Raw genomic sequence first — 288,358 nt, 5'->3', positions numbered from 1 at the left:
AAGAAAGAATAGGTCTCTCCCTCTCTGTCTCCATTTCCTCTCTCAATTTCTCTGTCATATCTAATATAATAAAAATAATAAAATAGGGAGACAGGCTGTAGCGCAGCAGGTTAAGCACAGGTGGCACAAAGCGATGTAAGGATCCTGGTTCGAGCCCTGGCTCCCCACCTGCAGGGGAGTCTCTTCACACGCGGTGAAGCAGCTCTGCAGGTGTCTATCTTTCTCTCTCCCTCTCTGTCTTCCCCCTCCTCTCTCAATTTCTCTCTGTCCTGTCCAACAACGACGGCAACAATAATAACTACAACAATAAAACAACAAGGGCAACAAAAGGGAATAAATAAATTTTAAAAAATAAAATAAAATAATAAAATAAAGCAAAAAAGAGAATGCGTATGAACCTAAAACTCTACATAAGGATAAGCCTCGGCCTTGCAACAATGGTTCATCTGAACTATGGATCCATCCCCTCCTCTGACTTTAATATCAGCCACAAAATTATACCAAGTAGGTACTGCCTTGCTCATTGGATTGCTGGGTCTGAGTAACAATATCAAGCAACATAAGGTGAGATTATTTAACAAGTGCTGTGCAAAAACCCAGCTGGCAAAAAAGTAAGGCTCCCTGCATCATAGCAGGGCTACCTGCTTACTTGGCAGCTGCTGTTTGCCAAGTAAACAAGCCACTTTGGAAGTGGGTCCAATGGGGGTTGTATTGTTATGTGGAAACTGGGAAATATTATGCCTGTAAAAACTATTGTATTCACTGTCAAATGTGAAACATTAATCCCCCAATAAAAAAATTAAAAAAAAATAGAATTGGGTCCAGTTAAACTTTTAGATGGTTGAAGCCCTGCTTACAACCTTTTTTTTCACCTCTGTGAGAGACCATGGGTCAGAATCACCAATGAAATGACTCTCCAAATTGTTATCTTTAGAGACAAAAGATAACAACTATATGCCACCAAGCTAGAGAACTTGCAAGAAATGAATGATTTCCTACATACCTACCAACTTCCAAAACTAAGTAAAGAGGAAGTGGATAACATGAACAGGCCCATCACAGCCAATGAAATTGAAACAGTTATCAAAAATCTTCCCAAAAATAAAAGTCCTGGACCAGATGGTTTTACAAATGAATTCTACAAAGCTTTCAAAGAAGAACTAATACCTCTACTTTTAAAAGTCTTCCAGAAGATTGAAGACACTGGAATACTCCCTGCCAGCTTCTATGAAGTCAACATCACCCTGATACCAAAAGCAGACAGGGACACAACCAAAAAAGAAAACTACAGACCAATATCTCTGATGAACATAGATGCAAAAATATTGAAAAAATTCTAGCCAACCGGATACAGCAGTATATCAAAAAGATTGTTCATCATGACCAAGTGGGGTTTATCCCAGGCATGCAAGGTTGGCTTAATATACGTAAATCAATCAATGTGATCCACCACATCAACAAAAGCAAGACCAAAAACCACATGGTCATATCAATAGATGCAGAGAAAGCCTTTGACAAAATACAACATCCCTTTATCACCAAAACACTACAAAAAATGGGAATAGATGGAAAATTCCTGAAGATAGTGGATTCTATATATAGCAAACCTACAGCCAACATCATACTCAATGGTGAAAATCTGGAAGCATTTCTACTCAGATCAGGTACTAGACAGGGCTACCCACTATCACCACTACTATTCAACATAGTGTTGGAAGTTCTTGCCATAGCAATCAGGCAGAAGCAAGGAATTCAAGGGATACAGATTAGAAGAGAAGAAGTCAAACTCTCCTTATTTGCAGATGACATGATAGTATACATGGAAAAACCTACGGAATCCAGCAAGAAGCTTTTGGAAATCATCAGGAAATACAGTAAGGTGTCAGGCTACAAAATTAACATTCAAAAGTCAGTGGCATTCCTCTATGCAAACACTAAGTTAGAAGAAATTGAAATCCAGAAATCAATTCCTTTAACTATAGAAACCAAAACAATAAAATATCTAGAAGTAAACCTAACCAAAGAAGTGAAAGACTTGTATACTGAAAATTTTGAGTCACTACTCAAAGAAATTTAAAAAGACACAAAGAAGTGGAAAGATATTCCATGTTCATGGGTTGGAAGAATTAACATCATCAAAATGAATATACTACCCAGAGCCATCTACAAATTTAATGCTATCCACATCAAGATCCCAAGCACATTTTTTAGGAGAATAGAACAAATGCTACAAATGTTTATCTGGAACCAGAAAAGACCTGGAATTGCCAAAACAATCTTGAGAAAAAAGAACAGAACCGGAGGCATCACACTCCCAGATCTCAAACTGTATTATAGGGCCATTGTCATCAAAACTGCTTGGTACTGGAACATGAACAGACACACTGACCAGTGGAATAGAATTGAGAGCCCAGAAATGAGGCCCCACACATATGGACATCTAATCTTTGACAAAGGGGCCCGGACTATCAAATGGGGAAAGCAGAGTGTCTTCAACAAATGGTGTTGGAAACAATGGGTTGAAACATGCAGAAGAATGAAACTGAATCACTGTATTTCACCAAATACAAAAGTAAATTCTAAGTGGATCAAGGACTTGGATGTTAGACCAGAAACTATCAGATACTTAGAGAAAAATATTGGCAGAACTTTTTTCCGCATAAATTTTAAAGACATTTTCAATGAAACGAATCCAATTACAAGGAAGACTAAGGCAAGTATAAAGCTATGGGACTACATCAAATTAAAAAGCTTCTTCACAGCAAAAGAAACCACTACCCAAACCAAGAGACCCCTCACAGAATGGGAGAAGATCTTTACATACCATACATCAGATAAGAGTTTAATAACCAACATATATAAAGAGCTTGCCAGACTCAACAACAAGACAACAAATAACCCCATACAAAAATGGGGGAAGGACTTGGACAGAATATTCACCACAGAATAGATCCAAAAGGGCCGAGAAACACATGAAAAAATGTTCCAAGTCTTTGATTGTTAGAGAAATGCAAATCAAGACAACAATGAGATATCACTTCACTCCTGTGAGAATGTCATACATCAGAAAAGGTAACAGCAGCAAATGCTGGAGAGGGTGTGGGGTCAAAGGAACCCTCCTGCACTGCTGGTGGGAATGTCAATTGGTCCAACCTCTGTGGAGAACAGTCTGGAGAACTCTCACAAGGCTAGAAATGGACCTACCCTATGACCCTGCAATTCCCCTCCTGGGGATATATCCTAAGGAACCCAACACATCCATCCAAAAAGATCTGTGTACACATATGTTCTTGGCAGCACAATTTGTAATAGCCAAAACCTGGAAGCAACCCAGGTGTCCAACAACAGATGAGTGGCTGAGCAAGTTGTGCTCTATATACACAATGGAATACTACTCAGCTGTAAAAAATGGTGACTTCACCGTTTTCAGCCGATCTTGGATGGACCTTGACAAAATCATGTTGAGTGAAATAAGTCAGAAACAGAAGGATGAATATGGGATGATCTCACACTCAGGCCGAAGTTGAAAAATAAGATTAGAAAAGAAAACACAATTAGAACCTGAACTGGATTTGGCGTATTGCACCAAAGTAAAAGACTCTGGGGTGGGTGGGGTCCATGAATACAGGTCCATGAAAGATGATGAATGACATAGTGGGGGTTGTATTGTTAAATGGGAAACTGGGGAATGTTATGCATGTACAAACTATTGTATTTACTGTTGAATGTAAAGCATTAATTCCCCAATAAAGAAATAATTTAAAAAAAAGAAATAAAAGATAACTATGTTTTAAGAGGTTATGGTTCTGGGGAACTGGATAGTCGGTTATGCAGCATTCGGTAACAAATAGATACATTCCATTCCAAATTGTTTACTGTCATAATTTAAGTTGCATTTCTGTCACTGCTAAGAAAGTATGTTCTGAATAATGTACCCATTATACCAAAATCACTGGGAATGAGTCCTGGACATCTGCAATTAAAAAAACAAAATCTATGGTTTAAATTGATGTGAAGTCTAGTTAAATAGCTCTATTTTATTGGGAAATACAAATATTCAACATGTGTTTGACTTCAAGTTAGCTATGGTTTGTTTTACTCTCCATGATGCATTGTGAGTTAGCACCAGCGTCTAGCTCAACAGAAATTCACAAAGGTTTCTCTAATACTAGATTTCTTCTCCTTCCTTCCTTCCTTCCTTCCTTCCTTCCTTCCTTCCTTCCTTCCTTCCTCCTTCCTTCCTTCTTTCTCTCTCTCTCTCTCTTTCTTTCTTTCTTTCTTTCTTTCTTTCCTTCTTTCTTTTTTTTTCCTTTTACCAAATAACTGCTCAGCTCTGACTGATGGTGGTACTGCTAGAGATGGACTCTTTGACTGTGAGACCTCAGAGCCTCAGGCGTGAGAATATTTTGCTATCTCCCCAGCCCCACTAAAATATTCTGAGGTTTTGTTTTTCTCATGTCTATCTCTAACACAGAATTGAACAAGACAATTTTAATTTTTAATTTTTTATTTATTTATTTACTTTTGCCTCGAGGGTTATTGCTGGGGTTGGGTGCCTACATTGTGAATCCACTGCTCCTGGTCATTTTTTCCATTAGATTGGGTAGGACAGAGAGAAATTGAGAGAGGAGGTGAAGATAGAGAGGGAGAAAGACAGAAACTTGCAGACCTGCTTCACTGCTTGTGAAGCATCCCTCCTCCCCAGTGGGGAGCAGAGGCTCAAACCCAGGTTCTTGCACTGGTTGTTGTGCTTAGTACTATGTGTGCTTAACCAGGTGTGCCACTGCCCACCCAACAGGACAATTTTTACTGCTTTCCTCATGACTTTCCATCTTGGTTTTCCTGTTCCTCTGGTTTAAAAGCTGAAGTAGTTTATATTAAATATTCCTTAGCAGTGGAACAATTTTCAGTGGCTCTTGTCAAATTCTATTGTCAATTTTTGCTCCTGGTTCAGACTTACTATTTGATATAACAGTTCACAAATATTTGGGTTGACCTGCCAATGCTCCTGTCCAGCAGAGAAACAATTACCCAAGTCAGAACTCCCACATTCTGCACCCTAAAAAGAATTTTAGTCTATACTTCCAGACAGGTAAATGATAGAGGAAATAAACCAGAGGGCTCTGTATCCCCATTCTATTAGGATTTAAAGCATTTGTCACCCGGAATCTTGTTTTTATTCTATCAAAGAAAGGGAAGTGAAGCTGGAAAATACCACAGGAAGGCAGGCAAAGTTCCACTTATCTGAGAAAGAAGAGGAAAAGGAAAGACACTTGGAAGTAGTAATAAGTATAGGCATGAACTAGAAAGGAAATGAAGAGGGAGTCAGTCGGTAGCACAGCAGGTTAAGCGCAGGTGGCACAAAGCACAAGGACTGGTGCAAGGATCCCAGTTCGAACCCCTGGCTCCGCACCTGTAGGGGAGTCACTTCACAGGCAGTGAAGCAGGTCTGCAGGTGTCTGTCTTTCTCTCTCCCTCTCTATATTCCCCTCCTCTCTCCATTTCTCTCTGTCCTATCCAACAACAATGGCATCAATAATAACTAAAACAATAAAACAAAGAAAACAAAAAAAAGGAATAAATAAATAAATAAATAAATATAAAAGAATAACGGAAGTGAAGAAAGGAGCGTTGGAAAAAAATGGGGGAAAAGTAGATAGATAGATAGATAGATAGATAGATAGATAGATAGATAGATAGATAGATAGAATCAGCCCATATTGGTGATCTTGGGAGAACTATTGCAGTCGCCCATGGTAGAGATCAGGCAACAGGACTCTGGTGGTGGGAACTGTATGGTATTATAACCCTATATCTTTTTTTTTTAATAACCCTATTATCTTACAATTTTGTAAATCAATATTAAACACTAATAAAAAGAGAGAGAAAGTTAATGGTTAACCATCTTTCTTCATCTATATGTATACTTTTCACAGCTTGCAAACAGCCTTCTTCTATAGCAATTTATGCTTAATCTTATTGAAACCAAATTACAGAGATCTTGGCCACCAACTGATGAAGTAAGTCAACCATCTATCTGAAATGCTAATATTCCAGTAATTTACCCTCAAGGCCTTTCTCTTAGTTCATGGAACAGTCCCCAAATCCTATTATTTATATTATAGAAGTCTTTATTTTTTTGTCTCCAGGGTTATTGCTGGGACTCAGTGCCTACACTACGAATCCACTGCTCCTGGAGGCCATTTTTTCCCATTTTGTTGCCCTTGTTGTTACCCTTTTGTTGTTGTTATTATTATTGTTGTTGTCATTGTTGTTGTTGTTGGATGGGACAGAGAAAAATTGAGAGAGGAGGGAAAGACAGAGAAGGGGAGAGAAAGATAAACACTTGCAGACTTGCTTCACCACCCGTGAAGCAACCCCAATGTCGGGCCTTAAGCCAACCCCCCCCTCCATCCTCCATTGCTGATACTATGGTCTATTTACATAATCATTGTTTTGCCTGAGACCCACCCTGCCTGCAGGGTAGTAATCCCACCAGTTAAAACCTTCGCAACAGTTGCTATGGAAGCTATCTACCTTCCACTCTTTCCTTTTCTCCATCCCCTTTCCTAGCCATTTCCTTTTCCAACTTGCCACTTCTGGTTCAAAATATATAAAAGCATTGTCTCTGATCAATAAAGGCACATTGCGTTCCCACTCCACCATGAGTTCCTGGTCTCTTTCCTGCATTGCTGAGTAAGCAGCAGCCCAGGAGCAAGTTGGCTCTGGTCAAGTTCTCTCCAACCCAGAGAGCACGTGCCCAGGAAGAAACGCCCTCATGCTAGCCTGGCACCCCCCTGCAGGGGGAGAGCTGGGGGCTCAAACTGGGATCTTTAAGGTTTAAGCCAGTCCTAGTGCTTTGTGCCATGTGTGCTTAACCTGCTGCACTGTTGGGTAGTATGCCGGCTCCCCCTGTCTTCTGCTTACCCAAGCACCAGTATGCCTGTATAGGGATTGGTTTGATCCCACTCAAAGCTGCAGTCTATTTACATAAATCACTTTTACATTTACATAAAGCACCACCCTCCCTCCAGGGCATTGGTGGTTCAGTGGTAGAATTCTCGCCTGCTCCGCCCCCTCTCCTTGTCACACCCTGATTTTCACCAGTCACTTTTCTCTCCACCCTCTCTATGTCACATCCTGTTCACACCCTACTTGGAAAGTATATATAAGGACAGCATTGTTTGTTTTTAGTTTAGTTTTAGTTTAGCTCGGCTTAGATTGTGCTGCGTCCTGCATGAATAAAGAGATACTTTGTACAGCTCAACCATGAGTCCCCGGTCGTCTGTCTCCCGCTCGCGAAGCTAGTCCGACATAATGGCGCCTGAACAGGGACCACACCGAAGTGGGCCCTAACCCACCCATCTCCCAGATAAGTAAACTTGGCTACCCATCTGCCATGGGTTGTCTTTCTACTTATGAAGAGGTTTGCCAAAGCCTCTACTGTTTCATCATGAGACAGTTTCTCTGTCTCTGGAACATTTTGCTCTGGGCCACACTTTGGTTCTCTGACCGGGAACTTCGGTTTCTTATGACCCTAATCATAGAGCTTGGGAGATGCATGGAGTTTTCTCCTTGGACTTTCTGGATTCCCTCTCCCATGTTTCCTGAGGAGAAGGACTACATTTTGCTCTGGGTCACAATTTGGTTCTTTATGACTATGATTGTAGACCTTGGGATATGCATGGGGATTTCCCCTGGGACTTTCTGGACTTCTTCTCACATGTTTCCCATGGAGAAGGACTACTCTAATTTGAGGAGCTTTCTCCAGTACCCTGGCAGTCCCCAAGAATGGAGACATGTGGTTAGTTCTACTCTCCTGATTGGATTCTTTCTTCGATGGGAAGACACTTTTAAAAATGGGTGCCTGCAATCCTGCAGGAACAGTCAGAAGCACCCTAAATGGAATTTCGAGGAGCTTTTTGGACTAGGACGCCCTCCGGGGACTCATGTTGCTACATGGTGAGATCTGGATAATCTGGTTCAAGTTGCGTTTCATAAGAGAGTGATTTGAATGACTGAATTTTTGTATGACATTGACTTTAAAAAAAATGCTGGACGCAGCCAACACTGCGCCACCACCCGACACCCTACAGAGGTCTTATATTCAGGCTTTCATCCCTATCTCCTTGTGCACAGCCTTTGCTCAGACTACTCCCTTCATCTCCTGGCTAATTCATTGCATTGACCTTTTAATTATAGGTGTTGGTGTTGATGGTAGCCTGTCCTCACTCCAGTTCCCTCTGCACCTGTCAGAGTTAGCTTGCACTACTACAAGTTTTATCATGACATTCCCTTGGTTCAAACATGCCACTCATGTTATGTACTCCCTAAGATGATATACATAGAAAAGCACACTACTTCTGTGACATTCTTGCCAAAAATATAGCCCCAATCTAACCATGAGAAAATGTCAGATAATATCTAATTGACAGACATCCTATGAACCAAATGATCAGGACTCCTCCAAAGTGTCAAGATCATGAGAGAAAAGACCAAGAAACTGGAAAAGACAAAGGTGGCAGGATGACTAAATCCGATAACAGATTCTGGAACAACTTCACACTTTCAAACATTGTACTATAATTATGTAAGATTTTGGCATTAAAGGAAGTGAAAAGTATATGAAAACTGTGCTGCTCTTGCTGCTTTCTGAAGTCTAAAATTATTTCAAAAGGTTGATGGAAAAGAAACCAGAAAAACAAATGTCATTGCAAAGGATCCCAACCAACTGTACGGCTTAGTGGAGGAGGGAGGAAGGAGAGAAAGAACAAGAGAAGGAGAACTGAATGTATGTTTGGCAGACACCATAGGATGAGATGTGGATTCACAAGCCTGTCTATCAGCACCCAAGTGCACTTATAGTATGAGCATCCCACAGTGCTAACTGTGGTTTGGCTCTTAAGAAAATATGGCCCCCAAATGCAAACCTGTTAACTTCATCTGGTGTTCAGTTAAAGAAACGGTGATCTGTTCCAACACTAGAGGAAAAACTGACTGTGCTGACTTATTGGATGTGACAGAACACGCTTCCCAATTTCCATCTGCCTCTTCTTTAGCACTCAAAATCCTGGTTTTCAAGTTGGAATATTGTTGCCCAGCATTTCTGTATTTAATGAAAAGCAGAGTGTTGGGGCCTGAAATCAAGTGTGGCATCAAGTCTACCTGTGTGAGCAAATGGTAAAGCACAGGACTTGCATGCATGAGGTCCCAGGTTCAATCCCCAGCACTGCATATGCCAGATATGCCAGGGCTGAATGGTGTTCTAGTATCTTCCTCTCTCTCTCTCTCTTTCTCCCTCCCTCTCTCATCATCACTCTCTCTCCTCTCTCATAAAAATAAGTAAATAAAAATAATTTACTTTTTTGATTTGTCTTGTTTTTTTAATTATGATGGAGAGAGGGACAAACACTTGATGCCATTTTCTCCTCCCTCTTCCTTCTCTCTTTTATTTTCTGATCATATGTAATTAATGCCCCTCTCGAAAGCATATAGCAATTCATTCAATGATAAGCACATAGCACAAGCTGATCCTGTCTAAACCTTCTGTGGAAACTTCTAGAAAAAAGTAGTTAGTGCTGAGTAAACCTATAAAATAACAACTGACAGATTCCTGGTGATATAATTCGAGCATCTATGTCCACCTATGTCTGATCTTTTCAGTAATAGTAAACATGAAGTGTTCACACACACACCCCTTTTTTTTTTTTTAACTTAAATTGATTTAAGCTGACTTGCAAAAATTACTCCCACCCACCTCTTTGCCTCTTCAAGCTAAATCCAGCCTTTTGAGATCTCTCATGGCACTTTCAAAGTTTTTGCTTTCCTTAACTCCCACTCCATCTTGTGTAATCCTGCTGCTTTTTAAAAAATATTTATTTGTGGTCCGGGAGGTGGTGCAGTGGATAAAGTGTTGGTCTCTCAGGCATGAGGTCCTGAGTTCAATCCCTGGCAGCACATGTACCAGAGTGATGTCTGGTTCTTTCTCTCCTATCACTCTCATTAATAAATAAATTAAATATTTTTTAAAATTATTTATTTATTTTCCCTTTTGTTGCCCTTGTTTTTTATTATTGTTGTGATTATTATTGTTGTTGTTGTTATTGATGTCATCATTGTTGGATAGGACAGAGAGAAATGGAGAGAGGAGGGGAAGACAAATGGGGAGAGAAAGACACCTGCAGACCTGCTTCACCTCTTGTGAAGCAACTCCCCCTGCAGGTAGGAAGCCAGGGGCTCGAACCAGGATCCTTTCGCTGGTCCTTGCACTTTGAGCCACCAGCGCTTAACCCGCTGTACTACACAGCCCGACTCCCATAATCCTGCTGCTTTAGCATCTGCTTTCGCATCTTCAAATCATGTCAGTTGTTTAATATCTACAGGTTTTGTAGCCCCACTGTATTATAAACTTTCTGAAAGTTTCGACAGGGATTTGCATTTTTCTTGTGTCCATAATCGCAAGAATTTTTCAGAGGGCCATGCAGTGGAACATCTGTTTGAACACACATATAACCATGCCCAAAGACCTGGGTTTGAGCTCCCAGTCCCCACCTGCAGGGAGGAAAGCTTCATGAATGATGAAGCAGATGTGGAGGTGTCTCTTTTTTCTCTCTTATTCTCTCTCTCCCTCACCCCTGTCATTTTTCTCTCTGTCCTATCAAATAAAAGAAATAAAGTTTAAAAATAAAAGGATTTTTCACACTTGAGACGCAGAATGGGAACCGGAGAGATAGATCATAGGGTAGGGCCTGCGTGTCACCCTGACAGAGCCATGGTGCCAGGAGGAAGCTTTATTTATTTATTTATTTTACAAATATTTATTTATATATTCCCTTTTGTTGCCCTTTTTTTGTTGTTGTTGTAGTCATGATTGTTGTTATTGTTATTGATGTCATTGTTGCTGGTTAGGAGAGAGAGAAATGGAGAGAGAAGGGGAAGACAGAGCGAGGGAGAGAAAGATACACACCTGCAGACCTGCTTCACTGCTTGGGAAGTGACTCCCCTGCAGGTGGGGAGCCGGGGGCTCGAACTGGGATCCTTAGGCCTGTCCTTGCGCTTTGTGCCACCTGAGCTTAACCCGCTGTGCTACCGCCTCACTCCCAGGAGGAAGCCTTAGTGTCATGGTGCTTCCTCCTCTCTCTGACAAAGTTGGGTCAGGAGTGGTGAAACTGTGCTTGTGCAAAGCCCAAGCTCTGGAAAAAAAAAAAAAAAAGCAGATGGATTGATAAATTTCTAGATAAAATGGTGGCATAGTGACAAAGTGCCAAGTCTCAAGTTGAGATCCAGAATTAGTCTGTGACACTGCATGTATCAGAGTGATCCTCTCATTCTCTTTCTCTCTCTTTCATAGACACCAATCATGGAGAAATGTAAAATCGTACCCACATGTAAACAACTGCATTGTAAGCCATTAACTTCCCAATAAAATAATAAAAAGAAAATAAATAAAATTTAAAATCTATTGAAAAATAGTTCTTAAATAAGTGATTTTTCTTTAGTAAGACACTGGTTAAAATCTCAGGAATAAGTGAAAACTGGACAAGCTATTACTAACAGGGATTCAATTCTCTGGATAATTAATTCTGTTCCTTATCTTCCTGTCTAAGAACAAAACATGATGAGAAAGAAAGCTGAATCATGTAGGTAGCTGTGGCATAAAGTATTTTTCACTGTAAGGGAGACAATATAATGGTTATACAAAAAGACTTTCAAGTCTGAGATTTCAGAGTCCCAGACTTCATCTCCCATAGCACTTTAAGCCAGACCTGAGCAGTACTCTGATAATAACAACACTTCCCAATGATTTTTAAAAAAGGGACCAGGTGGTGGTGCACCTGGTTGAGCGCACATGTTGCAACGCGCAAGGACCCAGGTTCAAGCCCCCAGTCCCCACCTGTACAGGGGGAAAGATTCACAAGTGATGAAGCAGTGCTGCAGGTGTCTCTCTGTCTCTCACCCTTTCTATCCCTCCCTCCCATCTCGATTTCTGACAGTCTCTATCCAATTAATAAATAAAAATAATGAAAAAAAAATTTTTAAAGCGGGGGAGTTGGGCGGTAGCACAGCGGGGTAAGCACACGGCATAAGGATCCAAAGTCCCAGGTTCAGTGTTCAGTGCCCTTCACCACCATAAACCAGAGCTGAACAGTGCTCTGGTTAAAAAAAAAAAGATATATTTTGTTATTATTCAGGTATAATAAGGCCAACTGTTCTGCTAGTGCTAAGTCTGTTTATTACTCACAAGGCGGGAGCAAACCATATCCTGCAGGACATATAGGTTTGGTCAGAAGTATGGGAAAATCATGAGCAATTGTCTTCTCAGGGTCTCCATAGGGGAGGGGAGACAAGAGTAAACAGGTTTAGAATTGACTCATTTGAATAATTTTAGTGGGCCGTGGGGCACAGAGGCTGTATGACATCACCTACCACCTGGTCTGGAGTTGTAAGTGCAGAGTGTTATTGGTTTGGTTTGGTTTGGTTTGGTGTGTATAAGCCATGAATAGCTAGGGAAGCAGCCAGAAGGCTATAGGTGCTGGGTGACTGTTTTGTATATGAAAGATGCAGGGGACTGAATGCTGTTTCTAGGAACTTCTTAGCTGTGGGAGGGACAGGTCTCCCAGGTCAATGGGGTCTCAAATGTCAGAAACATAAAATGTACTTGGGACACTCCTCTCTTCCCCACAGGACTTCAGAACAAAGTGAACAAGAAGACAAAGTAAAGGCAGATTGTAGCTGAAACACTTCTATTACTGAGAAAGCCAAATTAGGTGAATGTATCTTATTTATTTATTTTTTTAAATATTTATTTATTAAAGTGAAAGATAGGAGGAGAGACAGAGAGAAAGAACCAGACATCACTCTGATACATGTGCTGCTGGGGATTGAACTCGGGACCTCATGCTTGAGAGTCCAATGCTTTATCCACTGTGCCACCTCCCGGACCACTCTTTCTTTTTATTATTATTCACTTTTTCCCCAATATTTTATTTACTTCTTAGAGAGATAGGAGAAGAGAAAGAAAAAGAGACTATGGAGTTGGTGTATAGCACCACAGTAAAAGACTCTGGGGTGGGTGGGAGTGAAAATACAGGTCCTGGAAAAGGATGTCAGAGGACCTAGTGGGGGTTGTACTGTTATGTGGAAAATTGAGAAATGTTATGCATGTACAAACTATTGTATTTACTGCCGAATGTAAACATTAATCCCCCAATAAAGGGAAAAAAAGAAAAAGAAAAAGAAAAAAAAGAAAAAGAGAACCAGAGCATGGCTTTGGTACATGTTCTTCCAGAGACTGAACTCAAGGCCTCTTAGTTTTTTTGTTTGTTTGTTTTTGTTTTGTTTTTGCCTTCAGGGCTATCACTGCAGCTTGGTGCCTGCACTATGAATCCATTGCTCCTGGAAACCATTCTCCCCATTTTGTTTCCCTTGTTACTGTTGTTGTTATCGCTGTTGTTGTTGGATAGGAGTGAAATTGAGAGAGAGGGTAAGACAAAGAGGATAAGAGAAGATAGGGAGTCGGGCGGTGGCGCAGCGGGTTAAGCACACGTGGCGCAAAATGCAAGGACGGGCGTAAGGATCCCGGTTGGAGCCCCCGGCTACCCACCTGCAGGGGAGTCGCTTCGCCGGTGAAGCGACTGGTCTGCAGGTGTCTATCTTTCTCTCCCCCTCTCTGTCTTCCCCTCCTCTCTCCGTTTCTCTCTGTCCTATCCAACAACGATGACATAAATAATTACTACAACAATAAAAGCAACAAGGGCAACAAAAGGGAATAAATAAATAAAAATATTTAAAAAAAAAAGAGAGAGAGAGAGAGAAGACAAACAGATTTGTTTTACCGCCTGGGAAGCAACCTCCCTGCAGGTGTGGAGCCGGGGTTTGAACTGGATACTTACTCTGGTCTTTGAGCTTCACGCCATGTACACTTAATCCTCCGCGCTACGACCCTGACCCCAGGGCTTCATGTTTATAAGTCCAATGTTTCTATCCACTGCACCACCTCCCAGACCATGAAATTCATTTATTTATTTTGGACACAGACAGAGAATTTGAGAGGGAAGGGGTGAGATAGTGAAAGAAAGAGACACCTGCAGCACTGTCTCACTGCTCATGAATAAGGGTCCTTACACCAAAGGGTCCTTACACAGTGTGACAGTGTTCTGCCAGGTGTGCCACTGTTGGGTAGTTGCCATCTCCCCCTGGCTTCTTCTTATCCATATGCCTATATAGGGATTTACTGATCCAAAGGTTTGGTCTATTTACATAAATCACTTTTACATAAAGCACTCCAGGGCATTGGTGGTTCAGTTATAGGATTCTCGCCTGTTCCGCCCCCTCCTTGTCACACTCTGATTTTCACCAGTCACTTTTCTCTCCACCCTCTCTATATCACATCCTGTTTCCACCCTACTTGGATAGTATAAAAACAGCTGCTCTTCTGATTAAAGACACTTGGAAATTGCTTTCCGGCTCCGAGAGTTCCAGAGTGTATCTCCTGCGGAAGTTGGTGCAGCACGCGTTCCTGATCCCTCTCCCACACAGCAGCCTAGATCAGCTCCAGTTGAGTTCTCTCCAACCCAGAGAGCACTAGCTCGGGAAGAAGTACCCTCAGGCTATCCCGGCATCTGGCGCCCGGAACAGGGACCTGTAAGCAGCAGATTTACAAGAAGACATCTTAGATAAGTACACACCTTTTGGGTATCTGCAATATTGTGTTAAGGCACTGTGATTTTTTTTCTTTCTTATTGTTTTCCGGAGATCTTTCCACCATGGAAAATCTTTTCCAAATCCTGCATTCTTTTTCCAGTATACAATTTTTATATATCTGGGACATTTTTCTTGGGGCTTCACCTTATATCCTGTTGATCATCATAGCAGCTTTTAAGGGATATATAGGTCAACCTCTCAAAAGGCTTAAGGACCTAGAGGCTGAGGTCAAAGAGATAAAGGAAGTAATCATAGAACTTAACCAGCACCTTAAAAACAAGAAGAAGCAAAGGCCTGTCGTGATCTTGACCCACCCTAATTCCTCTGCATCTTGCCCTGAGGCCCCTATTTTGGCATCTTGCCCTGAGGCCCCTATTTTGGCAGACACGTGTCCGAATTCTCCTTTGGACTCCACAGCCACTTCTTCGGCCACCCCCATTTTGGCAGAAACGTGTCCGGAACCTCCTGCTGCCTCCACGGCTGCTTCTTCACCCCACCCTGTTTTGATAGACACATGTCCGAATTCTCCTGTAGCCTCCAAAACCACTTCTTCGGCCACTTGTCCAGAAGCTTCCACTTCGATGACTCCTCCTACCGCTACACACTTATCAGAGGAAGTCCACACATTTCCGGTCAATGTTGCCCCCAATAGACAAAAACCTCAGGCCTGGTATCCATATTCCGCCACAGACCTGAAGGAACTACGCCAGGCTATCAAAGATGACGGTGTTCATGCCCCATGGACAAGGTCCATTTTACAAGGCCTGCTTCAGAACCTTAATACCCCTCAAGATTGGATAGATGTGACTCGTGCTACGCTCCCAGGCCCCCTCTTCCTGCAATGGGAGGCATTCTTTCATGACGAATGTTTACAACAATCGCGGAAAAATATTCAAAATCAGCCAGAGGGTAATTTTGATGCATTGTTTGGAACAGGCCAATTAGAAACAGGGATTCAACAGGCGGAAGCCAAGTTTCCAGCGGGGTATTTTGATCAAGTACGCCTGTGTGCATTAAAAGCATGGGAGCGATTAACACCACCCATGGGAGCAGCCTCAGCCCCCATTCTCTCCCTGCAACAAGAACCTGATGAATCCCTCGCTAAATTCATTGCCAGGGTCCAGTCGAGTTTGGAAAGGAAGATTTATAATCCTGACGCTCGTTTTCTCCTTCTGCGATCCATAGTCTGGGATGGAATGCTTCCGCATTTTCGACAGGCCTGTATCACTCTTAAAAACGAACACCCAGATACTTGGATTCTAGCTACACAGGATCTCAGATCAAGCTCTTTTCAAGGACCTATGTTACAGGCCTATGCAGCTACCTTACATAAGCAAAAAGGAGCTTGCTTTCAGTGCGGTCGCCAAGGGCATTGGCGTAACCAATGTCCAGAAAATAGACCGCGACCCCGCCTCCAGTCAGGGCGACCCCACCTCCAATCAGGGCAACCCCGCCTCCAGACAGGGAATCAGAGACCACGAATGCCTTGTCCCAGATGCCAGAAAGGATTTCACTGGAGGAGAGATTGTTCGTCAAGGTTCCATAGGAACGGCACGCCTCTGCCAAATGTAAACAGGGATTTAAACTAGGTATGGGGCTTCCCTTAGCCCCGCCCCCAAGAGGGAAGGAAGCAGGTCGCCCGCTTGGTGCTGTGCCCTTCTTCCACAAACAGAAGCCCAGCTTGGGACCCAATCCATCGCTACACCCACCACGCCAAGTAACAATAACAGAGGGTGAGCAGAAGGAGGAACCCGCGGTATGTGGGAACTTCCAGCATAGAAATAACCGGCTGGAGCAAGAGAACAGCTCGAATTCAGAGCCTGAGATTTTATGGACCACCCCTGTTTTAGAAAGGGGTCACCCAACTATGACAGTAAAGATTGGTAATATTCCTTTTAAATGTTTGATTGACACGGGAGCAGATAAGACAATATTAAGACAAGCAGAGGTTCCCCAGAGTTGGGAACTCCTCCCAGGACCACGCTTACATGGTGTTGGAGGATTGACTCAGGCATTCCGCACACGAGATTCCCTTGTGTGGGAAGATCCAGAAGGGACTACCTGACGCTTTCAGCCTTTAATAGCTGATATAAGCACCAATTTATTGGGAAGAGACTTGCTGGAATCTTTAGATGTAGTGATATCCTCAGACACCTCTGCAGGACACCACACTCACTCCTGTGAGACTGCTAGACCCAACCAGCACCCCCAATACTAACTGCCACTGTTCGTAACAGAACTCCCCGCTTAGATTGGCTTTCTAATGAGCCTGTCTGGGTGGAACAGTGGCCTTTGCCTAGGGAGAAGCTAGAAATTTTTAAAAAACTCGTCCAAGAGCAGTTATCTTTGGGACACATTCGTCATTCTCGGAGCCCATGGAATACTCCAGTCTTTGTAATTAAAAAGCACTCAGGAAAATGGCGCCTCCTCCAAGATCTTCGTGCAGTTAATAAAACCATGCAGGTTTGGGGCTCCCCCCAAAGGGGTTTGCCTCTTGCTTCCGCAATTCCCACAGGAATTCCAATCATAGCTATTGATATACAGGATTGTTTTTTCTCTATTCCCTTACACCCACAAGATTGTAAACGTTTTGCTTTCTCTGTTCCTTCTATTAATAATGCCAGTCCTGCCGATAGATTTGAATGGGTGGTACTGCCCCAGGGCATGGCTAATAGTCCTACTATTTGTCAAGAGGTTGTTAAATCTACCCTTTTCCCATATATTCATAAGGGCCTTAAGGTTTTTCATTATATGGATGACGTGTTAATATGGGGAGAATTAGATACAGATCTCTCCGCCCTACGTGATTTTCTAATCCCTGCCTTAAAGAGAAGTGGACTTAATGTAGCTCCTGAGAAGATACAGCTAATCCCTCCAATATCTTTCTTAGGCTCAGAGATTTCCCTAACACAGATTCGTCCTTTAAAACCTTGTGTTACTTTTCCTTCTAATCTCACTCTTGCTTCTTTACAAAGTTTTCTTGGAAATTTGAATTGGCTTAGGCAGTATCTTTATCTGCCTACGAGCTGCCTGCAACCACTGTTCGATCTGTTAAAAGGAAACAAACAGCCCTCCTCAAAGCGTATGTTAACCCCCGAAGCATCCTTGGCTCTGGAAAAAGTTAACCAGGCTCTCCAGGACATGCACCTCGTTCGGTTCTCCCCCTCCTCTCCAGTAAATCTTCTAATCTTTAACTCCACCCCCACGGTAGTGGGGGCATTGTGGCAGAAACATGGCGTTCTCGAATGGCTTCATACGCCAGTAGGCGGAGCTCCAAGACTCCTTACCGAGATTGATGCCTTAGCATTTATGGTTCGCCAAGGAAGAAACAGATCGATTCAGGTCTTAGGAAGGGAACCAGATTCAATCATTCTTCCCTTTTCTCTCACTGATACAGAATGGCTCATACGCCACCATTCTCGTTTTGCCATAAGTTTAATGGGTTTTCCAGGACAATTAGACAATCATTTTCCCTCTAATAATTTGATAGCTTCTTTACCTCTGTTGCCTCTACTAGTACCTAAACTTTTCTCTCGAGACCCCATTCCCTCTGCTCCTACAGTGTTCACTGATGGTGGAAAAAAGGGAGCTGCTGCCCTTATATATTATCCAGACCAGCAATACCCCAAACCTCTCTTTACTGAACTTCCTGATAATTCCCCTCAGTACAAAGAACTTTATGCTGTTTTCCTTGCATTAAAAGCTGTACCAGAATCCTTCAACCTTTTTTCTGACAGTGTGTATACTGTTAACTTACTTCCATGGCTTGCTCGATCTTATGTAAGAATTGATGACAACCCACTTTCTCCTCTTTTAATTCAAATTGCCTCTATGCTCTGTTCTCGAACCCATCCACTGTATGTTCAGCACCTACGTTCCCACAGCCCTCTTCCTGGTCCCCTGTCCGAAGGGAATGCTGCAGCTGACCGCCTTGCCTCCACAGGAATTCTCCTAGCCTCTGTCTCTAATCCTGCTGACTTTCATTCCCTAACCCATGTTAATCTTAAAGGTCTTCGAGCTCGATTTCCTGATATTCCTCTGCCACAGTTAAAACGTATTCTTGCTACATGTTCCTCCTGTGCAGGTCTAATAAAAAAACCTGCTATTCAGACTCTAGGGGTTAATCCTCGAGGTTTAAAAGCCAACGCTCTTTGGCAAATTGATGTTACCCACATACCTAACTTTGGCAAACAAAAATATGTGTTCGTCTCAATTGATACCTTCTCTAAGTTTATGTGGGCTACAGCTCAGACTGGAGAAAACTCAAAAAAGCTTATAAGCCATATGCTCTCCTGTTTTGCTGTAATGGGCTTACCTCTTCAACTTAAAACGGATAATGGACCTGCTTTTACCAGCAAACAATTTAAAGATTTTTGTTCCCTCTGGAACATTACTCATACTACAGGCATTCCGTATAATCCACAGGGACAAGGCATTGTTGAGAGGGCCCATCAAACTCTTAAGGCTCAATTAAATAAAGAAAAAGGGGAAATGTACCCCCCTAATATCCAGCTGGCAAAAGCCTTAACTACATTAAATCTCTTTAATATTTACAAAAACTCCAACCAACCTCCTATAATTCTTCATTGGCAAACACCACCCACCCTCCCAGCTATTAAAGTCAAATGGAAAGACCCACTTGATAAAATTTGGAAAGGACCTGACCCCCTGTTGACTATGGGGAGGGGTTTCGCATGTATTTTTCCACAAAATTACTCCAAGCCTGTTTGGGTTCCTGCCCGCCATGTCCGGCAATACCAACATGATGGCGCTGATATCCCTGAAGAACAAGAAACACTGCAAGAAGACTGGCTGCAAGAGGACTGGCTACAGGATGCACCCCAGGATCCATAATACAGCATGGCAGAATCAAAAAAAAAATCTGATTCACAGAACATCCCCCCCCCCGAATGAATGTCTTATGCTATGACTGGCCAGTTGTGTTTTGTGAGTGAGTGAGTGAGTGAAAAAAAAAAAATTGAGTGACCAAAATTTTTGTATGACCCATTGTGCTCAGAGTACTCTGAAAGTTAACTGACTTTATATTAAACGGCTGGACGCAGCCATGGTTTCTGGAGACGTCCAGAAACAGTCCATAAATTGTTCATTCCCCCTTTTGATTTCTTTTTTAAGTCTTGATACCAATATGAAATGTTTAGTCTTAAACTGTGTGAGTAAAGATGGTTCAACTATGACAGTAGTTCTAAATTCACATTTGAAATGATATATCTTATTTACAAGTTTTTCTCCTCCTGTGTGTTATAAACTATATGTTTAATATGCGTGTTTCAAGTTTGGTAAACATTAACTTAACAGTTAAATTGCAACTTCGAAGTTACATTTTTACGAGAAGAGGTAAAATCAATTCATTTAAGTAACTGAGTGTTTAAGGTAAAACTCTAAATATTCAATGTGACAATTCATCATCTCCTAAGTTAAAATACAGATTCTCTATACAGGACATTTTTGGAGGGCCCCCAAAAATGTCCTGTAAGCTATCTTGTGGAAATTAATCCACAACAAATTTGGCATCAATCTGATATTGTAAATGTACCAAAAAAAAAAAAATTTGTCACTAAAATGTGTTAACTCTAGTAACCTGAGTTTGCTTAAAAACCCAATGTAAAAATAGTCAAGAATCAATATATGTGACTTAAACTCGGTATGAAAACTTTGCTATATAAAGACTGCTACATGAGGTCACGTAAGATGACCTTTACACAAAATTATAAAGATACCTAAACCAGTTATAATCATTGAGTTATCAATTGTAGTAAACTTCTAATTTGTTACAAAGTTTTTTCATAAGTAATTGACTACAGCTATGACAAGCCTTCGCATAAAGAAGCATCTGCTCATATAGAATCCCCAGAAATCCATCTTGGACCCCTGACCTCTGACATCACCCACAATTACAGCCATCCCCCGAAACCCATGATGTGACCTGACACGATCTAGAGAACCTGATTCACAGACTCCGAAGGACAAGACTTTCTCTCAACCATCGGTGTCTGCTCTTCCTGCTTCTGTTTCGCCCATCATGTTTTGGCGGTTCCAGGTCACTTTGTACAGAGAAGAAAAGTTCCGGTGGCCGTCCTCCTCCATCAAGATAGACGTGTGGCATTTATTTCCTGGCCTTTGACATTGGACTGATGCTTCTATAGAACTTGCTGGACACTCCTTTTATACTGCTGGACTTCTTGAAGAATGACTATAGCAGTTCATAGAACTTACCGCCAGCTGACTCGGGATTTTGCAATACCAGATCACCCCTCTAGCCCCTCGGCTTATCAGGCCCCCACTCCTCCACCCATCAAGCTCACTCTGTCTCTTGCTACTCTTACTTATCCCTCCATCTTGTGCTAGTTCTTTTTAAAGACACTTACACACTATCATTCTGCTTTCTTCCCAACAGGTTTCCGTTCACCCCTATACTGCTATTCCCCTGACAGAGATGAAGCCTTTTACAGACATTGATCCAGTTATATATGGCCATTAAGTAAGAGGAAGATGTTGGGGAATTGTGAGGATATGGTTGAGCTTGGAAGGGCTTGAGCCTGAGGGGTGTGTCAATCCTGTTAGTCTCTCTCTCCACGGAGAGGTTGAGCAAGGAGGGACAGTAGAACCCCAAAAAAGGTGTGCCTCTTATCAGTCTCCCTGCCTCACAAAGTGCCCCACACTCCTGATACTATGGCAAAAAGTTAAAAAGAAAGGGGGAGAAGTTGGGTAGTTGCCATCTTCCCCTGGCTTCTTCTTATCCATATGCCTATATAGGGATTTACTGATCCAAAGGTTTGGTCTATTTACATAAATCACTTTTACATAAAGCACTCCAGGGCATTGGTGGTTCAGTTATAGGATTCTCGCCTGTTCCGCCCCCTCCTTGTCACACTCTGATTTTCACCAGTCACTTTTCTCTCCACCCTCTCTATATCACATCCTGTTTCCACCCTACTTGGATAGTATAAAAACAGCTGCTCTTCTGATTAAAGACACTTGGAAATTGCTTTCCGGCTCCGAGAGTTCCAGAGTGTATCTCCTGCGGAAGTTGGTGCAGCACGCGTTCCTGATCCCTCTCCCACACAGCAGCCTAGATCAGCTCCAGTTGAGTTCTCTCCAACCCAGAGAGCACTAGCTCGGGAAGAAGTACCCTCAGGCTATCCCGGCATGCCACCCCTTGTAAAATATATCTTAATGTAAGAATCAAAAAGGTTCCCTCCTTTCCTACCTTCTTCCCTCCCTCCTTTCCTTCCTTCCTACCTACCTTCCTTCCTCCATTCCTTCTTTTCTCTCTTCCTACTGGAGTTTTCACTGAAGCACAGTGTTTGCACCACAACTCCACTACTTCTGGTGGCTTTATTTATTTATTTTTTGATAGAGACAGAAAAATAAAGAAGGAGAGAGAAAGAGGGACATCTGCAACACTGTTCCACCAGTCTTGAGGCTCCCCCACTATAAGTAGGGTGACATATGTGCTCTAGTAGGTACTGGAGAAGTGTTCTGCTTTTTCTCATGTGCAACTATCTTAACAGAGCACTGCCCATATCTTCATTATGGTGGTGCCAGGGATTGTATCTGGGACCTTGGAACTACAGTCATAAAAGTTTTTTATATAACCTCTATGCTCTGTCACAGGCTTTCATATAAAATAAAACAAGTATCTAAAATAATTTTCACTATCTAGTTCTGCACAAAAGTTTGCCAATTCTTCTCTATCTGTGCTCATGGATATTAGTTGCCTCTACTGTGCCTGACACACTGCTAGATGCAGAGATAGCCTGATCTTTACTAAATTACAAAGCAGTCAGAGGAAGTCACTGAAGAGAAGGAAGCCTGTAAGGTCATAAGGGAAGGAGTGGCCCTTTGAGGATAGTGATGAAGTGAAAGGGTTTGTGATGTGATTGGAAAAAAATTGTCTGTTGTCAATTACATGTTATGCTATGGAAATTAGATGCTATACAATAGGTTGTGGAAAAACCATTGAGGGGTTTTGAAACAGAACAGCAACATAATCATGTCACTGTTGAAAAGGAAATTATATATTAAGACAGAAATCATTGGAAGTCATGCTTGTATATAACCCACTGGAGGGGAGTTTGACAACTTGCAGATATGTTAGGGAATGTTGCAATATATCAGATATTTAGGCCAAGCCCAGCCCCAAATAAGTTCGATGTAAACCTAATTATTATCAAGTATAGTATTTACTACTAGTATTTATTGCATGGAGTGCAATAAAGTAAAAGAAAGCTAAACAGTAATTATATATACTTGCTTATGATTATAGTGTAGGTATATATTAAATCAAAGAAGATTCATTCCTTACAGAGGACTTCTGTCACTCCTCCTTAATTCTTCTTTTTCCGACTTAAACATAAAGATAAAACTATTATAAGTTATCTTTCTAGAAGAGTACTCTCCCTGTCCCCATTATACGTGCACCTTAATCCTTATTAAGAGAAGAAAGGTCTGAATAGTCTAGTTATCAGATGTAATGTGTTTCAGGATTATGTAGTTAACATTAATCTAATCCTATCAAGGTGATTAATACTTTACCTGTGACTTCATTATGATACACTTCTGAGAATTTTGCTTGGAGGCTTTCAGGAACTTTATTCCTACTGAGGAAAAAAATGTATACAGACACATAGATGATACACACACACCGCTTTTCTACCTTTCTGGATTTGTGTCTTTGTGTGTGATGCTTGGATATATATATATTGATATCTTCTTTGTCCAATCATGTCAAAAGGTATTTATATTGTTATATTGTTTTTCAAGTGTATTTCCAATGTTGGTGGCTTGGCTATTGTAAATAATGCTGCAACAAGCACAAGCATACATATATCTCTCCAAATCAGCATTTTTGTATTCTTCAGGTAAATATCTAGAAAGTGAGATAACTGGATCATATGGAATTCCTATTTTTATGTGTGTGTGTGTGTGTGTGTGTGTGTGTTTGTGTGTGCATGAGGAGAGTATCACTCTGGTATATGTTTCCAGGGATAGAACCCAGGACCTCAGGCTTGAGAATCCAACACTTTATCCATTGCGCCACTTTAAGGGCCACAGATCTCTATTTTTCAAAAGACTTCCATACTGACTTCTAGAATGGCTGTATTAATTTATACTACTCTACCACCAACATTGTACAAGGGTACCATTCTCTCCAATATTTGTTTCTTGTTTTTGAGGTATGAGACATTCTTGGGGGCCAGACAGTGGTGCACCTGGTAAAGCATATATGTTACAGTGCTCAAGATTTTCGACATAATCTTCTTCTAGCGTTTGCCCTTCTTCCGTAGCCAGTCAACAGCGTCAGGTTAAACCTGATGTAAAGTTTTGAGACCTCCTTTGAATCTGGAGAGGTGGCAGTCGTTGACTATGTGGGTCATAGTCTGTCTGTAGCCGCAGGGGCAGTTTGGGTTGTCTCTGGCTCCCCAGCAATGGAACATAGCGGCGCACCGGCCATGGCCTGTTCGATAGCGATTGAGGAGGACCCAATCATAACGTGCTAGGTCAAAGCCGGGTTGACGCTTGCAGGGGTCTGCGATGAGGTGTTTGTTCTTTACCTCAGCTGACTGCCAGCTCTGTTTCCAAGAGTCTGGAACAGAGAAGTTCAGTGTAGGCGTAGGGGACCAGATTGGGTGACGAGACATCAAGCGTTGGACAGGGTGGGCGAAGATATCCACGTATATTGGCAGGTCTGGTTGAGCGTAGACGTGGGAAATTAACTTAGATGATGCCACATCCCGATGAATATCTGGCGGGGTGATGTTGCTAAGAACTGGCAGCCATGGAACCGGGGTGGAACGGATGGTTCCAGAAATTATCCTCATGGAGGAATATAATTTGGAATCGACCAAGTGGACATGGGGGCTACGGAACCATACTGGGGCACAGTATTCTGCAGTGGAATAGCATAATGCCAGAGATGATGATTGTAGTGTGGAAGCACTCGCGCCCCATGAGGAGCTGGCCAGTCTTGCAATGATGTTATTCCTCGCGCCCACCTTTGCTGCAGTTTTTATGAGATGTTCGTGATCGAGAGTAACGCCAAGATAGACTGGCTGGGCTTCATGCCGGATTTTTGTATCGCCAAGCTGCACATTAAGCTCACGCAAGGCCGAGGCATGGTGTAGATGGAAAACAGATGATACCGTTTTTGCAGTGCTAGGGATTAGTCGCCCTTTTTTACAGTAATCAGATATCAGAGACATGTCTTTCGTGAGTGTTTCCTCGAGGATGTCGAACTTGGATGCCTGAGTTGCACAGCAGATGTCATTGGCGTAGATGAACTTCCTTGAAGAAGTTACTGGGAGGTCATTGATGTAAATATTAAATAGCGTAGGAGCCAGAACAGAGCCCTGGGGGAGGCCACTTGAGACAAGTCTCCATCTGCTAGACTTGTCACCCAGACGCACCCGGAATCTTCTGTTTTGGAGAAGAAATGATATAGTGTTGGCCACCCATGGAGGCAGGCATCTTGAGATCTTGACTACGAGACCACGGTGCCAGACCGTGTCATAGGCTGCTGTGAGATCAACAAAGACAGCACCTGTCTTTAAATTCTTCTGGAATCCATTTTCAATGTAAGTTGAGAGGGCCAGGGCTTGTTTGCAGGTAGATGTTCCTGGGCAGAAACCAGCTTGGGCGGGTGATAGGAATTTCTCTATAAGAGGAGAAATACGTGACAGAAGCAACCTCTCAAGGAGATATAATAATTTAACATATCTATTCGACATAATAATTTAACATATCTATTCCAATATGTGTGTATGTGTATATATATATATATATATATATATATATATATATATGAATAAGTATTATAAGAAGCTATGAAAAGCCAACTTCAAGGGAACTATTTTAAAATGCTACTAAGTTAGCTACTGCAGATAAAACTGTTTCATAGTCCTCTTTAACCTGTTTCTGACCTTAGGTCTGAGCCAAAATACCAACATTGCAAGAAGTCAATGTGACTGAGAATATTCTGCCTGCAAAGACTGATAAAAGTAAAGTTTCTACCAAATGATCTAGTTGCCTGGCCCTTTTATCATCGACTTCTCTACATTAATGGCCATTTTTTCATCTATTATCTCACCCTCAATTACATCATCATTTTCCCCTCAATAAAAATCCTGACTTTTCTCCTTGCTTTGGACACAGTTCAGGTTTCTGATTGAATACACGCCCCCCTGAATTGCAGTTTGACTTTTTTTTTTTTAATGACCTGAAATTTTAGGTTAAGGAAATTTAGCTGATATCCATTATTTCAGGTAGCTAGAAAAAAGAAAAGTTTTTTTGTTGTTATGACTTTCCTCAGGATCTACTCTCTTAACAACTTTGAAATATGCCGTAGAATAGTGTCAACTATAGCCATTGGATAGCATATTAGAGCTATATTGCTTATTTTATAACTAGATGTTTTTATTTTTTCAACAGCTTTCCTTTATATCCACCCTGGTCTGTATTTATTTATTTATTTATTTATTTAAGAATTATTTATTAGAGAGGGAGAGAGAACCAGAGCATCTCTCGGACACAGGTGGTGTCCTAAGTCCAATATTTTAGTCATTACATCACCTCCTTGGCCACCCTGGTCTGATTTTTTTCTTACATCACCTACTTACCCACCCTGGTCTGATTTTTTTTCTAACTATCATGCAGCAGGGCAGTGGAACACCTAGTTGAACCCATATGTTGCTGTGGCCAAGGACCTGTATTTAAACCTCTGCTCCCCATTTGAAGGGGGGAAACTTCAAAAGTGGTGAAGCAGGACTGTAGGTGTCTCTGTCTCTCTCCCACTCTATGCCCATTTCTCTTTCAATTTCTTTCTGTCCTATCAGAGAGAGAGCGTGAGGGAGAGAGAGAGAGAAAAAAAAAGGGCACCACCAGTAGTGGATGGATTTATAATGTAGGCATGAGCCTCAGTGATAACCCTGGTGGTAAAAAATTTAAAAAAAATACTAGTGATAAATATACTTTGTAGGTAATTGGGAAAAATTTAAATAAGAACTGGTATTAGATAAAAATAAGATTAATAATTATTGGTATGTAAAATAATGGCATGTTGATTAACTTTTAAAAATTCCTCTTAGCTGGATATATGTTAGTATTGGTTAATGTAGGAAATAAATAGAACCACAAAACAAAAGACAAAATGGCAGTAGCAAGCCCCATATATTAAGTCACCCTTAATGTAAAAGAACTGAATTTATCAATCAAAAGGCATAAGCAGCTGAAGTGATTAAACAACAAAACCCAAATATTTGAGAGACTCAAGCTATAAAGACAATCACAGACTTAAAGAATGGAAACTGACACCCTAGGTTCTGGAAATTTTATTAAATAATAAAAAATAAACAAATAAAAGGCTGGGAAGATACCATAAGGGTTACACAAAAAGACTTTCTCTTTTTAAATGCCATCAGAGTTATCGTTGGGATGTGGTGGTTCTTGCACTACAAATCCACTGTTCCTGGTGGTCATTTGTTCTTTTTTTTTTTTTTCCCTACTTTGAAAGGACAGAAAGAAACTGAGAGGGGGAGAAGGTGGAAGAGGAGGAGAGAGACAGAGACACATCTGCAGACCTGCTTCTCTACTCATGAAGCTTCCTCCCTGGAGGAGGGGACTAGGGGCTTGAATCTGGGTTCTTCTACCTGGTATTGTGTGCACTCAACTGGGTGCACAATAAACTTTTCATGCCTTAACTTCCAAAGCCTCAAGTCCAATCCCCCACACCACCATAAATCAGAGCTGATCTATGCTCTGGTAAAATAAGATAAAATTGATTTATTTTATTATTTTTAATCCATGCGTTTTACATATGGGTAGAGGGAGCCATAGACCACTTTGGTACATATGGTAACTGGGAATCTTATCAGGAGCCTAAGCAGACAAGTCAAATACTCTACCAGCTGACTTATCCCTGACTGCAGTCAATGGAGGTTTTTTTTAAAGGCAGGAAATGTTATACTTACAGCAGAAAATATAACAACAATTAGAGCAGAGTTAACAAAATAGAGCTAAAAAGAGATATTCCGAAAGATCAATGAAACCAAGAACAAGTTCTGTCAAAGTATTTACAAAATACCAAACTCACCAACCCACAGATCAGACATGAGTTACAACAGGTATCAGAGTAATACAAAGAACCTTAAATAAGCATGAACATGTTGATTCCCTAATACCTGATTGCTTGATATCTGTTTCTCCAGTTTCCTGATCTGTACAACTCACAGTTGAGTCCATTTATTTATTCATTTATTATTTCCTTTCTTTCTTTCTCTCTTTTTTTTTTTTTCAGCTCTGGTTTATAGTGTTGCAGGGGGGATTTGAAATTTGACTTTGGAGTCTCAGGCATGAGAAATTTTTGCATAACCATTATGCTATCTCCCCTGCCCTGTTTATTTATTGATTGATATCACTGAGTCTTCCCCTCATGACTGTTTTTTTTTTCAGATAGAAAGACAAAGACGAAACCTCTATTGACATATAATTTTGTAAAATAAAATAAAGCAAGCAAGCAAGAAAGAAAGACAAAGACTGGGCAGGAGTAGATAGCATAATGGTTATGCAGAGACATTCATGCCTGAGGCTCCAAAGTCCCAGGTTCAATGCCCTGCAACACCATAAGCTAGAGTTGAGCAGTGCTCTGGGAAAAATACATAAATGGATAAATAAAAGTAAATAAATGTTAAAAAAAAAAAAAAGACAGACAGAGACAGAGTGATAGACACAGGGAAAAATACCACACTCTGAATTTTCCTCTAATGTAATGCAGGTCAGGATATATAACCTGGGCACTTGTACAGCAAAGCAGGCACACTATCCCAGATGAGTGTTTTTTGTCTGTTTTTTCCTACCAGAGCATTGCTCAACTCTGGCTTAGGACAGGGCTGGGGACTGAACCTGGGAAATCTGAGCCTTAAGTGCTAAAGTCTTCTTGCCTAACCATTATGCTGTTTCCCCAGCCCAACCTCAATATGGAACTTAAAGTTGAGCACCTTAATGACACAACCTAAAACTCACTGATAGTAAATTTCCCCTGGATATGCTTATAATATGTACTTATGATTGTGATACATTTGTAAGTATGCCTTAATACAGGACAAAAAGACTGAAAATATAATTAAGGGTTGAGAATGTATAGGTCTGAAGGTCTGAGATAGTGCAGGTGGTTAGTGCAGGCCGGCTTTCACGGGCCAAGCAAGTGATAACAAGTAGAGATCATGGAGGTTAGACTTTTACTGAAAAGGCAGTTTCTGTAACTCTAGCTAGCTTCTGCCTTCCTAAAAGGTAGCAATCTCCACTCCCCACCCCACCAGTGGTGTATCTTATGCTGAGGCTAAACTTTCACACACACAGCTATGCAGGAAAGATACCAAGTAACCATAACAGTAACTAAGGCAACCAGGCCCGGAACAATGAGTACAAGTCCCATCCCTTAACCTTGCAGCCTCTGCTTCTGTAATACTGCTTTTTGCCCTCAAGCCTGCACCCTTCATATAAGCCTGTACCTTCCCTTTGCGTCCCTTTGTTTGGGGTCAGAGTTATCAGAATGATCTGAGCTCCTGGCCTGTGTATAAATAAAAGGCTCCTTTCTTCCTCCACCCACCTAGGCTTCAGTCGTCTTATTAATAGAGTTCCTTAACATCACCAAGTTATGAGACAGAATCAAAGTAACCTCTACTAAGGAAATTAATTTGAAGTCTTTATTATAGTTAGACGCTAAAAGCATAAAGATGACTAACATTATTCATTGCATTCTGGCACAGATGTGGTCATTCAGACCTGTATCAACACATGCCACAAATGATAACTATTGTGTGTGTGTGTGTGTGTGTGTGTGTAAGATTGGTAAGTTAATATTATGAGAATTTATACATAACTTGTAAGCATCAGTCTCTAATAGATAGTGACCCGGAAGAATAGGCAAGGAGTTGGTATACTGTGTTTGGGGAAGGGGGACAGGTGGCTAGAGATAATGTAAAATAAATTACACCTTTATAACTTTTTGCATTTTTAAACTTTCTTTTGTTAAAAAATTTTTATTTTATTTTTGAGAGAGATTCAGAGAGGGAGACACACACATACAGAAACACCAGAGCACTGCTCAACTCTGGCTTATGGTGGTGTAGGGGATTGAACCTGGGACTTAGGAGCCTCAGGCATGAGAGTCTGTTTGCATAACCATTATGCTATCTCTCCCACCCAAACTTTCTTTTTTTTAATTTATTTATTCCTTTATTGGGGGATTAATGTTTTACATTCAACAGTAAATACAATAGTTTGTACATGCATAACATTTATCAGTTTTCTACATAACAATACAACCCTCACTAGGTCCTCTGCATTTTTAAACTTTCATTCCTATATTACTACACTACTATTAGAGATAAATTGCAAGCTAAAAATATATTTATTCATTTATTGGAGGAGGGAGAGAAAACCAGAGTATCCTAGAGCTGAACTGGACTCTGGTCGCTCTCCCATGTTGTATGTCTCTTATTAAAACAAAAAAACAAACAGAGTTAAAAAAAAAAAAAAAAAGAAGAAAACTTCCAGCAGTTAACATCTAGAACAATCACTAACCAAGCTCACTTCCACTCTACCTGCCTTTCAGGCTTGCGGCAAGGAACGCCCAGCCCCACCTACGCAGCCGCACGCAGGTACCGGACGCCCCGCCCACTTGACGCGCTTCCATGACGTCAGCGCGGCGTCGCCGAAGCCGGGAGGCAAATCAGCGCCGGCGAGGAGGCCGGCCGTCGTGCGTCCTGCGCGTGCGCGCTGGATGCGGCGGCCCGGAACCCTGGCGGAGCCCGGCGCGGGAGGAGGCCTGAGGGCGGCGGGGGCGGAGCGCGCCGCGAGCCGGGGGCATGTCCGCGGCGGGCGCCGTCTAGAGGAGGGCCGGGCCGCCGCTGCCGCCGCCGCCGCCGCCGCCGCCACCACGCTCCCCGTCTCGGCGAGACGCCAGCGGGCCAGGTCGCGGGGCGCTGCGGCGATGCAGCGGCGGAGGCGGCCCCCGCCGCCCGCGTCTGCGCCCGAGGGTCCGGGAGGCGCGGGGGGTTCGGGGGGCGGGCGGCGCGGCCGCGGGCGGGCGGAGGCGGAGGTGCAGTTCTCGGCGGGGCGCTCGGGCTCGGCCGCGGAGGACGAGGAGGAGCGGCTGGAGCGCGAGCACTTCTGGAAGATCATCAACGCTTTCCGCTACTACGGGTGAGCGCCGCGGAGCCCGGGGCGGCGGCGGGCGCGGAGCCTGCGTGGCTGCAGCCCTCGGGCGCCCCGACAACCCAGCTCGCCGCACATGGGCCGCGGGCGCTGCGGGACGGGGCGGGCTCGGGGCCGGCCCGGACCTGCGCACACATGTGGCAGCGGGCGGGCGGGCGGACGGGGTGAGCGGGCCGAGGGGGCGGAGGGGAGAAGGCGCCGCCGCCTCCGGGCTCCGCTGCGGCTCGCGGGCTGGGCCTTTGAAACTTCCTGACTCGAGGGTGCGTGCTGCCGCCGAGAGAGCTCGCCATCGGAAAGGCTGTCCAGGGGGAGCCGGCGCGGGGCTCTGCAGGGAGACTCCTGCCTGAGCTTCCGAGGACCCAGGTTCAATTCCCAGCACCATCAGCCAAAACTGAGCAGGACTCTGACATCCACCTCTCTCTCTTTTAAAACTATTTTTTGAATTTCTAGTTGGGTAGAGACAAATTGGGGAAGGGGAGAGATAGGGAAAGAGACACCTGCAGCCCGACCTCACCACTTGTGTGAAGTCCCCCTCCCCCGCAGGTGGGGACCAGGGGCTTGAGCCTGGGTCCTTCTGCCCTGTAAGATGTGCGCTTAGGGCGGTAGTGCCGCGGGTTAAGCGCACATGGCGCAGAGCGCAGGGGCCGGAGTCAGGATTCTGGTTCGAAACCCCCCTCCCACCTGCAGGAGGTCGCTTCGCAAGGGGTGAAGCAGGTCTGCAGGTGTCTTTCTCTCCCCTCTCTTGTCTTCCCCTCCTCTCTCCATTTCTCTCTGTCCTGTCCAACAACAGCTATGGCAACAGTAACAACTACAGCAAGCACAACAACAAGGACAACAAAATGGGAAAAATAGCCTCCAGGAGCAGTGGATACGTGGTGCAGGCACCAAGCCCCAGCAATAACCCTGGAAGCAAAAAAAAAAAAAAAAAAAAAAAAAAGATGTGCGCTTAAACAGGTGTGCCACTGTCTGGCCCCTAGCGTGCCTCTCTCTAAAATAAATATTTATGAAAGAGGAAAAGACTGGAAAAACCTGTACACTCATTTAAGTGGCAAATCCACCGACGGCCAGACACGGCTCTGCCTGTGTGCTTCAGGGCTGCCTGTATGATGTCACCAGTGTTCAGCATATGTTGTTGAAACTCAACATTATATATACACACACACACACACAAATACACACACACATTAGAGACACAGTGATAGGAAAAGGGAAGAGAGAAAGACAGACACACCCTGCTTCTACTCGTAAAGTTCCCACCAAGGGCAAGGTGGGATTTGAACCCTTGTCCTTGTTCAATCCACCAGGTACGCCACCTCGTGGCCCCGGAAGCTTTACTCTTAACAAACCAGTAGTAGCAAAGAGATTCTTTTGTCTTTCACAGTTAGTTTGTCAAGATGTGACTAAATAGGGGCCAGGCAGTGGTTCACCTGGCTAGGTGTAGCAGATGAGTCAGTGTGTGTACTGGGGATTTGAACTGGAGCTAGGACCTAAGTGTGAAGTGTAGAAAAGGATGCTTAAGTTCCTGTGACAGTGATTGTTGTGGGGTTTCCTCTACACCTCTCTCTTACTGGTTTAATGAGATTGAAAAGATTTATTTTGTTCAAACACCTTTTTGAATACTCTTGTAATAATTAATATTCCTAGAATTGTATATAATTTATAATTTAGGATCTAGTATATTGAGAATAGTATATGCATGAGACTTTAAGAATAGGGCACAGAGAACATTGTGGTAGAAAGCAGTGAGTTGTTACATCCTAACACTTTGTGATTTTCTAGATCTGCATTGTCTAATATGGCCACTAATCACATCTTACTAAGTAACTAACGTGGTTGGTGTCTGCTGTATTGGATAATGCAGATGTAAGTCTAAGTCTTCCCATCATTGCAGTAAATTCTTTTTTTTTTTTAATATATATATATATATATTTTTTTATTTAAGAAAGGATTAATTAACAAAACCATAGGGTAGGAGGGGTACAACTCCACACAATTCCCACCGCCCAATCTCCATATCCCACCCCCTCCCCCGATAGCTTTCCCATTCTCTATCCCTCTGGGAGCATGGACCCAGGGTCATTGAGGGTTGCAGAAGGTAGAAGGTCTGGCTTCTGTAATTGCTTCCTCGCTGAACATGGGCGTTGACTGGTCGGTCCATACTCCCAGTCTGCTTCTCTCTTTCCCTAGTAGGATGGGTCTCTGGGGAACATTGCAGTAAATTCTGATAGTCCTATTTAATTTATTTTTTTTTAAAGAATTTATTCACGAGAAAGATAGGAGAAGAAAAAGAACCAGCTATCACTCTGGTACATGTGCTGCCGGGGATCGAACTCAGGACCTCATGCTTGAGAGTCTAGTTCCTTAGCCACTGCGCCACCTCCTGGACCACAGATAGTCCTATTTTAAACCTTTAGTTAATATTTTCAGATTTTGGAGAATTTGGTTGTATTAGTTTTTAAAAGAATTTTTTCATCATGGCTATATTATGGGAACTAAGTGTACCTAGTGTATTTGAGCATGTACTTAATTTGTAGTCAGTTGAGTTTTGTGTGCACTATTCCATTTTCAATGAAATTCCATTGGGTAGGCAGAAGAGTATAGTAGACTTTGTAGAAATTTTTCAGAATAGTCCATATTGGGTAATTTGGTTTAAATACTAATGAAGAGTAGTTTTGTGATCATTTAAAATTTTTTTTTCATTTAAAAACTTTTTAATATTTTTTAAAAAATATTAATTTTATTTATTTATTCCCTTTTGTTGCCCTTGTTGTTTTATTGTTGTAGTTATTATTGTTGTTGTCGTTGTTGGATAGGACAGAGAGAAGTGGAGAGAGGAGGGGAAGACAGAGAGGAGGAAAGACAGACACCTGCAGACCTGCTTCACCGCCTGTGAAGCGACTCCCCTGCAGGTGGGGAGCCGGGGTTTGAACCGGGATCCTTATGCCGGTCCTTGTGCTTTGCGCCACCTGCGCTTAACCCGCTGTGCTACAGCCCGACTCCTTTTTAATATATTTTGGATAGAAGCAGAAATTGAGGGGAAGTGAGGACATGGGGAGGGAGGGCTGCAGTACTGTTTCACTACTTGTGAAGCTTTCTCTTCAGCAGGTGAGGATCTGGTGCTTAACCAGGGTCCTTGCACACTAATGTGTGTGCTTAACCAAGTGGGACACTGTCTAGCCCGAAAAACATACTTATGAGTGTGAGAGAGAACAGAACATTGCTCAGTTTTGCCCGTGGTGGTGGGGATTGAACCCTCAGCCTCAGGCATGCAAACCCTGTGCTCTTAACACATAAGTATCTCATGGGCCCCTTGACTCACATTGCTATGTTTTGACTTGCTTTACTGGATGAAACAGTTGAAGGGAGGGAGGCAAGGAAGGTAAAGGCAGCATTTGGTAGCATACCTTGTTGAGCACACACATTCCTAAGACCAAGGATCCAGGCTCAAGCTTGGGGTCACCACCTGCAGAGGGAAGCAGGAGTGGTGGAGAGCTAACAAATGTCTCTCTCTCCCTCTCTGTCAAGAAAGTGGGGGGAGAATGGGCAGGAGAAAGTATCTTGACAAGGGTCACATAGGAAATAGATAGAATAACCTGGATTCAACCCAGATCTGGTTAATCGCAGAGTTTACTGTTAAACTGGTTGTTGAGGAAAGAAAACAGCCATGCAGCCGCTGCTAACTCTGTCTTTGCTTATTTATTACCCATGGCCCCTTCCCCTTCCCTCCCCCTACACTCCCCCCCCCCAAGAGTACCATCATACACAAATGGCCAAAAATATGGCCAGGGTTTGATGTTTTGTTTGTTAGGATTTTTTCACATAACACAGTTTGGAAATTATTCTGTAATTGGGACAACAAAGTAAAAACTGAGATACTCAGATAAGCAGAAAGATTTGAAGCAGCCAAGAGAAAAAAAGTATTTTTTATTTAAACAAGTAAATGCCCAAACTTTTGAAGCATTTATTTATGTATGTAAAATGTAGAGTGGTGACAGTGAACACCCAGGAGCCTATCATCCAGATTTAAAAAGGAACGTTATCATTCCCTTTCCCCTGAAAGTACACGACTGCTGAATATTCATTTCTTTGCCTTTCTTAGAGGTTTTCTATATACACTCATTTCCTACAGTATATTATGTACTTCTACACAAGATGAAATTGTATATTATGTATTTTTAACAAAAATTTGAGGGGTTTGTGTGTGTTGTTGTACTTTATTGGTTAAATTGTTGGATATGCTCCACTGTATGACTGTACTTTATTTTCTTCAGTCCAGCAGTGATGAACTTTTAGGTTGTGTCTAGATTTTTTTGTTTTGTTACATTTCATAGTGCTGTGAGTAAAACAGCTCTTGTTTTTTTGGTGGCTATTTGCAAGAGTTTTTCCAGTATGTATCGCTAATGTATACTGGATCATAGGAAGTACACATATTCAGCATTACTAGATAAATTCTAAAGTATCTTCCAGTGGTCCGGCAGGTGGTACAGTTGATAAATTATCTTCCAGATTTGTTGTGCTAATTTATATATCTACCATCAATCAATATATTAAGTGTCTAACTATCCACATTTTTAGCAGTATTTCATATAGGCAGTCTCAAATTTTAACTCATATGTTTAGTAATATAGAATGGTATTTCACTGTGAGTATAATAAATTTAGCTTTTCTGGTTTCTTTTTTCATTTTATAGATTAGAAGTGCCCAAAGTGATTTAAGAGTTGTCTGGAAACCTGGAATTATGAATGAAATAAAAAGTGCTATTAAAGTACACTTTTTAAAGAAATATTTATTTAGTACCTTTTCTAAAGCACAAGGACCAGCATAAGGACCCTGGTTCGAGTCCCCGGCTCCCCACCTGCAGGGGAGTCGCTTCACAAGCGTGAAGCAGGTCTGCAGGTGTCTTATCTTTCTCTCCCCCCGTCTGTCTTCCCCTCCTCTCTCTGTGTCTCTCTGTCCTATTCAACAATGACATCAATAACTACAACAAAGGCAACAAAAAGGAATAAATATTTTTTTTAAAAAAAACCACATTTTCCTTATAAGGCTATTTAAGGCAGTATTCTGTTGCATGAAGAAAGTTGAAGTGTTCAACTGGTTTTGCTGGAAAGTAAAATTAATCAAAATAAGCTTATTGGGAGTCGGGCAGTAGTGCACGCAGGTTAAGCGTAGGTGGCGCAAAGCGCAATGACCGGCCTAAGGATCCAGGTTCAAGCCCCCGGCTCCCCACCTGCAGGGGAGTGAGTCCCTTCACAGGCTGTGAAGCAGGTCTGCAGGTGTCTGTCTCTCCCCTTCTCTGTCTTCCCCTCCTCTGTCCATTTCTCTCTGTCCTATCCAACAACAACAACAACAATAATAACTACAACAACAATAAAGCAACAAGGGCAACAAAAGGGAATAAATAAATAATAAAAAAAATAAACGTATTGTACATTAACCTTTATGTTTCCTTTTTTCCTCCCAATTGATAAACATTTCTTTTTTTAGTTAACGTGGTTTTGCTTGATTACTGAGAGGAGAGTTTATAATAAAGTGAAAACATGAAACTTGTTAAGCATATACCTTTTAAGAAACTAACAGATTGTATATGACAGGGAAGTAGACAACATTGTGCACAAGACAAACTTAAAGTAGGGTTGACCTTTGGTAAGAATTCTTTGTCAATTTAAAAACACCTTTTATGTTTTAGCACCAGTATGCATGAGCGAGTGAACCGAACAGAAAGGCAGTTTCGATCACTTCCAACTAATCAACAGAAACTACTTCCTCAGTTTCTTCTTCATTTGGACAAGATCCGGAAATGCATTGATCATAATCAAGAAATACTACTGACCATTGTGAATGATTGCATACATATGTTTGAAAATAAAGAATATGGAGAAGATGTATGTGAAAGTTTGTTCTATTTGCTTTTATTTTAGAATTTATCCTCTATTTGAAGGCTTTCTCTTTCTAGTTTCATTTTTATTCTTTTGCACTAGCCGCTTGTTTTACCCAGAGAATACTTTCTTCACTTATGTTTTGGCATTTGGTGAGACTTAATAGGACAGTGTATTTGAAACTGGATTTTCTTCACACCCCCCAATACTGATAATTTTTTTCACATGGTGTTCTATTGTGACATAGTGGCTTAAATTTTTATAAACAACTAACTACCAGTGTTTCTACCAGTGTTTCCCTTGCTAAACTGGTTATTTTCAGTATCTTGTGCTATGATATTTCACTTGTAAATCTCAAGGGATTGGCACTGATAGAAACTGAAGCCATCTTTTTGTATCAGGACAGATTATAGTTGGATCATTCCAGTGTGAGCTCCTTAAATCTATTTAGAGTAGCAGTGAAATCCTACCAAAGTTTTCATTTAAGATTTCAGACTGCACTTAAACTCCAGTTGAGATGAGAAGCTAGTGATTTTCCCCGTAATAAACCACCTGTGTATAGCTTCTTTAGTATGTCTCTTTAGGCATAATTCTTATTGATGACTTTCACAGAAGCTAACTCATTTCTGTTTCTTAAACAGGGAAATGGAAAGATTATGCCAGCATCTACATTTGACATGGATAAATTAAAATCTACATTGAAACAGTTTGTGAGAGACTGGAGTGAAACTGGGAAAGCAGAAAGGGATGCTTGCTACCAGCCAATCATTAAAGAAATTTTAAAAAACTTTCCAAAAGAGAGATGGTAAATAGTATCTTAATTTTAAGCTCTCTTTAAGATATGTAAGCACTGAATTTCTCTACATTTCAAAATCCTGATTCACTTCTGTGGTTGTACACCCATGCGTTTTGCATATGTGGGTGTGAGATACTAATACTTGTTCTTGGCTGCTTTGTGTATGTGAGGTTGCATATTTTGACTAATTTTCACTCTAGCATTAAGAAAATTTTATATAAAAACTAGATACTGAGACATTGTATAGTCATGATCAGTGCTGTTTATTTTCTTAATAGTTTGCTCTATGGTAGAACAAAAAGTGGTTAACATTTAATTTTCAGTATGACACATAAGAAAATTGCGACCTATAGCTTAGATAATGAGAGAGAGAGAGAGAGTGTGTGTGTGTGTGTGTGTGTTCAAAATAGCAGATAAATTATATGGAATTGTTCAGAAAGCTCCCATATACTCTTTAAAATTTCCCTGACTTAATATTTTTATATTTGCTTCATCATCTCCCCCTACTTCCTCCCTTCCCTCTTTGTTTATGTGTAAAACCATGTATATATATACAATCATTTGAATTTAGTTTTCTTCCTTTTTTAACTAGAGCATTGATCAGCTCTGGCTTGTGGTGTCGGGGACTGAACCTGGGACTTCGTAGCCTCAGGCATGAGAGTCTCTTTGCAAAATGGTTATGCTATATACCTAGCCACCTCCCCACCTTTTTTAAGTACAGTGCAGAGTTTATAATCTTTTTTAAATATTTATTTATTTGGGGAGGGGGTTGCTGAGCAGTGGTGCACCTGCTTAAGTGCATGTATCACCATGCATAAAGACCCTAGTTTCAAGCACCCAGTTCCTACTTGCTTGCCTACCAGTAAAGCAGTGCCGCAGGTCTCTGTCAGAGTTTGTATTTAAAGAACAAGGTCATTCTCTAAATGCACAGTGCAGCTCCCTGCCTGTGTAGATTTACTATGACTATTATCTATAGTCTGTTTGGCTTTCATAAATCATTATGAACATGTCTTTGTAATACTTATTTTTCTACCCAGTACAAAATCCAATTCAGAATTTTTTTTTTAATGGTGCTGGGCACTGGACTTTGGGCCTCACACATGCAAAGTATTAGTGCTGCTGCTGAGCGCCTCCCTAGCCTAACACACTTCTCTGAGCTTGCCACCCGACCCTTTTCATAGCTACAGATTACTTGGGGCTTTCTTTTTTGTTTAAGTATTGATGTTTGTGTGTATTCTGATTAATCTATATTTGATTAAGTAGTTGATAATAACAATTATAAATAATGCAGTTAATAGCTTCACACATACGGTTTTGTATATATTTGTAGAATAAATTCTTAGACTTGGAATTGCTTCAATGAAAAGGTATGTTTGCAACAAATTAGCACAGATTGAACATTTTGAAGCAACCTGTTATTATTTCACAAATTCCTGTGGATCAGAAGTCTGGACATTGCTTAACTATGTCACCTGTGTAGACTCTTACAAGGCTGCAGTTGAGATGTTTCTGGGCTTTGTTCTCACCTGGAGACTTGACTGTAGATGTAGCGGCTTCCAGGCTCAGTTATGCTTTTGGTAGGATGTGTTTTCATTGTTACTGTAGGACTGAGTGCCCTGGTTTCTTGCCGACAGTGACCTGGAGTCTGCTTCAATTCGACATACAGTCCCTTGTCTCGTAGGCCATTTCATCTAATCACAGGAGTGACAGCTGTTGGTTAGGAGCAAGTCATAGGTCCTGTCACACTCGGAGAGGGGATTACAAACAGGCAAGTCAGGCCCCTTTAGAGTGTTACTACTTATCCCTCTTAAAAGCTTTACTCACCACTAGTCCCTTCTTCCAGTAGTCTGCGAAAGTGTTTTACTCATAACAATGCCAAACAGACTGTATTCTTGATGTATACTAATTTTTTTTTCCCCTTTTCTATTGTTGCCTGTCCTTTTCAGGTCAGTATCTGTGAACTCATTACCAAATCCATCATGAAGCTTTTTCCCAGTAGTTTTGTGGTTTTAGGTTTTTCATCTCTTTTAGGTTATTTTTTTATTTTTTGCTTAAATCATAAGGTGAGGTTCTAACTTCATTCTTTTGCATGCATGTGGGTTTATTTTTATTTATTTATTTTATTACCAGAGTACTGCTTAGCTCTGGCTTATTGTGGTACAGGGGATTGAACCTGGGACTTTGGGGCCTCAGGCATGAGAGTCTGTTTGCATAAGCATTATGCTATCTACCTCGCCCGATATATTGTTTTCCAGCACCATTTGTTAAAAGATTTATCCTTTCTCCACTGAATGATCTTGACACTGTTGTTGAAAATGAACTCTTATGTATGTGAGCATTTATTTCTGAGATCTCGGTTCTGTTTTACTGATAGATGGCAGTACCAGACTATACTGTATAATTGGTGTAACTTTATAAGTATCACAGGCAGGAGTTGTGAATCCTTCCACTTAACTTTTTCCAGGTGTTTTTGACTTCTTGTAGCTGCTTATAATTTCATCCACATTTCTGAACCCTCATTTCCAAAAGAACTGTGGGAATTTTATTTTAAGTTGTGATAAATAAATAGATTTGCATAGGTACTGTTAACATATAACTGTGTTAAATTGTGAGCCTAGAAGCAGCTTAGTCACTGGAGTGCATGCCTTACCATGTATAAGGCCCTAGGTTTGAGTTCCAGTACCACATTTTGATCTGAGGTTCACTCCAAAGATGGTGAAGTGAAGGATAACAAAACGTTGGCCTGGGAACAGTGGCATAGCATGTGCACATGACCCTGTGCCACAATTAAAAAAATAAATAAACTACTTTTCAAAAATATGTTAACTGTCTACTCATGAATGTAAGATGGCTCTTTGTTTAAGATCTTACATGCCATTCAGTACTGTTTTGAGCTTTAAAAGTCTTGATCTCCTTGGTTAGATGTATTTCTAATTATTTGAATACTTATTTTAGAAATCAGTGGAATTTCTTAATAAACTTTTTAGATTGTCCATTGCTGATATATTCAAATGCATCTGATTTTTTGTGTTGATCTACCTAGCTTTGCTTGATTTTATTTCATTGACTTTTTTGTGAATTAAAGAATTAAGATTTCTCTAGTGATATAATAATGTCATTTGCAAATGGAGATAATTTTTTCTTTTCTAATATATTTTTTTCATATTCCTTGCCTAATAGCTATCACTGCTACAGTGTTGAATAGCAGTGGAGAAAGTGCTTACTGTTCTGGGGTAATAACTCATTGGAAAAACACTAGGGGACTTTTTAGTAGAAAGTAGTGAAAACAGTTTATAGAAAATAAAACAGAAGATTGTCTTGTGAGGAAATGCAAATGGAAAACAGCACTAAAACATTTTCTCTTACTAGACTGCAGGTTTAAGAGTCATATAATGGTCTGGGGAGATAGCATGATGGTTCTGTAAAATAGGCTTTTAAGTATCTTTTTTTTTTCATATTTTGCATATGAAAAGAGGTTTATGTATGGACTATAGATAATTGAAATACATGAAGTTGTAAAAAAGAATGGAGTAACCTTAAGACTTTGTAGGGAGTCGGCAGTAGCTCAGCGGGTTAAGCACAGGTGGTACAAAGCGCAAGGACCAGCATAAGGATCATGGTTCGAGCCCCCAGCTCCCCGCCTGCAGGGGAGTCACTTCACAAGCGGTGAAGCAGGTCTGGAGGTCTTTCTCTCCCCATCTCTGTCTTCCCCTCCTCTCTCTATTTCTCTCTGTCCTATACAACAACAACGACATCAGTCATAACTACAACAATAAAACAAGGGCAACAAAAGGGAATAAATATTAAAATAAGACTTAAGACTTTGAGAATTGTGGAAGTTAGTGGGGGTTGAGGCCAGCACAGAAATTTGTTGGTGGGTGTGGTGTGGAACTGTGCCCCTGTTACCTTATTTTATAAACCATTAAATCACTGACAGAATTAAAGTAAGAGTGTAAGTGCGTGCACTTGCTTCATATGAGACACAGAAGTCAAACCACGCCTCTGATATATATGATGACACCAGGGATCAAACCACAGCCTCGGACACACTGGCCCCATGGTCTGCTGGTTGAGCCATTTCCCTGACTGCTTATGTATTGTTTTTTATTTTTATTTATTATTGGATAGAGATAGAAATTGAGAGGGGAGGGAGAGAGACAGAGACCTGCAGCCCTGCTTCATCACTCATGAAACTTTCCCCCTGCAGGTGGTGAACAAGGTCTTGAACTTGGGTCCTTGTGCATTGTAACGTGCACTCAGCCAGGTGCACCACCACTTGGTCCCATGCTTATGTACTGCTTATGGACAAATAAAGTTGAAAAAAGGGGAAGCAGGTTAAGCTCAGCAAGTTAAGCACACATGGCGCAAAGCTCAAGGACCAGTGCAAGGATCCGGGTTTGAGCCCCCACCTCCCTATCTGCAAGTGGTGGAGGTTGCTTCACAAGAAGTGAAACAGGTCTGCAGGTGTCAGTCTTTCTCTCCCCCTCTCTGTCTTCCCCTCCTCTCAATTTCTCTCTGTCCTATCCAACAATAACAACAACAATAGGAATAACAAGGGCAACAAAATGGGAAAAATTGCCTCTAGGAGTAGTGGATTTGTAGTGTAGCACCGAGCCCCAGTGATAACCCCTGGAGGCAAAAAAAAAAAAAAAGTTGAAAAGTCTTAATGGACCCCAATTTGGTAATACTTGCCATAATTCAAATGTACTTTTTAAATTATTGGTCTTGCAATTAAGTTTGGGGAGGGAGTACTGTTTGTACTGATAAACACATGTATATGGAAAGTTATGTCAAGGTTACTAGTCTTAACATTGTAATAACAAAAGTTCCAAACAAGCTCAATGCCTTTAACTAGTGAACTTTAGTGAATATTGACACATTATTGTACAATCATGCAATGGATTACTTATTTGGTCATAAAACAGGCTAAGAAACTGTACCCTAGTAAGGGGTTTATGGTGTGTTAGATAAAAAAATTGGCAAACTTTTTCTTAAAAGACCTAGGTAGTAATTTAGACTTTAGCAGTTTGTTCTCTGAAGGCTATTTGTTCAGCTTTATTTTAATAGGAATGAGGCCATAGACAATACACATAAATGAATGGGCATGGCTGTGTTCCAATAAAAACTTATTTATACAAATTAAAATGAAAGCAAAGTGTGGAATTTGTTATATTATCAATTAACAGAGCAGTAAATAAATCAGTAACAGTACTGAGAAATGACATCAAGCTTTGCATAGAATATTTGGAGAATACTTCATGTGTCTTTACTACTTTTAAAAAACAATTTACACCAAACTTTAATTTTAAAATATTTCTTGGAGACAGGAAAATCAAAAGGGAAGGAGGAGGGAGAGAGAAACCTGCAGCACTGCTTCACTGCTTATGAAGCCTCACCCCTGCAAGTGGCCACTAGGGTCTTGAACTGAGGTCCTAGTCTTGGTAATATGTTCATTCAACTGGGTGCACCACCACCCAGCATCTCTTCTATTTCATTTTTGATTGGAGACAGAAATAGGACGAGGGGGGGAGAGATCATGGGAGACTCCTATCTGCTATACCACTCAGGAAGCTTCCCCCTACAGGTAGGGGGCTGGGGACTTGAAACTAGCTTCTTGCTTGTGGTAATTTGGATGCATTACCAGTTGTGTTACTGTCTGGCCCAGATAATTTACTTTTTGTGTAAGTATAGGAGGTTAAGGTGAGTAAATGATTTCTGGAATTGGTAGAGATTTAGAGGTTCCTTGTTAGTGGGTGGAGGTGGGCTGGCACTGTACTTTTGTAGAGGATAAACACTAACCCCTTTAAAAAATATTTGTGTTTATTACTGGAGAGAGAGGGACATTGAGAGGGGACGGGGAGAAAGGGAGGGAAAGAGACAGACACCTGCAGCCCTGCTTCGCCATTTATGAAGCTTTCCCCCTGTGGGCTTCAGTGCAGATCCTTGTACACTATAATGTTTGTGCTTAACCAGGTACCCCACCACTTGACCCCTTCCCTTTTCTACTTTGGATAAAAGCTGTTTTTAACGACCTCTTATAGTTGGATGTATTGCTGTATTTGCTTCAGGTGTATGTGCTGTTTTCCTTGTATCACCGTGATTGCACCAGTGATTGTACCATTCTGGTCTGTCCTTTTGTTCAGAGACATACAGACATACTGTAGTACAGGACTATCCCCAGGGTAGTGGCCCACCTAGTGAGCTATTTTCCTATGCTCTGTAACCCCACTTCCCTATACTACAAGGAAAGTTGGAAAAAAAAAAACTGGCAAACCACAGAGAGCACATCCTCTCAGAGATTACTCTTAAGATGAATTTGCTTATTCTAATTACGCTCCCTATTTTAAAGATCACCTGCTGGTATATAGTACTACTGTTTGTTAAGTACTGTTTTTAATGACTACTCTGTATGAAGCAAGTACTGTAAAATTGAACACTGCAACCCACACATAATTTGTAGCTGTTGCCGTGCTGGGGGGTGAGTCCAGAGACTTGTGATTGGGATGTGATTGCTCAGTAGCCTCTTTGGTCTGATTTCTCCCCCCCCCCCCAGCCCCTGTTTTTGAGAAAGGAGAAAATGAGAAGGAAAAAAAGAGGTGTGTGTGGGGGGCTCAACTCCACAGCACACTGCACCCTCTGTAAGATCTCTCTCCTGTGACTTTCCATAGTGAACCCAGGATCTTGTACACAGTAAAGTGTATGCTGTACTGGATGGCTCTCTCCTTTTCCCTACATGCTACTTTAAAATTTTCTGGTAGCCATATAAGAAAGTTATTAGAAATAGGACAAAGTAATTTTACTTACTGTCTTTTATTAACTAGTACATGTAAAATATCTTGACAGATAATCAGCATACAAGATTGTTCATACTATTTTACATCTATAGTAGTTTTTTAAATGTCCAGTAACCATCAGTGGTTATAGTGAATTTCATTGCATTAGACAATGAGCGGCTGTAGTTTGGTCACACCAGAACACTTTGGTGCTTCAAGTGTGTTGGTACTGTTACCACTAGGGGTCAGCCAAGTAAGTTGGCACAGAAGGAAATGCTTTGCACTGAATTAGTTTGTTAATCTGATTTCAAAAGTCAATTTGTTTGCCCTACAGGAGAAGAACATGCATTTATTTACTAAATTTATCTAGATCATAAAGGAAGAGCTAGTCTGCCCTTTGCCATTTTTTACTTGAGATGTATAAGCTTAGTTCTGTGAGTGAGAAATACAGACACATCTCAGCATATGTGGGTCCAGGTGCTAATCAGTTTGCAAGTAGAATGGCAGACTTAAAGTTTGTGTTGAAGGCACAGTGTTATTAGTGAAGAGTGGATGTGAACTTGTAGTTTGGTGCCATGTATTTGCCATCACAGGTTCAATTGAAAGGGAGTCCTTCCTTTTCTCAAAGATAATTGCCCCTAAAAATTCTTTTAACAACTGAAATTTATGATTTTTTTGTATTTGTAAATTTATTTATTGATTTTTTTAAATTTATTTCTTTATTGGGGAATTAATGTTTTACATTCAACAGTAAGTACAATAGTTTGTACATGCATAACATTCCCCAGTTTCCCATTTAACAATACAACCCCCACTATGTCATTTATCATCCTTCATGGACCTGTATTCTCCCCACCCACCCACCCCAGAGTCTTTTACTTGGGTGCAATATGCCAATTCCATTTCAGGTTCTACTTGTGTTTTCTTTTCTGATCTTGTTTTTCAACTTCTGCCTGAGAGTGAGATCATCCCATATTCATCCTTCTGTTTCTGACTTATTTCACTCAACATGATTTTTTCAAGGTCCATCCAAGATCGGCTGAAAACGGTGAAGTCACCATTTTTTACAGCTGAGTAGTATTCCGTTGTGTATATAGAGCACAACTTGCTCAGCCACTCATCTGTTGTTGGACACCTGGGTTGCTTCCAGGTTTTGGCTATTACAAATTGTGCTGCCAAGAACATATGTGTACACAGATCTTTTTGGATGGATGTGTTGGGTTCCTTAGGATATATATTCTTAGGAGGGGAATTGCAGGGTCATAGGGTAGGTCCATTTCTAGCCTTGTGAGAGTTCTCCAGACTGTTCTCCACAGAGGTTGGACCAATTTACATTCCCACCAGCAGTGCAGGAGGGTTCCTTTGACCCCACTGCTGTTACCTTTTCTGATGTATGACATTCTCACAGGAGTGAAGTGATATCTCATTGTTGTCTTGATTTGCATTTCTCTGACAATCAGAGACTTGGAGCATTTTTTCATGTGTTTCTCGGCCCTTTGGATCTCTTCTGTGGTGAATATTCTGTCCAAGTCCTCCCCCCATTTTTGGATAGGGTTATTTGTTGTCTTGTTGTTGAGTCTGGCAAGCTCTTTATATATGTTGGTTATTAGACTCTTATCTGATTTATGACATTGAAGTCTCGAAACATTTTGATTTTTTCCTTGATTTCCTCTTTGACCCAGAAGTTGTTAAGAAGTGTACTGTTGGGGGTCGGGTGGTGGCGCAGTGGGTTAAGCGCATGTGGCGCAAAGTGCAGGGTTCGAGCCCCCGGCTCCACACCTGCAGGGGAGTCGCTTCACAGGCGGTGAAGCTTGTCTGCAGGTGTCTATCTTTCTCTCCCCTTCTCTGTCTTCCCCTCCTCTCTCCATTTCTCTCTGTCCTATCCAACAACGAATTGCATCAACAAGGGCAATAATAATAACCACAACGAAGCTACAACAAGGGCAACAAAAGGGGGAAAAAAAATGACCTCCAGGAGCGGTGGTTTCATGGTGCAGGCACCGAGCCCAGCAATAACCCTGGAGGAGGAAAAAGAAAAAAAAAAAAAAAAGAAGTGTACTGTTGAGCTTCCACAATTTGGCACTGTTACTAATCTTTTGTTGATTGTTAAGTGTTAGTTTAATTCCACTGTGGTCTGAAAAGATGCTTGGGATGATTTCAGTGCTCTTGAATTTGCTGATGCTGTCTTTGTGGCCTAATATTTGGTGTATCCTTGAGAATGATCCATGTGGATTTGAGTAAAATGTGTATTCCAGTTTCTTGGGATGAATGACTCTGAAAATATCCAATAGTTCTAGTTTATCTATCTCTTCATTTAGCTCCCTTATGTCTTTATTGATTTTCTGCCTGGATGATCTGTCAAGTTGAGAGAGTGGGGTGCTGAAGTCCCCTACTATGATTGTTACTGTTAATATATTGCTGTAGCTCTTTCAGTAGAAGTTTGATGTGTTTAGATGGCTTCTCATTGGGTGCAGAGATGTTAATAATTGTTAAGTCCTCTTGATTGATTGATCCTCTGAGCATTAAGTAGTGTCCATTCCTATCTTTTTAAATCGTATCTATTTTAAAGTCTATCATGTCAGATATGAGAATAGCTGCTCCTGCCCTTTTTTGTGGGCCATTGGCTTGTATGATAGTTTTCCATCCTTTCACTTTAAGTCTGTGTTTGTCTTGTTGAGTTAGTTGGGTTTCCAGTAGACAGCATATTTTTGGGTTGTGTTTTCTGATCCATCTTCCTACTCTGTGTCTTTTAATAGGTGAATTCAGGCCATTGACATTTATTGATATCAAAGATTGAAGATATTTTAACTCCATTCTTGTAGAGTTTTAGAGTGTTTTGGTATATGTCCTATTTGTGGTGGTCTGGTTGTTTATAGGAGACCTTTCAGAACTTGTTTCAGGGCAGGCTTGGTGATGGTTGCTTCCTTCAACTGTTGCTTTTCTGAGAAGGTTTTGATGCCTCTATCTAGTCTGAATGACAGTCTAGCAGGATATAGTATTCTTGGTTGAAAGCCTTTCTCATTGAGCACTCGATAGATATCTTGCCATTCTCTTCTGCCCTGTAGTGTTTGTATGGAGGAGTCTGCTGCTAATCTTAAGGGTTTTCTTTTGTAGGTGACTCTTTGTTTTTCTCTTGTAGCCTTCAGGATCCTTTCTTTATCCTTATTCCTTTCCATTCTAAGTATGATATGTCTTGGTGTCTTTAGGTCTGGGTTAATTTTGTTTGGGACCCTCTGTGCTTCTTGAATCTTTATGTCTTTGATGTTGTCTAGACTAGGGAAGTTTTCAGCTACTACGGCCTGGAGAATGCTTTCTTCCTCTCCTTCTCTTTCTTCCTCTGGTATGCCAATAATGCGTATATTGTTTCTTTTGAAGTCATCCCATAGGTCTCTGTTGTTGTTTTCTGCATCACTTAATCTCTTTTTGAGATCTCTTACTTCTTTTTTAGTTGTCTCTAATTCATCCTCAATCTTGCTAATTCTGTCTTCAGCCTCATAGATTCTATTCTCTCTGCCCTCTACTGTTTTCTGGAGTTCATCTATTTTGTTGCCCTGCTCTAATACTGTTTTAGCTTGTTCAGCTAGTTGCATTCTTAGCTCAGCGATTTCAGCTTTCAGCTCTCTAATAACCATGAGGTAATTAGTATTTTCTTCCATATTCTCATTTGTTGTTCCTGCATTTCTGATTACAATTTTTTCAAATTCTTTACTCACTCCTGTTATTATTTCCTTAGCTAATGTTTGGATGTTGAACTCGTTATTTTGTGCTTCACCCTCTGGAGGACTTTTAGCTGGACTCTTGTCCTGGTTCGAGTCTCCAATATTTTTTCTTGTTGTTTTAACCATTTTATATATTATGTTATGAGTTCCCTTTATCAGTACTTTTCAAATTATTGATCACTATTGCCTGGATTGACTTGTATCTAAGTATAAGGTAATTAGAGAGTTCACAGTGGTGGAAGTTAACAGTTATTTCGATCCCTGAGTTGGAGCTCAGTGGTTTAAAAGCCTCTTTCTTTTTTTTTTTTCTCCTTCCCTGTAGGCTATGGGAGCCTGAGGGCTTTTAAACTATCAATAGGCTTCTTAGCTTAATCACTGACTCCTGACCAAGAGATAAAGCATGGTGTGGCAGAGATAATCCAGTGGTTATGCAAAGAGACTTTCACAGCCCCTCAGCTATGGTATAGGTCTTCTGAGTTTCCCGGTTAGATCTCTGTCCCCTGGTGTCCCTTCCTGTCGCTGCTCCAGATCTGAGGGTAGTAGCAATGGAGACTCAGAGTTGCACTTGGTGAGTCTCTGGGGAATCCTCTCCTCCCTTAAGCTGTCCCCTTGTTGGTGGAGCAGACTGGAGGTGGTGTCTCAACTGATAAACTGCTGAACTGTTAGCAGTCACTTAATCTCTCCTTAGGCCCCTCTCTCCTCTCTGTCACCAGCCACATGTGTTTGTACTCACCAGTGATTTACTGGGTTCCTGTGGTCATTCTAGTCCTGTCTTGTTTTGGTCCCGGGTGGTCTCCTTTCTCCTTTGGTATTCCTAGTTGATCCAGGAGAGGAGAAGAGAGAAAGCGATCTGCTGCTCGTAGCTCTGCCTCCGGAAATCGAAAATTATGATTTTAAAAAAGCTATCTTACAGATTAAAATCTACGTATGTTTGTTTAGTTATATCAGCTAATAATGAAATTTTGTTTTACTGTCTCATGATAAAATTATTTTGTTTGCTCTTTTATATGCATTGTTACCCTTTGGGGATACTTTGTTTTTTTGAGACAGTTCAGGTGAGAATTGTAAGGAAAATGAATATGAACTGGCTACTTTTCTGAGGCATAGTTTTTGGATATAAATCCCTCTATTTGAGTTTATACTTCACTATATATACACACAGACACATATATTTAAATTGTATTTCTCAATTTTATGAGGTGAGAATCTTGAGTGAGTTTATTACTGGGTATCTAAGTTTTTAGCTGCTAATGTGGATTTTTTTTTTTTCCTTTAAGGGGTTGGACATAATTGCCTTATTTCATTTCAGGGATCCTTCTAAAGTAAATATTCTGGTACCCGGTGCTGGACTAGGAAGATTGGCCTGGGAAATAGCTATGCTAGGTTATGCTTGTCAAGGAAATGAATGGAGTTTTTTTATGCTCTTTTCTTCCAACTTTGTACTCAACAGGTATTTAATTTACTTTTTGCGGGAAATAGTAATTTTTCAGAATCAGATTGACCTATTTAACATTTCTGAATTTGAAGATAAGTATATAGTATTTGATTATGATACATATCACAAGTGTTTCTTCTACTCTAATTAGATTGCTTAAACAAATCAGTGCTTTGTGTAGTTCGGTGAATGTCAGATTGGGATATAGGTAAGTGGTCTTAGAAAGCGATTGAACATTTCATGAAGCTGAAACAGTTTTTGTCAGTTCTAAGTATGATCCAGGAAGGAGTATTTTTTTCTATTTTCCTTAAGCTTCTTTATTCATATTTGACTTTAGTGGAGTTCAGTGTAGCAAGCATAACTTTTTTCCCCTTAAATTCTTACAATATAACAGGCCTGCTTATGTGCTTGAAATAGAAAGATGTCTCAGATATTCTTTAGCTTCTGTTAGGAGGTAGTGGAAAACAGTTGGTATTTTTGAAGCCAGTAAAAATGTGTGATAAGGAAAAAATAAAAATTGGATTGTTGGGAAAGTCATGATGCATTTTTCTGTTTTTCTATGCAGCAGTGTGTCATGGATTTTTATCATTAGTCCATTAGCCATTTTGTTGAAATGATGTGTTCTTTTGAATGATGTAATTTAGGGGATAGTGAGATTAAAAAGTGGAGAGTTGGACAGAATAGGTAGCAAGCAAAGTCAATATAATTTAAAAGAAATAGTTGAGCTATTTTTTATTTGAGTCTGAAGTTCAAACATAAATTTTTAAGAATTTCAGTGAACAATACATCTACATCTTTTTAATTTTTTTGTCATTTCATCTAGAATTGTCTACTCACTGGCATTTATATGTGCATTTTTTAGATAATTGGGTGACATGTAGTGGTAATACTTGAAGTATTAAAATAAACTTTCAAGTAGTTTATATTTTAGTGTTTTAAAGTCAGCATTTCTTAGTAAAATTGTATAGTTAACACTGAATTTTATGCTCATGTTTTGCAGATGTTCTGAAATTAATAAGTATAAGCTTTACCCGTGGATTCATCAGTTTAGCAATAACCGGAGGTCAGCTGACCAGATTCGGCCCATCTTCTTCCCTGATGTTGACCCCCACAGTCTTCCGCCGGGTTCTAACTTTTCTATGACAGCAGGAGACTTTCAGGAGATATACTCAGAATGCAGTGAGTTGAAAGCAAGCACTCTAAATGTCTTGTGGATGTGAGGGCGATCTGGCTGCGACATCTGTCATCCCCTTGATTACCAGCGTTGAATTGGCTGATCTGGCTGGCTAGGCGGGTGTCCCCTTCCTCCCTCTCTGCTCCATGTGTGTCCCTCCTGAAGCTGAGCACTCAGTCGAAGAGGATGGCCTTCCCTGAATAGAGATGGACCAGTCTTTGGTCAAGGGTATACGAGTAGCTGTGCTCCCCTGCTAGAACCTCCAAACAAGCTCTCTAAATGTCTTGTAATTTCATTTTATGCTCAGCCAAAGTTTTAGTCATTCATTTTGATGACATAAGACATTTTTCTTTTTAAGATTTTTTAAAATATTTATTTTATTCCCTTTTGTTGCCCTCGTTTTATTGTTATTGATGTCATTGTTAGATAGGACAGAGAGAAATGGAGAGAGGAGGGGAAGATGGCGAGAGAAAGATAGACACCTGTAGACCTGCTTCACCACTTGTGAAGTGACTCCCCTGCAGGTGGGGAGCTGGGGGCTCGAACTGGGATCCTTACTTAGGTCCTTGTGCTTGGCGCCACCTTCCCATAACCCACTGCACTACCGTCTGACTCCTGGCATAAGGCATTTTTCAATGGACAATTTAGAATATTTTCAAGGTAGTGCATGAGACGATATATATATTCAGTTAAGAGCTTCCCAAAGTCCTCTGAAAAGGACTGAGGGGAACCGCACTACTGCTGGCCTTAACTCATTGGCTGCTTCTGATTGACCCCAACACCCTGTTATCGTGAATGATCAAAGTGCTTGTAGGTGTTGGTGTTTGGATACCATTTGTTTCTCATTTGACAAGCACATGCAGCTTTTTGTTTTTTTTTTGTGCCAGATAAAGAATACTGGTTAAAATTCAAGTGGCTAGTATTTCATCTTAACTGATTTAAATGAAGACTAGAAAGTGAATAAATTATAAGTAAACCTCATAAATATTACCTGGTAAAGATAAAGTGAGGTTGTTAAAAATGATCTCCAGGTTGATTATGAAATTATAAGTTATAAGCTTATATATAACTTATAACATATATAAGTTATATGGGTGGGGAGAATACAGGTCCATGAAGGATGATAAATGACATAGTGGGGGTTGTATTGTTAAATGGGAAACTGGGGAATGTTATGCATGTACAAACTATTGTATTTACTGTTGAATGTAAAACATTAATTCCCCAATAAAGAAATAAAATTTTAAAAATTATGTTATTAACAAACGTGTGGATTACAAATTATCTCACAAATGATTGTATGATTATTTTGATCATTATAGCTGATTGGAAGAGTTTTATCTCCTATATACATGCAGTTATGTAAATAGTCACATTCTATATGAGGTAATTGGTATATTTAGAGAATTGATAAAAGGGTGGTCCGGGAGGTGGCGCAGTGGTAAAGCATTGGATTCCCAAGCGTGAGGTGAAAAAAGGGCAAAATAACATAATTTGGTTTTCCTTACAGGTACCTGGGACTGTATTGCTACCTGTTTCTTCATAGACACAGCTCACAATGTAATTGATTATATTGACACAATATGGAGAATACTCAAGCCAGGTGGAATTTGGATAAATCTAGGTAAGTTACTCAGTATTTATTAGCACTACACATATAATCTGAGTAATTTACAGCTCTTCCACACCGATAATTTCATAGTACCAAATATTTCAAACTTAAAATTATGCCTCTTGTTTTTAAATCTTTGTTGTTTCCTTTAGAATGTATTCTAGTTAGTGGAGCATTTCCTACAATTCTAATAAGTTCTTTAAAAATGGTGGGATGCTCCAAAAGAGTATATTATTGTTGTTATCATTGCTACTACTTCAGGGTTTTTGCTGGGGCTTGGTATCTGTACAATGAATCCACTGCTCCTGGAGGCTATTTTTTCCATTTTTTTGCCCTTGTTATTGTTGGATAGGACAGAGAGGATGGCAAGACAGAGAGGGGCAGAGAAAGACACCTGCAGACCTGCTTCAACGCTTGTGAAGTGACCCCCCTCCCATGCAGGTGGGGAGGCAGGGGGCTCAAACTGGGATCCTTATTCTGGTCCCTGAGCTTTGTGCCATGTACGCTTAACCCGCTGCACTACCCCCCACCCGTTATTTATATTATTTATTGAATAGAGAGACCTACAGCACTGTTTTCATCACTCATGAAGCTTTCTGCAGATGGGGAAAGCAAGTGGGGGAAACCTGGGGCTTGAACCCAGATCCTTGTGCTCTATAATGCATGTATTGAACCAGGTGCACCACCACCCAGACCCTCAGAACTCAGGATCTGTACTTGAGAACCCAGTGCTTTATCCATTGTGCCACTTCTAATAACTGATTAAAATGTTTGGATTTTGTGATGGTGTTAAAGACATACTCAGAAATTGCTGAGGAGTATACCTTTGTGATGGTAGGTAGCAGAAAGCTGAAGCTTCTAGTCAGAACTCGCAATTTATATTTTATTTTTTTTTAATATATATTTTCAAATTATGAAGGACTTACCTGGATGTAGCCTCACTGTAAGTCAGGAAGAGCTAATAGCTATATACTCATTCCAGGTGAGTCTCACAGCAGCCACATAAGAGTACTAATTAGTAATTTGATGGCACTCATCCCCTCATCTACTACCCCCATACCTGCATTGAGTAGGCATTCTGTTCTGTTAAGAACACTATGCTAACCATTAGGGAGGATTCAAAATGAAATTTAAGACCTCATTTTATTCACATAGCTTGTAACCTAGTTAGAAAACATTACATGAAAGAACTACATGCAAAATTTATCACTGATCAGTGCAACAGTGCTCTGAATTAGTTTTAATGTGACATTAGGGGAATAAGTATTAGGACTCAAAACTTAGATGTATTAATTAGGTTTGATTTCAGCAAGGTTTTAGAACATGGGTAAAAGCTCAAATTGGTGGAGTGGGGCTCTGGGGTCTTGGCCCATATTGGTGGAAAAGTTTAGGGTGAGAGTTGTTTTGTAAACACCTACCACAGGGAAATGGGAAATTGATTTTGTGTCATCAACTGTACTGTAAATTATTATTTACATTATCTCCCTCCCCCCTTCCAATAAATGATTTGATGGAGGAAGGGTAGATAGCATAATGATTATGCAAAGAGACTTTTGTGCCTGAGGCTCCGAAGTCCCAGGCTCAGTCCCCCACACCACCATAAACTAGAGCTGAGCAGTGCTCTGGTTAAAAATCATAATAAAATAGAGCAGGGGTAGATAGCATAATGGTTATGCAAACAGACTGTCATGCCTGAGGGTTCGAAGTCCCAGTTTTAATCCCTTGCATCACCATAAACCAGAGCTGATCAGTGCTCTGGTAAAAAATAATTAAATAAATTAAAAAATAAAGTGATTTGATAAGGGAGGAAAAGCTTAAATTGAGAGAGTTGGAGCCTGTGGTTGGCACTTGCTTAAATGGAACAGTGAACTGAGGTAAAACATGAGAAGTATGTAAGAATCATTGGCACATGTTTAGTATGTAGATACAAGATCATTGGTGTACTGCACAAAAGTGAAAGACTCTGGGGTGGGGTTCAGGTCCTGTAACATGATGGCAGAGGAAGACCTAGTAGGGGTTGAATTGTTTAATGTGAAGAAAACTGGGAGATGTACATATGTATAGACTATTGTATTTTACTGTCAAGTGTAAACTACTAATCCCCCAATAAAGAAATTTTACAAAGACAAAAAGAAAAAAAAAAGATATACTAAGACCATATTGTTGAAGGGTCTTAAAATAATGGAAAAGCATAAGTTTATAGAAAATCCTTGTTATGAGGCTGTGCATTCCTCTAAAAAAGGCTTCAGAAGTCTTGGGATATTCTAGAGTATGTCAGGTGCTCAGTAGATTGTAGCTACTCTCATTTTACTAGTACTAATAAAACAGGTATTTTAAGCTTGATAGAGGAGTTTGATAGGAGCCACTGTTACCTGAAATGTTCACTAAGCAAATTTGTAATCGTATTTTCTACTGGTCTGTAATGGACCAGTTGTCCTTTACAGTACTATGGAGTATCACACCTAGAGCCCTGAGCCTGTTCAACCCCCTGAGCTGCCTCCCTCACCCAGGCTTTTGAGTGAAGAGTTACCAGAGCATTGAATAAGAGGCTAGTTTAGGGAGAATGTTGTAAAAATAATGTCATAACTATCACTTCCTTGGCACTTTGTTTGTCCCAGATGTGTTGCTACTTCATGCTAAAGTCATGTTAACAGAGGGGCTGAGTCAGTGACTTGTTCTCCGCCACATCATAGAAGGAGTTAGAACCAGGGTATCAGCTGTGCACTTAGGTAGCTCCGGGGAGTCGGGTAGTAGCGCAGCGGGTTAAGCACAGGTGGCGTAAAGTGCAAGGACGGGTGTAAGGATCCTGGTTTGAGCCCCTGGCTCCCCACCTGCAGGGGAGTTGCTTCACAAGCGTGAAGCAGGTCTGCAGGTGTGTATCTTTCTCTCCCCCTCTGTCTTCCCCTCCTCTCTCCATTTCTTTCTGTCCTGTCCAACAATGATGACATCAATAACAATAATAACTACAATAAAACAGCAAGGGCAACAAAAGGGAATAAATAAATATTAAAAAAGAAGAAGAAGAAAGAAAGAAAAAGGTAACTCTGGTGTCAGCTCCTGGAAGTAATGGCCTGTCACCCTTTTTTGGCTTGTACTCTCACCGACCCAGCTTAGCTTGCAGACCCTGCTGTTTTCATGTGATAGCCAGTGAGTAGCTGCAGTTTACATTTGTTGGAATTGTAAGAATTACAAATATAAGATCCAACATACAGAGATGGCTGGTTTACCAGAGGGACTCACCTCCTAGGTGTAGACAGATCCATTATTCAGTTGGGCCAAAGTTTCAAGGGTCTAGATCTATGTCATTGGCTCTTTAATTCACTTCTTTGTTTGCCTAGTTTACTACCCAACTTACACTACTTGTGTAAGTTTGTATTTACATAATTCATAGTATTCTTTAAATTTTAGGTCCTCTTCTGTACCACTTTGAAAATTTGGCAAATGAACTTTCCATAGAACTGAGCTATGAAGATATAAAAAATGTTGTTCTACAGTATGGATTCCAGGTCGAGGTAAGGATGAACTAAAGTACTCATGTTCAACTTTAGTGCACTCGAAAAGAAACGATGTAGCAGATAGTCATTTTACCTCTTAATCTGTTTTATCTGCATATAAGTGAAAACTGATTTTTGGCCATTATAATTATAAGGATAGTGACATGGTGAAGTACATACCTTGTCATGCATATATGGCACTATTAAGTAAGTAAGAATGTGAGATAATGTGTATATATAAGGGAATACTAATTCATAGTATAACCACCTTTCAATAAATGGTATCTGTCCTTATAATAATGGCTTTTTCATATGTGGCTGACACAAGTAGATTAGGTTCTGGGAAACAGATCGAGGAGGGTAAGGGTGATAATGCACTGTTCAGTCTCTCATACATATGATACCTTGACTACTGTGTTTCGGTATATTTAGAAGTATTCATCTGAAAGTAAGCAACAAATTTGTTCCATAAAAACAGGAAAAGCATATATTAGTTTATAGAGTTCAAGCTCTCGGGTTTGGTTATGTGTGAATCACCACTTAATAGCAGTGTGAATTTGAGTAAACTATTAGTAAAGTGGGATTGCTAACAGTGCCCACCTTAGGAGATATAAGAGTAGTTATATAAATGAAATAGTATACAAAATGTATTTCAAACAGTGCTTGCCACTTAGAGATGCTCTGTTTTCATCATCATTACTGTTTGCATTGCAGGTAGAAAAAGAATCTGTCTTATCAACATATACTGTGAATGATCTCTCTATGATGAAATACTACTATGAATGTGTCTTGTTTGTGGTCCGTAAACCACAATAATGGCCTCAAGTGACATCGCTAGGATAAAATGTTTATTAAGAACAAATGCTGAAATAAACTCAGAATCAACTATAATAATGACAGGATGCAACCTCAAATCAGTGGTGCCTTCTTATTCCTAACAAAATTTAGAAATAGCATCTATTTTCTTAATATGTTTATTGCTTTTTTCAAAAATATACTATGCCATGCACATTTGTACTACACAAGTAAAAATGGAGGAATTATCTTCAAGTATGTTTTCCTTGAAGCCCAGAGTTGTCTTTCAGTAGGAAAAATTTTATCTCCAATGTCTTCATGAGAAGTCTCTATTTCAAGTCTGCCATACTGATGACTAATAGTATTGAAGTTCATAACGTGTGTGTGTGTGTGTGTGTGTGTGTGTGTGTGTGTGTTGTATGCATTGCACATTATCTCTAGAAGAATCTGGCAATCCTTTGGAATTGGAACTTTTGTTCACTATGGATTTTAGCAGTCTGTATACATAGTATGCTTATTCATTATTTGGATTCATTATTTGGATTGCTTTTTCCCATTTCAGCTTGACTTAGAGGAGTATCAAACATCTTGTTTTCTATGAAATGCTAAATTTATTAAGATCTATTGTCAGTAAAGTCCATTTTAAGTAAGTCTTGGCCACACTAAACTGAACACTTCTTGCAAGTATAGTCATCATGGATTATTATTATTAAGTGTATGAATCCTTAACATTGTGAGACACAGTCTTTTATTAGGTACTGCTAGAAAACTGGGGAAATAATAAAATCTGCCCATTTGAAATGTATGATTTTAAACTATAAGTGAAGGTACAGCTTCAGTGAAATTGTTTACAATAATGCCTTTGGATTATCTGGACTACAAAAAACAGGCACTTTTTCTTTAAAACAGCTATATCGTGATATTAACATGGGAAAATTTTGAATGTGAAATTCAGGGATAAATTACTACCCATGGTCTGTGTCTGCATTATTGTAAGCAGCAACCTTAGTATAATTTTAGATTGAAACCAGTTTTATTTCCCAGTAGTTGGAGCTAAAACAGTATATGCTGCTTTAAATTCTACCTCTAGCAGATCTGTATTGGAAGGAGTTTTCCTTTGCATTATTATTATTTTTTTAATGCTTACCATCCTTTCTCCTGTAGCTTAAAAGAATAGAGATGACTAATTTATTGCTTTAACCTTTTCTTGGTGAAAAGGAAGTACTTTTGTTGGACATTTTGACAGATGATTGTGATGGTATTAAATTTTGAATTAGACATAATGAGCTGGTAACATAAAAGTCCTATTTTAATAGTGAAACTTATTAACTCTTTAGAAATTTGTCGGCTGTTGGGTGAGTGCCTACATAATTCAGCATCTACTAGTAGGACCCTTTCTGCATATACAGAAAGAAAGCTCTTGTGGCCTTTATGCCCATTGTGCAGTAAGATTTCCATGAAGTTAATTTAACTATTCAAATTACAGAGTCCTGAAGACGGTCTGTTTTTGTTTGGTTCTTTTGTACTTTTTGTGTCCTTCGGTAGTTGACAGGTGTTCATTTAGTAGGAATTCTCATGACTCATAAATGAACTTGAAATTAATTGTAAAGGGGAAAATATACTGTTTTATAAGAAATTTAAAAGGAGCCTAAGTATTTTAAATATATATATATATCCATTTCAAGAAAAGGAATGCATACTATTTTTAAGTAATTTAGAAATACTTTTTATTCACTAGTATTCACTTTTTTACAACTTGTATCACAAATGATCTTTTTTTTTTATCATAGAAGTATAAATAGACTGGCAGCAATGGTTTGACTTTACTAGTTGAGATACTTGATAACTAATTTTATTCTTTAATGTTAATTTTCTAAGTTACAGCTTACATTTCAGTTAATTTTGAAATCAACTATTTAATTTGTTTTTAATTTTTCCCTCATCATGAATACAATTTTTTTAATGTACACAGATTTACATCACTTTTCTATTGCAGCTTTTGCGGTTAACATATTCTACACTTGAAAACTGTGGTTATCAGTCAGTAATAGAAGTATCACTGGAAGATTTACTTTTGTGTCTTTGATGTATAGCTGCTGAAGTGTGTAAGCCTTAAAGTTTTAATTTTTTTTCTTAACTCTATACACAAATGTTTTCATTCATTTTCATAAAGCAGGTCATTGTGCTTGCTTTCCTCCCCTACCAATAATATGAAGTAGTGCAGATAAGAATTTGTTAATCAAGTGAGCAGTGAGATATGTAAAATATAAGATAAGCTGTATAAATCACAGTATAAAATTATGAAGTCTGGAAAATGTAAAATGTACTGTATTGATATGTAATTCTCATTTTAAAAGTTGCTACAGGGGCTGAATTGGAAGCTTCATGTCTGCATGAAATTTCCTATATTTTTAATGTGTATGATTGACTTTTTTTTAAAAAAAAAAAATTAAAGTCTGCCAATTGCTACAAAACAAGATTTGCTTGATTGTGTCCATCTAGGTGATAACCATAGATAGGGGAATTCTAATGGAGCACATATCCTTTTGAATTCTAGTAGTGGACTACTTTTATATTCTTGTATTGATAGAAAGTCAGCAAGAGTGCTTTGTCTTTGAGTATGTTAAGTCTTAATAAATTCTAAGCTTTAGTTATGTTAGGGGAGAAGAGTTAATAAAGGACAGCAGGAAGTGTTCCAAAAACAGCCATTTGTAGGCCCAGCATGGTCCTTGGCTCACTCTGATTCATTTTCCTGAGCTTTGACAAGGGGCTCAATTTGTTTCATGAGAGAGGATACCACCTCTTTCATAGAGCTATTAGATCATGTGAGCTTATATGGAAAATGCTTGTGTGAATAACTGAAAGCTCAAAATATAAAATAAAATAAAATTTCTACTTGTGTTGACTATAGAAATAGGGAAAATAACATTTGGTAACATTATTAATTTAGCACCTATTTGAAAACAGTGTCAGTGGAATCCTGAGGAGTGGAGAGAAAGGAGTCAAAAATGACAAAAATGATGGCAGTCATAATAAATACAATGGTAGGTAATGGGAGAAAAGGGCATGTAAAACTTGATGGTGGGTTGCCCACAATACCACATTTAGTGCATGCCTCTTACCCACCTTTGTTTACTTTGCTAATACTGTTGAGAAGTGAAATAATTCAGTCAACATGTATGTACACTTGGCAGTCAAGCTGCCTTTCAAAAAGCTGTTTGAGAATAATTTTGCCTTCATTTTCTAACCAGTACCAGATACTGCTAATCTTTTCATGTTTATCCATGATAATTTCAGTATTACTTTAGTAGATAAATGAGCAGTTTTGCATAGACTTAATTGCCACAAAGAACTGTTTTCAATTGCCTGCCTATAGTTTTTACACATTCAACCAAAAGTTGGTAAACCTGTAGTGAGATTCATCTAAGGGATCCTGAGGACTAGTCGAGTTCTAGCCATTGACTTTCATTTGGCACTGAAGTCCAGTGCTGCCAGCAGCCCCTGGGACATCAGTACCTTTCGGCCTAGTGAACTTGGTCCAGACTTTAGGAGAGTGTCTTGAGTGAAGAGCCACTGAGTCACAGCTTTGCTTCATTTGGGTGATAAAGTGGAACACAGCATCTACCCCCAAACAGATAACTGCCACTTTATCGTATATTAAAAAAAACTAGTAGTGTCAGGCTACCATGCTTTTGAATGTATTGTTTCATTGGGCTTGCAAGGCTCTTCTTATTACACTATTGTCCAGGTGACACCACCACCCTGGGGTTGGCATGCCAGAGCCACAAGCCTTGAAAGCAACGGATTTAGTTGTCAACAGCTTGGAACTTGCCACATTTTGTCACAAAGATGTGTCTGGGAACTCCTAGGGGATGGCACTACTGTGGTACTGGCCATGAACTAATTCCTTAGGTTGTATTTAAAACAAATTTTTTAATAAAGAATTTATTATTTATTCATGAGAAAGATAGGAGGGAGAAAGAACCAGACATCACTCTGGTACGTGTGCTGCCAGAGACTGAACTCAGGGCATCATGCTGAGAGTCCACCTCCCAGACCCTGAAATATTTTTTTTTATTTAATGCTGGATATGGATACCATTTGAGAGGGGAGGGGATAGAGAGGGAGAGAGAGACACCTGCAGCTCTAGTTCACCAATTGTGAAGCTTTGCAGGTGGGGACCAGGAGCTTGATTAATACAAGTTTTTAAAATTTTTTCTATTTATTTTCCTTGTTTTTTATTGTTGTTATTGCTGTTATTGATGTCATCATTGTTAGATAGGACAGAGAAATGGATAGAGGAGGGAGTCGGGCAGTAGAGCAGCGTAATTAAGTGCATGTGGCGCAAAGCACAAGGGCCTGTGTAAGGATCCCGGTTCGAGCCCCTAGCACCCCACTTGCAGGAGAGTCGCTTCACAGGCGGTGAATCAGGTCTGCAGGTGTCTTATCTTTCTCTCCCCTTCTCTGTCTTCCCCTCCTCTCTCCATCTCTCTGACCTAACACGATGACAACAATAACTACAACAATAAAAAAACAAGGGCAGCCGGTGGTGGCGCACCTGGTTAAGCACACGTGTGCAAGGTCCTCACCTGCAGGGGAGAAGCTTCACGAGTGGTGAAGCAGTGTTGCAGGTGTCTCTATCTCTCTCCCCGTCTATCACCCCCTTCCCTCTCATTTTCTGGCTGTCTCTATCTAATACATAAATAAAGATAATAAAAAAAATTTATAAAAACAAAACAAAAAAAGGGCAACAAAAGGGAAAATGTAGCAAGAAAGAAAAAGAAATGGAGAGGAGGGTAAGACTGGGAGAGAAAGACATCTGCTTCACTGCCTGTAAAGTTACTCCCTTGCAGGTGGGGAGTCGGGGGGCTCGAACTGGGATCCTTATGCCGGTCCTTACACCTCACACCATGTGCGCTTAACCCACAGCGCTACCGCCCGACTCCCAATATGAGTGTTTAACCAGGTACGACACTGCCTGGCCCTTGTCATTATGTCTTTGAATCTGAGTTCTCTTCTTCCTGTGGTCCTATGTGCTGGAGGGATTGGCTGACAGAACAGTACTTCACTGTGACACGTGGGGAGTGCAGGTGGTTAACACATCACTGACACTATTTGTATGGGTTATTTCTGAGGGGTTATTTGTATGGGTTATTTCAAACACCACTGTGTGACTTCTTTGTTTACACCCAAAGATTGGTTGGTAACTGCAGAGGCTCTCAGGAGAACCTCACACCGACTTGGTGAACAGCCGTCACTTCAGCCAAGGGCTCGGGTCACCATCAAGTGCTAAAGTCAGGCCGTGCACAGCGTTAGCCTGTGCTAATTAGAGGCAGGTGTGTACAAAAATCTTGCACCAACCATACATGTTCAAAACCTAGCACCACACAGCAGAGAATCTTATCTCTCCTGAAAATATTTTCTTAAAAATGAAGTTCTGGGGGCTGGGCAGTAGTGCAGCGGGTTAAGCACACATGGGTGCGAAGCGTGAGGACTGGCATAAGGATCCCAGTTTGAACTCCTGGCTCCCCACTTGCAGGGGGGTCGCTTTACAGGAAGTGAAGCAGGTCTGCAGGTGCCTATCTTTCCCCCTCTCTGTCTTCCCCTCCTTTCTTATTTTCTCTCTGTCCTATCGAACAACAAGGGCAACAAAAATGGGAAAAATGGCCTCAAAGTGCACGCACCGAGCCCCAGTGATAACCCTGGAGGCAAAAGAAACGAAAAACAAGTTATGATTTGTAATAGCCCAAACTTAGAAGCAAGCTAGGTGTCTAACACACCTACTACTACTCAGCTACTGTGAATGGTGAATTCACCTTATTTTGGATGGAGCTTGAAGGAATCATGTTAGGTGAGATAACCCAGAAAGAGAAGGATGAATATGGGGTGATGATCTGGTCCTTAGACAAGCTGAAAAATAAGAACAGAAGGGGAAACACAAAGCAGAACTTGGACTGCGTTTGGTGTATTGCACCAAAGTAAAGGACGGGGGGTGGGGCACAACACGGGGGCTTTCAGGTCCTAGTGCATGATGGTGGAGGACCTAGGCTTGGGGGGGTTGAGTGTTTTACAGAAAACTGAGAAACTTTATATATGTACCAATTGTATTTTCTTTTTTAAAAAATATTTATTCCCGTGTTCTGGGAGGTGGCGCAGTGATAAGGCTTTGGACTCTCAAGCATGAGGTCCCGAGTTCGATCCCCGGCAGCACATGTGCCAGAGTGATGCCTGGTTCTTTCTCTCTCCTCCTGTCTTTCTCATGAATAAATAAATTCTTTAAAATATATATTTATTCCCTTTTATTGCCCTTGTTTTATTGTTGTAGTTATTATTATGGTTGTCATTGTTGGATAGGATAGAGAGAAATGGAGAGAGGAGGAGGAGAGAAAGAGACACCTGCAGACCTGCTTCACTTGTGAAGCGACTCCCCTGCAGGTGGGAAGCCGGGGGGGGGGGGGGGGGGGGAGGAGGGGGTCGAACCAGGATCCTTACACTGGTCCTTGCGCTTTTAAGTCCACGTGCACTTAACCTGCTGCGCTACCACCCGACTTCCCCAACTGTATTTTCTAAACCATTAATTACCCCCCTCCAAAAAAAATTCTGATGCTGGGGAGATAACAGAGGCTATGCAAAAAAGAACTTACATGATGACTTACATACTTACTAAGGCTCAGTCCTTTTGCACTGTGGTTAAGTCAGAGCTGAGGAGTGCTCTGTAAATATTTTTATCACAGGCAGTTGTACACCCGGTTAAACATATAGTGCCAAGCGCAAAGCGCAAGGACCCAGGTTTTAAGCCCCACTCCCCACCTGTCCTCTTCCTTCCCTGAGGTCTCCATCTTTGGGTCTGTAAACTCGGGAGCCTTTTCTGACCTCTCTCGGCATTGAAACCTTGGTGCTATTTCACCTGGAGGAGGCAGTACTCTGCTTGGCTCAGTCTCACTTTATACTAGCACTAAGTAGAGGTCTGACTCTTCATTTGGCTGTCCCAACACTCAGCAACTCAGCTCTGATTCAAATGAGCCCCTAACAAGTTTAATTTTCCTTCCCCATGGGTCTTCCCCTCTACAGGAACACAGAGCAAGTAGCTGAGCCAGCAGGAAACTCCAGTTGGCCCATAAGGGAGCAGTACTGGGGGCATGCAGACTACAGAGGACATGGGGACACAGTGAGGCAGGAGGAAGCCCATTTTCTCCCTAAGGCTGATGGAGGACAATGACAGCTGCTCCCACTCCCCTGTACTTCTGAGATTAGTCCTTCAAATGCTGCTCCAACCACCCTGGGACTATCCCACTTCTGAATGTCCACCCACACTGGGCTCAGCCAAGCAATCTAGTTTTCAGGACACCCAAAAGTCAGTATGGAGGAGTAAAGTCCTTGTTACTGCCTCTCATCTGGGGATCCTCAGCAGGCAGAATTAAAGGTGCCATTTGGGGTGACTGATTCCTGTCCTCCCTCTAGCTGCTCAATGCATGTTCACTGGAAGCAGGGGCTCACTACTTCTGTGCCTACCATCTGAGCAAGTACGTTTGCTTATGGGGCAGGGCATCTGGTTCCTCATGTGACTGCCTAGGAAGCCTAGGAAGTCAGAACCGTGTGCTCATCCTGGTCAACAAGACTTAAAGCTGGGGTCTGAAATGACTTTCTTCCAAAATGATATCAGCCTGCAAGCTTCTGTATATTTTAAACTTTTACCTATCTCTTCTTTATATTGGGTCTTTTTTTTATTCAAAAACAATATTTTTGTTATTTTTTCCTAAGATTCCGTATGTAAATAAGATCATGTATCATTTGTCTTAATCTGGCTTAGTTCATAGCATGTTTGTTTTACTGTGATAACTGATCTAGTTGGATGTGATGTAACTATTTTTTTTAGTATTTATTTATTCCCTTTTGTTGCCCTTGCTGTTTTATTGTTGTAGTCATTATTGATGTCCTTGTTGTTGGATAGGATAGAGAGAAATGGAGAGAGGAGGAGAAGACAGAGAGGGGGAGAGAAAGACACCTGCAGACCTACTTCACTGCCTGTGAAGCAATGTCCCTGCAGGTGAGGAGCCTGGGGCTCGAACCGAGATCCTTAGCACACATACTACTAAGTGCAAGGATCTGGGTTTGAGCCCCCTGGCCCCACCTGCGGAGGTCCGCTTCAAGAATGGTGAAGCAGGTGTCTATCCCTCTATCTCCCTGTTCACTCTCAATTTCTCTCTGTCCTATCTAATAAAAATTAGGGGTAAAATGGGGTGTGTGTGGCCACTGGGAGGGAAAAAAATGGTTTCTTGAGGGTGCACAACTTGACTTTATTAGTCTACCTTCAAAGTATTATATATGTAATAAATGCCAGAAGATACTAATTAGGTTGTCTTTTTTTTTTCTTTTTCCCCAATGCACTGCTCAGCTCTGGTGCAAGGGACTGAACCTAGGACTTTGGAGAGTCAGGCATGAGACTCTTTGCATAATCATTATGCTAACTAGCCCTACCCTGAAGTGAGTTCTTTAAAAGTGATCCAAATAGGGGCCTGGTGTGGCGTACCTGGTTGAGTGCACGTGTTACAGTGCACAAGGACCCAGGTTTTCAAGCCCCTTGTCCCCACCTGCAGGGGGAAGGCTTTGCAAGTGGTGAAGCAGGGCTGCAGATGTCTGTTTCTCTCGTTCTCTATCTCCCTTTTTCCTTCTTGATTTCTGGCTGTGTCTATCCAATAAATAAAGATAATAAATCATAAAAATATATATTTTATATATTTATTATTTATTTTCCTTTTTGTTGCCTTTGTTTTTTATTATTGTTGTAGTTATTGATGTCGTCGTTGTTGGGTAGGACAGCGAGAAATGGAGAGAGGAGGGGAAGACAGAGAGGGAGAGAAAGATAGACACCTGCAGACCTGCTTCACCGCCTGTGAAGTGACTCCCCTACAGGTGGGGAGCTGGGGGCTCGAACCGGGATCCTTAGTTGGTCCATGCACTTAGTGCCACCTGTGCTTAACCCACTGCGCTACCGCCCAACTCCCATAAAAATATTGTTTAAAAAAGAAGTGATCCAAATAGAAAAAAAAAAAAGTATCTTCATTTTTTTAGATTTTACTGCCACCAGGTTTATTGCTGGAGCTTAGTGCCTACAAAACAAAGCTATGGCTCCCAGTGGTTTTTTTTCCCTTTCTTTATTTATATCTCCTTTATTTGATAGAACAAAGCAATTGAGAAGAGACTGAGAGACATTACCCAGATCCTTGAGCATGATGATGTGCAGATTTATGGGTGAGGAGAACCAGTAGATTACTCTGGCAAATGTGATGTGGGGGTATAAATTCAGGACTACATGTTTTTAGATTCAGCATGTTAGCTGGTATACCACTATATTTGTATAATTGCTAGTGTCTAATATTTCAAAAAACATGTCCCAAAATTATTTGTCACCTTTCACTTTGGTACAGCCTCATTCCTTTCCCTTGAGAGAGGTTGTCACTCCCTTAAGAGTGACTTGCTTATACTAACACTGTCATGGAAATATGTGATTCTTTTTTTTAATTGATATCACTTTCGTATTTTTATTTTTTAATTATCTTTATTTATTGGATAGGGACAGCCAGAAATTGAGAGCATAGGGGGAGATAGAGAGGGAAAGAAGACACCTGCAGCCTTGCTTTGCTACTCATAAAGCTTTCTCCCTGCAGGTGGGGATTGGAGGCTTGAACCTGGGTCCTTGTGCTTTGTAACATAAGCACTCAATCAGGTGTGCTACTACCTGGCCCCAAAATGTATGATTTCCCAAAGTAGAATCATATAAACATTGTGGTGTTTGTGTTTAACTCCCTTCCACTAGAAGCTAGCTGTTACATCATTAGGAAAACCACTGTGAACTTCCACATGGCAGCATGGATAGGGTGGGGTGAAGATACCTCAGACGTCAGAGTATAAAACTTGCCATGCCTATGGCATCTTATTATTTTACTGTTATCTGCAGTGTACCCCAGGCTTCAAGTTCCACTAGCTTTGAGCTATCTTTACCTTGTACTTAAAGTGGCAGAGAGAGTGGATTTTCTCCCTTAAACTCCTGACTCCCAGCTTCCTATGTTATGCTCACGCTGGAGAGACTCCTTCATGTCAGAGTCCAGCTTCAGCCTTACATGAGGTTTGCACTGCCATCTTCATACACCGTTGTCCCTTTTCAACATTCCCACCTGCCCTCACACATTATTTTTGTTTTTAATGTAAAGTATAAGAATGAACCCAGGGCTATGTGCCTTCTTGTAGATATTTTTAAAATTTTATTTGCAAAATAAAAAATAACAGTGAAGCAGTGCTGCGGGTGTCTTTTTTTCATTCTCTATCTCTCTCTTCCATCTCAGTTTGTCTCTGTATCCAATAAATAAGTTAAAAATGTTTTTAAAAGATTAAACCAATTGATCCATTAAATCTCTTGGTCTGTGACCTAGCAAGCTCTCAGGAAACATTAGTTATGTACTCTCAAATTTCACAACTGTTTATTACATTTATAGAGAAGGGAAAGGAAGAAATAAAGAAAAGAGTAGGTTGGAGCAGGGGTAGATAGCATAATGGTTATGCAGAGACTTTCATGCCTGAGGCTCTGAGGTCCGAGGTTCAGTCCCCTGCACTGCTATTAGCCAGAGCTGAGCAGTGCTCTGGTAAAATAAAATGAAATAAAATAGAGTGACAAGGATAAAATGAGTATGTCATTCATTCTGTGTGCTTATAGATTGATTAAAAAAATGTGAAAAAAAGCAGGTTGGCTTATTTTTTTGTGAGCCTATACATCCTGCTACTTTAAAAAGGTAGATTTACTTATTTATTTTTGTGAGCTAAGGGAAGAGAAATGCCAGAGCACTGCTCAACTCTGGCTCATGGTAGTACAGAGACTGATTCTGGGACCTCTGGGCTCTTGGGTATGAACATTCTGAGCTCTTATATACTTATCTCTCTCCACAGCTCTACATAGGACTTTTTTACAACACACAAAATTCATATACATTTTTTTTTTCTCGGAAGCACTGGCTAGTTCTTTTTTTTAATTTTTAAATTATTATTATTTTTTTTAATTGGGGAATTAATGTTTTACATTCAACAGTAAGTACAATAGTTTATACATGCATAACATTCCCCAGTTTCCCATATAACGATACAACCCCCACTAGGTCCTCTGAATCCTTCTTGGACCTATATTCTCCCTACCCATCCACCCCAGAGTCTTCTACTTTGGTGTAATACTTCAATTCCATTTCAGGTTCTACTTGTGTTTTCTTTTCTAATCTTGTTTTCAACTTCCGCCTGATAGTGAGATCATCCCATATTCATCCTTCTGCTTCTGACTTATTTCACTCAACATGATTTTTTCAAGGTCCATCCAAGATTGGCTGAAAATGGTGAAGTCACCATTTTTTTACAGCTGAGTAGTATTGTGTATATATACCACACCTTGCTCAGCCACTCATCTGTTGTTGGACACCTGGGTTGCTTCCAGGTTTTGGTTATTACAAATTAGCACTGGCTAGTTCTGATTTGTGGTGATACGGGGGATTGAACCTGGAACTTTGGAGGCTCAGGAATGAAAGTTTCTTTGCATAACCATTCCACATCCTTTCTTAAAGAATCCGAAGGAGGGGACTGGCCGGTGTTGCACCCAGTTAAGTACACAGATCAGCATGCTCAAGGACCCAGTTTCCAGTCCTGGCTCCATACCTGCAGGGGCTACTTCACAAATGGTGAAGCAGGTCTGCAGGTATCTATCTTTCTCCCTATTTCCCCTCCCCTCTCAAATTTTCTCTTTCAAAAAAAAAAAATCAGTAAGACCATAGGACAAGAGGAGTACAATTCAACATAATTCCCACTACTAGAGTTCTGTATCCCACCTCCTCCCTTGAAAGCTTCCCGATTCTTTATCCCTCTGCAAGCATGTACCCAGCATCATTGTGGGGTGTAGAAGGTGGAAGGCCTGGCTTCTGTAATTACTTCTCCATTGAACATGTTGGCAGATCAATCCACACTCTTAGCAGGTTTCTTTCTTTCCCTAGTCGGGTGGGGCTTTGGAGATGTGGGATTCCAGGGTACACTGGTGAGGTCATTTGTCCAGGGTCTTGTTAATATTTTAACATCTGCTACCACAGCACTAGCCCCCTCCCTGGCATTGCCGTGGTGCTCCTATGTGATGCTGAGGCTTGGGTCCAGGGCCTCCCACATTGCAGGGCATGTGTTTGCAGAATGAGCTATTTTCTGCCTTCCCTGAAGTACTACCAGGAAAGAGGAACCAGGTTATCCTTCTGTACTCTTCTCCCACCTCCCCATGACTGAAGATTCTGCCCTTTCCCTGAGGACAAGGTGAGGTTTCCCAGTGCTCTCCTGTGACAAAAGCTTTGGCTCTACTCTCCTCACAGCAGTGTCTGTCCTTGAGAGGATGCGCTGATCTCCATATAACCAGCACCCCCACCCCCGCCCTCCTCAATCTACAACTTACAGCTTTTACCTAAGAGAATGACTCAGAAGAGACAGGTGGGCCTTTACATCTGTGGTCTCAGCAGCAGTGTACAGTGTCTCCAGGAGGGTCTTTCCCATATATGTCCTGCCCACAGACTTTCTCCAAAGCAGCTTGTGCAAGTTCAACAAAAAGATGAATGAGGTGTAAGGTGGTGGTACATTGGGTTGAGGGCACACATAGCCATGCACAAGGACCCAAATTCAAGCCACTGGTTTCTACATGCAGGGGTGTGGGGGGGCACTTCACTAGCAGTGGAGCAGGTCTCTCCCTATCTCCCACTTCTCAATTTTTCTCTATATTAATAAAAAGTGTGTGTGCGTGTGCGTGTGCGTGTGCGTGTGCGTGTGCGTGTGTGTGTGTGTGTGTGTGTGTGTGTTGGCTGCCAGTAGCTGTTGTGGACTCAGCATGAATGTAACAAACCCCAGCAATAACCTGGGGATGATAAAAAATAACTGTTAAAAGATGAATGAGTACAACCTTCATGTCTGGGGCCTCCTGGCTATTCTTAAGATGCCAATTCACAACTATTAACTTATTTCTTAACAATTTGTATAAACCAGCTGCTTTTTTTTTTTCTTCCAGGGTTATCACTGGGGCTTGGTGCTGGCACTACAAATCCAATGCTCCTGGCAGCCATTTTTTTCCATTTTTATTGGATACAACAGAGATTAATTGAGAGGAGAGGGGAAAATAGAGGAGAGAGACTTGCAAACCTGCTTCATTACTTGTGAAATGGACCCCCTGCAGGTTGGACTTGGGGGCTTGAACTCAGATCCTTGTGCAGGTCCTGTGCTTTATACTATGTGCACTTAGCCAGGTGTGCCATGTCCCCCTCTACTCCTCCTCAAGCCACTTTTCTTTCCTCTGCCAGATGTGAAAAAAGTCATGTGGGGGCTGGGTGGTAGTGCAGCAGGTTAAGTGCACATGGTGCAAAGCACAAGGACTGGTGCAAGGATCCTGGTTTGAGCCCCTGGCTCCCCACCTGCAGGGGGGTCGCTTCACATGAAAGTGAAAAAAGTCTGAAGGTATATGTCTTTCCCCGTCTCTGTCTACCCCTCCTCTCTTGATTTCTCTCTGTCCTATCTGAGCTCCAGCAATAACTCTAGAGGCAAAAAAAAAAAAAAAAAAGAGTCATGTGTTCTGGTTCCTTGGAGAGGCTTGTCCCTTTTATTCAGTTTATTTAATTTATTTTCAACATCAGATTTTACAGTCTGAAGAGCAAATACTACTCTTTTATTACAAAAAAAGAAGCAGAAGAATGAAGAGAAACTAAGTTTTTTTGTTTCCAAGCTGACAACAGCTTCATAAAAAGATCCAGCTGCTTGATTGCTTGGGGACATATGTCTGAATGGTCTGGAAGCAAACACTGAGAGCAGCAGGGAAGAAACTATGTACCTTTCAGCTCTGCTCCAGCATTACATATTCTTGAAGAGTGTGCCACCTGGCTCAGAGGCTGCAAGTGAAACTACAACCGCACACACCTCCCCCCCCCCACCTTCCCTGTGGCATTTCAACTGACACTGACAATTATGGAAATTATGGGGAAAAAAACAAAAAGACCACATACTATTTCATATCACACACTCATACATACACATTTTAGTTTACTACTCAGTAACAGTTTCTTTTCAGTCTTTTGCTATTTAGCATTATACTGCAACTAATCATCCCACAGTTCCCTTTGTGACTGCTATACTTGTAGTACAAATTCCTGAAGCTTAAACTGCTAAATGTGCGTAGAGTTTAAAAGTTTTCACCAGACAGCAGCTGCGTTTTGCTCTCCTCAATCAACTAGGATTAGCAAAAATGACCTGAAAGACTAGGATGACTTCAGAAACCCACCAAGCCGCAGGTGAGTGCAAACAGGTGTGGCTCATGGACAGAGAGGGGCTTAAGGAGAGATTCCCGGTGCTAAAAGCTCGTACTCAGGAGCAGCTGATGCCAGTCATATAAATAAGTGCATTATATAATAGATTGGAAGTTCATAATATCAGGGGAGGAAGGCAAAGGGAATCAAGAATACTGGCTAGTAAGTACAGAATGTGTATAGTTCCAAATACAGTGGTCAAGGCTGTGGGGAGACAGCATCGTGGTTCATGGAACAGACTCATGCAGGAGGCAGCAGAGGTGCCAGTTTCAATCTCCAGCATCACAACAAAGAGCTGAGCAAGGCTCTGGTTAAAAATAAATAAACAATAGGGGGCCAGGTGGTGGTGCACCTGACTGAACGCACGTATTACAATGCACAAGGACCTAGGTTTGAGTCCCCAGGTCCCACCTGCAGGGAGAAAGCTTCAGGAGTGGTGAAGCAGGGCTGCAGGTGTCTCTCTCCTTCTCTATCACCCCCTTCCCTCTTGATTTCTGGCTGTCTCTATCCAATAAATAAATATAATAAACAATAGGGGAGGGGATGAGATGTGGAGTTGTACCCCTCTTATCCTATGGTTTTGTCAATGTTTCCTTTTTATAAATAAAAAATAAAATAAATAAATAAAATAAAAACATTAAAAATAAACACACACACACACACACATATATATATACATACATACAAACAAATGGTAAAACATTAAAAGTGTATACCTCAGGATGGGGATACAGCACAGTGGTTATGTAAAAAGACTTTCATGCCTGAGGCTTTATGGCCCTAAGTTCAGTTCCTAGCACCATCATAAGCCAGAGCTGAGCAGTACTAAGCTCTATCTCTCTCATTAAAAAATATTTTTGAAAAGTGTGTATACCTCAATTCCTAGAGAAGTTTTATCAATGTGAATTTAATGTAAGGGGTATAGATAACAAATTCCTATAGTTTAAAAGAAAATTATTACAAGAGTAACTGAAAGAATGGAAACAAACAGTAAAGCCATAAACAAATTCAGCTACATCAAGTTTCTATCAAATGTCAAAGCACTAAACATTCCATTAAAATGCATGAATTATCACAGTATTGGAGAGAGCAAAACCCAACCTTGTGTCTGAAATACACTGAATAGAAAGCTACACTGTAGCTATATTTTAAGATGGATAGAAAAAGATAATTTATAAAGTATAAGCATAAGGCTGGAAGAGCTATTTGAGTATCAATATAGGATGACTTCAAAATGAAGATCTGTCAGAGACAGAATGTTTTATATAGACAAAGAATAGATCATAGCATAAAAATCATAATTTGCATCTATCTCTTAAAAGATTTAAAATATACAAACAAGCAACAATGGGATTACACACACACACACACACACACAAATCACCTCTGACAAAGACATCTTAACATTCATTTCTCAGTAACAAAACAATTGTAAAAGACGTAAAACTTAAAAAATACTATTAACCAAGGCAACCAGACCCTGAGCAATGCGTACAAGTCCCATACCCTTAACCTTGTAGCCTCTGCTTATGTAATGAAGCTTTCTGCTCTCAGCCTGCATCTCCTGTATAAGATTGTACTGTCCCTTTGTTCGACGCTGGGGTTCTAAGAGTGATCTGAACTCTTGGCCATGTTTAATAAACTTCCTTTCTCCTACCAGAAAAAAAATACAATAATAAAAGAAGGGTAACAAAAAAGGGAATAATTAAATATAAAAAAATACTATTAACCACCTAGATCTAAGTGATCTTTTATATAAAATTGTTCCCCATACCTGCAAGATGTGTGTGTGTGTGTGTGTGTGTGTGTGTGTGTGTGTGTGTATTTTTCCCAACAGCACATAGCATACATACCATATTTTATATGTTGGGTCATAAAATAAATTATCAATAAATTTTAAATGGTAAAACAATTTAAATAGTTAAAATGTTACAAAGTGTAACTGAGATAATAAAAGAATTGATTTAGAAATAATAACATGGTCTGGGAGGTGGTGCAGTGGATAAAAAAGCAGACTCTCAAACATGAGGTCCTGAGTTCAATCCCCAGCAGCACATGTACCAGAGTGATGTCTGGCTCTTTCTCTCTCCTCCTATGTTTCTCATTAATAAATAAAATATTAAAAAAAGAAATAATAACAAAAATGTTTAGGAGAAGCATTTTTTAAAAACATATCTAGATAATCTAGAGTTTAAAAAAATCACCATGGAAATTAACAAGTATTACAGTATTTTAAATTGCAAGATAGTGCATATAGAAACCATCAAAATTGGGTGTGGGTATAGCATAATGGTTATGCAAAGAGACTTTCATGCCTGAGGCTTTCAAGTCCCAGGTTCAATCCCCTACACCGCCATATGCCAGAGCTGAGCAGTGCTCTGGTTAAATTTAAAAAAAAAAGAACTAGAAAACATCAAAATTATAAGATGGGCTGGGCAGTGGCACACCTGTTTAAGTACACATAATATACAAGGACCTGTAGGGACCTGGGTTAGAGCCCCCCCGCTCTCCACCTGTAGCAGGTATGCTTCATAAAAGGTGAAGCAAGTCTGCAGGTGTCTTTCTCTTTCTTTTTTCTTTTTTTGCTTCCAGGCTTGGTGCCTGCACTATGAATACACTGCTGCTCCTGGAGATAATTTTTCCATTTTATTTGATAGGACAGAGAGGAAATTGAAATGGAAGGGGAAGATGGAGGGGGAGAGAAAGATAGACACATGCAGATGCAGATCTGCTTCACTGCTTGTGAAGTGACCTTCCTACAGGTGGGGAGTCAGGCTCAAACTAGGATCCTTGTGCTTTCTACTATGTGTTCTTAACCCAGTGTGTCACAGCCTGCCCCCCTCTTTTTCCCTTTATCTCCCACCCTTTTCAATTTCTCTATCCTATCAAATAAAATGGTGGGGGGGGGGGAGGAAAAAATGCCCACCAGGTGCAGTGGGCAAGAGAGAAAGTGAGATAGCCTAATGGTTATGCAAAGAGACTCTTGTGTCTGAGGCTCCAGAGTCCCAGGTTCAGTCTCCTGTACCATCATAAGCCAGAGCTGAACAGTATTCCAGTTAAGAAACAAAACAAGGATGGGGGAGGGGGTGGGATATGGAGATTGGGCGGTGGGAATTGTGTGGAGTTGTACCCCTCCTACCCTATGGTTTTGTTAATTAATCCTTTCTTAAATTAAAAAAAAATTAAAAAAAAAAAGAAACAAAACAAGGGGCTAGGCATTGATACACCTAGTTAAGTACATACATTACAGTGCACAAGGAAGTTCAAGCCCCTGGTTCCCACCTGTAGGGGAAAGCTTTACAAGTGGTCAAATAGGGCTGCAGGTATGTCTCTTTGTCTTCCCCTTTCTATCTCCCACCCCCTTCTCAATTTCTCTTCGTCTCTATCCAATAATAAATAAAAAATATATTTAAGAAAACAAAAACAACAACAAAACTAAAACAAAGAGAACTATGTACTGGGGCCGGGTGGTAGTGCACCTAATTGAGTTCAAATGTTATAATGCACAGGGACCCGGGTTCGAGCTCCTGGCCCTCACCTATGGGGGGGGGAGTTTTGTGAAGTAGTCCTTCAGGTGTCTCTCTCCCTATTTCCCCCTTCCTCTCAATTTCTGGCTGTCTCTATCCAATAAATAAATAGATAATGAAAATAATTGGGAGTCGGGCGGTAGCACAGCGGACTAGGTGCAGGTGGTGCAAAGCACAAGGACCTGCATAAGGATCCCTGATCAAACCCCCGGCTCCCCACCTGTAGGGGAGTCACTTCACAGGCGGTGAAGCAGGTCTGCAGGTGTCTCTCTTTCTCTCCCCCTCTCTGTCTTCCCTTCCTCTCTCCATTTCTCTCTGTCCTATTCAACAACAACATCAATCATAACTACAACAATAAAACAAGGGCAACAAAAGGAAATAAATAATAAATAAATATTAAAAATATTTTTAAAAAAAGAAAATAATTTAAAAAAGGAATATTTCCTCAGAAAAAAAAAAGAGAGAATGATGTACCAGAGTGATGCTTGAGTTTCCTCTCCCTGATGTGGCAAATAAGACTAGAGCACCATGATGATTTGAAAAGAGAAGAAACTTTATTAATTCCAGTGGACATGGGGTTGGTTATCTTTGTAAAACACCCTATTTGCAGCCAGTGTTCTACAGGGTTTTTCTATCTTCCAACACAAGTTACTATGCTTTTTTTCATTGGAGCACAGCATAACAAACAAGCAGAAAGTACAGAAGCAGATTACTGACAGCTCTTATGGTTAGAGGCAACTGAGTCTATCTTTCTCATACAAGGAATTTTACTTTTCTTGTTTATTCACTCCCCACTGTTCAACTGTTTAAAGTTCACCCATACCTTTCCTTTACTTCTTCATTCCCTCTTCTTCATAACCCCATAGTTCTCTATGGGCCTGATATTCCTTGAAGAGGGATATAGGGGATATATATTAGATCTAGATGGAGGGCTCATAGTCTGGTTATTACTAGCTAAACGTATCAACTTCAGGATACAGGGATGGAGCAAAAGCAGGACTAGGGATGACTGGTTTAGTTCCAGTCAGTGGGTATCTGCACAGACACACAGGCCTGGTGAAAAAGAGGGATGCAAAACCAGGAGATCTGAAATCTGTTGCCTTGGATGCTCTGGACTAGTGGATAGGAGGTATTAACCAGTGCAACCTGTGAATCAAGTCATGGTGTGCAGAGCTGACAGGTCTAGACCATGTTAGGAAGAGGGCATTGGATGTGAGAGAAATCTGGCTGGCTAGGTGGGTGTCCCCTTGCTCCTTCACCGCTTCATGTGCATCCCTTCCAAAGCCATGCACTCAAAGAGTATGGCCTTCCTCAAACAGAGATGGACCGATCTTTAGTCGAGGGTATACGAGTAGCTGCACTCCCCTGCTAGAACCTTCAAACAAAGCTCTCAAGGAAAAGGGCACTGATGCTGCAAGGAAAGCCTTAATAACCTGCCACGCTTGTTCTTATCGTGCCCTATTCTGAACTCCACCACTGTCTGACTGACCAGGATGCTCTAGGCACGTCCAGCGGAAGTCTTTCCCTGTCTTCCTGCCATCTTCATTAAGACAATGGTCTTTTGCTCCTGTGTCCTTTCCTATCCAATACCATTTGCTATTCTCTTGGCATAGAGTAGCTGATGTATTAACATTGAGCAGGCATAGAGCTGTAAGCTATGAACCGGAGCTGCCTAGTTCCTATGGAGAGGGAGATACAGCTCATCCAGGCCAGTGTCCCTACCTGTTCTTTTTTTTTTTTTAAACATTTTATTTATTTATTCCCTTTTGTTGTCCTTGTTGTTTTATTGTTGTAACTGATGTCATCATTGTTGGATAGGACAGAGAGAAATGGAGAGAGGAGGGGAAGACAGAGAGGGAGAGAAAGATAGACACCTGTATACCTGACTGCTTGTGAAATGACTCCCCTGCAGGTGGGGAGCCGGGACTCGAACTGAGATCCTTACTCCGGTCCTTGCACTTTGTGCCACGTGTGCTTAATCTGCTGCACTACCGCCTGACTCTCCCCTACCTGTTCTTGATAGCTGCAGGACATGTGGGCTTGCTATGACTCGAGGGGAGGGCAAGGAGACACATTAAAAAGAAGCACCAAACAATGTGGAAGAGAGCCAAAACCAACAGATAAAACAGGCCCAACGTCACTCACCCAACACCATGCAGACCTCAGTCCCTAGGTGCCCCTGCAGCTATTTCAGGAGCCATCATTATGGCTAGAGGTCCCAGTGCCCATAGGGTTGGTTCTCTGCCTTTCCATGTCATGAGTCAGTCCATGTCCTGACCTGGAAAGGTGGTGGGGTACCTTTGCAATAAGGGGTCAGCTGGGTCTAAATCAGCAGTCTACTTATGTTCAACAGGCTTGGCCTAGATGTGGTGGATCCAGGGTTTCAGTCCTGCAATTTAAGAGCACGAGGTGTGGTGAGTATGGTCCTTCCCAAAAAAGCTCTAAAGGACCCCTCTGGTGCACCTTCACCCAAACCCAATCTCCAGGGTTGAACATATGTACATGTTGACTTACTGTCACCCCCACCTTTTCTCCCACTCATCTGGTTATTTCATGCATGGCTATTCCCAAACCTGTCATTTATTTTCTAAGTTCTGCTTCTCTCATTTCAGGTGATAAGAGGTGGTCTTCTGTGGGACTATGTGAAAGCTTGGTAAAGCTTAGGGGAGCTCTCCCATCCTTGGATGGAGGTCTGGAAAGACACCCCACTTGTTAGCCTCTCCCATATAGGGATGAGCTAAGAGGGAAAAGTCTCCCATGACTCAGTTTCCCCTTGTTAATCTCTCAAGCCCACAGAAAACCTACAAGCCTCTCACACTTAGTTTCCCCTGCTAGCAGGCCAAATGGCTGCCTGCTTGAGGGTTCACTCAAAGTTCACGATAGTCATTCAAAGTTCACACGTTCACTGTAAGTTCACCTTTTGATCATATAGGAGAACATACTCTATCATACGCCCTTGCCAATACCTTGGCAGTGAGACCCCCACATCTATTTCCTTGCTTGTCTTTGATATCTATGATTTACATCAAGCCTTGTCTCTTTCTGTTTCATCTCATTCTACTGGTTTAGCGACTATGTTTTCCTTAATTCCTTTGGATAATTAAGATGCCCGCATGTAAAACAATTGCCTTGACCTTTTGGTATCACATCAATTCTTGTCATTCCTACCCCTCCCCACTATAGGGGCAAGCTGACCTTTAAGAATCCTGTAATTTATGACATATGTGAAAAATGTCCTTTGTTCTGTTTGCTATAAAGCCTTGTGTTCTACCCAAAATAAACTAGAGGTTCATACTAGGATCTCTCCTGGCGCTTCCTTCCTTTGTACATGGTCACTAGAACCAGTAGCAGGAAGGCCAGCAGCTTACCTCCTGGTTGGAGCCACTCCACGTGAGTGCCAGCAGTCTTCCAAACATTCAATCTGCTATTTCCCTTTGGTAATTTTATTTGTTTCATCTGTATACACCTAGCAATGGACTATTGCCACTCCCTTAAGATCCCAAACTACCTCTCTTAGCTATACAATTTGGGTCTTGTCTTCATCTCTTTTCCCACCATGGTCAATAGGCTCCTTTCTTAGTATAGTGCTCCATGCATATACAAGGTAGCAAAAGCATGTATCAGGAGTCTATATATACTAACATATATATTGACTGATTTTCCTTCCTTTGGTGAGGTGCAGGGCTTGGGTTAGGGCATGAAGCTCTGCCTTATATGCTGACCATCTCCCTGGCAATGCTCCTGCCTCAATCATTTGGTTGGGGATTGTTAACTGCATATCCAGTTCAGTATATGCCTTCTTGCCAGTATTGGGTGCTGTGAATGAACAACTCCAGCTCTGAATTGGTTTGGGAGAGTCCATTAAATCAGGTCTTAATGAAAACCATCAATCACCTGCTTACAGGAATGAGCAGGCATTCCCTCCTCTTCAGGCAGTTAAGTGGCAGAGTTGAGAGACTAGTGGTGGTCAAATGGACCTGGGGGGGGGGGTTTTACTCAGTAGCACTTGGTAGCAGGCCTCTCTCTCCCAACATCCATTGGGTAGCCAGACTCATTAACAGGGCAGTAACATGATGGGGAACTTTTAATAGTGATTTATTGTCCCAATGTCACAATGTCAACTTATCTGCTTCTTGCATTAACAGTATTGTGGTGGCCAAGGCCCAGAGGCATGGTGGTGAGCCTGAGGCTACTGGGTCCTGTTTCTTGGAGTCCCAGTTCTTGGGTTAGGGCTTCAAACACTACTCCATTCTTTCATGACAGGAAGAGTGAATGGTCTGGTGACATCTGGCAGACCCAAGTCTGGGATTGTCATCAGTCTTTCTTTTAGCTCTTTAGATGCTTCTTCTTGAACTGCTTCCCTTATCAATAGACTTGCCCCTGGTCTTTCTAAGGCTTCATGGAGAGGTCTAGCAATTTCTGTAAATCCTGGGATCCATAGTTAACAGAATCCTGAAATTGGTGCCTATTCTAGGGAACTTGAATGCCACAGATGACTTTATCTTGGGAACTAACTGATTGTGTCCTCCTGAATCTAGTATCCCAGAAAGGAGACCTGTTGTTGACATATCTAGGTTTTTTTTCTTGCACACTTTATATCCTTCTGCTTGAAGGAAAGACTGCAGCTCTTGGCAATTCTGAGGCAATCCTCTTCCATAATTACCAACAAGAAGTCATCAACATATAGGACTTCATGGAGAATTCTGGATTCTTTGAGTCTCTGGATGTGAGGTGCAATACCCTGGCACACCTATTTGTGATGGGATATTGCTATAGGCTTACTGGCTGAGCTCCAGGTTTCAGCATCACAATTATTGGGACTGCCAGTCCAATCTGTCCATTCTCGCCCCAGATTCCAAGGTAGTTGTTAAATCCCTGGATTTCTGCACTGAGGTTAGGGATTCTGGGGATTGTAGTCTCCACTCTGAGGGGAAATTTCCAGCATGAGTACCAATGGCATGCTCTATGTTCTTGGGCTCTCTCCACTGTAATGCTAATCCCTATTTAGAGAGCAGGTCTCTGCCCAAAAAGGTCTCTGGGCACTCAGGCACAGAGGAATCAGGACACCTTGTGTCCTCCCACCATATACCTATAAGTCTTCAACCATCTGGTAGTCCCAACTACTATGATAGTGTTTCTAGTTTGCCCATGGGATGATTCACTATGGAAAGGGTGGCACCAGTGTCCAAGATAAAGTCAATGTTGCGGTCCCCAAAATGGACTGGGACCAAGGGTTCCTGGGAGTTAGTGTTAATTATGTCTAGTCTATTCCTAGTCTGACTCAGAAGGCCCATCAGAGGGACCACAGGGGCATAGGATGAATCCAGATGAAACTCTGTTGCCTTCTGCAGCTATTACCTCCTTCATGCTTTTGGAAATATTCTTCAAGTGACCCTTCCTCCAATGGTAGGCACACTGCCTTCTTAAGGTCTCCTCACTGAGGTCTCGTGCAATGTGTCAGAATGCTCTGTCCTCATTTGGGTCATTGCTTCTTTCACCACCACAGCCATTATGCTGGCTTCTTTCCTAGCTGCTGTCTCGAGACTGGCCACTACTTTAGAGACAACATCAATCAACTCTGAGATGTTTTTGTCCATTAGGCCTTTCAATCTCTGGAGTTTTCTTTGAATGTTACTTGTGGACTGGGTGGCAAATGCAGTGCTGACTCGTTGCTCCTGGGTCATCAGAAGTGTAGCAGTGGTAGACTCTTGCAGAAGAGGCTGGGGGACTCATCATCTCCCTGGGTGAGATCTGTCACTTTTGTCAGATTTGTGGTGCTTTGGGTCCCAGTACGTGCACCCTTGATCATTGCTGAATGGAACAAAGCAAGGGAGGCTTGGACTTCTGAGGAATCCCAGTTGGGGTGCTTTCCTGGAAAGGCACACTGTGCCCAGAATTTAGGGCTAATATGTCCCTGTGTGTTGGGAAATTGTGCAAATGTGGTTGAACATTGGCAGAGCCCACAAACCACTATATTTCCATGCAAGTATTATTTACAGATCTCCACCATGTTATCCCCTCAGAATATTGCTAATTCAGTTAAAACCATTGCAACAGTTGCTAAGGATGCTTCCACCTTCCCAACATGCCTTTTGTCTCTCTCCACCCCCTTTCCTAGCCAATCCTGTCCCGACTTGCCACTTCCGGAATTCTCCCATAAATGTCTCTTCTGTTTCCGCTTTCACTCTATTTTCTCTTCTGCGACCTGACCCGGAGAAGGGCTGATGGGCATAGTGGGAGGCGGCCATTTTGCTAGCTCCACATGGCCTGAACCACTGTGCTCACACCCAATCTGGGGCACCTGCGTAAATAAAGATTTGCGTTCCCGCTCCACCACAAATTCCTGGTCTCTTCTCTCTCCCCCGCCACGCAACCTGACACCTGTGGTGCCTGGTCTCAAAGCCACTGGTGGGCAGCCATAATCAGGTGACACTGATGAACAGTGTCAAAGAGGGAGGCCAGTAATTGTTAGCAATCATTCCAGGTGGGCTGGTAGGTTTCCATAATGGCACTAAAAAGATGGCTCATGATCTGAGGCTTTTCAGGTTGGGGGGAGGAAGGCATGTGGTTATAGCAATTCAGGATGTCTATGGTGGTAAGAGGCTGGTAGACAAGGGTGGTCAGAGCTTGATAACAGGTGCCAACTGCCTATGGGATAAGGGGTTCCTGTTGCTCATATACAAGGAATATGCCTTAAGGCAGGAAGCAGCCATCTTGGGAAAGGAGAGGTGTGGTGGTGGTATTGCTGGATACAATACTTGGCAGCAGCTAAGTTAGGAGGCTAGGGAAGTAGGGAAGGAGTTGTGGAAGACTGCTGTGGATAAAGTGGAATTATCATCTAGATCAATCAAATCTCATTGTGGAGGTGGAGGAGCCTGCAGGGCTACATAGGGAGGAGGCAGATCTTTGGAGATCTGGGTGGGGTGAAGGGCTGCATGAAACTCTCTTTGGAATACATAAAAGTCTTGGAAGCGAGGATCTGAGAGGAGGCATCAGACTGGATGTGGTGACTTGAAAGTGGAGCCAACATGTGGGGATTCTGGGTTAAAAAAGGGTAGGAGCTGATGTAGGGAAACTGGTCTGGGTGGCCTGGGTTCCCAAGGTAAATGTCTTGCAACTAATGACTGCACTGTCAAGGGTTCTCTAGCTAGCCCAGCCAATATCAAAGGAAGGTCAGTCAATCTTGCAGAAGGCTTTGGTTTCCAAGCCTTCATCTGGGGTATGATAATCTTATGAAGTCAGACTTAAAATTCTGGAGAATAACTTAGAGAACTGTAAGAGTGCCAGATGACCTTGAGGGCATGTTGCCAAGCCCCTCGCCTGCAGGCCACACCCTTCGCCTGCCAGGCCCCATGCCCTTTGAAGTCAGGCCCCACCCCTCAGCCCACCAGCCCCCCGCCCTTTCGGCCCACCAGGCCTCCCCTCTGCCTCACACAAGTGACAGACTTACGAATGCGCCCCAGTCCCAGGTAAGTACATGGCTGCTTGGCTCTCTGCAGCCTTGTGTTTATGAAGGCACTACAGTTCTTTTTTCTCCCTCTTCTTATTTCCTGAGACCCCTCTGTCATGGGCAACATTATTTCTTATCAAGAGGATCCCCAAATCCTCTACTCCTTTTTTGCTAGATGGGTTCTCTGTCTCTGGGACATTTTGCTCTGGGCCATACCTTGGCCATACCTCTTGACTGTGATCATAGCTCTTGGGAGATGTGCAGGGCCCCATCCCAAGAAGACTGAGGAGATTTCCCCTAGGACTTCCCCAGCTCCCCCTCCTGTGTTTCCCGAGGAGAGTGGTGACTCTAACTTGGAAAATGGCTCCAGTCCGGCTGGCCTTGGGGCTGCGATCCAAAGTTTAAAGGGACTTCACCAGACGGTTAAAGAGGATGAAGTTCACACTCCATGGACCAGATCTATCTTGCAGAGCTTTCTCCAGAACCTTGGCACTCCCCAAGACTGGATAGACGTGGTTCGTTCTACCCTCCCGAGTCCACTCTTCCTTCAATGGGAACCCATTTTAGGGGATGGGTGCCTGTAGCTATCCTGCAGGAACAGTCAGAACTAACTGGGATTTTGAGGCCCTTTTTAGAGTGGCATGCTGGGAGACAGGTCTCAAGAGGGCTGAGATTTTGCCCCCTGCTATTTTGATCAGGTACACCTCTGCATTACAAGCGTGGGAGCGGTTAACGCTCCCCACGAGAGCAGCCTCAGCCCCCACACCTCTTTTCGTTGAATTCCCTACCCACTCCCCACAGTATAAAGAACTTTACGCTGTTCTTCTAGCTTTAAAGGCTGTACCTGGATCCTTTAATCTATTTTTCTGACAGTACCTACATTGTTAACCTCTGCCTCTGATCCTGCTAAAGCACATCCCCAGAGGGCCCCTGCCCTTTACTTGAAGAGACTATAAATCTGGGAAGGCCCGGAAGCCCCGAGCCTTCATTTCTTCATTTCTCCGGGGATCTACATACCTACATGGCTTGTACTTTCTTCTCCTTTTCTGTCCTTTCTCCCAATATGTTAGGCATTACACCAGCTCCCCCCCCCTCCCTTGATGCTGTGGTCTATTTACATAATCATTATTTTGTCTGAGACCTGCCCTGCCTGCAGGGCATTTGTTTAATCCCCACTGGTTAGATGGAAACTTGCTACTTTAGAACTCTTTCCTTCTCCCCACCCCCTATCCTACCCATTTCCTTTTCTGGCCTGGCACTTCCACTCTGGAAGGCATAAAGGCAGTTCCTTTCTGATCAATAAAGGCAGCATTGCACTGTGTTCCCGCTCAGCCACAAGAGTTCCTGGTTCCTCGCCTGTGTCACTGAGTAAGCAGCAGCCTAGGTTGGCTCTGGTCGAATTCTCTCCAAACTGGTGAACACGTGCCCTGGAAGAAACACCCTCAGGGTGCCCGACACCAATAAATGCTCTTTCTCTCTGAAGCGTGACTGGTTCTCTTGTGATTCTTCCATGTGGAAAATCAGTCTAGAAGCACAATTTTCCAGGTTACCTGGCTTGGTTTCATGGGATAAGAGCAGAGAAATAGCAGATTACTGGCTCTTGTGGTTAGAGGCAACTGAGCTTACCTTCCCCATATAAGGCATCTTACTTTTCTTGTTTACTGTTCATCTCCCTGTTAGGAAGCCACTGACCAAGCCCTACCGCAAACCAAGACAGACACCGGGACAGAGTAACTGTGTTTAAAGTTTTATTCACACAAGCACACACAGAGTCTCACACACACAGGAGAACTCAGCGCTGAGGGTTCACTAGCTGGGACTGCTCCCTGGGCTAGGAACGCCGGGCAACTCTTGAGACCCCCTTTTATACTCTCAAGGGATGGGGTTGCACAAGCAGGATTAAAGGTGCACTTTAATCTTTATCTAAGGAAAACAGATACACATTACATAAATCTTTACCTTGAGCACAGCAAAGGGCACATTCTGTCGGGATCCTCAGGAGGACCCTGCTTCTCAACCCAACCAAGCCAGCTGGCCCCGCTTTGTTGCGCACCAGAGGACGGCCAAAAAAGGTCAAATCAAGGGCAGCAGACGACTGGGGTACCTCTGCCACCTGCAGCAAGAGACGAGACCAGAGATCACCCCAGGGGGCTTATGGCAGCCGATAACCCATTTATTGAACAGCAGAACAGAGTTTATAAAGGGTGGTAGGAGGATGTAAAGGGCTACGGTAGGAGGCGGCAGTTTGGGTTTCATCTTATAAGGTTATGGCGGTTATGGCACCATGTGGTCGGGAAGGGGCGAGGGTTTTTTTTCCAGTAATTGCTGAGCTTCTCAGAAATGAAGGGGGATTATCAGTAGGTACATAGGGAGAGAGGAAGAGAGAGTCTTTGTGTGCTCAGGACGGAATCGAGCCATGCATGGCCAAAACAGTGGTAGGCAAGGAGGCGGTGAGGGGGCTTCTGGTTACTGTTTGAGCAGAACAATGGTCTAAGAATAAGGTGAACTAGTATGTTAACATAAGGAGAATGCGGGGCCCTTGTGAGGCAGGGGAGGCTGACAGGGAGAACGGAGCCCTGGAGAGCCAAGGCGTCCCTGCTCTACCCCGGGTGGGGGAGGCTGATGGGGCGACTGTTCCTCCAGGCACCCCCTTTATCCACCGGCGAGCCTCACCACGCTCAACCCTCAGCCTCACAATTCCCTACAACATTCCACTGTAATCTTTATCTAAACAGTACATTCTAATCTCTCTCTATGGCGCCAATCTTAATCTCAGCAAAGCAGGTATACAGAAGCAAAATGAGCGGGTCAAGTTGAGGGCGAAATTTCAAATTCTGTCACATAAACAATATTTTGCATCATCACTCTTGCAGGCTTAAAACGAGTTATAGCTGGCCAGAAGGCCCGGGCATTCCGGGGGCGAGGTCAGCTTGCTTCTCAACTTCTACTGTCTTTTACTTGAAGAAAACAAGTCTCTAAGGAAGAGGAACTCTCAAAATGGGGAGCTCTTGCTCTCACTCCCCAATGTTCAATTGTGTAAAGCTCAGCCTGACTCTTTACTTCTTCAATACAAGTAAATACTCAGGAAAAGGCCCATATTTGCACACTCACAAAAGTTAATACAGTGCTGCCACTCGCTTCTCGTTGAGCCTCAGACTCGGGCTCCTGTGAGGCCGCTGGATCTCGGTGCTGACCGTCCCCACGCAACTCGGGGGCTGAGGGTGGCGCCTCTCCGGTCCCGCGGCCACCACATGCCTGCATCCTACCAGTCGGGAACGGCCTCAGATGCAGGCCAGCGCCAGTGCCCACTTACTTCTGCTTCCAAACTCGCCCACCCGCAGTCTGCACAGCCCCGCGCTGACCCTGGAAGACACTGGATACCATGTCCTGACGGTGTAGCGCACCGACTGCGCACAGCACAGCTGGAGCTCGACAAAGGTCCCGCCAGCGTCGCCTCCCACAAGTCCGCGCGCGCCACGCCTCCCCGGCACCACTTCCGGCGCGTGTACCTCAGCCAATCAGCGAGGACGCCGGGGACGCGCCCGCGAGCCTCCGCCAATCAGCGGGGGCGCCGGCCCTCGGGGAGCGCGCGCGCACAGCCTGCGCAGGTTCAAATCGCCGCCGCCGCCGCCGCCGTCGCGCAGTATTTGCCAACGTCTGAGGCATCGCGGGCGCAGGCTAAGGCGGGGGCCGTGCGCCCGTGCCCGCCGCCCGAGCCCCGCCATGGCCAAGCGGCGTGCGGCCGAGCCGCTGGTGTTCCACGCGCCCTGGAAGCGGCTCCTGCGTGGCCTTCCCGACGGGCCGCCGTGCTGGGTGTCGCCGCCTCGCAAACGCAGAATGGACGCGGCGGCGGCCGTGGCCGAGCCTCCGCCTGAGCCCCGCAAGCGCCGTGGCGGCGGGCAGCCGGAGGGCCGCGGCCTGGACACGGGCGAGCCGCCCCCACGGGCTCCGGAGCCGGGGGAGCAGCCGGACGCCCGGGCCCCCAGGGGCGGCGGCGACGGCGGGGCGGGACGCGGGGGGTCCCCGCGGGGAGACTGGGGTGCCGCGCCGGAAAGGGTAGGCAGGGGGCCCGACGCCGTGCCCGGGACCGGGGAAGAACTTGCGGGGACAGTGGGGCGCCGGGACGATAGACGGAGGTGGGGGAGGTAGGACGTTCGGCTCCGCCCCGGGGTGGGGGAAGGACCCCGAGCGGGGAACTGGAGGCTGCAGGCCTGGGGAAGAGTCCCGCCGCCCATAGCTGGCTGTGTGCTCCAACTGGAATTCCAGTTCGCGCCGGGCCCCCAGGGCACCAGGAGAAGCTTGGGCATCCTCACCGCTTTCTGTCATCTAAACAAACCGCCCCTACACCCCCCCCAAAAAGAAATTGTGAACCTCGGGGCTCTGCGTCCCGGCACAGTCAGGGCTTAGCGGCTCTGCTCCCGCCGTTTGGCGGGTTGCTGGCTGTCCCGCCAGAGGACTTGCTGGCGCTCATTTCTGTTGATTTACTAGGACTTGGAGAGCGCAGAGACAGACACACCCACCTGCAGCCCTGCTCCACTGCTGGGGAAGCCTCCCCCCTTCAGGTGGAGCCCGGGGACTCGAACGCATGGTGACAGGCGTGCCCTGCTCTGCCAGAGGCCTGGCCCCATGGAAACATGCTTTTGCTTTGTCTTGCTTTAGTTGTATTCATTCACTGGAGATAAGGGGCAAGAAAACCTGAGCATCCTCTGACATGTGATACACCGAGAATCTTGGTTTTTTTTTTTTATTTATTAAAAGGAATTTTTATTATTTATTTATAAAAAGGAAGGGTTTTGTTTTTTAAGAGAGGCTTAATAGTTATGCAAACAGACTTATGCCTGGGGCTCCAAATTCCAGTTCACCCCCCCCCCCCATAAGCCGGAGCCTAGTAGTGCTCCTATTTTTAAAAAAAAAGGGGGGAGTGGGGGGGGCCCTGAGGGCCTGGGCCAGGCAGACCTCGGAACCGGACCCAGCACATGCTCAGCTGCAGCGGTCCGCAACCACTTCATGCTTTGTACCCAACCGCTATGTTCGTGCCTAGATTCTGATTTCTTTCATTTTTTAAAGGATTTATTTATTGGGGGTTGGGACCAGAGCATCATTCTGGCACGTGCAATGCTAGAGATTGAATTTGGAGTCCAGTGCCTTACTCACTGTGTTGCTTCCCGAGTTGCATACTAGTATATGTTTTTTTGTTTTTGTTTTAGATTATTGAAATACTTTAATTTATAAACCAGCCCTTCAGATTGCCAAAACTTTGGGGGGAAAGCAAAAAACGAATTTTTTTTTTTTTTCTTTCACTGCGAATGGGGAAAAAGGTTGAAAGCAAAATTTAAAAACTATTTTCTTTATTTGAGAACTAGGAGAAAATTGTGGAAAGAGACTCTTGGAGGAAAACTAGTAATGTGTTTTCCCATGAATGGGAAAAGGGGACATGTGATTGAGTCCATGAAGTATTAGATACAGTTAGAAAAGTATCTGTAGAGGATGCAGAGTAAAAAGCTGCAAAATCTTTTTAAACAGAAGAAAGGAGGCCAGAGGGACCACCTGCTTGAGTGCACATAGTAAGGGTTCAAGCCCAGGTCGCCACCTGCAGGGGGAACTTCATGAGCAGTGAAGCTGTTTCTCCCCTGCCCCTCCTACACACCCCTCAATTTCTCTTTGTCCTGTCAAAGTAATTATTAAAATGAACAAACAAAAACAAAACAGGAAGGCTGGGGAGATAGCATAATGGTTCTGCAAAATAACTTTGATGCCTAAAACAGCCCTCAGGTTCAGTCCTAGCACCACCATAAGCCAAAACTTTTCCTAAAAAAAAAAAAAAAAAAGACCTTTTTTATAAATTCTACCACTGATGTATTTTTATTCTCCTCCCCCCCCCCCCAGCAGCTTAATGAAGAATTTTGGCAGTATAACACCTTTCAGTACTGGAGGAACCCTTTACCACCTATTGATTTGGCAGATATTGAAGCTGTGAATGAGGACAACTTGGCAAAAGCAAAGCTCCAGGGCCAGAGTGAAGTGGTGGAGGTTGATATGGAGTCCTGACAGAAGCAACTGAAGAAATGAGGTTTTCTGCATCTGAAGAGACATCTTTAAATGAATTCATGTGTTCTTACAAAGAAAAGTTATTTTCCATACTTGGTATATTGTTCCCAAACTTGAAAAAATGAGGAAAAAGATAAATCTTTTAAAAGATAAATGTCTGTAGTTACTACTCAACCTTCTGATAGGGATTTATGAAGGATATAGTGCAGTTATAGGAAGTGTTTTATGTATGCATTCCAAAAGAACATTTTTTTGTCTCGATTTTCACTTTGGAGATAAAAGGAGTTCTGGTAGTTTTAAAAGTAGATTGGGAAGTACTCAGAATATTCCCCGTTTGCACACAAAAAAGCTGGTTTGTGGTACATAAAATGAATATTGCTTTATAATAACTGTAATTAATAAAATGTTTTCTGATACATATTGCTGACTTATTAGTTTAACAAAAAGCAGACTTAAATGTCTATACAAGTTTAAGTGGGCATCCCCCCCCCCAGGTGGTAATTGTTTTTAATGAGCTTTTGAATGTTGTAAGAACGTGGGCAACGTGTTTCCCTAACTACTAATGCCTGATGTTTATTAATATATGGTGGATCAAAAGTGGATAAAAAAGCAATGAGAAATTAGTAGGTGCTTCCCCTTATAAGAAAAAAATTATCACAATTTTTTTAGTTTCTTGGTCTTGAACAGCATTCAGGATTATAGATGGATTTTATTGTTACTTTTAGACTTGCAGTTATCAACACTGGTAAAACTTCAAAAAAATCTTTGCCTGAGTCCCTTTCTTAAGAGATTCTTAAGGACTTGTTCTGCAGTGGCTTCCGTATAGTTATTTATTTATATATTTATTTTTATCAGGAGTCCTCTCTGCCTTTCCTCCTGAAATAGTACTGTGCAGATAGATTTCAGAACCACTACACTGACAGTAGTTTTTCCTGTTTAAAGGAGACCATTTGATCTAAAGCATGCCTCTTAACTAGTTTTGCTTTTACTTTGTTGATGATTTTGTTACAAATCACCTATTGTGTTATTTCATTGTTAAATGAAGGAAGTTTGAGTTATGTGAATATGATTTAACTTTTCTATGGCATTTAAAATGTCCACTTTGTAATCAAACAACTCAGCCTTGTGTATATTTTGTTCCTAATGACATCCAGAATTCAAGTGTGAAGATAACTCTCAGTGAGAGAAGGAAAAAAGGGCAGTGCTTTGTATTTACTGCATAATTTGAACATGAGTTGACATAGGAATTTCTTGGAACAGAAGACTGTAGTATTGTGATTAACAAAGGCTTTGGAGTCAGACAAAATCTACTGCCACTTTCTACCTGTGTAGCATTTTAAGTTGTTCCTCTTCAGGCTCACTTGTAAAATAAGAAACAATAAATAGTTAACTACCTCAGAGAGACTCTGTCTATTGTCAAGCAATATACTAAGTCCTTCAGATGCATCATTTTGTTTACTTCTTAAAGGTGCAAAAAAGGAGAATGAAAATGCTCCCTAGTTCTAAGCACAATGTTTAATGAGTAACAGGTATTAAACTTAAATGTGTATGTATGCATACATTTGTAAAAACCCCTATGATCTTGCCAAGTTTAGGTGCCAAAACATGGAAAATCAATTTTTTTTTTTTTTTGCCACCAGGGTTATTGCTGTGGCTCAGTGTCAGTACTACGAATCCACCACTCCCAGCAGTAATTTTTCCCTTTTTATTCCATCCCCTATTTCCTATTTGATAGGACAAATTGAGACAAAGGGGTGACAGAGACACCTACCTGTAGCACTGCTTCATGAGTGAAGCGTCCCTCCTGCAGTTGGCGCCTGGAGGCTCATAAACCTAGCGTGAAAAGCATGTATTCAACTCAACCACTGAGCTATTTTCCTAACCCCAACAATTTTATTTTTAATATACATGTATATGAGTATGAACATGTACACATGTATATTGTCAGGGCTTCCCTCTCCAGGTCAACATTTTCAAATAGAGAATTTCACATAGGGAGAGAAGGGAAGCACCACAGCACCAAAGCTTACCCTGAAGGATAGAACCTATTATATATATTTATTATATATTAAAGACATATTTAAGGGGCCGGGTGGTAGTGCAGTGGGTTAAGGACACGCACACGTGGCGCGAAGCGCAAGGACTGGCATGAGGAACCCGCTTTGAGCCCCGGCTCTCCACTTGTAGGGGAGTCAGCTTCACAGGCCATGAAGCAGGTCTGCAGGTGTCTTGATCTTTCTCTTCCCCTCTCTGTCTTCCCCTCCTCTACATTTCTCTCTGTCCTATCCACAACAACAACAATAACTACAACAATAAAAACAAGGGCAACAAGAGGGAAAAAAAAACCCAAAATATTACCAGGACTGGGAGAGGTAGGAAGGGAATTGGCATCTTCCTAGCAGATGTACTGGGCCTCAAACTCAGTACCTCATACTTCACATTTGTCTTAGGCACAGCATAATCTTCCTGGACACTATATACACATGATACTTTGAATTCCAGTCCAGTACCACAGGGCACAAATGATTTATTTTTATTAACATTTCATTTTAATGAGAAAGAGCATAGAGCACTACTTAGCTCTGGCTGATGGTGGTGCTGGGGTTTAAACCTAGGACCACAAAGCCTCAGACATTAAGGCCTTTGCAGAACCAATATGCTGTGCCCCTCATGTTTTTTCAAGGTTAATGAGAGAACCAGAGCATCCCTCTGATGCCAGGGACCAAACTCAGGACCCCATGCCTGAGAGTCCAATGCATTGCCCATTGCTCTACCTGCAGGTCCCCTTGCAGTCTCCATTCTCAGTTACCCTCTCCTTATTCGTAACACCTTTCCCTGACATTAAGAAAACCCCACTGTGCCACTATGTTTATTTACTCACAATACACAAATATACCTAGTTAGGAAACTGCGTGTTTATACTTGTGTTAAAAAAAAAAAATAGGTGAGCTGCAGCCAGGGAAATTTCTCAGCTGGTAGAGCTCAGAACTTACATGCTCAGCTGGTAGGGTAAGATCCCCAGTACCACACATTCTAATGTACTCCTCTGACATCTATCTCTATCTCATATACATTTTTTTCCTCTTCCGTCCCCCACACCATCATAAGCCAGAGCTGAGCAGTGGTCTGTTAAACAAACAAACAAAAACACCTCTTGAATTACAGGGTTTTTAATCTTTTAGAAACAATATGAATCTGTGGTCCGGGAGGTGGCACAGTGGATAAAGCATTGGACAGTCAAGCATGAGGTCCTGAGTTCAATCTCCGGCAGCACATGTATCAGAGCGATGTCTGGCTCTTTCTCTCCTTTTTTTTTTTTCTTAATTTTTTAAATATTTATTTATTTTCCCTTTTGTTGCCCTTGATTTTTTTATTGTTGTAGTTATTATTGTTGTTATTTATGTCATTTTTAGATAGGACAGAGAGAAATGGAGAGAGGAGGGAAAGACAGAGAGGGAGAGAAAGATAGACACCTGCAGACCTGCTTCACCGCCTGTAAAGCCACTCTCCTGCAGGTGGGGAGCCGGGGGCTCCAACTGGGATCCTTGAGCCAATCCTTGCGCTTTGTGCCACGTGTGCTTAACCCACTGCGCTACCACCTGACTCCCCTCTCCTATCTTTTTATAAAATCTTTTAAAAAAATATGAATCTTAGCTTATAAAAGTATGTCTTTTTCACTTAACAAGTCTTCGAGCTCCATCCAAGATGAGGTAAAGGTGAATTTACCATGAACCTGAGACTTAGGATCCTCAGGATTAATTCTCTTTGCCTAACCATTATGCCATCTACCCCTGTTCACACTTCTCAGTTTTCCACACTTTTTCACATTTCTCAGTTTCCCCCTTCTAGGTCCTCCTCTTCCGTCATGTTCCAAGACCTGAACTCTTCCCCCACCTCAGAGTCTTTTACTTTGGTGCAATACACCAACCCAGTTCAAGTTTGGCTTTGTGTTTATTGTTCAACTTTTTTTTTTTTTTTTTTTTTGTAATTGGATTTGTTTCATTGAAGATGCCTTTAAAATTTAGGTAGAAAAGAGTTTTGCTGGGGGGTGGGGTGTGGGTGGGTAGAAAGCATAATGGTTATGCAAAGAGCCTTCTCCTGAGAAGCCTGAGGCTCCAGAGTCCCAGGTTGCACCACCATACGCCAGAGTTGAGCAGTGCTCTGGTAAATAAAAAAATAAAGAGTTCTGCCAATCTTTTCATCTAAGGATTTGATAGTTTCTGGTCTAATATCCAAGGGGTGTTGAAATCCCTCCTATTACTGTTGCTGTAGCCCTTTCAGTAGATGTTTGATGTATTTAGATGTTCTCTCATTGGGTGCATAGATGTTAATAATTGCTAAGACCTCTTGATTGACAGATACTCTGAGAAAAAAACAAAAATATGTTAGAAAATGAATACAGCCTTTGCAACCTGTGGGACAATATCATATGTGTAGTATGGAGTTCCAGACTTTATGAACATCTTCATTCCTACACTGTGATAACGTACATGTCTTTGACATGTTTTGATAAAGTACATTTACTTTGAAGTAAATGTCTTCAAAGGCATACCTGCAGGGGAGATAGCATAATGGTTATGCAAACAGATTCTCATGCCTGAGGCTCCTAAGTTCCAGGTTCAATCCCCTGCACCACCATGAGCCAGAGCTGAGCAGTGCTCTGGTGTTTCTTTCTGTGTCTTTCTCTGCATCTCTCTCAAAAATAAAATAAATAAATAAATAAAAGAAAAAAAGGCATACCTATCAAGACTTACTCAGGAAGAAGAAGTAAATAACCTGAATAGATGATCTGTTAAAGAAATTTAACTCCTTGCAAACAAACAAACAAACCCCATTAACAGTAAAATTCCTGAGTTGTATGGTTTCTTGGAGAGTTCTGCTAGGACTTCCCAGAGCTGGTGTCTAGCATATGTGTAATTACACCTGGGCTGCTTTTTCATGCAGGTACAGAGACAGAGAGAGGGAGAGACACCACAGTGCTGATGCATTCTCTGTTGCCACAGGAGTTGGGATCAAGCCAGGGCCATGAAGGCCCTGGAGAGCTCTGTTTCCAGTCCTCTGCCAGACATTTTAGAAATAATATGGTCTCTTTCAGAGAAGTAATCAAAGAGAAAGAACTTCAATTCACTTTACAGCACCCAGCATTATCCTGATATCAAAACCAAATAAACAGTAAAAAAAAAAAAAAACCTACACATTTATACTCCTCATGAGCATGAATACAAGAATACTCTAGAAAATATTGCTTTCTCTAGCATTATATTTAAAAGGTTAGTCTACAGGGGCCCAAGAAATGGTGCAGTGGATAAAACCTTTAACTCTTGAGATTGAGGTCACAAGTTCGCCCCCCTGTTTCCCATAAGCCTAAGTGATGCTCTGGTTTTCTCCCTCTGTCTCTCACTAACAAACCTTTTCTTAAAGATATATTAGTAGAGAAAATGTATCAATATGTATATGCCCCTCTCTAGCCTACTAGAATATATCAAGTATATATTAATTACAGCTTTGTCCTTATACTAAACAAACACTAGCTTTGTCTTTTAATTTCTGTCATGGTTTTTGAGTCCAGCAATACTTTATTTTATTTCACTTTTTTAATTATATTTATTTATTGGGTAGAGACAGCCAGAAATTGAGAGGATAGGGGAGAGAGAAAGAGAGACATCTGCAGCCCTGATTAACCACTTGCAAAGATTTCCCTCTGCAGGTGGGGACTGGGGACTCAAACCTGGGTCCTTGAGTGCTGTAACATGTGCACTCAACCAGTTGCACCACTATTCAGTCCCAGTCCAGTAATATTTTATTTGAATATTTCTAAGGCTTAATAAGACTTTGAACACTTGGAATTTTTAAAATAGTGTTGCTCTCCATTTAAGTAGCTCATTATTCTTAATTAACTCTTGACAATGTGTTGGCTTGTCATTTAAGTGAAATGTGATAATTGTCATAATTACAAAGGATATTATTACACAGTTCTGTAGTGCTTATTAAATTTTGAGGACAATATTTTTATTATTATGCTAGGTTTCTAGCTTGAATTTGTAAAACTGCAGGTGCAAGTATGTGGGTATATTCAGTAATGTCTAACAGCATTCCAAGCCCAGCTTTATAAGCATCATTTAATTGTTGTCTCATTGTTAAACAGCCAGCTGTAAAGTTTTTTTTTTAATTTCTTTATTGGGGAATTAATGCTTTACATTCGACAGTAAATACAATAGTTTGTACATGCATAACATTTACCAGTTTTCTATATAACAATGCAACTCCCACTAGGTCCTCTGTCATCCTTTTTGCACCTGTATTCTCCTGTAAAGTCTCATAGGCAGAAGTGTAGAGGTGACGCTGTACCTAAGTAAATCTATCAATTTAAAAATAATTACTGGAGGGGCCTGGTGGTGTTGTACCCGATTGAATGCACATGTAACCAAGTGCAAGGATCTGGGTTCAAGCTCCTAGTTCACACCTGGAGGGAAGCTTCATGAGCAGTGGAGCAAGATTGTAGGTCTCTCTCTCTGTCTCTCTCTCTGTGTCTGTCTGTCTCTCTCTCCCTTTCTATGTCCCCCTTCCCTCTCAATCTTTTTGGCCATCATTTATACTCTCCCCCCTTTTTTTCTTTTTCATTCTTTCTCTCCTTTCTTTACATTTCTTCCTTCCTCCATTCTTTCTTCTCCTTCTCCTTCTTCTCTTTCTTCTCCTTCTCCTCCTCCTCCTCCTCCTCCTCTTTCTTCTTCTTTTTTATAGCAACAGAAATGTAGAAATGCAAAGAGAGTAAAGAAACCATAACACTGAAGTTTTCTTCAATGTGTTGGGGCCCAGGTTTGACCCTGGGTCATGAACATGGCAAAACAGCAAACTATCCAAGTGAGCTATTTTTCCAGTCTAAATATGTACTTTTTGACTATGGAAATAGTATATGCACTTTTTGAAATTCTTAAAGGCACAAAAGGTAAAGAATTTCATTCCTGTCACCATGAATAGTATTTTGTGTTTTTCTTATTTAGAGTTATATATTTCAATTTATCTTTACTTATTTAATAAAAATGATATGGATATAGCTACATATGAATTGAATTTTTTTCCAAATTCACATTGTTTTTAATAGTCTTATGAATAGTTTAGCTCTCCTTTTGTATAAGCTCAAGATTCCCAAATATTTTTTTCCTGTAATTTCTTTTTTCTTAATATTCATTTACAAAATTACAAAATAAGGGTCCGGGTGGTGGTGCACCTGGTTGAGTGCATATGTTACAATGTGCAAGGACCCGAGTTCAAATCCCTGGTCCCCACATATGGGGGAAAACTTCACAAGTGGTGAAGCAGTGCTGTAGGTGTCTCTCTTCCTCTCTATGTCTTCCTCTCAATTTTTGGCTGTCTCTATCCAATAAATAAAAAAAGATAATAAAAATATTTTAGAAAGACAAAATTACAAAATAATGGGTACAATTTCACACTGTTCCCAACACCAAAATTTTTATGTCCTAATTCCCACATATTTTACAGTGACTTTGACTCTATTAAAAAGAGCATATTCACAGAAAATGTAAACAATGCAGATAAATTCAAAGAATCACCACTATCCCTTAATAGTTGTTGTATCCCTTTTAAAAAGTGATTAGCATATGTAGCACCTCTTGATGGATGGAAATGCGTAGATGGAGGAAGGAATGATAAAAAGTAGGTTTTATGTAATGGTACCATGAAAGGATTCACAAGAAATTTTATTTGGTGTTAACAGAGAAACTGAACTAAAATTGAGGGAATTTCTATTTATCTTTCTGCCACACTTCACTGGAACTTCCACCACTTCCAACAAACACCTCCTCTACCCCACCCCAGAATTAGAGAGAGAGAGAGAGAGAGGAAAGGAGAGACACCACAGCACTGCTCTCCCACTAGTGAAGTTTACCTTACCTAGGCCTTTTCATACAGTGACTGGGTGACTCGGACCCTGGATCCCCATTTATAGTTGAGTGTATATTATGCCAGGAATTATTCCTGCCCCCTACCACAGTAGAGGAAATTTATAAACTGGATAAGTGGATATTTAAACATTATGTATTTTAATTAATAATACTAATTTAAGGGAGTCGGACGGTAGTGCAATGAGTTGAGCACAAGTGGCACAAAGCGCAAGGACCAGTATAAGGATCCTGGTTTGAGCCCCTGCCTCCCCACCTGCAGGAGAGTCGCTTCACAGGTGGTGAAGCAGGTCTGCAGGTGTCTATCTTTCTTTCCCCCTCTCTGTCTTCCCCTCCTCTCTCTATTTCTCTCTGTCCTATCCAACAACAATGACATCAATAATAATGATAATAATAACCACAACAATGGTAAAAGAACCAGGGTAGCAAAGGGAAAAAATGGCCTCCAGGAACAGTGGATTTGTGGTGCAGGCACCGAACCCTGGCAATAACCCTGGAGGCCAAAATAATAATTAATAATAATAATAATAACTTTAAATTTATTTTTTAAGAAAGGATAAATTAACAAAACCATAGGGTAGGAGGGGTACAACTCCACACAATTCCCACCACCAAATCTCCATATCCTATCCCCTCCCCTGATAGCTTTCCCATTCTCTATCCCTCTGGGAGCATGGACCCAGGGTTGTTGTGGGTTGCAGAAGGTGGAAGGTCTGGCTTCTGTAATTGCTTCCCTGCTGAACATGGACGTTGACTGGTTGGTCCATACTCCCAGTCTGCCTCTCTCTTTCCCTATTAACTAGTGATTTATATGACTACATTTTACTAGGAGTGTACATAAACACCATTCCCACCACCAAAAAACTATGTCCCATCCCACTTACCCACCCCCACCCCCACCCCCACCGGCCCAGGAAGCTGCATGTCTACCTCTCACCGCAGGGTTTTTACTTTGGTGCCCTACTCCATATTTAGTCAAATCCTGCTTTTAGTTTCCCTTTCAGATCTTCTTTCTCAACTTCTGTTGATGAGTGGGATCATCCCATACTCATCTTTATCTTTCTGATTTAGCTCACTTAACATAATTCCTTCTAGCTCTGTCCAAGATGGGTCAGAGAAGGTGGGTTCATTGTTCTTGATAGCTGTATAGTATTCCATTGTGTATATATACCACAGCTTTCTCAGCCACTCATCTGTTGTTGGGCACCTGGATTGCTTCCAGGTTTTAGCTATTATGAATTGTGCTGCTATGAACATAGGAGTACACACCTCTTTTTGGTTGGGTGTTATGGAGTCTGTTGTTAAAATTCGGTGGCTCTAGCTGGCGGGTCTAGCTTCGCGGTGGTGAACAGAGATGCGGAGACAACGGCTGGGCAGGGAAGCTGTATTTCTTTATTCAGGAACAACGATTCATAAACTAAGACCAACTAATCACCAAACAGAACTCTGCTGTCTCTTTGCGGTGGCACAAGCACTCTCTCTTACTCTGGAACTCAAGAACTCTCCAACTCTGGAACTCTCGAACTCTGAAACTCTTCTACTGTGGAACTCTCTCTTACTCTGTAACTCTGAAACTCTCGAACTCAGGAACCCTCTGTCTGGGTTCCTTGGGGCGGGGCCAAGCGGGCCACGAAATTAACTGGACTGATCCAATTCTCTTGGCGGGGGAGGGCTAGAACAAACCAATGTAAAGCATACGACAGGAGTCCTTGGGGTATAACCCCAGGAGAGGAGTTACTGGATCATATGGAAGGTCCATGTCTAGCCTTGTGAGAGTTTTCCAGACTGCTCTCCACAGAGGCTGGACAAATTTACATTCCCACCAGCATTGCAAAAGGGTTCCTCTGTCCCCACAGCCTCTCCAGAATTTGTTGCTGCTGTCCTTTTTGATGTATGCCATTCTTATAGGAGTGAGGTGGTATCTCAATGTTGTCTTAATTTGCATTTCTCTAACAATCAGTGACCTGGAGCAGTTTTTCATATGTTTGTTAGCCTTTTGGATCTCCTCTGAGGTGAATATTTTGTTCATATCCTCTGCCCATTTTTGAATGGGGTCATTTGCTTTTTTGATGCTAAGTTTGCTGAGCTCTTTAATCCTGGAGGCCAAAATAATAATTAATAATAATAATAATTTTAAAAAGGGTTTAAAAGGTACAGCCTGGGAGGTGTGGTGCAGTTAGTGGCTAGAGTGATGGACTTAAAGCCATTGAGGTCTTCAATTCAATCCCATGTATCATGTGCCAGAGTGATGTTCTACTTCTCTTTTCTTCTCACCCTATCTTTTATGCTAATAAATAAATGAGTCTTTTTATAAAGATAAAAAGGAAAGATTGTGGAGAATACTACCTAATGTAGATGTTTCAAATTTAGATAATATGAATTGATTCCCTTATAGAGACATATTAAATTGGCAAGGCCTGTTGACTGTTTATCCCTGAAGTGTTAGGTCCCCTTCAGCTAGATGAGAATGGGGAAGAACAGAAGCAGATGAAACAAAAATTCTTTCACCTTCAACATTATCTCCCAATTCTATTAAAGAAACAATTCATTTAAACCAATACATTTCTGTATGTGGAATAGAAACTAAAGGAAATAAATCTTAATATTCTCAAAAAAAAAAAAAGAATTGATTCCCTTTATTAAAACTCAAGGAAATTTGGTGGGGGAGATAACATGATGGTTATGCAAACAGATTCTCATGTCTGAGGCTCTAGTTCCCAGATTCAAGCCCCCCCCCCCCAAACTCTGGAGAAAAAGAAAGTCAAAGAAATTAACATTTAAATGCTCCCCCCCGGATTCGACTTCCGGAGTTGGAGCTATGAGCAGCAGATCGCTTTCTCTCCTCTCCTCTCCTCTCCCGGATCAACTAGGAATACCAAAGGAGACCACCTGGACTGAAACAAGACAGGACTAGAATGACCACAGAAACCCAGTAAATCACCCGTGAGTACAAACACGCGTGGCTGGTGACAGAGAGGAGAGAGGGGCCTAAGGAGAGATTAAGTGACTGCTAACAGTTCGACAGTTTGTCAGTGGAGACACCACCTCCAGTCTGCTCCACCAACAAGGGGACAGCTGAAGGGAGGAAAGGACGCCCCAGAGACTCACCAAGTACAACTCTGAGTCTCCATTGCTACTACCCTCAGAATCTGGAGCAGCAACAGGGAGGGACACCAGGGCACAGAGATCTAACCGGGAAACTCAGGAGAAGACCTATACCTCGGTGGCATAGCTGAAGGGCTGTGAAAGTCTCTTTGCATAACCACTGGATTATCTCTGCCACACCATGCTTTATCTCTTGGTCAGGAGTCATTGATTAAGCCAAGAAGCCTATTGATAGTTTAAAAGCCCTCAGTCTACCATAGCCTACAGGGGAAAAAAAAAAAGGCTTTTATACCACTGAACTCCAACTCAGGGATTGAAAAAACTGTTAACTTATATAAAATGGTTAAAACAACAAGAAAAAATATTGGAGACTCGAACCAGGACAAGAGTCCAGCTAAAAGTCCTCCAGAGGGCGAAGCACAAAACAACGAGTTCAACATCCAAACATTAGCTAAGGAAATAATAACAGGAGTGAGTAAAGAATTTGAAAAAATTGTAATCAGAACTGCAGGAACAACAAATGAGAATATGGAAGAAAATTCTAATAATCTCATGGTTATTAGAGAGCTGAAAGCTGAAATTGCTGAGCTAAGAAGGCAACTAGCTGAACAAGCTAAAACAGTATCAGAGCAGGGCAACAAAATAGATGAACTCCAGAAAACAGTAGAGGGCAGAGAGAATAGAATCTATGAGGCTGAAGACAGAATTAGCAAGATTGAGGATGAATTAGAGACAACTAATAAAGAAGTAAGAGATCTCAAAAAGAGATTAAGAGATGCTGAAAACAACAACAGAGCCCTATGGGATGACTTCAAAAGAAACAATATACGCATTATTGGCTTACCAGAGGAAGAAAGAGAAGGGGAGGAAGAAAGCGTTCTCCAGGCCATAATAGCTGAAAATTTCTCTAGTCTAGACAACACCAAAGACATAAAGATTCAAGAAGCCCAGAGGGTCCCAAACAGAATTAACCCAGACCTAAAGACACCAAGACATGTCATACTTAGATTGGAAAGGAATAAGGATAAAGAAAGGATCCTCAAGGCTGCAAGAGAAAAACAAAAAGTCACCTACAAAGGAAAACCCATAAGATTAGCAGCAGACTTCTCCATACAAACACTACAGGCCAGAAGAGAATGGCAAGATATCTATCGAGTGCTCAATGAGAAAGGCTTTCAGCCAAGAATACTATATCCTGCTAGATTGTCATTCAGACTAGATGGAAGCATCAAAACCTTCTCAGACAAGCAACAGTTGAAGGAAGCAACCATCACCAAGCCTGCCTTGAAAGAAGTTCTGAAAGGTTTCCTATAAACAACCAGACCACCACAAATAGAACATATATCAAAACACTCTAAAACTCTACAAGAATGGCGTTAAAATATCTTCAATCTTTGATATCAATAAATGTGAATGGCCTGAATTCACCTATTAAAAGACACAGAGTAGGAAGATGGATCAGAAAACACAACCCAACAATATGATGTCTACAGGAAACTCACCTAAAGCAAAAAGAAAAACACAGACTTAAAGTGAAAGGATGGAAAACTATCATTCAAGCCAATGGCCCACAAAAAAGGGCAGGAACAGCTATTCTCATATCTGACATGATAGACTTTAAAATACATAAGATTAAAAAAGATAGGAATGGACACTACTTAATGCTCAGAGGATCAGTCAATCAAGAGGACTTAACAATTATTAATATCTATGCACCCAATGAGAAGCCATCTAAATACATCAAACTTCTACTGAAAGAGCTACAGCAATATATTAACAGTAACACAATCATAGTAGGGGACTTCAACACCCCACTATCTCAACTTGACAGATCATCCAGGCAGAAAATCAGTAAAGACATAAGGGAGCTAAATGAAGAGATAGATAAACTAGAACTATTGGACATTTTCAGAGTCATTCATCCCAAGAAACTGGAATACACATTTTACTCAAATCCACATGGATCATTCTCAAGGATAGACCATATGTTAGGCCACAAAGACAGCATCAGCCTATTCAAGAGCACTGAAATCATCCCAAGCATCTTCTCAGACCACAGTGGAATTAAACTAACACTTAACAATCAACAGAAGATTAGTAACAGTGCCAAAATGTGGAAGCTCAACAGTACACTTCTTAACAACTTCTGGGTCAAAGAGGAAATCAAGGAAGAAATCAAAATGTTTCGAGAGTTCAATGAAAATGAAGACACAAGCTATCAAAATATTTGGGACACAGCTAAAGCAGTCCTAAGAGGGAAGTTCATAGCTATACAAGCACACATTAGGAAACAAGAAAAGGCACAAATAAACAGCCTGATTGCACATCTTAAAGACCTAGAAGAAGAACAACAAAGGAACCCTAAAGCAACCAGAAGGACAGAAATTACTAAAGTTAGGGCAGAAATAAATAACATTGAGAATAGGAAAACCATACAAAAGATCAATGAAAGTAAATGTTGGTTCTTCGAAAGAGTGAACAAAATTGACAAACCTTTAGCCAGACTCACAAAACAAAAAAGGGAGAAGACCCAAATAAATCGGATAGTAAATGAAAGAGGAGATATTACAACAGACACTGCAGAAATTCAACATATCATGCGAGGCTTCTATGAACAACTATATGCCACCAAGTTAAAGAACCTGGAAGAAATGAATGATTTCCTAGATACCTACCAACTTCCAAAACTAAGTAAAGAGGAAGTGGATAACATGAACAGGCTAATGAAATTGAAACAGTTATCAAAAATCTTCCCAAAAATAAAAGTCCTGGACCAGATGGTTTTACAAATGAATTCTACAAAACTTTCAAAGAAGAACTAATACGTCTACTTTTAAAAGTCTTCCAGAAGATTGAAGACACTGGAATACTCCCTGCCAGCTTCTATGAAGCCAACATCACCCTGATACCAAAAGCAGACAGGGACACAACCAAAAAAGAAAACTACAGACCAATATCTCTGATGAACATAGATGCGAAAATATTGAACAAAATTCTAGCCAACCGGATACAGCAGTATATCAAAAAGATTGTTCATCATGACCAAGTGGGGTTTATCCCAGGCATGCAAGGTTGGTTTAATATACGTAAATCAATCAATGTGATCCACCACATCAACAAAAGCAAGACCAAAAACCACATGGTCATATCAATAGATGCAGAGAAAGCCTTTGACAAAATACAACATCCCTTTATGGTCAAAACACTACAAAAAATAGGAATAGATGGAAAATTCCTGAAGATAGTGGATTCTATATATAGCAAACCTACAGCCAACATCATACTCAATGGTGAAAAACTGGAAGCATTTCCCCTCAGATCAGGTACTAGACAGGGCTGCCCACTATCACCATTACTATTCAACATAGTGTTGGAAGTTCTTGCCATAGCAATCAGGCAGGAGCAAGGAATTAAAGGCATACAGATTGGAAGAGAAGAAGTCAAACTCTCCTTATTTGCAGATGACATGATAGTATACATGGAAAAACCTAAGGAATCTAGCAAGAAGCTTTTGGAAATCATCAGGCAATACAGTAATGTGTCAGGCTATAAAATTAACATTCAAAAGTCAGTGGCATTCCTCTATGCAAACACTAAGTTAGAAGAAATTGAAATCCAGAAATCAGTTCCTTTTTCTATAGCAACAAAAACAATAAAATATCTAGGAATAAACCTAACCAAAGAAGTGAAAGACTTGTATACTGAAAATTATGAGTCACTACTCAAAGAAATTGAAAAAGACACAAAGAAGTGGAAAGATATTCCATGCTCATGGGTTGGAAGAATTAACATCATCAAAATGAATATATTACCCAGAGCCATCTACAAATTTAATGCTATCCCCATCAAGATCCCAAGCACATTTTTTAGGAGAATAGAACAAATGCTACAAATATTTATCTGGAACCAGAAAAGACCTAGAATTGCCAAAACAATCTTGAGAAAAAAGAACAGAACCGCAGGCATCACACTGCCAGATCTCAAACTATATTATAGGGCCATTGTCATAAAAACTGCTTGGTACTGGAACATGAACAGACACACTGACCAGTGGAATAGAATTGAGAGCCCAGAAATGAGGCCCCACACCTATGGACATCTAATCTTTGACAAAGGGGCCCAGACTATTCCATGGGGAAAGCAGAGTCTCTTCAACAAATGGTGTTGGAAACAATGGGTTGAAACATGCAGAAGAATGAAGCTGAATCACTGTGTTTCACCAAATACAAAAGTAAATTCCAAGTGGATCAAGGACTTGGATGTTAGACCAGAAACTATGAGATACTTAGAGGAAAATATTGGAAGAACTTTTTTCCGCATAAATTTTAAAGACATTTTCAATGAAACGAATCCAATTACAAGGAAGACTAAGGCAAGTATAAACCTATGGGACTACATCAAATTAAAAAGCTTCTTCACAGCAAAAGAAACCACTACCCAAATCAAGAGACCCCTCACAGAATGGGAGAAGATCTTTACATGCCATACATCAGATAAGAGTTTAATAACCAACATATATAAAGAGCTTGCCAGACTCAACAACAAGACAACAAATAACCCCATCCAAAAATGGGGGGAGGACTTGGACAGAATATTCACCACAGAAGAGATCCAAAAGGCCGAGAAACACATGAAAAAATGCTCCAAGTCTCTGATTGTCAGAGAAATGCAAATCAAGACAACAATGAGATATCACTTCACTCCTGTGAGAATGTCACACATCAGAAAAGTTAACAGCAGCAAATGCTGGAGAGGATGTGGGGTCAAAGGAACCCTCCTGCACTGCTGGTGGGAATGTCAATTGGTCCAACCTCTGTGGAGAACAGTCTGGAGAACTCTCAGAAGGCTAGAAATGGACCTACCCTATGACCCTGTAATTCCTCTCCTGGGGATATATCCTAAGGAACCCAGCACACCCATCCAAAAACATCTGTGTACACATATGTTCTTGGCAGCACAATTTGTAATAGCCAAAACCTGGAAGCAACCCAGGTGTCCAACAACAGATGAGTGGCTGAGCAAGTTGTGGTATATATACACAATGGAATACTAGTCAGCTGTAAAAAATGGTGACTTCACCGTTTTCAGCCGATCTTGGATGGACCTTGACAAAATCATGTTGAGTGAAATAAGTCAGAAACAGAAGGATGAATACGGGATGATCTCACTCTCAGGCCGAAGTTGAAAAACAAGATTAGAAAAGAAAACACAAGTCGAACCTGAAATGGAATTGGAGTATTACACCAAAGTAAAAGACTCTGGGGTGGGTGGGTGGGTGGGGAGAATACAGGTCCATGAAAAATGATGAATGAAATAGTGGGGGTTGTATTGCTAAATGGGAATCTGGGGAATGTTAAGCATGTAAAAAAAAAAAAAAAAAAGAAGGAGAAACGCAAAGCAGAAATTGACTGAGTTTGGAGTATGGCACCAAAGTAAGAAAGCAGAAGTATACTAGAGTTTGCAGTGAGTACCTCCCTAATACTTCCTCTCCACTTTTCCAAGCTTTGGGTCCATGATTGCTCAACAATTTGTTTGGCTTTGTATGTTAACTCTCTTTTCAGTCACCAGGTTCCAGGTATCATCAGGATGCCGGCCAGACTTCCCTGGATTGAAGACACCACCAATGAGTCCTGGAGCTCAGCTTCCCCAGAGACCCATCCTACTAGGGAAAGAGAGAGGCAGACTGGGAGTATGGACCGACCAGTCAACGCCCATGTTCAGCGAGGAAGTAATTACAGAAGCCAGACCTTCTACCTTCTGCAACCCTCAATGACCCTGGGTCCATGCTCCCAGAGGGATAGAGAATGGGAAAGCTATCGGGGGAGGGGGTGGGATATGGAGATTGGGCGGTGGGAATTGTGTGGAGTTGTACCCCTCCTACCCTATGGTTTTGTTAATTAATCCTTTCTTAAATTAAAAAAAAAAAATATATATGTATATATATATATATAAGAGGGGGGAGTCTGGCGGTAGCACAGCGGGTTAAGCAGGTCTGCAGGTGTCTATCTTTCTCTCCCCCTCTCTGTCCTCCCCTCCTCTCTCCATTTCTCTCTGTCCTATCCAACAACAACAAAAAAAATAAAAATATAAATGCTCCCCCCCATGTATTGCCTTCTTATTACTTGTTTTACTTTGTTGATTTAAACATGTTTATTAGTCTTAGTTCTACACACAAATGTGAGATCATTCTTTCTAGGGAATTAAACATTCTAATCTTCTATACTATATAGTTTCTTTATGCTTTTTAAAAAATATTTGTATCTATTTGTTTATTTATATAGAGACAGAAATTGATAGGGAAGGAAGGGAGAAAGAAACACAGACATCTGTAGATCTGCTTTGTTGTTCATAAAGTTTCCCCCTGCAAGTATAGACTGAAGGCTTGAATACGGGTCCTCATGCATGGCAATGTGTGTGTTCATTTGGGTGCACCAGTGCCCAACCTTCAAGTTCACTGTTATTTATTTATTTTAAAATTATCTTAATAGTTACATAATTTAATTTGCAAAACAAACTTTTATTTTGACATGAATGTAAGATAAGATGAGAACACACGTAGCACTGGCCCACCACCCCTTGACTCCTGTCCCTGTTGCTCTTATATGGTGTCGGGCATTAGGGCCAGGGCCTCATGGGTGCAAGGAAGGAATCTGACAACTGAGTCATATCCCTGACTTTAAAGTCCATTGCATCTTGTTATTTTTATTATTATTTTTTAAATTATTTATTTATTATTGGATAGAGACAGAGAGGAACTGAGAGGGGAGATAGGGAGAGAGACAGAGAGTAGTGCTAACTGGTGTCTGTCCCCTCTCCCTCTCTCTCCTCTCTCCACTACTCTCTGTCTCTGTCAAGAGATGGAGGAAGGAGGAAGTGGGGGAAGAGGAGGAGGGAGAGGAGGAGAGAGTTGTGTGAATCTCTGCAAATTGAATTGCACACAAGCTCTTACCTCACAGTGTAAGAAATAAGACCAACAATTCTCGTGGTTCAGAAATGATGAAACAAAAGATTTACACCAAGGAAAGAAGAAATGGAAGATATAGGTTATATCATGGAATGAAAGAAGAGAGTGTTAAACATTGTTCTTTCCAAGGTGTACTGCTTTGAGACTGGGAATATTGGTCTGCTAAATGAGAATGTGACTTAGAAGGGAGTCCTACTCTATTCAAATGCCAGGTAACACAAAGTTCATTTCTTTGGATTTCTCTGAAACCCGGCACCAAATCACTGATCTGAGCAAGGATGAAATCATGCCAGGTAGGACTCTTGTTAGCATCTGAGGGTGCTGTCTAATGCTAACATTAGGCTATTGCAGGTAGTCACAAACTTGAGTAGGAAGAATGAGATTTGATTTGATCATATGGAAACAATTCTGGGGTCAGGCACTTGCATTTTCTTACTGTTTCCATCAAGTTGTCATGCCATTAATTATCATCATTTACCAACTGAGTCAAACAGGTACCGTGACCGACTGTTTATGTGTTTTATGATTCTTTAATGATAATAACCTCTAATATTTGCCTGATGATGTCCTTGTAATGAAAACCAAAACAAAACAGAAGTAGTGACATTGAATGAAACTTAAAATAGTTACTCTAGGGCTTTGGCATATTATGGTGATAGTGTGATCTTTCTCTAACAGTTTCATTCCAACTCTGGATTCTGCTTTGCAAGTCTGCCTAGAAAGAGAATATATTTTTAATACTTCACTAGCACTGTGGTTCTTGTTGTCTTCTCTTTTTTTTTTTTAACCAGAGCACTGCTCAGCTCTGGCTTATGGTGATGTGGGGGATTGAACCTGGAACTTGAGAGCCTCAGGCATGAAAATCTCTTTGCATAACCATTATGCTATATATACCCTCACCCTTTCTTATTGTCTTCTAATCATTTGAGTCTGTATCACTGACCCATTCCGTGAGTTGTTGCCAGCGGGCTTGGCGTGCTGCATCCAGGAAGGCAATGAGATGGTCAGCCACATCTGGGTCGCCTGACTCATCATACTGCTTTAGTAGTTGCTCGTATTCAGCATCAAGACAAGGCGTATAGTTAGCACGTCTCCCACGAGGAATGGCTTGGGAAGCTGCTTTGAAGATGGCTTGGCGGAAGCGCCTGTAGGAATCTTCAGAGGGGATAGAGTTAATTGGAATTGCAGGAATAGATTTGTTGGTAAGATCACTGAACACGGAAAGTCTGAACTTCACCCACTCAAGTAGGAAGGCGTGGAAGCTTCTTCACAGACTGGGTGCCGGTAGCCAACCCCCTCCCATCTCCCATCCTCCCGTATCTCCAAACTCAGTGGCCAGTCACCTAACTCAAGTTGGACGTGCTAAGATAGACCCAGTCTGGAAAAGAGAAATTTCCCATGAGTGGTCATCCCACTTTCGGTTATCTTGTCCATCTCCAAAAATCTCTCCCTTTACACTGTCTGAACTGGAAGACGCTTTGAAGAGGGTTAAACCGGGAACAGCTGCTGGCTATGATAACATCACCCCAGAACTCATTCTTAACCTGGGTCCCGCGGCAAAGAAGTGGCTCGCTTCATTCCTGTCCCACATCTTGGAATCTGAGTCTATGCCCAAAGTTTGGCGTCGTGTGAAGATTATAGCGGTTTTGAAACCAAAGAAAGACACAACACTGGCTGCCAGCTATAGACCAATTTCTCTCCTCTCCGTGTGTTACAAACTCCTTGAGAGGCTGCTTCTGTCACGTATTTCTCATCTTACAGAGAAATTCCTATCACCCGCCCAGGCTGGTTTCCGCCCAGGAAGATCTACCTGCGAACAAGCCCTGGCCCTCTCAACTTACATTGAAAATGGATTCCAGAAGAATTTAAAGACGGGTGCTGTCTTTGTTGATCTCACAGCAGCCTATGACATGGTCTGGCACCGTGGTCTCCTAGTCAAGATCTCAAGATGCCTGCCTCCATGGGTGGCCAACACTATATCGTTTCTTCTCCAAAACAGAAGATTCCGGGTGCATCTGGGTGACAAGTCTAGCAGATGGAGACTTGTCTCAAGTGGCCTCCCCCAGGGCTCTGTTCTGGCTCCTACGCTATTTAATATTTACATCAATGACCTCCCAGTAACTTCTTCAAGGAAGTTCATCTACGCAGATGACATCTGCTATGCAACTCAGGCATCCAAGTTCGACATCCTCGAGGAAACACTCACGAAAGACATGTCTCTGATATCTGATTACCGTAAAAAATGGCGACTAATCCCTAGCACTGCAAAAACGGTATCATCTGTTTTCCATCTACACCATGCCTCGGCCTCACGTGAGCTTAATGTGCAGCTTGGCGATACAAAAATCTGGCATGAAGCCCAGCCAGTCTATCTTGGCATTACTCTCGATCACACTCTGTCATTTCACAAACATCTCATAAAACTGTAGCAAAGGTGGGCGCGAGGAATAACATCATTGCAAGACTGGCCAGCTCCTCATGGGGCGCGAGCGCTTCCACACTATGATCATCCTCTCTGGCATTATGCTCTTCCACTGCAGAATACTGTGCCCCAGTATGGTTCCATAGCCCCCATGTCCACTTGGTTGATTCCAAATTATATTCCTCCATGAGGATAATTTCTGGAACCATCCGTTCCACCCCGGTTCCATGGCTGCCAGTTCTTAGCAACATCGCCCCGCCAGATAATTGTCGGGATGCGGCATCATCTAAGTTCATTTCCCACGTCTACGCTCGACCGGACCTGCCAATATACGTGGATATCTTCGCCCACCCTGTCCAACGCTTGACGTCTCGTCACCCAATCTGGTCCCCTATGCCTACACTGAACTTCTCTGTTCCAGACTCTTGGAAACAGAGCTGGCAGTCAGCTGAGGTAAAGAACAAACACCTCATCACAGACCCCTGCAAGCGTCAACCCGGCTTTGACCTAGCACGTTATGATTGGGCCCTCCTCAATCGCTATCGAACAGGCCATGGCCGGTGCGCCGCTATGTTCCATCGCTGGGGAGCCAGAGACGACCCGAACTGCCCCTGCGGCTACAGACAGATTATGACCCACATAGTCAACGACTGCCACCTCTCCAGATTCAAAGGAGGTCTCGAAACTTTACATCAGGCTCTACCTGATGCTGTTGACTGGCTACGGAAGAAGGGCAAACGCTAGAAGAAGAACTGACCCATTTGCTTAAGGATCTAATTAACCTCAGTGCTTCCCAGCAAAAAAAAAAGTGTACACAATGATAAAATCTAGGCTAAAAACCTCAGTTCTAGAAAACTTTTGTATGCTTGTTTCATTTGTTTGTGGATGCCACCATGTTGGACAATTTAGCAATAATAGCAGATTACTCTTCACTGCTTACTATGTGTTAGGACACACAGAAAGTCAGTGTATGTGCATGTGGTGGGGGGGCATTCACCCCACCACCCCATTTCCTCTCTATTCGTTGTGGCCAAACAAGAGGAAGCTATGGTGTGGCAATTAAGACTGTATAGCATTCACAATTTTTTTGGCATGCAAAGAATAATTTGAAAGAGTGTTTGTTAAATTTTAGAGACAAAAGCAATGCAAAGGCACTGAGGGAGAAGCTAACTGGGTTTATCGAAAGTCATTTCACAGTGTTGGAACATTTCAAATGCCTTTTTTGGCTTTGCTTTGGGAGGAGTGGGAAAAATTGACAAGTTCTTAAAATGAATTTAGTAATTCCTGGAAACTATCCCCAGAAGGGTTATAAGATCTTTGAATCATAAATCTATTTTTAAATCAGCAATCTAAGAGTTCTTAGGAAAGTGAAGTTTATAGCATAGTAAACACAACAGACAAGCTCTGAATGCTGCACTTTATGAAGCAGAGTGTTAATTTTCTTAAGTCTTCTGACAGAATATGTACAATCTCCTTTGTCCTGTTGGCAGACTGCAATCCCACCTAAAAGAAGCCCAGTATTTCTTTCTTTCTTTCTTTCTTTTTTTTTTTGCAACACACTATTTAAAAAAATTCTTTATTGGAAGATTAATGGTTTACAGTTGACAGTAAAATACAGTAATTGTACATGTGTATCATTTCCCACTTTTCCACATAACAACTCAACCTCCACTAGGTCCTCCTCTGCCATCATAGAGCTATATTTTGTTTCCTTGAATGTTGCTAATCTGTCTTCTCAAGGTGAGCAGAAATGATTTTGCTTTCTTTCTTTTTATTTGATAGGGCAGAGAGAAACTGAGATGAGGAAGGAGAGCTAGAGAAGGAGAGGTACTTGCAAACTGCTCCACTGCTCATGATGCTTCTCCCCACAGGTGGAGACTGGGGCTTAAACCCAGGTCCTTGCAAATGGTTACATGTGTGCTCAGCTGGGTGCACCACCACCTAGTACCTTAGGAAAAACTTATATTTAAAATTTTTGTTTATATTTAAAACATTTTAAAGATATATATATATATTGCCTTAGGTTATTGCTGGGGCTCAGTGCCTGCACTATGAACCCACTGCTCCTGGAGGCCATCTTTCCCATTTTGTTGCCCTTGTTGTTGTCATTATTATTATTGTTCTCATTGCTGTTGTTGTTGTTGGATAGGACAGAGAGAAATCGAGAGAGGAAGGGACAAGAGAGGGGACAAGAAAGACAGACACCTGCAAACCTGCTTCACCTCCTGTGAAGCGACCTCCCTAAAGGTAGGGAGCCCGAAGCTCAGCATTTCTAATATCATCTCACTTTTTGTTCACAAACTGCTGCACAGATGTTCATCTAAATAAATCTCTGTTATTTCTTTCTCGTTCCTGAGTGAGATTGGTTAAGAACGAGGAGGGGGAGGGGAAGAAGGAGAATAGGAAAGGAAAGGGAAAGAGGAAAGAGAAGAGGTCTTTCAGGAGCACTGATGCTGTAGTAGTTGTATTTTGTAACAATAATTATTGCTATATATATATATAAAATTAAAGGAAAAACGCATCACTTGATGACTTTCTAGTATCTTCAAGTTATGTGGGTTTACTAATTAGTTCTTCAGGGTCTGGGTGGTAGCACACCTGGTTGCATGCACATGTTACAAAGTGCAAGGACCTGGGTTCAAGCCCCTGATCTCCACCTGCATGGGGGAAGCTTCATGACCTGTGAAACACGTCTTCAGGGGTCTCTCTTTCTCTCTCCCTTTCTGTGTCCTCCTTCCCTTCCCTCTCAGTTTCTCTCAGTCTCCATCTGATAAGTAAAAAAAAAAAAAAAAAGGTGGTCCAGGAGCTGGCATAGTGAAGATAAAAGCATTGGACTCTCAAGCATGAGATCCTGAGTTCAATTCCTGGTAGCACATGTATCCAAGTGATTTCTGGTTCTTCTTATCTCTCTCCTCCTATCTTTCTCATTACTAAAAAAAAAAAAAAAAAAAAAGAATTTTCGTCCATACTTTCAGAGGGATAAAAAATAGGGAGGGTGGGTGGGATATGGAACTCTGATGTTGGGATAATAAAAATTGTTTACATGGATTTGTTTTTTAAATTCATTTAAAAATTATCTTTATGTATTGGATAGAGACAGCCAGAAATCAAGAGGGAAGGGGATGACAGAGAGGTACAGAGACAGAGAAACACCTGCAGTCCTGATTCACCACTTGTGAAGCTTTCCCCCTGTAGGTGGGGACTGGGGGCTTGAATCTGGGTCCCTGTGCATTGTAACATGTGTACTCAACCAGGTGTGCCACCACCCAGCCCCACTAATAAAAATTTTTAAAAAGTAAAACAACAACAAAAACCGCAGAAAACAAAAAGCACACTGACATTCTTAAAGAATTCTTTTTTTTTTTTTTTTGCAGAAGAGTGAAAACTGGCAGTTCAAAAGGGCACTGAAATTTTGAGATACAAGCATAATTGGGAAGAAAATAAACCTGAGGAAACACAGAGATCCTTCTAATGTTACTTATTAAACCTTGGGATTTTAAAGAAAAATAATCTAAGGGGCAATCCATCTCTAGGTTGAGCACAGAAATGAAACATGAAAATATAGCTTGTTAACACCATTCTAGTTCATGAAATCAATAGTTGGGAGTAGGCAGAGGTTCTAAATGCACATTAATTTAAAGCACCCCAACACCAAATTTGAATCCAGCAGCTGTGCCAGTAAGCCAGCACAGGAAGGTAGTGTCTTCAGAGCACACACACACACCCAAACACCACACACACATACACACACACACACACCACACACACACACACACACACACCCAAACACCACACACACACACACACACACACACACACACACACACACACACACACACACTGATTTCCTGCCTCCCTAGTGCTCCAGCAGATGACGAAAGGAGTGTTAATCATTTCCCGGTCAAGCAATCTTAGTCACAAGTTCCTGCTAAAAGTGAAATCACTGCCTCTGGTTTAGAACAGCTGAAAACGTTTTACATGCTTCACATTGCGAATTTTCCCTCTTACATTAAGCACATGGAAATTTGCTTAGTATTTCTCTTTACAGGACTTTTTCCATTAGTTGCTCCCGAAAGCTGGGGTTTATCTGATTGTGTGGTAGATGGAGACTTCAGAATAAAATTCAATGGCCAAAGGCAGAGTGAAGTTTACCCTGACTGTGGTTATGAAGAGGGTAAGTGAAAAAGCTCTCTTTGCTGCTCTTAAGTTAACTTTCTTATGTTAGCCTTTAAGCATCATAGAATGCCAAAGGTATAATATTCAATTCTAGTTAAACATTTAGATACACTTGATGATGGTTTGTTAAGTGATCCTGGCTCAAAATGCAAAAAATTAAGCTCACAATTAAACATGCATAGTGTGCAAACGACATTGCTTCTTCAATTTCCGTTTGAAAAAAATTATTAATCAAACAGCTTGTTTCACTGATTGAACTGTTATTGAAATGCCTTTCTGCATTGATGGAACACGTGGTTGTGTACTAAGTAGAGTGGAGAAAGCTTGAAGTGAACGGAAAGACAAATAATTATGACTATTAGAAGCAGCCAAGGTAGAAACTAGGTAAAACATCTGGAAATTCTAGTTCTGGTGGAAATAGGTTTTTTCCCCTCAACCTATCTCTTTTCTTTTTTTTTTTTTTTTTAATTTTTAAAAATTTATTTATAAAATGGAAACACTGTGGTCCGGGAGGTGGCACAGTGGATAAAGTGCTTGACTTTTAAGCATGAGGTCCTGAGTTCAAAATCTAAAAAAAAAAAAAAAGAAAAAAAAAGAAAAGAAATGGAAACACTGACAAGACCATAGGATAAGAGGAATACAATTCCCAGGAGTCAGGCTGTAGCGCAGCAGGTTAAGCACCTGTGGCACAAAGCGCAAGGACTGGCATAAGGATCCCAGTTCGAGCCCCCGGCTCCCCACCTGCAGGGGGGTCGCTTCGCAGGCGGTGAAGCAGATCTGCAGGTGTCTGTCTTTCTCTCCCTTTCTCCGTCTTCCCCTCCTCTCTCCATTTCTCTCTGCCCTATCCACCAACTACGACAACAATAATAACTACAACAATAAAACAAGGGCAATGAAAGGGAATAAATAAATATATATATAAAAAAGAGGAGTACAGTTCCCACCAGCAGAGCTCCATATCCCCTCCCCTCCCTGATAGCTCTTCTATTCTTTAACCCCCTGGGAATATAGATCCAGGGTTATTATGGGGTGCAGAAGGTGGAAGGTCTGGCTTCTGTAATTGCTTCCCCACTGAACAAGGGTATTGGAAGGTCTATCCTTACTCCCAGCCTGTTTCTCTCTTTCCCTAATGGGATGGGATTCTGAGGAAGTGGAGCTCTAGGACACATTGGTGGGGGTCATCTGTCCAGGGAAGTCCAGTTGGCATCATGGTAGCATCTGGAACATATAAAGCCATAGAAATTGCTGATTAATCATGAACCCAAAGGCTGGAATACTACAGATGAAGATTTGGGGTCTCAGGGCCAAGTAGTGGTGTACTTGATGACCCAGGTTTGAGCTGCCAGTACCCACCTGCAGGGGGAAACTTTACGAGTGATGAAGCAGGTTTGCAGGTGTCTCTCTGTCTCTCTCGCTCTTTAGCTTCCCTCCTCCTCTCAATTTCTGGCTGTCTCTATCCAATAAATAAAGTTAATAAAAGATAATGTTGGTAGAGATGGAGGCCATGTGCGTGCATTACCACAGCACCATCACCCTGGCTCAACAACTTTTTTCTTTTTATAAGGGGAGAGAGAATGTGCACTCAAGTGACCCTTCACCATCCATGGAGCTCTCTCTCTCTTTTTTAAATTTCTTTATTAGGGAATTAATGTTTTACATTCAATAGTAAATATAATAGTTCGCACATCCATAACATTTCCCAGTTTTCCATATAACAATACAACCCCATCTAGGTCCTCTGTCATTCTTCTTGGATCTGTATTCTCCCCACTCACCCACCCCAGAGTCTTTTACTCTGATGTAATATGCCAATTCCAGTTCAGGATCTACTTTTGTTCTCGCCTCTGATTTTTTTTTCAGCTTCTGCCTGAGAGTGAGATCATCCCATATTCATCCTTCTGTTTCTGACTTATTTCACTTAACATGAATTTTTCCAGTTCCATCCAAGATTGGCTGAAAACGGTGAAGTCACCATTTTTGATAGCTGAGTAGTATTCCATTGTGTATATAGACCACAACTTGCTCAGCCACTCATCTGTTATTGGACACCTGGGTTGCTTCCAGGTTTTGGTTATTACAAATTGTTATTACAAATTGTGCTGCCAAGAACATATGTGTACACAGATGTTTTTGGATGGGTGTGCTGGGTTCCTTAAGATATATCCCCAGGAGAGGAATTGCAGGGTCATAGGGTAGGTCCATTTCTAGCCTTCTGAGAGTTCTCCAGATTGTTCTCCACAGAGGCTGGACCAACTGACATTCCCACCAGCGGTGTAGGAGGGTTCCTTTGACCCCACACCCTCTCTAGCATTTGCTGCCGTTACCTTTTCTGATGTATGACATTCTCACAGGAGTGAAATGGTATCTCCTTGTTGTCTTTATTTGCATTTCTCTGACAATCAGAGACTTGGAGCATTTTTTCATGTGTTTCTTGGCCTTTTGGATCTCTTCTGTGGTGAATATTCTGTCCAAGTCCTCCCCCCATTTTTGGATGGGGTTATTTGTTGTCTTGTTGTTGATTTTGGCAAGCTCTTTATATATGTTGGTTATTAAATTCTTGTCTGATGTATGGCATGTAAAGATCTTCTCCCATTCTGGGAGGGGTGTCTTGGTTTGGGTAGTGGTTTCTTTAGATGTGCAGAAGCTTTTTAATTTGATGTAGTCCCAAAGGTTTATACTTGCCTTAATCTTCTTTGTACTTGGATTTGTTTCATTGAAGATGCCTTTAAAATTTATGTGGAAAAGAGTTCTGTCAATATTTTCCTCTAAGTATCTGATAGTTTATGGTCTAACATCCAAGTCCTTGATCCACTTGGAATTTACTTTTGTATTTGGTGAAATATAGTGGTTCAGTTTCATTCTTCTGCATGTTTCAACCCATTTTTTCTAACACCATTTGTTGAAGAGACTCATCTTTCCCCATTTAATAATCTGGTCACCTTTGTCAAAGATTAGATGTCCATAGGTGTGAATGTTTACTTTTTATTTAAAAAAAAGTAAAAAAAAAAAAAAAAAAAGAGGAACCAGGTGGTGGTGCACCTGGCTGAGTGCACACATTACAAAGCACAAGGACTCAGGTTCAAGCCCCGGTCTCCACCTGCAGGTGGAAAGCTTCACTAGTGGTGAAGCAGGGTTGCAGGTGTCTCTCTCTCTCCCTCCCCTCTCAATTTCTTTGTCTCTATCCAATAAATAATTTTTAAAAAAGTAATTAAAAAGAAAAAAGCAAGCAAGTAAATCACCAAAAGGTTGACCAAGGAGTAAAACATCATTTGACTCCAAATTCCACATTCTTTCACAATACTGGATGTCAGAAGCATGGGTTTAAACTTAAAGTAAGATATTAGGTGCCACAACTGAATTTACTTAACTGAAGCTCAGGTATGGGCAAACATTTAACAAAAGGTCCATCATGTATAGCATAAGTTGGCAAATTCAGGGCCTATGAATCAAATCCAGTACACTGCCTATTTTTATAAATGAGATTGTATTGGAGTATGCCACATTCATTTAAAAATGTTTTTATTTAATAATGTTCAATGGGACAGATACAGGAATCAAAGGCGAGAAGGAGGCTTGAGCATTGTTCAGCACTGACTGGTGGTGGTGCTGGGGGGTTGAACCTGGAACCTCTGGACCTTAGGCATGAGAATCTTTTGCAGAACCACCATTCTGTGTCCCCAGCCCATTTATTTGTTTCTATGTTGTCTTAGGCTGCTTTTGAACTGTAATGTCAAAACTGAGTATCTGTGACAGACACCACACGATTGGCTTATTCAGCCTAAATTATTTACTACCTAGTACTTCACAGAAGAAGGCTACTGTCCTGTGACCTCCAGTTAGCTACATTTTCCTGCCATCAGCAGTTCTGAGAAGGGATAATATTGCTGTTGTCAGTCCAGGACTGGTGATAATTCTGGGGATATATGGATAGGATTCTCTAACATGAATAAATGTTTATTGAACATCTACAATGTGCCAGGTGTTCTGAGGTTAGTTGGAATGCTGTTTGTAAGATTGGCAGTGAAAAAAATAGGATAATCCATAGGAGGAATTCATCTCTGCTATCAGAGTACAGTGAGGGCGGGACTTGGCTCTGCTCTCGATTATTATTTTGGACTTAGCTCTTAGCAGACTGCCTGGCAGGGTTATACTGGGTGTTTGATGACTGAGGTATTGGATGGACTAATGTGGCAGAGGTAAGCACAGGGTGCCATGCCAGGTGAACATAGTTAGTCCAAACTGCGATGGGTGAGGCCAGGCTATGAAGCTAAATGGAAAGAGAAAAGGCTATAGTTTTTTTTAATGTTTATTTACTTATTGGATAGAGACATTCAGAAATCGAGAGGGAAGGGGGTGATAGGGAGAGAGATAGAGAGACATCTGCAACACTGCTTTACCATTTGCAAAGCTTTCCTTCTGCAGGTGGGGATGGGGCTTGAACCCTGGTCCTTGATCATTGTAAAATGTGTGCTCAACCAAGTGTGCCATTACCTGGCCCCAAGAAGTCTATATTTGGGAGGTAGGGTGAGATGTAGGAGGAATTCAGCACCTTCTTTGGGTATGGGCTACCTCTGGAGATTGGACAAAAATAAGAACTGTGAAGCTGAACTGTGTTTGGTGGAATATCTGAAGACCTTCAAATCCTGTGTAATCTTCTGATTCAGTTTTGTTTTTTTCTTCTTTTTCTTCTCCTTCTTCTTCTGCCTCCAGGGTTATTGTTGGGGTTCGGTGCTGGTACTATGAATCCACTGCTCTGGATAGCCATTTAAAAAATTTTTTTTTAGTATTTTTTATTCCCTTTTGTTGCCCTTGTTTTATTGTTATAGTTATTACTATTGTTATTGATGTCATTGTTGTTAGACAGGACAGAGAGAAATGGAGAGAGGAGGGGAAGACAGAGAGAGGGAGAGAAAGATAGACACATGCAGACCTGCTTCACCGCTTATGAAGGGGCTCCCCTGCAGGTGGGGAGCCAGGAGCTCGAACCGGATCCTTACGCCGGTTCTTGTGCTTTGCACCACCTGCGCTTAACCCGCTGCGCTATCGCCTGACTGCCTGGATAGCCATCCCCCCCCCCCATTTTATTGGATAGAACAGAGAGAAATTGAGAGAGGAGGGGAAGATAGAGAGGAGGGAGAGAAAAATAGACACCTGCCGACCTGCTTCACCACTTGTGAAGCAACCTTCCTGCAGGTGGAGAACCGGGAGCTGGAACGGTGATCCTTGAGTGGGTCCTTGTGCTTCCAACTATGTGTACTTAACCAGGTGCACCACTGCCAGGTCCTTGAGTTTTCTTTGTTATCATCATTGCCTTACCTCAGTTCCTGCCATCTCATTTTCTGCTTTCTGATTGTGTTTTGCTCCCCCAACACTCTGTGCCTTGCTAGAAGGCACACTCTCCTTATTTGAAGTACCCTTCCCCATCTGAACCACTCATGGAAGATTCACTGCATCTTTGACCCTTCCGGCAGCTTTTTCTTACCTGTCCTGTCTCTTCTCTGGGTCCCATTACATGTTAACATCAACCTATCCCTTTTAAATCAGTGGGTATTGGAGTGATCTCAATCCTTGGCTAATCCTTGCATCCACCCTTTGGATATAAATTCCTGGAGATAGGGATCATAACATGTTTCCCTTAGGGACCCCTCTGGTGGTGCAACCGGTTAAGCACATATAGTACCACGTGTGAGGGCCAGAGAAAAGACCTGGGTTTGAGCCCTCACAACCCACCAGCAGTGGTGATGCTTCATTAGCAGTGAAGCAGGTTGCAGGTGTCTATCTTTCTCTCTCCCTTGCTACTCTCCTCTCCTCTCCTCTCCCCTCCCCTCTCATTTTTTTCTTTATTCCCTTTTGTCATCCTTATTTTATTGCTGTAGTCATTACTGTTGTTGCTATTGATGGATAGGACAGAGCGAAATGGAGAAAGGAGAGGAAAACAGAGAGGGGGAGAGAAAGACAGACACCTGTAGACCTGCTTCACCGCCTGTGAAGCAACTCCCCTACAGGTGGGGAAGCAAGCAGGGGCTCAAACTGGGATCCTTACTCTGGTCCTTGCATTTCGCGCCACGTGCGCTTAACTCACTGCGCTACCGCCTGATTCCCATCCCCCTCTCATTTCTTATGTCCTATCAAATAAAATAGAAAAAAAGAACGAAAAAAAAATGCTGCTAGTGGATTTATAGTGCTGACACCAAGCCCCAGTGATAATCCTGGAGGAAAAAAAAAAAAAGTAAAGATGTTTCCTTTAATATCCGTTTGTCCACCAGATCAACGCTTTATATGCTCTTAATATTTGTCTAGACACCTCAAATACTTACCAAGTAAATAAATCTGATGAATAAATATGTGATATTGGAAATGCTGCTCATTAAAAGACTCAGAGATGGGGGGAAATATACAAGCAAGATACAAAAATATAATAGGTACTTTGTAGGCAGAAGTCTTTTCAAAAAGCACAGAGTTTCAGGAAAAATAAATTAATTTTTGAAATTATAGTAGAAATTTGGATATCAATAGTGATACAAGTACCCTACTTAGTTTAGAATATTTTCTTATCATTGATAAGTGTAAGATATTGCTCTTGTTTTTGTGTATTCCTTTCTCCTTTTTTGTATTATCTTTATTTATTTATTTGATAAAGACATCCAGAAATTGAAAGGGAAAGGAGAGATAGCAAGGGAGAGAGATAGACACCAGCAGCACAGCTTCACCATGTGCAAAGCTTTCCGCCTGCAAGTGGAGACTGGGGACTTGAACCGGGATCCTTGTGCATTGTAACATATGTGCTCAACCAGGTGCACCACCACCTGGCTCCTATGTATTCCTTTCTTTCTTTCTTTCTTTTCTTTTCTTTTTTTTTTCTTTAAATTTCTCTTTTGGGGGATTAATGTTTTACATTTGACAGTGAATACAATAGTTTGTAAATACAATAGTTTGGACACCTGGGTTGTTTCCAGGTTTTGGCTATTACAAATTGTGCTGCCCAAAACATATGTGTACACAGATCTTTTTGGATATATGTGTTATTTATATTAATTTATTTAAACCAGCTCTGGTTTACGGTGGTGTGGGAAATTGAACCCAGGACCTTGGAGCCCTAGGCATAAAAATTTATTTGCATAACTATTATGCTGTCTCCTGAACCCCTGTGTTTATTATTATTATTGGATACAGACAGAGAGAAATTGAGAGGGGAGGGAGAGAGACAGAGACACCTGTAGCCCTGCTTCACCACTCGCGAGGTGTTCCCCCTGCAGGTGGGGACCAGGGGGCTTGAACCCCAGTCCTTGCCCACTGTAATGTGTGTGCTTAATCAGGTGCACCACCACCTGACTCATGTTTTTTTTTTTTTTTTCTTTAACCAGAGTATAGTTCAGCTCTGGCTTATGGTGGTTGGGGGCTTGAACCTGAGACTTTAGAGCCTCAGGCATGAGAGTCTGTTTTGCATAACCATTATGCTATCTACCCTCTGCCCCTATGTTTTTATTTTTAACATGTATTTAAAATATACACATATATAGCACTTGCATATGCAAGCAATGTATTATAGAATTCAGTCTTTTTTTTTTCTCCTTTTCTCATTAAGTGGTCAGGTTTCTTTTTTTTTTTTAAGACTTACCCATATTGCTATGACATCAATCCCATTGCTTGTAATTGCTACATAATCCTCCACAGTGTGACTTTACCACATTTCATCGATTGATAGTCATCTCTCCATGGATGGAAAGAAATGTCACCTACTGTGGTCTGGGAAGTGACACAGTGGATAAAGCACTTGACTCTCAATGCATGAGGTCCCAAGTTCAATCCCCGGCAGCACATGTACCAGAGTGATGTTTGGTTCTTTCTCTCCTCCTATCTTTCTCATTAATAAATAAATAAAATCTTTTAAAAAAAAGAAAGAAAAAGAAATGTCACCTACAACCTCTTTTGTCACAAGTGAAGATGAACATGCTCATATTATTCCTTCATTGACCTAGTGTAAAACATGATTTGAACTCTATCTTCATGAATTGTGCGGCTGATCACAATTGTGTGGGGAGATAGCACAGTGGTTCTTCACTCTCCTGCCTGAGGCTCTGAGGTCCTAGGTTCTGTCCCCTATAGCACCATCAGGCAGAGCTGAGCAGGGCTTTGGGGAAAATGATGATGATGATGATGATGAGTATGATGACGATGATGATGATGATAGGGCTGGGAAGATGGCACAGTGGTTTTGCAAAAAGAGTTTCCTGCCTAAGGCTTTAAGGTATCTGGTTCAATCCGCAGCACCACCATCAACAAAAGCTGAGCAGTGCTCTGGTCTGTCTCTCTCTCTCTCTCTGAGATAGAGGGGGGAGAAAGAGAGACACTTACAGCACTGCTTTGCCCCTCACAAAGCTTCCCCCCTGTAGGTGGGGGCCGAGGGCTTGAACTTGGGTCCTTGTGCATTGAATTATGTGTGTGCTCAACCAAGTGTGTGACCACCGAGCCCCTCTTTATTTTTCTCTGTCTTTCCACCTGTATCTCATTAGAATGAAATGAATATTTTTCTTAACCACACTGACTTTTTTGCCTGTGCTATTCCACCACTCCCAGCAAATTCTTTCTCTCTCTCTCTCTCTTTTCTTTCTATATCAGCTAGAGATGAAGATGAGACCAGAGTGAGAGTGCATGAGAGAGAGCATAGTACTACTCCACCACTCCTGAAGCTTCCCTTGTTCAAGGTGCTTGCTCCCTTGTGGTGCCAGGAGTTCAAACTCAGGTCCTCATACATGGTAAAACATATATATATATATATATATATATATATATATATATATATATATATATATATATATACATTTAATATTTTTTAAAGAGAATTGGCTCTTCTAATACTTATTTATCCCCTTTTGTTGTCCTTGTTGTTTTTATTGTTGTTATTATTGGATAGGACAGAGATAAACGGAGAGAGGAGGGGAAGACAGAGAGACACCTGCAGACCTGCTTCACAGCTTGTGAAGCGACTTCCCTGCAGGTGGGGAGCTGGGAGTTTGAACTGGGATCCTTGGTGCCAGTCCTTGTGCTTTGCACCACCTGTGCTTAAGCAGCTTCACTACAGCCCGACTCCCCAATATTTAATATTTTAAATCACTTTTTTAAATTATTTATATTTAAAAAATTTATTTATTTATCGGTTAGAGACAGCCAGAAATTGAGAGGGAAGAGGGTGATAGAGAGGGACAGAGGCAGAGAGACATCTGCAACATTGCTTCACCACTCACAAAGCTTTCCCCGTGCAGGTGGGAGTTGGGGGCTTGAACCCAGGTTCTTGTGTATTGTAGCATGTGAGCTCAACCAGGTGTGCCACCACCCAACCACTAAAAAAATCTTTTATCATGTAAGTGGTTGAAAAAGTTTCATTATATATACACAATGGAATATTACTGAGCTATTAAAGATGATGAATCCACCTCTTCACCTCATCTTGAATAGAGCTTGAAGGAATCATGTTAAGTGAGATAAGTCAGAAAGAGAAGTATGAACATGGGATGATCTCACTCATAGACAGAAGCTGAAAAATACTATCATGATGCCAACCTGCCTTCCCTGGGTAGACGACCTCACTAATGTGTCCTGGAACCTTACCTCGCTGGAGTCCTACCCTCCTAGGGAAAGGTAGAAACAGTCTGGGGGTATGGATGGACCTGTCAATGTCCATGTCCACTGGAGAGGCAATTACAGAAGCCAGACCTCCGACCTTCTGTGCCCCATAGAGATCTATGAACCATACTCTTAGAGGGATAAAGAATTGTGAAGCTTCCAGTGGAGGGAATGAGATATGGCACACTAGAAGTGTGCACCTCTTATCCCACAATCTTGTCTATCACTAATAATAATGAGAGAGAGAGGGAGAGGAAGAGAGAGAGAGGGAGAGAGCTGAAAAATAAGAAAACACAAAGCAGAACTTAGATTGGTTTTGGTGTATTGCACCAAACTAAATGACTCTAGGGTGGGGAGGAGAGAAGAGAGTTCAGGCACTGAAACATGATGGCAGAGGACTTAGAGGGGGTTGAATTGTTATGTGGAAAACTGAGAAATGTTACACATGTATAAACTACTATATTTTACTGTTGACTATAAACCATTAATCCCCCCAATAAAGAAAATACAAAAATTTAAAAAATATTTTATTAGGAGTGATAGACCAGAGCTATATGATATGAAAAACAAGGACAACGAAAGAGAAAATAAATAAATAAAATATTAAAAAAAAAACTACTAAAACTGGGAGGAGCTCTTCTGTGGTAATAATGAGAAGGCATAGAACCTTGGGGGGGGGGGAAGATAAGGGATGGATGGTGGTGGGGAAGATAGGGGATGCATTGGATCGACCTTCCCGTGGTGCATCTCATGAGTACCCATTCATTGGGGAAACTGACGATCCTTCCTAGCCGACTGAATCCACATGGATCCCAGTCACTTTCAAAGCCAGCAACAAGCAGCTCCTGACAGCTTTCAAGCTGCTGGTCCTGCTCTTCGAGTCCTCCAACTTAATGTTGAGGGGCTGTCCTTTGCCAAACGCGTTCTTATTGGTCAATTAGCGATACAGCATCAGGCAGATGTTATCTGCCTACAAGAAACACATATAGCAGTCGATGAAGCTGCTCGATTCACCGTCAGTGGATTCGATTTAATATGCTATAATCTCCATCCTAAACACGGCTGAGCCATCTACACCAAATTGTGTCTTGCGGACGTTTACCATATGGCCTCTTCGACCTTCTACGACTCCATTACTATTAGAACTATTCAGCTCGTCAATGTATATAAGCCTCCCAGTGCCTCATGGGATAATGAGGTCCTGCCTAGCCCGAATCACCCAGCCGTTTACGTTGGAGACTTTAATAGTCATCACCAAGACTGGGGATATTCCTCCACTCGTGCTGACGGCTCTATCTTAGCCGACTGGGCTTCAGCGAATGACCTCTCCCTATTATACGATCCCAAACATCCAGGCTCTTTTCACAGTGCTAGATGGAATAAAGACTCGTCACCCGACCTGTGCTGGATTAGCACAGTCAAAGGCCAAGCCTTTCCCGCTACGAGACAAGTTCTCAAGATCTTCCCGCACAGTCATCACCGCCCAGCTATCATCCACATTGGTCTCCAGCTCCCACTGATTCTGTGCTCGGAGAAACTAAGATGGAACTTTCAGAAAGCAAACTGGCGTCTGTTCAGTGATCTTACCAACAAATCTATTCCTGCAATTCCAATTAACTCTATCCCCTCTGAAGATTCCTACAGGCGCTTCCGCCAAGACATCTTCAAAGCTGCTTCCCAAGCCATTCCTCGTGGGAGATGTGCTAACTATATGCCTTGTCTTGATGCTGAATGCGAGCAACTACTAAAGCAGTATGATGAGTCGGCGACACAGATGTGGCTGACCATCTCATTGCCTCCCTGGATGCAGCACGCCAAGCCCGCTGGCAACAACTCACGGAAAGTCTGCACTTCACCCACTCAAGTAGGAAGGCATGGAAGCTTCTTCACAGACTGGGTGCCGGTAGCCAACCCCCTCCCGTCTCCCATCCTCCCGTATCTCCAAACTCAGTGGCCAGTCACCTAACTCAAGTTGGATGTGCTAAGATCAACCCAGTCTGGAAAAGAGAAATTTCCCATGAGTGGTCATCCCACTTCCGGTTATCTTGTCCATCTCCAAAAATCTCTCCCTTTACACTGTCTGAACTGGAAGACGCTTTGAAGAGGGTTAAACCGGGAACAGCTGCTGGCTATGATAACATCACCCCAGAACTCATTCTTAACCTGGGTCCCGTGGCAAAGAAGTGGCTCGCTTCATTCCTGTCCCACATCTTGGAATCTGAGTCTATGCCCAAAGTTTGGCGTCGTGTGAAGATTATAGCGGTTTTGAAACCAAAGAAAGACCCAAAACTGGCTACCAGCTATAGACCAATTTCTCTCCTCTCCGTGTATTACAAACTCCTTGAGAGGCTGCTTCTGTCACGTATTTCTCATCTTACAGAGAAATTCCTATCACCCGCCCAAGCTGGTTTCCGCTCAGGAAGATCTACCTGTGAACAAACCCTGGCCCTCTCAACTTACATTGAAAATGGATTCCAGAAGAATTTAAAGACGGGTGCTGTCTTTGTTGATCTCACAGCAGCCTATGACACGGTCTGGCACTGTGGTCTCCTAGTCAAGATCTCAAGATGCCTGCCTCCATGGGTGGCCAACACTATATCGTTTCTTCTCCAAAACAGAAGATTCTGGGTACATCTGGGTGACAAGTCTAGCAGATGGAGACTTGTCTCAAGTGGCCCCCCCCAGGGCTCTGTTCTGGCTCCTATGCTATTTAATATTTACATCAATGTAAACTTCTTCAAGGAAGTTCATCTACGCAGATGACATCTGCTATGCAACTCAGGCATCCAAGTTCGACATCCTTGAGGAAACACTCACGAAAGACATGTCTCTGATATCTGATTACTGTAAAAAATGGCGACTAATCCCTAGCACTGCAAAAACGGTATCATCTGTTTTCCATCTACACTATGCCTCGGCCTCGCGTGAGCTTAATGTGCAGCTTGGCGATACAAAAATCCGGCATGAAGCCCAGCCAGTCTATCTTGGCATTACTCTCGATCGCACTCTGTCATTTCACAAACATCTCATAAAACTGCAGCAAAGGTGGGCGCGAGGAATAACATCATTGCAAGACTGGCCAGCTCCTCATGGGGCGCGAGCGCTTCCACACTATGATCATCCTCTCTGGCATTATGCTCTTCCACTGCAGAATACTGTGCCCCAGTATGGTTCCATAGCCCCCATGTCCACTTGGTTGATTCCAAATTATATTCCTCCATGAGGATAATTTCTGGAACCATCCGTTCCACCCCGGTTCCATGGCTGCCAGTTCTTAGCAACATCGCCCTGCCAGATAATTGTCGGGATGCGGCATCATCTAAGTTCATTTCCCACGTCTATGCTCGACCGGACCTGCCAATATATGCGGATATCTTCACCCACCCTGTCCAACGCTTGACGTCTCGTCACCCAATCTGGTCCCCTATGCCTACAATAAACTTCTCTGTTCCAGTCTCTTGGAAACAGAGTTGGCAGTCAGCTGAGGTAAAGAACAAACACCTCATCACAGACCCCTGCAAGCGTCAACCCGGCTTTGACCTAGCACGTTATGATTGGGCCCTCCTCAATTGCTATCAAACAGGCCATGGCCGGTGCGCCGCTATGTTCCATCGCTGGGGAGCCAGAGACGACCCAAACTGCTCCTGCGGCTCCAGACAGACTATGACCCACATAGTCAACGACTGCCACCTCTCCAGATTCAAAGGAGGTCTCGAAACTTTACATCAGGCTCAACCTGATGCTGTTGACTGGCTACGGAAGAAGGGCAAACACTAGAAGAAGAAGGGGAAGATAGCATGTTGCTTATGCAAAGAGATTTTTGCACTGTCTGGGACACCAAGGATATGAGTTCAATCCTTTGCACCACCATTAATCAGAGTTGAGCAGTGCCCTGGTTAAAAAAAAAGCCACATACATCCATGAATTATTGAAATGGACCCTTCAGGTTTTTTTCTTTTCTTTCTTTCTTTCTTTCTTTCTTTCTTTCTTTCTTTTTTTTTCCCCCTAAGACTGCTGGGAGTGAAATAAAATTGAACAAAAGGGAGAAATAGAGAAAGGTTCAGAAAGTAAAGTAAAGGTTTACATAAAAGTGGGAGAGGCAGTATATTCAGAGGACATCTCTAAAAGTAGTCACCAAATTTCTGCACAATATATGAGAACCCTCAGAGAAATGAGAGTTCGGTATAGGTGAACAATGATAAAAAAAAAAAAAAAGTGGGACTTCCAGAGGCAGGGCTACAAGCAACAGCAGATCTGTTTCTCTCCTCTCCTCTCCCGGATCAACTAGGAATACCAAAGGAGACCACCTGGGACCGAAACAAGACAGGACTAGAACAACTACAGGAACCCACCAAATCACTGGTGAGTGCAAACACTTGTGGCTTGTGACAGAGAGGAACCTAGGGAGAGACTAAGTGGCTGGTAACAGTCTGGCGGTTTATCAGTTGAGACACCACCTCCAGTCTGCTCCACCAACAAGGGGGCAGCTGAAGGGAGGAGAGGACTCCCCGGAGACTCGCCAAGTGCAACTCTCAGTCTCCATTGCTACTGCACTCAGAATCTGGAGCAGCAACAGGGAGGGACACGGGGGACAGAGATCTAACCAGGAAACTCAGGAGAAGACCTATACCTTGGTGGCATAGCTGTGGGGCTGTGAAAGTCTCTTTGCATAACCACTGGACTATCTCTGGCACCACCTGCCTTATCTCTTGGTCAGGAGTTAGTGATTAAGCTAAGAAGCCTACTTATAGTTTAGAAGCCCTCAGGCTCCCATAGTCTACAGAGAAGAAAAAAAAAAAGAGGCTTTTAAATCACTGAGCCCCAACTCAGGGATTAAAATACTATTGAAACAACTCTTAACTTCCACCACTGTGAACCCTTTAATTACCTTACTTAGACACAAGTCAATCTAGAAAATAGTGATCAGTAATTTGAAAAGTACTGAGAGGGAACTCACAACATAATATATAAAATGGAGAAACCAACAAGAAGAAATATTGGAGAAACGAACCAGGACAGCAGTCCAGCTAAAAGTCCACCAAAGGGTGAAGCACAAAATAATAAGTTCAACATCCAAACATTAGCTAAGGAAATAATCACAGGAGTGAGTAAAGAGTTTAAAAGAATTATAATTAGAAATACAGGAACAACAAATGAGACTCTGGAAGAAAACACTAACTATCTCAAGGTTATTAGAGAGCTGAAAGCTGAAATAGCTGAGCTAAGAACACAACTAGTTGAACAAGCTAAAACAGTATCAGAACAGGGTAACAAAATAGATGACTCCAGAAAACAGTAGAGGGCAGAGAGAATAGAATCAGTGAGGCTGAAGACAGAATTAGCAAGATTGAGGATGAATTAGAGACAACTAAAAAAGAAGTAAGAGATCTCAAAAAGAGATTAAGAGATGCAGAAAACAACAACAGAGACCTATGGGATGAGTTAAAAAGAAACAATATACGCATTATTTGCTTACCATAGGAAGAAAGAGAGGGAGGGGAAGAAAGTATTCTTCAGGCCATAACAGCTGAAAACTTCTCTAGTCTAGACAACACCAAAGACATAAAGATTCAAGAAGCTCAGAGGGTCCCAAACAGAATGAACCCAGACTTAAAGACAGCAAGACACATCATATTTAGAATGGAAAGGAATAAGGATAAAGAAAGGATCCTGAAGGCTGCAAGAGAAAAACAAAGAGTCACCTACAGAGGAAAACCCATAAAATTAGCAGCAGACTTCTCCATACAAACACTACAGGCCAGAAGAGAATGGCAAGATATCTATCGAGTGCTCAATGAGAAAGGTTTTCAACCAAGACTACTGTATCCTGCTAGACTGTCATTCTGACTAGATGGAGGCATCAAAACCTTCTCAGACAAGCAACAGTTGAAGGGATCAACTATCACCAAGCCTGCCCTGAAAGAAGTTCTGAAAGGTCTTCTATAAACAGTCAGACCATCATAAATAGGGCATATATCAGAACACTCTAAAACTCTACAAGAATGGAGTTAAAATATCTTCAATCTTTGATATCAATAAATGTCAATGACCTGAATTCTCCTATTAAAAGACACAGAGTAGGAAGCTGGATCGGAAAATACAACCCAACAATATTATGTCTACAGGACACCCACCTAACTCAACAAGACAAACAGAGACTTAAAGTGAAAGGATGGAAAACTATCATACAAGCCAATGGCCCACAAAAAAGGGCAGGAACAGCTATTCTCATATCTGATATGATAGACTTTAAAATAGATAAGATTTAAAAAAGATAGGAATGGACACTACTTAATGCTCAGAGGATCAGTCAATCAAGAGGACTTAACAATTATTAACATCAGGCCCCACACCTATGGACATCTAATCTTTGACAAAGGGACCCAGACTATTACATGGGGAAAGCAGAGTCTCTTCAACAAATGGTGTTGGAAACAATGGTTTGAAACATGCAGAAGAATGAAACTGAATCACTGTAATTCAAAATACAAAAGTAAATTCCAAGTGGATCAAAGACTTGGATGTTACACCAGAAACTATCAGATACTTAGAGGAAAATATTGGCAGAACTTTTTTCCGCATAAATTTTAAAGACATTTTCAATGAAACGAATCCAATTACAAAGAAGACTAAGGCAAGTATAAACCTATGGGACTACATCAAATTAAAAAGCTTCTTCACAGCAAAAGAAACCACTACCCAAACCAAGACACCCCTCACAGAATGGGAGATCTTTATATGCCATACATCAGATAAGAGTTTAATAACCAACATATATAAAGAGCTTGCCAGACTCAACAACAAGACAACAAGTAACCCCATACAAAAATGGGGGGAGGACTTGGACAGAATATTCACCACAGAAGAGATCCAGAAGGCCGAGAAACACATGAAAAAATGCTGCAAGTCTCTGATTGTCAGAGAAATGCAAATCAAGACAACAAGGAAATACCACTTTACTCCTGTGAGAATGTCATACATCAGAAAAGGTAACAGCAGCAAATGCTAGAGAGGGTGTGGGGTCAAAGGAACCCTCCTGCACTGCTGGTGGGAATGTCAATTGGTCCAACCTCTGTGGAGAACAGTCTGGAGAATTCTCAGAAGGCTAGAAATGGACCTACCCTATGACCCTGCAATTCCTCTCCTGGGGATATATCCTAAGGAACCCAACACATCCATCCAAAAAGATCTGTGTACACATATGTTTTGGGCAGAACAATTTTTAATACCCAAAACCTGGAAGCAACCCAGGTGTCCAACAACAGATGAGTGGCTGAGCAAGTTGTGGTCTATATACACAATGGAATACTAGTCAGCTGTAAAAAATGGTGACTTCACCGTTTTCAGCCGATCTTGGATGGACCTTGAAAAAATCATGTTGAGTGAAATAAGTCAGAAACAGAAGGATGAATATGGGATGATCTCACTCTCAGGTCGAAGTTGAAAAACAAGATTAGAAAAGAAAACACAAGTAGAACCTGAAATGGAATTGGCATATTACACCCAAGTAAAAGACTCTGGGATGGGTGGGTGCGGAGAATTCACGTCCACGAAGGCTAATAAATGACATAGTGGGGGTTGTATTGTTATATGGGAAATTGGGGAATGTTATGCATGTACAAACTATTGTATTTACTGTTGAATGTAAAACATTAATTCCCCAATAAAGAAATAAATTTAAAAAAAAAAGAAAACACAAGTAGAACCTGAAATGGAATTGGTGTGTTGCACCAAAGTAAAAGACTCTGGGGTGGGTAGGTGGGTGGGGAGAATACAGGTCCATGAAAGATTATGAATGACATAGTGGGGGCTGTATTGTTAAATGGGAATCTGGGGAATGTTATGCATGTACAAACTATTGTATTTACTGTTGAATCTAAAACATTAATTCCCCAATAAAGAAATAAATTACAAAAAAAGCAATTATTAACATCTATGCACCAAATGAGAAGCCATCTAAATACATCAAACATCTACTGAAAGAGCTACAGCAATATATTAACAACAACACAGTCATAGTAGGGGATTTCAACACCCCACTCTCTCAACTTGACAGATCATCCAGGCAGAATATCAATAAAGACATAAGGGAGCTAAATGAAGAGATAAATAAACTAGAACTATTGGACATTTTCAGAGTCACTCATCCCAAGAAACTGGAATACACATTTTACTCAAATCCACCTGGGTCATTCTCAAGGATAGACCATATGTTAGACCACAAAGACAGCATCAGCCAATTCAAGAGCACTGAAATCATCCCAGGCATCTTCTCAGACCACAGTGGAATTAAACTAACACTTAACAATCAACCAAAGATTAGTAATAGTCCCAAAATGTGGAAGCTCAACAGTACACTTCTTAATAACATCTGGGTCAAAGAGGAAATCAAGGAAGAAATCAAAATGTTTCGAGAGTTCAATGAAAATAAGACACAAGCTATCAAAATATTTGGGACACAGCTAAGGCAGTACTGAGACAGAATTTAATAGCTATACAAGTACATATTAGGAAACAAGAAAAAGCACAAATAAACAGCCTGATTGCACATCTTAAAGACCTAGAAGAAGAACAACAAAGGAACCCTAAAGCAACCAGAAGGACAGAAATCACTAAAGTTAGGGCAGAAATAAATAACATTGAGAATAAGAAAACCATACAAAAGATCAACGAAAGTAAATGTTGGTTCTTCGAAAGAGTGAACAAAATTTTAGCCAGACTCACAAAACAAAAAAGAGAGAAGACCCAAATAAATCGGATACTAAATGAAAGAGGAGATATTACAACAGACACTGCAGAAATTCAACATATCATGCAAGGCTTCTATGAACAACTATATGCCACCAAGCTAGAGAACCTGGAAGAAATGGACGATTTCCTAGATACCTACCAACTTCCAAAACTAAGTAAAGAGGAAGTGGATAACATGAACAGGCCCATCACAGCTAATGAAATTGAAACAGTTATCAAAAATCTTTCCAAAAATAAAAGTCCTGGACCAGATGGTTTTACAAATGAATTCAACAAAACTTTCAAAGAAGAACTAATACCTCTACTTTTAAAATCTTCCTGAAGGTTGAAGACACTGGAATACTCCCTGCCAGCTTCTATGAAGCCAACATCACCCTGATACCAAAAACAGACAGGGACACAACCAAAAAAGAAAACTACAGACCAATATCTCTGATGAACATAGATGCTAAAATATTGAACAAAATTCTAGCCAACCGGATACAGCAGTATATTAAAAAGATTGTTCATCATAACCAAGTGGGGTTTATCCCAGGCATGCAAGGTTGGTTTAATATATGTAAATCAATCAATGTGATCCACCACATCAACAAAAGCAAGACCAAAAACCACATGATAATATCAGTAGATGCAGAGAAAGCCTTTGACAAAATACAACATCCCTTTATGATCAAAACACTACAAAAAATGGGAATAGATGGAAAATTCTTGACGATAGTGGAGTCTATCTATAGCAAACCTACAGCCAACATCATACTCAATGGTGAAAAACTGGAAGCATTTCAAATCAGATCAGGTACTAGACAGGGCTACCCACTATCACCATTACTATTCAACTAGTGTTGGAAGTTCTTGCCATAGCAATCAGGCAGGAGCAAGGAATTAAAGGCATACAGATTGGAAGAGAAGAAGTCAAACTCTCCCTATTTGCAGATGACATGATAGTATACACAGAAAAACCTAAGGACTCCAGCAAGAAGCTTTTGGAAATCATCAGGCAATACAGTATGGTGTCAGGATACAAAATTAACATTCAAAAGTCAGTGGCATTCCTCTATGCAAACACTAAGCTAGAAGAAATTGAAATCCAGAAATCAATTCCTTTAACTATAGAAACCAAAACAATAAAATATCTAGAAGTAAACCTAACCAAAGAAGTGAAAGACTTATACTGAAAATTATGAGTCACTACTCAAAGAAATTGAAAAAGACACAAAGAAGTGGAAAGATATTCCATGTTCATGGGTTGGAAGAATTAACATCATCAAAATGAATATACTACCCAGAGCCTTCTACAAATTTAATGCTATCCCCATCAAGATCCCAAGCACATTTTTTAGGAGAATAGAACAAATGCTACAAATGTTTATCTGGAACCAGAAAAGACCTAGAATTGCCAAAACAATCTTCAGAAAAAAGAACAGAACTGGAGGCATCACACTCCCAGATCTAAATTGTATTATAGGGCCCTTGTCATCAAAACTGCTTGGTACTGGAACATGAATAGACACACTGACCAGTGGAATAGAATTGAGAGCCCAGAAGTGAGCCCCCACACCTATGGACATCTAATCTTTGACAAAGGGTCACAGACTATCAAATGGGGAAAGCAGTGTCTCTTCAACAAATGGTGTTGGAAACAATCGGTTGAAACATGCAGAAGAATGAAACTGAACCACTATATTTCACCAAATACAAAAGTAAATTCCAAGTGGATCAAGGACTTGGATGTTAGATCAGAAATTATCAGATACTTCGAGGAAAATATTGGCAGAACTCTTTTCTGCATACATTTCAAAGACATCTTCAATGAAACGAATCCAATTACAAAGAGACTAAGGCAAGTATAAACCTATGGGACTACATCAAATTAAAAAGCTTCTTCACTGCAAAAGAAACCACTACCCAAACCAAGACACCCCTCACAGAATAGGAGATCTTTACATGCCATACATCAGACAAGAGTTTAATAACCAACATATATAAAGAGCTTGCCAAACTCAACAACAAGACAACAAATAACCCCATCCAAAAATGGGGAGAGGACATGGACTGAATATTCACTACAGAAGAGATCCAAAAGGCCAAGAAACACATGAAAAAATGCTCTAAGTCTCTGATTGTCAGAGAAATGCAAATAAAGACAACAATGAGATACCACTTCACTCCTGTGAGAATGTCATACATCAGAAATGGTAACAGCAGCAAATGCTGGAGAGGGTGTGGGGTCAAAGGAACCCTCCTGCACTGCTGCTGGCAATGTCAATTGGTCCAACCTCTGTGGAGAATAGTCTGGAGAACTCTCAGAAGGCTAGAAATGGACCTACCCTATGATCCTGCAATTCCTCTCCTGGGGATATATCCTAAGGAACCCAACACACCCATCCAAAAACATCTGTGTACACATAGGTTCTTGGCAGCACAATTTGTAATAGCCAAAACCTGGAAGCAACCCAGGTGTCCAACAACAGATAAGTGGCTGATCAAGTTGTGGTCTATATACACAACGGAATACTAGTCAGCTGTAAAAAATGGTGACTTCACCGTTTTCAGCCGATCTTGGATGGACCTTGAAAAAATCATGTTGAGTGAAATAAGTCAGAAACAGAAGGATGAATATGGGATGATCTCACTCTCAGGCTGAAGTTGAAAAACAAGATCAGAAAAGAAAACACAAGTAGAACCTGAAATGGAATTGGCATATTGCACCCAAGTAAAAGACTCTGGGGTAGGTGGGTGGGGAGAATACAGGTCCAAGAAGGATTTAGAGGACCTTGTGGGGGTTGTATTGTTATATGGGAAACTGGGGAATGTTATGCGTATACAAACTATTGTACTTACTGTTGAATGTAAAACATTAATTCCCCCCCAAAAAAAAAATCGGAAAAGAAAAAAGCAAAAACCGAACCAACAAACAAAATCCAAATCTACTCTGGATTCTCTGCTTTCTAAAACCTTAGGAAAAGTTTATCTATAATGAGCAACAGAAAAGTATTGAACTGAGAAATGTTATGAATGTACAATCTATTGTATTTACTGTCGACTATAAAACATTAATCTCCCAATAAAAAAAAGTATTGAGCCAAAATCCCACAGAGTACTCTAAAAAGGGCTGGGGAAACAGCTGAACGTATTACTGATTTGCATGCCTAGGGTCACAAAAGTCACAGGTTCAGTCCTTAGCACCACCTGATGCCAAGTTGAGCAGTGCTTTGGACACCCTATCTCTTTCTCTTTTCCTTTTCAAAAGGAATGAATGCATGAATGAATAAATGAATCCTTTAGGAAACTTGAGAGTGACTCACATGATAGAATACATAGTTTGACATGCACAGGGACCTGGGTTCAAGTCCTTAACATGGGAGAACCTTCAAGGGGAAACTTCACAAGCAGTGAAGCAATATTGTGGTATCTCCTTTTTCTTCACCTCCTTCTCTATCTGGGGATCTGAGGAGAAAAAAAAAAAATATATATATATATATATATTTGTTTTTTCTTCTAAAGAGTGCTCTAGGAGCAGTGGAATCCTGTCACAAAGTCTTAGCCAAAGTTTGTGTGTGTGTTTATAGTCTTTAAAAAATTTCACTGTGTGGTCTAGGAGGTGGTACAGTGGTTAAGGAACTAGATTCTCAAGCATGAGGGTCTGAGTTCAATCCCCGGCAGCACATGTACCAGAGTGATGTCTGGCCCTTTCTCTCACTCTCCTACTATCTTTCTCATTAATAAAATAAATAAAATCTTTAAAAAAAAATTTCACTGTGCAGGGGAGATAGCACAATGGTTAGGCAGAGATTCTTATGCCTGAGGCTCCAAAGTCCCAGGTTCAATCCCCCAAATCACCATAAACTAGAATTGAGCAGTGCTCTGGTAAAACAAAACAAACACAAACATTTTTAATGTTGTAAACATTAAAATGTTGTAAATAACATTAAAAATGAACAAATAAGAAATAAAATGGCATCTTTATAGACAAAATCACACCTATTTCTAGGCTGAAAATTTTGTTTTAATCTGTAAATAGCAGTTTAAATAAGCCTCTTTTATTTTTATTTATTATTATTTTAATTTCTTTATTGGGGGATTAATGGTTTACAGTCAACAGTAAGCCTCTTTTATATATATATATATTTGTCAGCCAGAACACTGCTTAGCTCTGGTATATGATGGTTCTGGAAATTGAACCTGGAGCCTACAGAACCTCAGGCAGGAAAGTGGTTAGCATAACCATTATGCTGCCCCTCCCAAACCCAACATCCACCCCCCCCTTCTCTTTCTTTCTTTTTTTTTTTTTTTGCCTCCAGGGTTATTTCTGGGACTCAGTGCCAGCACTATGAATCCACTGCTCCTGGAGGCCATTTTTTTTCCCTTTTGTTGCCCTTGTTGTTTATCATTGTTGTTATTGCTGTTGTTGTTGGATAGGACAGAGAGAAATCGAGAGAGGAGGGGAAGACAGAGAAAGGGAGAGAAAGACAGACACCTGCAGACCTGCTTCACTGCTTGTGAGGCGACCTCTCGAACCAGGATCCTTATGCTGGTCCTTGTGTTTTGCGCCATGTGCTCTTAACCCACCCATTGTGTTACCACTTGGCTTCCTACAGCCCCCTTTTTAAGTACTATTCTCTGAAGTTAACAGATGTCTCTAATTTCTCAATGCATAGAAATCATTTATATGGGATTTGAAGATCAATATTTGTCATAAAGTTTAAAATTTACCCGTTAGTTTTCCACCTAGGATTTTAGCTTAAATAAACTTGCTCACCTTTTGATTGGGATAAGATTACCTGAAGGAATGGTGGATTGGAGAATTTGCAAAGTGCTTCTTCAGCATTACCCTCTAAGAACCTGTAGAGATATTTTATGGCAAATGTTAAAACAACACACCGGAGACTAACCTTTGTGCTTCTTAGCTGATAACTGCCTATTTATGGTAGTAAATATAAACTCTAATCTTAAGTTAGTAAATATTGTCTGGGCACTAAACCATATTATTATTATTATTTTTTTTCCTCAGCTCCCCACCTTTCTCTCCCGTCTTCCCTTCTTCTTTTCCTCTCTTTGTCCCAGCTGCATCCCGCGCAGCGCCATGGAGCCCTCTACTAAACCATATTATTAAAAAAAAAAAAAAAGAAAGAAAAAACATGGTCAAGTGTTTTCACCCTCTTTATTACCTGCTTTTTCTCATTCTTCTTCTTTTTTTTTTTTTAGTTTCTTGATTGGAGTATTAGCAGTTTACAGTCAACTGTAAAATACAATACTTTGTACATGCATAACATTGCTCAGTTTTCCAGATAACAATACAACCTCCACTTTGCCATTGTCTTCCTTTGCCATTCATGTTCCAGGACCTGAACCCTCCCCCACCGTCCCATAGTCTTTTATTTTGGTGCAATACACCCAATCCAGTCCAAGTTCTGCTTAGTGTTCTTGCCCTATTTTTTTTAATACCTAGTACTTAGTGTAAAGGAGAACAAGGACAGAGATGGAAGATAAGGCTTACAGTCCTTGTTTTTAAAGATCTGAGAGAGGGAGGAAGAGAGAGAGAGAGTGAAAGAGAGGAAGAGAGAGAGAGAGAGAGAGAAAGATGAGAGAGAGAGAGGAGAACAAGGACAGGGATGGAAGATAGGGCTTACAGTCCTTGTTTCTAAAGATTTGAGAGAGGGAGGAAGAGAGAGAGAGGAAGAGAGAGAGTGAAAGATGAGAGAGAGAGAGAGAGAGAGAGAGAGAGAGACAGAACCATGCTGGCATATAAAATGCTGGGGACTGAACTTGTGATCTCATGCTTATCCAGTTCTCTAGCCATTGGACCCCCTTCTGGGATACAGAGGTTACAGTATTATTATTACTTTACTTTATTATTTCTACTAGAGCATTGCTTAGTTCAGGTTTATGGTAGTGCTGGGTATCGAACCTGTTGCCTTGGAACCTCAAATATTGAGTCTGCAGAACTATTATGTCGTTGTCTCCCCAGCCTAGAATTTACAGTCTTGATGGTGAGTCATGATACATAAACATCCAAAACAGTAGTGAGCATGCAGTATTATATACCTTTGTGTGTTTGAATGTCTGTAAGCATAAACTGATATATCCAGACTCTATGAAATTTTACTTTATGCTAAATAAAGTTTGGCACAATAAGTAAGAAATTGGCAGATACAGGTATGGACTTTTAAGTGAATTTATGAGTTGAGGGTGCTGTAAATCTGGTTGTCAGACAAAACTGTGCTGCAATTCTTTTGAAAGAATTAATAGACTTGAGGGAAATGGCAAAATCAGTACAAAGTGGTTCCACGTACTCTTTCTCCTAGTTCCCACAAAGGTAACATCTTTCTTTTTATCTTCTCCCTTTCTTCCTTCCTTCCTTCCTTCCTTCCTTCCTTCCTTCCTTTCTTTCTTTCTTTCTTTCTTTCTTTCTTTCTTTCTTTCTTTCTTTCCTTCTTTCTTTTTCTTCCTTCTTCCTTTCCTTTCCTTTCCTTTCCTTTCCTTTCCTTTCCTTTCCTTTCCTTTCCTTTCCTTTCCTTCCTTCCTTCCTTCCTCTCTGTCTCTCTCTTCCTTTCTTTCTCTTTCTTTCCTCCCTTTCTTCCTTTAGTTTGTCCTCCCTTCCTTCTTTCCTTCCTCCCTTCCTTCTCCCTTCCTTCCTTCCTTCCTTCCTTCCTTCCTTCCTTCCTTCCTTCCTTCCTTCCTTCCTTCCTTCTTTCCTTTTTTCCTTCCTTTCTTTTACCAGAGCACTACTTACAATGGTCCAGGGGTTATTGAATCTGGTACTTTGATGCCTCAGGCATGACAGTCTCTTTGCATAACTATTATGCTAGTAACATCTAATACAGCTACTGAGCAGCTTCAAAATTAGCACAGCGGGGAGTCGGGCTGTAGCGCAGCGGGTTAAGCGCAGGTGGCGCAAAGCACAAGGACCGGCATAAGGATCCCGGTTCGAGCCCCGGCTCCCCACCTGCAGGGAAGTCGCTTCACAGGTGGTGAAGCAGGTCTGCAGGTGTCTGTCTTTCTCTCCTCCTCTCTGTCTTCCCCTCCTCTCTCCATTTCTCTCTGTCCTATCCAACAACGACGACAGCAACAATAATAACTACAACAATAAAACAACAAGGGCAACAAAAGGGAATAAATAAATAAAATAAATATTTTAAAAAAAAACCAAAAAAACAAAAAAACAAAATTAGCACAGCGATGTCAGGATAACATGTAGGTCATTTTTATAACTCACAAATTTTATGTACATACACTTTTGTGAAACTGATTTTTTTTAAAATTTTAAATCAGAACACTGCTCAGCTCTGGTTTATGGTGGTAACAGGGATTGAATCTGGGACCTTGAAGCCTCAGGCATGAAGGTTATTGCAGAGCCATTATGCTATCTCCTTTGCCCGAACAGTTTTTGAGACTGAGTTTCGTAGACACAGAGTATGAGGAAAGACTGGAGGTAAGCAAAGCCTCACAGCAAAGTTATTTTTTTTATTAAAATTTATATATATATATATTTTAAATATTTATTTAATTTATTTATTCCCTTTTGTTGCCCTTGTTGTTTTATTGTTGTAGTTATTATTGTTGTTGTTGTTGTTGGATAGGACAGAGAGAAATGGAGAGAGGAGGGGAAGACAGAGAGGAGGAGAGAAAGACAGACACCTGCAGACCTGCTTCACCGCCTATGAAGCTACTCTCCTGCAGGTGGGGAGCTGGGGTTCAAACCGGGATCCTTATGCCGGTCCTTGTGCTTTGCGCCACCTGCGCTTAACCTGCTGCGCTACAGCCCGACTCCCAAAGCAAAGTTATTTTGAAGAACTGCCCTCCAGTTCTTTCTACTCTCATTTAGTACACATAGTCCTGCGCAAATCTGTCACACTGCTTCTGTTCAAGCACTACTCTTCTTTACTTTTCTTTAAAATTTTTTTAAATTTATTTAAAAAAAGGAGACATTAACAAAACCATAGGATAAGAGGGATACAACTCCACACAATTCCCACCACCAGATCTCTGTATCCCATCCCCTCCCTGATAGCTTTCCTATTCTTTTTTTCTTTTCTTTCTTTCTTTTTTTTTTTAACCAGAACACTATTGAGCTCTGGCTTATGGTGGTGCGGGGGATTGAACCTTGGACTCTGGCACCTCAGGCATGAGAGTCTGTTTGCATAACCATTATGCTATCTACCCTCCGCCCGGCTTTCCTATTCTTTATCCCTCTGGGAGTATAAACCCAAGGTCATTGTGAGATGCAGAAGGTGGATAGTCTGGCTTCTATAATTGCTGAACATGGGCGTTGACAGGTTGATCCATACTCCCAGCCTGTCTCTCTCTTTCCCTAGTGGGGTGGGGCTCTGGAGAAGCAGAGCTCTAGGACTTATTGGTGGGGTTGTCTGTCCAGGGGAGTCTGGTCGGCATCCTGCTGGCATCTGGAACCTGGTGGCTGAAAAGAGTTAACATACAAAGCCAAATTGTTGACCAGTCATGGACCTAAAGGCTGGACTGGTGCAGGTGAAGTGTTGGGGGTACTCACTGCTGACTATTGTGTACTTTTGCTTTCAGGTATATATTTTGCCCTAGTTTATGGATATGTGTGAACATATGCTCTATCTCACGGGACCTAGTCTAGATCTAGGTTTTGGGACTTTGTTAGAAAGTGAACTGCCTGGAATGGAATTAGAGACTATTATGAAAGGAAAGGTCTCACCCAAGTCCACACCTGAAGTCTTTTTTTTTTTTTTTTAAATTTTTTTTTCACTTTTATTTGTTGGATAGAGACAGTCAGAAATTGAGAGGGAAGGGGGTGATAGAGAGGAATACAGACAGAGAGACACCTGCCGCCCTGCACCATTCTTTTTTTTTTAATATTTATTTTATTTATTTATTCCCTTTTGTTGCCCTTGTTGTTTTATTGTTGTAGTTATTATTATTGTTGTCGTTGTTGGATAGGACAGAGAGAAATGGAGAGAGGAGGGGAAGACAGAGAGGAGGAGAGAAAGATAGACACCTGCAAACCTGCTTCACCGCCTGTGAAGTGACTCCCCTGCAGGTGGGGAGCCGGGGTTGGAACCGGGATCCTTATGCCGGTCCTTGTGCTTTGCGCCACCTGCGCTTAACCCGCTGCGCTATAGCCCGACTCCCCCACACCTGAAGTCTTTGGACACAGTCTGAAGTGAAGCATGCTGAGGTGGTACTCGTTGTGTTGGTTAGGTTGGCATTGATGGATGCAATATTGTTTGATATGAATTGAGAGAAGCATGCAGGAAAGTGCGCCCCACCCTAAGGTTCCAGGATTGGGGGAAATATAGACTCTATAGTGGAAATGTGAGGTTCCTGCTGTCTTGGGGTTCAAGAAGACAATAGATAGTTATTGTTATAATCACATTGTTTGGTAATTGGGTTAACTTTGAAAAATTCCTTTTCACCATAATATATGTCCTTTGACATTATTTGTATGTAGCTGTGCCACCGGTTGCTTCTGTTCTCCCTGGTCTAGGCTTTTGAGAGTCAGCATATCAAAGACTCAGCCTATGTATTAAAAAGACTCAGTCTTGCTCCCGGATCAACTAGGAATACCAAAGGAGACCACCCGGACCGAAACAAGACAGGACTAGAATGACCACAGGAACCCAGTAAATCACCCGTGAGTACAAACACGCGTGGCTGGTGACAGAGAGGAGAGAGGGGCCTAAGGAGAGATTAAGTGACTGCTAACATTCAGCAGTTTATCAGTGGAGACACCACCTCCAGTCTGCTCCACAACAAGGGGACAGCTGAAGGGAGGAAAGGACTCCCCAGAGACTCACCAAGTGCAACTCTGAGTCTCCATTGCTACTACCCTCAGAATCTGGAGCAGCAACAGGGAGGGACACCAGGGGACAGAGATCTAACCAGGAAACTCAGGAGAAGACCTATACCTCTGTGGCATGGCTGAGGGGCTGTGAAAGTCTCTTTGCATAACCACTGGATTATCTCTGCCACACCCTGCTTTATCTCTTGGTCAGGAGTCAGTGATTAAGCTACAAAGCCTATTGATAGTTTAAAAGCCCTCAGGCACCCATAGCCTACAGGGAAGAAAAAAAAGAGGCTTTTACACCACTGAGCTCCAACTCAGGGATTGAAAAAAAACTGTTAACTTCCACCAAGGTAAACCCTTTAATTAAGTTACTTAGACACAAGTCAATCCAGGCAATAGTGATCAATAATTTGAAAAGTACTGATAAAGGGGACTCATAACATAATATATAAAATGGTTAAAACAACAAGAAAAAATATTGGAGACTCGAACCAGGACAAGAGTCCAGCTAAAAGTCCTCCAGAGGGCGAAGCACAAAACAACGAGTTCAACATCCAAACATTAGCTAAGGAAATAATAACAGGAGTGAGTAAAGAATTTGAAAAAATTGTAATCAGAAATGCAGGAACAACAAATGAGAATATGGAAGAAAATTCTAATAATCTCATGGTTATTAGAGAGCTGAAAGCTGAAATCGCTGAGCTAAGAAGGCAACTAGCTGAACAAGCTAAAACAGTATCAGAGCAGGGCAACAAAATAGATGAACTCCAGAAAACAGTAGAGGGCAGAGAGAATAGAATCTATGAGGCTGAAGACAGAATTAGCAAGATTGAGGATAAATTAGAGACAACTAATAAAGAAGTAAGAGATCTCAAAAAGAGATTAAGAGATGCTGAAAACAACAACAGAGACCTATGGGATGAATACAAAAGAAATAATATACGCATTATTGGCATACCAGAGGAAGAAAGAGAAGGAGAGGAAGAAAGCATTCTCCAGGCCATAATAGCTGAAAATTTCTCTAGTCTAGACAATACCAAAGACATAAAGATTCAAGAAGCCCAGAGGGTCCCAAACAGAATAAACCCAGACCTAAAGACACCAAGACATGTCATACTTAGAATGGAAAGGAATAAGGATAAAGAAAGGATCCTCAAGGCTGCAAGAGAAAAACAAAGAGTCACCTACAAAGGAAAACCCATAAGATTAGCAGCAGACTTCTCCATACAAACACTACAGGCCAGAAGAGAATGGCAAGATATCTATCGAGTGCTCAATGAGAAAGGCTTTCAGCCAAGAATACTATATCCTGCTAGATTGTCATTCAGACTAGATGGAAGCATCAAAACCTTCTCAGACAAGCAAAAGTTGAAGGAAGCAACCATCACCAAGCCTGCCCTAAAAGAAGTTCTGAAAGGTCTCCTATAAACAACCAGACCACCACAAATAGGACACATATCAAAACACTCTAAAACTCTACAAGAATGGAGTTAAAATATCTTCAATCTTTGATATCAATAAATGTCAATGACCTGAATTCTCCTATTAAAAGACACAGAGTAGGAAGATGGATCAGAAAATACAACCCAACAATATCTTGTCTACAGGAAACTCACCTAACGCAACAAGACAAACACAGACTTAAAGTGAAAGGATGGAAAACTATCATTCAAGCCAATGGCCCACAAAAAAGGGCAGGAACAGCTATTCTCATATCTGACATGATAGACTTTAAAATAGATAAGATTAAAAAAGATAGGAATGGACACTACTTAATGCTCAGAGGATCAGTCAATCAAGAGGACTTAACAATTATTAACCTCTGTGCACCCAATGAGAAGCCATCTAAATACATCAAACTTCTACTGAAAGAGCTACAGCAATATATTAACAGTAACACAATCATAGTAGGGGACTTCAACACCCCACTATCTCAACTTGACAGATCATCCAGGCAGAAAATCAGTAAAGACATAAGGGAGCTAAATGAAGAGATAGATAAACTAGAACTATTGGACATTTTCAGAGTCATTCATCCCAAGAAACTGGAATACACATTTTACTCAAATCCACATGGATCATTCTCAAGGATAGACCATATGTTAGGCCACAAAGACAGCATCAGCCTATTCAAGAGCACTGAAATCATCCCAAGCATCTTCTCAGACCACAGTGGAATTAAACTAACACTTAACAATCAACAAAAGATTAGTAACAGTGCCAAAATGTGGAAGCTCAACAGTACACTTCTTAACAACTTCTGGGTCAAAGAGGAAATCAAGGAAGAAATCAAAATGTTTCGAGAGTTCGATGAAAATGAAGACACAAGCTATCAAAATATTTGGGACACAGCTAAAGCAGTCCTAAGAGGGAAGTTCATAGCTATACAAGCACATATTAGGAAACAAGAAAAGGCACAAATAAACAGCCTGATTGCACATCTCAAAGACCTAGAAGAAGAACAACAAAGGAATCCTAAAGCAACCAGAAGGACAGAAATCACTAAAGTTAGGGCAGAAATAAATAACATTGAGAATAGGAAAACCATACAAAAGATCAACGAAAGTAAATGTTGGTTTTTCGAAAGAGTAAACAAAATTGACAAACCTTTAGCCAGACTCACAAAACAAAAAAGGGAGAAGACCCAAATAAATCGGATAGTAAATGAAAGAGGAGAAATCACAACAGATACTGCAGAAATTCAACATATCATGCGAGGCTTCTATGAACAACTATATGCCACCAAGCTAGAGAACCTGGAAGAAATGAATGATTTCCTAGATACCTACCAACTTCCAAAACTAAGTAAAGAGGAAGTGGATAACATGAAGAGGCCCATCACAGCTAATGAAATTGAAACAGTTATCAAAAATCTTCCCAAAAATAAAAGTCCTGGACCAGATGGTTTTACAAATGAATTCTACAAAACTTTCAAAGAAGAACTAATACCTCTACTTTTAAAAGTCTTCCAGAAGATTGAAGACACTGGAATATTCCCTGGTAGCTTCTATGAAGCCAACATCACCCTGATACCAAAAGCAGACAGGGACAGAACCAAAAAAGAAAACTACAGACCAATATCTCTGATGAACATAGATGCTAAAATATTGAACAAAATTCTAGCCAACCGGATACAGCAGTATATCAAAAAGATTGTTCATCATGACCAAGTGGGGTTTATCCCAGACATGCAAGGTTGGTTTAATATACGTAAATCAATCAATGTGATCCACCACAAGAACAAAAGCAAGACCAAAAACCACGTGGTCATATCAATAGATGCAGAGAAAGCCTTTGACAAAATACAACATCCCTTTATGATCAAAACACTACAAAAAATAGGAATAGATGGAAAATTCCTGAAGATAGTGGAGTCTATATATAGCAAACCTACAGCCAACATCATACTCAATGGTGAAAAACTGGAAGCATTTCCCCTCAGATCAGGTACTAGACAGGGCTGCCCACTATCACCATTACTATTCAACATAGTGTTGGAAGTTCTTGCCATAGCAATCAGGCAGGAGCAAGGAATTAAAGGCATGCAGATTGGAAGAGAAGAAGTCAACCTCTCCTTATTTGCAGATGATATGATAGTATATATGGAAAAACCTAAGGAATCCAGCAAGAAGCTTTTGGAAATCATCAGGCAATACAGTAAGGTGTCAGGCTATAAAATTAACTTTCAAAGTCAGTGGCATTCCTCTATGCAAACACTAAGTTAGAAGAAATTGAAATCCAGAAATAAGTTCCTTTTTCTATAGCAACAAAAACAATAAAATATCTAGGAGTAAACCTAACCAAAGAAGTGAAAGACTTGTATACTGAAAATTATGAGTCACTAATCAAAGAAATTGAAAAAGACACAAAGAAGTGGAAAGATATTCCATGTTCATGGGTTGGAAGAATTAACGTCATCAAAATGAATAAATTACCCAGAGCCATCTACAAATTTAATGCTATCCCCATCAAGATCCCAAGCACATTTTTTAGGAGAATAGAACAAATGCTACAAATGTTTATCTGGAACCAGAAAAGACCTAGAACTGCCAAAACAATCTTGAGAAAAAAGAACAGAACCGCAGGCATCACACTCCCAGATCTCAAACTATATTATAGGGCCATTGTCATCAAAACTGCTTGGTACTGGAACATGAACAGACACACTGACCAGTGGAATAGAATTGAGAGCCCAGAAATGAGGCCCCACACGTATGGACATCTAATCTTTGACAAAGGGGCCCAGATATTCCATGGGGAAAGCAGAGTCTCTTCAACTAATGGTGTTGGAAACAATGGGTTGAAACATGCAGAAGAATGAAACTGAATCACTGTATTTCACCAAATACAAAAGTAAATTCCAAGTGGATCAAGGACTTGGATGTTAGACCACAAACTATCAGATACTTAGAGGAAAATATTGGAAGAACTTTTTTCCGCATAAATTTTATAAACATTTTCAATGAAACGAATCCAATTACAAGAAAGACTAAGGCAAGTATAAACCTATGGGACTACATCAAATTAAAAAGCTTCTTCACAGCAAAAGAAACCACTACCCAAACCAAGAGACCCCTCACAGAATGGGAGAAGATCTTTACATGCCATACATCAGATAAGAGTTTAATAACCAACATATATAAAGAGCTTGCCAGACTCAACAACAAGACAACAAATAACCCCATCCAAAAATGGGGGGAGGACTTGGACAGAATATTCACCACAGAAGAGATCCAAAAGGCCGAGAAACACATGAAAAAATGCTCCAAGTCTCTGATTGTCAGAGAAATGCAAATCAAGACAACAATGAGATATCACTTCACTCCTGTGAGAATGTCACACATCAGAAAAGGTAACAGCAGCAAATGCTGGAGAGGGTGTGGGGTCAAAGGAACCCTCCTGCACTGCTGGTGGGAATGTCAATTGGTCCAACCTCTGTGGAGAACAGTCTGGAGAACTCTCAGAAGGCTAGAAATGGACCTACCCTATGACCCTGTAATTCCTCTCCTGGGGATATATCCTAAGGAACCCAACACATCCATCCAAAAAGATCTGTGTACACATATGTTCTTGGCAGCACAATTTGTAATAGCCAAAACCTGGAAGCAACCCAGGTGTCCAATAACAGATGAGTGGCTGAGCAAGTTGTGCTCTATATACACAATGGAATACTAGTCAGCTGTAAAAAATGGTGACTTCACCGTTTTCAGCCGATCTTGGATGGACCTTGAAAAAATCACGTTGAGTGAAATAAGTCAGAAACAGAAGGATGAATACGGGATGATCTCACTCTCAGGCCGAAGTTGAAAAACAAGATTAGAAAAGAAAACACAAGTAGAACCTGAAATGGAATTGGAGTATTACACCAAAGTAAAAGACTCTGGGGTGGGTGGGTGGGTGGGCAGAATACAGGTCCATGAAAAATGATGAATGAAATAGTGGGGGTTGTATTGTTAAATGGGAATCTGGGGAATGTTATGCATGTAAAAAAAAAAAAAGAAGTAGAAACGCAAAGCAGAAATTGACTGAGTTTGGAGTATGGCACCAAAGTAAGAAAGCAGAAGTACACTAGAGTTTGCAGTGAGTATCCCCCTAACACTTCCTCTCCACTATTCCAAGCTTTGGGTCCATGATTGCTCAACAATTTGTTTCGCTTTGTATGTTAACTCTCTTTTCAGTCACCAGGTTCCAGATGCCATCAGGATGCTAGCCAGGCTTCCCTGGATTGAAGACCCCACCAATATGTCCTGGAGCTCAGCTTCCCCAGAGACCCACCCTACTAGGGAAAGAGAGAGGCAGACTGGGAGTATGGACCGACCAGTCAACGCCCATGTTCAGCTGGGAAGCAATTACAGAAGCCAGACCTTCTACCTTCTGCAACCCACAATGACCCTGGGTCCATGCTCCCAGAGTGATAGAGAATGGGAAAGCTACTGGGGAGGGGATGGGATATGGAGATTGGGTGGTGGGAATTGTGTGGAGTTGTACCCCTCCTACCCTATGGTTTTGTTAATTAATCCTTTCTTAAATAAAAAAAAAAAATAAAAAAAAAAAGACTCAGTCTTGGGTGGGGGAGATAGCATAATGGTTATACAAACAGATTCTCATGCCTGAGGCTCCAAAGTCCCAGGTTCTATCCCCCACACCACCATAAGCCAGAGCTGAGCAGTGCTCTGGTGTTTCTTTCTCTGTGTGTCTGTCTCTGTCTGCATCTAAATAAAATAAATAAAATATTTAAAAAAAAGAGTCAGTCTGTGCTTTAAAAAGTTTGAGACAATCAATTTTCCCCTCTCATAATAATTAAATAGTGATTTATATGACTACAAATTAATAGGATTATACATAAACGCCATTCCCACCACCAAAAAACTGTATCCCATCCCACCCCCCACCTCCCCCACCCTGCAGTGCCGGGAAGCTGAAGATCCACCCTCAACCTCACCCCAGGATTTTTACTTTGGTGCCATACTCCATACACTTATTTTCTTAGTTCAGTGATTCACAGATTGTTGTCTCCCTCTTAGAAAGAGTTTTCTGTTAACTGGTTTGTAAATAGTTTAGAACCAGGAACAAATTTTCTCAGGGAAATAGAGGCACATATGTTATGGGCCTGGTTTATCTCCAAGCCTCATAACTCATAACGTAGCGAATCTCTCTCTAGCAACACTAGTCACTAGTGTTGTACATGGCAGTAGTGGTGGCAAATAGGGAGGCAGAACCTCTGCTGTGCCATATTGGGCACCATTCATTGTTCATTCTATCACTATAAATGGTTGCTGCGGACAGTGGGTATTACTAAAGGAAAGATCCAGTTTTCTATCCTTCTTTCGTTCTTTCTTTCTTTCTATTATTGCATAGAGACAGAAAGAAATTGAGAGGGAAGAGAGGGAAAGAGGCAGAGAGACAACTGCAGCCCTGCTTCACCACTTGTGAAGCTTTCCCCTTGCAAGTGGGGACCAGGGGCTTGAACCTGAGTCCTTACTCACTGTAATATGTGCACTTAACCAGGTGCACCACTGCCTGGCCCTGAAAGATACCTTTTCCTAGGGCAGGGAAGACCACATAATGGTTCTGCAAAAAGACATTCATGCCTGAGGCTCTGAGGTTTTAGGTTTAGGTTCAGTCTTAGCACTACCATCAACCAGGGCTGAGCAGGTCTTTTGATAATAAGTCCATTTTTCATGGTGTTAATTCTATGTCTACACCCAAATCTTTTATTTCAAGTGACCACTGGACCTTCTGTTCTATAGAAAAGTCACATAGGAATGCAAAACAGGGGGCTGATGAGGAGAATTAGGTGGAGAGATACTAGAAAAAGAGCTCCTAGAAGGAAATAAGCCATATTAAAACTCTAAGATATGTAATTGCTGCCCTGGAGGTGGCACACTGAATAAAGCCTTGAACTTATCAAGCATAAGGTCCCAAGTTCAATTCCCAGCATCACATATGCTAAAGTGATCCTCTGGTTTTCTCTTATCTTCCTCTCATAAATAAATTAATATTTAAAAAATGTGAAATAGGGCAGGGGTGGATAGCATAATGATTATGCAAACAGACTCTCATGCCTGAGGCTCCAAAGTCCCAGGTTCAATCCCCTGAACCACAAAAAGCCAGAGCTGAGCAGTGCTCTGGTTAAAAAAAAAAAAAAAAGTGAAATAGGGGCCAGGCAGTGGTGCAATTGGTCGAGCACACACCTTACAATGCACAAGGACTCAGGTTCAAGTCCTTAGTTCCCACCTGCAGTGGGGAGGCTTCATGAGTGGTGAAGCAGTGCTGTAGGTGTCTCTGTTTCTATCTCCCTCTCCCCTCTTCATTGACTAAACTATAGGATAAGAGGGGTACAACTCCACACAATTCCCACCACCAAACTCTGTATCCCATCCCCTCCCCTGATAGCTTTCCCTCTGGGAGTATGGACCCAAGGTCATTGTGGGATGCAGAAGGCTGAAGGTCTGGCTTCTGTAATTGCTTCCCCACTGAACATGGGCGTTGACTAGTTGATCCATACTCCCAGTCTTTCTCTCTCTTTCCCTAGTGGGGAAGGGCTCTGGGGAAGCAGAGCTCCAGGACACATTGGTGGGGTTGTCTGTCCAGGGAAGTCTGGTCGGCATCATGCTAGCATCTGGAGCCTGGTGTTTGACAAGAGAGTTAACATACAAAGGCAAACAAATTATTGACCAATCATAGACCTAAAGGCTGGAATAGTGCAGATGAAGAGTTGGGGGTGGTTTCTGTTTTGTAGAAAGCTCGTAGGCATATTTTAGTTATATTCCAAAGGGTCTGTGGCTATACTAGTTTTTTCTTTTTCTTTTTTCCCCTGTGCCTGAAATCTGATATGCACGTCTGTCTATCCAAGTTACTGTCTGGGGATTTCAATTTTTTAAAAACCTGAAATGTCGTGGTCCGGGAGGTGGTGCAGTGGATAGAGCATTGGACTGTCAAGCATGAGGTCCTGAGTTTGATCCCCGGCAGCACATGTACCAGAGTGATGTCTGGTTCTTTCTCTCCTATCTTTCTCATTAATAAATAAATAAAATGTTTAAAAAAAAACTGAAATGGGGGAGTCGGGCTGTAGCGCAGCGGGTTAAGCGCAGGTGGCGCAAAGCACAAGGACCGGCATAAGGATCCCGGTTCGAACCCCGGCTCCCCACCTGCAGGGGAGTCACTTCACAGGCGGTGAAGCAGGTCTGCAGGTGTCTATCTTTCTCTCCTCCTCTCTGTCTTCCCTTCCTCTCTCCATTTCTCTCTGTCCTATCCAACAATGACAACAACAATAATAACTACAACGATAAAACAAGGGCAACAAAAGGGAATAAATAAAATAAATATTAAAAAAAAAAGGTTTCTAAAAAAAAAACAAAAACTGAAATGATTAATTTTTCATTCTCTTCTCCTTACCCCTACTCTCTCTTGGATCTTTCTGAATTATCCCCAATTCTTGACAACTAGGATGCCGTATTTTTACAATTTGGAAAAGTGAAGTGTGTTTGTAATGGACATGTGCACAAGAGTTCTGGAAGGAGTTACCAATATGACTGGAGGGAGGGAAGGCAGAACAGAAGGCAGTGTGCTCTGTAAGGTACGCTGAGGTGGTTTCTGGGTCTGGTTGTCACCTCAAAGCCTTCTGTGTGCACACAGGTGTGGGGATAGGTAAGATATTTCCATTCAATTTTCATTTGATGCAACACTACCTTTTAATAAAAAATTTCCACATATGCACATAAAGGCATGACCATGATTGGTTCCTGAGAACTACATTAAAACTTTTAAATATACAGACATGGGTAATTGATGCAACATTGAGGAAAATCAGTAAGGTTTCATTTCTTTTACTGCTGTGTCCACTTTGTTTAGATATTCATTAGTTCATGGAATAGGAAAAATAAAATTTCCCAAAGCTAATACCAGTGTCTCAGCACACAGATGGATTTATTCTTAAGTTTCAGGAGGTAAAACTATAGTTAGCAGTTGACACTGTAAACAAACAAATATCATTTTCCTGAGAAATATCCATACACAGAGAGGGCATATGCTACCTCTCCTTGCTTTCCTGTGGGGCAGGGTTGGCACAGAAAGGGGATCCACTCATTGCCCAGCTGCTAGCTCCTTATTCTTAGGACTTACACTCACCAGCAGGAATAAGCTGTGCTGGAAACCTGGCTCTTCAGTTAAGACAGTGTTGACAGAAGTGTGTTTGTCTTTCCACTTGCTGATTATCAGCAAGTCCTCATCCTCCTCGGAAGAGGAAAGGACAAGTGCCCGGATAGTGCTAAGGGACAGCTTGCTGAAGCTCACTCCTGTAAAGAGCTGCCAGCAGCACTGGGCTTTCCTGGATGAGGCTTCCCACAGGACTGCAGCTCACAAACATCTGTGCCCAGCCCTTTAGATTTAGTTCACAGCCCACATGCAAGCGTTTGTCTTCTCATCTCTGCTTATCTAGATGATGAATGGCACTATTTATTGCAATCCTCTTCTTGTGTGTGGTATTTGCTTTCCATTATACTACTGCAACTTTGTAAAAATATTTTATGGAAATATAACACTAATATGTGTGCAATACCTCTGATCACTCCACAGAGATAAAATCATGTTTGCCTAAGCATAATAATGCCATACAAAATAAAATGCTTGTCTTGCTTACATCTATCTATCTATCTATCTATCTATCTATCTATCTATTTTTTCTACTTTTTTATTATCTTTATTTATTGGATAGAGACAGCCAGAAATCAAGAAGGGGAAAGTAGAGAGGAAGAGAAACAGAGAGACATCTGTAACCCTGCTTCACTGCTTGCAAAGCTTTTCCCCCCGCAGGCAGGGACTGGGGGCTGAAACCTGGGTCCTTGAGTATTGATTGTAACATGTGCACTTGACCGGGTGTGCCATCACCCAGCTCCCTCTTTTTTCCCCTTCTATTTATCTTTTTAAAGAGAATTCCTGGGGGCTAGTAGGTGATTTGCCCTGTACAGTGCACACGTTATCATACACGAGTCTCCTCTCACCCCATGGGAGCACCTGGAGGGTGAAGCTGCATGAGCTGTTGAGTGGAGCCACAGTGTCTTCTCTCATCTCCCCACCACTCTCTTCCTCTCTGTCACTCTTTGTCTCTCACCCTCTGTTTGAAGGAAAACAATTGGGAGCAGTGGAGTCATGCAGGCACTGAGCCCAGGTGATCATCTGAGACAGAGAGAGAGAGAGAAAGAGAGAGAGAGAGAAAGAGAGAGAGAGAGAAAGAGTATTCCTGAGCCTATAAAATAGACTTAAAAGAGGAGACCAGACAGTGATGTACCCGATTGAGCACACACATTACCATGCCTTGAAGATAAAGAATAAAGATGAATGGGAACACACATACACACTCACACATACACTCACTCACACACACACTCACTCACACACACACACACACACACACACACTCACACATACACACACACACACACTCACACACACACACACACTCACACACACACACACACTCACACACACACTCACACACACACACACACACACACACACTCACACACACACACACACTCACACACACACACACACTCACACACACTCACACACACACACACACACACACACACACACACACACACACACACACACACACACAGTTCTGAGAAGCAAGCAACACTCTGGAATTTCAGGTGGGAGGACCTCATGTTTATAAATGTCAAACTCTTCCATTGCGCCACCTCCCAGATCACTTAACACCTTTCAAAAGCCACTTTGTGTTTAATGGTCTGGACACATCAAGGTTTATGATGACTTCTAGAATCATTAGCAATCTATTTTCTTTATGAAACAGGACCCCAAAAGGACTTGGCCCAGACAAAGATGCTTACAGAAACTAACAAATGACTACACTTGGAATGTGGGTTGATTGACTCTGTGGGCTGGGGTGGGTCTGACTTACTGGACAGCTGCTCAGGGCACAAAGGCACAGCACCCCACCCCTACTACTACTGATCCTGCATTAAAATTATTTATTTGTTTATTGAATAGAAACAGAGAGAAATTAAGAGGAGAGAGGGAGACAGAGATGAAGAGAGAGACAGAGATGAAGAGAGAAGAGCAGACCTGCTTCACTGCTCCTGAAGTGTGTCCTCCCCTTGCAGGTGGGGAGTCAGGACTTAAACTCAGGTCCTTGCAACAAGTGATCTAGGAGGTGGCACAATGGAAGAGTTTGACATTTTTCCTTTTCTATTTTGCTTGATAGGACAGAGAGAAATTGAGAGGAGAGGGCAATATAGAGAAGGAGAGAGACAGATACCTGTAGATCTGATTTTTTAATTACAAAAATTTATAAAAAGGAAACATTGACTAAACTATAGGGGTACAAATTCACATAATTTCTATCACCAGAACTCTGTATCCCATCCCCTCCCTGATAGCTTTCCTATTCTTTAAAACTCTGGGAGTATGGACACAAAGTCATTGTGGGATGCAAAAGGCTGAAGATCTGGCTTCTGTAATTGCTTCCCCGCTGAACATGGATGTTGACAGGTTGATCCATACTCCCAGCCTGTCTCTCTCGTTCCCTAGTGGGGAAGGGCTCTGGGGAAGCAGAGCTCCAGGACACATTGGTGGGGTTGTCTGTCCAGGGAAGTCTGGTCGGCATCATGCTAGCATCTGGAGCCTGGTGTTTGACAAGAGAGTTAACATACAAAGGCAAACAAATTATTGACCAATCATAGACCTAAAGGCTGGAATAGTGCAGATGAAGAGTTGGGGGTGGTTTCTGTTTTGTAGATAGCTAGTAGGCATATTTTAATTATATTCCAAAGGGCCTGTGGCTATACTAGTGTTTTTTTTTTTTTCTTTTTGCCTGAGCCTGAAATCTCATATGCAGGTGGATCCTAATTATTGTCTGGGGAGATGATGTCATGGCTGGAAGAAGGACCAGAAAGCTGGATCAGGGAAGAGAGTAGCTCCCTAATATGGGAAAGGAATATAAATATTGTTGACTGTAAACCCCATCAATCCCCAGCATGACCATCAGCCTGAGCTAAGCAAGGCTCTTAAACAAAACAAAATAAAATATAACAAAACAAAACAAAAAAGTAATAGCTTAAAACTATGTCTAAGTGAGAAGTGGAATATTTACAATGTCCATGGTAGAAAAAAAAAAAGACTGATAAGTGAGGGAAGATGTCAGAGAGAAGAATGGAAAGAGGAAGAAAGTGATAAGGGAGGACAACAAAACGAGAAAACGAAACACAGTTTTTGGTGATAAGTGCTACCAATGGTGCCCTAGATTCTGTTTCATATTTTACTGTTCCTCCTCCTCAAAACCTGAACACTTGTAGAATGGATAATGTCCTATTCATTTTGTTTACCCAGCATCCAGCAGGGTGCCCAGGCAACTGTCTGCTCAGGAAATTTCAGGAAACATTTGTAAGCCTGTCAAAGCACACTGGACTGCTCATGAACATTCTAAACTTTAAAATTCATAGATAAACTCTGGGCATAGTTTTATTTGTGGTCAGAAGACTTGATTGATAAGCTTTTTGGCTGATAGAGAGGGAACTCTCAGAAATTTTGATACAAGAGATCTGGGTGGGATGAGTGGAGTCTGGGAATCTATACTTTGAGCAGTTGTCTCAGATTCTAGCCAGTAGCCAAAGATTATAAATTAGCACATCAGCTGACTTAAGTTCTGCCTTAAGTTCTGGGGTTGTTCTAATATTTTTTCACTGTACGTGCCTTGAAATTTGATGGGAAAGAATATGGAACCATCCTTACATGTACATTTACTAAAGAGATGAAAATAGAAGCTGGCAGTTACCATGCACTAAGACTTCAGAACCCTGGGTTCTGAATATTTGCTCTTAGCCATCTGCTGATTTACCTGGAGTGTTCAGGAAGAGGTGTGAGACACAACAGTTAAGGGAGGGTCTTTATTTGTCTGTAGAGGGGCTTCTGAACCTGTTAACTATTTACACACTAGTACCTTTTTGTTAAAGAGAAGTCAAGGAGAGGAAAGGAGATTAAATGTGCTAATAGAACAAAAAAATCAACCGATGGTGGGAGGAGATAGCATGATGGTTACCATTAAAAAAAAAAACTTAAATGAAAAAACAACCCCTAATAGATCGCTGATTTGGGGGCCATCAGGTGGCTCAGCCAGTAGAGGGAGCACTTCTCCATATAACAATAAATGGCCGGGATTGCAGCCCCACACCACAATATCCTGGCAGAGAAGCTTCATATTTGGTAGGTCTGTGCTGCCTGTCTGTCTTATCTATCCCCTTTCTACCTTCTATCTGAAAACCAAACCAGACAAAAACCAGTCTTCCCGTAGCTGTGGAGTCATGCAGGCACTTATCCCTAATGATAACCCTGGTGGCAAAAAATAAATAAACTTGATACACATAAGAACAGTTCGGATTTTCTATAGACACAGGAATATTTGAATGGTTCATGCAAAAACCTGTTAGAACCCTGTGAGATATAGAGGAGGGGTCAGTAAACAGATGGAACAGCCTGCAGATGGAAGGCCACAGAGCAGAGATTCGGCATGTAAAAAATGAGTAGGTGGTTTTATTTTATTTAAAAAAAATATTTAATGAAAAAAAGACCACAGCCCTGTTCAGCTTTGGATGATGGTGGTGCTGAGGATTGAACCTGGGGCCTCAGAACCTCAGGCGTGACAGTTATTTGCATAATCACTAAACTGTCTCTCCCCCACCCCCGCCTTTGGGTAGCTGTTTTTTTTTTTTCAAGATTTTATTTATTGATTGATGAGAAAGATAGGAGGAGAGAAAGAACCAGACATCACTCTGATACTTGTGCCGCCGGGGCTTGAACTCAGGACCTCACGCTTGAGAGTCAAGCGCTTTATCCACTGCACCACCTCCCCGACCACGGGTAGCTGGTTTTAATGGGAAGTCAATTAATGATCTGGGGCAAGTGGCCGTAACACTTGGAATAAGTGAGTATCAGTTTGCGCCTATGTTTTGTGTATGCTCTGCCAACAGCCGCCAAAGTAGACGAGACTGCCCAGCCAGAGGAACCCACAGAAATAGCAGGACTTTACAGGTAAAGCACAACAGGCAGCTCGGGCACGGTTTGTTTGGCATAGCCTTGGAGACACAGCTTGAGAAGTTTGGCTGTTATCAGTCCCACTGCTTAGATAAGTGAGCAGGTTCCTCCCAGGAGGTCACTCCCTGCCGGTTGGAACAGTTAGTTAAACCCGAGCTGCCTGCCCCCTCACGCTGACACCCAGGAACCTTGCAGGACAGCACCCCACGCCCGCGGTGGTGAGGAAGGTCCTGCTTGATGTCTCCAGCATCCCATTTGAGCGTCTCTGTTCTTTGATCCAGGTAAGATCCGAGACGCCTCCTTCCACACAGGAGGTAACTGAACCCCAGAAGGGACCCTGACAGACCTGCAGGGCTGGAGGCTGCGGTGGAGGTGGAGGTGGAGCCCGACCTGATTCCACAGTCCGACGCTCACGCCAGGCTCCTGGGTAGCAGGACCCACAAATCAGGATGAAAGCCCGTCCCGAGGTGCAGCGTCTCCAGGTAGGGGGCTGTGTGCAGAGTGACCAGGCGTGGGGGCTGCATGGGGGCGTCCTAGTGAGGGGGCTACGTGGGGGCGCAGATGTGAGGCTGCGTGGGTGCGCGTTCAAGAGTGGGGACTGCGTGGGGGGCGTCCAGGTGCGCAGGCTCAGGTAACTTGCCCGGTGAGTCAGGCCGAGAGAGATCTGTCTGCGGGTCTGGGGGTAGAGTGAGGGGGTGTGTGTGTGTGGTTGTCCAGTTCCCGAGGCGGCGGCTGAGGAGCCCGCAGCCTTTACCTCCCTGGCTGGCGGACAGGCGCCTTCCTCAGGCCCCGCCCTGGTCACAGAGCGGCCACCCCCAGGGTCCCCGCCGTCAGGGTCTCACCCAAGGTAACCCCTCGCCTGCAGGTCCTGCCAACCCGTAGGGGTGTGTGTGTGTGTGTGTGGGGGGGCTGAGGGAGGAAGCGGGGGGTGGTCCTGGAGGGATAAAGTTATGCTTCTAGTTTGATAGACAAGTTTTTTTTTTTTTTGGTGTGTGTGTGTGTTCTTGTTAACCAGGGCCATGTTGCCTGGGGGCGGGGCGGGGTGTGTGTGTGTTGAACCTGGACCTCTGGAGCCTCAGGCTTGAGGATCTCTTTGCATAACCATTATGCTATCTAACCCCTCTCCCCCCAGAGAACAGTGTTTTGGCTGATCCCACCTCCCCCAGTGGCAAATGCTGAATTGTGCCTTATACCCTACTTTTCCTTATGTTTCCCTCTAGACTCATCTCCTATGTTGGTAGGCTTTTTAATTTAATTTAATTTTATTTTTTGTGGGGGTCCGGCGGTAGTGCAGCGTGTTAAGCACACATGGCACGGAGCGCAAAGACCAGCATAAGGACCGGGTTCCAGCCCTGGGCTCCCCACCTGCAGGGATTTTGCTTTATAAGCGGTGAAGCAGGTCTGTAGGTGTCTTAAATTTTTTTTTTATAGTTTCCATTTATTTAATCACAAGTCCTTTGCCTGCTGGCTAAATCATCCCTTAAGATGTTCCAAATGCAAAAGCTGCTTTAATTAGCTTTATCTTCTTTTTTCAAGCTGAGCTGCCGTACCTTTCTTGAGCTGTGACTGCCAGCTCTCCAACTTCACCATCTCCTTGCTTCTCTGTTCAGCTGGATTCTGTTTCCTGTACCCCATACTTTTTTCTCTCCTCACCATTATGATGGGGCATGTTCTGAGGAAGGTAAATTGACTTGATGCATTCTTGTAACAGGTTGTTCTTCCAAAAGGTCTTTCTCCCTTAAAAATAGGACATAAATGATCACTTGTGAGACATGTTGGTATGTATACATTCATTTTGTGTGTGTGTGCATTTGTCCTTGCATAAAGGCAATCATAGTTTATATGTTGGTGTGCAGTCTGGTTCCTTTAAAAATAGTTCTAGAGAGCTTTCCATGCCAATATGAACTGATAAAAAAATGTTCAAATGAGCTGGATCACTCAAGATGAAGTATTTTACTAAGTATCAGTGGGTAAGCCATGCTCCACAGCTTGTAATTACAGTGAATGATTCTTGTATTTCTGAGGCAGAGAGAGATGGTGAGATGTTTCTGAGTGCTTCTGGATTCGGACATTGAGCCCAGTTGCAGCTGTAGCTCTTTTCACCCTCTGTCACCCCCTCCCCCCACTAAAAACATCATACAGCCAAGTATCAGTCAGTCTTTCTTTCTCCCTGTTATTATCATGACTATTAAAATGTAGTTGGAAAAAAAAAGTTGAGAGAAAATAATTTAGTTGGTGCTAGCAAAGTAGCCACTTGTCCAGTTTGCTGCTTTGCTATATGTCTGAGCTGCGCTTCATTAAGGAAGCTTTAGTGTTGTGGCTTCCTTCCCTTTCTCTCTGCCTCTGTCTGAATAAAGTCAGCATAGAGGTAGAGCAGTGAAGCTTAGGAGATTTAAAAAAAAAAGAAAAAAAAAGTTATCAAACCAGAACAAACACAACAAAAAAGCAAACTGAGCTCCACAACTATGCCACCTAGAATGACAAAAACATATTTTGAGTACTGCTGAGGTAAAGAAAAATGTTTTCTGAATGGATAAAGAAAAAAATAGTATGTAGATAGAATGGAATATTACTCAGGTTTAGTAAAGAAGGAAAGTTAGTTCCAGTTTCTCCCCACCTTCATGAATAAATAGAACTGTCTTAATTAAAATTTTTTTTACTTGTTAATATGTGTGTGTGTGTGTGTGTGTGTGTGTGTGTGTGTGAGAGAGAGAGAGAGAGAGAGAGAGAGAGAAAGAGAGAGAAGTAGGGAAACAGAGCATCATTCTGGTAAATCCAGTGTTGGAGATTGAACTCAGGAACTCATGCTTGACTCAGAGTATAAGGCATCATCCATTGCACTACTGCCTGGACCATGAATTGTCTGAATTTTTGGTTATACTTTTCTAGTGGGTGTGAGGTGAAACCTCATTTTTGTAGTGACTAATGGTTTGGAAAACGTTTTCAATGTAACCAATGCCTATTCATATCCTTTGAATAACACTTATTGACCTACCCCTTGAGAGTTCTTTTTCCACATTCACATTAACAATGTGAATATCTAGAGGTTCAAAACCACTTTTATTTGATTTTGTTAGGGATTTAATATTGATTTACTAAATTGTAAAACAATGGGAGTATAATTCCATACAGTTCTTACCACCGGAATTCTGTGTTTCATCCCCTGGATTACTGCCCTAGTTCTCCTAAGGCCACCAATATGGGCTGATTCTATATATATCCCTATATATATATATATATATATATATATATATATATATATATATATATAGGGATATATATATATATATATATATATATATAGGGATATATATATATATACCCAATCTATTTCTATCTTTCCCTAGTGAGGTAAGGCTCTGGAGAGGTGAGGTTCCACAATGCAGTGGTGAGATCATCTGCCCAGGGAAGTGAGGATGGAATCATAGTAGCATCTGCAAGTTGATGGCTGAAATGCAGTAAAATGGAAAGCAGGATAAAATATTAATAAACGAGTCATAACGTAGGAATAGAGCATATGAAAGTGGGGATCTTGGGTTGGAAGGAAGCTAGGAAGTCTATTTTGAGAATATTCCTAAAGAGCCTATGTCTTAGGAATGTTTGGTTGAAATTGGTAGTTAATATGGGGATGGATTAGAAACACTGTCTGGGAAGAGGGTGTCAAGAGTTGAGAGTAGAGTTAGAAAGCAGGATTAGGGCAGAAAGGTGCTTACAGACTTGAAGAAATATATAAATGCAGTGAACTAACCACAACGATCTACCTTGGGGTTCATATCTATTAGCAGTGGAGCCTGTACAACTTCTGAGTCCCTGTCAGACTAAGTTCATAGTGCATAGTCATAGCTGGGAACATTTTAGGTTGCACTCATTTCAGAACCAGTCTTTTGTGAGTGCCAGAATAGGACAACCCCTTTGGAGAGTGGGGCAGTCCTTGCCATTGCTCATAGTGAAGATATGGTCTTAAAGAATCTCACAAAAAGGGCTTATGACAATGTTCCAATGAATATGACCAGTGATGGTAGAGAGAGGGATCTGTTAGAGATAACAGATGGTCTAGGCCCATTTTATCTATGGGGGAATCCAAGGATTCCCCTGTCTAGGATTCCAGGTGGTGGGGTGGCCTGATAAAGGCCATCTTTAAGTGAGTCAGTTTCTTGCACTTATCCAGCTTTAGTTTTTTATTCATTCACGAAGATAGAAGGGGATATATATATATATATATATATATATATATATATAGAGAGAGAGAGAGAGAGGGAGTGCCAGACATCACTCTGGTACATGTGCTGCCAGGGATTGAACTCTGGACCTCATGTTTGAGAAACCAATGCTTTATCCCACCTCCTGGACCACTTGTAGTCAGTCTCTTCTTTATCTGATGAACTTAGACATTCTTCCAGTTGTTAAACTGTTAGTGTCATTTGTTGTATCCAAACTGGTTTTAGGTTTAAGAGATTTGGCCTCAAGTTAGGGAGGAAAGAGGCCTAGGATTTTAGTGGATTCTTAGCCTCCAGTTTTTCTGCATTTACTTATTTGATGATTATAATCAAGGTTGTCATAGGAATAATAATTTACTTTTACTTCATATATAGTTTTTGCAGTATATTTCTTGGCCAGTTGTATACTGTTTCTTCTTCAAAACCATTTTTATATCTCTCTGTGGCATGAGAATAGTCACAGAAAACATGCAATGTAATAGGAATCCCCCACATTTGCTTTTAACTCATTATCTACAGAGACCTTATGGATTTATGAGAGACTCAGCTATTCAGGAAATGTGGTTGGTAAACCTTAAGACACTCTGTAATTCCAGGGACTGGTATTATTAACTCATTTTGTAGGTAAGTGGTGGTAAAAGTCATGGGAAGGTCATGAACTCAAGTCAGATACTTCCATGTCTGAATCTTACTGTCACTTAAAATAATGATGTATTTTTTATTACATATGAGAAAGAGTTTCACATGTGACAGAGAATGAGAGACAAGCCAGAGTATCATTTTAGTATCTGTGGTACTGGGGATGGAACCTCAAACCTGAGGCATGCCTTACCGCTTGAGTTATTTCCTTGACTGCTCTGTTGTCACTTTTATGTGCTATTGGGTTCTTGGGTCAACTACTCAATGTCTCAGAGACTCAGTATTCTCATTGGTGAGTTACAGATGATAACTGTACTTGCCTCTCAAATGCTCTTGTGCAGAATACACATAGATAAAATGCTTGTCTATGTAACCTATGTGTGCAGGTGGGCACCTGGTAGGTGATGAATAAGTTGTTGACTTGATGCTTTGTATGGAATGTGTCTGCCTCAAATTGATATGCTGAAGCTATAATCCCTAGTGCGATAATATTTGCTGGTGGAGCCCATGGGAGGTAATTAGGACTTGAGAATGCAACCCTTGTGTATAGAATTAGTGTTTTTATAAGAAAATGTGTCAAAGAGATGGGCTCTTTCTGGTATGTGAAGTGGTCATTGTAAACCAAGAAAAGAACTTTCACTAGCATGTGACCAAGCACTTTGTTTCTAGATCTGTGAAAAATACTTGTTTGTATCATTATTATTATTGTTGTTTCTGCTGGGGCAGCACTACTTTGGGACAAATATTTCAGACAGAGAGAGAGAGAGAGAGAGAGAGAAAGCTGGGTGGTGGCACACCTGGTTGAGCACATGTTACAATGTACAAGGACCCAGATTGAGACCCCATATCCACCTGCAGGGGAATACTTTGTGAATGGTGGAGCAGGGCTGCAGGTGTCTCTCTCCCTCTCTATCTCCCCTTCCCTCTCATTTTCTGACTTTCTATATCCAACAAATATAGAGAATTAAAAAGAATTAAAAAAGAGACAGAGAGACAGAGATGCCATAGCAACAAAGTAGCTTCCTACAATGCTGTGAGGACAGGGCTTGATCCTGGGTAGTGAACATGACAAAGCACATACACTATCTAGTGGAACTATTTTGCCAGTCCATAAGTGTTTTTTTTTTTTTAATATTTATTTTTATTTATTTATTCCCTTTTGTTGCCCTTGTTGTTTTTTTGTTGTAGTTATTATTGTTGTTGTCGTTGTTGGATAGGACAGAGAGAAATGGAGAGAGGAGGGGAAGACAGAGAGGAGGAGAGAAAGATAGACACCTGCAGACCTGCTTCACCGCCTGTGAAGCAACTCCCCTGCAGGTGGGGAGCCGGGGTTCGAACCGGGATCCTTATGCTGGTCCTTGTGCTTTGCGCCACCTGCGCTTAACCCGCTGTGCTACAGCCCGACTCCCCCTAAGTGTTTTTAACTAAAGGTTCCCAATCTGTGATCTCCTGCTATCATAGTTCAGACTGACTAAAATAGTTGTTATTAATATTGTACTACAGAACACACCAGATTATTATCTTCCCTGGACCAGGATGATGTTTGAAGATTCTTTCAAATCTTCCTCCTTTCTGGAGAAAATAGATACCTCATGGGGGTATGGATTAACCTGCCAGTGTTCAGTGGAGAAGCAATTACAGAAGCCAGACCTTCCAACTTCTGCACCCCATAAAGAATTTTGGTTCATACTTCCAGAGGGATAAAGAATAGGGAAGTTTCCAATGGAGGAAATGGAACATGGTTCTCTGGTGGTGGGAATTGTATGTAGTTATATCCCTATTATCTTACAATCTTGTTAATCATGATTAAATCACTAACAAAAAATAGATACCTCCATTAATCTTTTTTGAAAAGTGGTGGGTTTTTGTAAAGTGATTCTTATAATCATATGAAAAGAGAGATTTCCTTCTAGAAGGGTTTAAATCTACCGGGCACTTGACAAATTACAGGCCTGGATCAGTTTAATCCTATCTTGACCTTTGTAACCATCTTTAATGTCTGCTTTAATGTGATTTTAAAAAGCAAAAGAACAACAATAACAGGACAGAGGAGACTGCATAATGGTTATGTAAAGAGACTTATGCTTGAAGATCTGAGGTCCCAGATTCGGTGTCCTACACCACGTTAAGCTAGAGTAGAGCAGGGTTCTGGTAAACAAAAACAAAACAACAATAACAACAAATCCAACAACCAAATCCAACCTTTGCTCTTTTCTGGTTTAGAGAAGCTTAAAGTGCCAAACAGGCAATTTTGCTCTGGTTGAGCAATAAAATAGCATTGGGCCAAAACAGAGAAGAGGCACCAAAGTTTTAAGATCTTGGTGCTTTCTAAAATTATCTAGAATTTTTAGAACAGTCTTAAGAAGTGGCTCAGTTCCTGCACTACAAATCCACTGTGCCTGGCAGACATTTTTTTCCATTTTTATTGGAGAGGACAGAGAGAAATTGAGAGAGGAGAGGGGAGATAGTGAGGGAGGGAGATAGACACCTGCAGACCTGTTTCATCACCTGTGAGGTGACCGACCTCCTGCTGATGGGGAGTTGGGTACTGGAACTTGGATCCTTGTGCAGGTCCTTGCACTCAGATCTACTATGTGGCCTTAATCCAGTGCGCCACTGCCCAACCCTCCTAGTGTGGTCCTGTGTTTAATACCTAGATTTACATGTGTCTGAGTGATGCTCTCTCCTCTCTGTCTCTCTCATTAAGTAAATCTTTTTAAAAAAAAAAGATAACAGGTCCAGTCATATGTAAATTGCACAAACAAAACTTTTCTTTTTAAAAACATTTATTATTTTTATTTATTGGATATAGACAGCCATAAATCAAGAGGGAAGGGGGTAATAGAGAGGGAGAAAGACAGAGAGACACGTGAAGCTCTGCTTCACCACTTGGAAAGCTTCCCCTCTGCAGGTGGGGACGAAGGGCTCAAACCTGGGTCCTAGCACATTGCAACATGTGTGCTCAACCAGTTGTGCCACCACCTGGTGCCCACAAGCAAAACTTTTCTTTTTAAAAAAAAATATTTTATTTATTTTATTTTTGAGAGAGATGCAGAGAAAGACACAGAGAGAAACACCAGAGCACTGCTCAGCTCTGGTTTATGGTGGTGCGGGGGATTGAACCTGGGACTTAGAAGCCTCAGGCATGAGAGTCTGTTTGCATAACCATTATGCTATCTCCCCCACCCGCAAACTTTTCTCATTGAATTTTTGTTCTTGAACTTTTTTCTAAGCTGAATATAGCTACTGCCTTTAAAAGGAAAACCATATTCTTTTATTTTTTCCCCATTTATTTATTTATTTTTTAAATTATTATTATTTTTTAATATTTATTTTATTTATTCCCTTTTGTTGCCCTTGTTGTTTTTTTATTGTTGTAGTTATTATTGTTGTTGTCGTTGTTGGATAGGACAGAGAGAAATGGAGAGAGGAAGGGGAAGACAGAGAGGAGGAGAGAAAGACAGACACCTGCAGACCTGCTTCACCGCCTGTGAAGCGACTCCCCTGCAGGTGGGGAGCCGGGGTTCGAACTGGGATCCTTATGCCGGTCCTTGTGCTTTGCGCCACCTGCGCTTAACCCACTGCACTACAACCCGACTCCCTATTTTTTTATTTATTTTTGATCATAATGAGGTTTCATTGCTCTGGTCCTTTTTTTTTTTTTTTTTCCAGACAGAGGAGACAGAGGCAGAAAAGGAAAGACCCATGGGGTCCAGGATTGAACCTAGCTCTGAGCATGAAAAAGCAGGCATCTTCCCAGATGAATTCTCTTGCCAGCATGGGAAAACATATTCTTTTCAAATTTATTATTATTATCATCTTAAATTTTTATTTTATTTATAAAAAGGAAACACTGACAAAGCCGTAGGATAAGAGGGGTACAACTCCACACAATTCCTGCCACCAGAACTCCGTATCCCATCCCCTCCCTTGATAGCAGAAAGCATATTTATTTATTTATTCCCTTTTGTTGCCTTTTAAAAAAATTGTTGTTGTTATTGATGTCACCGTTGTTGGATAGGACAGAAAGAAATGGAGAGAGGAGGGGAAGACAGAGAGGGGGAGAAAAAGATAGACACCTGCAGACCTGCTTCACCACCTGTGAAGCGACTCTCCTGCAGGTGGGGAGCAGGTGGCTCTAACTGGCATCCTTATGGGGGTCCTTGTGCTTTGCGCCACGTGCGCTTAACCTGCTGCACTACCGCCCAACTCCTGGAAAGCATATTTTTAAGAAATTTTTTTTCTTTTTAAAAATATTTATTTATTTTCTCTTTTGTTGCTCTTTTTATTATTGTAGTTATTATTGTTGTTATTGGTCGTTGTTAGATTGGATAGAGAGAAATGGAGAGAGGAGGAGAGAAAGATAGACACCTGCAGACCTGCTTCATCACCTGTGAAGTGATTCTCCTGTAGGTGGGGACCCTGGGGCTCGAACTGGGATCCTTATGCCGGTCCTTGCGCTTTGTGCCATGTTCGCTTAACCCACTGTGCTACTGCCTGACTCCCCAAGAAGTACTTAATTTTAAAAAATTTATGTTGTTAAAATTCGAAAGGCTCCAGCTGGCTGGGCTAGCTTCACAGGCGGGTAACAGAGACGACCAGAGACATATGGCTGGGCAGGGAAGCTATATTTCTTTATTCAGGAACGACGATTCATAAACTAAACCAAACTAATCACCAAACAGAACTCTGCTGTCTCTTTGCAGCGGCGCAAGCACTCTCTCTTACTCTGTAACTCTGGAACCCTCTGAACTCTGGAACTCTCGCGGGGTTCCTTCGGGGCAGGGCCAAGCAGGCCCGCGAAACTAACTGGACTAATCCAATTCTCTTGGCGGGGGAGAACTACCCAATGTAAAGCATACAACAAATTTATGTACATATTTATTTATTGGATAAAGACAGAAATTGAGGGGGAAGAGGGAGATTAAGAGGAAGAAAGAGAGACATCTGTAGTACTGCATCATCACTTATGAAACTTCCACCCAGTAATTGGGGACAAGGTACTTGAATCTGGGTCCTTGCTCATTGTAGCATGTGCACTCTATTGAGCATGTCACCATCCAGCCTCAAGAAGTAATATTTACAGCTAAGACCTTCCTGACAGAAACTATAGCTTTCAGGCTGGTGTTCGGGATCAGTAAATATCAAATACAAAGAGTCTAGAGAAGGTGGGGGTAGATTGCATAATGGTTATGCAGAGAGACTCTCATGAGCCTGAGGTTTTGAAGTCCCAGGTTCAAGCCCTTGCACCACTGTAAGCCATAGGTGATCAGTGCTCTGGTTTAAAAAAAAAAAAAAGTCTGGAGATAATGAAGGTTTGTAGGGCCTTCTCTGTGGGTTTTCTGGATACCAGAGTTGCTTCTTTTGTTTTAACTAAAGATGTGAACTTTGCAAAGTCCTAGATACCAGAGAATTTTTGAGAGTCACTGGAATCCCAAAGTTTTGTCAGTTCTGGTTTCTGTTTTTACAGACAGTGATCTGTGTGGCTGTATGTGACAATGAGGATGTATGTCCTGTGTTTTGTTAAAAAAAGATGTTATGACACTTGTTAAATATAGTAAGGAAAACTTTATTCTGCAGGGACTACAGAATAACGGAGGTTTCTGTGGCAGGGAAGGGTAACTGGGTTTGACTTAAATACAAGGTCAAATAGAAACTTATAACTAAGTGTGGACCAGGCAGAGGGACACCTGGCAGAGTGCACTCATTACAGTATCCAAGGACCTGGGTTGAAGTCGCTGGTCCCTACCTGCAGGGTGGTGAAGCAGTGCTGCAGGTATCTATATATCATCCATTCATCTGTCTGTCTGTCTGTCTGTCTGTCTAGCATCTATTTCCCCCCTCCTCTCAATTTCTCTCTGTCTCTTTCAAATACAGTTTCTTTCCTTCTTTCTTTCTTTTTTTTAAATTTTTACTTTTAAGAAGGAAACACTGAGAAAAAACACAGGATAAGAGGGATACAACTCCACACATTTCCCACCACTAGCACTCCATATCCTATCCCCTCCCCTGTTCTTTATCCCTCTGAGAGTATGGACCCAGGGTCATTATGGGGTACAGAGGTGGAAGGTCTGGCTTCTGTAATTGCTTCCCTGCTGAACATGGGCGTTGGCAGGTCGATCCATACTCCCAGTCTGTCTTTCCCTAGTGAGTAGGAGCTCTGGGGAATTGGGGCTCCAGGACATATTGGTGGGGTTGTCTGCCCAGGGAAGTCCGGTTGGCATCATGTTAGCATCTGGAACCTGGTGGCCGAAAAAGAGTTAACATATAAAGCCAAACAAATTGTTGACTAATTTTTTTTTTTTTTTTTAAAGAAAATTGAGTCTGTGGGTCAAAATGACTGAGAGGAGACATCAAACATGTGGGTTTCTTGCCAGACCAGCTCAGCCTGCTGAAGAGGGGTTCAGATACCAAGTGTGGAGATACTTGCAGTGAAATCCCTGCTAATACTGGTATAAATAGGCAAGCACAGCCCTTAAGGTTTGACCTGCTCAGAAAGAGCTTTCTCCCTAGCCAGAAAGATTCTGACTCAAGTTTGGCAAACAACAGAGACTTTGCCAGACTTCAGCTGAAGGTAGTGAAGTTAGACTGTTTCTCCTTAGAATACAGTTACAGAACACTGTCATCTTAGAGTGACACTGTCTTTGCTTCTTTTTTTTTGGGGGGGATTTCTTTTTAAATTATCTTTATTTATTTATTGAATACAGACAGGGAGATAGGGAGAGAAACAGAGAGATACCTGCAGTGTTGCTTCACCACTTGTGAAACATTCTCCCTGCAGGTGGGAAATGTGGGCTTGAACCTGGGTCAATCAGGTGTGCTCAATCAGGTATGCCACCACCTGGCCCCACTTTCTTTGCTTTTAAGGTTTAGCGAGAATGAGAGAAACCAGAGCATGGCTTTGCTCTGATGTATGCAGTACTAGGATTGAACCTGGCTTCAGGTGTTCAAGTCATACACTCTATGGACTGAGTGAAGCTATTTTATTTTCAGATTCACTTTTCTATATTTTGTATTGGATAGACTGAGAGAGTTTCATATAAGACAGAGGAGACAAAGCACCACTCCTGTTTGTGTGACTCCATTTTGGCTCTAACCGGGAGCCTCAGCTCTGAGAGTCCTGTGCTCTCTACTCAACAGTAAAACTATCTCCTGTGCAAAGCACAAGGACCAAGGACTGGCATAAGGATCCCAGTTCGAGCTCCCGGCTCCCCACCTGCAGGGGAGTCTCTTCACAAGCGGTGAAGCAGGTCCACAGGTATCTTTCTCTCCTCTTCTCTGTCTTCTCCTCTTCTTTCCATTTCTCTATGTCCTATCCGACAACAATGACATCAGTAATAACTACAACAATAAAACAACAAGGGCAACAAAAGGGAATGAATAAATAAATATAAAAAAAAGACGATCTCCCAGCTATGAGTGACATATAGAAAATGGAATAAAAAAAGAAAGGAATGAATGAATGAAGTAAGACAAGAAAAACTGGGCCAGCAAAATAGCTCCCTTAGATAGCACAGCTGCTTTGCTGTGTGTAGGACCCTGGTTCAAGCCCTGTTCCTACTACATTGGAGGAAGCTTAAGTGCTATGATTTCCTTTCCTTTCTTCTGTCTCACTCTTTCATTGTTTATTTATTCAGTTATTATTATTTTTTTTATCAGAGTACTGTTCAGTTCTGGCTTATGGTAGTGTGGGGAACTGAACCTGGGACTTTGGAAACTCAGTTATGAGAGTCTCTTTGAATAACCATTATGTTGAACTCTTTCTGTCTGAGAAAAACCAGTCTGGAGTGATGAAGCCCTAGCAATGATACAAACAAAAAAAACCCCAAAAAACCTGCTTCTTTCTCTCTTTATTAAAATCCCTCTTTTATAATTGCATTCAAGGTCTCTTAATTATGGATAAAATATATTCTCATATTACTATAGCAGAAGAAATTAAATAAAAAAGAAATAGTCAGGGTGTGGGATATAGCATACTGGTCCTGCAAACAAACAAACAAATAAAACCTTTCACACCTAATTCTCTGAAGTCCCAGATTCAATTCCAGCACCACCATAAGCCAGAGCTAAGCAGTGCTTTGGTCTCTTTCTATCTCTATCTCTCTCATTAAAGTAAACAAAACTAATAAAAACATAGTAAAACAAATATAATTCAAAAAACATAAAACAAAGTAAATAAAATGTGCTTAAAAAAAGAGAAAAAGAAATGGCTATAGTGAAAACCGAGTAAGAATGGAAAACCACCTTCAGTTTGGCTCACAGTGACTGGGAGAAGGGTACTATGTGGTCATTATGTTCCCTGACACTCCCGACTTTGTGCTGAGTGGACAGACAGGCTTCAAACAATAGTAGGACTTGGAAAGTCAAGTGTTACGTCCTGAAACAGAACTTTGGTGGTTTCATGCTAGCAGATGCCAGCCTTTGTTCCTCACAGCATTCTTGGAATCCCTTTGGCAGACTTCTGGTTTACAGTTTCCTGGGCCACCCTCAATGCATTAAAACATCTTTTTCCTCCTTGGATTTCAGGAAAATTAATTATTCTGGATTTGAAATATTTTTCTTCTGGGGAAAAAGAACCTGATTAGTACTTATCCTAAATCTTTTAGCTTAAACAAAGACACACACACACACACACACACACACACACACACACACACACACACACACACACTAAATTTCTGTCTTATGCACTGAGTTAACACCTCAACGAAATCAAGTTAGAATTTTGAAGTTGAATGTAACCCTGGAGGTTGTATAGCAAACACAGTGCCTGACCTGTAGGTATAAGGTCCAGAGTTCGATTCCTGGTAGCACATACGCCAGAATGATGTTCTGGTGTATGCATGGTTTATCTATCTATCTATCTATCTATCTATCTATCTATCTATCTCTGTCTCTTTCTTTCTCTCTCTCATTTATCAGTCAATCAATTTTGCCAAGTATTTTTAGAGGAACAATGGATTTTCTATCTTCTGGATATGTTTTATGACTATAGAACCTTCCCCCTCCCCCGCCGGAGTATGCTTATTCTGCAGGATAGACTTTCAAAAACACTGGTAGTGTTTGTGTATGTGAAAGTTTAGGAGGGGGCACAATGATTGGAGCACTGGGCTTACAAGCATGAGCCCAAATAGGTCATGACAGGCTAGTGAAGGTTAGCGGGTTCACAAGGCTTAGAGACATGTCTTCATCTCAGAGATCCTGATTCAGACCTAGAGAGTCTCTAGGGAGGTCTTCTACAAGACATGATGCATAAATTAGTGGAGAAAAGAGGAAGCAGAGATAATGATCTAAGGTAGAGAGAATAGAGTGAGAGGAACACTTGGAGGTGAGTTCAAATAACTCATAGTTCTGTATAATGATTAAATAACTAAATAAATAATTTTGAGCAGAGCACTTCTCAGTTCTGGCCTATAGTGTTGCTGGGGATGGAGTTTGGGAAGTTTAGTGCCTTAAGCATGAAAGTCTGTTGCTTCCGCTATTCTTCTGTATATTTAGAATGTAGAGGTTGAACTAAGGAGGGTCAAGAGATGACACAAGAGGGGACACCTTAGATTTGTGTGCTTATTGTGTGAGTGATAATGGGAGAGAGGAAGGAGAGACCAGAACCCCCTTCGTCTCTGGCATAAGGCGGTGCTGGGAATTGAACCTGCAGTCTCTAGAGCCTTAGGCATGCAAACTTGAGCAGGCTAAGCTATCTGCCCAGCTGAGGGAGCACCTTGGATATGTTGGACAGTAGGCCACAAACTCAAAACTTAAAAAAAATCTTGCCCCAAAGACTGTGTGTGTGTGTGACTGAGATGTTTTAGGTGAGAATGATTCATTTATTAAAGAAAATTTTTATAATTTTTATTAATAAAATGGAATATTGACAAGACAATAGGATAAGAGGGGTATAGTTCCACACAATTCCCACCACCAGAACTCTGTATCCCATCCCCTCCCCTGATAGTTTTCCTGTTCTTTATCCCTTTGGGAGTATGGACTCAGGGTACAAAAGGTGAAAGGTCTGGCTTCTGTAATTGCTTCCCTGCTGAACATGGGCATTGGCAGGTCATTCACTTATTTGCTTGAAGATGATCATAGGTGCTATTATAGAGCATGGTTTGGAGAGGTAACTTGCACTCAGAAAAGACTAATGCAGTTAGGACACACTGTGACAGCAGCTGAGATAATAGGGCAGATGCAAGAGATATGTATAAGACAGGATCAGTGGTCCTCAGTGACTAGTTCAATGGGAAGTAAGGATGTGAAGGAGTCAAGAGGGCTGTACTGGTTTTGTACTGTACAAATGTTCAACTTTATTGGGAGGTGCTTAGGGAGCAGATGAGGGCTGTAGGTCTTGGTGGACAAATGAATGATATTGACTTAGGTTCCTTTGGAAGCTCTCTTATTTCTTTCTAACTCTGTTGAGGTAAATAAAGGTCAGCAGAGTGGGATGCAGGTGAATGAATTGCTCATGGGAAATAAAAACATGTCCCCAGTTGTCTAAATCCTTCCATTCTTTATTTCTCTTCTTCTTCTTCTTCTTTTTTTCACTAATTAATTAGTTAAGAAAATGGAAACAGGGAGTCGGGCGGTAGCACAGTGGGTTAAGTGCATGTGGCGCTAAGCGCAAGGACCAGCGTAAGGATCCCAGTTTGGGCCCCCGGCTCCCCACCTGCAGGGGAGTCGCTTCACAAGCGGTGAAGCAGGTCTGCAGGTATCTATCTTTTTCCCTCTCTCTGTCTTCCCCTCCTCTCTCCATTTCTGTCTGTCCTATCTAGCAATAACATTAATAACAACAACAACAACAATAACAATCACTACAACAATAAAATAACAAGGGCAACAAAAGGAAACAAATAAATAAATATAAATATATAAAGAAAATGGAAACACTGACAAGACCATAGGATAAGAGGGGTACAACGCCACACAATTCCCACCACCAGAACTCTGAATCCCATCCGCTTTCCTGATAGTTTTCCTATTCTTTTTTTTTTTTAATTTCTTTATTGGGGAATTAATGTTTTACATTCAACAGTAAATACAATAGTTTGTACATGCATAACATTTCCCAGTTTTCCATACAACAATACAACCCCCATTAGGTCCTCTGTCATCCTTCTTGGATCTGTATTCTCCCCACCCACCCCAGAGTCTTTTACTTTTGTACAATGCGCCAAGCTGTCCTATTCTTTAACCCTCTGGGAGTGTGGACCCATGGTCATTATGGAGTGCAGAAGGTGGAAGGTCTGGCTTCTGTAATTGCTTGCCCACTGAATGTGGGTGTTGACAGGTTGATCCATACTCCCAGCCTGTCTCTTTCTTTCCCTCATGGGGCAGGGCTCTGGGGAGCAGAGCTCCAGAACATAGATGGGGTTGTCGGCCCAGGGAAGTCTGGTTGGCATCATGGTGGCATCTGGAACCTGGTGACTGAAAAAGAGAGTTAATATATAAAGCCATGCAAATTGTTGACTAATCATGAACCTAAAGGCTGAAATATTACAGATGAAGATTTTGGGTCTCTGTTTTGGAAATAGCTAGTAGGTCCACTTTAGTTATATTCCAAAGGTACCATGAGTTTATTAGTTTTTTCCTGAGCCTGACATCTGATATGCAGGTGGACCCAAGTTATTGTCTGGGGAGATGATGTCATGGCTGGAAGAAAAAGGGCTAGAAAGCTGGATCAGGGAAGCGAGTAGCTCCCCAATATGGGAAAGTGTATAAATATTGTTGATTGTAAACCCCATCGATTTGATCTGGGGCCCATATTCAGCTTAGGAGCCTATGTAACCTCTGCATCCTGGTAGGTCCAAACTCACATTCTGTGGTCATGAGTTAGGAACATTCCAAGTTGCACTAATTTCAGGAGCCATCTTCCTCAGGTGATAGAGTATGTTATCCAACCATCCTTTGGAGGATGGAACATTCTTTAGCATTGTTGATCCACATTGAGGGCAAGGTCCTATGGGGGCCCCCAAAGGGGTCCATTATGTTGTTCCTGATGGAGATGACCAGTGACAATGGAGAGAGGGCTCTATTTGAAGTCTAGGCTCATAGTGTTTGTGTGGGAATCCCAGGACTCCTTGACTAGGGCCCCAGCTTTTGGGGTGGCTTGATAGTGACTAAAGAGTCATCGTTAAAGTATGACAGTCTCTTGCCCTTATTCAGCTTTCGTAGTCCTTACTTTGATAAGGTTAGCTTTGGAGTGAGTGAGGGAAGTATAATAGGAAGTAGGTGAAGAGGGTATCTAGGTCTAAGTAGAAACTATTTCATTAGGTACTTTATGGTGTCTTTTTAGGTCTTTCTACTTGCTTGCTTCATTTATTGATTCACTGCAGACTATTGTGCACTTTTGCTTTCAGGTATATATTTTGCCCTAATTTATGGATACATGTGCACATCTGCCCTATCTCATGGGACCTGGTCTATATCTAGGTTTTGGGACTTTGTTAGGAAGTGGACCACCTGAAATAGAATTAAGGAATCCTATAAGAAAGGAAAGGTCTCACTTGAGTAATGATGCTGATGGGTTGACATTCCATGCTTGATGTCTCTGGACACAGTGTGAAGTGAAGCATGCTGAGGTGGTACTCATTGCATTGAATAGGTTGAGATCAGCAGATGCAGTATCAGTTGGTATGAACAGAGAGAAGCGTGCAGGAAAGTGATCCCCACCCTAGAGGTTTCAGGACTGGGGGGGAAATTTGGGCTTTATAGAGGAAGTGGGAGGTTCCTGCTGTCTTAGGGTTTAAGAAGGCAATAGATAGTTATTGCTATAATCAAACTGGCAATTGGGTTGACTTTGAAAATCCCACTGTTAGGATTTGCTGTATCATACACAACCTCACCTTAAGTTTTGCCCTTTGAGTATATATATCTGTATCTTATAAAGAAACGCCACTGGTTGCTTCTGTTCTCCCTGATCTAAGCTTTTAAAAGAGTCAACATTTCAAAAACTCAGCCTATGATATGTACATTAAAAAGCTTCAGTCATTCAATAAAATTTCCCCTCTCATATTAATTAAATAGTGATTTATAGCCAACCCAGGTTTGAGCTGAGTTCTCCTCATCACCCCCCACAGCTTGTTGAAGTTTCAGTGTTATGGTCTCCTTCACTCTCCCTGTCTTCTCTCTCTCTCTATATATGTGTGTGTGTGTGTGTGTGTGTATAAAGTGGTGTGAGGTGATTGAACTTTTCTCTTTTTGTGTCAGTTGTTAAAATACCTATTAAAAAATTGCTGAGCCTGGTGTACACGTTCTATGAGTAGTAAAGACTGAAAATATAAACCCAGTTAGAGTATTATAAAATTTATAATGCAGCACGTCTGTTTTATATATTTGCATTTTTCTATGAGTTGGGTAGGTACACAGTGGTAAAATTTTATTTGACATGACTGTGATTTTTAAATTTTTTTTTATTTTTGTCTTATGTATTTATGAAATAAAAAATAGAAAATATCAACAAAACTTAGGATAAGAGGGGTAAAATTCCACACATTTCCCACCACCAGAGTTCCATATCCTATCCCCTCCACTGGAAGCTTCCGTATTTTTTATTCCTCTCGGAGCATGGACCCAGGGTCATTATAGGCTGCAGAAGATGGAAGGTCTGACTTCTGTAGTTGTTTCTCCACTGGACATGGGTGTCTGTGATTTTTTTAAAAGTTTTTTTTCATTTATTTATTCCCTTCTGTCGCCCTTGTTGTTTTATTGTTGTAGTTATCATTGTTGTTATTGATGTCATCGTTGTTGGATAGGACAGAGAAAAATGGAGCAAGAAGGGGACAATAGAGAGGGGTAGAGAAAGATAGACACCTGCAGATCTGCTTCACTGCTTGTGAAGCGATTCCCCTGTAGTTGGGGAGCCGGGGCTCGAACCGGGATCCTTACACCAGTCCTTGAGCTTCACGCCACCTGCAGTTAATCCGCTGTGCTACCACCCGACTCCCGACTGTGATTTTTAAAAAAAATAGTAATAAAGCGTCTATTTCCAGGTTAAAGGACAGTGAAAATTTACAGTTGGTTTTCTGGAAATGCCTGTAATGACCCATGAGGTTAGTCATCCCTGGAGAGAAAGGTTTCTTCATTTTGCTGATAAAGATTGCCTACAGGTTAGAGAATAAAATTCATTTTACTCTTTCCCCTTCCTGATTTTTCTTTCATTGATACTTTGTTCTGACTTAGTTGTTCTCAATTATACTTATTCTTCTACAAAATTTCAGTGTGTAGTGATCTTCAGACTCACATATTTGGAGGCACATATATTTAAAAATTTTTATTTATAAAATGGAAACACAAGACCATAGATAAGAGGGGTACAACTCCACATAATTCCCACCATCAGAACTCCATATCAACTCCTCCCCTGATAGCTTTCCTATTCTTTAACCCTCTGGGAGTACGGACCCAGGGTCATTATGAGGTACAGAAGGTGGAAGGTCTGGCTTCTGTAATTGCTTCCCTGCTGAACATGGGCATTGGCAGGTCGATCCATACTCCCAGCCTGTCTCTTTCTTTCCCTGGGGAGGTGGGGCTCCAGGACACACTGGTGGGGTTGTCTGCCTAGGGAAGTCCAGTTGGCATCCTGCTGGCATCTGGAACCTGGTGACTGAAAAAAGAGTTAAGTTATAAAGGTTGGAATATTGCAGATGAAGATTGGCAGGGGTCTTCATTTTGGAAAAAGCTACTAGGTCTATTTTAGGTGTATTCCAAGGGATCCATGACTTTACTAGTTTTTACCTGAGCCTGACATCTAATATGTAGGTGGACCCAAGTTATTTTCTGGGGGAGATGGTGTCATAGTTGAAAGAAATACTAGAAAGCTGGATCAGGGAAGAGAGTAGCTCCCAAATATAGGGAAGGTATATAAATATTGCTAGCTGTAAATCCCATTGATGACCTGGGGCCCATATTCAGCACAGGAGCCTCTGTAACCTCTGCATCCCTGTAGGTCTGAGCTCACATTCTGTTTTCACAGCTAGGAACATTCCAGGCTACACTAATTTCAGGATCCATTTTCCTCAAGTGGTAGAGTATGTTATCCAACCTCCCTTTGGAGAAGGAAGTACACATTTTAATCTAATAAATGAGCATAGTAATTTTTTTTTTTCCAGAGCATTGCTCAGCACTGGCTGATGGTGGTGCTGGGAACTGAATCTGGGACCCTGTCGCCTCAGGCAAGAAAGTCTCTGCTGAACCATTATACTGTCTTGCCAGCTCATGATATCTTTGTTAGCTGTTCTTTTTTACTTTCTGTTTCTTGACTCTCTCTCAATTTGCTCACTCATTATGGTCAAAATTCATTACTTTCTTTGTAGTATTAGGTACATCTCAGTTTTTGTTTTGAAACCTTCTACTGCAGTAATACTGAAAACTTTAAAACAATAAATTAAAATACTGAAAACTTTAAAACAATAAATTGTCCATATTTATTTTTGCTGACACCAGGGTTTCACCATCAGGGCAGATTTTTCTCTATAGAAAGTGAGACAGAGAGAGTGGAAGAACATCACAGTACCAAAGCTTCCCTCAGTGCTTTAGTATTCCCAAGTAGTGTGTCAGGGCTCCATATCTGGGTTGGGCACATGTCAAAGCAGGTGGACATGCTACAGTATGCAAACAGCCAGACTCAGGCCATTGGTCCTCACTTGTAGGGGGGAATCTTCATAAGAGGAGGAGCAGTGCTGCAGGTGTTTCTTTTTCTCTCTCCCACTCTATCTCCCTCTTCCTAGATCTCTCTCCATCTCTATCCAAAATAAATAAATATGACCTGTAAAAAAAGTGTTACTAGGTAATCTGTGCCATAAGAACAAGGAAGCTTTCCTCAGACTCCCATATCTTACCACTCCTCTCAAATGTATATATACAAAGTATTCTTTAAGTATGTCTCTGTCTATAATACACACACACACACACACACACACACACACACACACACACACACACACTTGCCTTATATCATGAGAGAGATGAAAGTTAAGTGCCCCACTTGGTATGTGCGGTGCTAGGGATCATACCTGTGGCCTCACAGGAAAACTTTCTCACTCAGTCACCTCCCTGGCTACAAAACTACAGAAAAATAAAAGAAGCTTTAAGGGGGGTCGGGCTGTAGGGCAGTGGGTTAAGTGCACATGGTGCAAAGGGCAAGGACCAGCGTAAGGATACTGGTTCTGAGCCCCTCTCCCCCACCCCGTCCCCACCTGCAGGGAAGTTGCTTCACAGACGGTGAAGCAGGTCTGCAAGTGTCTGTCTTCTCCCCTTCTCTGTCTCCCCTCCTCTCTGGAGTTCTCTTTGTCCTATCCAACAACAGCAGCAATGACAACAACAATAATGATAACGACAACAAAAAGGGCAACAAAAATGGGAAAAATGACCTCCAGGAGCAGTGGAATAGTAGTGGCGATAACCCTGGAGGCAAAAAAAAAAAAAAGCAACTTTAGCAAGTACTTGAAACTTTTTTTTTTTGTCTCTAGGGTTATCACTGGTGCTTGGCACCTGCACTATGAATCCACTGTTTGATTTTTTTTTTTTTTGATAGGACAGAGAGGAGGAAATTGAGAGAGGAGGGGAGATAGGGAGAGAGATAGTTAAACACCTGCAGACCTGCTTCATGCCTGCAGGTGGGGAGCAGTAGCTTGAACTGGGATCCGTGAGTGGGTCCTTACACCTGTACTATGTGCGTGTAACCTGGTGCCACTGTCCAGCCCATTTCAAGCAATTTTTGAATAAATAAATCTTTAAATACACAAAGACATGAGTGAACTATAAAAAAGCAATTATTTGAAATGTCTCTATATGTATTTTTTTATTGTTGTTATTATTGATATCATCGTTGTTGGATAGGACAGAGAGAAATGGAGAGAAAGACAGACACCTGCAGACCTGCTTCACCGCCTGTGAAGCAACTCCCCTGCAGGTGGGGAGCTGGGGGCTCGAACCGGGATCCTATTGCCGGTCCTTGCACTTTGCAGTCACGTGCGCTTAACCCCCTATGCTACCGCCCAACTCCCACGTATGTATTTTTTTAGTATCCAGAGGTTACTGTGATAGGAGGTAAAGGAACACATTAATACCAGATCATCTTTTTGTATGTATGTATGTATGTATGTATGTATGTATGTATGTATGTATTTGGGGGATTGATGGTTTACAGGAAATACAGTTGTTGATACATGGGTACAGTTTCTCAATTTTTTGCAAAACACTTACCCCCCACCCCAGCATAAGTCCTCCTTCACCATCAGGTACCAGGACCTGAAAGCCCTCTACTCCCAACCTCCATCCACCCAGAGTCCTTTACTTTGGTGCAGTATACCTTTTTTTTTAAAAAAAAATATTTATTTTCCTTTTTGCCCTTGTTTTTTTTATTGTTGTTGTAGTTATTGATGTCATTGTTGGATAGGACAGAGAGAAATGGAGAGAGGAGGGGAAGACAGAGGGGGAGAGAAAGACACCTGCAGACCTGCTTCACCACTTGTGAAGCAACTCCCCTGCAGATGGGGAGCCGGGGCTCAAACCCAGATCCTTACGCTGGTCCTTGCGCTTTGTGCCACGTGCACTTAACCTGCTTCACTACCCCCTGACTCCTGCAGTATACCTTTTCTGTTCTTTCTCTCTCTCTTAGAACACTGCTCAGCTCTGGCTTATGGTGGTGCAGGGTATTGAACCTAGGACTTCAGAGCCTCTGGCATGACTGTTTTTATTTCTCAACTTCTGTCCATGAGTGAATTTATCCCATATCTATCCTTCCCTTTCTGCCTTATATCACTAAACATGATTCCTTCAAGCTCCATCCAAGTTGAGGTGAATATATATCTATATCTATCTCACAACTTTCTCAGGTAATCATCTATTGTTGGACATGTAAGTTGCTTCCAGGTTTTGGCTATTACAAATTGTGTTGCTATGAACATAGGTATATACAGATCTTTCTGGATCACTGTGTTTGATTTCCTAGGATATATCCCCAGGAGAGGAATTACTGGGTCATATAGGGTAGGTCTATTTCTAGCCTCTGAGAGTTCTCCAGACTATTTTGCACAAGGGTTGGACCAATTTACATTCCCACCAACAATGCAGAAGGGTTACTTTACCCTGTAACCTCTCCAGCATTTGTTATTACTATTTTTTCTGATGCATGACATCCTCAGAGGAGTGAAGTGGTGTTTCATTGTTGTATTTATCTGCATTTCTCTAACAACCAATGATTCGGAGCATTTTTTTTTATGTCTGTTGGCTGTTTGGATCTCTTCTATGGTGAATATTCTTTTCATGTCCTCTCCCTACTTTTGGATGGGGTAATTTGTTTTTTTGTCACTGAGTTTGCTGAACTCTATATATTTTAGTTTTTGACCTTTTGTCTGATCTATGGCATGTTAATATCTTCTCCTATTGTAAAGGGTCTCTTTGTTTCTGTGGTGGTTTCTTTTGCTGTGCAGAAGCTTTTCAATTTGATGTAGTCCCAGTGGTTTATTTTTATTTATTTATTTATTTATTTTTTGCAATTGGTCTTGAGTCATTGAAGATGCCTATAAAACTTAGATGGATAAGTGTTGTGCCAATATTTTCTTCTAGGTATTTGATAGTTTCTTGTCTGACATCCATGTTCTTGATGCATTTGAAATCTATTTTAATGTGTAATGAAATATAGTGGTTCAGTTTCATTTTTCCTCATGTTCCAACCCAATTTTTCCAACACCATTTGTTGAAGAGATTCTCCTTTCTCCATTTAATAGTTAAAAGCCCCCTTGTCAAAAATTAGATATTCATGGGATGATCTCACTCTCAGGCCGAAGTTGAAAAACAAGATTAGAAAAGAAAACACAAGTTGAACCTGAAATGGAATTGGAGTATTACACCAAAGTAAAAGACTCTGGGGTGGGTGGGTGGGTGGGGAGAATACAGGTCCATGAAAGATGATGAATGACATAGTGGGGGTTGTATTGTTAAATGGGAATCTGGGGAATGTTATGCATGTACAAACTATTGTATTTACTGTTGAATGTAAAACATTAATTCCCCAATAAAGAAATAAATTATTTAAAAACAATTAGATATTCATAGGTGTGGGGGCTTACTTCTGCACTCTCAGTTCTATTTCATTGGTCAGTGTGTCTATTTTTGTTCAAGTACCAAGCATTTTTTATTACTATGGCCCTATAATATAGTTTGAGATCTGTAAATGTTATTGTTATTACTAATATTTAAATTTACTTATATTCAGTTGCTGGAAAAATTGGGACACATTTTTACATAGAAAACCAGAAAAATACATCATGACTTTTCTGACAACCCAGTGTATTCATTCATTTGTGACAGAGATGAGAGACAGAACTAGAGGATTGCTCTGGTATGGATTGAAGCCGGGGCTTCCTGCTTGTGAGTACAGAGTTCAGGCACTCTGCCCCCTCCTATACATCATAGCATTCATGATGTTTATTAGGTTGTTTTTTTCTTAACATTATTATAATACACTTTAAAACAGGACATTTATTTACCTATTTATTTATTTATTTATTTATTTAAGACAGGGCATTCTTATTTATCATGGAAGCTACAACGAAGGGAAGCATCAGAAGGGACCAAATAGAGACATGACATTTTTAGATTCCAGATCCATATTTGAGATTTTTCTCTACACAGTTCTTTTCAGAATGAATACCAGACACATGACTTCAGAGATGCAAGCGCTGGGAAGAAAGCATAGTGGTTATGCAACAATACTTTAGTGCTTGAGGCACTTAGAGTCTCTGGTTCAATCCTCTGTACCACCATAATTTGAGCGGTGCTCTGGCTAAAAGAAAAAAGAAAGAAGAGACTGGGAAGTAGTTTAATGGTTTTGCAAAAATAACTTCATGCTTGTAGCTTCAAAGTAGTAAATTCATTCCCCTGCAACACCATCAGCCAGAGCTGAGTAGTGTTCTGGGAGTGGGTGAACAGAACTTGCTTAATTTATATGTATATATGTATAGACTTCTAAATTAGGAAGTTTTTTTTTTTTTTAGGGGGGAACTATGTTTAGTAGTTCATTGGTAGAACTGGGAGACAGGTCATCCATTAGAGTTAACAAAATGTGAAGCCCTGGGTGAGTCTATGGGTTCAAGCCCTGGCACCTCTATGGATGGTAGAACAGTGCTGTGATATTTCTTTCTTCCTCTTTTCCTGCTCTCATTCTTCTCTCAAAGGAAACAAGGAGTAGGAAGGCTGGATCAGGGAGGTTGCTAAGTGTTGGTATTGCTCATGATTGCAGTGCTGGGTTAATTCTCCAGTGCTGCATTAAAAAAAAGTTGTTGAAGGGCGGAGGGTAGATAGCATAATGATTATGCAAACAGACTCTTATGCCTGAGGCTCCAAAGTCCCAGGTTCAATCCCCCACACCAACATACACCAGAGCTGAACAGTGCTCTGGTTTAAAAAAAAAAGTTGTTGCATAATAAGTTTAACAATACAGCTTATCTGTTTACTCCTCTTTATTTAAGTTCCTTCAGTGCACGGTTCAACCCAATTTTCCTTATCTTAATTGCCATAGAATTTCCAGCAGTAGGATGGGAGTTTATCCTCAAATGTTGTTTGAATGAATGCAGGTATTTTGAAATTGTGAATGAAAAGCTCCCCCCGTTTTTTTTTTTTTTTTTTTACTATGAATCCACTGCTCCTGGAGGCCATTTCCCCCATTTTGTTGCCCTTGTTGTTACCCTTGTTGTCATTATTATTATTCTTGTCAGTGCTGCTGTTGTTGGATAGGACAGAGAGGGGAGACATAGAGGGGGAGAGAAAGATAAGAAACCTTTGCCATACAAAATGGAGGACCCCCCAACACTTCATCTGCACTATTCCAGCCTTTAGGTCCATGATTGTTCAACAACTTGTTTGGCTTTGTATGTTAACTCTCTTGTCAACCACCAGGTTCCAGATGCTAGCATGATGCCAACCAGACTTCCCTGGACAGACAACCCCACCAATCTGTCCTGGAGCTCTGCTTCCCCAGAGCTCCACTCCACTAGGGAAAGAGAGAGGCAGGCTAGGAGTATGGATCGACCTGTCAATGCCCATGTTCAGTGGGGAAGCAATTATAGAAGCCAGACCTTCCACCTTATGCATCTCACAATGACCTTGGGTCCATATTCCCAGAGGGATAAAGAATAGGAAAGCTATCAGGGGAGGGGATAGGATAGGAAGATCTGGCGGAGGGAATTATGTGGAGTTGTACCCCTCTTATCCTATGGTTTTGTTGATGTCTCCTTTTTTAAATAAATAAAAAAATTAAACAATAAGATAAATAAAAAAAAGAAAGATAAGAAACCTGCAGACCTGCTTCACTGCTTGTGAAGCGACTACCCTGCAGGTGGGGAGCTGGGGACTCAAACTGGGATCCTCATGCTGGTCCTTGTGCTTTGTGCATGTGTGCTTAACCCGCTGCACTATTGCCCGACCCCCTGAAGAGCTTTTTTTAAATATTTACTTATGTATTCCCTTTTGTTGCCCTTGTTGTTTTATTGTTGTAGTTATTATTGTTGTTATTGATGTCACGTTGTTGAATAGGACAGAGAGAATTGGAGAGAGGAGGGGAAGCTAGAGAGGGGGAGAGAAAGATAGACACCTGCAGACATGCTTCACAGCTTGTGAAATGACTCCCCTGCAGGTGGGGAGCTGGGGCTCGAACCGGGACCCTTACACCAGTCCTTGAGCTTCACACCACCTGCGCTTAACCCATTGCACTACCGCCTAACTCCCCTGAAGAGCTTTTTAAGGGCATATTAACTTCCTGTAGCATCTTTCTCAATGTTTTGCAAAATTAGATGCTTAGAGAATGAATAAATAAAGTTGTTAATATTATTGAATGGGAAACAGGGCTTACTGATTCTCAAAGATTATATAATGCAGTTCTGTTACAGTAGATTTTGAAGTCAGTTTACTTTTTTTTTTTAATAATTTATTTCTTTATTGGGGAATTAATGTTTTACATTCAACAGTAAATACAATAGTTTGAACATGCATAACATTCCCCAGATTCCCATTTAACAATACAACCCCCACTATTTCATTCATCATTTTTCATGGACCTGTATTCTGCCCACCCACCCACCCACCCCAGAGTCTTTTACTTTGGTGTAATACTCCAATTCCATTTCAGGTTCAACTTGTGTTTTCTTTTCTGGTCTTGTTTTTCAACTTCGGCCTGAAAGTGAGATCATCCCATATTCATCCTTCTGTTTCTGACTTATTTCACTCAACATGATTTTTTCAAGGTCCATCCAAGATCGGCTGAAAACGGTGAAGTCACCATTTTTTACAGCTGACTAGTATTCCATTGTGTATATACCACAACTTGCTCAGCCACTCATCTGTTGGAAGTCAGTTTACTTTGTTCCAAATTCAGTGACTTTCGATTTTTTCCTAGTTTATATGTTTGTAGTGTGGTGCCAGTTTAGTGAATGTCTTGAAACATAAAATTTTTTTTAAAAGTGCTGACTATGTAAAAGAGTTAGAGTGAAGAATGACTTTAAGATAGCCCTGGGTTTGATTTGGGAAATTTCCCTTATTTATAGATAAGGTTAAGTTACATAGCAACCAACCAGCCAATATCTGTTCCACCTTCCCTTCTCTTTCTGAACAAGAGCTGTGCTCTAATTGCACAGTTTTACTCCGCAGTAAATAGTTATCTTTAGAGTTGGTGCATATTAAACAAGAGCCATGCACTTGATAGTGAAGTATATAAAGGCTTCAGTAGTGGCAAAATGTTTTTGTATAGGTGAAATAACTTTCCCTTCCAACATTTGATAACAGGTCTTATGAAATAAATTGACAACTGGCAGAATAAAATAGGAAAACATACACCTTTATTAATTTCTATTATTCCATACTTTGGGAAATCATAGGGAAACAAAAGTAAATGCCCAGAAAAGGTTGAGATTTGGAAACTTATATTATTACCTCACTAGGGGAAAGGCAGAGGCAATGTAAGAATCAGAAGTGTTGGTGAAACTCCCTGGGAGGTGATATGTGACAATTGCTTCCTTTTGTGAGATCTGTCGTTAGGCAGATTAAGGCATTTAAAGAAAGCTTCTTTGTATTTTCTGTTTTCTTAAAAAATTTATTTATTTGCATTATTTTAAAATTTAATTTATTTATAAAACAGAAAACATCAACAAAACCATAGGATAACAGGGGTAAAATTCCACACATTTCCCACCACCAGAGTTCCATATCCCATCCCCTCCATTGGAAGCTTTCCTATTCCTTATCTTTCTGGGAGCATGGACCAAGAATCATTATGGGATGCAGAAGGTGGGAGGTCTGGCTTCTAATTGCTTCTCTGCTGAACATGGGCATTGGCAGGTCGATCCATACTGCCAGGCTGTTTCTGTCTTTCTCTAGTGGTGCAGGGTTCCAGAGAGATGAGGTTCCAGTGCACACTGGTGAGGTCATCTGCCTGGGGAGTCAGGTTGTCATGGTACCAGAGCACTGCTTAACTCTCACTTAAGGTGGTGGCACTGGGATTGAACCTGGGAGCTTGGAGCCTCAGGCATGACTGTCTGTTTTGTGTCCATCATGTTGTTTCCCCTCTTTATATTCACTATGTTTCAAATATCTTTCAGCTCAAAATAAGCAGTCTATCAGTTTGAGGTTACATGATCTGAACTCCTTTATGGTCATCTAGGGACTCAAGAACAGTGTGAGAGTGAGATTTCAGTATTGGATTTGAAATGTTTTCCAGCCCAATGCCTTCCCTTCAGTGTTGGATGAGACTGACAAGAAGTTTGAGAAAGCCACCTTTTGGGCAGGGGAGACAGCTCTGAGGCCCCAGGTTCAATTCCCAGCACCACCATAAGACAGAACTGAGTAGGAGTCTGGGAAAAACAAAAGAAGCCACCTTGTAATCATTGGCTCCCTGTCCTCTCATCACTGTTTTAATAACCCATATCTGTATAAAGTTATAATAGCCACATTTAATCATTTGTTTAGTCATCACTGGGCTTTCACTGCTCTGGGCTGATTATTATTATATTATTTTTTAATTAAAAAATTTTATTTATAAAAAAGAAACATTGACAAAACCATAGGAGAAGAGGGGTAGGGCTTCACACAGTTCCCACCACCAGAACTCTGCATCCCCTCCCTTCCCCTGATAGCTTCCTATTCTTTATCCCTCTGGGAGTATGGACCCAAGGTCATCGTGGGATGCAGAAGTTTGAAAGTCTGGCTTCTGTAATTGCTTCCCCGCTGAACATGGGCATTGACAGGTAGATCCATACTCCCAGCCTGTCATTTTCTTTCCCTGGGGAAGGGCTCTGGGGAAGCAGAGCTCCAGGACACACTGGTGGGGTTGTCTGTCCAGGGAAGTCTGGTTGGCATCATGCTAGCATCTGGAACCTGGTGGTTGACAAGAGAGTTAACTTACAAAGCCAAATTGTTGACCAATCAAGGACCTAAAGGCTGCAGTAGTGCAGATGAAGTGTTGGGTCCTCCATTTTGTAGATAGCTAGCAGGCTTATTTTAGTTACATTCCAAAGGGCCTGTGGCTATACTATTTTTTTTTTCTTTTTCTTTTTGCCCCTGAGCCTGACATCTGATATGACAGTGGATCCAAGTTATTGTCTGGGGAGATGATGTCATGGCTGGGTAAAGGACCAGAAAAGAAGAGAGCTTCACAATACTGAAGCTTTTTCCAGTTGGCGAGGACTGGGCTGGAACCTGGGTCACAGTCTAGTAGGTACATTATCCAGAGGAGATATTTTGCCGACTCTACACTTATATATACTTTTACCCCATATGGAGTTCTCTCTCTCTCTCTTTTTTTTTTAAATAGATACAGAGGGAAGGAAGGAGAGAGAAAGAAAAAGACAGATACCATAGTACTACCATAGTACTAAAGCTTCGTTCAACATGGTGGGGGTTGGACTTGAACCTGGCACACATGGCAAAGCACACACTATTCGACAGTTTCCAAATGATCAATTTTACTTTTATTATGTTTGGAAAAATTCAGGTTCATAATTTTGTTGGGTTTTATTGTGGATCCAGTGTCCTCTTGCATCTAGAATTCTCATTCTTCCCCTTCCCCTCCCCCTTCCCCTCCCTCTCTCTCTCCTCCTCCTGCTCCTCCTCCTCCTCCTGCTTCTATTTTTTCTCCTTCTTCTTCTCCACCTCCTCTTTATTCTAGAATTCTAATACAGTTTCTGGAAGAAATTGACTGGATTAGAATTTTTTGGTATGGGACAGATTCTCTTAGGAGGGTGAGTGAGTATCAAAGTACTACTTGGATTTAGGGAGTTATTGACTGGGCCATGTGAAGCAGCACACCTAGTGATAACACGTGGTTACAGGAAGTGTATCAACTCATTTCTTTTTCTTACCTTTTCCAGATTCTTGAGAAATCTTAGCCATGAGGGGCTACAATGAGTATTTTGAAGTTTGAGAGCTTGATATTCACTCTGCAGCATTATGGAACCAGGCATAAAACTCACTTTTAGTGGAATTTATAGAAGGCGTCATTCTTATGTTTACATTCCTACTAGAGTTTGTGCACTTAGGGAGCTTTCATTTAATGAAATTACAACAGCCAGACTGTAGGACTTAACAAATGTAAGGTCCTAAGTTTTATTCCTGGCATTGCATATGCGAGAGGGATATCCTCTCTCCGTCTCTCTCTCTCTCTCTTTCTCTCTCACGCACACACATATTAATAAATAAATATTCTTGAAAAGAATAATTATAATGAACTTTGTAAACATATTTGTGTTCACTTGGTTTATTTGTGTAGCTTGCTTGTAAGAGAAGCCGCTAAGTACTTAACCTGTTTTGGGTTGTTGTTGGCATTTTAATTCCTGAATTATCAATAACCCTTGCCTTCCATAAGTTGATTGCACTGTTATTATGCTTAATTAGAATATAAAAGTAATAAAACTATCTGTTCAATTCCAGAAATCCTGGATTGAAGGAGTGTTTGACAAGCGAGAGTGTAACAAAATCATACCCAGCTCAAAAGACCCTCACAGGTACAATTTTAAGTTATTCTTCTTTTGAATGAAATGCTACTTGGAGAACTGTTTATGGGAGCTTTGTAGATCAGAGGTTCTTAGAGGACTTGATGTCTGTATGATTAATGTTTATTTTTAATTGATGTTTGCTTCTTTAAATTAGTAAAAACAATACATGATTATTATAGAAATTCACACCAGACTTCCTTTCTTTTTAAAAATATTTTTTAAAAATTTCTTTAATTACTTATTTGATTGAGACAGCCAGAAATTGAGAGGGAAGGGGGTGACATAGGGAGAGAGAGGGGGGCTAGGTGGTGGGAAACCATATTGAGTTCACATGTTACAATGCACAAGGACCTGGGTTCAAGCCCTTGGTACCCACCTGCAAGGGGAAGGCTTTGTGAGTGATGAAGTAGTACTGCAGGTCTCTCTCTCTCTTTAGCATTTTATCTTTTTATTAGCTCTATTGTTTATTAGATAGTAACAGACAGAAATTGAGAGGGAATGGGGTAATAGAGAGGGAGAGAGACAGAGAGACACTTGTAACACTGCTTCACCACTCACAAAGCTTTCCATCTGCAGGTGGGGACTGACAGAAGCCTTGAACCCACGTCCTTGTACATTGTAGCATGTACACTCAGCCAGGTGCACCACTACCAGTCTAGCACCTGTTTTGCTCTCTATATCCTCCTTCCTCTCAATTTCTCGATGTCTCTATCCAATAAATAAAGATAATAAAAAACAATAAAAAAAGAAAGGGAGAGAGACACCTGCAGCACTGCTTCACCACTCAAAAAGCTTTCCCCCTGTATGTGGGGACTGGGGGCTTGAACCTGGGTCATTGCTCATTGTAACATGTATGCTCAGCCAGGTACAGTAGCAGCCGGCCTCGCCTTTGTTCCTTCGTTTTTCCTTCTTTCCTTCCTTCCTTCCTTCCTTCCTTCCTTCCTTCCTTCCTTCCTTCCTTCCTTCCTTCCTTTTACCTGATTACTGCTCAGCTCTTATTCTTGGTGGTATGGGGGACTGAACCTGGGACTTTGGAGTCTCAGGCATGAGAATCTCTTTGCATTAACCATTATGCTATCTACCCCCCCAACTGAGATTTCTAATATGTATAGAAACCTTACTGATAAATTTTTTTCTTCATAACAACTCCAGTGTCTATGCCAGAGCCTGCCACAGAGCGTCTGTTTAGCAGCTAAATGATATATAAAGAAAAAGATTCACCATATTGACCTCACCCTGATGGAACCTTTGTCACTATTAGTACGTTTTGCGTTTTTATTAGCTTCTTTTTTAGTAGTAGATTTCTCTGTTTCAACTTTCATTCTCCTTTTCTTCTTAGTGGTCAAGGACATATCTTGTGCACCTTCATTCCAGGGGGTTTAGATAAAAAAAAACACACAACTTCTAAATAAAAACATTAAAAATATTGTTAATGTTCTCTATTTCTAACTGAAGTATGTATGGAGGGTAGACTCTAGGATATTTCAGGACACCATACTTAGATTATGCAAACAATTTACTTTAGTCCTATGTTCTAGTCACAGGTTTTTGTTTGTGCAAATAATGGATAGCAAACTGAATGGAATGATTTGAATTTGACGACTGAACTTGATGATCCTGTGGAAGCTATACTTGTAGAACAAATTCAAAATAGCAGCCATGGGAGACAGGGGAAAAAAAAGTCATTGGGTTCAGAAAATTAAGACTTGAGTGCCATTGCCCTTGGGGAAAAGAAATTAGAAGGAATGGAAAATGAAAGAGCTGTATTTTAATTAGGGAGATCACTTTGCTTTCTAGATCCCTCTGGGCATTTGACCTTATGTTCATTTGAAATTTAGCATGATGACATCTCCGAGACTCTTGGGTTGAGTGAACCAGTATTCTTTGCCTTTGTTAAATATTTACTAGTCCCACCCTCACAGAATTACCTAAATCTTTCAAGTCCTGAGATTGGAAATTCTCATTTGACTTACTTGTAAAATGTTTACAGGATAACCAGGTAACCTTGGCTCCTCCATCATCTCATAACATCTTGTGATGTTGGTTGCAGTAGAAGGCAGAGTGAGCTGCTGAGGTTGCTGCTTCTGGAAATGGAAAGATCATCTCTACACTCTCCTTGAACCCAATGGAAAGCTATAAAGATTAGGTCATTAGGCTATAGCTTCATTAAAAATATCAATGATTGTATTCCGTGAATATGACTGTATGATTGTAAAAAGTGTCATTGATGCATGCCAATGCATTCTTCCTGTGCCAGCCTCTTTATCCTATCAAGATTCTAAAAAAATTGAATCTTTTATGTAGTTTTCTACCTTATGGAACACAAAAAAGGTGGTAGGCTTCTATTTTATATTTAGATAAAAAGTTATCTGTTATTATTTTTGTAACATCTAGTAAGAAACTAATTTGATAGACTTGCTACAATATCATTTTGAATTTGTTGTTGAAATAAAGCTTCTGGGAGATGACACTCCCTCAAGGCAGAAACAGAAGGATGTGAAAACCCTGAATAATTTAGAAAAATTCAGGTGGGGTAGGTAGCGTAATGGTTATGCAGAGACTCCCAAGCCTGAGGCTCTAAAGTCCTAGGTTCAATCCCCTGTACTACCATAAACCAGAGCTGAGTAGTGCTCTGGTAAAAAAAAAAAAAGAAAAGAAAAGAAAAACTCAATTTTCAACACCATCTTTTCTTCCCGTAATTAGTTAATTAATTTTTTTGGTAGAGAGGGAGAAGGAAAGGGAGAAGGAGAGGCAGAAGGAGAGGGAGAGGGAGAGGGAGAGAGGGAGAGAGGGAAAGAGGGAGAGGGAGAGAGAGAAGGAACATACCATAGTGAAGCTTCTTTCATTGTGTTGGGGGCAGAATTTAGAGCGTGGTTGTAGACATTGGCAAAGCAGTGCATTATCTAAGTGTGCTATTTTGTCAGCCCCTTCCAGTATATATATTATTATTATTCCCCCCCCACCAGGGTTATTGCTGTGCTGGGGCTTGGTACCTGCACTATGAATCCACTGTTCCTGGCAGTCATTTTTCTTTTAATTTGACAGGACAAAGAGAAATCTAGAGGGAAGGGGAAGCTAGAGAGGGAGAAAGAGAGACACTTGCAGATCTGCTTCACTGTTCATGAAAATTCCTCCCTGCAGGTGGGAACTGGGGTTTCGAACCTACATTCTTGCACAAGGTAAAATGTATGCTCTACCAGGTGTACTGCCCCCAGCCCCCTTCCAATATTTTAAACTAGAGTCTATATCTAGTTAAAATTTCTTCATATCTAAAATATGATCATTGCTGATCACAATGCCAACCTCAGAATCCAGAAGGTTCTTTTGAATCATAAAAAAAGAATAAGGACAGTAATTATAATCATACCAAATTTTCCTTGATTTGACAGTGCTGTATGAATTTTATGATTCTTGCTGTGTTCTATGCTATATCCATAGAATAATAATTGTAGGCACCGTTATTATTATTATTATTTTTATTTCTTTATTGGGGAATTAATGTTTTACATTCAACAGTAAATACAATACTTTGTACATGCATAACATTCCCCAGTTTCCCATATAACAATACAACCCCCACTCCTCTGTCATCCTTTTTGGACTTGTATTCTCCCACCCACCCCAACCCCAGAGTCTTTTACTTTGGTGCAATACACCAATTCCAGTTCAGGTTCTACTTGTGTTCTCTCTTCTGATCTTGTTTTTCAACTTCTGCCTGAGAGTGAGATCATCCCATATTCATCCTTCTGTTTCTGACTTATTTCACTTAACATGAATTTTTCAAGGTCCATCCAAGATCGGCTGAAAACGGTGAAGTCACCATTTTTTTTAAAGCTGAGTAGTATTCCATTGTGTAAATAGAGCACAACTTGCTCAGCCACTCATCTGTTGTTGGACACCTGGGTTGCTTCCAGGTTTTGGCTATTACAAATTATGCTGCCAAGAACATATGTGTACACAGATCTTTTTGGATGGATGTGTTGGGTTCCTTAGGATATATCCCCAGGAGAGGAATTGCAGGGTCATAGGGTAGGTCCATTTCTAGCCTTGTGAGAGTTCTCCAGACTGTTCTCCACAGAGGTTGGACCAATTGACATTCCCACCAGCAGTGCAGGAGGGTTCCTTTGACCCCACACCCTCTCCAGCATTTGCTGCTGTTACCTTTTCTGATGTATGACATTCTCACAGGAGTGAAGTGGTATCTCATTGTTGTCTTTATTTGCATTTCTCTGACAATCAGAGACTTGGAGCATTTTTTCATGTGTTTCTTGGCCTTTTGTATCTCTTCTGTGGTGAATATTCTGTCCATGTCCTCTCCCCATTTTTGGATGGGGTTATTTGTTATCTTGTTGTAGAGTTTGGCAAGCTCTTTATATATTCTGGTTACTAGGCTCTTGTCTGATGTATGGCATGCAAAGATCTTCCATTCTGTGAGGGGTCTCCTCTTTTGGGTAGTGGTTTCTTTTGCTGTGCAGAAGCTTTTTAATTTGATGTAGTCTCATAGGTTTATGCTTACCTTAGTCTTCTTTGTAATTGGATTCATTTCATTGAAGATGTCTTTAAAATTTATGTGGAAAAGAGTTCTGCCAATATTTTTCTCTAAGTATCTGATAGTTTGTGGTCTAACATCCAAGTTCTTGATCCACTTGGAATTTACTTTTGTATTTGGTGAAATATAGTGGTTCAGTTTCATTCTTCTTCATGTTTCAACCCATTTTTTTCCAACACCATTTGTTAAAGAGACTCATCTTTCCCCATTTAATAATCTGGGCACCTTTGTCAAAGATTAGATGTCTATAGGTGTGACGGCTTACTTCTTGGCTCTCAATTCTATTCCACTGGTCAATGTGTCTATTCATGGTCCAGTACCAAGCAGTTAGGCACCATTATTATGCATACTTAATGTAAGTACTGTAATATGCCAGGAACTGTAAGACACTTTACATATAACATCTCAGATAATCCTTTTACTTCTTCTTCTTCTAGCGTTTGCCCTTCTTCCGCAGCCAGTCAACAGCGTCAGGTTGAGCCTTATGTCTGCTTGTTGCTGGCTTTGAAAGTGACTGGGATCCATGTGGATTCAGTCGGCTAGGAAGGATGGTCAGTTTCCCCAATAAATGGGTACTCACGGGATGCACCACGAGAAGGTCGATCCAATGCATCCCATCCTTTTACTAATCTTATGAAGCAGACATATTTTTAAAAATCCTGTTGAAAACTGGAGCTTAGAGGAATGCCCTTAAATTAATGAGATTTAAGTCTAGATAATTTGGTTCCAAGCTCAGCATTCTCTTAAGCAGATCAAGATTGCTGTAGTATAATTACATTTGGTAAATGACATATGGGAATATTTGCGTATGATGTTTGAGTAGTCAGCAAACCCTGATTCCTAGACCATGGAGGATAACAGATATTTGCTGTAGTGTAAACATTACATGTGTTTCCAAATACACCAGTAAACTAAGAGATTCTATTTCTTTAATTTAGATGTACTGCTGGATGCCAAGTCTGTCAGAATTTAATCAGGTAAGATTTAGATGAATAATACTGAACTAGTTTGGCATGCTGTAATAAATAAAACAATTTGGTACAATTTTGTTATTCTCTCTTTTTCAAGATTTATTTATTGATTACAGTGAGAGAAGGAGAGAGAGCCAGAGCATCACTCTGGCACATGCGATGCTGGGGGTCAAATTCAGGGCATCTAACTCTTAAGTTCAAAGCTCTAGCCACTGTACTATATCTTTTTTTTTTTTATTTATCAGATTTATTTTTATTTATTTATTTATTTATTTATTTTTTTAAAATTTTTTATTTAAGAAAGGATTAGTGAACAAAAGCATAAGGTAGGAGGGGTACAACTCCACACAATTCCCACCACCCGATCCCCATAACCCACTCCCTCCCATGGTAGCTTTCCCATTCTCTATCCCTCTGGGAGCATAGACCCAGGGTCGTTGAGGGTTGCAGAAGGTAGAAGGTCTGGCTTCTGTAGTTGCTTCCCCGCTGAACATGGGCGTTGACTGGTCGGTCCATACCCCCAGTCTGCCTCTCTCTTTCCCTAGTAGGGTGTGTCTCTGGGGAAGCTGAGCTCCAGGACACATTGGTGGGGTCTTCAATCCTGGGAAGCCTAGCCAGCATCCTGGTGGCATCTGGAACCTGGTGATTGAAAAGAGAGTTAACATATGAAGCCAAACAATTTGCTGAGCAATCATGGATCCCAAGCTTGGAATAGTGGAGAGGAAGTGTTAGGGAGGTACTCACTGCAAACTCTAGTGTAATCCTGCTTTCAGGTATATATTTTGCAGTAGTTTATGGATACGTGTGCACATAAGCTCTCTCTCACAGAAACTGGTGTGTATCTAGGTTATGGGACTTTGTTAGAAAGTGAACTACCTGAGATGAAATTAGAGTGTACTATTAAAGGAAAGATCTCACCCGAGTAATGAAGCTGAAGGGTTGTCATTCCACACGTGAAGTCTCTGAATACAGTCTGAGGTGAAGCATGTTGAGATGGCAATCGTTGCTTTGGTTAGGTTGTGATCGGCGGATGCAATATTATTTGGTTTGGATTGGGAGATGTATACGGGAAAGTGGGCCCTATCCAAGGGTTCCAGGACTGGGGGAAGTAGGGGCTCTATAGTGAAGATGTGAGGTTCCTGCTGTCTTAGGGTTCAAAAAGACAATCAATAGTTAATATTATCATCACATTATTTGTTAATTGGGTTAACTTTGAAAAGTCCCTTTGTTATGGTTTGCTGTACAGTACCCAGTATCTTGTATATAGCTGTGCTATTGGAAGCTTCTAATCTAGTTGGTCTAGGCTTTTGAGAGAGTCCGTATATCAAATACATAGCCTATATATTAAAAAGATTCAGTTTGTGTTTTGAGAAACTTTGAGACATACAATTGATTTCCCCCTCTCATATTAATTAACTACTGATTTATATGTCTACATTTTTCTAGGAGTGTACATAAACACCATTCCCACCACCAAAGGACTGTGACCCATCCCTCCCGCCCACTCCCACCCCCCACTGGCCCAGGAAGCTACATGTCTACCCCTCACCACTGGGTTTTTACTTTGGTGCCCTACTTACAATTTGATCAGGTCCTGCTTTTAGTTTCCCTTTCAGATCTTCTAAGTCAGCTTCTGTTGATGAGTGGGATCATCCCATACTCATCTTTATCTTTCTGACTTAGTTCACTTAACATAATTCCTTCTAGCTCTGTCCAAGATGGGTCAGAGAAGGTGGGTTCATTGTTCTTCATAGCTGCATAGTATTCCATTGTGTATATATACCACAGCTTTCTCAGCCACTCATCTGGTGTTGGGCACCTGGGTTGCTTCCAGGTTTTAGCTATTATGAATTGTGCTGCTATGAACATAGGAGTACACACCTCTTTTTGGTTGGGTGTTATGGAGTCCTTGGGGTATAACCCCAGGAGAGGAATTATTGGGTCATATGGAAGGTCCATGTCTAGCCTTCTGAGAGTTTTCCAGACTGCTCTCCACAGAGGCTGTACCAATTTACATTCCCACCAGCAATGTAAAAGGGTTCCTCTGTCCCCACATCCTCTCCAGCATTTGTTGCTGCTGTCCTTTTTGATGTATGCCATTCTTACAGGAGTGAGGTGGTATCTTAGTGTTGTCTTGATTTACATTTCTCTGACAATCAGTGACCTAGAGCAGTTTTTCATATGTTTGTTAGCCTTTTGGATCTCCTCTGTGGTGAATGTTTTGTTCATTTCCTCTGCCCATTTTTGGATGGGGTCATTTGCTTTTTTGCGGCTAAGTTTGCTGAGCTCTTTATATATTTTGGTGATTAGTTTCTTGTCTGATGTCTGGCATGTGAAGATCTTCTCCCATTCTGTGAGGGGTCTCTCTGTTTGTTTAATAGTTTCTTTGGATGTGCAGAAGCTTTTCAATTTGATGTAGTCCCATTGGTTTGTTTCTGCTTTGGTCTTCCTTGCAATTGGGTTTGATTCATCAAAGATGTCCTTGAGGTGTAGGTGGGAAAGTGTTTTACCAATGTTTTCCTCTAAGTATTTGATTGTTTCTGGTCTGACATCTAGGTCTTTGATCCATTTGGAGTTGATTTTTGTTTCTGGTGAGATAAAGTGGTTCAATTTCATTCTTCTGCATGTTTCAACCCAGTTTTCCCAGCACCATTTATTGAAGAGAGCCTCCTTTTTCCATTTAATACTTTGGGCCCCCTTATCAAAGATTAGATGCCCATAGGTGTTGGGATTTACTTCTGGGCTTTCAATTCTGTTCCACTGGTCTGTGTGCCTATTTTTTTTCCAGTACCATGCTGTTTTGATGATGATGGCTTTATAATATAGTTTAAGGTCTGGGAGTGTGATGCCTCCATTTCTGTTTCTTTTCCTTAAGATGGTTTTGGCAATTCTAGGTGTTTTCAGGTTCCAGATAAATGATTGTAGTGTTTGTTCTATTCTCTTAAAGTAGCCTGGTGGAACTTTGATGGGTATTGCATTAAATTTGTATATGGCTCTGGGGAGAATATTCATTTTGATGATATTTATTCTTCCAATCCATGAGCATGGGATATCTTTCCATTTCTTGGTATCAGTTTCTATCTCCTTGAGTAGCGACTCATAGTTTTCAGTATACAAGTCTTTCACTTCTTTGGTCAACTTTATTCCTAGGTATTTGATTGATTTTGCTGAAACAGTAAATGGGAGTGATTTCTGGATGTCTTCTTCTTCAGATTTAGTGTTTGCATAAAGAAATGCCACTGATTTTTGTACATTGATTTTGTAGCCTGATACCTTGCTATATTGCCTAACAACTTCCAGTAATTTTCTACTGGATTCTTTAGGTCTTTCTATGTATACTATCATATCATCTGCAAATAGTGAGAGCTTGACTTCTTCCCTTCCAATCTGTATCCCTTTGATTTCTTTCTCTTGCCTGATTGCTATGGCAAGAACTTCCAATACTATGTTGAAGAGTAACAGAGACAGTGGACAGCCCTGTCTAGTTCCCGAACTGAGGGGGAATGCTTTCAGCTTCTGTCCATTGAGTATGATGTTGGCTGTAGGTTTGCTATATATAGACTCCACTATCTTGAGGAATTTCCCATATATTCCCATTTTTTGTAGAGTTTTGAGCATGTATGGGTGTTGGATTTTGTCAAAGGCTTTCTCTACATCTATTGAGATAATCATGTGGTATCTTTTTTTTTTTTCAAGCCTCAAATGAACCCAATGAAAAGGGGTTTATTGGTGTATTCTATTTAATTTTCCAACAGAAGTTTTAAAAAAGAGGTGTGAGATATATATTTTTCCTTTTATTGTTTTATTGAGGAGTTAATGGTTTACAGTATAGTTAACACATGGCAAGCTTTTCTCATCTTCCCATGATAGGTATCTGCAGAACAGTCTCTCCCCTCAACTTTTTAAAATTTATTATTATTATTATTTTTTAAGGAGAGTGGTTATATGAATGTAATAGGCAGCAGGAATTGTTAGAGCATGTAAATGGTCAAGGACTTTGTAAAAAGCTTCACCAATTTAAGTACTTGTAAAACACTCAATTTTCATCTGTTATATAGTTTGTTTCATTTGGACAATGAAGCCCCATGTATACATAGCACTATAGTTTGCCTGTGTCTAGCAAGTGAGATACATGCATACCAAACATCAAGATATGCTGATTTTCAGTACCATTCAGTAATTCACTCCATTTTGATACTACCAGGAGATGACATCTGATCCCACAGGGGCTCAGTTCTACAAAATTTCCCATTCCTTTTCAACTCTAGTTCTGATTGATGGGATACAGGTCAGAGATCTGTGGGACCTGCCCCTTCAGATTCTATTGCTTGGCTTCCTTCTCTCTCCAGCACCTCTGTGTCCTCCAGCCTGAAGCTCTCTGACCCCTATTCTTCTGGGATTTTATAGAGCCTCATTTCCTAGGTGTGATCGAGTGAATCACACTGACCATTTGCAATGGATTCAGCTCCCAATACCTATATTATTCTCTTCACTCAGGAAATTCTGAGGCTTTCAGAAGCTCTTTGCCAGAAATGGGAGCAGAGACAAATTTGTAATTCTTAGGAATCACGGTATTACACAGGATTGTTGGCAAAAGTAACTCTTTAGTTCAACCTAGATTTCAATAGAGATTTGCATTTTAAACTTAAGACCTGTCTGTACATTTGAACACTTGGGCATTAGAGATTAAGCGTAGGAGTTGGGGGAGGGCCCATAGCACCATGAATCAATCCTTAACACTGGGGGAGAGTTTCCATTTGGTTAACCATTTGACTTTCCTCAGCATCTTTTCACTTCTTTTTCTCCAAGGATTGTTTTGAAAATATAATATATTTTACTTTTTTTTGGAGGTCATCTGCCCAGGGAATTCATGTTGTCATCATTGTAGCATCTGCAACTTGGTGTCTGAAAAAGCATTAAGATATAAAAAAGAACAAATTTTTTAGTAACCTGGAGTCTAAAGGCAAGAATATAGCAGATGAGATTTGGGGTCTTCATTTTGGTAAAAGTTAGTAGGTCTATTTTAGGTATATTCCAAGGGCCTATGACTTTACTAATTTTTGCCTGAGCTGGATAGCTTACATGCAAGTGGGTCAAAGGTGTCATCCCAGATGATTTTTAATGTACAAATAAAGTGAGAACCACTGATGGCTTTTCTAAAATTAGGTGATTATCCAGTGTCATAAATCCAATATGAACATTAATATGAACTTGTAAATGTTGTTAGTATAGCTCACCTAGACAGTGATTTAGAAAACTGTACAAATGTTACATATACTTTCTGTGTTGAAATCTTGTGTGTTCTTTTCTGAAATTAATTTTTATTCTAAATTTAAGGTGTTGCTGTGGGCGATTAATTGGAGACCACCATGGGATTGATTATACCTGGACCATGTCAGCTGCCAGTGGTAATGAGAAGGAAAAGTGGTCTGTGGAAAAGCACACAACGAGAAGCCCTACAGATACCTTTGGCACGATTAATTTCCAAGACGGAGAGCACACCTACCACTCCAAGGTTTGCTTACAACCCCCTTTAGTTTGCCCTTTTCATAAACAGTCATCTCCCCAAACCTCTCCAAACTGCTGTCTTCAAGTGGAGGTGATGACACTGCCAGGCTTTATTTTTCCCTAAAGTGACCCATGTTATCAACCTCTAGACAAAAACAACCTGACTTTTCTCTTTCCTTAGGCCTGAGGAGCATGTAGCTTTTTGGAGTGTGTATTGTTCTAATTTGTGTTTGACCTCTTTCAGCAAACTTTTCGACTCTGCAGAAGGGCATTGACCTTTCTGAGAATTGCCAAAGGGCTGCCCTTTCCTTAAGGAATACAGAAAAATTATTACCAAAAAACCAAGATTTAGCTGAATCATGGTCCCAGCAGCTTGTGTCTATTGATGCCTCTTTTTTTATTGTCTCTAACATGGTGTTCACACATTTATTTGCATAGTGACTTTAAAAATTTTTTTTATTTACTTTTTTTCCATTTTGTTGTCATTTTTTTATTGTTGTTGTAGTTATTATTGTCGTTGTTATTTCTTTTTTTTTATTAATTTTATTTTTGAGAGAGATGCAGGGAGAGAGAGAGAGAAACACCAGAGCACTGCTCAACTCAGGCTTATGGTGGTGCGGGGGGGATTGAACCTTGGATTTAGGAGCCTCAGGCATGAAAGTCTGTTTGCATAACCATTATGCTGTCTCCCCCACCCTGTTGTTGTTATTGATGTTGTTGTTTTTAGATAGGACAGAGAGAAATGGAGAGAGGAGGGGAAGACAGAGAGGAGGAGAGAAATATAGACACCTGTAGACGTGCTTCACCGCCTGTGAAGCAATTCCCCAGCAGGTGGGGAGCCGGGGGCTCAAACTGGGATCCTTAGGCTGGTCTTTGCGCTTCGTGCCACCTGCGCTTAATCCACTGTGCTACTGCCTGACCCCCGCATTGTGACTTTTTATGTGGCAGGGAGATTGAGCCCTGGGCCTGATGCATGCACATTAGTAGTGAGTCACCTCCAGATGCAACCTTTCTCCACTTTTACTATGAGAGAAAGAGAGTGAGTGCAAAAATATATCTCCATGGTCCTCAGAGTCCCTTGTGGTTCCTGGGTGAATCTGGGTCTCAGATTCTGGCTGCTGAGCCTGAGCTGCCTTCCTGGGACAGTCCCTGATTTGCATGGTATCAACAGGCTAGTCTTTTTTTTTTTTTCCAAATATGGTAGCTAATGATGGCTTTATTAGAGGGAACTTTTCCTGGGAAAATGCTCAGGGAGCAGAATCTACTGTACTCTGTAGTGTAGTCATCACTTGGATGGACTGGAATTGTAATAAAACAAAAACTTCATCATATTTTTTTACAATAATTTAGGTTCGTAGTTATTAATCCTTTTACATTTAACTTTTTGTTACTTTTTGTGTTAATGTCATTACATGGCAAACACAACAACAACAAAATTGCCACCATTTTTTCCACTTTAATGCTTTCAGAAGCCTGTATGTAATTTTCCCCTTAGGTTTTAGTCTTTCTTCTTTAACCATTATACTTATAATCTCATTCACTTACATATTTTTCATTCAGTCAACAGAGCATATGGTCCATGTACATCAACACTGTTTAGAGTCTAGTAGGTGAAACAAAAAAAATATACAGTTTCTTAAGGGTGAGGATGACAGGGAAAGGAATTTTGCATTTTTTGAGATAATGAAATGACTTAACATCTCTTTCTCCCCTCTCTCTTTGATATATATATATATATATATATATATATATCAAATATATATATATATATATATATATATATATATATATTTTTTTTTTTTTCCCTCCAGGGTTATTGCTGGGCTCGGTGCCTGCACCATGAATCCACCGCTCCTGGAGGCCATTTTTTCCCCCTTTGTTGTAGCCTCGTTGTGGTTATTATTATTGCCATTGTTGATGTTGTTCATTGTTGGATAGGACAGAGAGAAATGGAGAGAGGAGGGGAAGACAGAGAGGGGGAGAGAAAGATAGACACCTGCAGATCTGCCTCACCGCCTGTGAAGTGATTCCCCTGCAGGTGGGGAGCCGGGGGCTCGAACCGGGATCCTTACGCCGGTCCTTGTGCTTTGCGCCACATGTGCTTAACCCACTGCGCCACCACCCGACCCCCTGATATATGTTTTTATGCAGTTTTCTGTATTTGAAACAGAGAAAAAAAGAAAAGGAAAGTCATCTAAAAGGGGAGATAGTTCAAAGGTGACTAAAAGGCGGTGAAGAATCTGGTGTCTGATCAGGTAGGAGAGAAGCCTGCATGTAGAACAGTCTGTGTGCAAGCCAAGGAAGTGCATTCAGGACAGCTGAAACCACGCTCAAGTACATTTCCTGATCCCTGATACAGATCATGCTTAGTACCGGGTTCCCATGACATCCTGTGTGCCTGACTGCATTTCATTTGATACTTCAGAACAGAAGAGGCTTATATTTAAGTCTAGAATCCCACTTTTTACTTTTTTGAACAGTAGGAAGCCTTGTGAGAGTTGGTTAGTCTTCTTATTTGTGGTTAGTATTCCTCCTCTTAGTTGTTTATCTTTCCATCTCACTCCTCAAAGGATTTCAGAGTCTCTGCCAGTAGGATTCTAGCTAAGGGAGTTAATCTATCTAGGAGAAGGAAGAGAAAGGAAAGATCATTAACCTTTAGCATTGTCTCCTGTTGGTCTTTTGAGGTTAAGAATCTAGTGCTGACAATTTAGTTATAGTAGTTTATCCTGAAATTTAAAGAATTGTCTTTTTAAAATTTATTATTGGTTAGAGATAGACATTGAGAGAGGAGGAGGAGATAGAGAGACAGAGAGACACCCGCAGCCCTGCTTCACCACTTGTGAAGCTTCTCCCCTGCAGGTGGGGACCAGGGGATTGACCTGGGTCCTTGCACACTGTAATGTGAGTGCTTACTTAACCAGGTGTGCCACTGACTAGTCCCAGGAATTATCTTCTAGGACTGAAGGAATTTATAATTAAAAGAGAGGTACAACTTGGAGAAAGAATTGGAGTAGGAAAGGGGTGAATTAAACCAGTTTTCTCCTGTGCCTCACCCTTCTTTAAAGGCTTATTTATTTGAGAGAGAGAGAGAGAGAGAGAGAGAGAGAGAGAGAGAGAAAGAGAAAGAGAAGGGGAGAAAGAGAAGAGAAGGAACACCAGAGCATCACTCTGGCATATATGATGCTGGAGATCAAACTTGAGTCTTCCTTTTGGGAGTCCTACATTTTTCCACTGGACCATTTCCTGGGCCACTCCTAATTTATGGTTTCTTATTGCTCTTATTTTTTTCTGTAAATATGATTTATTCTTCTGTTGTTGGCTTATGCTTGAGGATGGCAAACTGATTTCTTTTTTAAATTTTTTAATATTTATTTATTTTCCCTTTTGTTGTCCTTGTTTTTTTTTATTGTTGTAGTTATTGATGTTGTTGTTGTTATATAGGACAGCGAGAAATGGAGAGAGGAGGGAAAGACAGAAATGGGGAGAGAAAGATAGACACCTGCAGACCTGCTTCACCGTCTGTGAAGCGACTCCCCTGCAGTTGGGGAGCCGGGGTCTGGAACCAGGATCCTTATGCAGGTCCTTGCACTTCACACCATGTGCACTTCACTGCCTGACTCCAGCAAACTGATTTCAATATGATTTTAAGGGTCTGTTTGTAGTGGTTAATAATAATAATAAATTTAAAATAATAATAATACATTTTTAAAAATATAATTCTTAAAATTTCAGGATAAACCACTTTATTCCAGTGGTCCGCTGGAAAAATCTAGTCAGATATTATAATCTTAGATAAAAATGCAAAATTATAACTGTCTATATTTGTAACATACTATAGAAATTTTCCCTGAAAGTATAGTCTTTATATTTGTATACATTTGCCCATTTTTTCTATGGTTCCATCTTCTCTTCCTTCCCAAGTCTCTCTCTCTCTCTCTCACACACATACACATACACACACACACACACACACACACACACACACACACAGAGACACACACTTATTAATTACTACATCCACTGTTTTTTTTAAAAGAAGTTTGTTTATTTTAAATATATTTTTATTTATTATTGATAGAGATAAAGAGAAATGGGTGGAGAGAGGAGAGAGAGACAAAGAGACACATGCAGCCCTGCTTCACCACTTGTGAAGCTCTCCCTCGGCAGGGGGGGACCAGGGGTTTAAAGCTGGGTCCTTGTGCACTGTGCTGTGTGTTCTTAACCAGGTGCGCCACCACCTGGCCTCACCAATTGATATTTCATTTATGTGGACAGGAACTTTAAAAAAAGATCACTGACATTTCCTTTCAAGTTCTGACCCCTTTTACTGCTCTGCTATTCGCTAAATGTTTCTGTACTTGGCACATGTTTTTCACTACTTTATATACAATGTGTGTGTATCTGCCTTTCAGTATATTAGAACTTCTTATGATACAAAAGTGGATCACCTGTTACATCTGATGTTGAAGGAGTGGAAAATGGAGCTACCAAAGCTGGTGATCTCCGTGCATGGGGGCATCCAGAACTTTAAGATGCTCTCTAAGCTGAAAAAGATCTTCAGTCAAGGTTTGGTCAAAGCTGCAGAGACCACAGGAGCCTGGATAATAACTGAAGGCATCAACACTGGTAAAACCCAAACTGTTGTTTTACTCTCTTTTGAATTTCCCTTTCTTTTATCACTTTATTGGGCCTGGGGGGGGTGTTAATGGTTTACAGCATAGTTGTTGACACATGAGTATAATTGCTCATCTCCTGTTTTGCAGGAGTCTGCAAAAATACTTTCACCTGCAACTTGGGTCCTTTTCCACCATTATGCACCAGGACCTTGACCCCTATGCCCCACCCTCCTTCCCCTTTTGCTTTGGTGCAATCCACCTGAATTTCTCTTTCTAACTATGCTTTGGGCAGTGCAGCAAATCTTTGCTTTGCATCAATCACAGGGAATTTGGTGGCATAAAAGAGGAAGATTAAGAACACAGTGACTGGGGGACCGGGAGGTATCACAGCAGGTTAAGTGTACATGGCACATAGCTCACAGAGTGGCATAAGGATCTCCCATGTTTGAGCCCCCGGCTCCCCACCTGCAGGAGGGTCGCTTCACAAGAGGTGAAGCAGGTCTGCAGGTGTCTATCTTTTTCTCTGTCTCCCCTCCTGTCTCGATTTCTTTTTGTCCTATCCACCAACAATGACAGCAACAACAAGGGCAACAAAAGGGAAAAAAATAGCCTCCAGGAGCAGTGGACTCATGGTGCAGGCAACGAACCCCAGTGATAACCCTGGAGGCAAAAAAAAAAAACAAAACCAAAAAACATTGATTGGACAATAACCCTAGATGAATCTTAAGTCTTTTTTTAAATTTTATTTATAAAATGAAACACTGAAAAACCATAGGATAAGAGCAGTATAACTCCACACAGTTCCCACCACCAGAACTCCGTATCCCATCTCCTGCCTTGATAGCTTTCCTAGTCTTTATCCCTTTGGGAGTATGGACCAGGATCATTATGGGTTGCAGAAGGTGGAAGGTCTGGCTTCTGTAATTGTTTCCCCGCTGAACATTGGTGTTAACAGGTCGATCCATACAGCCTGTCTCTTTCTTTCCCTAGTGGGGTGGGCCTTTAGGGAAGTGGGGCTCCAGGACACATTGGTGGGGTCATATGCTCAGGGAAGTCCAGTTGGCATCATGTTAGCATCTAGAACCTGGTGGCTAAAAGAAAGAGTTAACATATGAAGCCAAACAAATTGTTGACTAATCATGAACTTAATGGCTGGAATAGTTCAGATGAAGAGTTGGGGGGGTCTCCGTTTTTTAGATAGTTAGTAGGCCTATTTTAGTTATATTACAAAAAAAACATGACTATACTAGTTTTTTTCTTCTTTTTTTTCCTGAGCCTGATATCTGATATGCCGGTGGATCCAAGTTATTGTCTGGGGAGATGATGTCATGGCTGGAAAAAAAAGGGCTAGAAAGCTGGATCAAGGAAGAGAGTAGCTCCCAAATATGAGAAAGGTGTATAAATATTATTGATTGTAAACTCCATCGATTTGATGTGATCTGGGGCCCATATTCCGCTTTGGAGCCTATGTGACCTCTGCATCTCTGTAGATCTGAGCTAAATCTTCTTGTAATCTCTTTCTCTCTCTTCCTCTCTCTGTCTCTGGGGTTTCACTGCTCCAAGTTGACTTCTTAAAATAATAAGAGAGATAAGAGAGAGGGGAAATATATTACCACACTGAAGCTCTCCCCAGTGCGCTGAGGAATGGTCTTAAACCTTGGCCCAGCACCTGACAGAGCAGGCAAACCATCCAGATGAATTAGCTTGTGTGCCTGCTTGAAAATGGGTTTTTACTTTTGTCAAAATATAATATTTTTTAGCAGATCTTTGAGTAAAATTATAAGAAAGAGGTTTTCATAAATTTCTACAATCTTAGAAACAACATGGACTTCTAGCAAGTGTGTGGCATGCTGGTGTGGATGTTGGTGAAACTCAGGGAACCCTGGGCAGAGGCTCAGACACTGGAGACAGGGTAGGTTCAGTGGCACACTGAGTGTGCTGGGCATGAGGCAGTACTGGCACGTCATTTCCTTCTCCATTTCTTCTTCTTTTTTAAAAATTTTAGACATGCACACGCACACACATACACATACACACATACACACAGACACACACACACACACACACACACACACACACACACACACAGAGAACACCAGAGCATCACTCTGGCACATGTATTGCCAGGTATGGAATTCAGGGTTACATGCTTAAGAGTCCGATGCTTTATCTACTTCTTCACTGCCTGGATCACATTTATTTACTTATTTGTTTATTTACATGAGAAAAAGAGAAAGAGAGAGACAGGGAATTAGAATATCATTCTGGAACATGTGATACCATGGATGGACCTTGAGTTCTCATGTTAGAGAGCCCAAATGCATTATATACCTGTTGGGCCACCTTTAAAGCTTTGAAATAAATTATTGACACCTACTCTCTAGCTATCCAATTTATTTTTTAATATATTTAATTTTAATGTAATTAGTTTGCATAGAGACAGATATTGAGAGAGAAGGTAAGATGCATAAGGAGAGAGACACCTTCACCCTTATCACTGCTCATGAAGCTTCCTCCCTGAAGGTAGGGACCAGAGGATTGAACTCAGGCCTTCTGTACTCTAAAGTACTCTAGATGAGTCACCAGCTGGCCCCACTATATCATTTTCAGGTGGAATTTTTCTCCTCCAACATAAAACTGTTTTGTACCAAAAGTTAATTCGTGTGTATATATGGTCACCTTAACCAAACATCCTAGTTAGCTCTCTGGATAGCACTAGTTATAGCTTCTATCTTGCATTTTGGGGGCTGGAGATGCAGGATATCATGGAAACATGACTCCAGAAAATGCAGGATATCAGGAAACATGACTCCAGAAAATGAGTGTGATGTCTGGCTGAGAACTTGGAATTGACTTTCCTAAGTAGATGCACTCTGGGAGTGGAGCGGCCCAGCAAAAGCCTTTCCTTTTTGACCAGGACAACTTTTATGTTTCACTGACTTGTATACTGACTTGTATATCCCTTGAGAACTGGCACCTAGGATCCTCATCTTACTAGCCTCAGAACTGCTAAGTTTTTTTTTTTTTTAACCAAAGCACTGCTCAGCTCTGACTTATGGTGGTGCAGGGAATCCCCTGGGACTCTGCCTTTTTGTCTATTGTAAAAAAAAAAAAAAAAGTATAGATGTTCAGCCTTCCATAAAGCTACCGGGACAGAACTTATGAAAGGTATCTACTATGCATTCAGGGATGAGATACAGTGGCACCATAAATGCTCCTCTCTTATTCATCTACTACTAAGCTGCAGCTTCTCCTCTTTGCTTTACTTCTCTCCCTTTGTGTCGGATGTTCTAGCCAACACTTCTATTAAGTTCTGTCCATCAGACACAGATATACAGTGAAGCATTACTGACTAGAACTGCTCACTTTTGTCTCCTGTTTTCTATGGTGCTTTACTTCCCACAGCATGGGTGGCATCTTCCTATGCTGCGTTACAGGCTAGGTAATGAGGAGTGTGTCTCAGCTTTGTCTTCTTCTTCCCTCTCTCTCTCTTTCTCTCTCTCTCTCTCTCTCTCTCGCCTCCAGGGTTATTGCTGGGGCTCAGTGCCTGCACCATGAATCCACTGCTCCTGGAGGTCATTTTTCCCCCTTTTTGTTGCCCTTGTTGTTGTAGCCTTGTTGTGGTTATTATTGTTGTTGATGTTGTTTGTTGTTGGATAGGACAGAGAGAAATGGAGAGAGGAAGGGAAGGCGGAGAGGGGGAGAGAAAGATAGACACCTGCAGACCTGCTTCACCACCTGTGAAGCAACTCCCCTGAAGGTCTCTCTTTTAATTTAATTAATTAACTAATTAATTAATTACCAGAGCACTGCTCAGCTCTGGCTTATGGTGGTGCAGGGGATTGAACCGGGGACTTTGGAGCCTCAGGCATGAAAGTCTCTTTGCATTACCATTATGCTATCTACCCCTGCCTTCTCAGCTCTCTTGCTATAAACCATGAGTTTCATATCTGCCTAAGCATTGTGCTATAGGTGCTGATCTAGCTCCCCCCTAAACCAAATAAAAGAAGCAAATAAATGGAAAAACAAGCAAATAAAAAAAACTAAAGCAAAATAAACCCAAGGGTGTTTGCCCTGCCACTAATGTGTAACCGGGTAATTACTCTTGCACACATTATTGAGATGATTATTGCCTCACATTCTTGGAAGAAAATAAAGATGGTGAAGTCCTAAGTCCATAGTATAGTACATAGATTATTCCCAGTTTAAAAAGAAAAAAGGGAGTAGGAGTTTAGCAATAAAAAGAAGAAGAAAATAAAAAGGTAGAAATAGTCAAGACTTTTTTTTCTTGGAATAACTAGCTGTATTAATGCTTCCTTTTATTTACTATTTTTTAGTTTTAACATATTTTTGTTTAGGAATAATTAAGGAATATAAATACAATAGTGTGAAGAATATTGAAATAGCCTCATGAACACACAAAATGAGAGATGAGACATGTTTTTTGTTTTTTTTTTCTTTCCCTCATTGCTCTTTCTTCACTGCTTTGGGTTGATTTTGTTTTCCAGATAAAGGGAAAGGTGGAAGGGGGGAAGACACACCACTAAATGTATCTTCTACCTTCCCCATGTGGTAAAGGCTGGGCTTGAACCTGGCTCACATGCACAACAAATTAGGCAACCCCCAGGTGAGCTATCTTGATGGCCAGACTTGATACTTGCTTTCTTTATTAATATAAGCTTCATATTTATTTCAATAGTACTTGCCTGCCTGCCTAACCCCCCGCCCCCGTAGTTACTGTAGCTCAGTGGCTGTGTGATAAAGTCAGTACTCCCAGCTGCCACATTTTATTTCTTTTCTTTTCCTATCTTTTCTTTTTTACTTGATAGGACAGAGAGAAATTGAGAGGGAAGGGCAAGACAGGGAGAGAGAAAGACTGACAGATACCTGCAGCAGTGCGTTACTACTTGTGAAGTTTTTCCCCAGTAACTGAAGACTGGGAGCTTTTACCCAGGTCCTTGTACTTGATAACATATGTGCTTAATCAGGTCCCCCACTGTCCATTTCCCAGCACTTGCTTTTCTCAAAAGGCTCTATCTGTATCCCATTAAGTTGGAATGGTGAGTAGCCAACATTTTTCTAGCTACAACTCCTTAGGGTCTGAGGACACAGGAGCATCCCCAAAACCAGCAGCTCAATTTGTTGGGAATCAGATGTCAGGTCCTACCTTATTCCAGGAGAATCAGAGTCTACATTTTGATAACATACCTAGAATTGTTTTTCTAAGTATCCAGGTTTTAAAGTGTGTGTGTGTGTATGTGTGTGTGTGTGTGTGTGTGTGTGTGTGTGTGTGTGTGTGTGTGTGTGTGTGTGTGAGAGAGAGAGAGAGAGAGGGAGGGAGAGAGAAAGGGAGAGACCCCCAGAGCCCTGCTCAGCTGGCTGATGATGCATGGATTGAGCAGGGAGCCCCTGTGTTCTGAGTTCTTTCCCTGCATGTCTCCCCTGCCCACCATCCAATTTTTCTACATATGTTTGGATATGCAAAGCTCCCTTTACCAGAGTATCTACAGGGTAAATCTACCTGGTGGTTCTATCTGCCTGTGCTTCTAGAGAGACTTTCTGACATTTGCTTAAATACAATGTCACAAGCCTTTAGAATCTACCATGCATCAAGCTTTACACAGACACTGTGGATGAAAACTGAGCACATTATAGGTCTGGGTTTAGTGACAAGGGATGGACTATCAAAAGGTAGACAATTAACTAAGACTTGATGCCAAATTAGAAGAATGTAAACAGAAATTATCCAAAAGAGAGGGAAATTGCTCAGTTGATGAAGTTAGTGATAGGACAAAAGGCATCAAAAAGAAGGAAGCCATAATATTTAAAACTAATTCCTCTTAACCCGTGACTTTTCCTAATAGTGGCTTTTTGCATATAAAGTGCTTTTCTATGCCTCTTCCAGCAGTCGTAGAATTTTGTGTGATTTGAGTTAAATGTTTTATGTCTGAACTACTACTGTTCTTCACAGGAGTCTCCAAGCAAGTAGGGGATGCCCTGAAAGCCCATTCCTCTCAGTCCCTGAGGAAAATCTGGACGGTGGGAATTCCTCCCTGGGGTGTCATTGAGAACCAGCGAGACCTCATTGGGAAAGATGTAAGTCAATGATTCAAAACAAAAGGAAGTGAACATGCGTCTGAGTGCCAGTTTTGTATAAATCCTGGATATCTAACAGACATTCTGTTCCTAGAGAAATAGATGGCTGCTCTTGATGAAAAATAGTATCAAGAGGCCACATTCTGAGATGGAAGAGAACACTTTGATTTTTCTGGTCAGATAATACTTCTACCAAACTAATAATAATGTACTAAAATGTAACTAACTATTCCTCTAGTGTTCATTTAAGTGGTTGCCTGATTTTCACTTTTATATAAAAATGATATTAATGTTGTGATAAGATATGTACTTTTTTTTTTTCTTTTTTTACCAGAGCATTGATCATCTCTGATTTGTGGTGGTGCAGGAGATTGAACCTGGACTTTAGGGACTCAGGCATGAGAGTCCCTTTGCATAATTATTATGTTGTCTACCCCTCCAAACTTTTAAACATTTTAAAAAAATTAAAAAAAATTATTTACAAAATGGAAATATCGATAAGACCATAGGACAAGAGGGGTACAATTCCACACAAATTCCCACCACCAGAATTCCATATCCCATCCCCTCCCTTGAAAGCTTTCCTATTCTTTATCCCTCTGGGAGTATGGACTCATGATCAGTATGGAGTGCAGAAAGTGGAAGGTTTGGCTTCTGTAATTGCTTCTCCACTGAACATGGGCATTGGCAGGTTGATTCATACTCCCCGCCTATCTCTGTCTCTTTCCTTAGTGGGGCAAGGCTCTGGGGAGGCAGGGCTCCAGGGCACATTGGTGGAGTCATCCTCCCAGGGAAGTCAGGTTGACATCTTGGTAGCAATTGGGACCTGGTGACTGAAAATGAATTAAGATATAAAGTAGAACAAATTGTGGACTAATCATGAATGTAAAGGCAATAATATTACAGATGAAGATTGGGGGAATCTCCATTTTTGAAAAAGCTAGTAGGTCTATTTTAAGTGTATTCCAAGGGGCCTATGACTTTACTAGTTCTTTTTTAAATATTTATTTATTTCCTTTTTGTTGCCCTTGTTGTTTTTATTGTTGTTGTAGTTATTGTTGATGTCATTGTTGTATAGGACAGAGAGAAATGGAGAGAGGAAGGGAAGACAGAGAGGGGGAGAGAAAGTCAGACACCTGCAGACCTGCTTTACTGCCTGTGAAGTGACTCCCCTGCAGGTGGGGAGCCAGGGGCTCAAACCGGGCTCCTCACGCTGGTCCTTGCGCTTGGTGCCATGTGCGCTTAACCCGCTGTACTACTGCCCGACTCCCGACTTTACTAGTTTTTTTTTTCTTTGCCTGAGCCTGACAGCTAACATACAGGTGGGCCCAAGGTATTTTCTGGGGAGATGGTGTCATAGTTGGAAGAAGGACTAGAAAGCTGGATCAGGGAAGAGAGCAGCTCTGAAATATAGGAAAAGTATATATATTGTTAACTGTACACCCATTGATTTGATCTGGGGCCCATATTCAGCATAGGAGCCTATGTAACTTCTGTATCCCTGTAGGTCTGAGCTCATATTCTGTGGTCATGGCTAGGAACATTCCAGGCTAATTTCAGGATCCATCTTTCTCGAGTGGTAGAGTATGCTGCCCTACCTCCCTTTGGAGAACTAAATAGTCCCTGCCACTGTTGATCCACATTGAAGGCAAGGTGCCGTAGGGGCCCACAAAGAGGTCCATTATTCTACCTACCCCCCCCAGCCCCACACTTTTTCCCTTCTTTATTTAATTAATTAATTAATTAATTTATTTATGCTACCAAGGTTATTACTGGAGCTTGGTGCCTGCATGATGAGTCCACCAGTCCAGGTGGCCATTGTTTTCTTCTTTCAATTTTATTTGACAGAGAAGGAGAGAGGGTTGTGGAGGAGAGAGCATAATGGTTATGCAAAGAGACTCTCAACCCTGAGGCCCCAAGTTCCAAATTCATTTCCCAGCACCACCATAAACCAGAGTTGAGTAGTGCTCTGGTAAAACAGAACAAAATAAAACCAACCAACCAACCACCCACCCACCCAACCAACCAAACCAAACAAAGAGATACCTTCTGACCTGCTTCACCTCTTGTGAAGTGTTTGCTCCCCCTCCCCACCACAGGTGAGTCCTGGAGGTTTTTCAAGTTCTTGTGCATGGAATGTGTGTGTTCTGCTGGGTGCACCACTGCCCGGCCCCTAGACCCTTCTTTAGCCGCATTGTTGTACTATAATAGCCATGCTTGTGGTCCAGCGGACATGTCTTATTGAGCATGATGTGCATGGGAGTTTTCAACTCCAGTGTAATTCTTATGTAGTTCAGTTGTGGACTTACATAGAACCAGCGAGGCATGATAGACCCACATATTGTTCCACATAAAAGGTAAATTAAAGGTAGTAATGTTAAGTGGAATAAGTCAGAAACAGAAGGATGAATATGGGATGATCTCATTCTCAGGCAGAAGTCGAAAAACAAGATCGGAAGAGAAAACACTAAGCAGAACCTGGGCTGGAGTTGGTGTATTGCACCAAAGTAAAAGACTCTGGGGTGGGTGGGGGAAAGGGGAGAGTACAGGTTCTGGAAAAGGGTGACAGAGGACTTAGTGGGGGTTGTATTGTTATGTGGAAAACTGAGAAATGTTATGCATGTACAAACTATCGTATTTACTGTTGAATGTAAAAAATTAATTCCTCAATAAAGGAAAAAAAAAAGGTGGAGGAGATAGCGTCATACTTATGCAAAACAAACAAGCAAAAAACAAACAAACCATTCATGCTTGTGACACCAAAGGCCCCAGACTAAATCCTCAGCACCACTATAAGCCAGAGCTGAGTGACATTCTCTAGTGTTAAAAAAAAGATAATTTGAAAAACAAACAAATAAACAAACAACTAGGTAGTTGAACACCCAGTAGAGCACACACATTACAGTGTACGAAGACCCAGGTTTGAGCCTCTCAATTCTCCACCTACAGCGGGAAAGTTTCATGAGCAGTGAATCAGGTTTGCAGGTGTTTCTTCTTTCTTTCTTCTTCTCTACCCCTCTTGCTTCTGCATTTTTACCTCTCTCTCTATTTATATGAAAGCAAATAAACAACAGAATCAAAAAGCAAACTAAGCCTCAAGTTGATCCTCATCAGAGCTGAATTAAAGAGTACTATTTTAGGGAGCAAATCTTATTTCATGTTTTAGAAAATAATTTAAAAAGTATTATGTATTTCTTTTTTCCCCCTTTTGTTTCCCTTGTTGTTTATCATTGTTGTGGTTTTTATTGTTGTTGTTGTTATTGCTGTCATTGTTGTTGGATAGGACAGAGAGAAATGGAAAGAGGAGGGGAAGACAGAGAAGGGGAGAGAAAAACAGACACCTGCAGACCTGCTTCACTGCCTGTGAAGAGACCCCCCTGCAGGTGGGGAGCCAAGGGCTCGAACCAGGATCCTTACGCTGGTTCTTGCGCTTTGCACCATGTGCACTTAACCACCCAGTCCCCTATGCATTTCTTTTAAAATATTTTAGTTATTTTGAATAGAGACTGAGAGAAATTTAGAGGGAAGGAGGGAGATAGAGATGGAGTGGGGGGAGCAGAGGTAGAGACAAATAACACCTACAGGACTTCCCACAAAGGTAGGGAGCTGGAGCTTGAACCCAGGTCCTTGTGCACTGTCACATGTGCACTTACAGCCCCCCCTCTCCCTCCGGCTGTCTCGCAGGTGGTATGTCTGTACCAGGCTCTGGGCAACCCCCTCAGCAAGTTCACTACTCTCAACAGCATGCACTCGCACTTCATCCTGGCCGATGATGGCACTGTGGGCAAGTATGGAAATGAAATGAAGCTCAGGAGGAGCCTGGAGAAGTATCTCTCTCTGCAGAAGATACACAGCCGTGAGTATTGGGACATGCCAGCAAGCCCTGTGGTGGGGGAGGAAGCTCCCACCAACTCTGCCTGAAGCTGACTCCTGTACCCATTGTCAAAAGGAGTCAGGAGGGCCAGGCGGTGAGCACACCTATTACCAAGTGCAAAGATCTGGGTCCAGAGTCCCCAGTCTGCACCTGTGTGTGTGTGTGTGGAAGCTTCAGGAGTGGTGAAGCAGGGCTGCAGGAGTCTCTGTCTCTTTAATTTTAATTAATTAATTAATTAATTGGATAGAGACAGCCAGAAAATGACAGGGAAGGGTGTGATAGAGAGGGAAAGAGAGACACACCTGCAGCACTATTTCACCACTCACAAAACATTCCCCCTGCAGGTGGGGACTGGGCTTGCACATTGTAATGTGTGTTCACCTAGGTGTGCCACTACCTGGGCCCTCTCTTTCTTTCTCTCTCTCTCTTTATTAAATATTAAATTCTGTGTCTTTTAGGAAAAAAATTGTACTATCTTTATTAATTTATTGGATAGAGACAGCCAGAAACTGAGAAAAAAGGAGGAGACATAGAGGGAGAGAGACAAAGACACCTGCAGCCCTGCTTCATCACTTGGAAAGTTTTCCCCTTGCAGGTGGGGGACCAGGGGCTTGAGCCTGGGTCCTTGTGCATTGTAATGTGTGCTCAACCAGGTGCACCACCACCTGCCCCCCTCTTTCTCTATCTCCCTCTTCCCTCTGAATTTCTCTATCTCTATCCAATAAATAAATACATAAAATAAATAAGATAACAAAGACTTAGGTGTGGAAATTGGGTTGTTTGGTGGAAAGCAGGCTTTGTGACCTTGTTTTGTGCTTTCTGACAGGTTCACGACAAGGCGTTCCTGTGGTGGGACTGCTGGTGGAGGGTGGACCCAACGCCATTCTGTCTGTGTGGGAGACTGTGAGAGACGGGGACCCCGTAGTAGTCTGCGAGGGCACCGGCAGGGCTGCCGACCTCCTGGCCTTCACCCATAAACACCTGGCTGATGAAGGGTGAGTTGGCCTCACTTCATGGCTGAAATGTTCGATTAAATTAAAACAATATTTTATTAATTTTGAGTAGAGACAGGTATCAAAAGGAGTGGAGCAGATAGAGAGGGAGAGATAAAGAGAGACACCTGCAGCCCTGCTTCACCAGTAGTGACACTTCACCCCTGCAAGTGGGGAGGAGCGGAGGCAGGAGCATGGGTCCTTGAGCACTGTGTGTTCTCTACCACGTGCATCACCATCCATCTCCAAGTTCAACTGCCCATAGTGAAAATAGCAGGAATGAAAGTAGTTGACACGCTTGCACTTGTACAGCATAGACTTTCCTTAAATGAAATATTGGTTCCCTCCCTTTCCAAGTAAGAAGGTATTTTCTCTCTAGAATCCAGTGTGACTCCTCCACTTTGAAAAACAAGGAGTTTCTACTGAGTAAATACTGTGCCTATGAACTAAAACTGCCTCCACAATGAACTCAATAAACATTTACTCACTGCTCATAATTGATCTCTCTCAGCTCTTTACTTAGAATTTATTTTCTGCATTTGAACCGCCACCCTCAACTTCCACCTTCTTCTGATTTAACTTTTCACTCTTCTCTCTTATCTAAAGTCACCCTGGATTCTTTAAATCTTTTGGACTTTCAAACCCTTAGAATATAATGCCGGGAGTCGGGCAGTGGCGCAGTGGGTTAAGCGCAGGTGGCGCAAAGCGCAGGGACCGGCGTAAGGATCCCAGTTCGAGCCCCCGGCTCCCCACCTGCAGGGGAGTCGCTTCATGGGCGGTGAAGCAGGTCTGCAGGTGTCTATCTTTCTCTCCCCTCTCTCTCTGTCTTCCCCTCCTCTCTCCATTTCTCTCTGTCCTATCCAACAACAAAGCAACATCAACAATGGCAATAATAACCGCAACGAGGCTGCAACAGCTAGGGCAACAAAAAGGGGGAAAAATGGCCTCCAGGAGCGGTGGATTCATGATGCAAGCACCGAGCCCAGCTATAACCCTGGAGGAAAAAAAAAAAAAAAAGAATATAATGCCATAGTTTCAAGAGATTCCCCACCCCCAGGGAAATCTGTCAGTTCAAGGACTGGTCCCAGAGTGCCTTCTCTCCAGATCATGGCAAGTCAGTTATCCTGGCCCTGCTACTCCCATCTGCTTCCTCCTCAGCTGCTCTTAGTGGAAATGTCCAGAGAAACCGTCAGATGAGACAGACAGGTCTGCTTGTACTATTGTTGGTGGCCTGTCCCCTTCATTGAGCCGTGACCATTGACCTTTTTTTCCTCAGGGTTCTCCGTCCTCAAGTGAAGGAGGAGCTCATTCACGTGATTCAGAACACTTTCAACTTTAGTCTGAAGCAGTCCAAACACCTTTTTAAGATTTTAATGGAGTGCATGGTTCACAGGGACTCTGTGAGTATGATGAATCAGTGATTCAGTTTGACTTATAATTTCCAACAACTGTACTCTGCATTTTTGTAATATTTAAAAGCATGGAAGCTTTCATTTTTTTTTTATTTAATTGGCTATTCAGTAAACTTGGTATACATACATTTTAATGAGGGCTAGGAGAAGAGAGAGAAAGAGAACCAGGACATCATATGCCCTGGAGTTTGAACTCAGGGCTTCCTGTTTAAGAGTTCAATGCTTTTTCTATCTCTATGGTGCAATGTCCTGGACCACTAGACTTGCTTTTTTTTTTCTTCTTTCTTTCCCTTTTTCCTTTGTGTCCACTTCCACTGCATTCCCCCCCCCCCCCAAATACCTGACTGCATTTGTGGAGACACACTTAGATTATATATTATTTCAGAGAAGGTGATCACAAATATACACACATCTTGTCTGAGGGCAAAGGAACACCTCCACATATGGATCTTCTGGAATATCATTTGAATATTTATTCCGTTTTCCATAGAGGTCTGTAGGGAGGCTTTGAAACCACAGTCTTTTTTTATTTTTATTTTTTTTAGTGATTTAATTTTGATTTACAAAATCACAAGATAACAAGGGTACAACTTTGTACTGCTCCCACCACCGGAGTTCTACATCCCCATTCCCTCCATCATAAGCTACAACAGTATGTATTCCTAAGGTTGAAGATATGGGTTAACTCTTGTTTCTTTTTAAAATATTTATTTATTTACTTATTCCTTTTTGTTGCCCTTGTTGTTTTATTATTATAGTTATTACTGATGTCATTGTTGTTGGATAGGAGAGAGAAATGGAGAGAGGAAGGGAAGACAGAAATGGGGAGAGAAAGATAAGACACCTGCAGACCTGCTTCACCGACTGTGAAGTGACTCCCCTGCAGGTGGGGAGCCAGGGGCTTGAACTAGGATTCTTACACTGGTCCTTGTGCTTTGCGCCAACTGCACTTAACCCGCTGTGCTACCGCCTGACTCCCAACTATTGTTTCTATAATTATCTGTTTATATTTGTCCTTTTTTTTTTTTTTTTTCCTGTGGTCCCATCTTCTCCTCCTTTCCAAGTCACACATACACCTATTACTACATCCAAATGTCTCTCCCTTTTTCTTCTTCCCTCTCTGGGTCCTGATGGAGTTGGAGTTCAGAACCCTCCAGTCATTTTCCCCTTATCACTTCTCCCCCATGGGAGCATGAACCAAAATTATTTTTGGGGTACAGAAGGTGGGAGTTCTGGCTTCTGTAACTGCTTATCTGCTGGACATAAACATGGATGTTGGCAGGTCAATTTATACTTCCAGCCTGTTTCTATCTTTCTCTGAAGAGGTGAGGTTCCAGAACATATTGGTGAGGTCATCTGCCCAGGGAAATGAGGATGGAATTATGATAGCATCTGCAACTTGGTGACTGAGAGGTGGTAAAATATAAACTGAGACAAAATAATTGGCGTATCACACCAAAGTAAAAGACTCTGGGGTGGGGGTGGGTGGGGAGAATACAGGTCCAAGAAGGATGACAGAGGACCTAGTGGGGGTTGTATTATTATATGGGAAACTGGGGAATGTTATGCATGTACAAACTATTGTATTTACTGTTGAATGTAAAACATTAATTCTCCAATAAAGAAATAATAAAAAAGAAATAAAAAATAAAAAAAGAGACAAAATGATTAATGAACAGGAATCAAAAAGTAAGAATAGAGCAGATGAGAATAGGGAATCTTAGAGTGGAAAGAAGTGAGGAAGTCTATTTTAGGTATGTTCCTAGGGGTCCATGACTATCGTAGTTTTTGCTTGAGCTTGATAGCTAATATGGAGTTGGACAAAAATATTGTCTGAGAAGATGGTGTCAGAATTGAGGAAAGGGCTTGACCTTATCCAGCTTTTGTAGTCCTTTCTTTATCTGACAAGTTTATACTTACTCCCAATTGTTAAAGCATTGAATGACATTTGTTGTACCCAATCAGAATTAGATTTATGGAGTCTGTCTTCTTTGGGCCTTTCTGCTAGACTGTCAAGATAACTTGATCAAGAATTTATGATGCCTTCTTTAGGCACTTCCATTAGGATTCCAGGCCTATTAGGTCTAAGTCTAATCACAGAGGGCTATTAAGCACTTTTACTTTGTGCTATATAATTGCCCCTTGCTTATGGATGCATGTACACCTGTACTCAGTACCCTAAACCCTAGCCTGTATCTAGTATCTGTAACTTTGTTAGATAATGTTCCATCTAAAGTGGAACTAGGTAGTCCCATGTATTAGGGATGTCACCAGATTAGAGGAGTTAGGCAACTGACATTCGTGCAACGAACTCTGTGTGGGGATTTTGTGTGCGCACCTGTTATCCTTTCCCATTGGGCCATTGCAGTTGCCTCACTTATATAATAAGTCTTTAAGGATTCCCTTCTTTTCTTTTTTTAAGAATTTATATTTTTAAAGATTTTTCTAACTTTATTTATTTAATTTGATGGGATGGAGAGAAATTGACAGGGAAGGGGAGGAGAGAGGGAGAGAAAGAGAGACAGAAAGATACATACAGACTTGCTTTACCACTTGTGAAGATTTACCACTGCAGGTTGGGATAGGGATATGAACCTGTGTCTTTGTGCATGGTAATATGTGCAATTAACTAGGTGCACCACTACCTGGACCCCTCTTTTTTTAAAAAACTTTATTTTATTTCATAGATTAGAGAAATTAAGGGGGGTAAGGGTTAGAGCGGGGGAGAGAAACACCTGCAGCACTACTTAACTAGTTGTGAAGCTAGGTGAGGACTGGGAGCTTGAACCCCTGTCCTTGTGCATGATAATATTTGCACATAACTAGGTGTTACACCACCCCAATCCATGAGGACTCATTTCTTATAGAGCAAAATTCATAGTTTTATTTATTATTATTTTAAATTTATTTATTGGGGAATTAATGGTTTACAGTCAACAGTAAAATAAAATACAATAACTAGTGGGGTTTGACTTGTCATGTGGAAAACTGAGAAATATAACATTTCTCAGTTTTCCACATGACAAGTCAAACCCCACTAGGTCCCACTTTGTCCTCCAGGACCTATTTATTTTTATTTATTATTATTTTAATATATTATTTATTTAATAGAGCAGAGAGAAATTGACAGGGGAGGTGGAGATAGAGAAGGAGAAAGACATCTGTAGCACTGTTCTATCACTTTTGAAACTTACCCCTGTAGTTGGGACCTGGGGCTTGAACCTGGGTCTTTGCTTATGTGTACACTCAACAAGGCACATCACTATCAGGCCCCTAGAAGTTATAGCTAGGTGAGCAGAATGGTCTCACTGAGCATCCTTTTAAATGGAGGAATGGTTTTCTTTACACGAGAAAGTGACACTAAATTTCTATTCATCATAGCATGTGCACATCACAATATTACCCGACTATCCTTTCACATATATTCCTCTAGGACACACGGGCTTAAGGATTTTTTCTTTCCTGGGCTGTGGAAACAGCATAACAGCATGCAAAAAAAAATACTTTAATGCCTGAGACAGTAAATGTCTCAGATTTAATCCCCAGCATCACCATAGGGCAGAGCTGAACAGGAATTTGATATATATCAATTTGTTTTTCCTAAGTGTCTATAGGTCTGTGTTATATTATTTTAAAAGTTTTCTCTACTATAAGTACAAAAATATTAACTGGTTTTCGACATTAATGAAAAATGTCTTCCGCTACACAGAAGATAACCAAATAGTCAATAAGCATTTGAAAAATTTCACGTTAATTTCAAATCAAGAATACAAATCAAAACTACCAAAAATGCACTATACACTAGGTAGAATCACTAAATAATGTTATTTATTTATATTTTTTATTTTTCTTACCACCAGTATTAATACTGGGGCTCAGTGCCAGTGTGCCAGCATTACAAATCCACTGCGCCCAGTGGCCATTTTTCCTTTTCTTTTTCTTCTATTTTTTATTAGCTAGGACAGAGAGAAATTGTGAGAGGCTAGGGAGATAGGGAGAGGGAGAGAAAGAAAGACACCTGCAGACCTATTTCACTGCTTATGAAGCGGACCGTCTCCCGGTGGGGAAGGGAGTGGGGGTTAGAACTTGTATCCTTTCTCTTGGTAATATGTGCACTTAAGTGGGTGGACCACTGCCTGACCCCCCTGGAAACACTATGTAAACCAGCATAACCTCATTAAAACAAATATTTACTGATACTTTCCAACTATTGATATATTTAGTACATAACTTTCTATTGAATGTCAATGACTCTCTTTACCTATGTGTATTAAGTTATAAAACCTCCTTCTCTTGGGATATGGAACTCTAGTGGTGGAAATTGTAATGGAATTATACCCCTTTTATCCCACAATCTTGTTGATCATTATTAAGTTATTAATAAAAAATGTTTTGCTTGGTTAATTAACTCACGTGAACTTTGGGAGTGCTTTAAAAAGCATTCCTTTTGTAGTTCTCCACACTTAAGACGTTCTGTTTTTGAACTGCTGTAGATTACCATATTTGATGCTGATTCAGAGGAGTCTCAAGACCTGGATTTAGCAATCCTAACAGCTCTGCTAAAAGGTAAGTGCCTGAATAGAAACACAATTACTGCTCACTTTTCACACCCCATGGCACTCTGCATTTTATGTTGATATTTTAAATGGACTATAAGCTTATTTCTTTCTGTTACCCTAGGCACAAATTTGTCAGCATTAGAACAATTAAATCTGGCAATGACTTGGGACAGAATGGACATTGCCAAGAAACATATCCTCATTTATGGACAACACTGGAAGGTATGGTGAAAATAATTTCACTTAAAAAAAAAATCTGTGTTGGTTTGCTAGGGAGGGGCTAAGGGAAAAACTGGAGTAAAGATAGAATAGTGTGAGTGATGTGTGTGAGTAGCACGATGTCCCAGAATACTTTGTCTCCTTGGAAACATGTTTCTCTTCTCTTCTCTTCTCTTCTCTTCTCTTCTCTTCTCTTCTCTTCTCTTCTCTTCTCTTCTCTTCTCTTCTCTTCTCTCTTCTCTCTTCTCTCTTCTCTCTTCTCTCTTCTCTCTTCTCTCTTCTCTCTTCTCTCTTCTCTCTTCTCTCTTCTCTCTTCTCTCTTCTCTCTTCTCTCTCTCTTCTCTCTTCTCTCTTCCCTTCCCCTCCCCTCCCCTCCCCTCCCCTCCCCTCCCCTCCCCTCCCCTCCCCTCCCCTCCCCTCCCCTCCCCTCTCCTTGTTGTTAAAATTCGGAGGCTCTAGCTGGCCGGGCTAGCTTCACGGGCGGGTAACAGAGACGACCAGAGACATACGGCTGGGCAGGGAAGCTGTATTTCTTTATTCAGGAACAACGATTCATAAACTAAGACAAACTAATCACCAAGCAGAACTCTGCTGTCTCTTTTTGCAGCGGCGCAAGCACTCTCTCTTACTCTTGAACTCAGGAACCCTCTCCAACTCCGGAACTCTGGAACTCTCGCACTTTGGAACCCTCTCTCTTGGGGTTCCTAGGGGCGGGGCCAAGTGGGCCCGCGAAACTAACTGGACTGATCCAATTCTCTTGGTGGGGGAGATCTAGAACAACCCAATGTAAAGCATACAACCTCTCCTCTCCTCTCCTCTCCTCTCCTCTCCTCTCCTCTCCTCTCCTCTCCTCTCCTCTCCTCTCCTCTCCTCTCCTCTCCTCTCCTCTCCTCTCCTCCCCTCTCCTCTCCTCCCCTCCTCCCTTCCCTTCCCTTCCCTTCCCTTCCCTTCCCTTCCCTTCCCTTCCCTTCCCTTCCCTTCCCTTCCCTTCCCTTCCCTTCCCTTCCCTTCCCTTCCCTTCCCTCCCTCCCCTCCCCTCCCCTCCCCTCCCCTTCTCTTCTTTCTTCTTCTTTCCTTTCCTTTTCTCTTTAATTTTGCCTTTTGGGGAGATTAATGGTTGACAGTCACCAGTAAAATACAATAATTCATAAATGTGTAATATTTCTCAATTTTCCACATAACAATTCAACCCCTACTAGGTCCTCCTCTGCCATCATATTCCAGGACCTGAAACTCCCCACTCCCCACCCCAGAGTTTTATTTTGGTGCAATACACCAACTCTAGTCCAAGTTCTGCTTTGTGTTTTCCTTTCTGGTCTTATTTTTCAGCTTCTGCCTATGAGTGAGGTCATCCCATATTCTTCCTTCTCTTGCTGGCTGGGGTTATTTGTTGTCTTATTGTTGAGTCTGGCAAGCTATATATGTTGGTTATTAAACTCTTATCTGATGTATGGCATGTAAAGATCTTCTCCCATTCTGTGAGGGGTCTCTTGGTTTGGGTAGTGGTTTCTTTTGCTGTGAAGAAGCTTTTTAATTTGATGTAGTCCCATAGGTTTATACTTGCCTTAGTCTTCTTTGTAATTGGATTCGTTTCATTGAAAATGTCTTTAAAATTTATGCGGAAAAGAGTTCTACCAATATTTTCCTCTAAGTATTTGATAGTTTGTGGTCTAACATCCAAGTCCTTGATCCACTTGGAATTTACTTTTGTATTTGGTGAAATACAGTGATTCAGTTTCATTCTTCTGCATGTTTCAACCCATTGTTTCCAACACCATTAGTTGAAGAGACTCTGCTTTCCCCATGGAATATCTGGGCCCCTTTGTCAAAGATTAGATGTCCATACGTGTGGGGCCTCATTTCTGGTCTCTCAATTCTATTCCACTGGTCAGTGTGTCTATTCATGTTCCAGTACCAAGCAGTTTTGATGACAATGGCCCTATAATACAGTTTGAGATCTGGGAGTGTGATGCCTCCGGTTCTGTTCTTTTTTCTCAAGATTGTTTTGGCAATTCTAGGTCTTTTCTGGTTCCAGATAAACATTTGTAGCATTTTTTCTATTCTCCTAAAAACTGTGGTTGGGATCTTGATGGGGATAGCATTAAATTTGTAGATGGCTCGGATAATATATTCATTTTGATGATGTTAATTCTTCCAACCCATGAACATGGAATATCTTTCCACTTCTTTGTGTCTTTTTCAGTTTCTTTGAGTAGTGACTCATAATTTTCAGTATACAAGTCTTTCACTTCTTTGGTTAGGTTTACTTCTAGATATTTTATTGTTTTGGTTGCTATAGTAAAAGGAATTGATCTCTGGATTTCAATTTCTTCTAACTTAGTGTTTGCATAGAGGAATGCCACTGACTTTTGAATGTTAATTTTGTAGCCTGACACCTTACTGTATTTCCTGATGATTTCCAAAAGCTTCTTGCTGGATTCCTTAGGTTTTTCCATGTATACTATCATGTCATCTGCAAATAAGGAGAGTGTGACATCTTCTCTTCCAATCTGTATCCCTTTAATTTCTTGCTCCTGCCTGATTGCTATGGCAAGAACTTCCAACTCTATATTGAATAGTAATGGTGATAGTGGGCAGCTCTGTCTAGTACCTGATCTGAGTGGAAATGCTTCCAGTTTTTCACCATTGAGTATGATGTTGGCTATAGGTTTGCTATATATAGACTCCACTATCTTCAGGAATTTTCCATCTATTCCCATTTTTTGTAGTGTTTTGATCATAAAGGGATGTTGTATTTTGTCAAAGGCTTTCTCTGCATCTATTGATATGACCATGTGGTTTTTGGTCTTGCTTTTGTTGATGTGGTGGATCACATTGATTGATTTATGTATATTAAACCAACCTTGCATGCCTGGGATAAACCCCAGTTGGTCATGATAAACAATATTTTTGATATACTGCTATATCCAGTTGGCTAGAATTTTGTTCAATATTTTTGCATCTATGTTCATCAGAGATATTGGTCTGTAGTTTTCTTTTTTGGTTGTGTCCCTGTCTTCTTTTGGTATCAGGGTGATGTTGGCTTCATAGAAGCTGGCAGGGAGTATTCCAGTGTCTTCAATCTTCTGGAAGACTTTTAAAAGTAGAGGTATTAGTTCTTCTTTGAAGGTTTTGTAGAATTCGTTTGTAAAACCATCTGGTCCAGGACTTTTATTTTTGGGGAGATTTTTGATAACTGTTTCAATTTCATTAGTTGTGATGGGCCTGTTCATGTTATCCACTTCCCCTTTACTTAGTTTTGGAAGTTGGTAGGTATCTAGGAAATTATCCATTTCTTCCAGGTTCTCTAGCTTGGTTGCATATAGTTGTTCATAGGAGCCTCACATGATATGTTGAATTTCTGCAGTGTCTGTTGTGATATCTCCTCTTTCATTTACTATCTGATTTATTTAGGTCTTCTCTTTTTTTTTTTTTTGTGAGTCTGGCTAAAGGTTTGTTGATTTTGTTTACTCTTTCGAAGAACCAACATTTACTTTCATTGATCTTTTGTATGGTTTTCCTATTCTCAATGTTACTTATTTCTGCCCTAACTTTAGTGATTTCTGTCCTTCTGGTTGCTTTAGGATTCCTTTGTTGTTCTTCTTCTAGGTCTTTAAGATGTGCAATCAGGCTGTTTATTTGTGCTTTTTCTTGTTTCCTAATGTGTACTTGTATAGCTATGAACTTCCCTCTTAGGACTGCTTTAGCTGTGTCCCAAATATTTTGATAGCTTGTGTCTTCATTTTCATTGAAGTCTCGAAACATTTTGATTTCTTCCTTGATTTCCTCTTTTACCCAGAAGTTGTTAAGAAGTGTACTGTTGGGGAGTCGGGCTGTAGCACAACGGGTTAAGCGCAGGTGGTGCAAAGCACAAGGACTGGCATAAGGATCCCGGTTTGAGCCCCGGCTCCCCACGTGCAGGGGAGTCGCTTCACAGGCGGTGAAGCAGGTCTGCAGGTGTCTATCTTTCTCTCCCCCTCTCTGTTTTCCCCTCCTCTCTCCGTTTCTCTCTGTCCTATCCAATAATGACGGCAACAACAATAATAACTACAACAATAAAACAAGGGCAACAAAAGGGAATTAATAAATAAAATAAATATTTAAAAAAAATAAAAAAAAATAGAAGTGTACTGTTGGGCTTCCACATTTTGGGACTGTTACTAATCTTTTGTTGATTGTTAAGTGTTAGTTTAATTCCACTGTGGTCTGAGAAGATGTTTGGGATGATTTCAGTGCTCTTGAATAGGCTGATGCTGTCTTTGTGGCCTAACATATGGTCTATCCTTGAGAATGATCCATGTGGATTTGAGTAAAATGTGTATTCCAGTTTCTTGGGATGAATGACTCTGAAAATGTCCAATAGTTCTAGTTTATCTATCTCTTCATTTAGCTCCCTTATGTCTTTACTGATTTTCTGCCTGGATGATCTGTCAAGTTGAGATAGTGGGGTGTTGAAGTCCCCTACTATGATTGTGTTACTGTTAATATATTGCTGTAGCTCTTTCAGTAGAAGTTTGATGTATTTAGATGGCTTCTCATTGGGTGCATAGAGGTTAATAATTGTTAAGTCCTCTTGATTGACTGATCCTCTGAGCATTAAGTAGTGTCCATTCCTATCTTTTTTAATCTTATCTATTTTAAAGTCTATCATGTCAGATATGAGAATAGCTGTTCCTGCCCTTTTTTGTGGGCCATTGGCTTGTATGATAGTTTTCCATCCTTTCACTTTAAGTCTGTGTTTGTCTTGGTGGGTTTGTTGTTAGGTGGGTTTCCTGTAGACAGCATATTGTTGCATTGTGTTTTCTGATCCATCTTCCTACTCTGTGTCTTTTAATAGGTGAATTCAGGCCATTGACATTTACTGATATCAAAGATTGAAGATATTTTAATGCCATTCTTGTAGTAGAGTTTTAGAGTGTTTTGATATATGTCCTATTGGTGGTGGTCTGCTTGTTTATAGGAGACCTTTTAGAACTTCTTTTAGGGCAGGCTTGGTGATGGTTGCTTCCTTCAATTGTTGCTTTTCTGAGAAGGTTTTGATGCCTCCATCTAGTCTGAATGACAGTCTAGCAGGATATAGTATTCTTGGCTGAAAGCCTTTCTCATTGAGCACTCGATAGATATCTTGCCATTCTCTTCTGGCCTGTAGTGTTTGTATGGAGAAGTTTGCTGCTAATCTTATGGGTTTTCCTTTGTAGGTGACTCTGTTTTTTTCTTGCAGCCTTCAGGATCCTTTCTTTATCCTTTTTCCTTTCCATTCTAAGTATGATATGTCTTGTTGTCTTTAGGTCTGGGTTAATTCTGTTTGGGATCCTCTGGACTTCTTGAATCTTTATGTCTTTGGTGTTGTCTAGACCAGAGAAGTTTTCAGCTACTATGGTCTGGAGAATGCTTTCTTCCTCTCCTTCTCTTTCTTCCTCTGGTAAGCCAATAATGCGTATATTGTTTCTTTTGAAGTCATCCCATAGGACTCTGTTGTTGTTTTCAGCATCTCTTAATCTCTTTTTGAGATCTCTTACTTCTTTTTTAGTTGTCTCTAATTCATCCTCAATCTTGCTAATTCTGTCTTCAACCTCATAGATTCTATTTTCTCTGCCCTCTACTGTTTTCTGGAGTTCATCTATTTTGTTTCCCTGCTCTGATACTGTTTTAGCTTGTTCAGCTAGTTGCCTTCTTAGCTCAGCGATTTCAGCTTTCAGCTCTCTAATAACTATGAGATAATTAGAATTTTCTTCCATATTCTCATTTGTTGTTCCTGCATTTCTGATTACAATTTTTTCAAATTCTTTACTCACTCCTGTTATTATTTCCTTAGCTAATGTTTTGATGTTGAACTCGTTATTTTGTGCTTCACCCTCTGGAGGACTTTTAGCTCGTCTCTTGTCCTGGTTTGAGTCTCCAATATTTTTTCTTGTTGTTTTAACCATTTTATATATTATGTTATGAGTTCCCTTTATCAGTACTTTTCAAATTATTGATCACTATTGCCTGGATTGACTTGTGTCTAAGTAAGTTAATTAAAGGGTTTACAGTGGTGGAAATTAACAGTTTTTTCAATCCCTGAGTTGTCCCTTCCTGTTGCTGCTCTAGATTCTGAGGGTAGTAGCAATGGAGACTCAGAGTTGCACTTGGTGAGTCTCTGGGGAGTCCTCTCCTCCCTTCAGTTGTCCCCTTGTTGGTAGAGCAGACTGGAGGTTGTGTCTCCACTGATAAATTGCTGAACTGTTAGCAGTCACTTAATCTCTTCTTAGGCCCCTCTCTCCTCTCTGTCACCAGCCACACATGTTTATACTCATGGGTGATTTACTGGGTTCCTGTGGTCATTCTAATCCTGTCTTGTTTTGGTCCCGGGTGGTCGCCCTTGGTATTCCTAGTTGATATGGGAGAGGAGAGGAGAGGAGAGAAAGCAATCTGCTGCTTGTAGCTCAGCCTTTGGAAGTCGAATCTTTTTATTATATTTATTTATTCCCTTCTGTTGCCCTTCTTGTTTTATTGTTGTAGTTATTATTGTTGTTGTTGTCATTGTTGGATAGGACAGAGAGAAATGGAGAGAGGAGGGGAGGACAGAGAGGGGGAGAGAAAGACAGACACCTGAAGACCTGCTTCACCGCCTGTGTAGCGACTCTCCTGCAGGTGGGATGCTGGGGGCTCGAACGGTATTTGATTTTTTAAAATTATAGTTGTCACTATGTAACAGGTATATCATTTTTGAATCAAACTAATTCCTAAACATTGTTTGTGGTCCAGGAGGTGGTGCAGTGGATGAAGCATTGGGTTTTCAAACATGAGGTTCTGAGTTCAAACCCTTGCAGCACATGTACCAGCGTGATGTCTGGTTCTTTCTCTCTCCACCTATCTTTCTTATGAATAAATAAATAAATTCTTAAAAACTTCATACACATTGTTTAAAAAAATCAACTGATATTAAAAGGCTATGAAAGAAACAGGAATTTCCAACTCTGCTAATATGAAGATTTAAGTATATTTGATGCTTATTTAGGATTTAGATATTTCCATACTTAAAAAAATTTTTTTAATTGGGGGATTAATGTTTTATAGCCAACAGGAAATAAAATAGTTTATATGTGTATAACATTTCACAGTAGTCCACATAACAATACAAACCCCGCTAGGTCCTCTGCCATCATGTTTCAGGACCTGATGAATAAAGTCTTTTAAATTTTTTTCTCTAATCATGCATCAGTGTATTTTACTATGAGGTTTTAACTTTTCCCTAATCCATATATAGGCTAAAGTAAGTATATTGTTTAATACATTGAAACTTGCAAACTTAAATCATTGCCTAGAGAAAGAAAACTATCCAGAAAGCATGCTTAATTAAGAGGCCAATTAATCTTTTCTTTTAAGGATTTATTTATTTTTGATTGGGACAAAGGGAAATTGATAGATAAGGAGATAAGTAGATAGATAGTAAGGACCTATAGCACTGTTCAGTAACTTGTGAAGCTTCCTTCCTGCAGGCGGGGACTGGGAATTTGAACTTGGGTCCTTGTGCATGGTAACATGTGCACACAAACAGGTGTACTACTACCTGGTCCCTCCTATTTCGTTCTTTCTTTTTTTTTTTTTAAATATTTATTTATTCCCTTTTGTTGCCCTTATTGTTTTATTGGTGTAGTTATTATTGATGTCATCGTTGTTGGATAGGACAGAGAGAAATGGAGAGAGAAGGGGAAGACAAAGAGGGGAAGAGAAAGATAGACACCTGCAGACCTCCTTCACCGCCTGCGAATCGTCTCCCCTGCAGGTAGGGAGCGGGGGCTTGAACCAGGATACTTATGTCCCTTCTATTTCTAAATAGTAAGTCATATAACAGTTTTCTGATGTGTCAGTTTTAGGGAGTTCTCAACATTTTTGCTCTGATTCTCCCAGCTGTACTCTGAACTGGCTGCCTGTTATTCCTTATACTACAACTATTTTCCTTCCAGCTCCTAGGAATACCTCCTGATTTAGAGCTGGTTTTCAGTATCAAAGACTGCTTCCAGGGATCATTTTTCTTTTTTTAATTTTTTATTTATAAAAAGGAAACACTGACTAAACCATAGGATAAGAGGGGTACAACTCCACACAATTCCCACCACCAGCACTCCGTATCCCATCCCCTCACCTGATAGCTTTCCTAACCCTCTGGGAGTATGGATCCAAGGTCATTGTGGGATGCAGCAGGTGGAAGGTCTGGCTTCTGTAATTGTTCCCCCGCTGGACATGGGCATTGACAGGTCGATCCAGGGATCATTTCTATAGTTCCTTCTGTCTTTTTCATCCTTGAATTACTACTGGATTATGATGGCATGCATCATTCAGTAACTTTAGGATGAAGGGAATATGGACAATAAAATTTCTGAGAACTTACATGTTTAGAGATATTTTAATTCAATATTGAAACTAATTTTCTAGAATTTTAAATGCTTTGATTCTCTAAGGTTTACTATTTTTTTTAAAATCTTTATAATCCTATCATTTTTTCCCCCAGGAAGTTTCAAAACTACTTTTTTTCTTTTCTTCTGACATCTCACAATAATGTAGGAGATTTTTGAGTCTTCCATTACACTGGACGCATGTTTTCAAAGTGACAGTCATGAGTTTCCACTCTGAGGGACTTACTGCCCTATTTCTTCTCTTTCTGTATTTCTGTTATTTAAACAATGTAAGTGTAGATTGCTCTTCAAATCTTCAGATTTCTCTTAACTCTCAGGTCTTCATTTTGGTAGATTTTTCTTAATTTTAATTTTCATGCCTTGTATGTAGCTTTTTGTTCCTGGTAGTCTATTAGGATTTTTTTTCATTTTATTTTATTTTATTTTATTTTGATTTTTAAAAAGTATTTATTTATTTATTCCCTTTTGTTGCCCTTGTTGTTTTATTGTTGTTGTTATTGATGTTGTTGTTGGATAGGACAGAGAGAAATGGAGAGAGGAGGGGAAGACAGAGAGGGGGAGAGAAAGATAGATACCTGCAGACCTGCTTCACCGCCTGTGAAGCGACTCCCTTGTAGGTGGGGAGCTGGGAACTCGAACCGGATCCTTATGCCGGTTCATTAACACTGTGCCACTTGTGCTTAACCCAATGCGCTACTGCCTGACTCCCTTATTTTGATTTTTATACTAGAGTTTGAGGCCTCATACATGTGAAGTATCTGTTCTACCACAAAGAATACTATTCACCCTCTCTTCACAGTAGATTTATGTGTACATTTGTTCTTCAATCCCCCCATTTTAACCTTTAATTATTTATTTTTATTTTTATAGAAATTTAGTATTGATTTATAGAATTATAAGATAATAGGGGTATAATTCCGTAATGTTCCCACTACCCCTTTTTTTTTTTTTAATTTCTTTATTGGGGAATTAATGTTTTACTTTCGACAGTAAATACAATAGTTTGTACATGCATAACATTTCCAAGTTTTCCATATAACAATACAACCCCCACTAGGTCCTCTGTCATCCTTTCCTTTTTTTTTTTTTTAATAGCATACTGAATAAAATATATTTAAAAGTTCTCTGTGTGTTTTGATGGCCCGTTATACATTTTTCTTCTTGTATTATCTGATTCCTCCTAGTTAACTTTTTTAATTAAGCATCTTTTAGAAAGGAATTATGAGAGAGATAGTAGAACACTACTGAAGGCCGGTATGGGGATGACACCAGGGATTGGGCCTCTGGGATTTCAGGCCTGTAATGCCTGTGCGCTGATACTAATCTGCCTATTCAATACCTTAGTTGATGTTTTGTGGTGTGTTATAGATTTTTTTTGTTTAAGAGTTGATAATAGAAAGTTCATCTGAAATTATGAGCCCATGGTTTAGTCTCTGAGGTTTGCAGAAGGGCAATCTGAATGGTTTGTGTTGGGTGACCTGAGATGTCAGCTTATCTAAATTATTTCTCTTCTATTAGAAAATCTTCTAATTCCTTGTGTGGAAGGTGAAGGTTTTGCTGATAGCATTATAAAAGTTGGATGAGGGGGTGAGTGAGAAGCCCCCAACATTGAGGAGTCAGCATATAAATAATTATTTCATTGATTGATGTCAGACATTTCTGTGACTTTTGTTAGACTGGGGTTTTTCTAAGTTTCCATTTCTGGAAAATGCTGCCAGTTACTTGGCTCTTGCTTTCCAATTTTGTAAATGCTGCACTTTTAACCTTGTTTCTATGGATATGTTTTGTTATTTTTTCATTAGTGATTTAAAATGTTATAAGAATACATAGTAGACTTCAAAACCACACCCACCACCAAAATTCTGTGCCCCCACCCTCCTAATGATCACCACCACAGTTCTCACAGTATCTTAGAGCTGTCTGACTGTGTGTGTGTTTTTGCAGATTCATGAGTTTCAATTCTCTATATTCCACATATGAGTGAAACCATCCGCTAGTTGCTTTTTGCTTCTTTACTTAACTAAGAATTATCACTTTACCTTGTTTTTTGAATTGTTTCTTAAAAATTCAATTTACTTTAGCTGAGTTTTAGGTAAAAGTAGAAGTAGATGAGTGTGTGTAAATTACTATTTATATCCAGAACCAGGTACGGCTTAAGTGAAAATATACCAAAATACAAAAAGCAAAGCAGGAAGAAACTGGATTTTTATTAAGAATTATGTTATAAACTTGTTTATTAATATAGGAGGCATTGATGTTTTTTTTTTAAGCTTTATTTATTTTCTCTTTTGTTGCCCTTGTTGTTTTATTGTTGTAGTTATTATTGCTGTTGTTATTGATGTTGTCATTGTTGGATAGGACAGAGAGAAATGGAGAGAGGAGGGGAAGATGAAGAGGGGGAGAGAAAGATAAACACGTGCAGATCTGCTTCACCACTTGTGAAGCGACTCCTGGCTCCATCCTGGATCCTTAACGCTTTGCGCCACGTGCGCTTAACCCATTGTGCTGCCACCTGACTCCCGTTTATTTTTTATAATAGTAATTCTTCACATCCAAGAACACTTTCACTTTGTTACTCTCCACCCATGGCTTGAGCATTTCTTAGTAAAATTGTATTATATGATCATGTTTGTATAGGTTTTAGTTGAAATGCAAGTCATTTCTTGATCACTTCTATTTTCTAAACTGTCTTTGTGTCACTTGTGTGTTTCTACTTTTCAAAGCCTGGCTCCTTGGAACAAGCGATGCTAGATGCTTTAGTGATGGATCGTGTAGATTTTGTGAAGCTCTTGATAGAATATGGCGTGAACTTGCATCGTTTTCTCACCATTCCCCGGCTGGAAGAGCTCTATAACACAGTAAGTATTGGAACAATTGCTCAATCATCTCTTTAAAGGTCTACCACTTAATATTTAGCTTACACTGAATCTTGAATGCTCACATTTCCTTGAATATTTTTGAAATTTTTTTTTTTTTACCAATATGATTTTATCCTATGGTCATCTGTTTCTATTTATTAATTACATACAATAGAGACATATGCTGATTAAAAATAGGATACTGAGGCCTTGGCTCAAGCCAAGGGTGCAAATGAGTACAAATTACTTTTACTGAGTTATTAGAAGCATATCAGTTTAAGGGCACTGATAAGAGTCTTTTTCCTTGTGGGGGTCCTGTGCAAACTCTATTGAAACTGCCAATTGTACAAGCCGTGTATACTGCTGAAATGTCCGTATTAGTCTTTGTATCTTACTTTTTTTTTTTTCTCAAAACCCTATTTGAGTCTCACCTTTTAAAACACTCTTTCAGTCTATCCCTATACTATACATCACTTGTAACTCTTTTTGTGTGGGTCACCAGGGCTTCTCTGGGTCTTTGTGCCTATGTAATTACAGTACTTCAGACAGGCTCTTTTTTTTTTTTTTTTTAACTGCATAGGAGGTGAGAGAGAATAGAGCACTGATCTGCTTTGCATGGTGCTCCTCAGTGAGGACTGGAGGATCAAACCCAGGTGGAGTTGGTGCTCTACTGCACAAGCTACTTCCCAACTCCCTGGCAACTCCCTCTTTTTATACACACATATTCATATCTCTCTCTCTCTCTCTCTGTGTGTGTGTGTGTGTGTGTGTGTGTTAACCTAAGTAACTAGTCTCTTCTGTTTTACTGTAAAAACTCTTCTTTGATGAAAGTTCTAATATTCTCCATTGAATTCCTTGAAAGTTTGAGAAAACGATGTTTAATAAGTATTTATTGATGGAATGTAGCTATGTGATGGGATTTGCAATCGCTTTATCTGAGTAAGGCCAGTTACAAATTAAGATTTAATTCTGCTTCATGAAAATAAAGTTGATTAGGTCTGTGCTACTTAGGTAGATACTTAGTGTGAAGATCTGAGGGCTCACACCTGTGTGATTTCACTGCTCCCTGGAGGACTTCTTCATTCAGATAGAGAGACAGAGAGGGAGAAACACCACAGTGCTTGAGCTACCCTATTGCCATGGGCCCTTCAGTATGGTGCCAGGCCTCAACATGGACTTGCTTGCTTGGCCAAGCACACACCCTACCTAGGGGTCTCTGTCTCAGGCCTGATATATTTTATATATACCACAGATTTCATTTTAAAACTACTTTATTGATTGATTTTTAATGAGAGAGAGACCAAAGCCCCGTTTGGTTCTGGCTGATGGCAGTACAGGAGATTGAACCTGGTATCTTACGGTCTCAGGTATGAATATATTAAACAGAACCATTATGCAGTCTCCCCAGCCCTTGAAAAAGATTTAAATCTAATTACATATCCTCTTGGGAAATATCTTTCTTAGAATTAATATGGCACATGCTTCATCACTAAAGATGTTGAAAAATATCAGTCATTTGGGTTATTTTCTACTTTTTGGAATAAAAACTCTCTTCTAATACATGGTTATAAAAGGAATAACTTTCTGTTGCCTTTTTACAGAAACAAGGACCTACTAATATACTCTTGCACTATCTTGTCCAAGATGTAAAACAGGTAACCTAATTATGAAGGTGTGCGATTTTCTGTGTGTAGTTCCTTAGCTTTGTAATGGACACATCAGCTTTTGCTTTGTAAAATGGTGGTTTTGGGTGGTATGTATGTGTGTGCATTATTTGTTACTTGTTATGGAACAATTTTATAACCAAACTTATACTCTTTTTTAATTAATTAGTTTATTTATTTTGCTTCCAGGGTTATTGCTGGAGTTTAGTGCCTGCACTATGAATCCATTGCTCCTAGAGGCTATTTTTTTCCCATTTTCTTACAGGAAAGGTCAGAGAGAAATTGAGAGGGAGGGGAAGATAGGGTGAGAGAAAGATAGATACCTGCAGACCTGCTTCACCAACTGTGAACCGACCCCCCTGCAGGTGGGGAAATGGAGGCTCAAACCCAACCCCCTAAAAATCTTTTATTTTATTTAAAAAATATTTTATTTGTTTTATTTTAATGGAAGAGATACAGAGAGAAAGATGGAGATAGAAACCAAGAGCTCCTTTTTTTTTTTTTTTTTTTTTCCTAATAGACCACTGCTCAGCTCTGGCTTATGGTGGTGCAGGGGATTGAACCTGGGACTTCAAAGACTCAGGCATGAGAGTCTCTTTGCATAATCATTATGCTGTCTGTCCTGACAAAAATATTTTTATTTTTAAAAGATATTATTTATTTATTAATGAGAAAGATAGGAGGAGAGAGAAAGAAACAGACATCACTCTGGCACATGTGCTGCCAGGGGTCAAACTCAGGACCTCATGCTTAAGAGTCCAAAGCTTTATCACTGCGTTACCTCCTGGACTACTATTTTTATTTTTTAAGCTCAACTCTGGCTTACGGTTCTGTGGGGGAATGAACCTGGGATTTTGTAGCCTCAGACATGAGAGTCTCTCATAACCATTATACTATCGACTCCAGCCCCAAACCTATACTCTGACAGTTTCCCTTGTAATTTATGTTTTTTTAAAATTTGATCCCAGTGGCATCTCATAATTATTTTCTCTTATAAAACATGAGTTGGAGACTACTAAACGTCTAACCAGAGCTTCATTTCACCATGAAACAGTCTACTGCCAGTGAAGGTGATAACTGCTGAAGATTTTTATAGAGCAATTTTTATTGCCTTTTTGTAGGAGACTAATATGTGATATCTTTTTTTTTCTTCTTTTCTTTTCATCTTCCCCATATTCCCATGATTTTTCTTCTTTCTTTTTTAAAAAAAATTTAAATTCTCTTTATTTATTGGATAGAGACAGTCAGAAATTGAGAGAGAAGTGGGGTGGGAGAGAGACAGGGAGATACCTGTAACCCTGCTTTATCATTCACAAAGCTATCCCCCTGCAGGTGGGGACTGGGGCTCGAACCTAGGTCTTTGAGCATTGTAACATGTGCACTCAACCAGGTGTGCCACCACCCAGCTTCCCATGATTTTTCTATAATTGTTTTGAATATAAGTGATACTTGGGGAACTCTTTCATTTCTTCTGTGAGTTTAAGCTTTGTCCTGTGAAGTCAGGATAAATTCTACTTCTCCATATCCTTGCCCATCTATGGCTGGTGACATTCTCTTTAAACTTTGGGTTGTGTCAGAATTATTACAAGCCCTAATGTTTATATTGGTAGACACTCATGTTTTGGTATCTCATTTGGTTCTGCTACTGTGTTTCACATTTCTATTTGCTCACCTTCCTCCCATATCCTTGTTTTATTCTTGCTCAGTGTAAGGTAGGAGAGCCCTTTCATTTCAGTTTTTTTCAGGGAAGCTGAAGATTTAACCCCACTTTACTTTTGGATTACTTATATTGTAATATATCCTTTATTGGCTTTACTTCTGGCGTAGTAATTATGCCATTTACAATCAAGATCAACTGTTTTGATGGATTTTAATTTTATTTTACTCTAATTGTGTCTATGAAGATAAAGTGTCCATATATAACAGAGAAAAAAAGAAAATAAATAAATAAAATAAATGGCATTGAGTGGCAGTCAAAAAAAGGCTGTGTGAAAGCTAAATATCTTTGTATTATCTGAACAAATAGACTGTATCAATAGTTGGTGGAAAAACTTAATAGATGATAGAAAAAGATATGTCTTGTTGTCTTTGATTTATGTTATTATAAACTATCCCATGTTTTTGTTACAGCATGCCATTCTCTCAGCCCACAAAATCACATTGATTGACATTGGATTGGTCATAGAATACCTCATTGGTGGAGCTTATCGCAGCAGCTATACTAGAAAGAATTTCAGAGCTGTCTACAACAACATCTACAACAAACACAAGGTAACATCACTGAGATAAACCTTAGTCAAATAAAGTCTGATCAGGAGTTACACTGATCAGGTTAGGAAGGTGGCTTAGAAAGTTCAGATGTGAATAGCTTCTAAAATGTACATTCAGCCTTTCTCTTCCTCACCTTCAACAATTTCAATTTATTTGTTGGATAGAGACAGAGAGAAACTGAGAGGAGAGGGAGAGATAGAGAGGAGAGAGACATCTGAAGTCCTGCTTCAGCACTTGTGAAGTTTCCCCTTCACACTGTGCATTGTAATACAAATGTGCATTGGAGCATGTATGCTCACCTGGGTGTACCAGTGCCCTGCCCTTTTCCCCCACCCTCTCATTAGTAAATGAATAAATAAATATTAAAAAAAACAAGAAGTGAAAAAAAATCAAAAAAGAAATCACATCTCACAGAACTTTTTTTTTCTCTTTCTTTTTTTCTTTTTTTTTTTTTTTTTTACTGAGCCATTAGATGTAGACTCCAACCCCTTCACTGAGATGAAACACTACATCCTCTGAGGTTGCTGGGGTTTGGCTGGTGCTTACTGCAGCCCAATGGGGAGCACTACCTGCTGCTTGATAGTGGGGAGGGACCTAGGTTGAGGATGAAAGTGTTCTGCAGACACCTGTCACAGGGAGGTGAGAAATTATACTCATGTGTCAACCTCTCCACCAACAAAATAATTAAGTTTTTAAAAAATACTTTCTTTAAAGTCGACCTCAAATATAGTTTGAGGTCTATGGCTTATATCATACATTTTTATATCAATTCCTTTGAAAATGCTAACTTTTGTTTTTCCTTCCCATTGATGGAAGTTTCATGCTAACAGACATTGAATTGTGTTGTTATTTGACTGACCACAGGAATTTTAGTGGTGATATTTTTAAACACCTGGAGAAATTCCATAATTGTTTAGCTTAACCTTAACCTCAGAGTAGCTTGTGAATGGGAACTTTTTTCTTATCAGAACTGTGAATCTTTATTGCTGATTCTGAACTCGGTCCAGATATACAACAACACACAATGATTCTAGAATTTCCACATAGAAAAGGAATGCAGGTACATAATAGGGAACAAAAGAGCATGTGCTCTAAGATATTAGGAAATCGTGTGCTTAGTAATAAGAAGGAACTTATGAGGGGGTTCTTGCTGGGTGAGTGATCACAAAACCTATTTATTACTAATAACAGTTGAAAGACAGTCATTGGCTGTTGGCAGGACCCAGAATCTTACTTGATTTTCATTATTATCTAGAAATATAATGTTTGCTGTTACTATTGTTAATCTTCTTTTTATTTCTTTTCTTTCTTTTGAAAATCACATGTGCCAGCGAGTAACCAGCATTGCTCAAAGTCTTTCCCAGCACCCTCTTCACAGGAAATGCTCCTCAGGAAACAGAGATGAATCTGCAGAAAGCACACTCCACTCCCAGTTCATTAGAACTGCCCAGCCTTACAAATTCAAGGTATCACTAAACTATTTACTGACTTAAAAATAAAATTTGTGCTTGAAAAAGTGTTGCTGTTTTCTGAGGGCCATGACTCTTTCTTCACTGAAGGTGGAGAGAAAGGGTGGTAGAAGCAGTGGAAGTCAAAAGCATAACACAGCTGTCTTCTAAAAACAATAAACAAAGACTCAGGGCTGAGCAATGGTAACTAAATAATTACTAGTCCTAGCACTTCACCTATTGTTCCAATTCTTAACGTCCATTATGTCTAGATGGTGACTCAGGAAGGCCATTCATGGGGTGGCACTAAGAAAACATAATAAACACAGTAAGTCCAACACTGTACTCTCATCCCTCTTTCCCAAGGTTTATCAGGCATGACGGCTTCCTTCTCCTTACTTCATTCAAAAACTATCTTTTTGCATCTAATTTTTTTCTCTTTGAGGCTTTCTAGAAGTTGATTTTAGCCTAATGTTACAGGATGACATACGTAAGGATATGTGTGTGTGTGTTATGATGCTATTTTTCTCTCCACTACACAATGCCACTTTCCTCTGTGGATGAGTGGTTTTGCTGAAGAACTTTTCTATAAATGATTAGGCTGAAGCAGGTTTCTCTCCAGAGCACTCAGAATAAAAAACATATTTCATAAAATCACCTTTAGTCATATCCACGAACATAAATTCTCTTTACTTACTGAGTCAAAGAAAACTTATAATTTTTGCTAGGAGTCCCTTTAGTTAAATATAATACTTTAAAAACAATATTTGACATTATATTGGGTAATTTGGTTGAACTTGGGAAAGAGATGGTTTGGGAAAGTTATACCAATCACTCAGAAATTATTCCAACCTTCTAAAACTCCATATAGTGTAGTATATAATGAGCACTGAAATAGATATACTTATAAGCTGATATAGACAAATGTTCTGGGGGAAAGAGATTAGGGAATTTCATTTGGAATGAACTACAAAAAGAAAGTTTAACAGAACTGTATTTTTAAAATTAAAACTTTTTTTTTTTTTTTTTTGAGAATGAGGAGGCAAGAGAGGCCAGAACACTACTCTAATAGTTTATGCAGTACTGGGGATTAAATCTACGGTCTCATGCATTACAAGACATTATCCACCCTATATCTGAACCCTCTGCTCTGTTCCAGTACTTTATTACCTATTATTACTAGTAGGATAAAGGAAATAACATGTACAATCACTCTCTTAGGGTATATGTTACAGCACTAGTGACAATTTCTAAGGAGGAGATAATTTACTTGTAAGGTGAGGTTGAAGATGTTTCTATAGTTTTCATTAATCTAATATGGTATTTTAACTCATTTCCTTTGGAAGTTGAAAGCTGTACTATTAGAAATGAGTCTATTTCAAAGATGTAGTGTTTTAAGTTGTGTTTGGTCCCTAGATCCTAAGAAATAGATCACTATGAAAGGTCAAAATTTTTGTCTCTGGTTTCAGGTACAAAGTTTTATTATCATTTCCATTTCTTTTCAAGCAGTGATTAAACATCACCCTTCCCCCTACCTCCCACACGCCTCCCCAGGATAGCTGATGTTTTTCACTAGGTAGAATAGCAGTCAATTGAGAACTTTTATATTTTCAACAGGAAAAATCTGTAGCCCTGCATAAATCTAGGAAGAAGTCAAAAGAACAGAATATGTGTGATGACCCTGAGTCGACTGGTTTTATTTACCCTTACAATGACCTGCTGGTTTGGGCTGTGCTGATGAAGCGGCAGAAGATGGCCCTGTTCTTTTGGCAGCATGGTGAGGAGGCCACGGCCAAAGCAGTGATTGCCTGCATCCTCTACCGAGCCATGGCCCGGGATGCCAAGGAGAGCAATATGGTGGATGATGATGCCTCAGAGGAGCTCAAAGGTTACTCAAGGTAGGACTTCTTTGTTCACTTCCTTTTAGGCCCCAGCAGCTTACATATTTTTTATTAGTAATTTAATATTGATTTACAAAATTACAAGGTAACAGAGGTACAACTCTGCACTGTTGTAACCACCAGAGTTCGGAATCCCCAATCCCTCCATTGTAAGCTATAGCAGTTCTCCTAAGGTTGTAGATATGGGGTTAACTATTATTTCTACCACTGTCTGGTTATATTTGTATTTATTTGCCCATTTTTTTTCCTTTTTGCTTCCAGAGTTTATTGCTAGGGCTCTGTGCTGGCATTATAAATCCACTGCTTCTGGTGGCCATTTTTCACATTTTATTGGATAGGGCAGAGAGAATCTGAGAGGGGAATGGGAGATAGAGAGGAAGATAGAAAGATAGACACCTGCAGACATGCTTCACCCCTTGTGAAGTATACCCCCTGCAGGTAGGGAAGGTGGGGAGCAGGGAATCCAACCCAGATCTTTTTGAGGGTCCTTGCACTTCTTAGTATATACGCTTAACTGGCTGTGCCACCACTTGGCCTCTGCCCATTTATTTGTCTTTGATCCCATCTTCTCTTCCTTCTCAAGTCACACATACACCTATTACTATATCCAAATACCCCTCCCCCTTTTCCTCTTCTCTCTCCGAGTCCTGATGGAGTTGGAGTTCAGAGCCCTCTGGTCATCTTCCCCTATCATTTCCCTCCCACTAGGAGTATGGAGCAAAATTCTTTTGGGGTGCAGAAGGTGGGAGTTCTGGCTTCTGTAATTGCTTCTCCACTGGATGTGGATGTTAGCAGGTTGATTCATACCCCCAACCTGTTTCTATCTTTCCCTAGTGAGCCCCAACAGTCTTTATCACTGCTAGATGTATTTATCTCCCTCACTGGAGATAAAGTTGGCCTTGTGCTATTCATTTTTATAGTTCCTTTTTTATAATTAAAAAATTATTTACTATATAAAGAGGAAGAAATTGTGACGGGAATGGGGAGACAGAGTGGTAGAGAGACAGAGAGACACCTGCAGCACTGCTTCACTTCTTCCACAACATTCCCTCTGCAGGTGGGGCTTCAACCAAGGTCATTGGGCATTGCAACATATGCGCTCAGTCAGGTCCACCACCACCTGGTCCCTATGTGTTTCATGGACTCTTCTGTGAACAAAGTTCTTTAGTTTTTGTTGTCATTGCTTTGTTTTTAATTTAGTCATCTGTGGGATTTCTCTGTTCTGTGCTGATTTTTTTTTTCTTCTGGTAGAGATTGAAAGGAAGAAGGAAAGAAACTACAGACTAAAGCTTCCTTCATGGGCATGGTGGCAGCTTGCACCTGGGTTGTTTGTTTATATATTTATTTATTTATTTATTTATTTTTACCAGAGCACTGCTCAGCCCTGGCTTACGGTGGTGTGGAGGATTAAGCCTGGGACTTTGGAGCCTCAGGGATGAGATTCTCTTTGCATAACCATTATGCTATTTATCTCTATCCCACTCTTGAGGTTTTTTAAATTTATTTTTTTAAATCTTTATTTATTTGATAGAGACAGCCAGAAGTTGAGAGGAAGGGGGAGTCAGAGAGAGAAGGAGCCAGAGAGACACCTGCAGTACTGCTTCACCACTTGTGAAGCTTTCCTCTTGCAGTTGGGGCCCAGGGCCTCGAACCCAGGTCTTTGTGCACTGTAACATGTGCACTCAACCACGTGCGCCACCACCCGGCCCTGAAGTTTTTAAGAAGCTCTCTGAAATATAAAGAAGAGAGTTTGCCCTGATGGTAGGAAGTGTGGATTCTAGTTTCTGGTGTCTGTTTTTCCCTTTTCTTTGATGGAGGGTGAGAGACAGGGAAAGAAAGACGGAGAGGAGCAACACCAGCAGCACTCCTGCATAGCTCATGAAGCATCCTACTGAAAGTGGGGACTGGGAGCTTAATCTTTGGACCTTATTCACAGTAATGTGTGCCCTCAGTTGAGTGTACCAACACCTGGTCCCTCAACAAAAAACAAAACAAAACAAAACAAAAAAATTATTAGGTTTTATCAGGGAGCCACAAGCTATCTATAGCTTGTTTCCTGGTGTGAAGAGGCTACTCCTTGTAGATAGTTAAGGTACTCTTAACAAAAACCAAGTTCTACATGCAGTGGTGACAATCCTTTTTTTTTTTTTTTTTTTTTCCCTGAGAAGCAACCCTTCTATAAAAGTTCCTTCAAGATACAATTATTAAATTCCCTTTTTTGTTTCTTTTATTTTTTTAAAAATTAGTGATGGAATGTTGTTTTACACAATTACAAGGTAACATGGGTATAATTCCACCCCATTCCCACCACGAGTTCTGTGTCCTCATTCCAATGGAAACTGCAATAGTTCTCCCAAGGTCACAGATTTTGGCTGATTATTATTTCTATAACTATATTTATATTTGTTTGCCCATTTTTTCTATGATTCTGCCTTCTCTTTCTTTATAAATCACACCTACACCTATTACTACTTTCTAGTGTCCCTCTACCCCCTGCCACCCGTTCTCTCTCCGGGTCCTGATGAAATTGGTGTTCAGTGTCCTCTGGTCATGTCCCCCTAACATTTCTTACTTTAAAAAAAATATTGGTCTTTTCTGGCTCTGCTTAGCTGACCTTTTTGAATAGTCCTGGTGTTCTCACCTGCATTTGATTTTCTCTCTTCACTGTGGTTTGATTGTAGACAGTTTGGTCAGTTGGCCCTGGATGTGCTGGAGAAGGCGTTCAAGCAGAATGAGAGGATGGCCATGAAGCTGCTTACCTACGAGCTCAGGAACTGGAGCAACTCCACCTGCCTCAAGCTGGCTGTGTCTGGGGGCGTGCGACCCTTTGTTTCACACACCTGTACCCAGATGCTGCTGACTGACATGTGGATGGGACGGCTGAAAATGAGGAAAAACTCGTGGCTAAAGGTACTCGTGGCTCTGTAGAGATAGTCTAGCTTTGTATTAGATTACTCAGACAGACTAAAATCCTAGGGCTTCGTCGTTCACTTGTTATAGAAGATTACCTTCAGGAAAGCCAGTGTTTTTAAAATTTTATTAGTGATTTAATGTTGGTTTACAAAATTACAAGGTAACACACTGTTCCCATCACTATTCCCCATTGGAAGCTACAGTTCTTCTCTTAAGGTCACAGATATGAGTTGAGTTGAGTTTTTTTTTTTCCTCCAGGGTTATCACTGGTGTTTGGTGCCTGCACTAGGAATCCACTGCTCCTGTGGCTATATCTTTTTAAATTTTAATAAAGAAGAAATTGAGAAATTGAGAGGGGAGGGGAAGATAGAGAGGGGAGAGAGGGATAGATATCTGCAGACTTGCTTTACCACTTGTGAGGCGATCCCCCTGCAGGTAGGAAGTGGGGACTTAAACTGGGACCCTTGAGTGGGCCCTTGTGCTTCGTACTATGTGCACTTTACCCAGTGCGCCACTGTCCGACCTCTATGGATTGACTGCTATTTCTATAGCTGTGTGTCTGTCTCTGTCTATCTATCATCTATATTTTTGTCCATATTTTTCTATATGCTTTTGCCTTTCATTCTTAAGTCACATATATACCTATTACTACTTCAGATTCAAAGGAGGTCTCGAAACTTTACATCAGGCTCAACCTGATGCTGTTGACTGGCTACGGAAGAAGGGCAAATGCTAGAAGAAGAAGAACTACTTCAGAATGTCTTTCCTTTTTAATTTTTTCCCCAGTTCTCTCTGTGTCCTGATGGAATTGGATTTCAGAGCCCTTTGACCATCTTCATATCATTTCTCCCCCACTGGGAGTATGGACCAAAGTTGTTTTTGGGAAGCAGAAGGTGGGGGGGGGGCTTATGACTTCCGTAATTGCTTCTCTACTGGACATGGGAGTTGGCATGTTGAGCCATACCCCCAACCTGTTTCTACTTTTCTCTAGTGGAGTAGGGCTCTGAAGAGATGAGGTTCCAGACATATTGGGGTTCCAGGGAGTTCAGGATGGAATCACAGTAGCATCTGTGACTTGGTGTTTGAGACTTTTTTTTAATTAGTTGATTACGGTGTATATAGTTGTTGGTACATGTGTAAAATTCCTCAGTTTTCTATAAAACACTTTGACCCCCCAGCTTATATCCTCTTCTACCATCATGCACCAGGACCTGAAAGCCCTGCCTCCCAGAGCCCTTTACTTTGGTGCAATGCACAAAACCCAGTCCGAGTTCTGCTCTGTGTTTGCCTTTCTATTCTTATTTCTCAACTTCTGTCTATGACTGAGACCATCCCATATTCATCCTTCTCTTTCTGGCTTATCTCACTGAACATGATTCATTCAAGCTCTGCTCATGATGAAGTGAAAAAGTGAATTCATTATTCTTAAAAGCTTAGTAATATACCATTGTGTACACATACCACAACTTTCTTAGGCACTCATCTGCTGTTGGATACCTAGTTTGGTTCCAAGTTTGAGCTATTACAAATTGTGCTGCTATGAAAATAGGTATACATAGATTTTTTTTTTGGATGAGTGTGTTTGAATCCTCATAAAAGGAATTACTGGGTCATAGTGTAGGCCCACTTCTAGCTTTCTGAGAGTACCTGTCATAATTTTGATTCTCACAGTTGTATCTGTCCTGTGGAACCTCTGACAACTAAATCTCTCACCACTATGGTTTTTCTGCTAAAATGAAAAAAAGTGGTGATTTCATCTGTTCTATCACAAAGCATTTTTTTGAAGGTGATTAAAAGTTAATAGCATACATCAAACGCATTTATTCATACTACTAGTCGTCTCTAAGTTGTCCTATTCCTTTACAGTTCAGCCTTATACTTCATCTTAAATCATCAGTACAAATTGAGTTGAGAGAAGTTGAAGTATGTTATTCTTAATCATTTAAATGAAATCTTTCGTTTTTATAATCTTACATGGTCTTATACCAGTCTTTCTCTACTTGGGAAAAGTCTAATGAGGACAATTTACATGGTTGGAAATGTGTATTAAATACAAATTTAGTTAGCTGCTAGAGACATTTAACTTTAAAGGCTAAGTCAAACCTTTATATTATAGTCAAGCCTAGAAAGTACAGATGCTTATGAGACAGAATAAATGAGTTGATAAGGTCAAGCATGAGCAATGACAGCTATATAAAACTGCATTTTATGTATCAATTGTTCCTTAGGTTCCTTAGGTATAGGCTATGCCCTCAGTAGAATGACTGTTTTTTAAAAACATATTTTTGGAGGGCGCACTGTAGGAAATTTTTCTTCCCTCCCCCCAAAACCTATCTAGGGTGCTTCACGTACTAGTGCCTTTTAACGAAGCATCTGGAAATAGCAATTGTCTTCTGAACCAATTCTCCTTTGCTCTCTGTCAAATTCAGCCTTGGAGAGGATGCAACAGACATGTGAATGAACATATCTGTTTTTATTTATTTTATCTTAAATAAGATATTTACTAATTTGGCAAGAGGAGAGAGAGACAGAGAGAGAGAGACAGAGAGACTGAATACACACACTAGAGAGGTGCTGAGGATTTCATAAGCCAACTGTTCTATAATGAACAAGAACAAAAGAATATGGAGTCTTTTTTAGGAAATAGGGTAGGAATTGATTAGTGTAATACTATGCTTGTACATGAGAATTATTGACTATAGTGTTTTGAGTAGTAAAGGACTGTATTATTTTGGGTTCTAAAAAAGACAACAGCCACACTACTTGGAGGGGAAGAGAGGACTGAAGCTGGAAGAAAAAGGGGGCAATTATATACAAATGTAGATAGATAGTTGTAGAGAGATGATGGTTGGACCATGTCTGCAACATTAGAACTACGGTTCAACATTAGAATTGCGGCTTGTAATGGAGGGATTGGGGATTCAGGACTCTGGTAATGGTTGGGAACGGTGTAGAATCTTATCCCTGTTGACATGTAATTTTGTAAATATTAAATCAGTAATAAAATTAAAAAAAATAAACAGAAAAAATAAAACAACCACACCCACACAAGTAAGTCCCTATAAGAGCTGAGGAAAAGAAAGTTGAGAGAACCTTCACAGGAGATTCATTTTAAAAACAAGAGTGAAAGTTCATTTGGGTATGAAAAAAAGGGGTGGGGGAGGGATTGGCAAGGATATAACTTCATGCTACATAATCATGTGATCAAGGTTAGTCTTATTTTTGTTGAGTCCCTGAATACCAGTATCTAATTTTAGCTTAAAAGAGGGAGTCTTAATTTTATTTATATATTTTTAATTTTTTTATGTCTTTATTTACTTATTGGATAGAGACAGCCAGAAATTGAGTGAGAAGGGGTTGATAGAGAGGGAGAGAGACAGAGAGACACCTGTAGCCCTGCTTCACCTCTTATGAAGCTTTCCCCCTGCGGGTGGGGACCAGGGGCTAGGACCTGGGTCCTTGTGCACTGTAACGTGTGCGCTCAACCAGGTGCTCCACCACACGTCTCCCAACGAGTAAGCTGATTTTAACCACATTTAGATCTTCTATATTTCTTTAACTTGGAAATCTGTACAAGTTGAACATAAACATTCTTTTGAAAAGACTATAAATCAATTTATGAATGAGAGCAAGATAATGAGAAAACATGGATGTCTGGAAGTATACTCCTTTCTCTTTTTAATTTTTCATATTTTATTTAATTTATTTTTAATGATGGCAGGAAGAGAGAGAGAGAGAGAGAGAGAGAGAGGAACCACAGCACTGCTCCACTCTGGTTTATGGTGGTGCTGGGGCTTGGAACTGGGACCTTAAAGCCTCGGACATGAAAGACTTTTTTGCAGAACCATTAAGCTTTCTCCCTAGCATGGTATACTTCTCTTTTGGCTTTTACTGGCAGAGAAAATACTTGTGAGGGATATGGGAGATATAACTAGCGGAAGGTGATCAGATGGTTTATTTTTATGCATTTGATTCAATAAGATGAATGCATGCTTTGTTTCTTTTTACAGATCATCATAAGTATTCTTTTGCCACCTACCATTTTGACATTGGAGTTTAAAAGCAAAGCTGAGATGTCACACGTCCCCCAATCCCAGGACTTTCAGTTTACATGGTACAGTGATGACCAGAGTTCCAGCAATACTAAAGAAAATGCTTGTATGGTGAGTGCAATCTCACCACCAAATGAGTTATTATGTCATGATTTACACACAAACACATACTTAACCAAAGTTTATAAACATCCCGTTAAGCAAAAATTTCTATTACCACTGTCAGTCAAATGATGGCACCTAGTTCTTGGGTTATACATTTTCTAGTCTTTATTATTTACTTCTGTACTTATTTATTTTTGTCACATCCCTATCCAGCTCTGGTTTATAGTTGGGGGATTAAACCTGGAACCATTATGCTATCTCCCCCACTCTATGCACTGTTTTTAAATTACACAAAATTTCAAGTCAGGCTTTTAGGTTTCTCCTGGTGTAATCACAGTTATGTTAGAGCATGATTAGGTATGGCATGTGTGATGTACCTAATTACCCCCCACATTTGGTTAAACAAAATAGCCCCTATTTCAAAGACCAAAACCCACTCCCCTTCCTCCTATTTTTTTTTTTTTTTTTTTTTTTACCAGAGCACTGCTCAGTTCTGGCTTATGGTAGTGCAGGGTATTGAACCTGGGACCAGGCATGAGATTCTTTTTGCATAACCATTATGCTATCTACCTACTCCCTACCCTTCCTTCTATTATTTCCTTCTTACTTTTTAATACTGGATAGTTCTACATGAGGAATAAACCGGCTGTGAGAAGTTTAATCTCTTTAGCTGCTAGCCCCTTGAAAAGCATGATGTTTGATGGTACTGCCAAAGTAAGAAAGTACAGTGGATTAACTAGGGGAGTAGGGGACCATCCTCATTAGAGGTGTGCTTGCTGGTCAGCACTGGTGGCTGGTGACAGCTTCATGATGGGGTTGCTGTTTGAGGTGTGACTTGAGGATATTGATAGGGGAAACAGCTTTTCAGTAGGGAGGAAGACTGCAAGGCAGGATAGAGAGAAGCAGTACACTTTGTATGGCAAACACTGCATCTCATGTGGTTTGGTTGGAGTCTGGACTAAGAAACATTTAACAGGGAGCAACTATTTGCAGGTGTGGCTGGGGTAGTAGAGTGAAGCCAGATCAGGGAGACTTGTGTATATGTTCTTTCTTTCTTTCTTTCTTTCTTTCTTTCTTTCTTTCTTTCTTTCTTTCTTTCTCTTTCTTTCTTTCTTTCTTTCTTTCTTTCTTTCTTTTTTTTTAAATTTGTTCTGTTTTGCCTCCAGGGTTATTTCTGGGTCTTGGTGCTGGCATTACAAATCCACTACTCCTGGAGGCTATTCCCCACTCCCCCTTTTTTTATTGGGTACGAAAGGGAGAAATTGAGAGAGGAGGGGAAGATAGAGAGGGGGCGAGAAAGGTAGACACCTGCAGACCTGCTTCACCTCTTGTGTAGTGATTCCCTGCAGGTGGGGAGTGGGGACTCGAACCGGGATCCTTGCTCTTCATATTGTGTGCACTTGACCTGGTACGCTACCACCTGATCTCCCTTGTGTATATCCTTTAAGGAATGTGGGTTATATGCTGTAGAAAATGAATAGTCAGTGAAGATACATGGCCAACACAGAAAGGTGATACGACCATTAAGAAAATGATTGACATTATGCCTCCAGCATATCGAGTGATATAATAGGAAGACTGACTGGAAATAAGGAGCATCTAGGCAAGCTTAGCTATTCAGGTGAGAATTGCAGCCAGGGCTAGTAATCATGGGCAATAAAGAAAAAGCCCATTCAGGGGCTGGACAGTGATGCACCCAGTTGAGCACACATGCATGTTACAGTGTTCAAGAACCCCAGTTCAAACCCCTGGTCCCCACCTGCAGAGCCAGTAACATTTACAAATGGTGAAGTTGTGCTGTAGGTCTCTCTCTTCCCCTCCCTCTCTCTTCCTATATTCTCCATTTCTGTCTCTATTCAAAATACATAAATGATATGTACAGTATGTAATTAATTATATATGATATATATGAGATACATCTACTATAATACAGATAATAACTTTTAGAGAAAGCAACCAGAGCACTACTCTGCCATTTTATGTACTACTGGGGATTGAGGTATCACGAGTCTTCACACATGTAAGGAATTCACTTTACTGCTGATTCACTTCTCTAATCCTGCAAAAACAGATTTTAAGCAAAGAATCAAAGAGGAATTAAGCATGGAACACGGGTGAGAAGAAGATAGCAAGTATAGCCCGGGAGGTGGCACAGTGCATAAAGCATGAGGCCCTGACTTCAGTTCCCCGGGAGGTGGCACAGTGCATAAAGCATGAGGTCCTGAGTTCAGTTCCCCGGGAGGTGGCACAGTGCATAAAGCATGAGGCCCTGACTTCAGTTCCCCGGGAGGTGGCACAGTGCATAAAGCATGAGGCCCTGACTTCAGTTCCCCGGGAGGTGGCACAGTGCATAAAGCATGAGGCCCTGACTTCAGTTCCCCGGGAGGTGGCACAGTGCATAAAGCATGAGGCCCTGACTTCAGTTCCCCGGGAGGTGGCACAGTGCATAAAGCATGAGGCCCTGAGTTCAGTTCCCCGGGAGGTGGCACAGTGCATAAAGCATGAGGCCCTGACTTCAGTTCCCCGGGAGGTGGCACAGTGCATAAAGCATGAGGCCCTGACTTCAGTTCCCCGGGAGGTGGCACAGTGCATAAAGCATGAGGCCCTGACTTCAGTTCCCCGGGAGGTGGCACAGTGCATAAAGCATGAGGCCCTGAGTTCAGTTCCCCGGGAGGTGGCACAGTGCATAAAGCATGAGGCCCTGAGTTCAGTTCCCCGGGAGGTGGCACAGTGCATAAAGCATGAGGCCCTGACTTCAGTTCCCCGGGAGGTGGCACAGTGCATAAAGCATGAGGCCCTGAGTTCAGTTCCCCGGGAGGTGGCACAGTGCATAAAGCGTGAGGCCCTGAGTTCAGTTCCCCAGCAGCAAATGTACCAGAGGGATGTCTGCTTGATTCTCTCCTGTCTTTCTCATTAATTAATAAATAAAATCTTAAAAAAAAAGAAGATAGTAAGAGTTAAAACAAGAACATCAGGAAGGAACATAGGAATGACAAGTTTTAAGGGGGAAAGATGAATTTAGTCTTAGACTTGCTTGCTAAATCACAATGAAAAACATTTCAGAAAAGTAATCTTTGTTATCAGAGCAGCCATGTGGGACAGAGGGCTGGACATAGTAGAGAGGCATGAGTTAGTGCTTTATGGTCCATGCCAACCTGTCAAGAGTAATTGTGGAGCTAAGGAAGCACTCATAGCTAAAAAAAATAAAAATACAAAAGAGCAGTTACTTAGTAATGAGATCTTAAAGTGTTTTCTGAAGTGGTTATGATGTCATTAAAGTCATAATAAATGATGACTTATATGATTGTTCTCAACTATTTAAGTTGTAGATTGGTTCGGACTTCTTAGGATCCAGAACAGTTCTTACCCTTTTAAGTCACAACTCTGATTTCACTGCCAAATGATTATAAATAACAGAGCAGTCAACCAGGAAAAGAGAGAACCCATCTAGTTGCCCAAGGCCTCAAAAATCACATTCTTTCCTACGACTGTGTGGACAATTAAAGGAAAATTTGATTTAGTTCTTGACTTGCAATCTCTTGCTAGTCTTGTAGGTTTGAAGCTTGAGAGAAATTATTTGTGCATAGAATGAAGAAATATACTATTGGGCCAGGTGATGGTGCACCTGGTTGAGTACGCATTACAGTGCACAATAGCCTGGGTTCAAGCTTCTGGTCCCCACCTGCATGGACCCCAGCTTCATGAGTGGTGAAGCAGGGCTGCAGGTGTCTCTATGTCTCTCTCTCTCTCTATTGCCCCCTCCCCTCTCAAATTCTCTCTGTCTCTGTTCAATAATAAATAAATAAATAAATAAGAAATGTACTAGTGAGAGGCATTAGATAACATGCTTATTCACCTCTTTTAATATTATTTTTTAAATTGTGAAGTTGATGTATTAAAATCTCACAGAAATCTCTATCTAAAGGTCATCTCTTTTTTGATTTTTTTCATCATCCTGATATTCTATTTTCTCAAAAGTCTGACAAGATTTTTTTTTTCCACTTGATTTTCTTTGGAAAGACTACTCCTTTGAGTGAAAGTTTTTTTTTTTTTTTTTTTTTTTTACTTTTTACTAAGCACTGCTCAGCTTTGGCTGATGGTGGTCCAGTGGATTGAACCTGAGACTTTGGAGCCTCAGGCATGAGGCTGCATAACCACTATGATATCTACCCCTGTCCACTTATTACTCTTCTATGATAGAGACATAGAGAGACAAAGAGGCTAGAACACCACTTTGCCTGCCACGTGGTGCTAGAGGATGATTCCAGGTCCTTATGAATGCAAACAATGAGCTCTGCCCCTGAACCACTTCCCACTCTACCTCATTTCACTTCTGTCTCTTTCCTTTTTTAAAAGTTTCCTTTCAAAAGATCTTGTTTATGGACACCTGTGTTCCTATATTTATTCGCCCCCTTCCCTGCTACACAGATACTTACCACAAGGGTCAAACCTTTTGGGCTAACATAATTTTGAGAAATTGGTGGACATTTTTTTTCTTTCTTTAGAAAAATTATATTTAAAAAACATCTAGAGCAAATACAATGAATAAAGAATGTAGCTATAGAAAATCCATAAAACTCTGAAGGTTCAGAGAGTCCATAAACTTCTGGTAAAGGATCTTGGCTATAAATGAGTAGAAAAACCATCAAAGCCAGAATCCTTTAAGTAGCCCATGCCAGACTTTCCCTGAACTTGAAAAGCTATATCATCAGTGTATGACTTGTCTGTCTTGTATTATGGAAATAGTTATATCATGTTATTGATTTCACAGAGATTCTGCAAATATCTTTAGTTTTAAAATTGTTGTGACCAAGGATGTTAAACAGAACAGGAACAGAGATCAGTGAGAAGTTATTGGAACTACTTTTAGTTTGGCTAGGTTTGATTCTTGGAGACTCAGTTTACATTTCAGAAATATAACCTGTGCAAAGTGTATACAATTCAAGCAATTTTCTTTCCTTTCAAGATTAAGACTATAAATTTATTATAAATTATCTATTATATTTGCTTAATCATTTTGTAAATGTCAACACTTTTTCATCATAATAAATGATTGCTTATTTTACAGAAAGATCGTGATTTGGAGATGGGTCCTGATGAGAAATCAGATGAAAGTGAGCACTTTGATTTAAAGAGTGGGTTCCAGAGCCTACCATGGACCAGAAAAGTTTATGAATTCTACAATGCTCCAATTGTCAAGTTTTGGTTTTATACGGTTAGTATCATTATTATGATAGTATGCAATATATCTGATAATTAATAACTAGCAACATTGATAATGACAGACCAGATTCTTCATTTTGTCTAAAATATAGACATGTGGTTAAGAAAAAGGGTGTGGGGGGGCAGGTGGTATCACACCTGGTTAAGTGCACACATTACAGTGTGCAAGGACTTGGGCTCAAGACCCTGGGGAATGTTTCACAAGCAGTGAAGTAGAGCTGCAGGTGTCTCTCTGTCTCTTTCTCTCTCTCTCCCTTTCTATCTCTCCCTCCTCTTTCAATTTATCTCTGTCTCTACCCAATAATAAATAAATTAAAATTTAAAAAAGGGCAGGAACTTGAATAAACAAGTGCCTTCTTTCTTGAGTGCATCCTATTTGTCTGGTACAGAGAAACATTTACTGAGAGGTATAAGAAGATAAACAACAGCAAGTATAGAATTAAGTAGTTAATGTGCATTTTTTAAAATTTTGAGTTTTGAGCAAAAGGATCAGCAGTTTGAGGTGTTCTGTGTATTTGTTTGTTTGTTTTTTCCTCAGAGCATTGCTCAGCTCTGGTAGATGGTAGTGCTAGGGATTGAACCAAGGACTTCAGAGAGGAGGAGGGTGAGAGACACCACACACACCACAGCTTCTTGTGGTACTGGGCTCAAACCGGGTTGCTTTAATGGCAGGGCAGACTACCTGCTTTGTGAGTTAGCCTTCTGGTCTAGAGCAACTTCATTTAAATGATGTTTCTAAGGGGTCATCTGTTCTTTATGTAAAACTAAACTTCGCAAAAGACTTGTTGAACTTCAGCAGAGTTCAGAAGGGTATGACAATTAAGGGTAAAGGTTAAAGAAATGTTCTACTGATGTATGATGCATCAGAGCATCACTCTGGCACATGAGATGGTGATCAAACTCGGGACCTCAGGCTTTTTAGTAAGGGCATATTGCTTTATTCACTGTACCACCTTCTGGACTACCTGGGATTTTGCTTCTTCTTCTTCTCCTCCTCCTCCTTCCCCTCCTCCTTCTCCTCCTCCTCCTTCTTCCTCTTTCTCTTATTCTTTAATCTCTTCTTCCTTCTCGTCTTCCTCCTCCTCCTCCTGTTCATGTCCTCTTTCTCCTCCTTCTCCTTTTTGTCCTTCTCCTCCTCTTCCTCCTCTTAATTCTTTGCTTATTAACTTTTTGTTAGTGATTTCATTATTCATTTATAAAATTACAAGGTAATAGGGATACAACTCCACACCATTTCTACCACCAGAGTTCTGGATCCTCAATCCCTTCATTGTAAGCTACAGCAGTTCGTTCAAGGTTGTAGATATGGGCTAACTATTATTTCTACAACTACTTGTCTATATTTGTATATATTTGCCCATTTCCCTCTCATAGTTCTGTCTTCTCTTCCTTCACAAGTCACACCTACATCTATTACTACTTTCAAATGTCCTTCCTTTTCTCTTCTCTCTCTGGGTCCTGATGGAGTTGGAGTTTAGAGCCCTCTAGTCATCTTCCTCTTTCATTTCTCCCCCATTGGGAATATGGATCAAAAGTCATTTTGAGGTGCAGAAGGTGGGTCTTCTGGCTTCTGTAATTGCTTCTCCACTGCACATGGGTGTTGGCAGGTCAATCTATATCCCCACCCTGTTTCTATCTTTCCCTAGTGGGGTAGGGCTCTGGAGAGGTGATGTTCCAGGACACATTGGTAAGGTCAGCTGCCCAGGGAAGTGAGGATGGAATCATGATAGCATCTGCAACTTGGTAGCTGAAAGGCAGCAAGATATAATGCAGGATAAAATGATTAAGAAACAGGAAACAAAACAGTGGAACAAAGAAGATGAGAATAGGGATCTTAGAGTGGAAAGAAGCTAGGAAGTCTATTTTAGGTATGTTCCTAGGGGCCTATGGCTATTTTTGCTTGAGCTTGATAGCTGATATTGAGTTGGATAAAAATATTGTCTGAGAAGATGTTGGTAGAGAAGAGAAAAGGTCTAGAAAGTTGGATTAGGGCAGAGAGTAGCTCCCATCCTTGAAAAATCTATGAGTAGAATTAACTGTTTACTCCATCCATCATCATGACATCCAAGGCCCATATATATTTAAACTTAGCACAGGAGCCTGTGTAACCTCTGAATCTCTGTCGACCTGAGCTTGAAGTTCATGGTCACAGTTGAGAACATTCCAGGATGCACTTATTTCAGGACTAGTCTTAGGTGACAGGGTGGGATGACCCAGCCTCCTTTTGGAGACAGACATTCCCTACCATTGCTGATTTATGGTGAGGGCAAGGTCTTGGGAAGGCCTGCAAGAGAACTTATGCTTATGTTCCTGATGGAAGTGACTAGCGATGGTGGAGAGAGGGATCCATTAGACTGACCTGGAATTTCTATTTATTTATTTATTTAATTTTTCACCAGAGTATTGCTCAGCTCTGATTTATGGTGGCTTGGGGGATTAAACCTGGGACCTCAGAACCTCAGACATGTGAATCCTGTTTGCATAACCATTATGCTATCTCTCCTGCCCTGTCCTGGGATTTTGAATGCATTGCTTGTTATCATTTGAAGTTAAAGGACTATGTTGTTTCATGCATTGCTAGTGACAAAATAAGAACAACAACAACAACAACAATAAAAGCCAACAAAACAGAACAAAAAACACCTTCATAATTTAATAAGTGGGTAATTTAATAAGTGTCATGGATTTCAGTGCATGTGACTAGCCATCCTGTTTCTGGGAATGTGCCTTAAGAAGATAAGGACATTTGATAAGATTAGAAGTGGTTACTCATTATGCATATTTGTATATGTATTTGTTATGGTTTTTCTTTTTTCTTTGAAGAGCCTGGAAATCTAGTTTCAATATATGCAATAGTTTAAACATACATTTGCTGAGTGTCTACTGTGTGTCAGGCAGTGATGAGGGTTCATGATAAGAATATCAATGGCCTAAGAATTCAAAGTTGGACAGTATGTTTCCACTAGCCAGAAAAATTTCAATCAACATAAAATGTTGATTTTTAACATCAGTATCACTTTACTGAGGAAATGTTGATACACAGGTTTGTTATTGTCATGAGGGAATACATTTCCCCAAGATATGTGTCAGTAAAATACATTTAAAATTTTTTTATTATCTTTATTTATTGGATAGAGACAGTCAGAAATCGAGAGGGTAGAGGGAAGATAGAGAGGGAAAGAGAAAGAGAGACACCTGCACCACTGTTTCACCACTAGCAAAGATTTCCCTCTGCAGGTGGAGACCAGGGGCTTGAACCTGGGTCCTTGTGCATTGGAACATGTGCGCTCAACCAGGCACACCACCACCTGTGCCCCACCCCCATTTTTTTTTAAACCAGCCCACTGCTCAGCTCTGGTTTATGGTGGCATAGGGGGTTGAACCTGGGATTTTGGCCTCAGGCATGAGAGTCTCCTTGCATAACCATTATGCTATCGACCCCCTGCCCTATAGCAAAATACAATTCTTAGCAGCAGAAAATGACTTGACTCACTGTATTTGAAAATAATGTCGCTGTTCATCTGGTTTACTTGGTATAGCACTTCCATTTGTTTATTTCTTTATCTATTTAATTATTGTGGGGCTTCACCCTTCCATGCTGACTTTTTAGAGAGACAGAGACAAAGGGAGAGAGGGAAAGACATCGCAGCTAATTCAGCGGGTGTCAAGCTTAAACCTGGGCAATGTGCATCACAAAGTTGCTACATTGTCCAGTTGAGCTATCTTGCTGGTTTGCTTCCTTGTGTTTAGTTTTATTTATTTTTATGTTAATAAGAGAAAGATACAGGGAGAAAGACATAGAAAAACAGAGAGAAAGACCAGGCTGGGTGGGGCTAGATAGCCATGGTTATGAAAAGAGACTCTCATGACTGAGTCCACTGCACCACCATAAGCCAGATCTGATCAGTCAGTCTGGTAAAAATGAACAAGAGAGAGAGAGAGAGAGAGAGAGAGAGAGAGAGAGAGAGAGACACCGAGCTGGAGATTGAATTTGGAATCTCAGAGCCTCAGGCATGAAATTCTTTTGCAGAACCATTATGCTGTCTCTCCAGCTCCCTCCTCCTTCTTCATCTTTTCCTTCTTATTCTTTTTTATTATTTAATTATTTATTTAAGAAAGGAGACATTAATAAAACCATAGGATAGGAGGGGTACAACTCCATACAATTCCCACCACTCGATCTCCATATCCTATGTTTAACGGGGAAGCAGTTACAGAAGCCAGACCTTCCACCTTCTGCAACCACAACGACCCTGGGTCCATGCTCCCAGAGGGCTAGAGAATGGGAAAGCTATCAGGGGAGGGGATGGGATATGGAGATCGGGTGGTGGGAATTGTGTGGAGTTGTACCCTTCCTTCTTATTATTATTATTATTATTATTATTATTATTATTATTATTAATTATACTGAGAGCTCTGCTCAACTCTGGCTGATGGTTGTCCTGGAGACTGAGCTTGGGACATGGAACTTTCAGGCATGAAAACCTTTTGCAGAAACATGATGCTGTCTCTCAGCCTTTGATTCCTTGTGTTTAAATGAAAGGGAAGGCTTCATCTTGCTGATAGCCTGGGAAGGTGCATGCTGGGATGTTCAAAGTTCTGGAAATCCTAGCCAGGGATCAGCTGGATGAGACAGTGCTCTCTTCCATTTAAAAAACAGTGATCTTCAATCCTGTCACTCACTCCTAGGCTGGAAAACCCTGGGTTCTTTCTCCTAGATCCTCAGCAATCAGAGGTGGTTCTAGTCTGATTTTCATATTCATGGATATGCTTTTGCTGGGCTCTCTGTGCCTACTTAGTGCCTTCTTGTGTGAAGACTATCTCTCGTAACCAACAAATGTGTCTCCCCGCAGATGGCATACCTGGCGTTCCTCATGCTCTTCACTTACACTGTCTTGGTGGAGATGCAGCCACAGCCCAGCCTGCAAGAGTGGCTCGTCATCATTTACATCTTCACCAACGCCATTGAGAAAGTCAGGGAGGTGAGTTTTTTTTTTTTTTTCTTTCTCCCTTTGCCTTCTCCCTATCACTATGAGAGATGTTCTGGGCAGATCAAGTATGTCAGTGAGGGGCTGGGCTGTGGTACACCTGGTTGAGGGCACACATTACAGTGTGTAAGGAACTGAGATCAAGGGGCCAGGTAGTGGCACACCTGGCTAAGTGCTCACATTCCAGTGCACAGAGACCTGGGATCAAGCCCCTAGTTCCCCACCTGCAGAATGCTTCACAAGTAGTGAAGCAGGGCTGCAGGTGTCTCTGTCTCTTTCCCTTTCTATCTCCCCTATCAATTTCTCTCTGTCTCTATCTAGTAAATAAATAAATAAATAAAATATTAAAAAAAAAACCTTTAAGAGAAAGCACCTGAGGTCAAGTCCTTGCTCCTGAGACACGGGGGGTGGGGAAAGCTTCATAAATGGGGAAGCAGGGTTGCAGGTCTCTCTCTCTCTCTCTCTCCCCCCTTCCCTTTCTCCTTCACTCTTCAATTTCTCTCTGTCTCTGTCCAAAATAAATAAACAAATAAATGAATAAATAAATAAAGGGTGTGGGTGAAACAGGCAATGGAAATTCTGATTTACATTCTACAGAGAGAATAGTTTGGAGAAAAATCTCAGTTTTCATCCTTTATTTTTGCCAAGTACATTTTGTTGCTCTGATAGCAGTTATTTTCTGAGAAGGTATGCTAGTGTGTTTATCAGTCCCAGAGTCATGTTATCTAATGATAATTAGACTCTCCAACTGTTTGATTTCCCACAGGTGTATTTATTTATTTGAGTTATATTAGTAGCCTGGTATAATTCTACCAGTTTCTCCTCACATAAGTGGCTAAAGTTGTACAGTATGTTAATAAATTATTTGAAGCTTTGGAAAGATTATGTGAAATACCTTTGGCAGTTGAAGCTGAATATCACTCTGGGGCAGGTTGTCCAAGAAACAAAGCAATAAGGATTGCCAATTTTAGTTTGTAAGGGACATTTCTATTCAGTCAAAACTGCATTCACACAGACTCAGGCAGTTTCAGATATCAACGAATATGCATCTTTGTATGTATACATTTACTTACATTTGTTCTATCCTTGAGCTAATATGACCAACATTATGTATATATATACCAACTATATACACTAGTAGTTGTACTGATAATGTCAGTTACTGTTGTGGAGTTTGTAGGTTATAAAATGCAGTTCAGAGGAAACACATATGAATTCTATCTTTGAATACTTCAAGGAGAATGGGTTTACTATTCTACATTTCAGTTTGTCTGATTTTCTGTTGCAAGCATAATTTCTTACAATTGTGAGTTGTATTAATAGCACATTATCAATGCATTTCTAGCAGGAGTAGGACAAGATTTTTGGATTCTTTGAATTCTAGCCAGTCTTTGCATTCAGCTGTAGTTTATGAGTAGGGTAGGGATTGTAACTACATAGATTAATTATAATACTGAGCTTTAAAGTGACTGTATCTCTTCTTGTGTTAAGTTTAATCAAAGGAAAAATACTCATCAGAGAAGCTTTTGGTTGGATTTTCAACATAGCCATTCATCACTAATAGTGACTTTTAAAACACTTTATTTACTTGGTGTGTGTGTGTGTGTGTGTGTGTGTGTGTGTGTGTGTGTACCAATGCATCACTCTGGTGCGGGCTATGCCAGGGTGGGGCGTTGAACTCTGGACCTCAGACTTGAGAGTTTATTGCTTTATCCATTGTGCTATTTTCCTGGGTCATGACTTTAGAAATATTCCATAATTTTTCAGTGATTCACTATCCAAGGGTAACCCAAGCCTCCAGAAATTCCCTGGTGATCTAAGATTTGGCAGAATTCAGATTACTCTTTCAATGAACAGTTGGTGTATTGAAGGTCATACTAATGAGACACTTGGGGTCTCTCTCTCTCATTCTCTCTATTTACACCAGAGAAGGTTTTTTTTTTTTTTTTGTTTGGTGTGTGTTTGGTGATACCTCTTCTTTAAATCTCTGCTTTTAGGTTTGTATCTCAGAGCCTGGGAAGTTTACTCAAAAGGTGAAAGTATGGATCAGTGAGTACTGGAACCTAATGGAAACTGTGGCTATTGGCTTGTTCTCCATTGGTTTTGGCCTTCGCTGGGGTGACCATCCTTTCCACACGGCAGGAAGACTGATATATTGCATAGATATCATATTCTGGTTCTCACGGCTCCTGGACTTCTTTGCTGTGAATCAGCATGCAGGCCCGTATGTGACTATGATCGCAAAAATGGTAAGATACAGACTGCTCTTGCGCTCTGGCATCCTTTCTGAAGTCTCTGGCTATTTTCATAGTTCATAGTTCACATTCAAATAGTTTAATTTTTGGAATCATTTATGGAAACAGACACTGCTTTGCTTGTAGCCACAAACTCATACTTCAGCAAAATGTCTTTGCCTAACACATTGGAGAGATGATTAGGATATTCAGTTTAGACCTTTGGTTTCAGTCAGATGTAGTGATGGACTCACGTTTATCTCTGAGCACAGTCATTCCCAATGGCCCCCTGTATGTGAGTTCACTGATAATAATGTTTTCTGTAGATATACTGATTTATCTTTATTTTTTTCTCTTCCTGTCTTTTTCCCTAGTCAGCTATTTGATGGTGCTGTGAGTCACAGATTGTTCTTAGAACTTTGTATCTATTAACTCATTTAATCTTCAAAGCAATTGTATGAGATAGGTGTCCTGACTGGTGCATTTTTACATACAAAGAAATAAGAATTTAAATTCAAGTAAATTTTCCAAAGGCATAAATCAGTGAGTTAGTGTGATAATGTCATCTGAGCTCACTATACAGTTACCTTAACCTTGTCAGACTGGATTTGCATAAGGACCCAAGAATTAAATAAAAAAAAATTAAATCAAAACTTTGGTGGTGGATATGGTGTGGATTCAAACCCTTGTTGACATGTAGTTCTGTAATATAAAACTAAATGAATTAAAAAAAAAAGATTTGGGGCTGTCCAGTTTGGAAGAATCTTATGACCATAGCAGACAGGTAGGAAGAAGGCTGCTGCTATCGGGTGCAGACTTCTTGGTGCCTGGCTGCTCCACCAGGCCATCTGCAGGGTGCAGGTGGAGAGGTCGCTAATGCCCTTCCTCCAGAGGAGTCTTTCCTTAAGCAGCCCCCCTCCCCCGCCAATTCAACCAATTTCAGTACGCCTGCTTTATTTTTCTTTTCCTGACTTCTGAACCAATCAGTGGAATATAGCATCTGAACAAATCCGAAGCTGCACACAGTTCACCATTTTAACTTTATTCTTTTTAAAAAATATTTATTTATTTATCCTTTTTTTGTTGCCCTTGTTGTTTTATTGTTGTAGTTATTATTGTTGTTGTTATTGATGTTGTAGTTGGATAAGACAGACAGAATTGGAGAGAGGAGGGGAAGACGGAGAGGGGGAGAGAAAGATAGACACCTGCAGACCTGCTTCACCGCTTCTGAAGCAACTCCCCTGCAGGTGGGGAGCTGGGGGTTTGAACTGGGATCCTCACGCAGGCCCTTGCATTTTGCGCCACCTGCACTTAACCTGCTGTGCTACCTTCTGACTCCCACAGTTCACTGTTTTTTAATAAATGAAGCACAGATTCCCTGCCCCTTGCATATTCACGTTGTCTTCCAGCCTGTTGGCATGAAGCACAGACTGTGCAGACAAAAACCAGAATCATTTCTCCAAAAAGGAGTCAGGTTCTTCATGGGCTGACACAGGCTGGCCAACTGAAAGATTGTTTTGTCATGGGCCGTTTTAAGTATGGTGGTGACTCGTGATTGACTTAAGTTTCAAGTCTGTGGTGAGGTTCTGATTGTGCCATGTTGCTCTGTAGACAGCGAACATGTTCTACATTGTGATCATCATGGCCATTGTCCTTCTGAGCTTTGGAGTCTCACGCAAGGCCATCCTCTCGCCCAAGGAGCCTCCGTCTTGGAGCCTCGCTCGAGATGTCGTGTTTGAGCCCTATTGGATGATCTATGGAGAGGTCTATGCTCCAGACATTGATGGTATGTAGGGACTTTTGATATCACACAAAGATGAACCTTTTGTACATATGTAAAGCAAGGAAATGTTCTGTAAAATAGTAGTGTGAGCCTTTAAAATCTCAAAGCTGTGGGACATTCTGATTAGTTAATATTGTGAGTACTTGCCTAGAATCATGGAATGCAATTCATCTTCTGATTCTTTTCACTTTTTTTTTTTTTTTTTTGTAGTTTGTTCCAAACAGCCACACTGCCCTCCAGGTTCTTTTCTGACTCCGTTCCTCCAAGCTGTCTACCTCTTCATACAATTTATCATCATGGTGAACCTGTTGATTGCTTTCTTCAAGTAAGTTATTTTGATTTCTTAAGTTTCATTCATTAATTTTGGATCAAGGCAGAGAAAAATTGAGAGGGGAAGAGGAACTAGAGCAACACACATGTGTGTGTACACACACACCCTCTACACATCTTCACTGCTTGTGAAGCTTGCCCGTTGCAGGTGGGAACAGGGGTCCTGAACTCAGGTCCTCACACACTTTAATGTATGTGCTCAACTAGGTGTGCCACTGCCCAGTCCCAGGTTATTTTAATTAAATAGCCTTACTTTGTTTAAGGTAAAAAATAGGACAGGTGTTTTGAGTAGGATCATATGTATAAATGTTTTAAGTTTGTAACCTTTGGTGTATTTCGTATTTTATTATGATGGTTAAAAAACAAGGGTAGGAAGGGAGCAGAACATGAGAAGAGAATAAAAAGATAGATAATAGGTAAATAAAAGAAATAAAAAGTGTCCTAAAAGCAAAAGGAAATAGATTATAAATTATAATAATTAAGCAGTATGTTGGAGCCATGCAAAGTAATATTTGATGGTGTTGAAAGTTGACGAAAGTGTTCTTAATACTTTCTCGATCTTGTTCTCTCTCAGTAGATCTCATTCTCTGCTGTCTTCTATCATATGTCTACTTCTCCTCAGTCTCTATTTCTGTATCTTCTCCCCCCCTCCCACCCCATACTTTAACAGTAAAATATCCTTGGAACCTGAAATCACTCATCTTTTATTCACATTTTTGGGTGACTTACTTTACTTTCTTTACTAATAAATCCCAGTTTATATCTGCAAGACAAATCTCTTCCTGGAACTATAGTCTTATAGCTCCAACTGCCCCCTTCTGTCAGTGCTCATATGGATAATATATTTTTTTAAACTTTAAATGAAGACTCTCTTTTATTTTCTTTGCAGCTCCATTTACTTTTAAAATATTTATTTATCTTTCAATGTTTGATCTTTTGAATTTTTTATTTGTATTAGTAATAGATTACAAGATTACAGTGTACAATTCTACACTATACCCATTACCAGAGTTCTGTATTCCCACTTTCCCATCGCTCAAAGATAACCACTATAGTTTTTTTTAGTATCTTTTTTTTCTTAATTTAAAAAAAATATTTATTTATTTATTTATTTATTTTCCCTTTTGTTGCCTTTGTTGTTTAACACTGTTGTGGTTATTGATGTCATCGTTGTTGGATAGGACAGAGAGAAATGGAGAGAGGAGGGGAAGACAGAGAGGGGGAGAGAAAGATAGACACCTGTAGACCTGCTTCACCGCCTGTGAAACAACTCCCCTGCAGGTGGGGAGCCGGGGGCTCGAACCAGGATCCTTACGCTGGCCCTTGTGCTTTGCTTCTTGTGCTTTGCATCACATGCACTTAACCCACCGTGCCACTGCCCGACTCCTAACCACTATAGTTTTTACAAGTCTTAAAAACAGTTTGCTTGCTTCTGTTTTTACTTTGTTTTTCAAGTTCATTTTTATTTAGATTCATATTTATTTAGATTCCTATGTGAGGAGAGATGGTGACCCTAGAGTAATGCTACATTTCAGAAGGCAGTTTGGCTGTTCTATGTAAAATGTTAGCATTTTCTTCCCTGACTGTAATGTCTATCTTTTGCATATTATTCCAACTAGTACATTTTATTGCAGAAGGTGATGATGTCGGAGACAGGCTGTGGCACACCTGGTTGAGTGCACACACTATAGTGTGCAAGGACCCAGGTTAAAGCCCCTGGTCCCCACCTGCAGGAGGAAAGCTTTGTGAGTGGTAAAGCAAGGTTGCAGGTGTCTCTCTGTCTCTCGCCTCCTCTGTCTCTTCCTCCCATGTCAATTTCTCTCCCTGTCTCTATCCAATAATAAATACAGACATAAAATGTTAAAATGGTGATGATGATGATGTGTTTGGTGATGATGTGTTTGGTAGCAAAATAATCATCAGTGCCATGATACAATTTTTGTCGCTTAACTGCTCTTAAAGTAGAAGTTACATCGTAACATTTTATATTAAAACCTTTGAATCTTTCTCACTTCAATTTGCAGTAATGTTTATGTGGAAATAAAATCTATCTCGAATAAACTCTGGAAATACAATCGCTACCGCTACATCATGACCTTCCACGAGAAGCCTTGGCTGCCGCCCCCTGTCATCCTCCTGAGCCATGCCGGCCTCCTCCTCCGCCGGCTGTGCTGCCACTCAGCTGCCAGTGACCAAGAAGAGGGGGATGTTGGACTAAGTATGTTTTCATTGGTGGTGGAGGAGGAGGGAGCCAGTCAAGGGTGGAGACCCAAGACGAAGGCACATCAGAGCACTGCCAACTTGATTCAGACACAGGTTGGGGCTGGCGAGATAGCTCATATAGATAGTGTGCCTGCGTTGGTCTCTCTTTGCCCCCACCCCCAGGTTTAAGCCTGGCCTTTCACTGCATTGAATGAAGCTGGGGTGCTGTGGTCTCTCTCTCTTTCTTCCTCTCTCTCCTCCTTTCTCCCCTTCCCTCCCTCCCTCTCTTTCTCTCTGTTCATCTCTCTCTCTCCCTTTCTCTTTAAAAAAAATTTATTAGGGACTTAATATTGATTTATAAAATTTTAAGATTTAAGGGTATAATTCCTCATGGTTCCCACCACAAGTTCTATATCTCCATTTCCTGTATTGGAAGCTACAGTAGATCTCCCAAGGTTGCAGATATGCGCTATTATTTCTATAAATGTATATATATATATTCCCCCCCCCCCATGGTCTCACCCATTTTCCCTTCCCATTTACTCCCTTCCCTTGCCTTCTTCTCCCCTCCTTTCTCTTCCCTTATCATTTACTTTCTCTTATAGAGGGTAGGGATATAAAAAAGGGGGGAGACAGAGAGACACATGCAGCCCTCCTTTACCACTTGTGAAGCTTCCCTGCAGGTGGGGACTAGGGTCCTGAACCCACTTCCTTGTACATGGAAACATGTGGGATCTACTGGGTATACCACCACCCGGTGCCTCTATCTCTGTCTTTATAGCTGAAAAAAAAAAATGGCCTAGAGAAGTGAAACCCCAGTGAAACAAGGAAAAAAAAATCAGGCATAGAATGAAATACTCTGGGAGTTAACAGTACCAGCTGACAACTTGGTTCTATCACTGGCATCACTATGTAGTTATATATATATATATATATTTTTATTTTTTATTAAAGAAAGGATTAATTAACAAAACCATAGGGTAGGAGGGGTACAACTCCACACAATTCCCACCGCCCAATCTCCATATCCCACCCCCTCCCCCAATAGCTTTCCCATTCTCTATCCCTCTGGGAGCATGGACCCAGGGTCATTGAGGGTTGCAGAAGGTAGAAGGTCTGGCTTCTGTAATTGCTTCCTTGCTGAACATGGGCGTTGACTGGTCGGTCCATACTCCCAGTCTGCCTCTCTCTTTCCCTAGTAGGATGGGTCTCTGGGGAAGCTGATCTCCAGGACACATTGGTGGTGTCTTCAATCCAGGGAAGTCTGGCCGGCATCCTGATGACACCTGGAACCTGGTGACTGAAAAGAGAGTTAACATACAAAGCCAAACAAATTGTTGAGCAATCATGGACCCAAAGCTTGGAAAAGTGGAGAGGAAGTATTAGGGAGGTACTCACTGCAAACTCTAGTATACTTCTGCTTTCTTACTTTGGTGCCATACTCCAAACTCAGTCAATTTCTGCTTTGCGTTTCTACTTCTTTTTTTTTTTTTTTTTTTTTACATGCATAACGTTCCCCAGATTCCCATTTAGCAATACAACCCCCACTATTTCATTCATCATTTTTCATGGACCTGTATTCTCCCGACCCACCCACCCACCCCAGAGTCTTTTACTTTGGTGTAATACTCCAATTCCATTTCAGGTTCGACTTGTGTTTTCTTTTCTAATCTTGTTTTTCAACTTCGGCCTGAGAGTGAGATCATCCCATATTCATCCTTCTGTTTCTGACTTATTTCACTCAACATGATTTTTTCAAGGTCCATCCAAGATCGGCTGAAAACGGTGAAGTCACCATTTTTTACAGCTGAGTAGTATTCCATTGTGTATATATACCAAAACTTGCTCAGCCACTCATCTGTTGTTGGACACCTGGGTTGCTTCCAGGTTTTGGCTATTACAAATTGTGCTGCCAAGAACATATGTGTACACAGATCTTTTTGGATGGATGTGTTGGGTTCCTTAGGATATATCCCCAGGAGGGGAATTGCAGGGTCATAGGGTAGGTCCATTTCTAGCCTTCTGAGAGTTCTCCAGACTGTTCTCCACAGAGGTTGGACCAATTGACATTCCCACCAGCAGTGCAGGAGGGTTCCTTTGACCCCACACCCTCTCCAGCATTTGCTGCTGTTACCTTTTCTGATGTGTGACATTCTCACAGGAGTGAAGTGATATCTCATTGTTGTCTTGATTTGCATTTCTCTGACAATCAGAGACTTGGAGCATTTTTTCATGTGTTTCTCGGCCTTTTGGATCTCTTCTGTGGTGAATATTCTGTCCAATTCCTCCCCCCATTTTTGGATGGGGTTATTTGTTGTCTTGTTGTTGAGTCTGGTAAGCTCTTTATATATGTTGGTTATTAAACTCTTATCTGATGTATGGCATGTAAAGATCTTCTCCCATTCTGTGAGGGGTCTCTTGATTTGGGTAGTGGTTTCTTTTGCTGTGAAGAAGCTTTTTAATTTGATGTAGTCCCATAGGTTTATACTTGCCTTAGTCTTCCTTGTAATTGGATTCGTTTCATTGAAAATGTCTTTAAAATTTATGCAGAAAAAAGTTCTTCCAATATTTTCCTCTAAAATCTGATAGTTTCTGGTCTAACATCCAAGTCCTTGATCCACTTGGAATTTACTTTTGTATTTGGTGAAATACAGTGATTCAGCTTCATTCTTCTGCATGTTTCAACCCATTGTTTCCAACACCATTTGTTGAAGAGACTCTGCTTTCCCCATGGAATAGTCTGGGCCCCTTTGTCAAAGATTAGATGTCCATAGGTGTGGGGCCTCATTTCTGGGCTCTCAATTCTATTCCACTGGTCAGTGTCATTGATGACAATGGCCCTATAATACAGTTTGAGATCTGGGAGTGTGATGCCTTATATCTTTTTAAAATTTTTTTTTATTTAAGAAAGGAGACATTAACAAAACCATAGAATAAGAGGGGTACAGTTCCACACAATTCCCATAACCCGATCTCCATATCCCATCCCCTCCCCTGATAGCCTTCCCATTCTCTATCTCTCTGGGAGTATGGATCCAGGTTGTGGGTTGCAGAGGGTGGAAGGTCTGGCTTCTGTAATTGCTTCCCCGCTGAACATGGGCGTTGACTGGTCAATCCATACTCCTAGTCTGCCTCTCTCTTTCCATAGTAGGGCGGGTCTCTGGGGAAGTGGAGCTCCAGGACACATTGATGGGGTCGTCTGTCCAGGGAAGTCTGGTCAGCATCTTGCTGGCATCCAGACCCTGGTGGCTGAAAAGAGAGCTAACATACAAAGCCAAACAAATTGTTGACCAATCATGGACCCAAAGATTGGAATAGTGCAGATGAAGTGTTGGGGGTATTCCCTGTATGCTCTTGTGTACTTTTGCTTTCAGGTATATTTTCCCCCTAGTTTATGGGCACAGGTGAACCTATGCTCTATCTCAGGGGACCTGGACTATATCTAGGTTTGGGGACTTTATTGGGGAGTGGAACACCTGGAATGGAATTAGAGAATACTATGAAAGGAAAGGTCTCACCCAAGTGATGCAGCTGAAGGGTTGTCATTCCACACCTGGTCTCTGGTCACAGTCTGAAGTGAAGCATGCTGGGGTGGCACTCATTGCGTTGTTTAGGTTGCGATCCGCAGATGCAATATTATTTGATTTGAATTGAGAGCAGCATGCAGAAAAGTGGGCCCCTCCCTAAGGTTCCAGGACTGGGGGAAATATAGGCTCTCTAGTGGAAATGTGGGGTTCCTGTTGTCTTAGGGTTCAAGAAAACAATGGATAGTTATTGTTATCATCACATTATTTGGTGATAGGGTTAACTTTTGAAAGTCCCTTTGATAGGGTTTGGGGTAAAATACCCAGCATCTTGTATATAGCTGAGCTACTGGTTGCTTCTGTTCTCCCTGGTCTAGGCTTTTGGGAGAGACAACATATAACATATCAAAGACAGCCTATGTATTAAAAAGACTCAGTCTGTGTTTTAAGAAGTTCTAGACATATCATCAGTTTTTCGCCTCTCATATTAATTAAATAGTGGTTTATATGTTTACACTTTAATAGGATTGTACATAAACACCACTCCCACCACCAAAAGACTGTGTCCCATCCCTACCACCCACCCCCGCCCCCCACCCCCTGCTGTGTCGGGAATCCCAATGGCCACCCTCCCCTTCACCACAGGGTTTTTACATTGGTGCCCTGCTCTCGATTTAATCAGATCCTGCTTTTAGTTTCCCTTTCTGTTCTTCTTTCTCAACTTCTGTTGATGAGTGGGGACATCCCATACTCATCTTTATCTTTCTGACTTAGCTCACTTAACATAATTCCTTCTAGCTCTGTCCAAGATGGGTCAGAGAAGGTGGGCTCATTGTTCTTAATAGCTGCATAGTATTCCATTGTGTATATGTAACACAGCTTTCTCAGCCACTCATCTGCTGTTGGGCACCTGGGTTCCTTCCAGGTTTTAGCTATTATGAATTGTACTGCTATGAACATAGATGTACACACCTCTTTTTGGTTGGGCATTATGGAATCCTTGGGGTATATCCCCAGGAGAGGAATTACTGGGTCATATGGAAGGTCTATGTCTAGCCTTGTGAGAGTTCTCCAGACTGCTCTCCACAGAGGCTGGACCAATTTACATTCCCACCAGCAGTGTAGAAGGGTTCCTCTGTGATTTAATGACAAACAAGATAAGAGGTGGTACAATTCCATGCAGTTCCCACCACCAGAGTTCCACATCCCCTCTCCTCCATTGGAAGCTTCCCTGTTCTTTATCCCTCTGGGAGTATGGACCCAAGATCTTTATGGGGTGCAGAAGGTGGATGGTATGGCTTCTGTAATTGCTTCTCCGCTGGACATGAGCATTGGCAGGTTGATCCTTACCCCCAGTCTGTTTCTATCTTTCGCTAGTGGGGCAGGGCTCTGGAGAGGTGGGGTTCCAGGACTCATTGATGAGGTTGACTCATACTTATTTTTCTGCTGTTGGAGATAGCATCCAAGTAGAAATGTGTTACAGAAGGTCTTGGGGACAGAGAGGGAATAGTAAGGCAAGGCTTCACTGAACCACAGTCATAGTTTTCTGAGTATGGAGGTGATTCTCTGTGTTCATTTTATATTGTCTAGAACTTTAGCTAGCCCCAACTGGTTAAGCATACATGTTCCCATGAAAAAGGACCTGGGCTCAAGCCCCTAGTCCCCAACTGCAGGAGGAAGCTTTACAAGCAGTGAAACAGTGCTGCAGGTCTCTCTCTCTGCCTTTCCCTCTCCCTCGCTATCCTCCTCCTTTCTCAATTTCATTCTCTTGTCAAATTAAATAAAGATTTAAAATCTTCTTAAAAAGAAGTTTGAGCTCTCTCTGTAAAACTTACATCTATTTTTTAAAAAAATATTTATTTCCTTTTGTTGCCCTTGCTGTTTTATCATTGTAGTTATTATTGATGTTGTTATTGATGTCGTTGTTGGATAGGACAGAGAGAAATGGAGAGAGGAGGGTAAGACAGAGAGGGAGAAAGATAGACACCTGCAGACCTGTTTCACCTCTTGTGAAGTGACTCCCCTGCAGGTGGGGAGCTGGGGGCTCAAACCCACCACGTGTGCTTAACCTGCTGTGCTACCACCCTACTCCCAAAATTTACATCTATTAACACATATTTTGATATTTCTTTATTTTGATTAGCTGTATCTTCACTGGGTGATATGACTGGCACACTAATTGTCATAAATGATATTTTCTTCTTTTTAAAACAATATTTTATTATTGTGAGAGACAGAGGAATTTAAAGGGGAGGGAGAGATAAAGAGGGAAAGAGACAGGCACCTGCAGCAGGTGAGGACCAGGGTCTTGAACCTCAGTCTTTGTGCATTGTAATGTGTGTGCTTAACCAGATGTGCCACTGACTGTTCCCAAAAGATCTTTTCTTAATGTGGTTTTTAAGAAATCCCACAATTGGTCCCAGGCCCGTAAGTCTAGACAGTTCCTAAATACAGAAGAAATGAGTGCTATAATCCACAGTTTCTTATCTCAATTCCTGTATCCAAAAGTACCTCTGGAAATTGATGTCATGTATGTATGTCTCAAATTAAGGAAAGTCTCATTTGGATGGAAGAGACTGATGGGGTCTACTGGGAAGCCATTTTCTCTGCTTATGCCAGGTGGCATGAAGAATTACAGATTTTTCTTCCTGCAAAAATAATGTTTTTGATATTAGGGTATTGCCCTAGCCCAAACTAAGGTTTTGAGTTCATTCTATCATGATTCTATATTACTTTTTTTTCTTTTCTGTATTTTTCCTCCAGGGTTATTGCTGGGGCTTGATGCCTACACTACAAATCCACTGCTCCTGGTGGCCATCTTTTCCCAGTTGTTGTAATTGCTGCTGCTGTTGTTGTTGGATAGGACAGTGAGACATTGAGAGGGGAGGGAATGACAGGGAAGGGGAGAGAAAGATAGACACCTGCAGATCTGCTTCACTGTTTGAAGCGGGTGGGGGTACCAGAGGCATGAACCAGGATCCTTCTGTATTACCTTTTTAAAATCAGAAAAGGACGATCCTTAATTCCATAACACACCTGACACCAGGGGCTTCTCTGATGAAAAGGTAATATATTTATCCACCTGGTGAGCTCCTCAGGGCATGTGTGTTACCAGAGATCAACAGGAGGTATGCTTTTCTCCTTGGTAGTCGGCTCTATCAAGTGCTTATTCTCCTATGCCTCATATTGGAGTTTTATTTCTCTTCCTCCCAAGACATTTAGCCTGTATAAGTAAGCTGAAACATAACTGAAGCAAAATATAAGCCTTGCACATCATCCCAGCACTGGCAACAGAACCACTTCTTCCTAATAGTAGCATATCACTCACTTGACAGATCATGGACTAAACTAGGATTTGGTTAGATTTCTTAGCCCTGCACCTCGGAACTTCCCTGGGGTTCCTCTTGTTATTAGAGGATATTGTAGTATGCAGCTTCAGAAATTTTCTCACAGAGCTAAATGCTGCGTTCATGATCAAAATGTATGCAGCACCGCCACCTAGTGAACAGTTTCAAGAACACCCATGTAAACTTGCACCTGCCAACCTGTGACTTCTTTTCCTGTGGTTTGCTTCCAGGAATGCAGAGAAAGCTCAAATAATGGCAAACGCGAACTTGTTCCTAAGAGAGTTGTTAGTGCAAACATAGATATAGGGGTTGGAGATGATGCTGAATTATTTATTTTATTATTTGGGACACAGGGCCTGGAGCATGTGTGATTTAACTGATGCTGAAGTGATATTTATTTATCTATTTATAATTTTTTTTTTTTTACGAGAGCATGGAGATTTGAACCTTGCACTGTAGAGCCTCAGGCATAAGAGCCTTTTTGCATACCTATTATGTTATCTTCACCACCTGATTTTTTAATTTTTTAATTATATAGAGAAAGAGCTGGAAGGGGGGCTTGAGAGGGGGAGACAGAGAGGGCAAGGCCATAGCATCACTCCACCATGCCTGGAGCTTTCCCAATCCTGTGTTGTTCTTGTGTCCTATCAGGACCCAACCAGAGGCCTCACATATCCAAGATACACCCCCACTGGGTGAGCTATATCCCACCCCTCTGAATTTTTTTCTCTTAGTGTCTAAAAACTTCTCTCATACCATAACATCAAAAACGTTATATACCCGATTTGTAGCTATACTTTATGAGTAAATATGATTTTCATTTAGCCACACTTTTAAATTAAAATTTAATATATTTGTCTTGTTATTGTCAATAACAGAATATTTGTGTTTTAGTTAATTCAGGGAAACTAATGGTTCTTCCCCTCCCCCCCCAAATTTAAGTGAAAGTTGATGAAAGAAAATGCTCCAATCTTTAACACCATTTTGTGGGACCACTCCTGCGATTTTTCAAGTGGGATTTTCTCGAAAGGTGATGTATTTTCTTGTTAAATCAGCAAGAATGATGAGGTTGTAGCACAGATCTGATTCCTGAAGTTTGATCAAGAATCACATTGTCTTCATAACATCAGGAAGTGACCCCTCTTTTGACTAGTTAGTATAATTAGAACAGGGAAGGCAGATAGTCTTGGCTGATCATTAACTAGAAACAATCTCCTTTTTTGTTTCAAAGACTTTTAAAAAATATTTATCTAATGAATTTACTTATTTTAGACAGAGATAGAGAAGGGGAGAAAGAGAGATGCTGGGGTGGAGAGCAGCTGCAGCCCTGCTTCACAACTTTTGAAACTTCCCCCTTGCAGGTGGGGACCAGTGGGCTTGAACCTGGGCCCTTCAACATTGTAACAGGTGCTCTCTACCAAGAGCAACACTACTTGGTCCTCATATTTTCTTTTCTCTTTTTAAAAAAAACTTAAAAAAATATTTATTTATTCCCTTTTTGTTATTTATTCCCTTGTTGTTTTATTGTTGTTGTTATTATTGATGTCATTGTTGTTGGATAGGACAGAGAGAAATGGAGAGAGAAGGGGAAGATAGAGAGGGGGAGAGAAAGATAGACACCTGCAGACCTGCTTCAATGCTTGTGAAGTGACTCCCTGCAAGTGGGAAGCCGGGGGCTCGAACTGGGATCCTTGCACTGGTCGTTGTACTTTGCGCCACCTGACTACCACTGTGTTACCACCTGACTCCTGGCCCTAATAATCTTTTCAACAGAAGATTCTGTTGTATACAAATTCCTGGTAACAATTCAAACTTTTTTTTTATACTTAACAGATTCATTTTAACAGACTTTTGACTTCTAACCTTACTTCAATGTTTAGGTTACTTATTATCATTTTGATAGGTAAAGCAGCTGGTAGAGGAAAAAAAAAAAAAAGACTGCAGTTTTCTCTCATATCCGTATAAATAAAGTAGATTTTTGTTATTTCCCAAAAAGCCACAGCACAGAGCTTCCTTCAATGCAGTGGGGGCTGGGCTTGAACCTGGGTGAAGCACATGGCAGAGCAGTGCACTACCCAAGTGAGCTATTTCACTGGCTCCTGATAATGAATTTTTTTGATGGACATATTTTAACAGAACTCTACCTGAGTAAAGAGGACCTGAAAAAGCTTCATGATTTTGAAGAACAGTGTGTGGAGGAATACTTCCATGAGAAGATGGAAAGTTTGAATTGTAGCAGTGATGAACGAATTCGAATGACATCAGAAAGGTAAAACAAATTTCTATCCCCAGCATTCCTCCCTCCCTCCCTGCCAGTTCATTAGAGTGTGTCAAATTAGAAAGATCTACTTTCATTTTTTTTCTTCATTTCTCTAATCTTAGGCCTAAAATCTGTATTCAAAACCCGATGTTTGGGTTTTCTTTTTTTCTTTAAAGATTTTATCTATTTATTTATTAATGAGAAAGATGGGAGGAGAAAGAACCAGATTTCACTCTGATACTTGTGCTGCTGAGGGTTGAATTCAGGACATTATGCTTGAGAGTCCAGTGCTTTATCCACTGAGCCACCTCCTGGGCCACCTTCTACATTTATTTATCTTTTTGCTACTAGTCATACAATTCCTGAAATCAGTGCATCGTTATTGAACACCTGCTAGGTTCTAGGCAGTCTTCTAGTTACTGCAGATAAGTGACAAATCAGAGACAAGAAGAGCCCCTGCTTTCATAGGCCTCCCTTCCACCTCAGTGTGTGATTGTAGAGCTGGGTGAGAGAGGAGGACGGACTTCAAACCAGGAGCCACATGAGACAACCGTGCCATCTAATGTCAGGCAGCAAAAGAGCAATTAAGGAAACTAGTGCGGCATAAGAGAAAGGAAAACGATGGTGGCAAGAGATTGGACAGAGTTGAGGGCAAGATTGAGTAGTTGGGTCACCCAGAGGGAATGGTGACCTGAGGAAGGTGAATGAGAGAAGTCAGGATGGTTCAGGTGGCAGTGGGTTCGAGTCCTTGGTCCCCACTTGCAGGGAGAAAGCTTCATGACTCTATCTCCTTTGCCCTCTTGACTTATCTCTGTATCAAATAACAAGTGAAAATTAAAATTATTATATATAGAAAGACCAGAACTCTGCTCAGCTCTGGCTGATGGTGGTGCTGGGGATTGAACCTGGGACCTTAGAGCCTCAGGCAGGAAAGGCTTTGGCAGAACCACTGTGCTATCTCCCCCACCCTGAGTTCCTTTTATTTTAAAGAGCATTCTCCAATCTCATTCGTTAGGGGAATATTGACATACAAGGTTGTTGTCCAGGAGTATGTTTCTTATCTCTTCAGTATAGATGCTGACACACCACACCCCCTACCACTCCTCTAGACCCCCTCCCATCCCCCTTTCAGCTTCCTTGGTTCTGCTGCAGGTGGACTAGGAGGTTTGAGATCATCTTGATAATGGGTAAAACATATAAAACAATGGTAGAAAAAGTTATAAGGACTGGGGAGATAGCGCAATCTTCTTCTAGCGTTTGCCCTTCTTCCGTAGCCAGTTAATGGCTTTGAAAGTGACTGGGATCCATGTGGATTCAGTTGGCTAGGAAGGATCGTCAGTTTCCCCAGTGAATGGGTACTCACGGGATGCACCACGGGAAGGTCGATCCAATGCATCCCAATAGTGCAGTGATTCTACAAAAGCCTTTCCTGCCTGAGGTTCTAAGTCCCAGGGTCAATCCCCAGCACCATCATAAACCAGAGCTTGACAGTGCTCTTGTCTTTCTATATCTCCTTCTCATTTACATAAAATATTAAAAAAGAAATTTTATGTACAGGAGGTGAATGCTGTTGAACAAACTTTGACTGAGGATCTGACTCTGAGTGGTGTGCTATCTGTATACTGGGGAAGACTAGACAATGACTTATCATGGCCCAGGGAGAGGGCTCATGCCTTAGCATGCAAGGTACACAGGTTCAAGCCCTGCTACCACGTGGAAGGTGCCATAGAATCAGGGAAAGAACCACTTCTGTGTAGTCCTTCCTCTTTGTTGCTCTCTCTCTCTCTCTTTCTTATTTATAAAATAGAAACATTGACAAGACCATAGGACAAGAGGGGGTACATTTCCACATATTGCCCGCCCCCAGAGCTCCATATACAATCCCCTCCCTTAATAGCCTCCCTGTTCTTCATCCCTCTGGGAGTATGGACCCAGAATCATTGTGGGGTGCAGAAGGTGGAAGGTCTGGCTTCTGTAATTGCTTCCCCGCTGAACATGGGTGGTGACAGATTGATCCATACTCCCTGCCTGCCTCTCTCTTTCCCTAGTAGGGTAGGGATCTGGGGAGGCAGGGCTCCAAGACAGGGTCCTCTGCCCAAGGAAGTCAGGTTGGCATCATGGTAGCATCTGGAACCTGGTGGCTGAAAAAGAGTTAAGATATAATGCAGAACAGATTGTTGACTAATCATGAACCTAAAGGCATGAATACTGTAGATGAAGATTAGGGTCTCCATTTTGGAAAAACCTACTAGGTCTGTTTTAGGTATATTCCAGAGGGACCATGACTTTACTAGTTTTTGCCTGAGCCTGACATCTAATATGCAGGTGGACCTAGGTCTGGGGAGATGGTGTCATAGTTGGAAAAAGGACTAGAGAACTGTATTAGGAAGAAAGTAGCTCCCAAATATGGGGAAACTATATAAATATTGTTGACTGTAAATTCCACTGTTTTGATCTGGGGCCTATATTCAGCACAGGAGCCTATGTAGCCTCTGTATCCCTGTAGGTCTGAGCTCACATTCTGTGGTCAGGGCTAGGAACATTCCTGGCTGCACTAATTTCAGCACCCAACTTCCTCAGATATTAGGTAGAGTATGTTGCCCAATACTCCTTCATTGAATGGAACATTCCCTACCATTACTGATCCACATGAAGGCAAGGTCCTATAGGGGCCCACAAAGGGGTCCATTATGCTGTTCGTGATGAAGATGACCAGTGACAGTGGAGAGAGGGATCTGTTAGAGGTCAAGGCCCATCATGTCTGTGTGGGGACCCCAGGACTCCCTGACTAGGGCTCCAGGTGATGGGGTGGCCTGGGAGTGACTAAAGAGTCATCATTAAAGTATGCCAGTCTCTTGCCTTTATTCAACTTTTGTAGTTCTTACTTTGTCTGGCAAGGTTAGCTTTGGAGTGATTGGGAGACATGTAATAGGATGTAGGCAAGGAGGGTATCTAGGTCTAAGTAGAAAATATTTCATTAGGTACTTTAAGGTGTCTTTTTAGTTTTTTCTTTCTTTTTTAAAAAATATTTATTTATTTCCCCTTTTGTTGCCCTTGTTTTTTTTATTGTTGTAGTTACTATTGTTGTTGTTATTGATGTCGTCATTGTTGGATAGGACAAGAGAGAAATGGAGAGAGGAGGGGAAGACAGAGAGGGAGAGGGGAAGACAGACACCTGCAGACCTGCTTCACTGCCTGTGAAGTGACTCCCCTGCAGGTGGGGAACTGGGGGGCTTGAACCGGGATCCTTACACTGGTCCTTGCGCTTTGTGCCATGTGTGCTTAACCCGCTGTTCTACCGTTTGACTCCCTCTTTTTAGTTCTTTCTACTTGCTTGCTTTTGACTCACTGCAAATTATTGTGCACTTTTCTTCAAGGTATTTATTTCCCCCTGATTTATGGATACATGTACATATGTCCTATCTCATGGGCCCTGGTCTATATCTAAGTTTTGAGGTTTTGTTAAGAAGTGCGCCACAGGGAGTCGGGCTGTAGTGCAGCGGGCTAAGCGCAAGTGGCGCAAAGCACAAGGACCGGCATAAGGATCCCGGTTCGAACCCCGGCTCCCCACCTGCAGGGGAGTCGCTTCACAGGCGGTGAAGCAGGTCTGCAGGTGTCTGTCTTTCTCTCCTCCTCTCTGTCTTCCCCTCCCTCTCTCCATTTCTCTCTGTCCTATCCAACAACGACAACAACAATAATAACTACAACAATAAAACAACAAGGGCAACAAAAGGGAATAAACAAAATAAATATAAAAAAAATTAAAAAAAAAAAAAAAAAGAAGTGCGCCACTTAAATGAAAATGTGACCCAGGACAGAAAAGTATGCATATGTGAGGTCCTGACTTGACCAAAAAAAAAAAAAAAGTCTTCTGAAGGAGTTTAATAAGAAAATTAAGGAGGTAGCATCATGAGTGTAGAATGAAAGTCTGAGAAGTACTAGTGAGTCAACTCCAAATCAGACACCACTATATTTTGGCATTTGAGTAGAGGATGATAAGACAGATGGGCATGCAACTAATGAAAAATATTCTGGATGCTTTTTAGGGTTCTGGTATTTGATTATTCAGTTGTAACTTAGCTGTAGAACTTGAGCAGTTTGTCTTTTTTTCTTTTACCAGAGCACTACTCAGCTCTGGCTTTTGGTAGTTCTGGGGATGGAACCTGGGGCTTTGGAGAATCAGGCAGGAGAGTCATTATGCAGAATCATTATGCTATCTCCCCAGCTCACTCTCTTGTTTGAGAACCAGGTGCTCTACCACCCAGTTCCCCCCCCCCCTTCACTCTGTTTAAATGAGTGTCTTCTTAAGGCCATTTATGAGGACTTGTAAATGAGGCTTTAAAGAGAAGGCTCTTTTTTTTTTTTTTTTTTGTAAGTTCATGTATTTCAGTTCCATATGTGAACCATTTGGTACTTGTCTTTCACCTCCTTTATTTTATTTTATTTTATTTTATTTCATTTCATTTTATTTTATTTTTTACCAGGGCACTGCTCAGGTCCAGCTTATGGTGGTGCTGGAGGTTGCGACTTCTGAGCCTCAGGCATGAAAGTCTTTAGCATAACTACTATGCTTATCTCCCCTCTCCACTTCTGAATTACTTAATGACAGTACTACATTTCCCAGAACAATTTGAACACTTTTAACATAATTGTGCCCTGTGATTGGGTAGACGAAGTTGAGAATTACAGTTTGGAGCTCAGGTAGATAGCATAATGGTTATGCAAAAAGACTTTCATGTCTGAGGATCCAAAGTCACAGGTTCAATCCATCGCACCACCATAGACCTGAACAGTGCTCTGGTGATAAATAAATAAATAAATAGAATTACAGTTTGAGCAGATCTCAGCATATTTGGACCTTTGGCCTCATGGAAGAATGTTTCTAAACATACCTCCTAACGTGGGAAATGCTAGTGTGATTTGCCTGACTTCCCTGCACAGACGACCCCACCAAAGTGTCCTGGATCCCCACCTCCTCTGATCCCTGCCCCACTAAGGAAAGAGAAAGACAGGTTGGGAGTATGGATCAACCTGCCAATGCCCATATTCATCAGGGAAGGAATTACAGAAGCCAGAAGGATAAAGAATAGGAAAGCTGGGAGTCCGGTGGTAGCCTAGCAGACTAAGCGCATGTGGTGCAAGAATAGGAAAGCTGTTGGGGCTGGGTGGTGGTGCACCTGGTTGAGTGCACATTATTATAGTGCACAAGGACCTGGGTTCAAGCCCCTGGTATCCACCTGCAGGAGGAAAGCTTTGTGAGTGGTGAAGCAGATCTTCAGGTGTCTATGTCTCTCTCCCTCTCTATCTCCCCATCTCCTCTCAATTTATGGCTATCTCTATCCAATAAATGAATGAAGATAATAAACAATTTAAAAAAGTTAAAAAAAAGAATAGGAAAGTTATCAAGGGAAGGGATTGGATATGGAGTTCTGGTGGTGGAAATTGTGTGGAATTATACCTCTTTTATTCTATGGTCATGTCAATATTTCCATTTTATAAATAAAAATTTATAAAAGGGCGGGCCTGGCAGTAGTGCAGTGGGTTAAGTGCACATGGGGCAAAGCACAAGGACCAGCATAATGATCCCAATTTAAGACCCCCACTCCCTACCTTCAGGAGGGTCGCTTCAAGGGTGGTGAAGCAAGTCTGCAGATGTCTCTTTTTCTCTCCCCCTCTCTGTCTTCCTGTCTTCTCTTGATTTATCTCTGTCCTATCCAACAACAACAACAGCTGTAACAAAAATAATAACAAGGGCAACAAAATGGGAAAAATGGCTTCTAGGACCAATGGGTTCATAGTGCAGGCACCGAGCCCCAGTAATAACCCTGGAGGCAAAAAACAAAACAAAAACTTAAAAAAAAAAAAAAAAGCAAACTTAAGTCTACGATGACCTAAAAATAAAAAAAGTGATTACAGGAGGGCCCACCTTACAGGCTTGCTTTGTGGATCAAATGAAATAATGACATGCAGCCTTTGTGAAGTACCCAGAGCACAGTGAGCACTTAACAAACACGATGCCTTCTGGGATGATTATAATTAGACTCGTCACTAATGCCATTTTAGAAGATCTTGCCCAAAGACTCACAGTAAAACAATAGCAAAACTGGTCTTCTCTCTGCCCTCAAACCTTGCACAGAAGCAATGAAAAGGACAAGATTTTTTTTTTTTCTTTTCTGTGTGTGAATGACTGAAAAGGCTAGACTAACTGAATGTAGCTGGTGGTCGAGGGGAACAGTTAAAACATGCTTCAGAGGACATTGCACATTAGAAAATAAGTGCCTATAAAAGAAAGAGGGCCTAACTCAAGGTTGCCCAGGTTATTGGCCTAACAGGCCATTTTTGTAGCCGATTACCTGTTGCAGTGGGTAGTTGCTGATCTCTATTGTATCCTTCCCTTGTGACACCTGCTAATGGAACTTGATGAGTCTCCATTACTGCTCTGCAGACCACTCTACTTCCAAATGAGATGAAGCAGTGCTAGGTGGAGAGGCTTTAATTAAGCATCTTTGTAAGGAAAGAACATGTATTTTTTTTTGGTGCTGTTTTCCTCATCATTTTGCCAGCTCTCTCCCCATTCCCTCTTCCCCCTTAGATTACACAAAGGTCAGGAAGCATTTATTAAGCCCCTGTTGGGTTATAGAAATCAAATTCTAAAGAGACAGGGAAGAGACAAATTCACTCCCAGAGACTGTTATACAAGTGGAAACTCCCATCTCTTTATTCTTTAGTTCTACCTGTAAAGCTCCCACAAAGAAGCAATGTAGCTTTCTCAATCTATGTGACTTGAGGTCTATTCTAGCACATGGATGGCTAATAGTATTTGGGGTGGGGGTGGGGGTGGGGGAGTGAGCTGAACTTTCTCTAGAATAATCAGTGCTGTACTCAGTTCCCCAAATAAACACCAGGATCATTTTTCATTTCTGTATATTGTCACTTCAGTCATGAAACTATTGATTGGTCTTCTTCCCTTGCTGATTTCTCTTTGTGTCAGAGTTTCACCTCTCTGGACTGACTTTTTCAGACAGACAGACAGATGATAGATAGATGAATAGATAAATAGATAGATAGTTAGATAGATAGACAGACAGACAGACAGACAGACAGACAGATATAATAGGAAGGAAGAAGGCCACAACACTGAAGTTTCCTCCCAGGTGGCGGGGCTCAAACCCAGATTGGATGCACAGCAAAGCAAGCATGTTAGTCAAGTGAGCTATTTTGCTGGTCCCAGTGATTATTACTGTGTTCCTGTTTGTCAAAAATGTTCATTATGAAGATATTAGAAAGACTATTCTGTCCTCCAGTAAAGCAATGAAGTAGGAAGGGGGAGAAAGAAAGTGATACCATAAATAAGAGACCACTGGAACAATTTTGGACCTTTTCCATTTAGTTAAAATTATAGAAGTTTTTATATTTTCTTCCATTACAGAACAAAAATTCTTTTCATGTAGTTAATGGCTGTCAATGTCTTTTTTGGTGGGGATTTAATGGCTTACAGTAAATACAGTTATTGATACATAAATAAAATCTCTCAGTTTTCTGCAAAACACTTCCACCTCCAGCCGAGGTCCTTCTCCACCATCATCCTTCACACACTCTTCTTCTTCCACTGCCAGAGTCTTACTTTGGTGCAGTATACCAAGCCCAGTCTAAGTTCTACTTTGTGTTTGTGTTATTACATTTCTTTTGACCCTGTCTTGTAGTTTACTTTTACAGTTGCATAACTGAAGATGTCTTGTACTACTTTTATATGAATCAATGGCCAGACATCAAAATTCTGAGTTAAAGTATTCAAAAGAATTAAAAATATATCTTAGCCTTTCTCTGAATATAGGTTTTTCCCCCTCCCCCCATAGAGAATGAAAGTCAAATGCTCTGAAGTTCTTTCCTATGATCATTGTGGTGAGGAATAGGCTAAAACCTGGTTTGTGCACATGGCAAAGTAGCATACTATTCAAGTGAGCTATTTTTTAAAAATTAAATTAGCTAATTTATTTTGGATAGAGACAAAGGAATTGAGAAGGAATAGGGAGATAGAGAGGTAAAGAGAGAGACACCTCAGTACTGTTTCACCCCTCATGAAGCTTCCCCCCTTCACATGGGGATTGTGGTCTTGAAAGTTGTTCCTTGTGCACTGTAATGTGTGTGTTTATAAGAGACCTTCCAGAACTTCTTGGTGATAGTTGATTCTTTCAACTGTTGCTTGTCTGAGAAGGTTTTTTTTATGCCTACATCTAGTCTGAATGACAGTCTAGCAGGATATAGTAGTCTTGGTTGAAAGCCTTTCTCATTGAGCACTTGATAGATATCTTGCCATTCTCTTCTGGCCTGTAGTGTTTGTGTGGAGAATTCTGTTGCTAATCTTATGGGTTTTCCTCTTTAGGTGACTCTTTGTTTTTTCTTTTGCAGCCTTCAGGATCCTTTCTTTATCCTTATTCCTTCCCATTCTAAATATGACGTGTCTTGGTGTCTTTAAGTCTGGGTTAATTCTGTTTAGGACCCTCTGGGCTTCTTGAACCTTTGTGTCTTTGATATTGTCTAGACTGGAGAAGTTCTCAGCTATTATGTCCTGAAGAATGCTTTCTTCCCCTCCCTGTCTTTCTTCCTCTGGTAAGCCAATAATGCATATATTCTTTCTTTTGAAGTCATCCCAGATGTCTCTCTTATTGTTTTCAGTGTTTCTTAATCTCTTTTTGAGATCTCTTACTTCTTTTTTAGTTGTCTCTAATTTGTCTTTGATCTTGTTAATTGTGTGTTCAGCCTCACTAATTCTATTCTCTCTTCCTTCTACTGTTTTCTGGAGTTCATCTATTTTGTTACCCTGTTCTGATACTGTTTTAGCTTGTCAGCTAGTTGTATTCTTAGCTCAGCTATTTCAGCTTTCAGCTTTCTAATAACCTTAAGATAATTAGTGTTTTCTTCCAGAGTCTCATTTGTTGTTTCTGCATTTCTGATGACAATTCTCTCAAACTCTTTACTCACTCCAGTGATTATTTCCTTAAGTAGTGTTTAGATGTTGACATTATTATTATTATTATTTTGCCTCCAGGTTTATTACTGGGGCTCAGTGCCTGCACCATGAATCCACTGCTCCTGGAGGCCATTTTTTCCCTTTTGTTAACCTGGTTGTTTTACCATTGTTGTGGTTGTTATTATTGTTGTTATTGATGTCATTGTTGTTGGATAGGACAGAGAGAAATGGAGAGAGGAGGGGAAGACAGGGAGGGGGAGAGAAAGATAGACACCTGCAGACTTGCTAAACTGCCTGTGAAGTGACTCCCCTGCAGGTGGGGAGCCTGGGGGCTTGAACTGGGATCCTTCTGCCAGTCCTTGCGTTTTGCGCCACCTGTGCTTAACCCACCGTGTTACCCCCCGGCCCCCAATGACCTCATTATTTTGTGCTTCAGCCTTTGGGGAGCTTTTAGCTGGACTCTTGTCCTGGTTCATTTCTCCAATATTTCTTCTTGTTAGTTTAACCATTCTATCTAGTTTGTTATGAGGTCCCTCTCTCAGTACTTTTCAAATTACTGATCACTCTTGCCTGGATTGACTTGTGTCTAAGTAATCAAAGGGTTCAGTGTTGTGGAAACTGACAGTTTTTCAATATTATTTTAATCCCTGAGTTGGAGCACAGTAGCTTAAAAGCCTCTTTTGTTCTTTTTCTTTTTTTGTTCTTATTTTTAAAAATTTATTTAAAAAAGGAGATATTATCAAAACCATAGGATAAGAAGGGTACAACTCCACAGAATTCCCACCACCAGATCTCAGTATCCCATCCCCTCCCCTGATAGCTTTCCTATTCTTTATCCCTCTGGGAGTATGGACCCAAGGTCATTGTGGGTTTCTTTTTCTTCCCTGTAGGCTATAGGAGCCTGAGGGCTTTTAAACTATAAGTAGGCTTCTTAGCTCAATCACTGACTCCTGACCAAGAGATAAAGCAGGGTGGGGCAGAGATAATCTAGTGGTTATGCAAAGAGACTCTCACAGCCCCACGCTAGGCCAAGGATGTATAGATCTTTTTTTTTTAAATTTTTAAAAAATATTTATTTTATTTTATTTATTACCTTTTGCTGCCCTTGTTGTTTTATTGTTGTAGTTATTACTGTTGTTGTCATTGTTGGATAGGACAGAGAGAAATGGAGAGAGGAGGGGAAGACAGAGAGGGGGAGAGAAAGATAGACACCTGCTGACCTGCTTCACCGCCTGTGAAGCGACTCCCCTGCAGGTGGGGAGCCGGGGTTCGAACCAGGATCCTTATGCCCATCCTTGTGCTTTGTGCCACCTGCGCTTAACCTGCTGCGCTACAGCCCGACTCCCAGGATGTATAGATCTTATCCTGAGTTTCCTCGTTAGTTTCTGTTCCCTGATGTCAGCACAGTGCCTCCCCGCCTCCTTCCCTCTGTTGCTCCAGATTCTGAGGACAGTAGCAATGGAGACTCACAGTTGCATTTGGTGAGTCTTCGTGGAGTCCTCTCCTCCCTTCAGCTGTCTTTTTGCTGGTGAAACATATTGGAGGTGATGTCTCAACTGGTAAACTGCCAGACTGTTACCAGCCACTTAATTTCTCCCTAGGCTCCTTTCTGTCCAGGAGCCACACGTGTTTGCATTCACCAGTGATTTGGTGTGTTCCTGTAGTCATTCTAGTCCTGTCTTGTTGCAGTCCCAGGTGGTCTCCTTTGGTATTCCTAGATGACCCAGGAGAGGAGAGGAGAGAAACACAGCTGCTGCTGCTCCCAATATAGTTCTTTTAAAATGGGTTTTGTTTGAAACTGTGGACTTGGACTTTTTTAAGGTCTATAATTCTTTCCTAGTTAAATACTTTTTTTTCATTCTGCTTCCTTCTTCAAGCTCTCCTTTCCCTATCCAAATAGCATAGTGCTTACCAGCCTAAGGGATTCAAATGTTTATCATGAAAATTAATGAACATGTTTATGAATGTAAGCGAGCTTATTGAGGAGGTTATCGGGGGCAGGCAGTAAGAGACTGGGCATGGTGTTCTGACATATGAGAGAAGTGAGGGCTGAGGATGCACCTTTGTGCTCTGTCCTTATTGAGGTGATAGAGGGCAGTGGGTTGGGCTGAGTGTCCCTGAGGATGGAGGAAGGCAGAGAGAGCCAGACACTCTCCTATGGTCTCACTATGGTCGATCACTGAGTTTCTCCTTCTCTCCACCACTAGGGTCACAGAGATGCACTACCAACTCCAAGAGATGAATGAAAAAGTCTCTTTCATAAAGGACTCCTTGCTGTCCTTGGACAGCCAGGTGGGACATCTGCAGGATCTGTCTGCCCTGACTGTGGACACTCTCAAAGTCCTCTCTGCTGTGGACACCTTGGCAGAGGACAAAGCTCTCTTGGCCAGCAGGAAGCATTCCACTTGCAGGAGACTCCCGCACAGCTGGAGCAACGCCGTGTGTGCAGAGGTCCTGGGTAGTGTGGGTAGCTGGGAGGAGAAGAAGTACCAGTACTATAGCATGCCTCCTTCTCTCCTTCGGAGCCTGGCCAGGGGCCATCATCCCACCAAAGTGCCAAGCAGGCCCCGTCTGGGGATCACTGTCAGTCAGAGAGGGGCTGCCAGTGCCGGAGACAGCCAGAAAGAACAAGAAAGAGAAGGTATCGTGGTGGCGTCTGGCAGGAAGGTCCCCAGGAAACAGGTTCACCGAGCACATGGCCAGTTTCTGCTGGTCCCTTCTTACCTGGAGCACACTCCTCCTTCTGAAGAAGCAAGCTCGCCTCTGTCTAGGCCACCTTCAGAAGCGGATGCAGATGGACCAGCACCTGGGCAGGCTGCTCAGACTGAGGCCCTAGCCTGTCAGGTGGTCCCAGCCCAGAGCCCAGTGGCTGGATTTGGGAGGTGGGGGAAGACAGCTTCCCAGAGGCCAGCCAGCCGAGACAAGAGAGAGCAGGTCCTCCCCATGCTGGGTGGCACCGCTGCCCCCCTGAAAGTAACCTCCCTTCCCTCCCATGTTGAGAGTGTGCATGCTGGAGGTGGATACGTGAACTGGGCATTTTCAGAAGACGATGAAATGGGTGTGTTGAATATCAGGAAAAAGTGGCGAACCTGCCTGGCCTTGGCGCAGAGTGACCGGTGTCAGGTGCAGGCCCGACGGGCCCGCAGTAGCGGCTTCCCAGGGTGGGGAGCTGGGCTGCAGACACACTCATCCTTTTGGATCAGCCACCTCCACAGAGACAGGCCCTTCCTAAGGAGTCGCAGTCTGAGGCTGCTCAAGGAGGTGAAGCTGAAGATGTGTCCACTTAAAAGTAAGGAGTGTATGTTTTCTAAGATCCAGCATTAGAGCCTCTGTATTGCTCCTGCTCCTCATTCTTTCAGTGCTATCTGTGAGACAAAGATTCTTTTCCTGTATTGACTTAGACATTCTCACGTAAATCGTTGCTTTAAGGGCCAGGCAGTGGTGCACCTGGTTAAGTGCACCAAGGACAATGTGCAAGGACCTGTGTTCAAGCCCTTTGTCCCCACCTGCAGAGGGAAAGCTTCACGAGTGGTGAAGCAGGGCTACAGGTGTCCCTCTGTCTCTCTCCCTCTCTATCTCCTTCACCCCTCTCAAGTTTTCTCTGTCTCTATTCAGTAATAAATAAATAAATTTAAAAAAATCAATCATTGCCTTACAGACAATTCAACAGCCTCAGAGAAAGGGCAGCTGTGGAACAAAGCAAAAATGCTCAGCAAAGAGAGGAGATTGACTATGAAGAAGAAGAAAACTCAAGCACTACAGGTACCAGTAAGTGCATTCTTCTGTCTTTTATGCTAAAAATTTAACCTTAGTATGCTTTCCCTTTCATGTAAAGTGCCCTCTACACAAAGAAGCATAGTAACTAGAGAAGTAAAGATGTCACTGTAACAGCCATCAAACTTACTGTATTGCAATTCAATAATTATCTGTTTACATGTTAAAAGACATTTGGGTTATTTTCACTTTGGGGCAATTCCTGCCCAGCAAAGTTGTTATGAACAGTTATGCACATGTTTTTGTGTGAAAACACTTGAATTTCTCTTTGTAAAACTCTGGGCGTGAATGTCAAGAGTCACATGGAAATCATTTGTTTAATTTTAGAAGAAATTTCCAAACTGCTTTCTGAAGTGGTTGTATCATTTTGCCTTTCCACCAGTAGTTGCTGTTATTGTTTTTTTTCTCCCAAATTACTTTATTGAGGAAATGTCGATTTATAGGACTATTGTTTTCACAGGGGTACACTTTCCCAAGGCAGGTGTCAGCACACCTTACCTATCAGCAAATTGTCTTCTCCTTCCACCAAGGAACAAGGCTTCTCTTTTTATCCCTCTAGTTTTAAGTGTTTTTGTATGTGCTGAAAGAGACCACAGCTTGTTAGTGTTTCACCCTGATATATGCCCTGCTGTGTTTCTTCCTATGATTGAGATTGTTTGGTATTCATCTTTCTCTTTCTGGCGGGATGGGGAGTGGGGATGGGGATGGGAAGGAAGTATATATATATATATATATATACACACACACACATATATATATATATTATGACTTTCTATCCACTGATGTTTTTGGACATTTGGGTTGTTTCCAAGTTTTGACTGTAACAAATATCACTGCATAGAGATGCACATAGGACTCTTTAGATAAGTGTTTTACTGGTCATTGGATGGATAACTTGGAGTGGAATTTCTGGACCATGTGGTACTTCCATTGTTAATATTCTGAGAAATCTCTAGACTTTTTTCTGTGAGGGTTGGGCCAGTTTTCATGCCCACCAACCAGTAGTTTCTAAATATGCCAGTAGTATGTGTCCTCACCAATCCTGAGAATGCTCAATCTATTCAATTTTAGTCTTATTGATGGGTGTGCAGTGGTACTTCATAGTGGTTTCATTTGTATTTCTGTTATGAAAAAATTCTGCTGGGTATCATTTTATGTATTTGTTTGAAAAAGTATATATGTATGTTAAATATTTTGTACACATTTTAAGTAAGGTGGTTTGCCTTATTATTATTATTCTAAGCTTACTTAACTATTATTCTAAGCTTACTTAACAATAACTTCACTAGATATATTTTTGTATTTAATACAAACTATTTTGCTTGTTTATTTTCATAATATATTGAGACAAAGAGTGATCAGGAGACTAGAGCACTACTCAGCTGTGACATATGGTTGTGCTGGGGATTGAACTTGCAACCTCTGAATCTTCAGGCATGAAAGTCTGGTAACTCATGGTTGTGATATCTTTCCCACCCTGTATGCTTGTTTTGCAAAAATGTTCTCTTTGTTTATTGCTTGATTTTACTTTTGTATATACTTTGAAGTATTTAAAAAAGTTTTTTTTTAAGGAGAACTCTATTAAAGAGAACCAAAGCATCACTTGGCATATGCTGTGAAGAATATTGAATTCAAGACCTCATGCTTTCAAGTCCTGTGTTTTTTTCTTTCCTTTTATAGTTTATGATCTTTGTTCGTATTTAAGAATTTTTGCAAAGGCAAAGCCACTGAGATTTTCTCTTATGTTTTATTTATAAGTCCATATATTTTTCTTTTTTATTAGGCAGAAATTGAAAGGAGGAAGGGCTAGAGAAGGAGTAAGAGATACCTGCAGCCCTGCTTCACTGCTCATGAAGCTTTCCTCCTGTAAGTGGGAAGCAGGGTCTTGAACCCAGGTGCTTACTACCCAGCCCCATAAGTGTGTGGTTTGTTCCCATATTTGTATGAGTCCCCCAACCCATTTTGAGTCGGTTTTTCTGTGTAGTGATGGGTAAGACATGAGATCCTTCCTCTTTTCCATTTATTTATTTGTCTGTTTATTTATTTTTGCTTGCCTTCTTTCCTGGGCACAAAAATTTTGACCTATTTTTAAATAAAAAGATTATCTTTTTCCTATTGAACTACTTTCACATCTTTGTAAAATATCAACTGACCATATAGATTCACAATATGTGTGGATCTATTTCTGGACTCCATTCTGTTCCATTTATTTATATGTCTTTCTTTATGCCAATATCACACTATTTGAATACTGTAACTTCGTAAGTACATCTGCTATTTTTTTTCTTTTTCTCAGTTGTTTTGACTATTCTGCTTTCTTCATGTTGCCACAAAAGTTTTGAGATTTTTTTATTTTACTTTACTATTTTTTTCAGAGCACTGCCTTATGGTGGTGCTGGGGGCTGAGCCTTGGAGTTTCAGGCATAAAAGTCTTTTTGCATAGCCATTATGCTATCTCCCTAACACTACCGGTGCATGTAATTTTTAAACTCTTGATTTTGGTTCCAGGGACATAACTCAGCACTAGAACACAGTGCTTCCATAAGTGATGGCCTGATACTACAAATACCACAGATAAACAGTTCTCTGGTCAATCAGTCTCCTTCACTCTCTCTCTCTCTCTCTGACATAAATGAGTCTTTTAAACAAGAAATTTAAAGGCTGGAGAGACAACTCCCTGGGTAGAATACATGCACCTGCACCAAATCCACACAGAGGTGCTGCTGGCTTGGTGGGGCTGGGGGTGGGGGCAGGGTGGAGACATGGGGGAGCTCTGTGCTGTGATATCAGTTTCTCAGTTTCTCTCTCTAATATTTTATTGAGGGGTTAATGGTTTACAGTACACTTGTTGACACATAGGTTCAATTTCTTATCTCCCCATGATAGGTGTCTGCAAAACACTCTCACTCCCAACCCAGATCCTTTTCTACCACTGTGTACTAGGACCCAAATTCCCCCCACCCCCACCCCATCCATTCTCACAGATTCTTCTGTTTGAAAGAATCATGTTAAATGAGATGAACCAAAGGGGAAAGGATGAATACTAGATCATCTCACTCCCAGGTGGATTTCAGTTTCTTCATCTCAATGAAACCACTACCTGGGTGAAAAGGAATCATACAAGAGCAAGGTGCCAGTTCAGATAAACAAACAAACAAACAAAAAGAAATACACACGTAGTTTTGGGGAATCCAGGGTTTCATCACTCCTGGATGACTTTTTTTCAGAGAAACACAGAGACAAAGACAGACAGACAGAAGGAAGGAAAGGAGAGACACCCCTCCACTGAAGCTTCTCCCATTTAAATGGGGCTGGGATCTAACCTGAGTCTTGTGAAAAAATTAAGAAGGTTAATTTTGTATCTTACAGCTTAACTAAATTTGCTATTTTGTTTAGGTAGATTTTGTTGTTGTTGTTTCTTTACAATTATCTGTAGAAATGGCCCTGTTATCTATAGGTGAAGACAGTTTACTTAAAAAAAATTTATTATCTTTATTTATTGGATAGAGACAGCCAGAATCAAGAGAGAAGGAGGTTATAGAGGGAGACAGACAGAGAGACACCTGCAGCCCTGCTTCGCCACTTGCAAAGCTTTCCCCTTGCAGGTGGGACCTGGGGTCCTTGCACATTGTAAGATGTGTGCTCGACCAGGTGCATCACAGCTTGGCCTCAAGATGGTTTTACTTTTTCAACTCTAGTTCTTTTTTATTTATTTTTCTGATTCTATTTGTGAGAACATTTGGTATAATATTGAGAAAGGGTAGGGAAAAATACAGAATTTTCTTTCTGTCAGCTCTTAGGGGTGGAAACACTTTGCCACTATCAGTAGGTTTGATGTCAGCTATAGTTTTTCTTTATGAACTTTTAAGTACTTCCCTTTTATTTCTAGTTTTGTAAAGAACATGTTATTAATGAGTGTTGCTATTTGTCAAATGCTTTCTCTGCATATGCATATGGTGGAGAATGTTCTTAGACAACCTACAAAATCACTGGGCCTGGCTCTACCTTGACAACTGCAGATGGGACTTGACATTCACTAAACCTAGTAGTTTTTTTTTTTTTCATGGCAACATTAAGTGCTTTTATTTTATTTATTTATATTTTTGTGAGCAAGAGAGACCAGAGCACAGCTCACATCTGGTTTATGTTGGTGGTGGTTGTGATGGTGGGAGGTCCTAGATTGAACCTGGGACTTTGGAGCACCAGACATGAAAGTCTTTTTGCAGAACCGTTATGCTATCTTTTTCCTCTAGACAATACTAAATATTAAGTTGATTGTTTTGTTTTGTGTGGTCCTCAAATGATGTTATAAATATCTAAGTGACTCTGCAAAATGTGAAAAATAAGTTTTCTGCCTCCTGGCTTATAAAAACAGATAATCTCTCTCCCCATACCTCCTCCTCCCAGTTCTTAATCTTGACTGCAGATGGAAAATACATAGATGCCAATGGTGCAGGTTACATGGGGGGAGTTCTTGGAGCATCCCTGGGGATTTAGACATGCAGCAGCAACCACTGAGCCTCTGGGCACTTATGCGGATGTGACTCTGAATGTTTCGGGATCAATGGCTCTGTCAACCAATGTCTTTCTTTCCAGGTCATCACTGTTAACACCTGCTCTCAAAGTGAGCAATCCAATTCAGAGCCAGGAGACAAGAAAACCTCAGAGGAAGAGGTTGGCAGCAAGAACTGGCTCACAGTCTCCAAATTCAGTCAGATAAGTATGTGACTGTCTGCACTCTTGGGGTCTGAAAAGCTTGTTGGTGTTTTCTCAGGTTGTGGACTTCACACCACTGGTGGCTCCTGCTGTCTTTTCAAATAGGGTTGAGGAAATGAGAGGGTAACAGTAACCTTTTAGGAAAACAGTTCTTTTCTAGTCTTTACTTACTTCAGTTTAGTTATTTTTCTGCTGCCAGGAATTTGCTGAAACTTTGTTCCTTTAAGATTTTCCTAGGAGATTTTCTCTCTTTTCTCCCTCCCCTCCATGGAGGGTAAGAAAAGACTAAGAGGAAGGTGGAAGCAGAGACAGAGAGAGAAAGAAAGAACCACAGCACTGCTCTATGCTTACAAAGTTTCCCCTTTGCATATTACTCCCTTGTGGTGGCTGGGTCCTTGCACATGTGAAGTTTGTGTTCTATTTGATGAGCCATCTCCTAAATGCCTGTTTTTAATTAGTGATTTAATATTGATTTATAAAATTATAAGATAACAAAGG

General features: G+C 41.1%; 3 protein-coding genes across 4 annotated transcripts; all 3 read left to right on the top strand.

The window, feature by feature from the left end:
• The first annotated feature begins 30,452 nt into the window (after positions 1-30,452).
• CARNMT1 (carnosine N-methyltransferase 1) lies at positions 30,453-58,908 on the top strand. Its single transcript, XM_016195134.2, has 8 exons — positions 30,453-30,924; positions 36,623-36,818; positions 37,454-37,617; positions 49,410-49,550; positions 50,536-50,714; positions 52,220-52,333; positions 55,730-55,833; positions 56,530-58,908. The coding sequence occupies exons 1-8, from the start codon at positions 30,503-30,505 to the stop codon at positions 56,629-56,631; spliced, it is 1,422 nt and encodes a 473-aa protein (XP_016050620.2). The 5' UTR covers positions 30,453-30,502; the 3' UTR covers positions 56,632-58,908.
• A 22,099-nt stretch (positions 58,909-81,007) lies between these two features.
• On the top strand, positions 81,008-88,411 carry C10H9orf40 (chromosome 10 C9orf40 homolog). The gene is made up of 4 exons (XM_060198996.1): positions 81,008-81,216; positions 82,637-82,778; positions 85,338-85,994; positions 87,825-88,411. The coding sequence occupies exons 1-4, from the start codon at positions 81,008-81,010 to the stop codon at positions 87,984-87,986; spliced, it is 1,170 nt and encodes a 389-aa protein (XP_060054979.1). The 3' UTR covers positions 87,987-88,411.
• A 23,975-nt stretch (positions 88,412-112,386) lies between these two features.
• TRPM6 (transient receptor potential cation channel subfamily M member 6) lies at positions 112,387-259,204 on the top strand. 2 transcript variants are annotated; one of them, XM_060199294.1, is made up of 25 exons: positions 112,387-112,570; positions 155,206-155,266; positions 155,551-155,751; positions 186,037-186,110; positions 191,589-191,627; positions 196,959-197,136; positions 201,542-201,755; positions 207,717-207,841; positions 211,526-211,697; positions 212,542-212,710; positions 213,984-214,107; positions 218,613-218,685; positions 218,800-218,900; positions 230,020-230,154; positions 231,756-231,809; positions 233,949-234,089; positions 235,421-235,555; positions 237,155-237,435; positions 240,120-240,348; positions 244,362-244,514; positions 249,577-249,723; positions 254,585-254,713; positions 256,717-256,968; positions 258,565-258,739; positions 258,947-259,204. In XM_060199294.1, the coding sequence occupies exons 3-25, from the start codon at positions 155,719-155,721 to the stop codon at positions 259,063-259,065; spliced, it is 3,252 nt and encodes a 1,083-aa protein (XP_060055277.1). In that variant the 5' UTR covers positions 112,387-112,570; positions 155,206-155,266; positions 155,551-155,718; the 3' UTR covers positions 259,066-259,204. The 2 variants fall into 2 exon arrangements, with proteins under 2 accessions (XP_060055277.1, XP_060055278.1); XM_060199295.1 differs by lacking the exons at positions 213,984-214,107; positions 218,613-218,685; positions 218,800-218,900; ... (10 more) ...; positions 258,565-258,739; positions 258,947-259,204 and having other exon boundaries at positions 212,542-212,714.
• The last annotated feature ends 29,154 nt before the right edge of the window (positions 259,205-288,358 follow it).

The sequence above is a fragment of the Erinaceus europaeus genome, chromosome 10 (genome assembly GCF_950295315.1).
Source record: "Erinaceus europaeus chromosome 10, mEriEur2.1, whole genome shotgun sequence".
Lineage (NCBI taxonomy): Eukaryota > Metazoa > Chordata > Mammalia > Eulipotyphla > Erinaceidae > Erinaceus > Erinaceus europaeus.
The sequence above is the reverse complement of the archived record's forward strand: the minus strand, read 5'-3'. Positions and strand labels throughout refer to the sequence as shown.

Bases quoted from the DNA above. Each gene is read 5' to 3' on its own strand.
- CARNMT1 (XM_016195134.2), top strand. From the start codon at position 30,503: ATGCGGCGGCCCGGAACCCTGGCGGAGCCCGGCGCGGGAGGAGGCCTG. The intron at 49,551-50,535 runs GTATTTAATTTA...CATGTTTTGCAG, and splicing joins TCCAACTTTGTACTCAACAG to ATGTTCTGAAATTAATAAGT. The intron at 50,715-52,219 runs GTGAGTTGAAAG...TTTTCCTTACAG, and splicing joins GGAGATATACTCAGAATGCA to GTACCTGGGACTGTATTGCT.
- C10H9orf40 (XM_060198996.1), top strand. From the start codon at position 81,008: ATGGCTCATGATCTGAGGCTTTTCAGGTTGGGGGGAGGAAGGCATGTG. The intron at 82,779-85,337 runs GTACCTGGATCC...CTGACGGTGTAG, and splicing joins TTCTTCTAGCTTTAAAGGCT to CGCACCGACTGCGCACAGCA. The intron at 85,995-87,824 runs GTAGGCAGGGGG...CCCCCCCCCCAG, and splicing joins GGGGTGCCGCGCCGGAAAGG to CAGCTTAATGAAGAATTTTG.
- TRPM6 (XM_060199294.1), top strand. From the start codon at position 155,719: ATGAAAGCCCGTCCCGAGGTGCAGCGTCTCCAG. The intron at 211,698-212,541 runs GTGAGTATTGGG...GCTTTCTGACAG, and splicing joins TCTGCAGAAGATACACAGCC to GTTCACGACAAGGCGTTCCT. The intron at 249,724-254,584 runs GTTAGTATCATT...GTCTCCCCGCAG, and splicing joins TCAAGTTTTGGTTTTATACG to ATGGCATACCTGGCGTTCCT.